General features: G+C 35.6%; 12 protein-coding genes and 2 long non-coding RNA genes across 16 annotated transcripts in view; 6 read left to right on the top strand and 8 right to left on the bottom strand.

The window, feature by feature from the left end:
• Positions 1–86,883, top strand: part of dlp (glypican dally-like) — a 91,792-nt gene extending 4,909 nt beyond the window's left edge. Inside the window, exons 2-11 of the mRNA XM_089714891.1 lie at positions 52,793–52,945; positions 73,524–73,647; positions 74,304–74,414; positions 78,302–78,458; positions 80,856–81,018; positions 81,404–81,976; positions 82,671–82,824; positions 83,361–83,533; positions 84,115–84,258; positions 84,556–86,883. Of these exons, the coding sequence (XP_089571017.1) occupies positions 52,793–52,945; positions 73,524–73,647; positions 74,304–74,414; positions 78,302–78,458; positions 80,856–81,018; positions 81,404–81,976; positions 82,671–82,824; positions 83,361–83,533; positions 84,115–84,258; positions 84,556–84,902 (2,099 nt within the window). The 3' untranslated portion in view covers positions 84,903–86,883. The remainder of the gene's footprint in view (positions 1–52,792; positions 52,946–73,523; positions 73,648–74,303; positions 74,415–78,301; positions 78,459–80,855; positions 81,019–81,403; positions 81,977–82,670; positions 82,825–83,360; positions 83,534–84,114; positions 84,259–84,555) is intronic.
• A 22,270-nt stretch (positions 86,884–109,153) lies between these two features.
• On the top strand, positions 109,154–111,361 carry LOC149490048 (uncharacterized). Its single transcript, XR_016318377.1, has 2 exons — positions 109,154–110,292; positions 110,755–111,361. It is a non-coding gene; the product is annotated as an uncharacterized LOC149490048 (long non-coding RNA).
• A 1,157-nt stretch (positions 111,362–112,518) lies between these two features.
• Positions 112,519–119,855, bottom strand: LOC149490047 (kelch domain-containing protein 4). Of its 2 annotated transcripts, none has more exons than XM_089714908.1 (10): positions 119,612–119,855; positions 119,160–119,333; positions 117,839–117,960; positions 117,048–117,156; positions 116,562–116,789; positions 115,699–115,896; positions 114,257–114,411; positions 114,131–114,141; positions 113,552–113,758; positions 112,519–112,747 (listed from the first exon to the last, which is right to left on the bottom strand). In XM_089714908.1, exons 1-10 carry the CDS (start codon positions 119,720–119,722, stop codon positions 112,617–112,619), a joined length of 1,446 nt encoding a protein of 481 aa, XP_089571034.1. In that variant the 5' UTR covers positions 119,723–119,855; the 3' UTR covers positions 112,519–112,616. The 2 variants fall into 2 exon arrangements, with proteins under 2 accessions (XP_089571034.1, XP_089571033.1); XM_089714907.1 differs by lacking the exon at positions 114,131–114,141 and adding an exon at positions 114,162–114,222 and having other exon boundaries at positions 114,295–114,411.
• A 300-nt stretch (positions 119,856–120,155) lies between these two features.
• TfIIFalpha (transcription factor IIFalpha) lies at positions 120,156–134,707 on the top strand. The gene is made up of 13 exons (XM_089714904.1): positions 120,156–120,424; positions 120,561–120,736; positions 122,970–123,104; positions 123,758–123,859; positions 124,119–124,187; positions 125,156–125,274; positions 125,536–125,655; positions 126,292–126,400; positions 126,972–127,037; positions 128,076–128,218; positions 128,470–128,571; positions 133,594–133,732; positions 134,474–134,707. Exons 1-13 carry the CDS (start codon positions 120,404–120,406, stop codon positions 134,679–134,681), a joined length of 1,509 nt encoding a protein of 502 aa, XP_089571030.1. The 5' UTR covers positions 120,156–120,403; the 3' UTR covers positions 134,682–134,707.
• Positions 134,708–139,934: 5,227 nt separating this feature from the next.
• Positions 139,935–151,000, bottom strand: LOC149490045 (solute carrier family 22 member 3-like). The gene is made up of 12 exons (XM_089714894.1): positions 150,803–151,000; positions 149,541–149,773; positions 146,572–146,749; positions 146,068–146,197; positions 145,590–145,718; positions 144,074–144,266; positions 143,552–143,657; positions 143,070–143,302; positions 142,708–142,787; positions 142,043–142,218; positions 140,800–140,954; positions 139,935–140,202 (listed from the first exon to the last, which is right to left on the bottom strand). The coding sequence occupies exons 1-12, from the start codon at positions 150,827–150,829 to the stop codon at positions 140,142–140,144; spliced, it is 1,701 nt and encodes a 566-aa protein (XP_089571020.1). The 5' UTR covers positions 150,830–151,000; the 3' UTR covers positions 139,935–140,141.
• Positions 151,001–154,570: 3,570 nt separating this feature from the next.
• On the bottom strand, positions 154,571–184,542 carry LOC149490044 (solute carrier family 22 member 3-like). The gene is made up of 12 exons (XM_089714901.1): positions 184,353–184,542; positions 166,610–166,842; positions 161,984–162,161; positions 160,321–160,450; positions 159,854–159,982; positions 159,483–159,675; positions 158,979–159,084; positions 158,510–158,742; positions 158,181–158,260; positions 157,547–157,722; positions 156,295–156,449; positions 154,571–155,643 (listed from the first exon to the last, which is right to left on the bottom strand). The coding sequence occupies exons 1-12, from the start codon at positions 184,353–184,355 to the stop codon at positions 155,583–155,585; spliced, it is 1,677 nt and encodes a 558-aa protein (XP_089571027.1). The 5' UTR covers positions 184,356–184,542; the 3' UTR covers positions 154,571–155,582.
• Positions 184,543–186,495: 1,953 nt separating this feature from the next.
• On the bottom strand, positions 186,496–196,881 carry LOC149490043 (carcinine transporter-like). Its single transcript, XM_089714999.1, has 12 exons — positions 196,756–196,881; positions 195,970–196,190; positions 193,101–193,284; positions 192,380–192,509; positions 191,661–191,789; positions 191,169–191,361; positions 190,752–190,857; positions 189,525–189,757; positions 189,160–189,239; positions 188,664–188,839; positions 187,027–187,181; positions 186,496–186,574 (listed from the first exon to the last, which is right to left on the bottom strand). The coding sequence occupies exons 2-12, from the start codon at positions 196,188–196,190 to the stop codon at positions 186,535–186,537; spliced, it is 1,647 nt and encodes a 548-aa protein (XP_089571125.1). The 5' UTR covers positions 196,756–196,881; the 3' UTR covers positions 186,496–186,534.
• A 1,678-nt stretch (positions 196,882–198,559) lies between these two features.
• On the top strand, positions 198,560–226,901 carry gzl (godzilla E3 ubiquitin protein ligase). The gene is made up of 12 exons (XM_089714920.1): positions 198,560–198,703; positions 202,430–202,621; positions 207,091–207,257; positions 209,230–209,321; positions 213,115–213,217; positions 217,399–217,507; positions 218,206–218,380; positions 219,404–219,555; positions 221,000–221,098; positions 223,292–223,338; positions 223,887–224,212; positions 225,374–226,901. Exons 2-12 carry the CDS (start codon positions 202,505–202,507, stop codon positions 225,427–225,429), a joined length of 1,443 nt encoding a protein of 480 aa, XP_089571046.1. The 5' UTR covers positions 198,560–198,703; positions 202,430–202,504; the 3' UTR covers positions 225,430–226,901.
• Positions 226,902–228,371: 1,470 nt separating this feature from the next.
• On the bottom strand, positions 228,372–233,271 carry RpLP0 (ribosomal protein LP0). The gene is made up of 7 exons (XM_089714860.1): positions 233,142–233,271; positions 232,870–232,960; positions 232,343–232,579; positions 231,310–231,466; positions 230,265–230,389; positions 229,287–229,523; positions 228,372–228,803 (listed from the first exon to the last, which is right to left on the bottom strand). The coding sequence occupies exons 2-7, from the start codon at positions 232,921–232,923 to the stop codon at positions 228,663–228,665; spliced, it is 951 nt and encodes a 316-aa protein (XP_089570986.1). The 5' UTR covers positions 232,924–232,960; positions 233,142–233,271; the 3' UTR covers positions 228,372–228,662.
• A 4,317-nt stretch (positions 233,272–237,588) lies between these two features.
• Positions 237,589–249,717, top strand: LOC149490040 (PAX3- and PAX7-binding protein 1). Its single transcript, XM_089714919.1, has 16 exons — positions 237,589–237,886; positions 238,347–238,474; positions 238,827–239,081; positions 239,905–240,046; positions 240,751–240,852; positions 241,518–241,653; positions 241,863–242,052; positions 242,265–242,388; positions 242,634–242,822; positions 243,444–243,619; positions 244,575–244,639; positions 245,046–245,212; positions 245,695–245,875; positions 246,408–246,541; positions 247,644–247,818; positions 248,305–249,717. The coding sequence occupies exons 1-16, from the start codon at positions 237,727–237,729 to the stop codon at positions 248,357–248,359; spliced, it is 2,379 nt and encodes a 792-aa protein (XP_089571045.1). The 5' UTR covers positions 237,589–237,726; the 3' UTR covers positions 248,360–249,717.
• A 725-nt stretch (positions 249,718–250,442) lies between these two features.
• Positions 250,443–253,375, bottom strand: LOC149490039 (protein arginine N-methyltransferase 9-like). Its single transcript, XM_089714859.1, has one exon. It carries the CDS (start codon positions 253,221–253,223, stop codon positions 251,025–251,027), a length of 2,199 nt encoding a protein of 732 aa, XP_089570985.1. The 5' UTR covers positions 253,224–253,375; the 3' UTR covers positions 250,443–251,024.
• Positions 253,376–253,749: 374 nt separating this feature from the next.
• LOC149490038 (uncharacterized) lies at positions 253,750–263,632 on the top strand. Of its 2 annotated transcripts, none has more exons than XM_089714858.1 (6): positions 253,750–253,847; positions 253,978–254,141; positions 256,796–256,928; positions 257,020–258,124; positions 258,288–259,116; positions 259,204–263,632. In XM_089714858.1, the coding sequence occupies exons 2-6, from the start codon at positions 254,022–254,024 to the stop codon at positions 261,886–261,888; spliced, it is 4,872 nt and encodes a 1,623-aa protein (XP_089570984.1). In that variant the 5' UTR covers positions 253,750–253,847; positions 253,978–254,021; the 3' UTR covers positions 261,889–263,632. The 2 variants fall into 2 exon arrangements, with proteins under 2 accessions (XP_089570984.1, XP_089570983.1); XM_089714857.1 differs by having other exon boundaries at positions 253,975–254,141.
• A 5,638-nt stretch (positions 263,633–269,270) lies between these two features.
• On the bottom strand, positions 269,271–270,746 carry LOC149490037 (uncharacterized). Its single transcript, XR_016318376.1, has 3 exons — positions 270,454–270,746; positions 269,863–270,107; positions 269,271–269,374 (listed from the first exon to the last, which is right to left on the bottom strand). It is a non-coding gene; the product is annotated as an uncharacterized LOC149490037 (long non-coding RNA).
• A 957-nt stretch (positions 270,747–271,703) lies between these two features.
• On the bottom strand, positions 271,704–287,675 carry LOC149490036 (actin nucleation-promoting factor WAS-like). The gene is made up of 12 exons (XM_089714855.1): positions 287,332–287,675; positions 284,277–284,504; positions 282,617–282,716; positions 280,546–280,704; positions 279,829–279,945; positions 279,127–279,297; positions 278,518–278,601; positions 277,435–277,533; positions 276,694–276,920; positions 275,629–275,718; positions 274,764–274,945; positions 271,704–274,252 (listed from the first exon to the last, which is right to left on the bottom strand). The coding sequence occupies exons 1-11, from the start codon at positions 287,416–287,418 to the stop codon at positions 274,793–274,795; spliced, it is 1,515 nt and encodes a 504-aa protein (XP_089570981.1). The 5' UTR covers positions 287,419–287,675; the 3' UTR covers positions 271,704–274,252; positions 274,764–274,792.
• Positions 287,676–288,358: the final 683 nt, after the last annotated feature.

The following is a 288,358-nucleotide window of genomic DNA, read 5'->3' as shown; positions in this document are numbered from 1 at the left end:
TCTCACCTCCGCCGGCCGCGCCCGCTTTAAATAAAAGACACGGAAAATAAAATAGTTTGTTGCTTTCATCACAAACACACAACCACGGTGTTTTCACATATTGTTCAGATTTAAACACACGCGTATATGTTTTCGTTTTTGTCGTACTTACATTTTTGCGTAAGATCAAGTTCAGGCCGTGGCGGTCCCTTATTAGCTTTACATTCAAGCCGAATTTGTAACGTTTTAACACACTTATTAATGAACGCCATTATAATTATTGTTCATTTTAACACTCACAAGTAATACTGATAACTACAGGCTATTTCAACACGTATTTTATAATTTTAATTAGAAATTTGCATGAATCGCGCGCGTGCATTGAAGTTGACTCGAGTGTTTTGTTTATATTATAGAAGTGGTAACTGGCAACCTCGCGCGCAATCGCTGTCCTGCCTGGCGGTAAAAACGAACCGGCAACGTTTGCGGGTGCGGCGCTCCGAATTTTGCTACTTTTCCATAGAAAATCTTTTGTTTCACGCGCAGGGCTCTGGCAAAACCCTCTCTTTCACTCCTATTGGATTTCGTATTAGGAAATGTACTAAATCTTTTTTCATTGGAGCGCAATCGTGAGCGCACCGCTTCGCGCGTTACATAATACAGTAGGTATTTACAGGTCTATGGGATGATGGAATGATGGATATATTCATTGGTATTAACAGTAGTTTTAAAGATTACGATTGATTTTAAATAGTAGATAATAATTAATGTTAATAATTAAATTAAGGAGTATGATTTTATTATAATTATTTATGGGAGTTCACTGCACCAGCGCTCCTTAGGGCGAGCCGCCTCTGATTATAATATCCGACTTCGTACAGAAAATATTATCCCTAATACAAGGATGTCGTTATCATTGGGTATCCTGTTTGGATACTTTCTAAGCTAACCTATCTATCATTGCTGTCATAGGAGTCACTTTAGATAACGAATGTCCACCTTGGGAAAGTGGAGTTTGCTTGTGTGGCGTTCACGTAATGAAACTCGAACTTTTATTCACACTGGAAGATTTATTCACGGTTTATTCTTTAATTTGGGTGGGAATTTTGTTTATGGTAATATAAGGAGTAGGGCATGCACCCGGGTTTACCCGGTTCCGAAAAACCCGGGTAAACCCGGGTTTTTTGATGATCTTGAGAACCGGGTCTGAATAGTATGAAACCCGGTTCTCCCGGTTCCGACCAAAATATTAAAATATGAAGTATTATTTATATTTTGCAGCATTATTTTAACAAATTTTTTCCATCTGGCAACGTCAGACTCACGTGCATCGCGAATTTTCGTGTCACGCCTCAAGCGTGGCTCTGATTGGTTGTCTAACCTTAGATGCTATAAGTTTCCTACGGGTGTATTACCAAAAAAAAATTAGGCTTCGAAAATGACAAAAATTAGGCTACTGAAATATTTTTATTAGATTTGTCGTGAATTTGAAAAGCTGTTGATTTTACTGTTTCATATAATCCAGTCATGTTTTTGTTTTTGGTATCAAGCTAAAATTTATATCGAATACTCAAGTCTTCGGTCCCTTGATGCTGTGAAAAAGTCAAACTCACAAGCCAACGCATCAAAAGATACAGCCGTAAATGCTGAAAATTTTTGCGAAATTCGACATTCGCATTGGACTCAAAACCTACAGGGTACTTCTTATGAACACAGAGCCTTTAAATTTCGTAAAAGTAACGTTTTCTAACACAGATAAAGGAAAAATTGCTAGAAACATAAATTTTAAAGTTACAACATTATAAAAAATAGGTTTGTTCGGAGCCCTCGGAGTGCGAGTCCGACTCGCACTTGGCCGGTTTTTTTGCTTTACAGTTTGCAGGTTTAAGTTTATATGTGATACTAGCTTCCGCCCGCGACTCCGTCCGCGCGGATGTCCGTCTTCGCGTGGATGGTTTATTTCTCCATATTGAGTAACTCTGACTGATTTTATAAAAAAAAGAATCCACTGCGGGTAACGCAACGTGTGTTCGCAGTTCTACAGAACAACGTGTATGGATAAAACTGAAAAATTAAGATTTATTTTTCTTCCACGTATTTTTCCAGGATAAAAAGTATCCTATTTTATGCTCAGGATAATAAAGTATAATTATACCAAGTTTCATCGAAATCGAACCGTTAGTTTTCCCGTGATGTCAGCATATATACAGACAGACAGACAAAAATTTTTTTAATCACATATTTGGGTTTGGTTCGATCCAGTAACACCACCTGCTATTTATTTTTTCAATATTTTTAATGTACAGAATTGACCCTTCTACAGATTTATTATATATTATGTAAAGATTATGATAACAAGGTACTTTTATAAAACTGATAAATAAAGAGAAGTATTGTTTCTTTATTAATTTAATAAAATAAGACACAAGCCGCGTAAAATAAAAGGCCCGTCAGGTACTTTTACAGTTACTTTTGTTTAATTTCGTATTTTTTTCCGAGGTATTATAAAAGAACCGGGTAACCCGGTTCTACCCGGTTCTGAGCTCGATTTGGAACCGGGTTTCAGAAACTTGGAACCGGACTCGGTTCTGCATGCCCTAATAAGGAGGTGTGAAGTTCGTCTGCTTTGCGAAGTGAGCTTTAATAGTAATCTTTTCCATCTATAAGATGGCTCATGTTTTTGAAAAAGCGACATTAAGGTTCTTGTGACTAAATCATAAACATACATATCCACTAATTTTAGTATTTTTTTCTTCAAAACTTGTCTTTCTTCTGTATAATTACATAGTCAAATTTGGTATCGTATTCCTAATAATTAACTCCTATCTTCATCAAATTAACTTGTCCCAGTCGTTAATTGGTTAGCGTATCGGAGTATGATCAAAAATGAGAAATCCATAGTTTGTACAACATTCCTGTTTACACCAACTCTCGCCGTACCTTAATAAATGGTATGACATACAAATTGTCTAGTGGGTGGACTGGTTGACAGGCCGACAAAGGCTGGGTAAACATGCAGGAGGTCGACAACCCGCCTGCTCAGCCATATTGATTAGATTCCGGGTTATTAGTTATTTATCATTCAGTGTCCAGTAGGAAGTATGTACTTAGTGCATCAGAGAATTTTTTATCTATGGTTTAACAAATCAGTGTGGCGGGTAATTAACGAAAAAAAAAAACGATTGACAGATCCTATTCGGCCTGCGAAAGAAACGCTAATAAAAATCGAAATTAATTAAATTCTAATAAAACGTAGTTATGTATAAATACCGAGCAAATTATAAAATGAAACGGAAAAAAGTAATTTATAAAGGTAGTGTGTACATGAATGGGCGCTCCTATCTACTGCACATGAATTGCCTACCTTTATTTGATCACCCGAACCCTTTCAATCATATTAAGTGAACGAGGCTCCATCAGTCACAGGCTCTGACAGAACCTTTGTGTCGCTTCGCATCCCATAACCTTATTCAGTAATTAGATCCTCGAATTATTCGTTAAGCAGGATGCCGTATTGTTAACTGAAATTTTTATTACTAGCAATGCCGTTGGGAATTTTCTAAATGCTTGAATGGGTGGAAATTGAAAAGGACGCGTGATAAGGGTCTTGTTTCCAAGTGTAACAAATTAATTGGCAACAAAATAAATTTATAGGCGCTTGCGTGAAACAGGTAAATATAAAAATGTACATAACAAACATTCAATTGCAATTTTTAATAGAAAGCTTTAAAACGGAGGCGTATTATACACAGCATCCTTAAAGTCAGGGTTATAATTGTAAGATTTATTTATGCGTCGTTAAAATTGGTTTACCACGTCGAGGCTAGCTCTGACGCAAATAGATACAGCAAATTGTTATGTCAACCCACGTTTCGTGTGCGTTTGAGCATCCTGCTTGCGAATTCTGAACTATGGATTAGAATAACAATTTATATGGGAGACAATGAGCTAGATCCGGGGTGAAAATTGTATACCCCATAATGATATGTTTTCAGTTAGTTACTATATTACCTTTTTGGTTGTTGTATTGTATTCACTTGAAATGGGAAAGCAGAACTTTATTAACAGATTAGATGGTATGCAAAAATGAAACTATGAGCATATAAAAATTTAAAGGAAAAATGTAGCATTCAGACTTTTCTGCATCATAAGCTTAAACAATTTTTCACCTCAAGTGAATTCCGCTTAAACTCCACGTAGTAACTTTTAATTTGCAAGACCTCTAAACGATGACCGCATCAGCGAGCATTCCACAACGATGCAGGTGGCGACTCGTCCAGACGTGAGACGAAGACCGGTCCGGACCGCAAAAACGCTCAAGATCTTTTGTCAACCGCATATGTTTATGCAAACACCCCGCCATTACGGCTAATTAAAAAGAAATTAAGATTAACGAGGGAATTATGACGTTTTGACATTTGACAGTTTGAAGCGCCGCGGCCGCCCGCCATATTGGTTTTAGTCTTTCTGTAGTCTATAGTTGGGAGATTTCTAGTGACATTTTATTAAATAACACGATTTATTGTCTTAATTACGATAAACTGCCTAAAGAAATAACTAACGTCAATAATACGGATCATTATGTAACATCTGATGATATCTATTAATTTATAAACAATTTGTACCAATTTTAAATGCAGAAAGAATTCGCTTACATATCTAATCACATTAGTTTAACACGGTTTACTGAACGTGACAAGTTAATATTTAAGAATGTAATCCACAAGTGAATGACCTTCTATTTGCAAATGGCCGACTTATTATTATCGGACAATATTATTTATTTGTTACGTGTTATTGGCAAAAAAAATGCCCATTTTTTATTTATTTTAATAGTCTTGTTTTGTTAAAATAACATACATTAATTTATGGCTAACTATCACTGGATAAATCGTTAAATTTAAAAAGACTATAAATATTAATCATTTAATAATAGGTTACTTTAGGAACATGTTATGTAAATAGAACTTATTGACCATTTTTATTGTTATTTTAGATAATATTGCCTTTACAATGTTATGTGGCATTAAAGCGACTCTTCATTTTATAGTCAAAATTAATTGTTCGTTCAAGTTTGAACTGCCATTATGTTTTATTAGTGTTTATCGAATAATAGCTATTTATATAACCAATTGATATCAAGATATATAAAAATAAACGCGTCTAATTAACCCAAGGGTTACCACGATATTTTAGAATTAAGATAGTAGCCAATTGAAATAAGTACCTACCTAGAATTCCTAAATTCCTATTTCTTCTTAGAATGTATATTTATTTTTATTTATACATATTCAGTTCTATCATTATACATACAAGAATGAGGTAATATTGTAGTTTTTGTTAATTATGTATTTTAAAATCCTGTGCAACACGTTTTGTTAGTCGTGCATCGCAAATTCCAAAATAAACTCGACACCGGCATGTATCGAATGTCAGTCAGCAAGTATGAATTCATATAATTAGCCGTGATTATGATAGTTAAATACAACGGAGTAAGGTATAAATTTATAAAATGTGGAATCGAAAACAATGTGATTCGAGCTCAGACAGGTCCGAGGTCGAGGGCGAGTTATGACGTGGCGAAATCGAAACGTGTTCGTGCATTCCATCGATTCTTTCAATAAGAATGCGCCCGCGAGGCAGTGATCATTATAATCTCGGCGTCGATTCGTCATCGTCTGATTTAGTTAATGGAATAGGCAATAAGCGTGTGAATCGGTATCATCACACGGATTTTTGGGATTTACACGTTTATGGCCTGCGCCGCGGCTGACGGATTTTACGCGTTTATTTTTATATCTTATTAAGATTTTAATCGTTGTTTTCGTTGAGGTATGTTCTTATCAATGCTTATCCGTCTATCTTTCGCATATATTTAAAATTGTCTTTGGTACCAACAATATTAATTTAATAACACTTCAAAACAATACTTAGAATTTAAAAAAGAAGCCATCCAGCCAGGATTTCAGCCTAATTTCACATGATATTTAGAGCACAGACTATATCGGTCGGGGTTGCCCGTTACGGTAGATAATAAAAAGTAAAAATTTGGTGAGGTCCTAAGCCAGGACGCGGCGCGGGTCGCATGGGAGCGGAATGCGGTCTGGCAGCTGCGGGGGGAGGGAGGGGCTGTAAAGCGGACTATAAGTAATTATGTGAACGGCCGATCACCCTTTGACCATAGCGCCACTGAACCAATGTGTTGCGAATTGCCGAAACACGATGTTTATTGTTTTTTGTAAACTAGCTTGTAATAGAGCGTAAGTGTGATGTATGAAGGTTTTTTTATTAAGAACGGGAGTTAAAATTTCTTGGTTCCAACTAAAAATACCTTTTTACGAAAATATGGGTAATTTATTTAATAACATACAGGACTGGAAACGTAATAAGCATGTAAATGGCAATCTCACAGTTCCTTCGTCAATTACGCATTCCAAAAATCAAATATGGTAAGCAGACGTCAGTTTCCAACTTTAAAAGCAAATCAATAAATATCTCATATTCCAAACAGCGTGATTTATAAAAGGAGCTGACGTGTTTACGATAAAAGACAACGTTGGTGGTACACTCGGACAGTAATAGAAATGTTAAACAATGTGCCTTTGTTTTTGTGAACGTTTCCGCTCAATGAGAAGTGAGCCTAATATAAGGCCCTATTCTCATTAGGCACTTCCTAGTGCAAAGTAACATGTGGTCAAAGAGAAGTTGAATGACGTAAAAAGTTGCATATGTATGCTTTTTCTATGTGCGCAGTGCGGAAATAGTCAATTGAAAATAAATTATCGATAACAGAATAACAATGACGTTTTGTCTGATAAAATCCTAATTAAAATGAGATGTTTCAAATCTGTAGGATAGTTACAAATATTTTCTAACATTCTTATCTATGGTTTCTTAAAAATTATTCTCTAATCTTATCGGCGATTGTTCTTGATGTATTATAAAACAACTATGAAATAAAACCTCTTTTGTTTTGCAGCATATTTTCCATCAGCATCAGCTTACAATATACTGTACAAGTAAATATCCATACTAATATTATAAATGCGAAAGTAACTCTGTCTGTCTGTCTGTTACTCAATCACGCCTAAACTAGTTACTGAACCAATTTTCATGAAATGTGGTATAGAGATAATATTTTGATACCCGAGAAAGGACATAGGCTACTTTTTATCCCGGGAAAAGGACGCAACCCCGGAAATCCCACGGGAACGAGAACTATGCGGGTTTTTCTTTGACTGCGCGGGCGAAGCCGCGGGCGGAAACCTAGTATAATATAACAATACCTCACCGATATAACACTCGGTAAGTTTGACATTTATTGTAATAGAATTGTTATTACAATTCCATTACAATAAGTAACTATCGTTCAAACAAAATATCAGCCCTTTATATAAAATCGATAGGAAACCAAAGTTCAGTGCATTCAACACAGTGTCAAGATCCGTCGATAATAACTATAAGGTTATAGACCCGTTTGAACTATTTCAAATGGTATATGAATGAAAGTGGACCCCCGGCCACGGTGGAGATCGGAATTTGAAAATTTCTACGATAAAAAACCTGCCCCGACCAACCATTGACTGTCTTTAGTTTACAAATGAAATTACTATTAGTTGTTTAACCAAGTGCTTCAGAATTAAATGGTCGTGTCCTTTATAAATTAGTTTTTTTACCGACTTCCACAAAAACGAAGGTTCAATGGTATTCAGTTTTTACAAATTACGAATACGTGGTTTGGTGTAATGTTCGATTTCTGAATTTAAATTCAGAAAGTGACATTTCAAAACTAGATTATTCTTTATTATGTATCTGTGGTATGTATCCACTCGATTATAAATAAGTTTGTGCCTATCGAATCAGAAATCAATTTTCACTAATTGCAACATTTATAGGTGTAATTAAGCCGGCCATAAACATCTTCATTGCGGATTATGAACATATCCTTTTCTTTATAAACTACGATTTAGCGGTTTAATCTTGCTACGTCATTATTTAAATTTAAACATAAATAATGTATGTTATGTGAAGAGCGAATTACCTTGCTTTTATTATCTCTTCAATCGTGCAAACTATAAAATATACGATGTTTTTGTTGATCTTGCATGAATATGCAGACGCGGGCGGTATAATCGGTAAGCGGTACATGTTATTTTATTAGTTACTAGGGGCAAGTTAACTTATAAATGTATAAGCAATTTGCTGTGCAATTAATATTATCAATACTGAATTTAATTATATTGCATTATATCCAGTAGTCAACAGTTCTAGTGATATAAATAGCCCGTTATGAAAAGGTCATTTGGTGCTCTTATAATTTTAAATGTTTTATTCATTTAAAAATATTATATTTATAAGGACGACCTTACATAGACGTTACATAGCTTGATAGGAATACAATAGTCTATGCGAAATATGAATGAGCGATTTAGAATTCGTAATAAACTATGTATATTTAATCTGTAGACGAGTCAGTACCTACTACCAAATTTCTTTACACAAGTGTTCAAAAGACTGTTAAAGGACTGCGCGCCGTGTTAAAATAACAGAATAGCTAATTCGTTTTACATCACAAAGAACAGTGGAATGTTCATCTTGTATGTATTTATTAAATACCTATTACATATGATTCCTTGTCACGTAAGAGCTATTTATCGTGTATGCAACGCATTATGTATAGAGTATAGACTATAGGTACTCTATAGATGACTGAACACTGTGACTGAACTCTATGGTTTTTCCATTTTTCTTTTTTATCTGTTTGTACTAGGATAGGCGCACCAAAAGCTTTACATCGGTAAGTGGTATTTGATTATGATATTATTATTATGTAGCTAGTACAGAATACCGTTTAGTCGGAACATTGGTTGTGGGTTACGCCTGATTGACTTTAAAGTTGTTCTACTCAGCTCCTATATGACGCACTTACCGACTTACATCTTAACCAGAAAGTTCGGTTGTTATTTTGGATTTATAAGAATGAATTGGCAAGTTAGAACTTTATTTTATTGCTAAATTCATAGTCATGGTCATATTATATCTACAGAAGTATCAGTCCATTTGGACTTTTGGGAATTTGCCCATAATAGTTAAGATTTCAATTCACATTTCTAGTTTCCATACCTTTATTTACAGCTAAACAAAATAAATCCCAATAATAATAAACAAAGATAGTTTCAATTAGAGGATTGTGACGTTTATTTCACTTCTCTCGAGATCCACTAAATTCTTGTCCGGACTTGCACTAAAATATAGTTATGTCGATAAATGCCTACCTGCCCAATGTAGATGTTATCTCTTTCCATCAAAGGCGCCGGCCGCCTTCCCGGAGATATATTCACGAACTAAATCTCAACTTTATTGCATGCAATTAAAGTTTAGAATAGATGAATTACTTGGATGGTGTAACACAACACTTCTGTCAGTTATTAAGTTTTTATAACAAGTATATATTAGTCATAATGCAACAATGAGACAATATTACTTAAAGAATGTTATGTTTGGATTGTTTACGTGGCTAAATGTTATTCGATTCGTATGTACTATGTACCTATAGATGACACAGTTTTTGTGACTCATGTTACATTGAAGCTACATTCATAGACGTATTATTATTCTACCTACTGCTTTGTTATTTATATTAAAGCCATTGCGGTTTTATAGCTTACCTGTATCTGGAAAATCTAAACTGTAGTCTGTAAACTAAATACTAAGCTTCAAAGAGCTTTATATCCATACCAATATTATAAATGCGAAAGTAACTCTGTCTGTCTGTCTGTTACTCAATCACGCCTACACTACTGAACCAATTTGCATGAAATTTGGTATGGAGATATTTTGATACCCGAGAAAGGACATAGGCTACTTTTTATCCCGGGAAAATGACGCAATCCCGGAAATCCCACGGGAACGGGAACTATGCGGGTTTTTCTTTGACTGCGCGGGCGAAACCGCGGGCGGAAACCGCCTATTTACCTATTTTTTAAATCATAAAATATATGTAATATATCCCACTAGGATCTCGCTTGCAGAGACCCTACTTTTCCCTATCCTTGATTACGCCGACTCCTGCTATCCCGATTTAACCGAGTTACAGCTCGATTCTCTAGATCGCCTCCAAAATCTCTGTATTCGATTTGTATTTGGTCTCCGCAAATACGATCATGTTTCCAAATTCCGTAATAAACTCCAATGGCTCCCTATCCGCTTCCGTCGGTACGCTCACATGCTGCATTTATTGTACGGTGTTCTATTTGATCCTAAGACTCCCTCCTATCTTAAAGAAAATTTTAAATATCTGAACGAACATAGTATCACTCTCCGTTCCTCTAATCTTCTAACTTTAAGCATTCCTCCTCACCGGTCTAACTTCTTCCACTCCTCCTTTACTATCACTGCCATTAATCTCTGGAATTCGTTACCCGAAGAGATAAGACGTGCTGAATCGATTTTCATTTTCAAAAATAAAGTTAAAAAACATTATTTAACACTGTCTCAAGCTCGCTGTTAATTTTGCTACTTACGTGCTCATATGTATACGTATGTATGTACATTGTATTTATGTGTGTATTTATTATATGTATGTATATATTATTACTATGTATTTATTTTATTTATCCACGATATCAGTTTACATATATGTATTTATTAGTATATATAAATGTTTATTAATATATATGTACAAGCCACGAGGAAAAATATTTGTAGTACATAATATTATTATAATAAAATCTTTAATTTTAATTTATTATGCACCACTGTCCACCATACTCAGCATTTGTCCTAGTCAATTGGGTTGCCTGGCAGAGATCGCTGTCAGCGATAAGGCCGCCCTCTGTACATTGATATAAGGTTATTATGTGTTTAAAATTGTCCTATATGGTGTACAATAAAGTATTTTTCATTCATTCATTCATTTCATTCATTCATTCATTCATTCATTCAATGTAACAATAAATGTATTCGTAGCGGATATAGTTAACGACTATACTCGTTAGCACCCATTTAACACAAAAATAATGCTCATAAATATTATACTTCGTTTGACACACTTTGTCTTTGCGATAATATTTTAATGCGCATTTTCTTGTACATTTTTTAGGTTATTACTTATTACCATAATCTATGGGTTTTGAGAATATTTGCAGATAGTATAGACTATAGATATGTAGACAATGAAATTATAAATTCACGTTTTTTGTGTCTTTGCCCATTATCTATTTCTATGATCTATGATAGCCAAATTTTACGCTATTACCTACTATTAGTTATACACATAGATAAACTTATATTAGGTATCTTCTACGTCATTTCAAAAGCTTAATACGACAAAATTGTTTTAACCCACTGCAAGGTAAATTAAATCCCTTTTGGGACAATAACGGAAGGTAAAAATCGTTTGTTAAAACAACTCGTGCTGTCTACATTGTTGCTATTTTTTGCAAGTTAAAGTGTAAAATAATTGAATATCACAATAATCCTCATTCTAGCTGTAAGAAACTAGGGAAGCGCGTACCATCTTAGACTACCTACATCTTAGCTTTCCATCAGGCGAGATTGTGGTCAAGCGCTTCCCTATCTATACAATAAAAAAAGTAATACAAATTTTAAGTAATCAGAAACGTACACCCTAAGATTCGCTTAAAACCAAAGACAAGACAAAACTTATAAGTACGAATTCATATAATCTATGGTCACACCGTAATATAGTTTGTGGGAATCCTCTACAGTCTGTGTAATAAAGATCGGAAACGGGGAATGCGGGCGTCTCATCATTGTTAAAGTTTAAACGAAGGTGGAACGGGTTGGATATAAATAAGACGCAGCTGCATTTGGTTATCGATACGAATTGTTTAGTTGTCTGTTAATTAGGAATTGTATTTGTTGGAAATTATAGTCAATATAAAGGAGAGCGAAATATTGGTGATAGAATTTAGATTATAATATGGTACTTGACAGTTTGTCTTAATTGAGAAGGTACAGTGAAACCTGGTTAAGTGAGACATCAAGGGACCTGCAATGTCGTTTCACTTATAGAGGTATTCCACTTACCCAGTGTCTCAGATATACAGGTATAAATAAATATCTGTCTCATTTACAGAGGGTTCCATTAATAGAGGTGAGAATACAGGTTATTTCAGTTATACAGGTGCGATCATTAAATAAAATATATGGTAGGGTAAAATAAGAATGAGTAAACAAACAATGTTATCTCAGTTACAGAGGTTTATGCATATAAAATTTACTCGCTGTCTCAGTTATAGAGCTAACTATGATGATAAATCGAAAGAACAAATCCCAGATATAGAGGTTTACCTCGTCCCACTAACAGAGGTAATTCAGTGCCAAAGTGTTGGGACCTCAGCATGAGTTCCAGCTATGGAGGTTTCTCACTTATCCAGGTCCCACTTAACCAAGTTTCACTGTATATTGTAATTTGTAGGCCTTTTACATCATCAAGAGATATTGGTAGATATATTTTATAAATGTACAAAACGTTTAATATTGTAAATAACAAAACCTAAAGGAACGAAAGAAAATTAATTATTTAAATTTAATAAGTATTAAAAAAATGTGAATTGATAATATTGTATTATTTATTTATTTAGACGTGCAAAATCTATCCTAGTCTTCATTTAATATTACTTAATCAACCTTTACACATTTTTTTTTTGTAAAAGCTCACACGTAATGTTAATATTTCTCCGTAAACACTAAACAATTAAACAGAAGATTTACCGCAAGCTGATAGATCAGTAGTGGCTAATGTAACAAGTGGGCGTTCAAAGAGATGCCAAAATAGACGGAACTGGGTCGGACATTATTCATAAATACGAGAATGTAGGCCACTATTTTTGTAAAGTAATAATCGCAAACGTAATAAAACGAAAAAAAGTGAATTAGGAAGTTTTTTTTCATCACTACAATACATAAAGATATGATATAATTGAGAGATGTTGATGAAAATTCGCAAAAGTGATGCTAAGAATTCTGTTTTTTTTTTAACCGAATTTTAGTCCATAGCTTAGTGCAAAGCTACAAAGCGTCCCAAAAGGTTACATGTTCGTTTAAAAGTTAAGTATTCTTGTAAAATACCTCAAAAACAAACTAAAAACTGATGAAATAATTGTATTGTCACCGATTCTGTATAAATATACAAACTTTGAATTAAATCTGTTTAAAGTGGCACAAAATCGAGTTTAAAGGAGTCGGTTACACACAAACATGTAGTCACATACAGGCGAATACAGGTGAAGCTAATAAAAGCATGTTAAAAAAACGTATTCTGGTAAAAAGTAGAGCCGCGTGTACATTACGCATATAGCGTGCGACAAGTCGCGACAAATAGCGGCAGAACTGTCAAGATTAGTTGTTCACTTCCGATGTGGGTCGGCCGGATGTCGCATCGATGTCTGAACGATCTGTAAGTGCTAGTTTGTTTCCTTTGGGAAGAAAGGTAATTGAAAATAGTGTTATGATTCTATTGTATTTCGAGTGATGTAATAGAAAAGGGTAATAATGATTTATTTTGTTATTACAATTTATAATATTATCTTGATTGTATGTCCCATAAAATGTGAATGTTATTTGAGTATTTTGAGGGAAAATTGTAATTCTTACACTACGATTATATCTACGAAGATATCTATCTTCGTACTCTTTTATTTTTATTTATTTTCCACGTGTTATTTAGGTTATCAAAGTAACTAATGTGAAAACTGTAAGTCGGAAACTTTATCAGATTTATTACGTATCAGTTTTTATTCGCTTCCTAAGCGTAACTGCTGATAATGATTGATAATGAATTTTCTATTTATACCATTTCCTTGTTGAATATAGTTGTTTTATTAATTATTGCTGGGTATTAACGTTTAGATAACGTATGGGATAATTATAGGAAAAAAAGTATGGCAAAAAAGGCTACCTATATTTTTTAATGAACTTTCTTGTTATCATAGTACAACTTTGAGGTCAATAATTTTGGATGTTGTTTGTATAACATCGTGCTTTTTACAAAATAAATAGTTTTTACTATACATGGATCCTGCCTGGGTCCAGCCCCGAATAAAATTAAATTCCTAGTCAGAAACCCACCCATATCGTAAACACAAAAACACCAATAATATGGATAACCTAACCGAAAAGTGATACAGGTGCAAAATGCATCTGCCCCATTCTTCACAGGGCGGGGTTGACTTTTCAATTGACATTACATACATTATTTTAATATTCATCATCATATATTATTAAGGATATAAAATATCTTTGTTCATATAACTTGGCTCGTTACTATAAATATAAAGAATTGACAAAAATCGACCACGTTTCATCGATTTTATGGATAAATTATTTTCATCAAAGACCTTTTACCACAATTTTTAGGGTTCCGTAGCCAAAATGGCAAAAACGGAACCCTTATAGTTTCGTCATGTCCGTCTGTCCGTCTGTCCGTCTGTCCGTCTGTCACAGCCGATTTACTCGGAAACTATAAGTACTACAGTGATGAAATTTGATGGGAATATGTGTTGTATGAACCGCTACAAAAATATGACACTAAATAGTAAAAAAAAGAATTGGGGGTGGGGCCCCCCATACATGTAACTGAGGGATGAAATTTTTTTTTTCGATGTACATACCCGTGTGGGGTATCAATGGAAAGGTCTTTTAAAATGATATAAAGTTTTCTAAAAAACATTTTTCTTAAAGTGAACGGTTTTTGAGATATCAGCTCTCAAAGTCGTAAAAAGTATGTCCCCCCCCCTCTATTTTTATAACTACGGGGTATAAAATTCTAAAAAAAATAGAGGTGATGCATGCTAATTAACTCTTTCAACGATTTTTGGTTTGATCAAAGTATCTCTTATAGTTTTTGAGATAGGTTGATTTAACTGTAATTTATTATATTTGCTGCTACGGAACCCTTTGTGCGCGAGCCCGACTCGCACTTGGCCGGTTTTTCTTGCATAGTTCAGAGTTAGAGCAATCCGGTAGTTAGAAACTTTGTATAGTTGTCAACAGTGAATACAATGTAACCCTCATAAAGAATATGCATGCTGTCATTGCGTGAGGTAATGTTAACATTTATAGACGAGCGATTTCTTCCCTAATTAGTGGGAAAAAAGTTGCGGATGTGCGCTCACTGCAACATTCTAAAGACGTAGGGCGCGCGGTCATTGTGACATTATTGGTTTATTATGTTAAAACATGCTATACATTTTTTTTAATTCGATGATATTCATGTTAACTTTTTGTTCGTAGATATCATTAAGTATGACTGAATTCTTGTTACCTCTCGTTGATGTATTTTTTTAAGGCTGTGTGTTCACTATGTCTGTATAAAGCGACACAATTTAAAAGTACGTAACCTTTAAAATATTTCGACTCGTAGTAACAATCAGAAAATTAAAAGCGCAGCATTTAAACGTTTTAATCATTATACCGTTTAAAAAACAAGACCGGGTGTAAAGGACGACGTTGATAAAACGGCTATTTATTTTAAACTTGAAACTTATCTAAAAAAGCTAATCTCTAAGGTGTGTATATTCTGTCCTTGTCTAATGCTTTCACGCAGGTACAAAGCGTTCTGTGGGGTGATTCACTCCCCAACATGAGTCATTATTTGACACTTCTCGTACCCATCTGCTCGTTGTATTTAGGCTTTAATCTAACCGGCGTACGGTCAGCATACTAGTTAGATTACTTGATTTATTGGCGACTTAAGACATCTGATTTACGTACCGGCCCAGTGGCGCCGCCGCCCGGCCGCCGCTAGAATACTTATGCGCGTCTAAAATTAACTATTTTACTTTTCAATTTGCAACACCAGTCTCGTTTGCAGCGACGTAATTAAATATAATTTATCGTAATTTTATGCTTGATGCTTGCTGATTATTTAAATTGAATGAAAAAGCTTTGGTCGATTTGTTTGATTGGTATGGGGTATTAAGTGTGTAATTGTGTATAGGTAACATGTGGTGGTAGTTTTATATTTGGACATGACATAAGTCAAGGTTGCACTATCGACGCTATAAATATTTTTATGTTTTGGAGTTTCAGTGATCTCTGCCAAATTATAAAAACGTCCTGGGAGAAAAAAATTGTAAAGATGACATACGGTTGCAGACAGAGCTTTTTTTAGGTAGTGTGTAGTGTGTACGTAACTTAACTTTTTCATTTAGGTACTTATGTATTTCATTAGCAGGCAGGTATTGAGTGAAATGTATTTAAATATTCTTAATTTAGCAGCAGGCGAAACCTGTTCACACACAACACTTGAAAGTATAAGATCCTGTATATTTAAACTTGAAAGAATAACTTCGCAGTCGGTAAAACATTTAAATGTATTTTGCGTGTGCCATTTAGCTACACGGCTGTCGACAGTTATTATTTAATTATTTGCGAAGTAAGTAATCATGCAAACTGCTGACATAAACTATGGAATGCTGTGCAATTGTGCACACAAAGATAATTGCTGTTATTAATATGACAACTTCACAGCAGTTTTTATATGTTTTACCTGTTGAAGACAGTTTGTTGTAATTAGAGTGGTTATAAAAGTTATCAATAATACATGATACAATATTATAAAGAGACAAGGTTAGTATGTATGTATGGTTTTCATGCATAAACTACTGGACCGATTTTGATGAAATTTGGCACAGACAATCTTTAGACCCAGAGAAAGAACATAGGCTACCTTTTATTGCGAAATATGTACCATAGCGAAGCCGGGGCGGACCGCTAGTAATACATATTTGCACACATGGTTAAATATAGGAATAAAATAAGATAGAATATATTAAGCACTAGTGTATCAAAATATCCTTTCTCGGGTATCAAAATATCTCCATACCAAATTTCATGCAAATTGGTTCTGTAGTTTAGGCGTGATTGAGTAACAGACAGACAGACAGAGTTACTTTCGCATTTATAATATTAGTATGGATTGATGATCTTTGTATAGTTACCTGAAGGAAATAGTAACGAAGCCTTACTACATTGAAAAAGCGTGGTAAAAGTTTAAATTTATTTGTCATACAATACCAACCATTCTAATCGTATATTACTGTTAAATATTAGACGTAATAAAATGAATAATTTATTGCAAATTGTACAGAGTAAACCACCTCACAGTTAAAAGCGAAATATTACCAAAGGAATACATAGCTGGGTTCGTGGAAAACGTCTACATATTATATATGTACATATGAAAATGTAAAACGTTTGCTATGTTGAGTAGAAATTATGTTTGTGGTTTGCAATAATCTAGAGTTTTAATAGAGTTTGAACGTGTGCGACTAACGGGTTGCGGTTGAATGCTGAACGTTGATTGGTTGGAAAGGCTTTTTGCTATTGGTGTAAAATGCTGCGTCCTGATTGGCTGAGCTTTGATGGCAGATTGTATAAATTTATAATATTTTATAGTATCGTGTAGAGGTGTTTGAAGCTATAGGTAAAGAGAATCGTAAATAAATGTTTCAATTTAATGATAGAGCTTTCATTTCCGTTTAATCGTCTGTATTTATGAATCGAAGTAAGTAAAAAATTTCTCGCTAAAATAGTACATAGAACTTAAATTAGCAAAAGCTCTTTTAATCTAATTATAAAAAATTAGACAGCCCTTGAACAGTGAAGACTGACTTTTCTAATACTTTACCAAATTACAATTAGTTAATAAAGATTTTCAAATAGACAATAAGACGAATTAAAAAATATATATATATATATCTCCCAGAAACCTACTTCGCCTTAATCTTATCAAAATGAACACCTACCAACATGGCTGCCATGTCTTCCTGTGGCATTAGAATCGTGAATGACTCCGTAATTATATTTAAGCAACTGTCCTTTGTTAATACAGTTGCTTTCCCAAATTCCAATTTGGAGTCCATGAATTGGTTTTAATTATCGCCTGTTTGAATTAAGGAATTCATTGGAACAAATTTATTCTTTGATCAGTAGGGTCGGGTAGGTCGGCGGGAGCGGTTGTGTGCATTGGCATAGAAATGGGTGTTATTAGTATTTTTTTTATGTATATAGCTGTGCCCGGTTTTACCCGCATTGCTCTGCTGCTATTGGTTTTAGCGTGATTATATAATTATAGCCTTATATTTCGATACATGCACTATCTAACGAATAAAGAGGAACAAAGAGTTCTGGTTAGGTTTCATTTCCCTGAAAGTTTAAGTAACTTGTTTGCATGCGTTCATTAAGCATAATATCATCCTTTTAATAAATAAATACATAGATCTACAAGCTTAGGAATGTGAACAATTCCTATCAGCGGCACATATGAATACTAACAAATATTGTACTAGACACGAAATTTTCATAGTAAATACCGTGAAACGGAGTTTTCAAAGGCAGTGCTTAATAACCCGCCTTGTGAGTACATGCGCCGCTGTTTGCCAGACAATAGGAGATAAGATATAATGGTCCTTTATGGTGCAACCGTAACTTGGTGGCAATACCGACTGCGCAATGGGAGGTTAGGTTTTTGGAATGTGATAGTGATAGTACGGCTTGTAAGATGACTGGAAGAAACAAATGTGTACATAGGTACTATATGTAAGGTACACATCGTAAAAATCTAAAAAAAACTACAGTACCTACCCATATCGTTCTTTGTGTCGTGTTTTTGACAGAAAGAGTAAGGATTCTCAGATAATCATACAAAATATGTTTTTTTTTTTTGTAAATTAACGGTATATTATATAATAAATTGTTAAGTAGGTATCTGTTTCTACTAGAATTTAGAAATGTTTAAATTGACCTAAGTACCTAGTTAGGGTAAAAAATGCAAAAACAATTCTCTTTTTTTTTACTTTCTCTATTGATAGTTTCAGATTCAGCGCTTTCATACAATCAAAATATATTTTTTTTACGTTAAACATTTGTCACGCATCATCAAACAGATAATTAATGTTAGAATTGTTTGTTTTTGCTCGTTCGTTTATGCTTAACAACAAAAAGAACAATGGACAAAAGAAAATGGCGACAATATTTTTTGTAATCGATGTAAATACTTGTCACAGTGATTGAATAATTTATGTACGCAAGCAAGGAAAAACAAGATTTAGGTAAACTAGAAAAAATATTTAAATTGATTTTATATACCTAGTTTAAATTTTATACAACTTAATAAGAATCTTACTTTCAAACTGGGTGACTATTATATGTATTATATAATACATTGTAAGTTGCAACAATTCGGTGGATAAAGTAATTTTAAACAAACATCAAATACACTTATACTCGCACTAGCTGTGCCTCGCGGTCTTACCCGCATTGCTCCGCTCCTAGCGTGATGATATATAGCCTGTAGTTTTCCTCGATAAATGGGCTAACACCGAAATAATTTTTCAAGTCGGGCCAGTAGTTCCTAAGATTAGGGCGTTCAAACAAAAAAACAAACCCTTCAGCTTTATAATATTAGTTTAGATTTAAAATGTACAATATAATAAGATAAAATTAACGTCGTATAGTTCAGGTGTCTATTCTGTTAGCAGCTGTACATTTAGCACAGATGTAGATCCGCCATTCACGCACGGAATGCAACTTCTCCAACCCGGGATTATAATTTGCGACGCAAATGGAGGAATTGTCTCGTCGTGAATGGCCTTTTGTCTTCGTTATTACAATTATTCGTGCATATTGTTATTGCGATTAAAATGTCTATCTTGTGCTCTTTATTACCGTATTGTAGGGTAGGGTAGTAATACACTGTAAAAAAAATATATGGTATTTAACCCATTGACCACCGAGCGCCCCGATCGGGCCACGACACAATAGATTTTCTATTGTGTCTGTGATTCCGGGGACTGATGGAAATTTTATGATGACTGACTTATTCAGCTGCTCGTTTGTATTTAATTTAAGGTAGATATAAGGGTAGGTATATGATATTGTTGGTAAAATATTATTTTTAATTTTCTCATAGCAGCAAATATTATATACCTATAGGAGGATATTACACGTGTATTTGGTTTAAATCCCAAATAAAAAGTATCGTATCCTAATTCCTATATCATTTTACATGCATAAGAAATCCACTATTCTGAAAGGATATTTGCCCAAATCTCTTCGGATTTTCAGAGTTAACCACACGTAAGTACAGACATGAGAAGACCTCTGTCTGTACTCTGTATCTAAACTAACTATACTAGTATTATATAGTTATTATAGACTAAATATTTGTGTTTTCATATGTATGTTAGTAATATGTTCTCACAAACACTTGCAAGTTGCAGTAGCACTGATTTCAAGAATTCTTTCACCAGTAGAAAGCTGGGACGATCGGCTACTAGGTATATTATGTAACAAAATTAAATGTGTTGTGATGAAATCAAAGTGCCAGTAATAACTTTATAGCCTTTTTAGAGCCATGCATCACTAAAAAGTTGACAGATATCCAACAGTATTGCCAAAAAAAAATCGGCATAGATAATAAATCAGTGTTGCCATACAAAAAACTGTCCATAGACGTAAAGCATTAGTACTATAAAGTCAGATTAAAGTACAGAGGTACATACGTTGGGAGTGCGAAGGGTGCTTCTGTCCCCAGCTTCATCAGGATGCTGAGTACTTTGTGTAGACTGCTTTTAGGGTTGATGAGTTTGTAGTTCTTTGTGATTGGTATTCAATTGGAATGTAACGTTTTTTTATTGTGGTAAAATATTGGGTCGGTAGTTTTTGGTATGATTTGAAGTTAGGTTATCATTCTATTTCTTAATCAATGTTTAATCGTAAAATGAACCGTAAAAATTTTGATGTTGCTCTTACTTCAACTAACAATGTATTTTTGCATGAACAAAGTTATTAGTTATTACTGTGAATGTTAGATAATATAATACAATATACTTCCTTATATCATTTAATATTTTCTAACTTTAAAGAAAATAGATAAAATAGTAGTGAAGATACAGAAAATAAAAAAAAAGACGTGTGGCACTCGGGGACTGCCGCGGTAAAGCTATTGCATAGCATGCCTTCAAGCCACACCTCCTAGGGCATGCAGAACCGGATCCGGTTCCAAGTTTCTGAAACCCGGTTCCAAATCGAGCTCAGAACCGGGTAGAACCGGGTTACCCGGTTCTTTTATAATTCTTCGGAAAAAATACGAAATTAAACAAAAGTAACTGTAAAAGTACCTGATAGGCCTTTTATTTTACGCGGCTTGTGTCTTACTTATTTTATTAAATTAATAAAGAAACAAAATTTCAATACTTCTCTTTATTTATCAGTCTTATAAAAGTACCTTGGCCTTAGCCTTATCCCGTATCTTACGGGGTCGGCTGCCTAGAAAGGAGAATATTTTCTCTGTCATTTTTGATAAAAAAAAAATATTTTCGTTTTTGACAGTCAGGTAAGCCAACATAACGGCAGGGGAACTCTTTCGTGAAACCAAGCGTGAAACGCACTCTCGCTAATTATTGACATAAGCTCATGATATTTTGGTAATGGTTCGGTCACACTACCAACGACGATGACGACCACGACCAAAATTCAAATCTTGCCAAAATTTATTCAAAATAAAATATTTAAATCTCCCGTCATTACAGTACTCGGAAAAAATTAATTCGAGGTCAATTAATAAAATAATAGTTTTTTTGCGATTTTCGCCGAGACGGTAAGTTTATCATACAATCACCTGGAACCAAAATTGTACATCATAAAATTATCTATAAAAAAGGTTAAATACATTTTTTCCTAGGAGCTACCGTTTCTACGAAAAACCTTTTTTTTATCCATTGATCTCGAAAAAATTTTTTTAATTGTATTTTGCACAATTTATTTAATTTCGACCGGATGAAAATTTTGTTCGTTCGTCGTCGTTGGTAATGTGACCGAATCCTACGCTTATGTCAATACTCAATTTGTATCGATAGCGTATTCTATTCCTTAGCGTTTTGACGGTTGTCTCGGCGCTCTTGTTATCATAATATCACATAAAAACATGAAAAGTACCCAGCTGTAGGTTATGAGTCCCATGCGAATGTCGAAATTTGCGAAAATTTTCAGCATTTACGGCTGTATCTTTTGATGCGTTGGAGTTCGACTTTTTCACATAAAAGGGACCGAAGACTTGAGTATTCGATATAAATTTCAGCTTGATACCAAAAACAAAAACATGATTGGATCATTATATGAATCAGTAAAATTAACAGCTTTTCAAATTCACGAGAAATCTAATAAAAATATTTCTGTAGCCTAATTTTTGTCATTTTCGAAGCCTAATTTTTTTTGGTAATACAACCATAGGAAACTTATAGCATCTAAGGTTAGACAACCAATCGGAGCCACGCTTGAGGCGTGGCACAAAAATTATTCGCGATGCACGTGAGTCTGACGTTGCCAGATACAATAAATTTGGTAAAATAATGCAGCAAAATATAAATAATACTTTAAATTCTAATATTTTGGTCGGAACCGGGAGAACCGGGTTTCATACTATTCAGACCCGGTTCTCAAGATCATCAAAAAACCCGGGTTTACCCGGGTTTTTCGGAACCGGGTAAACCCGGGTGCATGCCCTAACACCTCCGTGTCAGTCGGAGTGGGGAGCGTGAGGTTTTTTCGTTACGGAATTTCTGGATTCGGTCCCCGCGCTCAAGGCCCGCGATAGAAGCTATGCAATAGCTTAAAAAATAATATAATATTTCCCTACTAATTTATAGTGGCAAGTGACAACCCTGTATTCAAATCGACTTGCAAAGGGTAAGATTCAATAATACTTATGCATTTTCAATATGTCTGACAGCCCTATCTCTTTTTAGTGCTTACAATTAGTATTCTTTTAAAATTCTAATATGAAGGTGCTTTATTAATTATATTTTACACATATATGTAGTTTAAGTAGGCACTGATTTAATTTACGAAGAAGATAAAGCATAGGTACCTATAATAAAACTAAAATAACCTATTTAGAGGGTCTCCTTAGAGCTAAAAAAAAAAAGAAAAAAGCGTAAATGTTTGGGTACCTACAAAAATTAAACAAACATTTCTTTTTGTTTTAGACTTTCCTCCTTGTTAAAAAAATAGAGTTTCAAACAATTTTGGACACATATCCATATAATATACTTTTATATGACGTATTGAGTTTCCCCTCCAGAACAGAATCATTACACGCATTCAGGTAAACGTCCTTCCGTCACCTTTGAGCTTGAAGCTATTGTGTTGGCGAGACGTAACATTTACAATAAAAACTTGCTGCAATAGTGTTGAATAAAGTTAAATAAAGTAGTGTGTGGTAGCAACATTACAATAATATGTAATTGGAGAGGTTGTGTGGCTAGCGCATTATTCTAAAGATGCTATTCTGCACGCATGGACTTTTATTCAAATTTTTATTTTTGGAAATTACACTGTCCTTATTGAAATCTGTTGAATTTATAGAGAACTAGAGGTCCACCCCGGCTTCGCCCGTGGTACATATTTCGCAATAAATCAATTCTCAATTCGCCTATGTCCTTTCTCGGGTATCAAAATATCTCCATACCAAATTTCATGCAAATTGGTTCAGTAGTTTAGGCGTGATTGAGTAACAGACAGACAGACAGACAGTGTTACTTTCGCATTTATAGATAATATTAGTATGGATAACAAATACACTTCTAAATGATAATGAATAGATATCAATTTTAAAGTTCATAAGATTTTATCATCCATCAACATACTAAGACTAACTATCTACTAAGACTTTAGGTCTCACATTCGTAAACCTAAATTAAGTCAAACTAGTATCTAATCTGCGAGCTAGTCCTTCCACACTACCAAGAAGCTTATATCTAATACACTGGAGATTTCAGTATGAACATTAACTTGTAACAAGAAAATATGACGTTGATTGACACCTGTATGTTTTTTTATCCCTTTCACACCTAGGTAGTTAGTTAGGTGTGAAAGGGATAAAAAAACATACAGGCGTCATTCAACGTCATATTTTCTTGTTACAAGAATCCATCAGTCCCCGGAATCACAGACACAATAGATAATCTATTGTGTCGCGCCCCGATCGGGGCGCTCGGTGGTCAATGGGTTAATGTTCATACTGAAATCTCCAGTGTATTAGATATAAGCTTCTTGTACACTACGAAACATTGTTAATTGGTTCTACCGCTCATAAAATAATACGCATTTACGTGAACCCTTCAGGCTTCAGCCCTAAACCAGAATCGTTCAAGAAGCTCACCCTTTGTCGGACATCTATTTGTGGTAGGCAAGAAGGATATTGACCGCGAATGTTTACCTGACAACTAAAGATAGATGTGTTCGAATTTTATAGCTGGCAATACTGGTCGATAATTGAATCTATCCGGAGTTCAGAATAAAGTCAATTGAAATGAAGATTGAATAAATTTGGAAACAATTAAAATAAATAATGTGTATAAATAATTTTTAACTAAAGTATAATTATTAATTAATATTCATATAAAAATTGTAAACGAAGACAATTTTATGAAAAATTTGATGACTTATCTAATGTAATATGAATATTGTTTTGAAAGAATTAGATAAATTGATCGTTACAACTTGCATTAAAAATAAGATGCATACACATCATACTCTTTTAAAAATGTATTTTTACTCAATAAATATGACGCAGACACCAGTCCTCTTGGTTTATGTTTACGTGCAAATTTTGTTAATATAGTTATGTTTTTTTTTTGAGGAAAATAAATGATTTATTTATTTAAATGATTTATTATATAGGAAGAAAACGCTGCAAAACACGATCTCTATTAGCTATGACGCATATTCCTTTTCCAATATCTATTTGGCAAAACCCCTCGCTATTCTAAGAATAAGTTTATTTTTCACACTATCGCAACGTTATCACAAAAGTCAGTGGTACTTTTGTAGTAAACAAGAAATATAAAACACGACAAACACTTTTATTTTCATTATAACATAGGTAAAACAAGTTTAAACTTAAAAAAATAATAATATAATAACACACATCACCTTGTTTGTCAACCGCCATTTTCCGTTTCGTTAAAAATACCTATATTTGTAAGAATGATTCAAAGATAAATAAAACCGGCCAAGTGCGAGTCGGGCTCGCGCACAAAGGGTTCCGTAGCAGCAAATATAATAAATTACAGTTAAATCAACCTATCTCAAAAACTATAAGAGATACTTTGATCAAACCAAAAATCGTTGAAAGAGTTAATTAGCATGCATCACCTCTATTTTTTTTAGAATTTTATACCCCGTAGTTATAAAAATAGAGGGGGGGGGACATACTTTTTACGACTTTGAGAGCTGATATCTCAAAAACCGTTCACTTTAAGAAAAATGTTTTTTAGAAAACTTTATATCATTTTAAAAGACCTTTCCATTGATACCCCACACGGGTATGTACATCGAAAAAAAAAATTTCATCCCTCAGTTACATGTATGGGGGGCCCCACCCCCAATTCTTTTTTTTACTATTTAGTGTCATATTTTTGTAGCGGTTCATACAACACATATTCCCATCAAATTTCATCACTGTAGTACTTATAGTTTCCGAGTAAATCGGCTGTGACAGACGGACAGACGGACAGACGGACAGACGGACAGACGGACATGACGAAACTATAAGGGTTCCGTTTTTGCCATTTTGGCTACGGAACCCTAAAAAGAGTGTATGTGCCGAGCACATGTGTCAGAAGTGAAATTTCTTTGGCAAGATTGAAAGATACCAAAATCGTCGCCGTTCTCCATCATATGACGGCATTAAGAAGTTTCACTTCTAAACGTGAGCAATATTATTCATATTTGTATACAAATATGTGTAATAATCTTATCTTATATATAAAATTCTCGTGTCACAATGTTAGTCTGCATACTCCTCCGATACGGGTGGACCGATTCTCATGAAATTTTCTGTGCATATCGGGTAAGTCTGAGAATCGGCCAACATCTATTTTTCATATGTACCACGGGCGAAGCCGGGGCGGACCGCTAGTATTATATAAAATTCTCGTGTCACAATGTTAGTCTGCATACTCCTCCGAAACGGGTGGACCGATTCTCATGAAATTTTCTGTGCATATCGGGTAAGTCTGAGAATCGGCCAACATCTATTTTTCATATGTACCACGGGCGAAGCCGGGGCGGACCGCTAGTAATAATATAAATCCTTCTAAAATCGCTATTTATATTGCACACATGGCAACATCTTCAGAAACTACTCTAACAATAGAATAAATAACAATTAATTCGACATTACCGTAGAATCAAGATGTTCACAAAAGCTCTGTGGTTTAAAATAACATTTCTATACGTGGATGCTCAAATTACGAAGCAATGGACTAATAAACACTGTTTCTATTCAATTCATAAATAAATAAATTCTGGGACAAGGGTCCCTTCCTGTTTGAACAAATATTTGTTACTTTCGCACCGCCCGCCGACCGGTCCCACGCATTGTTAAAACGTTACTTTAAAAATGTATAGATTTAGAAATGTTGATCCAGTGTTCGAATGTGTAACTATCATTATAAAGGCTGTAAAACTATAATAAATGATCAAATACTCAACAAGCAATTATTCTGAAGATTTTTTAGCGTAAGTGTGCAATGGGTAATCAAAAAGGAAACTTCGTTGAAGCATCAACAGCAAAAGACTGAACGCATCCTTAGCGTATTGAAGTGTGATCACAGATAATTTTTTCACTATTCCATAGTTCAACAAGAGTTCAACATTCTTCTATAAAGCTCTTTGAAATTGCAATGTGCACACATGTTTACAAAACGTAATTCTCTTTTTAAAATTTTGTCATGTATTTTTTTTTATTTGATCTTGACTTTTTTTTAAACTCAACATGGATTAAGCACGTCCTTCACAGATAAATAATTGTGCTATTTAATCTGCGAGCATTGTAAACGATACAAAGCTGAGATTTTACGCTTCAATTGATTAGGAGTTTATAAAGGCATCATAATCTGTTTGAAGGCAAGATCTTTATACTGATATGCACTGAAATTCTATTATCACCAGAAAATTTACTTGATAATGATGATGGATTTTATCTATCAACAATCCATATGCAAGTAAAAAAATTACGTATTGCAATAATATTTTAATTTACGTACTTGTTACAATTTTATGAATACAAATACAATTCATTTGCATCTACCATTGTAAAGTATTTTTTATTAAAATGTTGTTTTTTTATTTTTTCAGGTACTAATGAGAGTTTGATTCACATACATATCATAAAAATGCTGACTTCAGTGAGTATGATGATTAAATGGGTGATATCACTACATAGTATAAAACAAAATCGCTTTCTCTGTCCCTTTATCTTTAAAACTACGCAACGGATTTTGATGCGATTTTTTTAGTTACCTACTAATAAATAATTAATACTACTTATATACTATGTAACTTCTCTCCAGCCGAGAAGTATACATTCTTATTTTTATAAATATAATCGACGACGAATAAGGTTACATACACCAACCATAGAGACCATATGCAGAAAAGCAGAATTAATAACATTAAATATTAAATACTCTACTTTGAACAATATATAAAATACGTAGGTATTGTTCATAATTCAGTCTTTTGTCAACAGAAATCAATACCATTGATATCGGCCTTTCAATGTTGCAGTCAAAATATTTCCCATTTCGTTATGAATGATCGTACAAATGATATTTCTGTGTGTTTGTTTACATGAAATAATGAAACGCGTGTGTTTACTATACGATGGTATTATAGGGTTGTGCATACGCAGTTTCAACTTATTTTATAGTGTTGTAATAGTTCGATGTGTTTGAAGAAACAGTTAAGATTTATTTAGCACTAGCTTTCCGCCCGCTGCTTCGCCCGCGTTTTCAAATAAAAACCCGCATAGTTCCCGTTCAATTATTCTGAAGATTTTTTAGCGTAAGTGCTCAAAAAGGAAACTTCGTTGAAGCATCAACAGCAAGAGACTGAACGCATCCTTAGCGTATTGAAGTACGATCACAGATAATTTTTTCACTATTCCATAATTCAACATTCTTCTATAAAGCTATTCTACGTGTTAATCCAAGTTATCCTCTATATGTTTGCTAAATTTCATTGTAATCGGTTCAGTAGTACTTGCGTGAAAGGGTAACAAACATATAACATACACATTCACAAACATACATCCTCACAAACTCTTGCATTTATAATATTAGTAGGAAGGAGGTAGGATTTTTTATTGACTATTTAAAACAGAGGATATTTTAATTATAAACAACATATTATAGTTATAATACGTCTATTCTCATACGATTTTTAAGCTACCGTTCGCGTTGTAGTCGTATCAATGACGCAAATGATAACAGATATAAATATTAACATCATTTTTAAAATAATCTTATCTTGAGATATTTTTATAAATGATTACATAGACATGATTAACACATGTAGGTGTGTCCTATATTTTCAACCAAATTGAAGAAAAGGTAGAGATTATCAATTCGACTGTATATTTTTTGGCTTTTCTACCTCGGAAGTTCCGACTGGGTCGGTGATCATTTTGATTATACATTTTATATTGAAAAACTAGTTTCTTCCGTGTTGTCCCAAATTTGTGATAGTTCTGACCATTTAAATGCGGGTAAATTTTTCGTAATTATTTTATAGCAATTAAGATTTTCAAGTGGCAACCCTTCGCTCGCCCTTGTAATGTAAACACCAATGCTGATGGAGACGAAGCAGCTTTCTCTAATGGAACATTACTTATTATCGAAAGGGATATTTATTTATAATCCGCCAATAATAGACGAGTTAACTGGTTAATGGATTTTTAATACGTCGTTATACTACGCGTTAATTTTTAAGATGAAAATATGAATGCAATGAATAATGTTGATACTTGATAGTTATGTTTGTGAGGATGCTAGGAAAATAAAAGATATCTGCATACAAAATTGTTTTTAAGTCATTTAGTTTGTCATAATAATATTATGTTCACAATTAATTACGTATAGAATAATAATAATTAGTTCGAACAACAAATTTTTCTAATAATATGTAAAACTCACTCGCCCCGGCTCTTGTCAATTTGATCATAAATAAAAACAAAAATAAGAAGCACTGAAAGAAAATTGTATAAGTTTCAGTCACTTTATTCGTTATTAAATTGTATTACAACTAACAAATATTCAAGTCGCAATCAACTTTCCATCATATCGGTGATCGATCCCAGTGACTAAAGGTTATTCTATAGATGCCTGTGACACACTTACCTTTGTATAAACCTCTTGAAACACTCCACCTATATAGCTTCAAAGCTTTGAGCGTTTAACCTAGAATTAAAATATAGCTGCATTTTAATAAAATTGAGTTTCGTGCACTAAAATGATATCCGAATTTAGATTAAAAAATTCTGGCTATGAAAAGAGGTTTAAATGTATTATCGGCATGACATTGGTTTTTAATTTTTATGGATATTCATCCTACTAATATTATAAATGCGAACGTTTGTGAGGATGTGTGTGTGTGTGTGTGTTTGTTACTCTTTCACGCAAATACTACTGAACCGATTACAATGAAATTTAGCACACATATAGAGGGTAACTTGGATTAACACGTAGGATAGGTTTCATCCCGGAAATCCCACGGGAACGGGAACTATGCGGGTTTTTCTTTAAAAACGCGGGCGAATATAAAAGACAATAAACTATGAAGCATGCTTAAATGTTTAACATATCAAGTAATTAGTCTAAGATGTTCAAATATCGTTTAGGGCACTATCATCATCTTTTGTCATAATTAATTTGACATCGAAGGGTTCAGTGGGGTAATCTAAACTTCAATATAACTTCGGAAACAATTTCAATAGTCCTGGACATTTATAAAGGGGGCATGATTAAAAGTTTCACAATTATAAGTGACAAGAATTGCTTCGGAAGATAGCTTGCGTCACCTAGATTCCGAAAGTTCAATTTTGTGAATATTTTAACAAGATTCCTTATTGACTTTCAGTAAAAGGATTAGTTTTTGCACGTGCATAACTCTATGGTCTATATTTTTTATATTAATTCTTTGTTCATCTATCATGTCTATGATTGTTCTAAACTTTTGAAATTGGAATTTCGAACAAGATATCTCAAACACGATTATATTCATTGTCTATGATTATTCTAGAAACTTTTAAATTTCGAATTTCGAACACATCTCAAACTCGTTTTTTTTTAATTTCCGTCATTTCTGCGTTTTGTTTGATGCCAAGTCAAAGAAAAACTGTAAACTATGTGTATTATTATATTATGTTCTAGTAAATCAAAGGCACGTGGCGTAGCGCCCATATTTAGAAAGCTAATGATCTGTTGAAGTGACTTCCGCCTGTTAAACATCAATTAACTTATTGAACTGTACGGGTTAGCGGCCGATTGGATTTACCTACTAGATGTGTTAGATCCGAAATAACCTAATGTGTGAGTAAATTTCATGCTAATTTTGTACAGTTGAGCAGAGTGTATTCTGAACTTCAATAAAATTGATTATACCTAGTCTGTGATTATAGTATTTGGATCATATGCAAGTTGTCTATTCACTTATTTATTGTGACATATGGTACCTCTAATTTACTTTCTGATATAAAAGTAAAGATTAAAATTAAATAAATTATTCATAAAAGATAAATATTCTGTTGAAAAGATAATTTAATAAAAAAAATCGGCACAAAATTTAAGTTAAAAGGCTTTATTTTTCACAAACACATTTTCATGGGCAAATAACCTTTTCAATGCGTTTAACTGCAACTACGACTACGTTACACCTTTTACTATGTAGCCTGTACTTGTTACAAACACAGCCAAATTGCGGCCTGAAAATACGAAAAAAGTTCAAAAAACAACTTCCCTTGTTCACCATCCTCTTGTTTTGTACAATACAGTGAGCGAAAATTACAAAGCCTCGAAGTGCATTTAACTTTAACAATGGTCGATAAAAATTTCCAGTAAATGTGGTGTTACTGAGCTTCTAGGAAAGATACCTACGTCTATAGCTTAGAGGCTAGGTTATTTGACTAGCTATAGCTGACCGATAAAAATGTTATGTTGACTTTAATTATTTCAACTCATCAATTATGCAACAATCGGTTTAAGATAAACAGCGTAGCAACATTCTAACAATATCCAATACATTGTTATTAACATATTGCGCGTGATAAATACTTTAATTATTATTTGTAACTGCCAACCCTAACTAAGGTGTCAAACTACATGGGAACAGTACAAGGAAACGCATTAAAAGCCCACAGTGAACAGTGGCGCCTTTGAACGGTGCAACGAATCGAGCATTGCGAATGTAATGCAGTCCATTAACTGCCGCTATCACGGGTTCAGAGGCTAGCCGTAAATCAACCGTCAATGTACTGATAACAAGCAATTGCTCCCGTTCTGTGACAACATTGAATTGGGACAAACAAGTGAATCGGCTATTTTCATTCATCTTCGTTTGGTGGATTGCTTTTTTGTGCTTGTTAACTTTGTTGCAAAAAACGTACTTAATACGTAAATCCATACTAATATTATAAATGCGAAAGTAACTCTGTCTGTCTGTCTGTTACTCAATCACGCCTAAACTACTGAACCAATTTGCATGAAATTTGGTATGGAGATATTTTGATACCCGAGAAAGGACATAGGCTACCTTTTATTGCGAAATATGTACCACGGGCGAAGCCGGGGCGGACCTCTAGTTTATAATATTGTTTGAAATGCAAATTAAATGAATTATTAATGAACTTCGTTAAAACGCTTTCAACTGAATAACATTTTGAATCTTGGTATCTCGAGACCGCGATCTTTATTTATGTTCGCAAACACTATTAAAAATTAGGTCTAAAATCCACAAAAGACTAATTTCGAAATACAATCCATTGAAAGCACGTTTCAAATAAATATGAAATACTGCTTCAATTGTACCCTTCATATTATGTTACGTGTCGAAGAATGAAAGCCCATTCGAAACAAAGATATTTGGGAAGGCATTCCAGAATTGATATTAAAATATGTAATGATTTACATTACACTATTGAATACAGAGGCGTCGCTACTGAATAACAATGCACTCTTCAAAACATTCTACATCGGAGAATTTTGTATACGTGACAGTTTTTTTAATCTGTCCCGCCGTTTTCTGGCGGGAGTTTTTATAGTCTGTGGCCTCTCGGCGCGTTCACACCGCGACATGGAGATATTTTTCGTGATGGTTACCCTGATTGTTCGGATAAGTGTCGCGTGGAGATTTTTTATCTCGGTTTAACTATCTGTGAAATGGTGGTAACGTGTTAGGCCCTTTGAGAAGCTGAGTGTCGACCCGTTTCCGCCAAGACGTGTCAATGCACTTGTGAATGTATTAATGTTGTTAGGTACATGTGCGGTTAATATAATATGTATAATGTTTCCTAATGACTAGTTGTCAAATCTGTATTCGCCTGCAAATCTACATACATTCAATTTAGTAGATATACATAGGAAAAACAGATAAACCAAGGCAATTTTTAAAGCTTCACTTAAGCGCCATTTGTATATCCTATACTATACAACAACAGCATTAGTTACATTGCAAGAAGTTATTCTATTCATCACTATTTACTTCTTAGTTCTTACGTATTTCTATCTACTTATCTAACTTATACATTCAACGAATAAAGTTAATTTGAATATCTACATCACGTGTATAATCTATAACCAATAACCTTTCCGAACTGCATACATCTAAACTATAGTCTATACTCCCCACATATATTATAATGCAGCATACACTGTCGATTCGCGTCAGTCGAGTGGCGTGCGCATATCGTTCCTTATCAATCAGCCACTTCACGGCGTTAAACGCTTCCCAGTATGCACGTATTGACTATTGAGGGCTGTTGGCAGTTGTTTAGAATTTAAATGCATTCGATTGTTTTTTTTTATTCTTTTCAGCCAGGTTTTGTGAAACATGTGTTGGGTCTGTGGTCAATCGTGTCAATTTTTTAACTGAAACAATACTAACAGTGCCTTATTTAGGTATACGCAATTAGAAGATAACGATAGATAGAGCGTAGGATAAAGAAAAATTTAGTTGAAACACTGTGTTTAGGCCATAAAAATTGTATTAACTTTATACTTATATATTTATTAATTTCAATCAAATCTACGAAAAACTAACACTTATGACTTAACTCTTCAGGACCCTTAGTAGGTGAAAACGGCAAAATGGACTGTTATCTATGAGCTATAATTGAAAATATTGAAGGTTTTCGAACTGAAATTTCTAATATGATGTAGAACGTATATGTGTGACGAACGTATGAACGTATGACTGTTTCCAAAAAACGATTGGAAACAAAACGCGGGCCCCCTCACCCCTCACCTCAGGCGCGAATAGCTACGAAATCTGAATTTTCGCTGACCGCCTAACCCCTCTTAACAAAACTGTCATGCAACCCTTATGTATCTGTTATATCATTTTTCTCATACCCAGTTGTACGTGTTCCAATTAAACATGAAATCAATACCTAACTGTACACTAAAGCGCAAGCAGCGATCGATCTCAGTGTTCGCATTTTTTCTCTCAATATGGGCAATTTTGGTGGAATGCGCGGCCGCTCCGAACGTCTAATTATAAAGGAATGCCACCATCCTTTATTTATCCGCAATCTGGTTTTAAAAAAGGATTTGCACATGAAAAAAGCCCTTTGTAACGTTAACTTAATGGGGAGTGCAGTTTTTGGCGGGCTTGTACTTTTTTAAGACACGCGGTTTTTAAACGTTCGTGTGTTTATAAGATCTTCTGTTATACGAATACATAGACTGGGGTAGAAGCCTTTGAAAATAATGAAAAGATAAAAAAAAATCGCAGTCGGATGAAACCCATTAGAAAAGGAGGGGAATATGATAAAAATGTAAGGAAAAATAAATTACGGTCAATCCGAGTTCGGGAAGCGGGAGGGGGGAGCTTTTAAGAGAAAAAAATGGTTTCTCTCGATTTCCGACAAAACTACAAGTCCTATAAAAAAAAGTTCAATGGCAAAGTTGTAGGTAATTAAAAGTTCTACAACTTTGGATTCACAATTTTTTCACATAACCTAAAAATTTAGGTGAAAAATTCAAAAAACCAAGTTTTTGGTCTTTTATTTCTAACTACTTCAAAATTTTTTTTTTTTCTACAAAATTTGGTGGAAACTTACTTTATTATGTCCCAAATACACTGTAATTTATTTGATTGAAAATATTTATTTTTTCGCCTTATTTTGAATTAATACCAAAAAAACAACCTAATTTTCAATCGAAAAGTCACCCGTCAAAATATTAGCTTTTTTCAAAAACTTGGGGTGCCTTTTATTCATTGAAATCTCTACTTTCATATGGTATAAAAAAAAATAAACACCACCATAGTAAATGTTCTCAGGAAATGCATACAAACAGTGTGATAATGAGCTTTTACTAAATCAGGCACACTTCTTGAACTCTATATCTTCTCTTGTATCGGCTTTTCGGTAATATTTCAAAAGAAAAATAATTATCTGTTTTAAGTTTAATATTTTACAGCATATTCAAAAGCAAAATGATGTCGATAAAAACATTTCAGGTAGTTCGAGAAGTGTGCCTGATTTAGTAAAAGCTAATTTTCCGACTGTTTGTATGCATTTCCTGAGAACATTTACTATGGTGGTGTTTATTTTTTTTACACCATATGAAAGTAGAGATAACGATGAATAAAAGGCACCCCAAGTTTTTGAAAAAAGCTGATATTTTGACGGGTGACTTTTCGATTGAAAATTAGGTTGTTTTTTTGGTATTAATTCAAAATAAGGCGAAAAAATAAATATTTTCAATCAAATAAATTACAGTGTATTTGGGACATAATAAAGTAAGTTTCCACCAAATTTCGTAGAAAAAAAATAAATTTTGAAGTAGATAGAAATAAAAGACCAAAAACTTGGTTTTTTGAATTTTTCACCTAAATTTTTAGGTTATGTGAAAAAATTGTGAATCCAAAGTTGTAGAACTTTTAATTACCTACAACTTTGCCATTGAACTTTTTTTTATAGGACTTGTAGTTTTGTCGGAAATCGAGAGAAACCATTTTTTTCTCTTAAAAGCTCCCCCCTCCCGCTTCCCGAACTCGGATTGACCGTAATTTATTTTTCCTTACATTTTTATCATATTCCCCTCCTTTTCTAATGGGTTTCATCCGACTGCGATTTTTTTTTGTTTCAAAAATTATCTACTCTAGTCTAACATACCTACATTGCACTAAGAAATTATCGAACTAATCTATCCTTAATATAATAAAGCAGACGAGTTCGTTTGTTTGTTTGATCGCGCTAATCTCAGGAACCGATCTCAGGAACCGACCAGGTTCGATTTGAATCTCTTCGATTGATTTCGATTGAAGATCTTTCGGTGTTAGATAGCCCATTTATTGAGGAAGGCTAGGCTATAATCTATCGTTACGCTAAGACCAACAGGAGCGGAACCATGCGGGTGAAACCGCGAAGCGCAGCTAGTATAGCATGAAATGATGAATTAATTTCCAATTTTATGGAGCTAATATTAGAAATGGCAACACAGCAGTAAAGTCGCACCGCAGATTTTATATTTACACCGTACCATAGACACATCCGATCATAAAATGCGTCCGTCTTTACTTTCCCGTAGGTAACAGATAAGCTATATTAAATTTATTTCGTTAAGAAAGTTAATTTAATGAAGACCTACGAAATAATATTGAAAGCAGAAAAGTGTTTTTAATCTCGATTTAATCCTACTTTTTGAGTAGTTAGGAAAACTTACATGCTTGCTCTTTCTAATAACAGGAATTTCGATATCACGACACGAGAATCGAATGTCAAAAACGTGAAGAATTTAAATAATTTTTGGTTCGTTGTATAGATATTTTGTTACCTTTTGGATTTAGACGCAATAACCTGCTTTGGTTAATTATCGTAAATTATGAATTTGTCAGTCAGTTCAATTCACGGCGTAAACTGTCTGGAAATAAGAAGTCATACTACGCCCCGGATGGAACCGAGGGGGCGAGCTGGTATTATATCGTAAATTTATAAAGATATGCAGACAAAATAATTTATAATTGTATTGCATGTTAACATAAATTGCGTGAGTAATAATATTTAAACTTGTGACTTTTCCTACAAGTGTTTATGTGTATTGTGTAGTTAAACAATTTTATAACCGTCAGATGCAATATATTGTGTATTTTATCATTTATGTGTCGTATGCTTCAATAAACATTTGAACAAGTACCTACTGTATTGCGTCATGATATCTATAAATATAATACCTAAAACAAAGTTAAATAAAATATAAGTTGCTTATAAAGCAACTTTTTGAAAATAATGATCTTCTTATCATAATTAGGTATGTATCTTAAAAAATATCTCTCCATGTATCATGTAAAGAAAAAATAATAACGAATGACATGAAAAAAGTGACAGTTATAAAAATAACATCAAATTCAATTTCTTATTTCTTACAATATTGTGATATTCATACTCGGAAATTCCATTAAGGCATTCTTGTACCCGACAGTTGACACTAGTGATTATATCCTCTTTGGTTGACACGTTGTTTCTTTTTTTTCATAAAACGTCGTTTACCGATATAAATAATTTATTACACTGGCAATAATTTGTCCAAGTGTCATTTCGAATTACTACTGCGTAACCGAGCGTGTCAAATGTAACATAATCTATAAAAACCAATTACCGGCAAATCCGTTGTTGAATGAAATGCAAATGAAGTTTTTATACACTTTCTATTTTTCCTCAATAAATTGGTGATACTTGATGTTATAATATAATATGCCCGATTGCTTGTATCACGTGAAATAACAGTGTTTTTCATAATAACTAATTTTTTTTTCTGTCTCTACCTAACTAAATATTCATTCTATTTTATTTTAAATATAATATGTAAGTAATGATTGAGAAACATTTATCTAATAAAAACCCTATTTTTTATATTACGTACTTTATGTTTAATCTGGCAACATCTGTAACAGATAAAATAACAAAATGGTGCTCTAAACAAAATCGATTTACGCGGCGGTCGACCCATAACCAAAACATTTTGATAACTTCATTATGTCCAACCGTAATACATATTATAAAATATTTTTGTCTTCGGGGTGGTCCATAATTACACGTCATTACATTCCCTCTCTCTTTCACACAATAGAATTTAGTAATAGACCTCCCAAAGATAGAGTGAGACATACATATTTTGGGAAAGTCACGAGACTTTATTAGTTTTTAAAGATTAGTAAGCTTCATTATAAAATTGATAAGTAGGTATTTTAACAGCACTATGATTAGGTAGGTTAAATATCAATTCGTTTTAAAATCTTAATTAGGTATCTAATCTATTATTGCCTATGGATGCTAAAATTCAGAAAAATCTATAGTTTTTCCTAGTTTTTCTTTTAAAAATAGGCCTTAGATACGTAGGTAATAACACTAATAACATTGGTATGTATTTATATTAATATTTATTTTTCTATCTATGATGTTGATGTTATATTAAATGTCTATAGTATCATATAATATACTAGCTTACCGCCCGCGGCTTCGCCCGCTTTGTCTTAAACATAATAAATTATATACTAAAACAATAATATTAACAATATTACTCTTGAATCACTCTATCTATTAAAAAAAACCGCATCAAAATCCGTTGCGTAGTTTTAAAGATTTAAACATACAAAGGGACATAGGGACAGAGAAAGCGACTTTGTTTTATACTATGTAGTGATACTATATTGATACGATTTTGTTAATAAGCAAATACAAATATACATCTTTAAAAGTAATAGGAAAATATTTGATTGATAACGTGATTAATCATAACCGAAGTTATCCAGAAACCAGAGAAAGTCTATAAATATAAGTTTCGCCATGTGGTATCCTACAATAGACTGTAAAGTATAAACGCGTTTTGTTAATAATAAATATTTTATTCTTCTGCCGCCTCTAAACTTGCCAGATATTTATTACTTTTAGCACCTGAGGCATATCTATATGTCGGAGCAAGGTGTAGAATGTGAATCTATTTTCAAGCTGTGGGCGTTGCGTTGGGTAATCGAGCAAAGAAACACCTCAAACTCAATCATTTCTTTATTTACCACCGATTCGGAAAGCAGTATCTACTATCTACAGAGAAGAACCGGCAAGAAACTCCATAGTTGCTCTTTTTAATCATGTCAGTTTTAATACAATCACTTTAAATACAATCACTTAATAACCGTTACGTTACACATTTAAATTAAACACTAGCAAAGAAAAGGTTAACAGTTCCTAGTAGTGGAAGGTCCGAACTCTTCGATGTTCGAATGTGAAGTGCCGTCCCGAGGGCGAGCCTTCACCGGCTCGACCCGGTACAAGCATGAAGTAAGCCGCCAACTTCACTGTGCTGCCACCTCCCGGAACTCGTGCTTCGAGTCGTTTAACATCCGCGCTATTGACCGTCTCCGACACGGCCATCCTGCGCTGAACACGTCCTCGTGTTTGTGGGTGCTGTAACAAAGAAAACATCTCGCACAGTACATGCTCTTCGGCCAATCCTGACAAATTTTTACAATTAAACTCTGATATTTAATTTTTAGGCTTTTAAACCACAAAACTGAAAAAAACTAAATCCTTAATCAAGACCTTTGAAATTCATATCGCATACCATCGTCCCGTTAAGCTTTGCAAAGTTATAACAGTCGATCAAAAGATAGCAGTTTTCGACATTCGCAGGGGACACAAGGAATCAATACCTTCAGGATATTTCTTGTGAACACAGAATCATGAAATTTGTACAAGAAACGTCCTATAGCAAAGAATCTCATAATACAAAATTTAAGTTCATATGAAAACAAGTTTTTTTCTTAATTTGAATATCCTAAAATAATTTCCAACTTCAACCCTTTGAAATTAACCATTTTGATTAAAATAATGAAACATTGAATTCTGATCATTTCAATTAAATTACTACTAAAAGAAAGTAACGCATAAGCGACCAAACACCACTTTCACTGCTATTGTCATCAGCAGATCATTATTAAAGTATCACAAAAAAACTAGAGCATGAATCTTATCCGAGGCCTGTGGCTTTTCACTAAGCCCATCATCACACACGCATTCCACCGAATGCCAACTCTGGCTTTTCACTAAGCCCAACAACACACACGCATTCCTCCGAATGCAAACTCTGGCTTTTCACTAAGCCCCACAACAAACCTCATGTTTGTTCCACACGCATTCCTCCGAATGCCGAGTCCCACGGACTCCCATATTCCAATGGTCTCTACAAGACCCAACCTCCGCCAGCGTCACCCGCGCACCGCGCATCCACGGTTTACTATAAGCAGCCATAACCCCTTATAGCAGACACCGACTTCAACGGACTACGGCTACGAAATGACTACTGGCACACTCTGACCAATCGAACTAAGATTCACCGCTATCACTCAACTCAAATTCAAGTTTCAAACATTAATCAACTTCAAGTGGTACTTGGCCCTCAGGCATCCTCAATATTTTAACAAGGTGAAGTTACCCGAACATAGTATAAACAAAATCTGTCTTTTCAAAGTGATTATTGGTGTTTACAGGATTCAATAGCTCAACAGTTAAAAAAAAGGTGAAACCTGAACCGACTATTACTCATCCAACAGAATCAATATTCTTAATCGTTTTTCGTTTTAATTAACTCAAGTTATCTCCTATACAGCCATACTGACAATCATGTGTCCCCGTACGCCATTTCTCACACTACATTACTACGGTAATTCATCTCGGGATACCAAAATAACTACAATCCTGCCTCGGCCCACACTGACCTTACAGGGTTACCATACTGCCCCGGTCCTCCTGACCGGTCAGAACACACATCTACTATCCTGGACCTCATGCCAGATAGAACACCACCATCCTTCGATGAACTACATTACCATCACAATATTATTTCACGCAACACACTTACTTCACAACGTACGAGACAACAACCATCAGTATGCTACAACTATACTCTACTGAATTATACCTCCCAAGTCTATCATAGTGATAGCCTGTGCAGCTTGCTCAAATTTTAACAGCAGTTTTATTTTGTTGTTATGATCGTTGACAAACAAATGTGACAACAGCACAAAAATAACATCTTAAAAAGTTTAAAACGAATAATTCGTAACTGAACCGCAGAAAACACTCAAAAAGTGGTGAAAGCTTATTCTCAACTGAATATTTACCAACTTGAATTTAAAGTAATCATGTGATAACATATCTGCCTACAAAAAAATCGCGAGAAACCCTTAAAATTTTTATTTATCGGCAAATTTGAAAACTCAACTTAAAACAATTATTAAGTGTAGGCTTAAACTCATCTGTGAATCTAATATCGAACGGCAAAAGGGCTGAGCTAAATTTTAGTTTCAACGTAATAAGAATGAACTGCTCAACAACTACTGTACAACTACCTAATTGATGTATTCAGTTGATGTCAAACTGCAGCTAGTCACAAAAACTATTATCAAGAAATTATTAAATGCACACAATGTTAAAATCGATTAGGTACTATCGATGTAAATCGATTAGGTACCATCGATGTAAATCGATTAGGTACCATCGATGTAAATCGATTAGGTACTATCGATGTAAATCGATTAGGTACTATCGAATACTCCACGTTTAGGACTTATTTGAAGCTAAAAAAAAGAAAAATATGTGCGTGTACTACGCACGAAATGAAACTTCTTTATGACCTTATTTTTCAAAAAAAATAATTTACTATATGCAACTTTACAGAAATATGTCGAATCACGCGTGATAGGGATAAGAAAAAAAATGGTGCGTAACGGAAAAATGTCACGCTAAATTTTTTTTCAACCCCGATAAAGAAGTTTCACTTCAAAAACCTTCAGAAAACCTGGATGGGTTTTTCTTTTCTCTATGCAATTAAACAGACATTATCTGACGATAGTATGTAAACTGTAAAGGCGCTATTAACCTTAAGATTATTTTCAACAGTCTTAATATCTTAACATTGAACGGACCCAAACGTCGATGAGATAGTTAAAATAATTTTAAAGCAATCAAGTTACGTACTCAAACTAAATCTAGACCCGTATTCCAATCATAACATTTATCTTAGGCCAGCTGTTTATTTGAACACGCTAATTATCTGCGACATTGTATTATGAACTGCCTAAATAAGGACCTAATAAATTCTCCAAGTAAAAATTCAGAACTAAATGCCTCGATTTACCTTTTATTCGATCAAAGTAAATCTGTAACATTTCATAAAACTTCATATCGTAAAACTGTATACTGTGAATTGTTCACAACATTATTTTAAGAAATTACCACAAATATCAGCTGAAATAAAACCTACGAAAAGTTTATAAACCTCTAATGCACTAGTTAAGGCATTACTTTTCGTTTTTAATCGAATAGCAATAAGGCTGTCTTTGTGTAGCAATTAATTGCTATTTGTCAAGGGTTAGCCTAAATAAAAAGTAACGCAGGTAGTTTAAGAAATTAATGCGGGTAGTCAAGAAACTAACGCGGGTAGTTAAGAAACTAATTTAAAAGTAATTCGCATACTGTTTTTGTTCTGATACACGGACAAGTGAATGTTTATTGTTTACGTTCGATTGAAGAATCTGGATGCAGTGTACAAATTAATGTGCTTTCTTTCTTTAGTGTTAGCTCACAAAATAACAAACATTAAAGCAGTTCGTTACTTAATTTATCTTGATGGCAGTGCTTACGCCACAAAGTATTTTTAAAATTACGTGAATTACCTACTAAAGTAAACCCGTCCCTGAATAAGTGAAATAGGTACTGTTCCTGAATAAGTGAAATAGGTACTGTTAATTTATCACTGCGTAACTAAGATGGGCTGAATGTAGTGGAATAAGTTTTAACTAACTACAAAACCGTAACGCAATATCGCATGACCTAATAATAACAGATTTAACTATACACTGGTCTTGTAGGCTACAACTTTTAAAACAAAATCTAATCGTTACATTCGGTACAACCTGTAAATCAGCACTGTTTTTGTGCAGCATTTTGCCGAGGCTGTGACCATTTTCCTCAATTAATTTTAAAATAAATTTTGTAACTAATGTTTTTGGCAATAAATTTCTTTTTCTTTCGAATAAGTTACTACATTTTGAAATCCTATTTTCTTTATCTGACTGTACACTCAAAGTGAAATGTTATCTACTGACCGGTTTTGTATGAGATTGAAGGATAGTTGCACGACACGTCGACACGTCGCTCTGGTTCCGGTGATCTCAGGCTCGACGTGTTGATAGTAGTGATGGTAGCGCGACGCCCGGCGTGGTATTGCGGCGCCTGGCGTGGATGCGCAACGCCTGGCGTGGTGTCGCGGAGCCCAGCTTGGTGCCGCGGCGCACAGTATGGATGCAGCACCACATGGCGCCACGCATGACGCTCGACGCTCGACGCATGATGCTCGACGCATGATGCTCGACGATCGACGCATGATGCTCGAAGCCGGACGCTCGACGCAATGGCACGGTGCACGACATGATGACATGGCGCTGCTCTCGATGATACGGCTTCCGACGCGGTGATGCGAGCGGCAGTGTCATCCGTGCAGCGCGAGGCGAAGTTGCCACCCTGCCCGCACATAACGAGCTCTCCCTTTGTCACTGGCTGCTCAGTGACACGTATGCTCGTAGATCTGTAGGATGCTTCTTCCCGTTGAAACTGGATCGAAGTGCCACGTGGTTGCGGCGCTTTGACTTTTAATCAGGTTATCGTATATCGTATCGAGGTTATCGCCACGTGTTTTCTCATTTGCTCGATTTGATCCCAATTCTGATGTCGGAGCAAGGTGTAGAATGTGAATCTATTTTCAAGCTGTGGGCGTTGCGTTGGGTAATCGAGCAAAGAAACACCTCAAACTCAATCATTTCTTTATTTACCACCGATTCGGAAAGCAGTATCTACAGAGAAGAACCGGCAAGAAACTCCATAGTTGCTCTTTTTAATCATGTCAGTTTTAATACAATCACTTTAAATACAATCACTTAATAACCGTTACGTTACACATTTAAATTAAACACTAGCAAAGAAAAGGTTAACAGTTCCTAGTAGTGGAAGGTCCGAACTCTTCGATGTTCGAATGTGAAGTGCCGTCCCGAGGGCGAGCCTTCACCGGCTCGACCCGGTACAAGCATGAAGTAAGCCGCCAACTTCACTGTGCTGCCACCTCCCGGAACTCGTGCTTCGAGTCGTTTAACATCCGCGCTATTGACCGTCTCCGACATATATTACTATTATAATGGCGTCTATAAAAATGATTTAGTTTTATATCTGGAGATATTTTTTTCTTGATTTATCTGTCAATTTTTTTTCAGCATTTTATGGCGACATTAGTTCTGTATAGTGAATTTCGTAGCGGTATTTCGCTTATTATATTTTTTTTAAACATCTGCCTGGACACTGGACAGGTGTCCAATTTATTATCGACTTCTATAACCTAAGCTTTCTTTATAAATTAAAATATAATCTTAAAACTTTAATCGTTGTTGCTCTAAATCTATGCGGTTAAACAAAATCATCTGCAATAAATCCATTCATTGCACGACTTTTTAATTCTCAATAATTAGTAACTATTAGGAAAACTGCTCGGGTGGTCGTCCTCAAATAAATAATGGGTTTTCACATAATGATCATAATTTTTACAAATTGATAGCTTCACTAGGCGGATGATTACCTACTTATAAAATGCCGTTAAGTTAAGGTAATATTGATACCTACATATCTACCTATATCAAAATTATTGTACCTATGTATTAAACAATATTATTGCATTTATTGTTTAAATATTAGGTTATTGATTGTTCAATAAAATGTCAACTTATTTGTTCTGAGTTTCAGCTGGGTTCTATACCCACAAACTACAAATCACTGTTGTATGTATTAAGTAATAGTAGGTGTATCTAACTATCACAATTTAGCACGTGGTATTATTATGTCATCATCATCATCATCATCAGGCCATTTTAGTTTCCACTCTAAAGAAAAAGAAACCTTTGTAGTAATCTTTGCTAATACATATGTCTCTATGAAATTATTTACTCTGGGATGCTCTAAAAACATATCTGCAAGCTTACTATGTTTTTCGAAAAACCTCGACCTCTAATTATTATTTTTACATTAAAACATGTATACATGTAAAAGAGGAAATAATTTATTCCCGAGCAATTATTTTAATTACTATTTACATATTTTGCCAATTATAATATCTTTAAGCTTGTGCTTGTGTCAATTTAATTACTTAGTAGGTATACCTTATCCAGGGGCGTAGCTACCGCCGTATCTGCCGTATCAATTATACGGGGCCCCCGCGCCATGGGGGCCCCCAACATGCGTAAGCAAAAATTACTAAAAACTTCCCAAATTTTTTTTCCGAAATGACAAAAGTCAAAAAAAGCAATTTTCTGGCCTCCTGTGTGTATATTTAATTTGAATTGTTTGTAAAAATTTTGGAATAAGTGACAGATAGATAATTATTATGATGAATAAATATTTCTTTTAAGTTTTAATTTTATGCAAACATTTTTTTTTTCTTTTGTGAGAAATCTTTACCCTTCCTAAGGGCCCCCAAACAAATTTTTATACGGGGCCCCGCCAAGGCACGCTACGCTTCTGATCTTATCCTATAAAATGCGCTACGCTAATTATTTTATCAACTATGTTGTTTATATGCAAATTGCATTAAAGCTAGATATGTAGGAGGATAAATAGGTTGCTAGGTAGCATTCCTAGTATGTTGACAAGTCGTCTATTTTATTTTAATTGAGCAGTTGTTTACCACGTTATTATCGACGCCACTACGGCATAACTAATACCTAGTTATCTTTCCGATATAACCTAAATTAAAGAAAATTACTGTATTTTGTATGTTAATTTTCAACGTGAATACACTCCAATCTATACTTCTATACTTATATTATAAAGCTGCAGAGTTTGTTGATTTGAACGCGCTAATCTCAGGAAATACTTATAGTCTTATTTGAAAAATTATTTCGGTGTTAGATAGTCCATTTATCGAGGAAGGCTATAGGCTTATCATCACGCTAAGACCAACAGGAGCGGAGCACTGCGGGTAAAACCACAGAACATATATAAAGAGAGGTCTCTTTATAATTATGTTCTGTGGGTAAAACCGCGGGGCACAGGTAGACGCTTGTCTTTCATAAACTGATGACTTACAATTAAATTACAAAGCGAAACAAAACAAAATCTTTCAATTTGTCAACGCAAAATGTTCATTATTTAGCACCTTAGAAGCGGCACTTCAATCTGGGGTGAAAGGAAATTATCAAAGGGAAATATGAAATAAAATTACCCCACTTGTAACGAGGGAGTCTTCGAGGCGGAATCACTTCTCGACGCTTTTAAATAAATCGTTTTGGATTATAAAATGGGTTTGCGTTTGTTTAAGATTTCTTGGTGTTATGTTGTGTCGATCTGTTTTGTGTTTTGAAGTGAAATTTCTTTAGGCTCGTTTAGAGTTAAATTTCATGGTCGCGTCATGGCAAAACCTTCACGTTATGGAGTAGGCGACGATTTTGGTATCTTTGAATCTTGCCAAGGAAGTTTTACTTCTGACACGTGTGCTCGCCACACACGCTCTTATTATTTTGAATAATGTTTATATCTCTGATTTGTTTCTACTGGTACTAGACATAGCGCAAAATTCATTAAATTAATATGAGTGGGTGAAGAAGACTTCTAACTAGAAGATGCACTTCAAATACCTAATTGCTTTAGTAAGAACATGTAGGAGTGACTACTATAATTGGAAGAATGACTAAAGTTTAGATCTAAACGACGATTTTATACTGCAATGGTTTCTTTAAATAGTTCACGATAAGACGCTTCCGTATGTCGTTACAATTTACAATAATATATGGGTTCAATACGAATGGCATGACATTGATTTGATAATACATACTGACTAGATATCTAAATTACTTAAGAAATATATATAAATAATTTGGAAAATCCAAAAGTGCACGCCTCATAATTTTTTTTTAATAAATATTTATTAATTATTATTTTTGTTTATTTAATAACAATTAAACCACATCGAATCAGACCCTGAAAAATGAAAGGGTTCTATTCCTGAGCATACTCAAGCGTAAGAGAAAAAAATAATTTGGAAAATCCAAAAGTGCACGCCTCATAATTTTTTTTTAATAAATATTTATTAATTATTATTTTTGTTTATTTAATAACAATTAAACCACATCGAATCAGACCCTGAAAAATGAAAGGGTTCTATTCCTGAGCATACTCAAGCGTAAGAGAAAAAAAAAGACTCGATTAGTAAAGTATTTCGGTCGCTATCGTGTTAACAAGAAAAATAGTCCATTGAATGAGTCCCTCCAAGGGGGGTCTAGAGTGCGTGAGTTAGTAACGTAAGATGTTTCTTCGGAAACATGTCAAGAGTCCCTAGGTAATAAACATACTAAAACCCCGGGCCACTAGGAGGAGCCCCGGAGTGGGGGGAGGGGGGAAATGGGTCCGTTTTTTCATTTTTCGCTTAAATCTCAAAAACGGTACATGTTAGAGAAAAACTTTCAAGGAAAAGTTGAAAGGCCATAAAATTATCTACAAGTTGTACCTGAATCATTTTTTCTTATATCCTACCGTTTCTGAGTTATACGCAGTAAAACATGATTTTGGCTCAAACAATTTCCACATCAATCGATCAAAAAATATTTCTTTCTTCCAAAAAACTCCAATGTGCAACTTGTGACCAGTACTGATAGATTGCTCTTAATTAGTTCTATAATTGGTAAAATAAACACATTACTCCATGGAAGCCTTTAGGAGGAATCGATTGTCTAAATATTATATTAGGGCAGTTTGAGTTACTGAACTTGATCTTTTTATTTTTTTCTTCCAAAAAATTCAAAAGTGCAACTTGTGACCGGTACATATAGATTGCTCATAATTAGGTCTATCATTGCTAAAAATACCAGATTCCACCACGGAGGCGTTTACGGGGAATTGAATTTTATCAGGGTAGTTACGATACATGAACTTTTTATTTTTTTTTCTTCCAAAAAGCTCAAAAGTGCAACTTGTGACCGGTACAAATAGATTGCTCATAATTAGGTCTATCATTGATAAAAATACCAGATTCCATCATGGAGGCGTTTACGGGGAATTGAATTTTATTAGGGTAGTTAGTTAAAAAGTTCATGTATCGTAACTACCATAATAAAATTCAATACCTCCTAAACGCCTCCATGGTGGAATCTGGTTTTTTTATCAATGATAGACCTAATTATGATCAATCTATCGGTACCGGTCACAAGTTGCACTTTTGAGTTTTTTTGGAAGAAAAAAAATAAAAAGTTCAAGTATCGTATCTACCCTAATAAAATTCAATTCCCCGTAAACGCCTCCGTGGTGGAATCTAGTATTTTTATCAATGATAGACCTTATTATGAGCAATCTATCTGTACCAGTCACAAGTTGCACTTTTGAGTTTTTTGGAAGAAAAAAATAAAAAGATCAAGTTCAGTAACTCAAACTACCTTAATATAATATTTTGACAATCGATTCCTCCTAAAGGCTTCCATGGAGGAATGTGTTTATTTCACCAATTATAGACCTAATTAAGAGCAATCTATCAGTACCAGTCACAAGTTGCACTTTTGAGTTTTTTGGAAGAAAAAAATAAAAAGATAAAGTTCAGTAACTCAAACTACCCTAATATAGTATTTTGACAATCGATTCCTCCTAAAGGCTTCCATGGAGGAATGTGTTTATTTTACCAATTATAGACCTAATTAAGAGCAATCTATCAGTATCGGTCACAAGTTGCACTTTTGAGTTTTTTTGGAGAAAAAAAATAAAAAGTTCAAGTATCGTAACTACCCTAATAAAATTCAATTCCCCGTAAACGCCTCCGTGGTGGAATCTGGTATTTTTATCAATGATAGACCCAATTATGAGCAATCTATCTGTACCGGTCACAAGTTGCACTTTTGAGTTTTTTGGAAGAAAAAAATAAAAAGATCAAGTTCAGTAACTCAAACTACCATAATATAATATTTTGACAATCGATTCCTCCTAAAGGCTTCCATGGAGGAATGTGTTTATTTTACCAATTATAGACCTAATTAAGAGCAATCTATCAGTACCGGTCACAAGTTGCACATTTTAGTTTTTTGGAAGAAAGAAATATTTTTTGATCGATTGATGTGGAAATTGTTTGAGCCAAAATCATGTTTTACTGCGTATAACTCAGAAACGGTAGGATATAGGAAAAAATGATTCTGGTACAACTTGTAGATAATTTTATGGCCTTTCAACTTTTCCTTGAAAGTTTTTCTCTAACAGGTACCGTTTTTGAGATTTAAGCGAAAAATGAAAAAATGGACCCATTTCCCCCCTCCCCCCACTCCGGGGCTCCTCCTAGTGGCCCGGGGTTTTAGTATGTTTATTACCTAGGGACTCTTGACATGTTTCCGAAGAAACATCTTACGTTACTAACTCACGCACTCTAGAACTTTTTATTCAATGGACTAAAAGGATCCGCACATACAGACACACGGACGTCCAAGACAGAACTTTTTTAAACTGTTTTTTAACTAGTTTAAATAACAAAAATGACATCAAAAATATCATGAACGTTAAAAATAGTGTTTTTTCTTAATATGTGTGTGTATGTATTATCTTACAAGTGCAATGTATGATACATAAAGACATTTTAAGTTTGAAAAATCAGATGTTTTGCGCGAAGTGACAGTAGTACCCACCTCAACGCTTCGCTTATGAGGCGTGCAAAAGACTCGATTAGTAAAGTATTTCGGTCGCTATCGTGTTAACAAGAAAAAGGATCCGCACATACAGACACACGGACGTCCAAGACAGAACTTTTTTAAACTGTTTTTTAACTAGTTTAAATAACAAAAATGACATCAAAAATATCATGAACGTTAAAAATAGTGTTTTTTCTTAATATGTGTGTGTATGTATTATCTTACAAGTGCAATGTATGATACATAAAGACATTTTAAGTTTGAAAAATCAGATGTTTTACGCAAAGTGACAGTAGTACCCACCTCAACGCTTCGCTTATGAGGCGTGCAATAATAGGAGTCGAGAGGAGAGTTGAGTCCTTGGTAAACTTATAGAACTGTAAAGAATTGAATAAAGACTAAAGTATTTACCACATGTAGAGTGTTATAGATGGCAAATCATCTTTTGAAAAGTTTACGTCTGGTTTTAAGATACATCCAAAGTATTGCAAAGTTTAAATATGATTAAAGGATAAGAAGAGTATTTTTGGTCTGACATGCATTCATCATTCTGTCAATTCAGTTTAACATCTGTGAAACAATGGTCACTTGTATAAAGTGCTTCTTCGAGTGTAAAATCTGAGTGATAGTAGTAGATATATTATATCCTTTTCGCATGTGGCTACGCCCGCTCTGTCTGGAATTTCATACAGAATTACTCTATCATTTATTTATAACACTTAATTGCACAAACTAAATTATGACAAAAATAACATTAATACTAAAGAAATGCATAGTTTGTATAAGAGGCGGCCTTATTCATTGTGTAGTTTTAAAGATTTAAGCATAGGTACATAGGGATATAGGGACGGAGCAAGCGACTTTGTTTTATACTATGTAGTGATGATAGAATAGATTTGTATGCAATTGCATTTTAAATTACGATACGTACCGTCGAGTTAAAACACCCACGTCTGTCTTGTCTTAATGGTTTTATTTACATTAAAGTTATTTTGTTTGCTCCATGCAGAGATTAAAGGTGCAGTAAATCATACGTGCAAGTTTTTGTTTGTTTGTTTCATCTAGAAAGGAGTGCTTTTATTTTTAATTCTTGGATCTTGGAGCAGATTAAGAAATAAATGTGAATACGGCATTGGTTTAATTATGCTAATGGTGTGATTGCTCTTATGTTTAAGTTTTAACTGAATTAAAGTTACTTCCTATTTTATTCAGCCATTTTCTTACAGCCTAGTATAAAAAAAGAATCTGCGTATTCAGATTAAATGTCAAATAAATAATTTACAACTTCCTGGATTTTGCTTCTACTTCAATTAATAATACGCATCGAATCGATTTAAATCAAATAGGAATAATTACACTGCGATCACAGATAAATAATTTCACTGACATTTCTGTTTTTTACCTGTATTCAACTGTCAAATGGATTTATTTTCTTACTTGCCCTAAATGCGAGGAATTTAACATTTCACTTAGCATTATGCCGAACAATTATAATTTTACCGCGATAAAGGTGGCCACTAATATGGAATTGTTGGCATATTATTTTGTGGCGCGTTTTTAACAAGACAGCAGTGGCAGTCGTCACGTCGCTCGTCGCAAACATTAAAATATCAAAAGGTTGTGGTGTCGCGGGCTATCCGACCCTTGCTGAGGGTTGTTTGGTGTGGTACAAGGTATAAACGATGATTTAATTGAATTGTTTAATGAGAAGTTATCTTATGTGCTGATAGCGCAATCTAGAGCGATAACGTCATTCACCAGATTTGATTGAACTATTATTTTCTGCATCGATAATCGATTGTCTCATATTTGCAGAGATCTGTTTCTGGTTCTTAATATTATGTTTTCATACTTCGTTAGTTAATGTCCATAGGAAGGTCTTTCTAATTTCTAAGGTATTGATAAAATATATGTGTTCTTTTTCATAAAAATTCACAGACACTGGTCAATCACAGAAGGTGTAATCTATGTAACAATAAAGTTATTTTTTATTATTCCTTATAAAATCGCTAGTCGCGTTTACTTCAAACCGTATTTAATTTATATTGACCCCACAATCCCGCTATGCAAATTATAATGAACTTTACATCCCCGTCATAAGGATTATATTGCAATGTTTAGTATAAATCTGCGTTATCCTAGTTGGTAGGTTGGAGGCACGTCTAGTTTCACGCGGTGACGCGTCAATGGATGCATTAATTGAGATGCGATTGTTCATAAATATAGATAAGTTATGTTTATATGTAAAAATGTTTATACTGGAAACACTTGGTAATTTAGGACCTGTTTTGTACGTTGCAGTATCTAATAAAATTGAAATACTTACATTTATAAATAATTTTATTTCGTGTTTTTTAATCTGTGGAACTTCATATTGTTATCTTTCAAACTGTCGTATTTTTGTGTGCTCAAGAAAATCAAAAAATACTTTCGGCTATGCATTATTGATGACTAAAACTAAGAATAATACGTATTCAGAAAGAAAGCTTGAAACTTATAAGCGCTTATCGGCGCTTGTCATGTTCATATATTTTCCTGTCAGTGCTGGTAACCCGCGCAGGAAAATATATGAACATGACAAGCGCCGATAAGCGCTTATAAGTTTCAAGCTTTCTTTCTGAATACGCCCTTAATTTTAGTAGGCATAGAGCTACTAAAATATAATAATGTAATCTAGCACTACTTTAATAATTAACAATAATTGTACTCTATTGTTTCAAACGTGGCTAGTAGGTAATACCACAGAGCTTTTGTGTATTCAATTCAATATTGTTTTATTGGAAATCCATACCATGATGTCACTATTTGATGTCATAACCACACGGAGACTGGAGTAATTTAGTTTGTATCGATCCGAGCTGCCTATTGTTGATCAGTAAATAAATTTTGACTCGTAGTGATGTGCTTTTATCGATAAAGTATCGATATTTATTTCGATGTTGATTCAGATTAGGATAGATATTTTGATTATAGACGTACTTTTTTTGGTCTTTGCAAAAGTGCCTAGGTACCGAATTGATTTCTCAGTGAGTATTTTGTTAAAAAAATAATAAAAAATGTTTTGAGAGGTCGAAAAGTAACCTTAGCTCTTATTAATAAAATGTAAATAAATTTAAATTATATTCATGAGTTACTTTCTCTAAGGAATAGCATTTCAAATTGTGAATTTTATATTTAGAACAACACTACATCTTGCTAGGGTCGCGACCCTATCGAAGTGTACCTTCTATAATCTATGGGGCGAAATAAGTTTAAACATCCGCTGAATGGAGAGTTTATTGCATTACTGAACGACTAGGGTGAGCATAGACAACCGTGACGGAATACTAAGTTCGAATTTTGAATTTTATTTATTGTCTTCCCGCGTTTTCAATGATAATACAGATAATTAAGGAAATTCGTAAAGTATAATGCAGATAAAGAATCCAAGATATAACTTTGTTGTATAAAATTGATAATATATTTTATATAGTGACCGATCTCTTGTAAGATAATCAAAATAAAGATATTTACAGTACCGTCGCTATGCATTTTACGATTGTTGTTGTTAATTTTATGATTTTTATCGAGGTTATACAAGCTTCGAAGTCAAACACGCAAGCAAGGTTACGGAAATAGTGATATGGAATCTTTAATTAACATCTAGATGTTTTATAATACCATAAACAGCGATTGAATGTAAGTTTAGTTATGTACAAGGTAAATTAATGATTAGTTAAAAGCTGTTTGTAGACATCTATTCGTAGATTGATTTTTAAACTTTTAAAAATATTGTTGTATGGCATTTTAATCAGAGAATTTTAGATTTTAGATATTTAAATAAAAACTCCATAACTATTTGTCAACGCACCTAATACACATAATTTATTTTATCGTCTAAAACAAAATTTTAATGTTTGAAATACGTTAAGGTTTATCAAAACAACCAATAACTACAATCAATCATGACACAAAAACTTTTTTTTTATTTTCCCGCTCTTCGAGCCTTTGCCAATAACTTTTTTTTAATTTTTTTTTCTTTCCACAGACGCGGGAGAGCTCTGCGCCAACAAGGGTTGCTGCGGGCCGGCCGCGCGGCCGCGCCTCACGCAGCAAGCGAGAACGCAGTTGGAGGGACAATTGCGCAGTGAGCTGACGAAGCTGGCAGATGTACTGGGGAACAAGGCGAAGAAGTTTGATGGTATGTTCTAGAACTTAATGTTGATCCAACCACAGTTTAAGAGTTTCGAGCATATTTCGAAAATGTAAAATACTCGAACTTCGTCTAAAACGTTTGAAAATTAACAAGCTATTTCTTGCCGTATATACATATAAAGAAAGAAGAAAGAAAGAAACCATTTATTCCAACACACACATGACACAACACACACATAAAATAGCATTGTAAATTATAAATAATAGGTACTATAAAACATAATACATATACCTATATGTGTGGTTGCGTGCGCTAAAAAAGGAAGCCACTCAGGATACCTGAGGCATAATACCTCAGCACTGATTTTCAGTGACCCCCTTACGACATCCAGATTGTATAGCACATAATATAAGTGCCAAAATGCCACAAAAAGTTAATATTGAAACCTGATCGGCGCAAGCTCATTACAAAGCTTTTGTCTTCTATCTTATCGAGTATCGACTCTTGAAAATCTTGTCCAGGCAAATTGCAATAATATCCATATACAGTATATACATACCTATTTGTATATCGCTGAATATTACGCAAGCTCATTTACAGTGGGCAGATCGTGGGCAGCAACCTTGACTGCCCGTAAAAGCAATCTAATGGTGACCCCGCATGTAGTTCGTAAATCTTATAAGCACTTAACTTATGGTTAAAAATGCAGCGATTTCGCCCACGCTAGATTTTGGATACAATTCGAACGAAGATGGCATTTAAATTATGGGCATTTATTTCTAAACTAATATGCAAATGCACCAAAATATGCTATTGTAGTTAAAGCCTCTTTAGTTATTAGGAAAAATTGTTATGTTTATTGTTGTTATGTTACATAAACAACTACATGCTTATTATCCGCTATTCTGTAAGTCCCTGTTATTTAGCAAAATTATAAAATTACATAAATTACAATTAAAATTCCATATTTTACATCATAACTTTTACAGTCGAAAAATTGTAATAAAAATGAAATTTTAGCCATAATTTCTCGAAATATAAAACCGAGTTTTAATAAAACTTCTCTCACAACGTCGACGCAATCATAGTTACCAAAAGAAATGAAACTAGTGCGAATTAAAACGGCTTTACTTCGAGTTGGAATTAAAAAATTTTAGGTTAAAATTAAGAGTCAAATGCAGAGGCATTGCAGTTATATCAAGTGCCGCTTTATATAAATTGCTCTATTTTATATTTTAACGGTTAAATATTTGTGGTATGGAGAATAAAATATTCGTAATTAAAGTAAGGGATTTGAGATTTTAGACTGTTCTGTGAAGAACTTACGTTCAAAGGTCGGGCGAGATAAAAAAGAATCGTACGTTACCTACCTACGTACGATTTCTTTTTTCTCTCCTATGAAATATTTATAAACATAATCTTAGGTCACATTTGAATTTATACATAAACATCCTTGTAACAGACGAATCCGTGTAGATATTTTTTTTATTATAAACAAAAACAGCATTTTAAAATAGTACCTGTATTGTCTATGCAATTTTAATTAAATACCGGCTCATTTGTTCAAAGCTATAGAAAAGCTTGTAGAATTATAATGAACTATAAAATTGTTTGCATTCATTTTCTATTCTTTGTTTGTATAAAACCTTTAAATTTTCCTTATAAAATAATTGCGATATTTATCTTCCATCTTAAGCCTGTTTATAATACGCCATATTTGAATCCATGACCTATCCTAACCTCACAATGCTTTGTTCTTTACAGACGTATATCACAGATAATAAATGCTTGTTTGAGATAAATTATTTTATTTTATTTTTATGGCAAATGTAAGTTCCTATCAATTTAAAAGGTTTTTAAATGAAGTTATGAACGTGATTACTATTATTAATTTTGATTTTATTTATTCAATTAGAAAGTTTTAATTTTTTTTGTGCATTTGCTACTCATATCTAATATTAAAAATTGTAAATATGACGTGTTAAACAAAATATTATGAGAATAAAAATTTAAAATAATTTGGAAAATCCAAAAGTGCACGCCTCATAATTTTTTTTAATAAATATTTATTAATTATTATTTTTGTTTATTTAATAACAATTAAACCACATCGAATCAGACCCTGAAAAATGAAAGGGTTCTATTCCTGAGCATACTCAAGCGTAAGAGAAAAAAAAAGACTCGATTAGTAAAGTATTTCGGTCGCTATCGTGTTAACAAGAAAAAGGATCCGCACATACAGACACACGGACGTCCAAGACAGAACTTTTTTAAACTGTTTTTTAACTAGTTTAAATAACAAAAATGACATCAAAAATATCATGAACGTTAACAATAGTGTTTTTTCTTAATATGTGTGTGTATGTATTATCTTACAAGTGCAATGTATGATACATAAAGATATTTTAAGTTTGAAAAATCAGATGTTTTGCGCGAAGTGACAGTAGTACCCACCTCAACGCTTCGCTTATGAGGCGTGCAATATACGAAAAATCAAATTAAATTTTTAATAATTGTTAAAAATTTAATTTGATTTTAAATTTTTATATTTGATTTTAAATTTCCGCCCCGGCTTCGCCCGTGGTACATATTTAGTATCCTATGTCCTTCTCCTGGCTCTAAACTACCTCCCTGCCAATTTTCAGCTAAATCGGTTCAGCCGTTCTTGAGTTATAAGTGGAGTAACTAACACGACTTTCTTTTATAGATATAGATATATAGATATCTTAATAAATATAAGATATATTTCAATCCATTCACTTTGTTATGTTGATCCATCATGTAATGTACTTGAAATAATCACTTACAGAACAAGTTTTATTCGGTTCGGTGGTTTATAATGTATTGTTATTCGCGTATTAAATCAATGTTATTTATATTCCTAGACATAATATTGAATATACCTATATACTGTATTGCATTGAAAAATAATTATTCATAATGCATGAAGGTATACACACACACTAATAGTAAGAGAACTTATATTTGTAGATGCTTTACAAAAACTGCTTAAAATATTTTGAAAATCATTTCACCGATGAGCTATTACATTCCTGAGCGACATTTTATTTTTTCTCACATAAATCCAGACGAAGCCGCAGCTAGAGACTAGTACCTATTTGTCATCCATTACATACTTAATGACGTACCTACCTCTATTTATATATTTATCTCAGGTAATCCCAACAGAACTTTGAAAGGAATGAAGATCTAGTCTAATCTAGGGTTCTAGGTATTACAGGATTCATTTCGGTTGACAAATAAAGACGAAAATCCCGGGATTTCGTCAATTTGAACTTAGATTTTCCGTATATATATTAGTGTTTTATATACAGGAAATAGGATGTAACTTTTAATTAAGATAGTTGAAGGGTTTAGTAATTATCTACCTACATTAAGAATAGTGCAGTGCAACAAGTGCAGTCGTTTGGTTGGCTATTAAAATAATTATTAATATCTATATATATAAAACTCAAAGGTGACTGATATAGTGATCTATCAACGCACAGCCCAAACCACTGGACGTATCGGGCTGAAATTTGGCATGCAGGTAGATGTTAGGACGTAGGCATCCGCTAAGAAAGGATTTCCCGAAATTCTTGCGGGAACGGGGAAAAACGGGGATGCACGTACAAAGTCGTGGGCGGAAGCTAGTTATTAATAAAGTTTGATTGCCATAACAAGAAATTATTACTACATATAAAATATATTAACTACATAATACTCTTGTTTATAAACAAGTTATTTGTAAACATAAAAGGCTTCTTAATTCGTAGCGTATTTATTAATTTTCGTTTATTATGAGTACCATTACATTACCGACTAAACACACAAAATTCCTCACTTACATGTGACTTACCGTGGGAGTCTCTAATGCACAGAAAGTGTCAATATTGATCCGATAGCCACTGTTTTCTTACATAAATTGGAGAGTTTTTTTTTTAATTTTGATAATCTGTGACCTAATGAAAAGTTTTAGATCGTGTACCTATACTTTTCCTGTATGAAAATAAGAAATATATTTTTGGAGACTTTTTTATTAGTCCATAGAAGATGGGAGAGACAAAATAGTTGCGGAGACAAAAGTTGCTCTTGCGTGCTAGCTCAAATTATAGAAGATCGTGTATTTTTATAATTATTGTGACACCTGGAATAGCGAAGTCATTATTTTAAAAAGCGAAAAAGCTATAATGATAATTAACGTTGAAAAAATTTTTACGTAATCAGGTCTTCATCGTGAAACGCCTAAATTTCTTGTTCAGTTTTTTCATGACCTATTTATTTCAAAACTATATAATCTCACAATGAAGAAACTACACCAAGCACATAGGAATTATCTCACACTTATTACCACGGATTAAGATAAACGCTGATAGTACATGGAAAGCCGCCATTATAGTTTCCCAAGACTTACACGTGCGATTTGCATCGTAACTACGTGAAAAGAACTATTAACAAGTGTTCTAAAGAAAGGAGCGTCGGACAAATCGAGAAAATGTAGGGAATTAGTAATTAGGAGTTGGAAAAATAGAGAAAAATGTAGGCTGAATTAGTACTTGTACTATTTATTCTGTGGTTGTAGTTATTGGTACTTTTGCTTCAGCTATAACTTTCAATTAATAGATAGTTTAATCATCTGTGAAATTATTTTAGAATTGGGTTTTTACTTTGGATGCAATATACAATTATTACATAATTAACAGATTAGCCTGTTAGCAATGCTGACATATAATGAGGCAATGGCAAATAACAAGATCTTTGAATTTGTACATATGTATGTACTTCATATAATTAGCAACTATTTGTGCAGTAAATTAATCAATGTTATAATCTTCGAAGTATAGTTCAATAAACTGTAACAATCTTCTATTTTAGAGGTTATAAATTTTGGCGGGAATTCTAAAATTTGTCACAGATACATAATATCTACATAATCTGTGTTACAGAAGGAAAATAAATGATTACAGATAGCAGCAAGCGATAATTAGTAACGCACATGGTAATGTGGCGTGAAATATAAATCATATTGTGTCAAGAACGACACTAACGGGGTTAATGGATGTGTTTTGTGTGTATGTTCGTGTGTGTGTATGGACAGTATGAGCTAGGGTTTTTGTCCGGTCTTTGTATTAAACATTAAAGTTATGTTTTATGTGTGTTATTTTGATGACGTAACTATCATTACGTCATCAGGTACTTTAATGTAATAATTATTTGTTGTTTTATTTACATAATGAAACTATCGAGAATCACTACGAAGAAAATTAAGGAACTAACCACCTATGCAATGATTATTATTTAAACATTATAATTGATTATTACACAAAAGTAAACAGAATTGTATAATATTAATCGGATCACACTGAAGACAATAGTATTATCAAAGTATTTGTCTTGGTTTCACAATAACAAAAAGGTAACAGGTTATAATAATTGGAAGGCTATACCAAAACGAGCTATGAAATACAAATAAACCATTAAAAAGTTCAAGATTTGATAACACAGGTCTGTTACAAAATACCAACACTGCTCGACATACATACCTCGACGTCTGTCGTTGCTAACGGTTACGCTATCTATGTAAGCAGCTGGTATTAATATTTTTTTGGTTCAACAGGCTGTTCAAGGAATAACTGTGAATATCATATCTTGTAGAACATTCTTTTATAAGTGCAGATTGCTATCTTGTACTTGGTGTCTTATGGTCAAGGAATTTGCTCAATTCACAGTAAAAAGTAAAAGTTCAGTCGAATTGTAGACGATGAATCACCTTAAAGACTTTAATGATGGTAAGTGCTTTTTGATGATAATGTATGTCATTTTTTGAGCATCAGAAATATAGAATGACATGATCTTTTCGTAGGTAGTTCTACCGGCTTTGTACCGAATTATAACCTTATTTCCTCTTCATAATTTTGACTTATACGATATTTCTTCGGATGTCTTTAGCAATTTATTGACTTTAGCTGAGAGTGAAGTATACATTACTGATGGTCAATTTCGATCAGAGCTACAATAACTCTATGATATCCTGAATCATAAAAGAAAATCTAAGAACTGCTTTGCTTTGTCATGTATACCTCATTTCAATAAACATGAATTCTCCGGCACTCATAACTCATTTCGCTCGTAAAGCCGGGAGTTCTGCCTAGTGTTAGTTTACCGAAGTCTAAATATATCCACCCACGTGTGCAGATGTAGATAGCGACCATCTGTTTGGATTTGATCTTTCACACGGATTGTAGTGGCTTAAGATATTATGTCGATATTGTGAGTGCGAAAGTTACACGTTAGAATATTGAGGTCATTGGTATATTTGCTGGTATAGGTTGATGGATAAATGAGCATAAGTGTAGTAAATGTAGGAATCCAACTGTTTTAAATATGTACTTAATTCTCATAGGTATTCGTTGATGGATAAGTGAGTAGAGTTAAGCTATAGGAGGTATTGAACTGTTTTAACCAATTCTTGTATTTCAATGTAACCAGATATAGCAAACGTAATGTTAACTATAATTTATTTGCTTTATGTAATTTTAATATGATACCAGTAGATAACAACCATTTAGGTTTTGCAATTTTCTGCATTGGAATGCAGTTTCATATTTGTGAAATACATAAATATGCCATTGATACGGAGACAAGTATTAGGGTGACAAATCAACATCGAGCTATGCTGCGCTGTACTGCGCTGTGCTGTGTTTGGTCAACTCGCTCGTCTAATATTTTAATGAGGATACAAACAACCCATGCTGTGCTGCGCTGTGTGAGGCTACGCTCTGTTTAAAAACGCAGCAGTCTCGAGCGAGGCGCGCTACACGCCGTGCTGAGCCGCGCTGTGCCGAACTGTGCTATGTTTTTATGGAGCTCTGCCATGTGCGCTGTGTCGAGCTATGCTAGGTTTGGAGCACGCTGCGTGCCCCTCCATCGCCACATTAAATTCATTAAAATTTTCCTTTTTTTTCACGTATGGTGTGAGGTAACAAGCTACCGTGACTGGACTCTTTTAACGACAAAATAACACATAAAATATCCATATCCGCTTCTTCTTCACTTTCATCTTCATCGGATTCAACTATGTCGTAATGTTTACGTTTTTTTGAAAATAGGGTCATAATTGACGAGATAAACGACTACACGAGCTGCTGATTACTTTATACTGAGCTAGATTGTTTAGGATGTACTGAAACAAAATAGTATTGATCATACTTAGTTTATTAATTATTTTATTGACTATCACATTATTTTATAGTCTATCACAAATCAGTCCTCGAATTTGAGATGTTTTTCTTAAGTACTAGGGAAAACTAAATTAAAAACAGAACTTCTTTTTCAAAACAAAATAAACTTCTAAATAATAATAATAAACATATCAAAGCACATAATATTTATCTATGTTTGGCTTAGTTTTGAGCTTTGTCTGTCCATCTTTTCCCAAGTAAAAATCACTGGAACTCATCATCGTCTTGCTCGGTTTCGTATGTCTCTTCTTGTACCTCCACGTTGTCTTCCACCTCACTGTCATTTTCGTCTTCATAGCAGAACCAGAACTTGATTCTTCCAGCAACAATCTGATTTGATCATCGTTCATTTTGACATACGCCTAAAAAATTGGCCAAAATATAATTTAGAGCAACATTCATACATATATTTTACTATACATACTTCATAAAGAATTCAAAGTCTGTAAAAATATATAAATGTACAAAATATATAATATTAATACTTACACAAAAAGTTGCACCTATACTCGCGTCGGTCTCATGGACCGATTGGCGCCAAATGCAAAAAAAAAATCGCACACACACGTGAACTTCTGCCGACCACGCGACGTGCACTAAAATGAAGTTAGCCCCAAATCCGGAAACGAGCAAGGAACTCGACTTCACAGGATTTACCTGCATAAAAATAATTACGAAAATGTGTTTCGTCGGTCTCACAGACCAACGCGCGAGTATAGGAAGGTTAAAAAACGTAGCTTAAGAAACACAGCACATCACAGCGCAGTACAGCGCAGCATCGTTTAATTGTTAAAAAAACGTAGCTTAAGAAACACAGCACAGCACAACGCAGTACAGCGCAGCATAGCTCGATGTTGATTTGTCACCCTTAAAGCTCTAATTGCTTTTTCATCGTATAAAATTCATCTGTCAATTAACATAACATCTAGTTAACATTTAATTAATCTAATCAAACCTTTCTCACGGGGTTGGCGATCGCTTTTTGCCACCAATCATCCGTGACTTTTGTTGCTGTGAAATTCACATACATAATACATGTGGCCGGCCTCTGCGATTAATTGTAAAGTCGAGACTGGGCGCCAAACCAAATACGGCTCGTCTGTCAAGAGGACCAGGGCTACTAAACTTATGGTCTGGGACCAAGTTTTCCAGCTAAGTACACGGATTTATTAGGAACAGTGCTTTTTATTGGCTGTGCATGTAGGGTGGTATGAACAAAGTTCGTAATATTCTAGTAATGGGAGTGAAAAATGGGCTAGACTTGTTGGAGAATGTCTTTAAATAACTCTAGTTGATCTGTTTGTAGAGACATCTTGCTCTGAATTGCGCGAGCGAAATTTTACAACTTTACAGATACAACTTTATTTATATTAACAGTCGAGTAGACTGGTGGAGGATCTTCTTTTTCACGATGGAGGAATTCCACCTTCCTGTCTCCACATGTTCAAGTAAAATGTCCTTAAAATATTCTGTTATTCCACCAACGAAAATATAGAGATACTTGACTTGGTAGACTGGTGATTGGTCGGGTAGAAAAGCCCTTATATAGATGTTGTGTACTATAAAACATTTCGATTGCGCTCTTCAGAAGTGTCGCTACAGTGCCCTTGTCTTTGTCTTACAATTTGTGACATAATATTAGAGCTTATTGAGCTCATTTTCTTTTATTGGTTACATATGAGATGTCACAAATCAGGTTGACATCCCCTGAAACAATATTAGCAAAGACAATTCACATGTAGAAAGTACAAGACAATTAAATTGAGTGGAAACATTTCGGTACCTCGAAATGGAAGCTTGGTACAGCCTAATTTGTAACAGCAATGCTATTTCATTACCATACGCGTTGTTTCTTTGACAATCGGTCATTATAATAATTAATCAGCTTACAGCTTCGTGAAGAAACACTCAAGAGCTGGTTTGGGTGTGTTTTACATGCACTTTATCGGAATTGATCAGCTCATTATTTTGCATACCTTCTTTTGCGGGTGAGATAAAAAATGAGTGAAATGCTGTCATGCCCGTAATTGTAAGTTTGTAAGTGGAATTTGTGTAGCATTTTTTATGTCTGTAATTGAATAACCCGAAGATAAATATATAGGTAAGAAGAATGTTTACCCCATTTATACCTAATGAGTTGTGTTTAGTTAAGAAAAAATGAGACATGACTCCTGGATATAGGAAAACTTATCATATGTTCGGAATGCAGAACAATTATACAAAACATTAACAGTTTTTTGATGAACAATCTTGAATGAAATAAAATGTTATGACACTGGAGTTAATGAGCGATCGAAGTATCGATAAAAGTTTTCAGGCTTCATATAATTTTATGACACCATCAAACAAAAACTCAATTAAATATAAGAAAACAAAGCGCAAAACCACTCCTTACAGAGCCCATGCTATTTTATTAACAAAGAGTCAACGACCAACGTACCGCAGGAGTCAACTCTCAAGGCGTGTCAAAAGATCTCACGGGCTCAAGAAGCGTGTCACAAAGAATTATCACCGTATGTACACTTGTAGAGATGTTTGTTCATAACTGCACTGTAATAATTCTTTTCCTTCTCTGTCGCATCGTTCAAAGACCTAATTGTGAGCGGCCGTACAAGGCAACTTGACTCGAAAGTTATTCAGACGGCGAGAAAACTGAACCATTAATTGACCGGACACAATCTCTGATAATGATCGATTATTGTACCGTTCCTATATTTCCTGGCTTGGCATTCTGGAATGTTCTAGAACTTTAATTGTTTGGTAAGATTGGCGTATTTAGGACGGACCGTAAATGTTAGTAAATATGCGATTTGTGTAACGTAGTACGAGAAGGTAGGTATATTATTGTACTTGAAATTTTGCAAAATAAATGTACCTATAGTTCTACTAGCGGTCCGCCCCGGCTTCGCCCGTGGTACATATTTACGCTTTCTCTACATAAAAACCATCCTCGTACTTCAAGGAACATAATAAAAAAAGAATTATCGAAATCGGTTCAGCCGTTCTCGAGTTATGCGCTTACCAACACATTTTGCGATTCATTTTTATATATAAAGAAGATTAATAGGTGGTTGTAAGTAGACGTCATTATTATTACTGTTTTTTATGATACGAATATTACGAACAATTATAAAGACCTATTAATATTGCCTTTAGTACAAATGTATAAATAAAGGTTGCATTGATTTCTAGTATTTTGTTGATTACGTAATTTAGAAAACTTAACATTTTCGTTCCTACTCCAGATATTGCTCAAACATTTTTCGTCTGGAATTCGAAAAATGTCTAGGTTATATATTATTATTAATAATTACTAATTACATATCCGTTTATTAATTGCAACCGTTATATCTACAAGTAATTAATAACGTATTTAGTTCCTCAAATGTTAGATAATAATATTATGTTTTAACCGTTTATTGTGACATAATAAATTCCAATAGTCGATGTGTTTATAAATATTAAATAATTTGGAAAATCCAAAAGTGCACGCCTCATAATTTTTTTTTAATAAATATTTATTAATTATTATTTTTGTTTATTTAATAACAATTAAACCACATCGAATCAGACCCTGAAAAATGAAAGGGTTCTATTCCTGAGCATACTCAAGCGTAAGAGAAAAAAAAAGACTCGATTAGTAAAGTATTTCGGTCGCTATCGTGTTAACAAGAAAAAGGATCCGCACATACAGACACACGGACGTCCAAGACATAACTTTTTTAAACTGTTTTTTAACTAGTTTAAATAACAAAAATGACATCAAAAATATCATGAACGTTAAAAATAGTGTTTTTTCTTAATATGTGTGTGTATGTATTATCTTACAAGTGCAATGTATGATACATAAAGACATTTTAAGTTTGAAAAATCAGATGTTTTGCGCGAAGTGACAGTAGTACCCACCTCAACGCTTCGCTTATGAGGCGTGCAATATTACGTAAGTGGATGAATCAAATCATTAAATTATTTATAGGTATATGTACTAGCTTTCAGCCCGCGGCTTCGCCCGCATAGTTCTCGTTCCTGTGGGATTTCCGGGATAAAATCTATCCTATGTGTTAATCCAAGGTACCCTCTATATGTGTGCTAAATTTCATTGTAATCATTTTAGTATTATGTATTTGCGTACACATGTACGTTTATAATATGAGTAATTACTAATTTTATCCTATTAAAATTACTCATATTATAAATGCTAGGATAGGATTTTGTATGAAATTTTTTATACGAATATGATAGGGGCAGTGAATGAATCATTTAGATTGAAATTATCATTTCCATGGAAATTAGGTAAATTGTTTGTTAGGTCTTTTTTCCCAGAACTTATTTATATACTCCCACGTTTCTCTAATTTTATACCAAAGTATATTAAGAATTGTTTCATAATAAATATAGGTACTTAAAATAGTTAGAAAAGATATCTAATCTCCAAATAATAATGACTTTTACTGTAATTAAATAAGGCAATAAACAAATAAAACTATGAATACAGAGTTAACTGACCCCGATCGGTATCTATGGAATATTTTAGGCTACCGTAAATAGTATATCAATTTTATCTATGATTATCGTAGTTTCTACATTTATCTATGGACAGATTAAATTCTGAATATGTTAACTTTTTATCTACTATCGGAAAGTATAGGAACTCTTTGGTGAGATCGTGATTCGTGATATCGAAATTTAAGATTTTTTTAATATGTAGGTATGTCGTAACGTCGAAATAATTTACGCGGTAAATATGTAGGTAGGTGTTAGTGTGACCTCCGTCTTACATAATAACATCTGATGCGTTTAAGATGAAAACCATTGATTTTAACTACGTACACATTACATATTTATTTACTGGTCAAAAGCTTGTAAAATTGAATATTTTCATGTCAAGCCTTTTCTTTTTCGAAAATAAAAGTTCCCTTTACTTAGAGGAAGTCCCGTAGCGCTTAGGAAAAGCTTAGTTTCAATGGTTTCAACAAATAAACATACAAAATTGTCTATTAAAGTAAGTATATTTCCAAATTCATGTTTAGAGCGCATCTGAATTACGCATTTTTAAATACGCAGTAAATACGTTAAAACATTTTGTTCCCTTAAATCAACAACCTACATAATTATCTATTCGAAGCAAAGCCAGGTGGCCTACTAGTGTATAACATGTAAATACGTACATTGTATCATTTTGTTCAACACACGCGACATGTTTTTTGCCGCTCATTTACCTTCCTCTCCTGTAAAAAGTATATGTAAAAACTCGTATATTGATTTGTCGGTTTAAAAAAAAAGACACGCCATGCGTGTAATGTATGAATGAATTCAAAAATCAATGAATTGTATTCAATTGTTTTGTTTCCTGTTCCTACAGTTTTCCTGTTGATCGAGTAGCTTGTGGTTTGAAAGCTTTGGCATAAACCGTAATTGATAAAGTCATGTATTGCGTATTTGCAAATAGATAACGTTCTATTCACACTAGACTATCTGTCCTAAGAAGGAGAAGCAAAATTGAAAATTGTATCTAATTAATTTAAACATTTGAATAAAAAATAAAATTAATTTTTATAATCCGATGATCCAGTTGTTACATAAAGGACTGCAGTATCATCGGACGATCTTGAAAACGTAACGGACAGATCTCATAAAGATAATTTATATTTATACAATAATATAAGTAGCAATCTAAATTTACATGAAATTTGGTATGGATATATTTTGATACCCGAGAAAGGACATAGGCTACTTTTTATTGCGAAATATGTACCACGGGCGAAGCCGGGGCGGACCGCTAGTTGATTAATAAAAAAGAGCGTGTGTGCCGAGCACACGTGTCAGAAGTGAAACTTCTTTGGAAAGATTCAAAAATACCAAAATTGTCGCCTTACTGTATGACGTGACGGTATTGTCATGACACGATCTTGAAATTTTACTCTCAACGCACCTAAAGAAGTTTTCCTTCAAAAACAGACCTAGCTACTGCAAAATACTGTGGCAAAATAACAACATTGATTTATCAACATATCTATATTCGAACTCATTTGCGAATGACACATGACACATCATAATGTTTGAATCTATCATTCACTCCATTCAGTATAGCAATGAATGAAAACAAATCTCATTCAATTCTACGAAATTTATTCACGACTCATAAGTTCGCAGAATATTATATTTCCAGAAAACCGGGATATGTTTTTTCATTAACTTTTCCTTGTTGCGGTTCATCCTCTTTCTAGGGAATATCGTTTATTTGTATAATTTAATGAAAAATGTATATTTAGGTGCTAATACACCTGTGTGATGATGCATCATTCTTGAGAATATGTGAAGATCATAATCTATACTAATATTATAAAGCTGAAGACTTTGTTTGTTTGAACGCTCTAATCTCAGGAACTACTGGTCCGATTTGAAAAGCTCTTTCGGTATTTATTAGATATTAGCCAATTTATCGAGAAAGGCTATAGGCTATAATATATTATCACGCTAAGACCAGCAGGAGCGGAGCAATGCGGGTAAAACCGCAGAGCACAGCTAATATACAACTAGCCTAATTCAAATTTTGCACATGAGCAGTGTTGAGTCTTTATAAAGGATAGCCTCATTTCTTCTTGCCATAAATTACGTATGTAATTTGTATGGGTTTAGTCTGTTTTCGAAAAATGTTTATTTATTCTCAATGAAAGGAGTTCTCCCATTTTTTACTAAAATAGTAAAATATAGCATTTGAATGCCATAAAACAAAAAAATATCAATTTCAACAAAAGTTTTTTGTAATAAAACGTATGTTTTCTAAGACAATCTTTGAATTGTATATCCATTCTTTGGTGTATGGAAAAGTCTAGAAGCCCATAAAACTGAGAACATGGCGTCAATCTGGATTTAGGTCGAGTGCGTAAATGGGCTAAACCTTTTTGCTTTGATTCGCATCTTACTGCAGTTTTATCTTTGCATGTGTTTCACAAATAGACATGTATAATTGTATAGCTATAGTCATTTGTTTTCTTGTTTTGTTTATTTGCGAATATTACAAGTTTTAGGGTGTTTTTAATTACTTTTGCACTGCGTCTCCTTGTCCACCAGGTTGTCTGGAAGAGATCGCTGTCTGAGCGATAAGACCGCCTGTTGTGCTCTTTTATCAACTAATGTATTGTGTCTTTATTTGTACTTTTCCCTGTGGTGCACTATAAAGTATTTTTGTTTGTTTTGTTTGCTCTTCCACCAATAATGAGCGATGATATGGAGCGAGGAATTTATTTAGTATCGCTTCAAACTAAATGCAGCGATATGATTGGTTATTTACTAAAACATTCCTCGCCACACATGGAAAAAGCACCCTTAAAGTTCTCAACAGATGGTCTGTATCGAGCGACAATAAATGGATACAAAAATTGCCTAATAAAGTAAAATATTCAATGTAGATAAATTGCATAGAAATCATACTTAAAGCTATACAGTATACTAATATTATAAAGCTGAAGAGTTTGTTTGAACGCGCCAATCTCACGAATTACTGGTCCGATTTGAAAAATTATTTGTGTTAGATATCCCATTTATCGAGGAAGGCTATATATCATCATGCTAAGACCAACAGGAGCGGAGCCACGCGGAAGAAACCGCGGGGCGCAGCTAGTAAAATATATACAGTATTTCAAACTATGCAATAGTGTTATTGACCCTTTAAACGATTACCTCTATTAAGTTGGATAATGAATTACAATGACTTCTGGAGAAACCACGCCTAGGAAGTTAGAACGGTTTCAAAGCAGATACATTGTAATATGTTAATGTTGTTACATTTCAATCACACTGCACCGCCTACCTCCCTGCCCACCTGGTTTCTTAATATTAATATCGGTGATTGACCATACATTTCTCTTTTATTATGTTCAGTATAGTCTTTACTTATTCGTATATTAAAAGAGTTTTTCTTAATATTTTTGTTAAAAAAAGGACCTCACTTAGGTAGGTCGATTTTCGAAAATTCTTTTTTAACCAGCCATCGGCTGAACTTTTATTGGCTATATTTTTTGTATTTACTTCGTGGCAAACCAGGCGAAGACAGGACAAGCAGGGCTAGTCAATTATTATTATGCGCTTTATTTACTCTACTTCTACGTACCTATTCTGTTTTAGATTTTTTTATTTGTTGTCATGTTAATGGAGAATTTTCAACTGTGAGATTTTATAAGATGAATTATGTATGGAATAGATTATAGAAAGAAGAGTCGCTTTCATACTAATTGAGAAAACAAAAGCCTAGTGTAAGACGTGTGAAATCTATGAATAGGCAAAGGAGAATGGCGAACTCCCATAGGACTTTGGGCCTGATCGTTATACTGATGATTTATGTGGGGTTAAATAGATAAAAATATACAGATTCTATAAATATAACAATTAAAGATCTGTTCTGTGGGATAGCAGAGATATTGAGCATGTAACGTCACTAAAATTGAGGTTAGGTTTGCTCGAGTTCAATGAATAGCTTTGTTTCTTTCTAAGTAGAGGTAAGTTTATATCCTATAATATACATTATTTAGATAAAGAGTGTAACAGAAGAACAGTTAGGTAATAGAGATATTGGATCTAACTTTTATTCTTTTAGAGTACCTACCAAGACATCGTAGGTACTTATATATAAAATAAAACACGTTTTTTCATAAATCGTTTATTCATCATTATCATCATAAACAATTAACACATCATCCAGAAACTGTGCTGGCAGCATTAAATCTGGTTGATACCTTGCCCAGCTAAGGTACCATATTATGCACATAACGTGACAGCAGCAACCTACAGTTCTTCTTCCTACTAAACAATTACAATAATAAACTGTTATTGCTTCCCTTCCTATGAGAGCCCTCACCCAGCAAGAATGACATAGGTATGTTGCTCTATTTCCAATCTGTAAAGAAATACTTTGTTAAAACACCTTTCATTTTTACTTTGAGATTTAAAAAGAAGATTATTGGCAACTTTTTACTTAAAATATTATCAAAACACTCAATAACTTAAATGACGAGGTAATATCCACTCTAATATCACTGCTCTAATTCTTTGATCGCGTTGAGAATCAGTTCTTAGTAAATGAAACCGTGTGCGCAATACAGAACGTCCACAATAAATGCATACACGTTGATGACCCAGAGTTACAGTGTCATCTTCATGATTTTCAATCTTCAAAGAATCATTTGCAAGTTTCCAGCATGCATCACATATGTGATCAGAGTGAGTGATCTACAAATAAAGAATTAATATTACAATTGGACAAAAGAATGTGAATATACATATATATTAATATATAATATAAATCTCGTGTCACAATGTTTGTCCTCATCGGACTTCTAAACCACTTAACCGATTATAATAAAATTCGCACACCATGTGGAGTTCGATCCAACTTGAGAGATAGTTTAAACTTTAAACATGTAGGTACCACGGGCGAAGCCGGGGTGGACCACTAGTATATATATAAAACAATGTGTGTTTACGTTTTTGTTTGATTTCAATAGCTAGTACTAAATACATTAGATAATACTAATCCACTAACCGTTAGAGGAGCAGCCCACCGTTGTATAATTGATATTATTGCGTTATCTTGTAACAAATGCATACGTATAGCATTGTTACGATTAGCATTAATACCACAGTTGATGCAGTTCATATTAATTGTAAATGAAAAATCGGATGCAAAGTCGGTGTCCAGGTAGGGTAGCAGTAGTGAGTCGTAAAGGCAGGTAATCAAAGTCCGGTGTGCAAGCGTTGGTTGGTAGTAATAACAGAGATCGTCAGTGTCCGTAATACGTAGCGAAAGTCGATAAAGATGAAGAAAATAAGTTAACCACGAAACGAAAAACCTCAATCAAATGTCAAAAGTCAAACGACAAACATGACATTGTAATTAAAATTGAAGCAGCCAGCTACATTTCAGAAATATTATTACAAAGTGCGGCCGCCATGAGTAAATGTATAGAATTACCTAAATAAATAGCGTGCTAAAAAGTTAAAAATAAAATATGTAACGCAGTTAACTTATATTTCTGATTTATAAAGCATTTGAATTTTATATAAAACTAAAAATGAAAATAAATATTCATTCGTTTTAATCGATAATATGTATATCGACTATTTTACTCCTGACAGCACTGACAATCTCTGCTTGATAAGACCGGTAGTCATAGAAATCTAAATAACAATGCCGTTAGTGAACACATTATCTTTTTTTTCAAACATTTGTTTTCCCATAGAATCAGAAGTCAATATTTTACCAAGAATTATTAAAAATAACATAATGAATTTTAAATATAGTATGATTTCTGTAAGGCCCTAATTTTGTTAGGCCCAGTTTCGCCATTCTCCTTTGGTTTGAACAAACGTAACTTATACGAGAGAAATCTTCGCTTTTTAGGACAGGATTATTTGAAACTTATTGTAATAATGGACTTCTAAAACTAAATTAATTCCTAGTTGAGCGAGTTGTAATGGTAGGTACTTTAACCACAAAAAATCGGAAATTGGTAAGTTGTTAAATTCATAATGGTATAAAATTTTACAAATAAACCTAGATTTATCCAAAAGAAACAAAAATAGGTTAAAAATTGGGCCTCATACATAACCACTGTTAAATTGAGCATTACCTTTCTAAATAACATAATTTTAACAATATAAGTATTTTTTTTACGCAGCATTCTCCCATCTCATTCAAGAATGTAAACAATAACATTGAACCAACTTTGCATAATGAAGTATAAAGTATTACCAGTAAGTTAGTACGGAACTAGATTCAATCAACACGCACACGCACACGCACACGCACTATTTGAATACATACATAAACATGTTACGTACATAACAAATGATATTCATTACATATTTAAATGTAAACATGGAAATAATTAACATTTATGTTTCCGAATCACACGAATTTCATGCGACAAAGCTTTTTTTGCGTATTAATTTGACAAATCTACCTATATGAAATGTATTTGCTCAATAACTAGTCTTAATAATGTAAGATATCGATATATTACTAGCAAACCGGGCGAACTCCGTTTCGCCACCAGCCTTTTCTTTGCTATAAACCTCACGGAGCCCGAGACCTTTCCAATTAATGCAAAACCGTGGAAATCGGTTGGTGCGTTCTGGAGTTATAGCGTCAGGAAGGAAAACCCGACTTATTTTTATAAAGTAGATTATTTATTATGTACTACCTCAAACGGACAACAATAGATACCTAGATAGAAAAATTTGAAGATCATGGATTCATATTATGTAGATTTAGTATAAAAAAAAATATCCTCCATCTCTTAAATTTAATACTGTTTATTATGTGCAGATGAATTAGCGAGCCACGTCGATTACACATTGCCACATTGGTATAAGTACACATTGGTACATACACATTGGTATATTGGCACGATTGGTACAACTCATTAAATCTAGAAATAAAAAAAAAAACAAGCACACAAAAAATATTTTTAAATACAGTTAATACAGAGATTAGTATAATTTATAATCATTAAATTAGTACCTATATGTCTCCTTTACTCACATGACAGTTGACAGTATAACCGTCTCTTTCGCACATAAAATATAAATACGTCGGTGAATAACAGAAGAAAATTGATTACACATCGATGACGGAGTGTTCGCGACGAAATTATCGCAAGTCGCAGTCCAATTATATCTGCGGTCATTGCACTTAAAGACGAAGATGTTGTTTTCATATATTTCTACTGTATATATTTATTTTGTATGTGGGTTAATCCCAGGTCCCTTAATATTGTTTAGCACAGTATTAAAGAGTTAGTTTATGTCATGCTTGTTAGTTACGGTAAATAGTTTTAACTGTTTTGGCTCATCATTAAAATGATGGGGTATATTCTGATACTACCCACGACATGAGGCCACCCTGTATACCTAGTACATAGCAATTACGCATCTTCAATCTAATAAAAAACAAAACAAAGGTACTCTATGTTGAATGAATATCTAAAAATACTTATAAAAAGACACGTTTCGTAATTCGTATCAGATTATACCATAGATTACAAATATCACACAGAAAAATACCATCACGACCATTGTTTGAATAGTGTACGTAACAAAACCAGGTTATGACACTAAAACTATAAGAAAAAGCACGTTGCTATCATTTTTATGAACAAATTACAATCTGAACTGCTTCTGGCGTTCTTTATATAGTCCCATAAACAAACTATGTATTTTTAGTCGTGATGTTCATATTTTTTGTTTGATATAAATCACGTGGTTTGGTCTGGACTCTGGTCCATTCGTCATTTATAGGTATAAATGGTAATAAAGCTTTATTAAATTCATAGTTTTAGAAATCCTTGATTAATTAAAAAGTTTCATGGAATTATGATATACTAGCGGTCCGCCCCGGCTTCGCCCGTGGTACATATTTCGCAATAAAAGGTAACCTATGTTCTTTCTCAGGGTCTAAAGATTATCTGTGCCTTTCATCAAAATCGGTCCAGTAGTTTAGGCGTGAAAACCATACATACATACATACAAACCTTTCCTCTTTATAATATTAGTATAGATAGTATAGATGAATGAGCACACAACTTTCGATTTTTCAGGTGAAATGAAAATGTCTAGATTTTACCTAGATCATAATATTCTAATACATATCTTCTTCTTATATATAAAATTCTCGTGTCACAATGTTAGTCTGCATACTCCTCCGAAACGGGTGGACCGATTCTCATGAAATTTTCTGTGCATATCGGGTAAGTCTGAGAATCGGCCAACATCTATTTTTCATACGTACCACGGGCGAAGCCGGGGCGGACCGCTAGTTATTCTATAAAATTGTCAAAGGACAGTTAATTTAATGAAATTACATAAAGTTTATAACACGGTATTCATGCCACTGTATTGAAATTCTATCTCCAAGCAATATTATACGAAACAGCAGTAACTAGGTTTACGGCACATGCGGTTAAGCCTGCAAATAGTATACAAGCAGGTGCTATATTTAGAATATTTATATTATTTGAAGCATTGCTAAGCATGCGAAATTACTCGTCTATCTTGCAAATAGTTTATTTGATTCTTGCCGCCTTTCAACTCTGTTTTGAATTGGTATGGGAATATTGTTCCGAAAATTCTAGAACGTTCTAGAACTTTGAACGACCTGTTTGACAGTTGTATTTTGCCAGAGTATTATAATAGGTTGGCATAAGGTTTTGCGAAAGGATGAAAATTCAAATAGGCCATTGATCTTTTTTTTTCAATTAATATAGAACTATAGCTGTTAAATAAAGTAATTTTTGTTGATTTGCAAATACATAAGTCTTTGCAAGTATGAAGTCTGATTTACCTTTATATGGCTTCTTGTTTAAATTGACATTTCTTTGTTCCAGAATTCTTCCGGAAACTTCTACAGTTGTCCCGCGAAGAGTTCCACGCTATGTTCAAACGGACGTACGGGATGATCTACGAACAACATTCGTACGTCTTCGTGCAGCTATTCGAGCAATTGGAGAGGTAAGATCCTTACTAGCTTCTCTACTGGGGTAACTTATACAGCAATGTTTTAATGCAGTCTTAATTCCAGTGTGAGAAAGTGATGGTGCTACACAAGCCATATAGCGCTGTCCTTTTCCTATACTAGAATTAAAACGACTTTAATACGTCACGGTAACCTTCCAGTTCTAGGTTATGAGACTAATGTTTTTGGGAGTCAAGATAACCTTTGCTGGGGTTTTTGCCCATAAGTGTGGTCATGCTTAATTTTATAGAGATCAATCTATCTTTTGCAGTGTTTTAGAGTGTGCTATTTTGATGGTCTTAATGTGATAAAATTTCATTTTAATTTATGGAATGACGTTCTTGCGATATTATCAATGCAGTTGTTATAAAATGAATAAAAGATACCGATAAATAAATGAGATTCATTGTGACGTTTTTATTGCTTCAATGAATGGTAAAAGTAAATTCCCGCACTACTGGCTTCTTTGCATAGACATTTTTGTACCTATTTACTGCCGGGAACCGAACTTGGTATGGCATGAGCTTCTTATAAACAGGTAGTTTTCTAATAAAAAAGATCAATTCTGAACCTATATTCCCAACTATAAAGAATATATACCGTTACTATTGAAACTTCTGCTTAAAATCAATAATATTGTACTTTTATCCAGGTACTACACACGCGGCGACACAGATTTTGACTCGATGATGGATAGTTTCTTCGGAATACTCTACCAGAAAATGTTCACGGTTCTCAACTCGCAGTACAGTTTTGATGACAAGTAAGTATCTTTCACCTTATTTATTTATGAATATTTGTAGAAAACTAGGTTTCCGCCCGCGGCTTCGCCGGCGCAGTCAAAGAAAAACCCGCATAGTTCTCGTTCCCGCGGGATTTCCGGGATTGCGGCATTTTCCCGGGATAAAAAGTAGCTTATGTCCTTTCTCGGGTATCAAAATATGTTCATACTAAATTTCATGAAAATTGGTTCAGTACTTTAGGCGTGATTGAGTAACAGACAGACAGACAGAGTTACTTTCGCATTTATAATATTAAGTATGGATTGTAAAAAGAGATGGTACTAGGGTGGGTGGTAGGTGTATAAGGAAGCAAAGTTCCTATATAAATCTTACATTATTATTGTGTTATTATGGACTGTGAAAACTTAAAACGATTTCTCCTAATAATTACGAATTAAACTATTAAATTATATAAATGATCTATGCGCGCTGGTATGCTGCATATGCCACCGTCCGATTTGCAACCTAAGTACACACCATTTGAAACTAAGCCTTTGGTTTTGTTTGATGTCGCCTCTAATACCTTTGTGCTTAGCTTTCCTATAATTAGTCATACAATAAACAACCCTATTTACTAAGTATTAAGATACATTGTGTCCTAAACTTGCCGTCGGTGTTTATAGCGCTATAAAAGCAATAGAGCTGACGCTTTTATGTGCACACGTAAACAAAATACGATGGACACGTGATGTCATGACAAATAGCTTGCGGAACAAAATGATATACAATTGAATTAGAACAATATAAATATTAAATACGTGTTGTTTTTATGGCGCTTTTAAAGTTACTATTATTTAAATTATATCTACGTATCATTGTCTAGAATGACCTTTTATAGATAATGTACAATTTTGTGAACAAACTCAAAACTATTATCTAAGAAAACTTCGGAATAATAATAGAAAAATTGTATTTCTATTTCACAAAAAAAAAAAAGTTTTCAACGAATGACAGTACAAACTATTTTTCATTATCTTGCTATTTAACCAACACACTAAATTCTTATTTATGTGTTACACTACATTTACTTTTAATTCAGCACTATTTCTGTCTCTCGCTTGTTGACTAGTGGAAAAATAAATAGATTTCTGGTTCGTTATAAGTATTGCATGGTCAAGTGTGTTAAAAGCACAGAATGAAGCAAATAATCTTAAGTATTCTGGACACGATGTCGCATGCTTGCGCCAATATGCTAATAAGCCAGTAGGACGATAAAGTTGCATGTGAAGCCCAAATTTTTTAGTAACTACGACCCATTTGTGGGTTAGTAATCTGTAATATTCTAAACATTAGCCGCATTTTTATTTGAAACTCCATTATGGAAATAACACTGAAGATAATGGTATTATTTTGGTAATTTTATCGTTACCTTTATAGGAAACTAGCTTTCCGCCCGCGGCTTTGCCCGCGTTTTCAAAGAAAAACACGTTCCCGTAGGATTTCCGGGATAAAACCTATCCTATGTCCTTTCTCGGGTATCAAAATATCTCTATACCAAATTTCATGCAAATTGGTTCAGTAGTTAAGGCGTGATTGAGTAACAGACAGACAGACAGAGTTACTTTCGCATTTATAATATTAGTATGGATAGAATTTCACTTGTGGCTTAGTTCACATTATAAATGTATTAAATAATATTTTTTCTAGACATTTCCATCTATAATCTATCAAGTATGGCAAATAATCTTACGTAAAAGTCCCTATTTTTGTTAGACTTGTTCTCTGATCATAATATTCATAAAATTATAGAAAAATTTTTTTTTTGCAAAACCCAAACACAACGTATCAAGTCATTTTTATGCAATGATACCTATATATGAGATAATCTTTACAACCGATGTTATATTTTGACTAATAATCGTCTAATCCATGAGTAATCATAATATTAATTCACCAATGACCGTATTCAACTGGAATGCGTGTAATGATATCTGACACATGATATTTACGTACAAAATATATGGGTCAAGCAGGTCGTTTATTATAATAATCGATCGTTTATCTGTGGAAGATAAATAAAAATATTTTAAATTCGTCGTCTAATTTTTGCTTAGGTCTATGTTTTTTTTGCAATTATTGAATTTGATGTGCAATAGTTACATTTTTTTTATTGAGGACATCAAGCGTGATATTTTTCATTTTTTACATAATGTATTTAAAAGTGTATTATACAATTTTATTGTGATAACTCTCACAGACCACAGCACAGAAGAAAGTATATTTTAGGTAGATAATAAATCGGGTGATTCGCATGAAATACACAATATATTTAGGCGTAACTTCGGCAATTTGCCCGCCGAAAGATAATTATAGGTTAACGCTGTTGTTGGCACAATGCGGCCATTAATCTTACCGATACAATTTACTGGGAATTCGGTGCACTCTTTGATCGTTAATTCAATAAGATACAGTTATTTCGACGTTCGATAAAGTTAAGTGAACTTGACTTACAATGTTGTTAGCGACACTGGTAATGTGATTTTTCGCGATCTTGGATTTTTTGTCAATCGTTTCTAATATTATGCTTCTATTTTGATTTTATTAATTACTTTGAACATCTTCTAGGCAGTGTTTTGATAAAATTATGATAAGTTATAAGTTGTCAGGACGCAGACGGTGTCGCGAACAACAGTTTAAGAGCATCGCGATCGTTAAGAGACAGTTAATAAGGTTTTAAATAGCTAGCACAGCTCAGCTCTATGCTTTTTATGACTAAGATGTTTTTATAATATGTATTCACAAATAAATAAAACATTTATATTATACTAGCGGTCCGCCCCGGCTTCGCCCGTGGTACATATTTCGCACTAAAAAGTAGCCTATGTCCTTTCTCGGGTATCAAAATATCTCCATACCAAATTTCATGCAAATTGGTTCAGTAGTTTAGGCGTGATTGAGTAACAGACAGACAGACAGAGTTACTTTCGCATTTATAATATTAGTATGGATTCACAAATAAATAAAACATTTATATTATATGCCAACAACTCATCCATCATTACAAGTAGTTGTGTTTATTATGTGTTTGATGAATCGACTTCATATGCTTATTAATCAATATCAAATCATTAATCAGATCAATTTTGAACCTTTTATCTATATACCTTAGAGCTGAAATTGGCATAACAAGAGCAGGTATATCGGTAAATTCATTTCATAGTTTTCCGATACGTCTAGCAAAGCGGTTTTGTGGTTTTCTAACAAATTGTAGCAAGTACGCCACTGCCGTAATTAACTGCCGCCCACACTTGCGGCCAGACAATACAAAAAAGTTTATTTTCTTAATGTTTGTATAGTAAAAACGGATTCTTGGTATACAGTACTATGTACAAAGGAAGATTTTGTGCTCACAAGAGTCTGTTCAAATCATTCATTAATATTTGCGTAAATTCAGAAACATTCGAAAAAAGCGGAAATTATGTCAAGGCAAAGCTCTAATTATTTAGAACGTTATTATAAAAACATGAACTAAACTGTTCCTAGTATTTCCTTGTGTATTTTTTGACGAGAGTATTATTAACTTTTTTTCCCTCTGAACGTAGAGCATGATTGGTTTGTAAGTCTTACTATCAAACTTAAAACGAAGACCAATCATTATTCTTTAGGCTTTTATCTAGATATGGGGTCACGGAAGAATTCTACCTATACCCGTGGCCCCGTCGTTGATGCAGCTTGACGGAACACAGTGGGGTTTTGGTCGGTAGGAATCCGACATAACCCACGGCCCTTTCCCCGGAGGCCGTGGGTATCTATGCAAGATTTCCCCACTTAAAAAAAAGGCTTTTATCTAGATCAAACTACAATTCTGAACCTATACCTAATTATAGTACCCCTAACAAACTACTTATAAACTTTCTCCATTTTACAGATACTTAAAATGCGTAAGCGAGCACATGAGAGACATCCAGCCATTCGAAGACGTGCCTTCCAAACTGTCCGTGCAACTGCGTCGTGCCTTCGTAGCTACACGCACCTTCCATAAAGCATTACGAGCTGGAGCAGATGTTGTCAGGAATATGATACAGGTATGTATTAGCAAAAGTACAGTGGTGGTTCAGTGGTCGGGCTTCAAATCGATAAGTCGGGGGTTCGATACCAGGCGAGTGTGCAGAAATTAAATAGATATTTCAAATTATCTGCCCATGTTTATAAAATCACCAATGCTTTAACGCTGAAGTAAAACATCGTGAGGTAAACGACATGTCGAAGAATCTTAAAGGTTGAAGGCATGTTACATCAGCCAACCCACTTGGCCAGCGTGGTGGATTATGGCCTGATCCCTTGCGAGAGGCCCGTGTCCCAGCAGTGAGAACAAAATGGGCTGATGATGATCAGGATGATGTTGTAGCCTACAATCTGGTCTAAATAATAAGTATTCAGCTTTCGTTATTACATAATCGAATATAAACAACGAATTAACGTAATTCAAGTATCAAACAAGTCATGTAAATACAGTATGATCTCTTTGATTTGTTATTTCATCATGATATTAATCTTTGCTTGGTAAATTACATTTCTTTGTATATGAAAGGAAACAACCCACACCCTCGGCGCTGTAGACATATCCTACAAGGGTAAACATTATTACTTTTATTGACCCTTGCTACTAAGCTAACAAAATGAGTTTTTAGATTGAACGTTTAAGAAGATGTTTGTAGGATTTTTATCTCCAGCATAATTATAAAGTTGAAAGTGTTTGAATGGCCATTCATCTACTCCTTATGATACCTATAATATTTTTTATACTCTACCTAAAAACAGATATGAATAGGTTTCGATCTTCTAAGCCCTAATATTGCGTAACCTCGCGCGGTAGGTCGTTCTCTATTTGATTTTGGCAATCAAAGACAATCCTCCTAGTATTTATGGTACCATCGACATCCATATTTAGCAAACAAGGAGTCTCAGACCTCTTTGCACAGTCACATCACAGATTAAATATAATTATATATTCTGTGGTCACGTCATTACGGTCTTTGGGCGTATTCAGAAAGAAAGCTTGAAACTTATAAGCGCTTATAAGCGCTTATCGGCGCTTATAAGCGCTGGTAACCCGCGCAGGAAAATATATGAACATGCGCTTATAAGCGCTGATCGGCGCCGACAAGTTCCAACAAGTTTCAACAAACTTGTCGGCGCCGATCAGCGCTTATAAGCGCATGTTCATATATTTTCCTGCGCGGGTTACCAGCGCTTATAAGCGCCGATAAGCGCTTATAAGCGCTTATAAGTTTCAAGCTTTCTTTCTGAATACGCCCTTTGGCGCCAGATGAAACATCATACATTGCAATACGTTTTATTTGAATGTTACGATGTCTGTTCTCCATTAAAATTAGGTTGGATTAGTTTATTGCTTCCTTAATTATATTAGCGTTATGGTCCTTACTGCAGTAGATTGTTGCTTAGAGAAAATTAATAGATTGCAATTTGCTCACAAAAAAGGGGAAATATTGTTTCTTTTCTTAGACTTCGGATTTTCTAAAAGTTTGAAGGTTTCTGGATCATTGGTGAGAATTTAAGTCATCTCTTTAGACTTGGTAGGTACATATTATCAATAAGAAAATACTAAATAAAGCATAAAATATAATATAAATGCTAATTCTATGTAGTTGAAGACCAAACAGACCAAAGTTGAAGGGTCGATTCAATTAATTTTAATTATAAAATGCTTTAAGCATCTTCGAACTCGTTAATTTCAGCGGGCTCTCAAAACGAACCAAATAATCCGTGAACGACAAATGGAGTAACCCAATTAAATCGCGTCGCACATGCCGGCAGTTCGCAGTAAAGATTCAGTTATTATTATAAGTTAATTGTTTCGGTTCAAGAAGCTGATGTCATCGAGTTGCTAACACCACTCGCTAACTGAATGTTTGTTTGTTTAGTGTTAAGGTCAAGGAGAGATGATTTCACCATTCGGTACAGTTCTTGAAACTGCGCAATTTTTCAGTGGAAAGTGAAGAAATAAATAAGTATGGCTATTTTCGATAGATGATATTTGGTTCTTGCGTCGTTAGAATTTTGTAAATATCTAGTAGTATAGAGATTATTGGCTCAAAACTAACTAATCATAAAAACGATTCCTTAACGTGGCTTTATTAATGTCGAGTCTGTTATAAGCTGCGCTCTATCATTCCCACGTATAAAACATATTCTTCTCGCCAGCCTACATATGTCAGGCAATTACCTGACATCCGTATTGCCACTCTGGAGCATATATAATTCATAGTAACTAGAACTTATCTATAACTTTAGAAACATCTTAAGCCGCGACCTTATTCAATGTTCTTGGTGCACCACTGTTTATCTTTTCAAATTCAAAATTCTTTCTTTTTGGAACATTTTTTTTTATTTAAGAATTATTTTTATACTGTTTATCACCTATTCTACATATCTTTCTTCATACAACCACCCCCTTCCAGGTGGGAGTGAGCCAAGAGTGCGTGACTGCGTGGGCTCGATTACGGTACTGCGGCACGTGCGCGGGCGACCCGACGCTCGCCTGCAGCCGCTACTGCCACAACGTGATCCGCGGCTGTTTGCCGGCTCATGCTGATCTTAGTGAACAGTGGGACGCTTATGTTGGTGAGTTTTGAAGCTTGCAGTGCAATTTGGTTAGAAAGCTTTGTTGGGAGGTCTGATGTGGGGTTATAAGGCTTTAATTGACAGTTTGATTATTCGGGTGGATCTGTTAAAGGAGCAGGATTAACGATGATCCTGCCTCTTCCACTTTTAATGCAGGATAGGGTTGCCATGTGGCCTATAATTTTGTTGCTATTTCTAATACAAATTTCCCAATAAAAAAGTACATTTTTCTTGTATTCAATTCAATATATCTCATAACGAAAATGTGAAAAATATCTCAAATATTTCTTAACCCATTGACCACCGTAAGCCCCGATCGGGGCGCGACACAATAGATTTTCTATTGTGTCTGTGATTCCGAGGACTGATGGATTAATTTTTTCAGATGCCGTGGAAAAGGTTGCCGACCGTTTGCTCGGGCCGTTCAACATAGCAATGGTAGTCGGACCGATTGACATAAAGATATCCGAAGCCATCATGAGCTTCCAGGAGCGCAACCAGGAGATATCACAGAAAATATTTTCTGGTTGTGGCAAACCTATCCTGGGTGGAGGTGGTAGTTCTGGTCCCTTCTTCGCACCAGACAGGACGCGAAGATTCGCACGTTCTCTACCAGAAATGGACTGGAACAAGGCGAATGACGTAGACGATTTCGTAATAGAAACGTCGCTAGAGACAGTGGTCAATAACGACCCGTCACTGAACAGCCTCCGGACGCCAGAGGATATTAAAAGAGTGACGGAGGAGATGGAGGAACAGGCGAAGTCGAGGTCCCGGTTCCTACAGTACATGAGGGGGGATATAACCTTGCAGCAGTATGAGGAACATGAGAGGGAGAGAGAGAAGAGAGACGCAGACCCGGAGCCGGCGGGAGAGATAGACTACAGATCGTACGAGTTTGATGGCAAGCGCGGTTCGAAGAAGAAGAAGCCGGCTACTAAAGTTGAAGAGAGTCATGGTAAGTCATGTTTGGAATATTTTTTTTTTCAATAATTTCCCATCCTTTTGATTAATTTTGGCATCCCTTCTGTTATCTCACTTCATACAAATGCAATGGACATTCTCAATCCGTTTTCACAAGATCGCTTAGCTCCGCCATTTTGTATTTCAAATTTTTTATTTACTTATCGTGTCTTTTTTCTTACGATTACAATTTTTTGTTGTGAAAATATTTTTTACTAGCTTTCCGCCCGCTTATTTACCAGGTACTTACAGTGTATATTATGTAAAAATTTAACGTCTTCATAAATATGCTTTTTCAACACTTACGATAAAAAAAAAATATTTGGGAAAACTTTTTTACTTACCTAACTTTTAAAGCATCATTATCATTCCTTGTTATTTATATAAATTTTCTTGTGACTTGCGAATATTTATTTAATTTATATTGTACTAGGTTTCTGCCCGCGGCTTCGCCCGCGCAGTCAAAGAAAAACCCGCATAGTTCCCGTTCCCGTGGGATTTCCTCGATTGTGTCATTTTCCCGAGATAAAAAGTAGCCTATGTCCTTTCTCGGGTTTCAAAATATCTCTATACCAAATTTCATGCAAATTGGTTCAGTAGTTAAGGCGTGATTGAGTAACAGACAGATAGACAGAGTTACTTTCGCATTTATAATATTAATAATATAAGGATAAATCATCATTCCCCAGGCGCAGAAGGCGGCCCCGCACTAGAGCGTCTAGTCCGAGAGACCCGCGCGCGCGTCCGCAGCTCGCGGCGCTACTGGGCGCACCTCCCCGCGCTGCTGTGCGCCTCCGCCAGTATCACCTCCGCGCCCTGCTTCAACGGGACGCATGTTGCCGCGTGAGTTGCTTTTTTTTTCAATATGGCGGCTGTAGCTGTCAGCTGTCACTTTGTTAGCTGTCACCTGTCAAGTTGACAATGTGTTTTTTTTAAGTTATTGACTGCCAGTTGATGTGTTTTGCACCAGTTGGGATTACATATTATAGATAGCAGCACCTTATGCTTAAACAGAATGTACGGTGCAACCGTAAAAAGCGCATCATCATCATTTTTGTATGCACAGTATTTTCATTTTCATATAGCATTAGTTCACGTTAAAACGTCGCGAGCCGCGTACGTGTGTAACTCTTAACATAACAGCATAGCAATTATAAAGCATATTATATTTAGTAGCCTAGTTTTAATTCTTATCAGCAGCAGCATCCCCAGATACGAACCGTACACAGAACGTATGTTATAGCGTGAGTAGTTGTCACTTCGACATTTTTTAAGGAAATCAATTGCACCGAAAAATGTATTTATTGAATACCCCCAACTTTAGAAACCATTGTCACGAATAAACCCCATATACATCTAAAAAACTATGTATTCTACAGATACACAGCAATAGCAGCAGGCGACGGGAGCACAGCACTAGCGTCTAACCCGGAAGTGCGCGGAACTCCACCGCCCTCTAGCGTCGCTAGAACACAACTGGATTCACTGAAAACGCTCACGGCAAGGTTGAAGGATGCGTATAATGGTGTGGAGGTGCAGTGGAAGGATTCGGGTGAGTTTTTATTTGTTCTATTTTGAAGTTAAACTGACGGTAAAATTTACAAGTTGCGTCATGGCAATACCGTTACGTCATGGAGTAAGGCGACCTTTGAATCTTGCCAAAGAAGTTTCACTTCTGACTGCTGGTCGGCTCGCACGCCCGAAATAACTAGACTCGCAATCACGCTGTCTAGTTATTTCGGGCGTGCGAGCCGACCAGCAGTCAGAAGTAAACCTGTGTCAAAAGCAATACTCAGCCTATGCGTTAGAGAGAGGCAGAATTTTTAATGAGTGTTGAAATGGACTTCGAAAATTCCTGCCCAAAATAGAGTGTTAATTTCAATGAATATTTTATACACCGCCGCTCGGGTATTTTTCGCGAACTTTTAATAGGTGATTCTGGTTAATCCAACAAAATTAAAAAAGAAAGTTTGAATCGTTTATACATAAATAATCTAAGTAATTAGGAATATACTACGCCTCATATTTTTGGTAAATAAAGAGTTAGTTATTCAGCTCTTGAAACCTACAAAATCATTGTTTTAAATTAAAAAACCCTGCATAAATAATAAAATCTTAATATTCTATCCCCAGCTGAAGACCTACAAGCGGCTGAAACAAATCTAGACTTATTCGAGAGCGCTGGCTCAGGGTCTGGCTCCGGAGACCACATCGATGATAACGATGATCTGCCTGATGATGACGAGGATCGGGATGCTGGCAATGATTATCCTGAAGGTAGGGTTTATTTTGAAATTAATATTGGTTGGTACATATATGGTTTGAGTGGAATATTGTCGAAATGTGGGGCCTTAGGAAAGGTCAGATTGTAGATTCTAATTAAACTGTACATTTGAATGATGAACTGTAATATTTTGGCAGTGCTCTAATATTAAAAAAAAAACATTTTTTTCCAATGTTAAAATAAGTAACGCGTAAATAGCAACATCAATCATTTCATTCAAATAAAGGAGTGAATGGATTTGAACTTAGAATAATCATATTATATAGACTTAACTATTTTCTACTTTCCAGGTTCCGGCGACCACCAAACGGACACAGAGACAACAGACATCGACACGCACAGCCAGACACCGATATCAGAAGTGCCCAACATCATTGACTCACCGGCCATCAACAACGGCCAACCGCGGCTTCGCACCGATCTCACTGGCCCTGATGACGTCACAGGCACCGGTATTGGCACCGATATCGATATCGACACCAATACCGATACCGATACCGGCAACGACCGAACACCGGTGCGCGAACAACCGGTCGGTTCAGCAGCTGACAGACCGTCGCTACAAAACGCTCTCTTCTCATACGCTTTGCCCGTGGTGTGCGCGTGGTTCGGTACAATCGTTACCGACTTGTTTTAAACTCCACTAGGCGATGACATTTAACGGGCAACGCATAATAAATATCACTGGCTTTTATTATGTACTGAACTTTTCAACAGCATCTTGATTTCTAGTTCAGTGTTATAATCTCAATCAGTGTTGCACATAAATATAAATGAACCCAAAAAATGTCGTCGCCAATGCAGCCTAGTCAGTGCGAGCGACGGTTTTGAAGCGGTCATGTTACACGCACGATCCTGTGATAAATTGAGGACGGAATATTGTGGCAAGTTTTGACCTGTCAGTGTCAAAACGAAAAAGGACAGATAATAAAAGTGACGTAATACAGATTATAAATTGGTGGTTCGTATCTCACGGTCGGATATCAAGTGATCGACAATAACGGAAATAACTATCCCAATGAATTTAGGTCGTAATCGAAAAATGTTTAGAGAAACATCAGCCAAATTGTGTATTTATTTAATGATCTTGTAAATATTAACGTGTAAATTATGATCGATTTAGATAGCGAATGTTTTTATTTTCACGTACTTTGTTTGTATGTAATGGTCTTTTGAGCCGAGTTGCTTCGCGTTCGGAAAGATTTAGGAAACGATATTTAAAAGTAAAATAAAAAATTGTCTATGATGAAGGATATAGGAATAGAGTAAATGTACATAATTATGGCGCGAAGCATCGGCGTTATGAAATGTTTAAAATGTAAATAAAATTTAGTCGTTAAACTAAGCATAAGTTGAGACTGATTCGCTTTGCTTTATTATGTTTCATTTAATGCAATGGCAAGCTTATTTTATAATATTTTAATATGAAATTTATATTTTCTTACTTTTTGTGACCGCATTTTCTTATTCCTAGTATGTTTAAACGACTCGTGTCATAATTTGTTTAATTTTTAATTTTATATACAATTATTTAAATGCAGTTTTACATTATAATTTCAATGTAAATATTTTTTTTTATGTCCAATGCATTATATTTTTATTTCTTCTTATTCAATTTAGTCTTGGTAGCTGTTAATTATTATATTTTAGGAATTTTATATTTAAAATCATTTAGTCATTTTTACGCACAAATTTGATAACATGTACTTCAATATAAATGCTAAATAACTGCCTACTTAATTTTTATTGTAGACTTTTTGTCACCATATCGCAAATTTATAATACGTGCAAGTTGCGGGACCAAAACTAAACCCTTAATAATTGTATCGTGCCATCTACTTTTAACTAAATAGTAAATTTCTTCGCAATGTATCTTGCACAGATTAAATATTTTTATCACCATGACATCTCATATAAGAATATAGATTTATATACTGGCAAGTTTAACTCATGAACTTTGTTTCTTGTAACATTAAATTAAAGCAAAAAATGTTTAAAATTTTATTTTATTTGTGTATTTATTTAACTACCTGTTTTAATGTATTTTTTTCAACTGGTAATTACGATTTACGTGACATTTGTATATAAACATTTAAAAATGTAATTTTTGTCTGTTCTATGTTAGAGATAGCTTTTTTACAGTTCGCTAATATATTATAACAGGGTAACATGTTATATAGATTTACTGCGAGTTGATTTATGATTCAAACAGTTTAATCTGTTCATTATTTAACCAGAAAATGTTTAACATTTACCGATATACGTACAACTCAATAGCTGTTTTACATTTATATAAGTTTCATCATTTTTATGTAACTAAGAATGCTCATTGTAAGAAAACTTAATACCAGTGATACCAACTTAAATTACTCAGTCATGACTCTACTACTTTATTTTACTATAATATACGTAATTTGGATAATTATTAATACAACCCTTGTATTATGAATCAATTTAACAGTCACACTTCGTTGAGAACGATGTATTGTCAAGAAATGTTGCCTGTTTAAAAAATATCTCGATTATTAAGTGTGACATAAAATACGAATAGGTATCGAAATTTTTATAAAAATATATTACTGCATAAGTAATGTGTAAATAAAATGGTAACATGTGTATGGTGTTGTTTTTTTTTAACATTCCCCTTCATATTTTGTTGTAACTTGTCAAACTCACGTTTTTATTATATGTACTGAATTACTCAATTGCGCAATTCGATATTCTCCGTGGCATAAAATATTAATAGTTATCCCATTTTGACGTGACAACGTCTTAAATTAGGTTGCGACTGGGAGTCACTTATGAAAAAGTGTAACGCTCGGTAACGTTACGATGAGTCACCGAACGAGAGAGAGGCCCGCCGAATGCCTTGCGTCTCTCTCCCACTCAACTATGATCGAGAAAAAGACGTTGTCACGTAAAATCTTCGCCCGTAAAACCGACTTTACAGGCAACCATTTTTTAATTTTTAATATAACGCCATTTATTGGTATTTAAATTTAGGAGGCATTGCATTGTACAATGAACATGTTATAAATGAACTTTCCCATGGGATTCGATGTTCTGCAGTAAAAGTAGCTCTTATCTATTTCTAGCCTCCAAGCTGCCACTAGACATAAAATCATAAAATAGCTCTGTTGCGACGCAAAACAAAGACAAATACACGCAATTTCGCCTTTTTAATATTAGTTTTAAAAAAGTACAAACTCCTACTCAAATATGTATTGACGTTTCAAAAGTGCTTCTCGAAGAAGTCTAATCGCATAAATAAATCTTTGAGTTTGAGTTTGAGTTTACATTCAATGTAATGACAATATAAGAAATAAAAAAATACATGAACATTTAATAGGTATAGTTACAAACTATATGCTGAATTTGATATTTTTTATTTTATGGCATTCAAATGCATGCTACATGCTTGCTACATGCTACTTGCATCTTGGAACTATCTTTAAAGTGCCTGTTATAACAGCCGTATAAGAAATTGATATGTTTACAAAGAATGCCAATGATGTATCCGAATCCGAAGCCAGATAATGTAGTAAATAAAATAACTGCCTTCTGTCTGCGTTCTCACGCGTCTCTCGCCGAACATACGCCCACGCATAAACCATGCCACGGGCGGGCGGTGGCACTGCAGTTTTATAGATACTATAGATATTAATTGTACCACAACTGAACGGCATTTGTTATCGTCTTAATTCAGAAAGCACAGAAAATGAATTAGGTAACGTAACGGCACCAGTCTTGTACAGATTAAGGAAAAAATTGAGGTTTTTTGCAAATTTCTCGTAGGTTTTTTAACTTTATTGGATATTGTTTAGTTATACCTTTAGTTCAATGTTAGTTTAACGTAACCAAAGTTAGAAAAAAGATTACAATGCATAAATAATGAAGTTATTTATAAATTAAAAAACCACTTTTTTGCACCAGTGTTGGACAGTGAATAATCTAATGATGGACACCCAGTTTTGGACAACATCCAGTTATGAACACCCATTTATGGACTGTACCTAATGTCGTTTCTCCAGTTATTTACACTTGGAGAAGACTTATAGTTATCAATAGAATCTTGAAAGTGATGATTGGAATACAATAAATCGGGGATGTATTTATAAAAAATAGTACTTATTAATTATTTTGCATACTTATAATATTTAAAACAGTCTTAATTTCCATTTTCTAGATAAAAATTGGACAAATGCATCGTTAAATACGAGTTATATGTCCGTTAAGAAACACCAATATGGTTTTTTTTCTCAATAAGTCAGGGATGAAAAATATAACTAAAAAAAGTACTGCCATTCCATCCATTTTGGGACTTCTTCGTCTTCGTCATATCACTCTAGGGGGGTAGATGGTACCCGCTTCACGATGTTCCGCCATATCTCTCTGTTTCCTGGCATCCGCTACACTCGTGAAGTGAATCGCCAATCTGAATCCGCCAGCAGCCTTAATCTGATCGGTCCATCGATATGGATGGACTGATGGCACGAGGCAAAAAGCTTTTTTTAAACTGTTGTCAAGATGGTGTGGATGAAATTAAAGCGTGTGTGCTATATGGTGGTGGAATTTAGCAGCAGACAACGATCCAAACAGTTCATCAGAGAACTCTCTATGATAGATGCGTAACAATACGCATAAGTATGCGACTTCTCTACGCAGTGATAGAGAATGAAGCCGAGAACGAGTCGCACAGCACATAATGACCCATTGTTCTAAAATATATTCTTCATGTTTAGATAGATATTATGTTGTTGGACCCATTAGCACAGAATACATAATAGTAGCTAAACGCTACAGAACGGACACTCTCCGCCTCCCGCCAAAATTAAACTTACCTCACCCCCGCGCGATCAGACATAAAATGGGCCATATTTTTCTGCAAGGACGATACGCAACGAAGATTGACAACATTAATCAAATTGACTTAAAGTAATTTTATTATTTTGGATTTGTGATTATCGTTTTTCGTAGAAAATTGTTAGATATTGTGCTGTAATTTACGGATGTATTTCATCAGAAAAACGCGAAATTTTTTTTTACGCTAGTCACAAATGTGCCAACCATAAAGCGTTAACACACACATTTGCAGTCTCTACGGTGTGACTGTCAAAACGATCATTTTGTATGGAGTGTCCGGGGTGTGCCATTAGTGTAATTTTAACAAAAAATATCAATGTCCAAACCAAAGCAAATCCAGTCATGGACAATTGTTGTACAATATTGGAACCCTTTGTTTGAAATGGTCGTGATAGGTATATTATTAATCAGAAAGAAAAGACAATACAGAAAAGCGCATGTAATTAATACCTTTAAAAAAAGTTTATTTTCGACATATGTCCATAAATGGATATATCCATAGAATTAAATCCAGTTATGGACACTGATGAATTTTATTTAAACAACATAACCTATCATGATACTAAATCGTGTAATATTTCGTACACCTAACTACTATAAATAAAAGTAATATCAAATTTTGCAGACATTTATACAAAAATTCTTATAACCAAAATTGTGTCCTCACTTCCTTAAGGATTTTCTTAGTAAAAACGGATTTTTTCGAAACGAGTCGCAGCAACTAAACATAACGTTCTGCCATCTTCAAACATTTTGGCCGAATAAGATGAAATGTCGTATTTTGATAGCTTATGAACCAAACTTTTATTTTAAGTATTGCCAAATTATATAACGTTAATTTTGGTCTTAATATTTAAATTTAATATTTATTTTGTCCATTACTGGATGCTTGTCCACCACTGGTGCCGTTACCTTACACTGTTCCCCACAAGCGTTCTGATTTATTCAGTATCTAAATTTTTCAGATAGATCTGACAAATATCCTACGTACGTTCTGAATCCCAGAAAAAATTCCTGGAAATTAATTTAAAAATTATTTGGAAAAATTAGAAAAAAATAATAACGTTATTATTAATCATTGAGATAATATTACTATACGTACAGAGGAGACACCACGAACAAAATCTGTGCGCCATTTTTTTGCTCTAACTAAGTTTTAAAAATTATTATCTAGTTAGGTTCTTACCGATGAAAGTTATTCCTTTGCACATTTCCGTATTATTTGTGCAATATCGTAACACACACGAAGGCATATTTGATGCGTTTTACTTTAAAACCATTAAAAAAAACCGCTCAACATACGTCATGTGGCGTATGTTGAGCGGAACATAAGTGATGTAGGCGGTGTCGTCTCCATATATGTATATCTCAATGTTATTAATACGCATCGAAACGACAGGTTATATATTTTTTCTAAGTGCCATATCACACTAGCGGATTGCGAGCGGTTTCAAAGCGGAGCGGGTGCGCAACGAATACGTTGCGGGCGCGCAACGAACACGCCGCGGTTGCGCAGCGAATTCGTTGCGGACGCGTCATTTTGTATACTCTCGCACTGCCAAAGCCAGCCCTTCCGCCTTGCCTAACTTCCATTCAATATTTCCATCGTTTCTGTAGCACTCAATTTTTTAACCGTACTGTGGAAATGCACTTACTTAACAGTTAACTAAAGATGTAATAACAACTGGAGTTGTTAAAAAAAGGTGCTATAAAATTGAATTACTAGGACTTTTAGAATGTACCATACATTCCAAAAGTATGTAACGACTGACCAGTATAATCTCTCCCATAGCAACGTATGTTATAAAGAGATTTTGTGAACCTAATTATGAGCAAAGTGATAGTGAGTTGCTGGTTGCTTGATAAAATTTTCTATTCACTGCTATTTATCTAATAATAAGATAGCCCTGTTTTAGTTAAGGAGCTTTAACATTTATTTCACTAATGAACTTTCTTAATGAGCAATTAAGTTATCTGATTGCATTTCGACCAAGATTTAATAGATAAAACAATACCCTAAACATTAACATGTTATGAAACTCGTAAAAAATAATGATCTCATAATTATTATACTATCACAAGTTATAAGTAACAACCAGCACGGATTCCATTTTGTTAATGAGTGTACATGACTGCGACGTAAACGTTGCGCATCTGCCACGCGTCCGCAACGAATTCGCTGCGCAACCGCAACGTATTCGTTGCGCACCCGCTCCGCTTTGAAACCGCTCGCAATCCGCTAGTGTGATATGTCACTAAGGCTTTTGGAGTATCATCGACAAATTAAATGAAATTTGCTAGAGTCGATGTGGCCGGAATTCATGCTAAGAACGAATTTAATAGTGAACGAGTCTATCGTGTTTCAAATTAAAAAAATACTCAAATTCCACAATAATGTAACACGCAATTATGGTTATTTGGATAAAATTGTATAACAAAGCAAGGCAACTTAGTTCTCCTTTAAATTAATATTTTGTGCGCTAAAAGTACGTACGTAGTAGTAGTATAAGCACTGCTTTTCAATAGGATTAAAAAATAATAAGATTCTAATTGATCCAAGAATATAAAGTAATATTTGCGTTTATTAAACCTTGCCTGTAATCGGAAGGTATTAGGTACCTATCTAAATTATTGCATATTGGGTAAAAAAAAACGAGTAAAAGATATAGAAAAATTAAATTTATTCATTAATATATAAAATACAATACAATCAAATAAATGTATTTTCCCCTTTATTTAAAATATTTTTACATCAGCGCGTGTAAACTATGTATATTCAGAATATTTCCTATCTTCTGTGTCGCTCGCAGTATACAGCCGATCGCCATGATTGAATTCCGGTCTGAAATAAAAACGAAAGAGTTTATAATCATAAAACAACCATTGCAGGACCAAAACGTGTCACAGTCACTGTAGAAGCTTTTACACGTGTCAGACTCACTGTAGCAGCTGTTTCACGTGTCAGACTCACTGTAGCAGCTGTTACACGTGTCAGACTCGCTGTAGCAGCTGTTACACGTGTCAGACTCGCTGTAGCAGCTGTTACACGTGTCAGACTCGCTGTAGCAGCTGTTACACGTATCAGACTCGCTGTAGCAGCTGATACACGTGTCAGACGCGCTGTTGTATCTGTAACATGTAAATTGGTTACTGTAGCAGCTGTAACACGTGTCAGACTCGCTGTAGCAGCTGTTTCACGTGTCAGACTCACTGTAGCAGCTGTTACACGTGCCACACTCGCTGTAGCAGCTGTTACACGTGTCAGACTCGCTGTAGCAGCTGTTGCACGTGTCAGACTAACTGCAGCAGGTGTAACACGTGCCACACTCGCTGTAGCAGCTGTTACACGTGTCAGACTCGCTGTAGCAGCTGTTACACGTGTCAGACTCAATGTAGCAGCTGTTACATGTATCAGACTCGCTGTAGCAGCTGTTACACGTGTCCGACGCGCTGTTGTATCTGTAACTTGTAAATTGGTTACTGTAGCAGCTGTAACACGTGTCAGCCTCGCTGTAGCAGCTGTTTCACGTGTCAGACTCACTGTAGCAGCTGTTACACGTGCCACACTCGCTGTAGCAGCTGTTACACGTGTCGGACTCGCTGTAGCAGCTGTTGCACGTGTCAGACTCGCTGTTGTATCTGTAACACGTAAAGTGGTTACTGTAGCAGCTGTAACACGTGTCAGACTCGCTGTAGCAGCTGTTTCACGTGTCAGACTAACTGCAGCAGGTGTAACACGTGCCACACTCGCTGTAGCAGCTGTAACAAGTGTCAGGCTCGCTGTAGCAGCTGTAACACGTGTCAGACTCGCTGAAGCAGCTGTTTAACGTGTCAGACTCACTGTAGCAGCTGCTACGCGTGTCACACTCGCTGAAGCAGCTATTGCACGTGCCACACTCGCTGTAGCAGCTGTTTCACGTGTCAGACTCACTGTAGCAGCTGTTACACGTGCCACGCTCGCTGTAGCAGCTGTTACACGTGTCAGACTCGCTGTAGCAGCTGTTACACGTGCCACACTCGCTGTTGCAGCTGTTACAAGTGTCAGACTCGCTGTAGCAGCTGTAACACGTGTCAGACTCGCTGTAGCAGCTGTTGCACGTGCCACACTCGCTGTAGCAGCTGTTACACGTGCCACGCTCGCTGTAACAGCTGTTACACGAGTCAGACTCGCTGTTGCAGCTGTAGCACGTGTCAGACTCGCTGTAGCAGCTGTTGCACGTGTCAGACTCGCTGAAGCAGCTGTTGCACGTGTCAGACTCGCTGTTGTATCTGTAACACGTAAATTGGTTACTGTAGCAGCTGTAACACGTGTCAGACTCGCTGTAGCAGCTATTTCACGTGTCAGACTCACTGTAGCAGCTGTTACACGTGCCACACTCGCTGTAGCAGCTGTTACACGTGTCAGACTCGCTGTAGCAGCTGTTGCACGTGCCACACTCGCTGTAGCAGCTGTTACACGTGTCAGACTCGCTGTAGCAGCTGTTGCACGTGTCAGACTCGCTGTTGTATCTGTAACACGTAAATTGGTTACTGTAGCAGCTGTAACACGTGTCAGACTCGCTGTAGCAGCTGTTTCACGTGTCAGACTCACTGTAGCAGCTGTTACACGTGCCACACGTGCCACACTCGCTGTAGCAGCTCTTACACGTGCCACACTCGCTGTAGCAGCTGTTACACGTGTCAGACTCACTGTAGCAGCTGTTTCACGTGTCAGACTCGCTGTAGCAGCTGTCGCACGTGTCAGACTCGCTGTAGCAGCTGTAACACGTGTCAGACTCGCTGTTGTATCTGTAACACGTAAATTGGTTACTGTAGCAGCTGTTACACGTGTCAGACTCACTGTAGCAGCTGTTACACGTGCCACACTCGCTGTAGCAGCTGTTACACGTGTCAGACTCGCTGCAGCAGCTGTTGCACGTGTCAGACTCGCTGTTGTATCTGTAACACGTAAATTGGTTACTGTAGCAGCTGTAACACGTGTCAGACTCGCTGTAGCAGCTGTTACACGTGTAAGACTCGCTGTTGTTTCTGTAAAACAACCATTGCAGGACCAACACATGTCACAGTCACTGTAGAAGCTTTTACACGTGTCAGACTCGCTGTAGCAGCATTGACACGTGTCAGATTCGCTGTTGTATCTGTAACATGTAAATTTCTTACTGTAGCAGCTGTTTCATGTGCGACAGTCTCTGTAGCAGCTGTTACACGTGTCAGACTCGTTGTAGTATTTGTAACATGAAAAGCGCTTACTGTAACAGCTATTACACGTGTCAGACTGGCTGTAGCAGTTGTTACATGTGTCAGACTCGCTGAAGCAGCTGTAACACGTGTCAGACTCGCTGAAGCAGCTGTAACACGTGTCAGACTCGCTGTAGCAGCTGTTGCACGTATCAGACTCGCTGTAGCAGCTGTTGCACGTGTCAGACTCGCTGTTGTATCTGTAACACGTAAATTGCTTACTGAAGCAGCTGTTACACGTGTCAGACTCACTGTAGCAGCTGTTACACGTGCCACACTCGCTGTAGCAGCTGTTACACGTGTCAGACTCGCTGCAGCAGCTGTTGCACGTGTCAGACTCGCTGTTGTATCTGTAACACGTAAATTGGTTACTGCAGCAGCTGTAACACGTGTCAGACTCGCTGTAGCAGCTGTAACACGTGTTAGACTCGCTGTTGTATCTGTAAAACAAACATTGCAGGACCAACACGTGTCACAGTCACTGTAGAAGCTTTTACGCGTGTCAGACTCGCTGTAGCAGCATTTACACGTGTCAGATTCGCTGTTGTATCTGTAACATGTAAATTTCTTACTGTAACAGCTGTTTCACGTGCCACAGTCGCTGTAGAAGCTGTTACATGTGTCAGACTCGTTGTAGTATTTGTAACATGAAAAGCGCTTACTGTAACAGCTATAACACGTGTCAGACTGGCTGTAGCATTTGTAACACGTGTCAGACTCGCTGAAGCAGCTGTAACACGTGTCAAACTCACTGTAGCAGCTGTAACACGTGTCAGACTCGCTGCAGCAGCTGTTGCACGTGTCAGACTCGCTGAAGCAGCTGTTGCACGTGTCAGACGCGCTGTTGTATCTGTCACACGTAAATTGGTTTCTGTAGCAGCTGTAACACGTGCCACACTCGCTGTAGCAGCTGTTTCACGTGTCAGACTCACTGTAGCAGCTGTTACACGTGCCACACTCGCTGTAGCAGCTGTTACATGTGTCAGACTCGTTGTAGTATTTGTAACATGAAAAGCCCTTACTGTAACAGCTATTACACGTGTCAGACTGGCTGTAGCAGTTGTTACACGTGTCAGACTCGCTGTAGCAGCTGTTGCACGTGTCAGACTCGCTGTAGCAGCTGTTACACGTGTCAGACTCGCTTTTGTATATGTTACACGTAAATTGCTTACTGTAGCAGCTGTTACACGTGCCACACTCGCTGTAGCAGCTGTTAAACGTGCCACACTCGCTGTAGCAGCTGTTTCACGTGTCAGACTCACTGTAGCAGCTGTTACACGTGCCACACTCGCTGTAGCAGCTGTTACACGTGCCACACTCGCTGTAGCAGCTGTTACACGTGTCAGACTCACTGTAGCAGCTGTTGCACGTGTCAGACTCGCTGTAGCAGCTGTTACACGTGTCAGACTCGCTGTTGTATCTGTAACACGTAAATTGCTTACTGTAGCAGCTGTTACACGTGCCACACTCGCTGTAGCAGCTGTTACACGTGCCACACTCGCTGTAGCAGCTGTTACACGTGTCAGACTCGCTGTAGCAGCTGTTTCACATGTCAGACGCGCTGTTGTAATTGAAACATGTAAATTGCTTACTGTAGCAGCTGTTTCACGTGCCACACTCGCTGTAGCAGCTGTTACACGTGCCACACTCGCTGTAGCAGCTGTAACACGTGTCAGACTCACTGTAGCAGCTGTTGCACGTGTCAGACTCGCTGTAGCAGCTGTAACACGTGTCAGACTCGCTGTTGTATCTGTAACACGTAAATTGCTTACTGTAGCAGCTGTTACACGTGTCAGACTCACTGTAGCAGCAGTTACACGTGCAATACTCGCTGTAGCAGCTGTTACACGTGCCACACTCGCTGTAGCAGCTGTTACACGTGCCAAACTCGCTGTAGCAGCTGTTACACGTGTCAGACTCACTGTAGCAGCTTTTGCACGTGTCAGACTCGTTGTAGTATTTGTAACATGAAAAGCCCTTACTGTAACAGCTATTACACGTGTCAGACTGGCTGTAGCAGTTGTTACACGTGTCAGACTCGCTGTAGCAGCTGTTGCACGTGTCAGACTCGCTGTAGCAGCTGTTACACGTGTCAGACTCGCTGTTGTATCTGTAACACGTAAATTGGTTACTGCAGCAGCTGTAACACGTGTCAGACTCGCTGTAGCAGCTGTTTCACGTGTCAGACTCGCTGTAGCAGCTGTTACACGTGTCAGACTCGCTGTAGCAGCTGTTACATGTGTCAGACTCGTTGTAGTATTTGTAACATGAAAAGCCCTTACTGTAACAGCTATTACACGTGTCAGACTGGCTGTAGCAGTTGTTACACGTGTCAGACTCGCTGTAGCAGCTGTTGCACGTGTCAGACTCGCTGTAGCAGCTGTTACACGTGTCAGACTCGCTTTTGTATATGTTACACGTAAATTGCTTACTGTAGCAGCTGTTACACGTGCCACACTCGCTGTAGCAGCTGTTAAACGTGCCACACTCGCTGTAGCAGCTGTTTCACGTGTCAGACTCACTGTAGCAGCTGTTACACGTGCCACACTCGCTGAAGCAGCTGATACACGTGCCACACTCGCTGTAGCAGCTGTTACACGTGTCAGACTCACTGTAGCAGCTGTTGCACGTGTCAGACTCGCTGTAGCAGCTGTTACACGTGTCAGACTCGCTGTTGTATCTGTAACGAGTAAATTGCTTACTGTAGCAGCTGTTACACGTGCCACACTCGCTGTAGCAGCTGTTACACGTGCCACACTCGCTGTAGCAGCTGTTACACGTGTCAGACTCGCTGTAGCAGCTGTTTCACATGTCAGACGCGCTGTTGTAATTGCAACATGTAAATTGCTTACTGTAGCAGCTGTTTCATGTGCCACACTCGCTGTAGCAGCTGTTACACGTGCCACACTCGCTGAAGCAGCTGTTACACGTGTCAGACTCACTGTAGCAGCTGTTGCACGTGTCAGACTCGCTGTAGCAGCTGTTACACGTGTCAGACTCGCTGTTGTATCTGTAACTTGTAAATTGCTTACTGTAGCAGCTGTTACACGTGTCAGACTCACTGTAGCAGCTGTTACACGTGCAATACTCGCTGTAGCAGCTGTTACACGTGCCACACTCGCTGTAGCAGCTGTCACACGTGCCAAACTCGCTGTAGCAGCTGTTACACGTGTCAGACTCACTGTAGCAGCTTTTGCACGTGTCAGACTCGTTGTAGTATTTGTAACATGAAAAGCCCTTACTTAACAGCTATTACACGTGTCAGACTGGCTGTAGCAGTTGTTACACGTGTCAGACTCGCTGTAGCAGCTGTTGCACGTGTCAGACCCGCTGTAGCAGCTGTTACACGTGTCAGACTCGCTGTTGTATCTGTAACACGTAAATTGGTTACTGCAGCAGCTTTAACACGTGTCAGACTCGCTGTAGCAGCTGTTTCACGTGTCAGACTCACTGTAGCAGCTGATACACGTGCCACACTCGCTGTAGCAGCTGTTACATGTGTCAGACTCGTTGTAGTATTTGTAACATGAAAAGCCCTTACTGTAACAGCTATTACACGTGTCAGACTGGCTGTAGCAGTTGTTACACGTGTCAGACTCGCTGTAGCAGCTGTTGCACGTGTCAGACTCGCTGTAGCAGCTGTTACACGTGTCAGACTCGCTTTTGTATATGTTACACGTAAATTGCTTACTGTAGCAGCTGTTACACGTGCCACACTCGCTGTAGCAGCTGTTAAACGTGCCACACTCGCTGTAGCAGCTGTTTCACGTGTCAGACTCACTGTAGCAGCTGTTACACGTGCCACACTCGCTGTAGCAGCTGTTACACGTGTCAGACTCGCTGTAGCAGCTGTAACACGTAAATTGGTAACTGCAGCAGCTGTAACACGTGTCAGACTCGCTGTAGCAGCTGTTACACGTGTCAGACTCGCTGTTGTATCTGTAACACGTAAATTGCTTACTGTAGCAGCTGTTACACGTGCCACACTCGCTGTAGCAGCTGTTACACGTGCCACACTCGCTGTAGCAGCTGTAACACGTGTCAGACTCGCTGTAGCAGCTGTTTCACATGTCAGACGCGCTGTTGTAATTGAAACATGTAAATTGCTTACTGTAGCAGCTGTTTCACGTGCCACACTCGCTGTAGCAGCTGTTACACGTGCCACACTCGCTGTAGCAGCTTTTACACGTGTCAGACTCACTGTAGCAGCTTTTGCACGTGTTAGACTCGTTGTAGTATTTGTAACATGAAAAGCCCTTACTGTAACAGCTATTACACGTGTCAGACTGGCTGTAGCAGTTGTTACACGTGTCAGACTCGCTGTAGCAGCTGTAACACGTGTCAGACTCGCTGTTGTATCTGTAACACGTAAATTGGTAACTGTAGCAGCTGTTACACGTGTCAGACTCGCTGCAGCAGCTGTAACACGTGTCAGACTCACTGTAGCAGCTGTTACACGTGCCACACTCGCTGTAGCAGCTGTTACACGTGCCACAATCGCTGTAGCAGCTGTTTCACGTGCCACACTCGCTGTAGCAGCTGTAACACGTGCCACACTCGCTGTAGCAGCTGTTACACGTGTCAGACTCACTGTAGCAGCTTTTGCACGTGTCAGACTCGCTGTAGCAGCTGTTACACGTGTCAGACTAGCTGTTGTATCTGTAACACGTAAATTGGTAACTGTAGCAGCTGTTATACGTGTCAGACTCGCTGCAGCAGCTGTAACACGTGTCAGACTCACTGTAGCAGCTGTTACACGTGCCACACTCGCTGTAGCAGCTGTTTCACGTGCCACACTCGCTGTAGCAGCTGTTACACGTGCCACACTCGCTGTAGCAGCTGTTACACGTGTCAGACTCACTGTAGCAGCTGTTGCACGTGTCAGACTCGCTGTAGCAGCTGTTACACGTGTCAGACTCGCTGTTGTATTTGTAACACGTAAATTGCTTACTGAAGCAGCTGTTACACGTGTCAGACTCACTGTAGCAGCTGTTACACGTGCAATACTCGCTGTAGCACCTGTTACACGTGCCACACTCGCTGTAGCAGCTGTTACACGTGCCAAACTCGCTTTAGCATTTGATACACGTGTCAGACTCACTGTAGCAGCTTTTGCACGTGTCAGACTCGTTGTAGTATTTGTAACATGAAAAGCTCTTACTGTAACAGCTATTACACGTGTCAGACTGGCTGTAGCAGTTGTTACACGTGTCAGACTCGCTGTAGCAGCTGTTGCACGTGTCAGACTCGCTGTAGCAGCTGTTATACGTGTCAGACTCGCTGTTGTATCTGTAACACGTAAATTGGTTACTGCAGTAGCTGTAACACGTGTCAGACTCGCTGTAGCAGCTGTTTCACGTGTCAGACTCGCTGTAGCAGCTGTTACACGTGTCAGACTCGCTGTTGTATCTGTTACACGTAAATTGGTTACTGCAGCAGCTGTAACACGTGTCAGACTCGCTGCAGCAGCTGTAACACGTATCAGACTCACTGTAGCAGCTGTAACACGTGCCACAATCGCTGTAGCAGCTGTTACACGTGCCACACTCGCTGTAGCAGCTGTTACACGTGTCAGACTCACTGTAGCAACTTTTGCACGTGTCAGACTCGCTGTAGCAGCTGTTACACGTGTCAGACTCGCTGTTGTATCTGTAACACGTAAATTGCTTACTGTAGCAGCTGTTACACGTGTCAGACTCACTGTAGCAGCTGTTACACGTGCAATACTCGCTGTAGCAGCTGTTACACGTGCCACACTCGCTGTAGCAGCTGTTACACGTGCCAAACTCGCTGTAGCAGCTGTTACACGTGTCAGACTCACTGTAGCAGCTTTTGCACGTGTCAGACTCGTTGTAGTATTTGTAACATGAAAAGCCCTTACTTAACAGCTATTACACGTGTCAGACTGGCTGTAGCAGCTGTTACACGTGCCACACTCGCTGTAGCAGCTGTTACACGTGCCACACTCGCTGTAGCAGCTGTTACACGTGTCAGACTCACTGTAGCAGCTTTTGCACGTGTCAGACTCGTTGTAGTATTTGTAACATGAAAAGCCCTTACTGTAACAGCTATTACACGTGTCAGACTGGTTGTAGCAGTTGTTACACGTGTCAGACTCGCTGTAGCAGCTGTTGCACGTGTCAGACTCGCTGTAGCAGCTGTTACAAGTGTCAGACTCGCTGTTGTATCTGAAACACGTAAATTGGTTACTGTAGCAGCTGTAACACGTGTCAGACTCGCTGTAGCAGCTGTTTCACGTGTCAGACTCACTGTAGCAGCTGTTACACGTGCCACACTCGCTGTAGCAGCTGTTACACGTTCCACACTCGCTGTAGCAGCTGTTACACGTGTCAGACTCACTGTAGCAGCTGTTGCACGTGTCAGACTCGCTGTAGCAGCTGTTGCACGTGTCAGACTCGCTGTTGTATCTGTAACACGTAAATTGGTAACTGTAGCAGCTGTTACACGTGTCAGACTCGCTGCAGCAGCTGTAACACGTGTCAGACTCACTGTAGCAGCTGTTGCACGTGCCACACTCGCTGTAGCAGCTGTTTCACGTGCCACACTTGCTGTAGCAGCTGTTACACGTGCCACACTCGCTGTAGCAGCTGTTACACGTGTCAGACTCACTGTAGCAAATTTGCACGTGTCAGACTCGCTGTAGCAGCTGTTACACGTGTCAGACTCGCTGTTGTATCTGTAACACGTAAATTGCTTACTGTAGCAGCTGTTACACGTGTCAGACTCACTGTAGCAGCTGTTACACGTGTCAGACTCACTGTAGCAGCTGTTACACGTGCCACACTCGCTGTAGCAGCTGTTACACGTGCTACACTCGCTGTAGCAGCTGTTACACGTGCCACACTCGCTGTAGCAGCTGTTACACGTGTCAGACTCACTGTAGCAGCTTTTGCACGTGTTAGACTCGTTGTAGTATTTGTAACATGAAAAGCCCTTACTGTAACAGCTATTACACGTGTCAGACTGGCTGTAGCAGTTGTTACACGTGTCAGACTCGCTGTAGCAGCTGTTACACGTGTCAGACTCGCTGTTGTATCTGTAACACGTAAATTGGTAACTGCAGCAGCTGTAACACGTGTCAGACTCACTGTAGCAGCTGTTACACGTGCCACACTCGCTGTAGCAGCTGTTACACGTGCCACAATCGCTGTAGCAGCTGTTACACGTGTCAGACTCACTGTAGCAGCTTTTGCACGTGTCAGACTCGCTGTAGCAGCTGTTACACGTGTCAGACTCGCTGTTGTATCTGTAACACGTAAATTGGTAACTGTAGCAGCTGTTACACGTGTCACACTCGCTGCAGCAACTGTAACACGTGTCAGACTCACTGTAGCAGCTGTTACACGTGCCACACTCGCTGTAGCAGCTGTTTCACGTGCCACACTCACTGTAGCAGCTGTTTCACGTGTCAGAGGCGCTGTTGTATTTGTAACATGTAAATTGCTTACTGTAGCAGCTGTTTCACGTGCTTCACTCGCTGTAGCAGCTGTAACACGTGTCAGACTCACTGTAGCAGCTGTTACACGTGTCAGACTCACTGTAGCAGCTGTTACACGTGCCACACTCGCTGTAGCAGCTGTTACACGTGCTACACTCGCTGTAGCAGCTGTAACACGTGCCACACTCGCTGTAGCAGCTGTTACACGTGTCAGACTCACTGTAGCAGCTTTTGCACGTGTTAGACTCGTTGTAGTATTTGTAACATGAAAAGCCCTTACTGTAACAGCTATTACACGTGTCAGACTGGCTGTAGCAGTTGTTACACGTGTCAGACTCGCTGTAGCAGCTGTTACACGTGTCAGACTCGCTGTTGTATCTGTAACACGTAAATTGGTAACTGCAGCAGCTGTAACACGTGTCAGACTCACTGTAGCAGCTGTTACACGTGCCACACTCGCTGTAGCAGCTGTTACACGTGCCACAATCGCTGTAGCAGCTGTTACACGTGTCAGACTCACTGTAGCAGCTTTTGCACGTGTCAGACTCGCTGTAGCAGCTGTTACACGTGTCAGACTCGCTGTTGTATCTGTAACACGTAAATTGGTAACTGTAGCAGCTGTTACACGTGTCACACTCGCTGCAGCAGCTGTAACACGTGTCAGACTCACTGTAGCAGCTGTTACACGTGCCACACTCGCTGTAGCAGCTGTTTCACGTGCCACACTCACTGTAGCAGCTGTTTCACGTGTCAGAGGCGCTGTTGTATTTGTAACATGTAAATTGCTTACTGTAGCAGCTGTTTCACGTGCTTCACTCGCTGTAGCAGCTGTAACACGTGTCAGACTCACTGTAGCAGCTGTTACACGTGCCACACTCGCTGTAGCAGCTGTTGCACGTGTCGGACTCGCTGTAGCAGCTGTTACACGTGTCAGACTCGCTGTTGTATCTGTAACACGTAAATTGGTTACTGTAGCAGCTGTAACACGTGTCAGACTCGTTGTAGCAGCTGTTACACGTGCCACACTCGCTGTAGCAGCTGTTACACGTGTCAGACTCACTGTAGCAGCTTTTGCACGTGTCAGACTCGCTGTAGCAGCTGTTACACGTGTCAGACTCGCTGTAGCAGCTGTAACACGTAAATTGGTAACTGCAGCAGCTGTAACACGTGTCAGACTCACTGTAGCAGCTGTTACACGTGCCACACTCGCTGTAGCAGCTGTTACACGTGCGTGCCACATTCGCTGCAGCAGCTGTTGCACGTGTCAGACTAGCTGTTGTATCTGTGTAAATTGGTTTCTGTAGCAGCTGTAACCCGTGTCAGACTCGCTGTAGCAGCTGTTACACGTGCCACACTCGCTGTAGCAGCTGTAACACGTGTCAGACTCGCTGTAGCAGCTGTTGCACGTGCCACACTCGCTGAAGCAGTTGTTACACGTGCCACACTCGCTGTAGCAGCTGTTACACGTGTCAGACTCGCTGTAGCAGCTGTAACACGTGTCAGACTCGCTGTAGCAGCTGTAACACGTGTCAGACTCGCTGTAGCAGCTGTTGCACGTGTCAGACTCGCTGAAGCAGTTGTTACACGTGCCACACTCGCTGAAGCAGTTGTTACACGTGCCACACTGGCTGTAGCAGCTGTAACACGTGTCAGACTCGCTGTAGCAGCTGTTGCACGTGTCAGACTCGCTGTTGTATCTGTAACACGTAAATTGGTTACTGTAGCAGCTGTAACACGTGCCACACTCGCTGTAGCAGCTGTTACACGTGTCAGACTCGCTGTAGCAGCTCTTTCACATGTCAGACGCGCTGTTGTAATTGAAACATTTAAATTGCTTTCTGTAGCAGCTGTTTTACGTGCTTCACTCGCTGTAGCAGCTGTAACACGTTTCAGACTCGCTGTAGCAGCTGTTACACGTGCCACACTTGCTGTAGCAGCTGTTGCACGTGTCAGACTCACTGTTGTATCTGTAACACGTAAATTGGTTACTGCAGCAGCTGTAACACGTGGCAGACTCACTGTAGCAGCTGTAATACGTGCCACACTCGCTGTAGCAGCTGTTACACGTGTCAGACTCGCTGTAGCAGCTGTTACACGTGTCAGACTCGCTGTAGCAGCTGTTACACGTGTCAGACTCGCTGTTGTATCTGTAACACGTAAATTGCTTACTGTAGCAGCTGTTACACGTGTCAGACTCACTGTAGCAGCTGTAATACGTGCCACACTCGCTGTAGCAGCTGTTACACGTGTCAGACTCACTGTAGCAGCTGTAATACGTGCCACACTCGCTGTAGCAGCTGTTACACGTGTCAGACTCACTGTAGCAGCTGTTACACGTGCTACACTCGCTGTAGCAGCTGTTGCACGTGTCAGACTCGCTGTAGCAGCTGTTTCATGTGTCAGACTCACTGTAGCAGCTGTAATACGTGCCACACTCGCTGTAGCAGCTGTTACACGTGCCACACTCACTGTAGCAGCTGTTGCACGTGCCACACTCGCTGTAGCAGCTGTTGCACGTGTCAGACTCGCTGTAGCAGCTGTTACACGTGTCAGACTCGCTGTTGTATCTGTAACACGTAAATTGGTTACTGTAGCAGCTGTAACACGGGTCAGACTCGCTGTAGCAGCTGTTACACGTGCCACACTCGCTGTAGCAGCTGTTACACGTGCGTGCCACATTCGCTGCAGCAGCTGTTGCACGTGTCAGACTCGCTGTTGTATCTGTAACACGAAATTGGTTTCTGTAGCAGCTGTAACACGTGTCAGACTCGCTGTAGCAGCTGTTACACGTGCCACACTCGCTGTAGCAGCTGTTACACGTGTCAGACTCGCTGTAGCAGCTGTTGCACGTGCCACACTCGCTGAAGCAGTTGTTACACGTGCCACACTCGCTGTAGCAGCTGTTACACGTGTCAGACTCGCTGTAGCAGCTGTAACACGTGTCAGACTCGCTGTAGCAGCTGTAACACGTGTCAGTCTCGCTGTAGCAGCTGTTGCACGTGTCAGACTCGCTGTTGTATCTGTAACACGTAAATTGGTTACTGTAGCAGCTGTAACACGTGTCAGACTCGCTGTAGCAGCTGTTTCACGTGTCAGACTCACTGTAGCAGCTGTAACACGTGCCACACTCGCTGTAGCAGCTGTTACACGTGTCAGACTCGCTGTAGCAGCTGTTTCACATGTAAGACGCGCTGTTGTAATTGAAACATTTAAATTGCTTACTGTAGCAGCTGTTTTACGTGCTTCACTCGCTGTAGCAGCTGTAACACGTGTCAGACTCGCTGTAGCAGCTGTTACACGTGTCAGACTCGCTGTAGCAGCTGTTGCACGTGTCAGACTCACTGTTGTATCTGTAACACGTAAATTGGTTACTGCAGCAGCTGTAACACGTGTCAGAATCGCTGTAGCAGCTGTTTCACGTGTCAGACTCACTGTAGCAGCTGTAATACGTGCCACACTCGCTGTAGCAGCTGTTACACGTGTCAGACTCGCTGTAGCAGCTGTTTCACGTGTCAGACGCGCTGTTGTAATTGTAACATGTAAATTGCTTACTGTAGCAGCTGTTTCACGTGCTTCACTCGCTGTAGCAGCTGTTACACGTGTCAGACTCGCTGTAGCAGATGTAACACGTGTCAGACTCGCTGTAGCAGCTGTTACACGTGTCAGACTCGCTGTAGCAGCTGTTGCACGTGTCAGACTCGCTGTTGTATCTGTAACACGTAAATTGGTTACTGCAGCAGCTGTAACACGTGTCAGACTCGCTGTAGCAGCCTTTTCACGTGTCAGACTCACTGTAGCAGCTGTTACAGGTGCCACACTCGCTGTAGCAGCTGTTGCACGTGTCAGACTCGCTGTAGCAGCTGTTACACGTGTCAGACTCGCAGTTGTATCTGTAACACGTAAATTGCTTGTGTCAGACGCGCTGTTGTAACTGTTATTTTTATTTTTATTTTCTTTATTGGAAAACATACAGAGACAAAGACAGAGACATTTATTTATTTATTTAACACTTTATTGTGCAAAAAACAAAATATACATAAAGGTTACAAAAATAAGATTAGAAAGCACAATGGGCGGTTTTATCACTATGCAGTGATCTCTGCCAGGCAACCACGGGGAGAAAGGCAAAGAAGCGCAAAAAGTTGTCGGACAAAATAAAAACATATTTTTAGAATAGGGTAGAAATAATAAGAGAATACAGTAAAATATATACACATTTTATACAGTACATGATATAAATACGTAAAAATGAACAAAAATAAAAAAAAATATATAAATAATAATATTACTAATATTACCTAAATAAATATATGAAATACAAATATATCATAAGATACACATACATACATTCACATATGCATACTACATAGTAGTGACAATAAATATTAAATATATATAATATACTAGAGGTCTGCCCCGGCTTCGCCCGTGGTACATATTTCGCAATAAAAGGTAGCCTATGTCCTTTCTCGGGTATCAAAATATCTCCATACCAAATTTCATGCAAATTTTTTCAGTAGTTTAGGCGTGATTGAGTAACAGACAGACAGACAGACAGAGTTACTTTCGCATTTATAATATTAGTATGGATATATATATAAATAAATATAAATGTCTAAATAGAAGTATACTACATAAACTAATCCGAATTATAGGCAGTTAAGAGGAAATGATTACGGACATGATGTTTAAAAGAGGATAAGGAAGGAGCAAGTCTGATTTTTAAAGGTAGGGAGTTCCATAACTTGACGGCAGAGACAGCAAAAGAACCCGCATAAAAATTGGTGCGATGAGAGGGAATACACAAAATAAGTTTGTCAGCTGATCGAAGAGAGTAGTTTTCGCAGTGTTGAAAAATGAAGTTATTCTTAAGGTAGGAAGGAGTGGAAGGATCGAAAAGGATACGGTATAGTAATTGAAGACAGTGGAGATGATGTCGGAGGCGAATAGGGAGCCACTTGAGGCGTCTGCGATAGAAAGAGACATGGTCGAATTTGCGAAGGCCGAATACAAATCGAATTAAAAGATTTTGCAGACGCTCAAGTTTCTCCATATAGGTAAATTGTTGAGCGAGGCCTGGGTGTAGATTTGTAAGTCGTCAGCGTACATATGGTAGAGAGAAGTGAGGCGCGAGGTTTAGGAATTTATAAAGATAGAAAAGAGGAGAGGTGACAACACGCCACCCTACGGCACACCGGCGGAGACAGCAGCCCAAGAAGAGTGGGTGTCACCCATCAGCACACGCTGCCGCCGGCCACGCAGGTAATTACGAAACCAGTCAATCACCGAAGTTGGAATGTTAATCAAACGCAGCAGACTCAGCAGTATGTCAAAGTCGACTATATTAAAAGCATTGCTAAAGTCTAGAAGAGTAAGAACTGTGAGCTGCTTATTATCCATCCCTGCACGAATGTCGTCTGTTACCTTCACTAGAGCAGTAGCTGTGCTGTGGCCAGAGCGGAACCCGGACTGGAAAGGACTCAGGATATTGTTGGAGTTAATGAAAGTGGTTAATTGTTGATGGATAAGGCGTTCAAGGACTTTGGAAAGGAAGGGTAAAATAGAAATAGGACGATAATCGGATAACAATTTAGGACTAGATTTTTTAGGTAGAGGAATAATGTGGGCATCTTTCCAACAGTTAGGAAAGGTCCCGGACGAAAGAGAGAAGTTAAGGATATGGGTAATGGTGGGATTAATTATATCGAGGATAGGGATGATCATTCTACGACTCACAAGGTCACAGCCGGCAGCGTTAGAGGCGATGGACAATATGCTTTTCTTAACATCACAATCGGTGAGTTGACTAAAACTGAACGGGGGAAATTCTGGAGTTGGAAGAGAAGCAAGGTTATCTAGAGTGATTTGTTTTAAAGTATTGTTGATATAAACTGAAGATGAAAAATGCTGATTTAAATTATCTATATTGACATTGGAAGAGGACAAAGAATGGGAATTTTTACCAACTCCTAGACTTTTTAGGAAGTTCCAAATTTTGACAGAGTCGCCGTTCTCGACAGATGAATGGAAATGGCGTCGTTGTGCGTCTCTACACAATATGTTGCAACGATTACGAATTGTTTTGTATTTCTCCCGGGCATCGTCTGTTTTTGCAGATTTAATTTTGGCCTTAGCTCTATTTTTCTTATTTAAAAGTGATTTAAGGTCAGGAGAAAGCCAAGGAGCTGGAGTATGTTTTCTCTTCACAGGTCGAGTGGGTGCGTGTTTATCGTATAGGCCAATTACAAGATTATTAAATAAGGAAACCTTGCCATCGATGGATTCGGCATCAACGACACTCTGCCAATCACACAGCTTAGCATCAGCAGAAAGCTGACTTAGGTCTATCCCAACAAAATTACGTAGCATAATAGTAGAGGGTTTGAATTTAGGAGGACGAAGGTTATAGGAGATATATAAAACAAAAAAATCTTATTAACTAAAGATAAACTAAAGATAGAAGAATATATAATATTATTATTTTTGCCAACACTCAGCAGTAAGAGAGACAAGAAAAAATAATCGATAATTAATATTTATCATGCGTACACAACTTAACTGTCCCCATACAATACAAAATAACACTAGCCCACGTCCATCAGTTTTTTTTTTCTATTAGGGTAAAAAACATTCGCATTGTCTTAATAAATTATATTTTATAAAAATAGTTATTGTTTTTATTTATTTTATTCAATTTATATTTAAGCCTCATATATGAGCATGAGCGTGGGATAAAAGATTTTTTTTTCCAAGAGCATCCTTTCACTCTCCTTTACGCAAAAGCCTAACTTGGTACAAAAAAATCGCTGTTGATATTTTATTTCAAGTTGCTGTAATAAATGCTAGGTGCATTTACAATGATTTGGCATCAGGATGTCCTAAATTGTCTGTTTTGCAAGTACAAGAACATTTAGTTCGACATTTTCTAGGGTCAGCAGCGAGAACTACAGAAAATAACGTGCCTCAAAGACTTTCGCTTTCTCTGACTCCCAGATCTCCAGTTTCTAGTTCATCTCCTGGCCATAGTCTTCAAGAAATTCCGCGTAATACTACAAACAATAAGTTAGTTCCAAAGAGATGTACCGGTTGCTATGAAAAATTAAAAATTCAAGGGCAGTTGGCTCGAAAAGCTAAACAAGTGCACACAGAGTGCAAAACATGTAAAAAAGCATTTTGTTTATATTGCTACAACGAAAAACATAATATTATGTGTTGATTGGTTCTCCTAATAATACTTACGAACATATTTTTCATAATAAAACGTTTTCCTTTTCACTGTATTTTTTGTTTTATTTCGAACTAATAGGATACACACACCTACCTATTGTCTGGCTAACGAAAGATGAGACTGGAAAAAGGCGGCAAATTCAAAAAATCAACATATGGCAACTTAGGTTATAGTTGGAAAAATAGTTTTAATACTTTTATTTATTATTTTCTCTTACGAGCAAAAAAAAAACAACAAACTCTTCATCTTTATAATATTGTTTTATGTAATATACTTAGTACAGTTAATTAGTGATACAGATAGACAAAAAAGAACACCGAATGAAAGCAAGAAAAAACACAATAAAAATACAATTAAATTTTGTTTAATCAATCAAAAAATTCAACCGCGAGTGAATAGTAAGAATCACTATCATTATCTCTGACTCTTATTATGAAGCCTTCCATTTCTGCAGTTATTCCATCTCGTTTTTTATACTATCTTCCAACACGAATAACATGGTCCGGTCATAGAAGAAATCTCGTCAAGATACTGATTTTGTGTCTTTAAACATTTTGAACGAAACAGATCATTCAATTTTTTTTATTATTGCTTGAATAGTTTATAACTGGACTATTGGTATCATCCATGTTACTTGCAAAATAATAAATATTAAACAATGCAATCAAAATGAATAGTATCAAAATATCAAAGTCACACTTAACAATGCATTGAGATATTTCACGTAAACACTCTTGTTTTTCCTTGAAAACTACATCTCTTTCAACTTGTTTCTTTTCAAATTTACTAATCATAGTAAAAAGAACCTTTTTTAAGTCGCATTTCAATGTTTTCGTCTCGTTTTCAATTAGAAATCACTAAAATCGCGGAAATAATTTTCACTTTGACACATCAACAACTCAGGTTTTAATAACAATTATAGTACGACATAAAAGAGATGAAATTAATTATTTTGGAACTAATTCGTTTTTCATTACCTGGCAACCCTGAATTGCCAATGTAGCTGTCAAGTTGAATAAAAATTTGTTGTTTTTTTCGTGAAGTGGAGAATTATTGAGATAAAATTGTTATTTAGAACAAGAAATTTAAATAAAAAAGGAGACATCATGAAAAAGGTTAAACGTAGCGGTGTCCGTGATGTCGTGTATAAAGTTTTTATTCGGTGTTTGTCCGAATTTCAAGCTGGAAAGTTATTGACTGATTTGGAAAACGTTTACAAACGTACAGCAGAATATACCGGTGAGATTCCATTTATTTTTGTTCAGTACTACGTAAAATAGAATATTCCATTAGTGACGAGTGTTAAATGTATGTATGTATGGCGATTATTACGTTTTCGCAATTTAATTTGAGGTTATTTGTATGTAAACAAAAACTTGTTTTTATAGTGCGACCAGCACAATTTGAGTCAAGAAGTTATATCCAATCCAACCAGCCTCAAATAAAGTACCTAGTTTAGATTTTACTACATAGTGTAGTGATAATTGTTTTCATACAGCTATCTATTAATCAATCAAACCATAAGAAAAAAAATCATATTTTAGATTTAGCTTACTAACTACTTACTAGTGTAGCGCAGGGACGCTGGCCTCCTACATTAAAAAAAATTTAATAAAATAAAGGAAGTTTTAGTTTTAAGCTACTATAAAAATATGTTAAATGTACTATTTGATTTTATTCATCTTAATTCGTTTGTTATAGGGGTTTCTGAAAGCACAGTACGCAGGATAGTAGAGGAAGGGAGTAGAAATGAAGGCAAATTTTCAACGCCAGCCAAACATAGGAGAGGTACTTCGAAACAGAGTGATGATCAGTCCTTTGAAGGAGTAGAATATTTAGATTTTGATGAATTATATTAATGTACAAAATTTATCTACAAAAAAAATAAAAATATGTAGTTTTCAAATCGCCTTGTTTTTTTTCTACCCGACGGACCCAGAAAGAGGATAATGTGTTTGAGCTGCATGTATGCTTGTTTGTTTGTATGTTTGATTCTATGTGCGCCTCTGCAGTCTAAACACTTGACCGATTTTTATAAAATAACTAATTCCAAATACATTTAAGTAAAATTTGACCTAGGTAGGTCAATTAAAATACTAATGTATTTTTGTCTTAAATTTACACTATTGCTACAATGAAACAATTATAACGGTTTAAATCGCGGTATTTATTTTAGATTATATTATATAGATTTTTAGATTTTTATTCTATAGTATCAAGATCGCTTGCGTCGCAGTATCAGTGTTGCTATATGAGCGACGGTGGCGCCCTCATTTATTTTCATCTCTTTTGTGTCGCACTGTACGTAATTATAAGTGTTGCCATATAAATTTTCGAAATAAAAAGCCAGTCTCATCTTTCGTTAGCCAAACAATACCTTAGTACCTACCACAGATAATGTATAAAACTTTTGCAAAAATTTATTTCAATTTCTTGAAGGTTAGGGTTTTCGCCACACGTTCACGTAATTTTATTTAGAACTAGCAGTCCGCCTCGGCTTCGCCCGTGGTACATATTTACGTTTTCTCTACGTCAGAACCATCCTCGTACTTCAAGGAATTTAATAAAAAAAGAATTAACGAAATCGGTTCAGCCGTTCTCAAGTTATGCGCTTACCAACACATTTTGGGATTCATTTTTATATTATAGATATCACTCCACGTTCATAACAAAAATATACCCCAAAGATTCTTGAAAAAAAGAGTCACCTGTGACTCACGAACTTATGCCAAAAGTTCACCATGAGTCATATGTGACTCATAGGACAGTTAAGTTGTTAAGACGGAGGTAAACACGTATTTGCAAAATCTTTACACATTAACATTCTTGTATGTTCAATAGCAATTTTTTTACATTCATTTTGTAAGACGAAGAGGAATAAGAAAAGATATCAAAATCATTCATATAGGTATTATAAAAACTAGACATTCTGATCACCTGATTTTCGCTGTGTGGCGGCGGTGCTCCCAGCGCCTTTACTTGCCGCCAAGTATTGCTCACTGGGCTGTAGAACAACATGGCCGCCAAGATACATCCCTGCCTGAAATCATTGTTTTTCTTTTGGAGAAATTATGTTCTTCATCGGAATGAATAATGTGGTTTTTTTTTTAATTTTCTTTCTATTTCTGCGATTATTTTTGGTATATTTTAATTTTTAATATTAAATACTATGATTTTATAAATCTTTTAAGTAGTGTGTGTTCGTTTTATTTAAAAAGATATACAGAAATACGAGCATCGACAAGCATGAAGAAGGGAAGGGGAAGGGGATCCTCAACTTACAACCTGCACCTGACTGAGGTTTTTGAAAAAGTAAATTCTCGACACATAACTGCGATATACTCGCAATATTCTAAAACAAAATATTTAAATTGCAAGCTATTCTAAGCGAATGCTAGTAATCTCGCGAGTTAGACTACTTACCTAACTTTTTTGGCTTAGATGATGAAAAAAAAAACACGCAAATCTTTTAGTAAAATTTAATATATTTTTTACAAATACACTTAAAAGTATTGTTTTTGTCTTATAATTAAGATGTTTTACATCACCACATATATCTATCCTTATTCATCGTCAGAATCATCGCTATCTTCTGTCTCGCTCTCCGAGTCCGATTCCTCCGAATCTGAACCAAGCCAGTCGGGTAACTTCGGCTGTGCGATGATTGTCTTCCATTCATTTAATTTGTGCAGATCTGAAATAATAATGGAAAGATTTTTATTACTAAATGACAAAACGTAAAACTAGTATTTCCGGCCGCGGCCGCGTTTTCAAAGAAAAACCCGCATAGTTCCCGTTCCTTTGGGATTTCCGGGATAAAGAAGTAGCTTATGTCTTATTCTGGGTTTTCAGCTACCTACATAACAAATTTCATTGTTATCGGTTCAGTAGTATTTGCGTGAAAGAGTAAAAAACATACATCCATCCACCCTCAAAAACTTTCGCATTTATAATAATATTAGAAAGATTGATAATGGAAGTATTGAATGTTATATGTTTTACGACGCCATTTTTCAATATGTAAAGTTTCCAGTATAAAAAGTTCGAAAAGAGTACAAGAATCGCCGACATGCGCCCGCTCACTGCGCGCGCCGAGTCACAAGTACGGGCTTGTTGCGTGCGTTGCCACGGCAACACGCACCCGCTTGTTGCGTGCGTTGCCATGGCGTCACGCGCCCGCTTGTTGCGTGCGTTGCCACGGCAACACGCACCCGCTTGTTGCGTGCGTTGCCATGGCGACACGCGCCCGCTTGTTGCGTGCGTTGCCACAGCAACACGCACCCGCTTGTTGCGTGCGTTGCCATGGCGACACGCGCCCGCTTGTTGCGTGCGTTGCCACAGAAACACGCACCCGCTTGTTGCGTGTGTTGCCACGGCAACACGCGCCCGCCTGCTGCGTGCGTTGCCACGGCAACACGCGCCCGCCTGCTGCGTGCGTTGCCACGGCAACACGCGCCCGCCTGCTGCGTGCGTTGCCATGGCAACACTCCACACTCACCCAGGCTGTACATGTCGGCCAGGTAGAACTGCTTGTCGTCCCGCTCGAGCAGGCCGCCGTACACGTACAGCACGGAGCGCTGCACGGCCAGCATCGCCGACATGCGCCCGCTCACTGAGCGTTTAGTGTCACAAGTACGGGCCGGTGTGGGCGTGGCCGTGGGCTTGGCCCCGCCCAGCTTCATGGTGAACACTTCGTCTGTTACCACTGCGGAGGTAAATATTATAGAACATTGTAAAAAAACCAAATGACAGCGAAAAGTGATATTCCGATAACCTAACCTTACCTAATAAAATGATTTTATTCTTATAAGGATTGAAAAATACTAAATTCTAAAATAGTCGTAAATCTAAAAAATATTAAAAAATAGTATCAAGCCAAGTAAAATTTCAAAATAGTCAGTAGTAAAAAAAAATACACTACTAATAGGGGAAAGAATTGATTCATATTCAATTGAGTATATCATCATTTGTTTGCAACATTTTTAAAAATGTCAACCCAAGTGAATTTTTAAATATTAAACTAAACCCAGCCTATTCACTAGCGCGTCAGTACATAATGTGTGCTCGTGCCAACCACACGTGACGTCACTATATAGAGCAGAACTAACCAGTAACACTCTCCTTATCACTTTCGTCCACTTGCATGTCAGCTTGCGTGCTAGCTTGCGTGCTAGCTTGCGTGCTAGCTTGCGTGCTAGCTTGCGTGCTAGCTTGCGTGCTAGCTTGCGTGCTAGCTTGCGTATTGGCTTGTGTTTCAGTGCGCAATGTGAGCTCGTGCCAGCGACACGTATCGAGGTCGAGTACTTGCCACTCGTCGCTCATTTCACCACGAAGGTCTTCTTCTGTTTCTTCCACATCCTGAAGTTTATAGGAAACTTGATTGACCAATTAGTCAATATTATTCTATGTACAAAAATCGACAATGAGCTACAACTATGTTATGGTAGAAATGAACTATGTTTTTCTGGTAGTTTTTACAAATATCTCCTCGTGCCAATATTCAACATTAACTTTATCGCTTTGAAGTTTGAAATAACATATTATATACAAGTAACGAATATAAGGGAAATGAGAACTTCTAAAATTCAGTAACAAAATTGACATTGACATGCAGCAAGTTAAAGAATAGAAGATTAAAATTAGTCACAAAAAATGTCACCACATCTTTTTTGTCTTCAGTAATTATTAAGACGAGTCTCCCTAACATAATTTCTGGCACTGAGAGACCGGTTACGGTACTAGACGCTAACACAGCCGTAATAAAGCTGAATATCGCGTGCGCTCTTTGATCGCGTTCGAGCTCGAAAGGTAAGTCTCAATTCTTATTTCGTTTATAACTAAAGTAATAATTGATCTAGTAATAAATATCTTAGGATTCGATAGTAAACTCTATTTTCTTACTGTTAACATTTATTTTTGACATAAAGTCCAAGTAAATCTTTAAAAAAATGTAATAATCCTTAAAAAAGGCATAATTTTTTAATAAAAAATAAATCGAGCGAAAAAAAATCTTTTCTCTTATCATTTGTAAAATTCTTATACTAGTCTTTGTTCACATACGTATATTCTCTAAAACTGTAAAGAAAATTAAAATCGATTCATAATTTTTTTTAATTTAATTTTAAAGTAGTGAAACTGGATTTTCTTAAAAAAACTGTATATTGTTATATCTAAAAAATGAGCCATTTCCGGATATAACAATATACAGTCTAATTGTTGCAAATAACCTCCCCTACCACCTCTTAAAAGGATCCGGTCTAATTACCAGTAACCCTGTATTATTTTTACTACCTATTGGTGTGCCTTTTAATTGGCGTAGCTTAGTATTTATTCATCTCAAAAATTGTATCACTAGCTGTAAGGTACCTTATTATAAATAAGTAAATAAATAAATAAATAAATAAAATGTTACAATTACGGTTATGTTACAAAATGTTAAATTATATGTTACAAAAAAAAATTACGTAACTGTCTTGTACATCGAAAGAAAAAGACCCAATAAATCATATACTAAAGTTCCATTTTGATTGTATGTGTGACTGTTTCAGAATATTAATGCAAATTCACATAAAATTTAGGGAGCCTCCCCTTAATTAGAAAAAACAATGCCTTCTGGTATCTGTAAAAACAACACTTGCCACTCACCCTCACCCCACCAAACACATAACCCCTATTGCTATGCACATTGACGGTAGCAGCGAGTCCCGCGCGCGCGCAGTTCCCGCCGGTCAGTGACCTCCACGTCCACGTGCCCTTGTGTGCGAGCTTGTACATGTCTGTGTGCGTGTGTGTGCGTTCCGTGCGACCTTCGCGTACGCGGGAGAAACCGCCGTAGATTATTAGCTGTGGAAATATAAGGCGTTAATTTTTAAATGTTGATTTTTAAAGTGAAACTTTTATTACATCGTCTCAAACTTTTTGGTCTGTGTAGCGCATGACGCGTGTATCGCGGCTGCCGAGTAGGTATACCTACTCGGCAGCCGACCGACACGCGACATGCGCTACACAAAGCAGTGTTCGGAACCGTTCGAACAGTTTCACTTTTACCGTGGTTTCATAAAACCACACAACATTTTATGTTTAATGCAGTGGTATTGCACAAAAATAATAACTTATCCTGTAAATGCACACCTTAAAAAAATATTTATAGATAATATGCAGTAAAATAAAACATCATTCACTATAGTCATACATTTATGTAATAAAAATCACCACTAAATAGATAAATGCAATTTAAAAGTAACAAAAGAATGAAATATCATAACTTGTTATAACACCAATACCCTTATTTAAATTAAAACTTGCTGTAATTACTCAACACGCTCATAACCACAATTAACAATACCAACTAGAATACTTGGTGTATTTCATAGAATGCTAGAATGTTATTGCATTTAAAATTTTGAACTATGTAATAGTTTCTATTTCATTATTGCCATGTTCTAGCTAAGGTACGATGAGATCGACATCTTTCTAAAAAACCGTAATCAGATAATAAAAATACTTACCGAATCACTCCCAGCCGGTAACATAACACAGGCAGACCTAGCACACGGCCCCCTACCACTGGGCACCAATTTCTCCCACTGCCTTGTATCCAAACAGAAAGTGTACAGATCGTCGAAGTATCGACATTCGCGACCGTCATCTGAATAACCGCCAAAGATGAACAGCTTCCGCCCGAGTTGGACCATTCGGTGCCCGGAGCGGGGGGACGGACCGTTTGGCGCTACAACCTATTAAATTATTTAAAATAAAATATTTTTATATGAAAAAATGAAAACACAACACATTAAATGTAATCTATTTAATTTATTATTTTAAGAATAGCTAGAATGAAAATTTTTTTGGTAATTTTTATTTGCAGTAATATCTAATATGACAGAAAGTAAGGGTTACTAGAAAAATCGTTTCCATAAAAAAATTAGGATCCTTTGCCATGAACAAAATCAAATTGTAACAATAGACAAATTTCAATAACTGAAAGGACATACCTTCTCCCATTTCTTGTCAGCAAGTGAAAAACACCATAAATCTTTATAGTGATAGAACTGTGTTTCTGTTGGACTTGTAAACTCTCCACCAAACACCCAGAGTTCACCTCTACAAGAAATTAATAAACATACAATTTATTAACTGAAATTTATTGCATGAATTAGGTTCGAATTTACAATTTAGCTAAAGGCTATTGCAGCGTTAGTGACACGTGTAACAGCTGCTACAGCGACTGAGACACGTGTAACAGCTGCTACAGCGACTGTGACACGTGTAACAGCTACTACAGCGACTGCGACACGTGTAACAGCTGCTACAGCGACTGTGACACGTGTAACAGCTACTACAGCGACTGAGACACGTGTAACAGCTGCTACAGCGACTGTGACATGTGTAACAGCTGCTACAGCGACTGAGACACGTGTAACAGCTGCTACAGCGACTGTGACACGTGTAACAGCTACTACAGCGACTGCGACACGTGTAACAGCTGCTACAGCGACTGTGACACGTGTAACAGCTACTACAGCGACTGAGACACGTGTAACAGCTGCTACAGCGACTGTGACATGTGTAACAGCTGCTACAGCGACTGTGACACGTGTAACAGCTGCTACAGCGAGTGTTCTACATGTAACAGCTGCTACAGCAACTGTGACACGTGTAACAGCTGCCACAGCGACTGTGACACGTGTAACAGCTGCTACAGCAACTGAGACATGTGTAACAACTACTACAGGGAGTAAGGTGGACTTCACTTTATTTTATATAATTATTTTATTAAATTTACCTATTAGCGGGTGTAGCAATCGCTTGATGTGCGCTGCGTGGCGGCGGCCCTCCCGGCGCCTTCACTTGCCGCCAAGTATTGTTAACTGGGTTGTAGAACAACAGGTCGTTGTACACCTCTGTCTGAAATTATAGTTTTATTTTTTTGTGTCATAAAAATTCTACATTTATTTTTATATATGTTGAGTTGAGAGTTTTATAATTGAGTTTTCATAATATTTCGTCATGTTTCAAATTGAATAAGCATCTAGAAATCACAATCAAAAATTATTATTTGATGCAGAACTCTGCCTGCAAATGTATAAGACACTTTTCTAATGAGCAAAACAATTAAAGTCAATATTGCCATGAAATAAAATGTTAATTTCAATAGATATTACAATGCCACTGGGACATTTTTTGATGTCTTTTCAAATATGTGATTATGATTATAGTTTTTTTATAAATATAATAAATTTGATGCTTCCAGTTTTTTTTTTTCCACTTACCCAAATTATATTCCACTTATATCATATTTTACAGTTGACATATTATTAATAAATTATAAGGGTAATTTGTAAGCTAAAGTCCGGTCGCGGAGCAGAAAGAATTTCGTACAATGACCTCTTTACCTACTGACAGTCGTCACAAACATTTTTGAATGAAGTGCAGCTTACATGAAATATTTGGAGGAGAAAATGTTTTTTACTAATTTATTAAATAAATGTCCTTTATTCATTTACAATACTTATTAGTTAGTTACATTTTAACTTTTTCAATAACCATGATATATTATATAAAAAAAAGTGTGCGTGTACACACATAAGAAATGAAACTTCTTAAATGAAATTTCTTTTCAAAAAATAATTTACTATGTACAATATTACAGAAATACGTTAGTCTAACACGCGATTTCGACTTAGGCGGATTTTGATTGGACATAAAGAGTTTGAGGCTTATTCTTATAAATTTTGAATTCACAAAATCATAATTGAACACCTGACACCAATCAAGCAAACACAAACCTTACGCTCTTAGGTTAAAGGTTTACAATCCCTAAGGACGGCGGTCATTGCACCTGTGCGAGCAAGACACATTATTTTTACAAGGGAGTGACAGTGACAGGTAATAACAGGTTAATGTACGAAATTCTTCCTGCTCCGCGACCGGACTTTAGTTATGGGTAAACCTTCTTGCACAATTGTGAAAATTCTTTCATCTCTAGAACTACAGCTACATTATTCTTGAATGATTTTTCCTATTCTTATCCTATTTCTACTCATGCCGATGGATTTAGTGAAGGATTTCTCTCACAATGAGTTTAAGTAATAATTTTAATTTACCTGCTGGCCATTATGATATTCACCACCAAATAAGATAAGTTCATTATTTATAGGATGGGGAGTGAGAGATGCGTAAGCTCTGGCTGATGGTGGGCCAGAGAGGGCTTTCTCTGTTGCTGCTGTTCTTTTAGCTTCCTCCCTTTCGATTTCTGCAATCACTTTTGCAATGTCTTCCTGGAAGACAAATAAAGAATATAATAGCGAAAGGGCATTATTCAAATCTTTTCAAAATATTATCTACGTAGCGATATTAATTATTATTGTGTACGATGTTTTGCCGGGTTACTGAAAGTAAATACATGCGGCATATTATGAATTTAATTATTATAAATAATTAAAATTATTTAAAGTGAGTTTTAACGAAAATTAGGAGCTCATATTCGTGAATTCTACTTAATTAATAGTAATATTATTATAGCATAATCTTAGACCATGTTGGTTTGTTTACTAACCTCTCCCATATTCGCAAGTTCTTTTTTTAGTTTATTCGCTAATTTTTTTTCTGTTTTAGCGGCAGTTTTAACAGCTCCACTAACTTTGTTCTTATTCTTTTTCTTACCCATCTTAGGTTAATTTGTATAAATACAATTAAAACCTTTTAAAATTATAATGATTCAAAATTAAACACAATATTGTGATTTTTGAGTTTTGACCAATGACAATGAGTTACCCTGAACCGCGCGCTGTCCATGTGCGGTTGACTTCAGCATAAAAAGGTACTCTGTGACTTCAGCTATACATTATTCCTCTATGGGTTGACTTTGACATTACGTTTTGCTATAGATTATAACTCAATAAGCGAAAAGAGAGTACAAAACATAATAAACCGAAAGGCGGTAATAAAAATTTATCAATGTGGATTAATGTAATGTATAATTAAATGGACATGAAATTAATAAAATCAAATTAAATATATCTTAATGACGTATGTCAAGTTATCAAAATTTTAATGACATTGACACATTATTTAACCAATTCGGCATTCGCAATTCTGTCATCTTGTGCATAGGATCTTGTGAATCATTTGTGATTTTGTGAATTCTGTGATTCTCTCCAAAAAAGAAAGTTTTCGTGTCATTTACTCATTTCGCACACGTATTATCTTGGCCCTTGAATTATTTATAACAGTTCCATTACAATCGATAAAGAAAAATGCTGTAGAATATGACTTAAAAAAACAAATTTATAAAATTGATTTAATTTTGTTCTTCCAATATTTCTTTCTGTGGACCTAAGTATTTAAAATGACTACTCCTGGAGCCTCGGTATGTATTATGAGTCTTTTTATTTTTACCTTAAAAGTCAATACACTTATAATTAAGGATTTCTTGATCTCTATAATAATTAATGATCACTTTTATCTTGTAAAACTCTGTAGTCTATAAAATACACTTTTTTCAGTCGTCTGCATCAGTGCAAGAGTTTAAAATCAGAGTTCCAAAAAATGTAAAGAAAAAGTATCATGTGATGCGGTTCAATGCTACTCTGAATGTGGATTTTGCAAAATGGACTCATGTAAAGATGGAGAGAGAGAACAATATAAAAGAATACAAAGGAATGGATGAGGACATGCCCAAGTATGTACTTACAATAATTGTATATGTCCTAATAACGTAACGGCACCGGTTTCCGACTAGCCTCCTCTATCCGACCATTTTGATTTTTATTTGATAAAACGTTTAAAATACGCGCGACATTCGTGAAACTGAAGGCTTTCGATCCAATCACTTATCGTACGTCATCTGTCCAAAATTGGGTTTCAAATTTTAACCGACATTTCGTCAATCCAAGAAAAGCTAGGCGAGGGTGTAGTTTGTATTGGATTGAATGCGAAAAAAACATAAAACGGTGAAAATAAACATTTGGATTTTTACGCTAAATACTCTGGTAAGTTTGTGGTTAATTTACTTTAAACGTTTTATTGGTGTTTTAAATTATTAATTTTAAAATATACATGCCAAGATAGCGTGTTTTTATAGGTTTTTTTGGACAAATAATTATGGACGGAATGAGGAGCTTGTCAAAATAACAACATTCCGAAATCCGACCGAATCGGTCGGTAAAAGGAATTTCGCACTTTTTAAAAGAAGGTAATTTTCTATTATGCATGTTGTTTTGTGGAGGTTTCGTATTAAGTTATTTATTCTAAACGCTATGCTTAAATACAACACCTGTATGCGACCAATACTATCTTTAATGGATTATTTGTAATATTCGTTTTAACTGACACTCTTTTTTGATTTTTTTGTTATTCATTTACAAAGACCGGTCTGGTTTAAAAACCCTATATTTTACGTTTATGACACATAATTGCATAACTACGAAATTGTGAGATCTTTATAAGTGTACATATGAAATAGAAATGAACTAAAAATGAATATCAATTTCGGTTTAGAGGCTTTATTACGCAAATGTAGGTTTGGTCGGAATCTAGGTGCGATATATTTCCCTGTTTCCGTCCAACTGGGTTGCTTTTGCTTGCGCTGTGCTTGAGTGAAATTGCATGCGTTTATTTCAGGTCATCATCATGAGTGATAAAAAAGAGGCTGAAGTATAATTCTCATTAGCTGAAATAATACTTTTGGTGAAATGGATTTTAGAATTGGGCAAAGTAGTCAATGGGACATTCTAAATTAGTGTGGATGACCAGTGAACTACTACAGTCTAACATAGAGTTAGTTTTTGTTATGATAATAAATGCTCAAATATTAATTAAAACTAGCGGTCCGCCCCGGCTTCGCCCGTGGTACATATTTAAAATATCTCTCCATAAGAACCATCCTCGTACTTCAAGTAATATAATAAAAAAAGAATTATCGAAATCGGTCCACGCGTGATGCAGTGAAAAGACGAAACGGGTTTTTACGAATTTCCATTGTATTTCTATTGTCATAAAGTTGATTTTAGTAGAAAATATTTGGCTGGTCGGAATCTAGCTACTCAGTGGTCGGAAACACGTGTATTTGTACTCAGTCGGTCGGAAAATGGTGCTTTCAGTTAATTTCCAGTCGTGCCAGTTAAAATCCAAATTTAAGTAATAAAAAGCCATTATGAAATACAATTATGTGCATATTTTAAAATATAAGTTCGTAATCTTTCATAATATCATTTTTTCTTATGACCTCTAGAGTATTTAATTTATCTTTTAAAGGATTCATTTAGCCGTATCAATCAGTGGTCGGAATTCGGTGCCATTACGTTAGTTACATTAAAAAATGCTATAAGTATTGAGTAGTTTATATTGGGGTAGCCCTGTTCTCTATGACGGATTATACTATCAAGGTTTTTCCCCTGATTCATATGTTTTTAAGGTTGATTTTTGAGAAAATAATATTATATTTGCCTTAAATCTACAACTGTTATCATTTCATATCAAATCTGATTTGGTATTGCAGTGTAAATAATAATTTACCACTTGTTGGTGGAAAGCAGTTTCTATAGAGAAGAGCATACAAAAAAATGTAGTTGCTCGTTTAAAATAATATCTACATAACAGCATTTTACATTTAAAATAATAATCATGTCCGATAACTCCTGGGGCCTTAGACAAAGTAACAATTAAAAAACGATAACGAAGTTAGAAAAGGCAAAAATGTATGGGATTGACATACGCCGCGTTAGATCACGTGGTCTATCTAATGTCAATCCCATACATTTTTCCTTTTCTAACTTCGTTATCGTTTTTTAATTGTTACTTTGTCTACGGGCCCTGTGGTGCTTAAACAACAACATTCCATGGAATTACCATATTCCGTAAATTCATGGATACTATAGGCTCTTTACCACTTGCTTATGATAATTTTATAATAGGTATGGTGCAGGATCAGAATATGGCAGAGGTTTAAGAGAAGAAGCAAGGAGGAAGAAATTTGGTATTATTTCTAGAAAATATAAACCTGAAGATCAACCTTGGATATTGAAAGTGGGAGGAAAAACTGGAAAGAAGTAAGTTTTGTCACTATAGTGTAACAGTTTGTGTTTGCTTGTTTGTAAAAGTGGGTAAATTACAAAGACTTATGGAAAACTAGCTGTGCTCCGCAGTTTTACCTACATTGATCTGCTCCTATTGGTCTTAGCGTGATCATACACAGCCTAATAGCCTTCCTAGATAAATGGACTATCTTAAAGTGAAATAATGTTTCAAATCAGACTCATGCTTTGACTTAATTATTTTGGTTAGTGTCAAACCCTATAATACATTAGACATATTTTCAACATAACATCATATTCCAGACAGACAGACTTAATGCTTAATAAGGCAGATTGCAGGTTTAAAGGAGATTAAAAAAAAAAATATTCCAGACATATTTTCGAATTGAATTGAATATAATACTAGCTTTCCGCCTGCGGCTTCGCCCGCGTTTTCAAAAAAAAACCCGCATAGTTCCCGTTCCCGTGGGGTTTCCGGGATAAAACCTAGCTTATGTCACTCAGAAATGATGTAGCTTTCCAACAGTGAAAGAATTTTTCAAATCTGCCAAGTAGTTTCGGAGCCTATTCAATTCATACAAACAAACAAACAAACAAAAAATCAAACCTTTCCTCTTTATAATATTTGTATAGATACATATATTCAAAAACATTTTTACACATTTTAGGTTCAAGGGTATACGTGAGGGAGGTGTCTCCGAAAATGCGGCATACTACGTGTTCACGCACGCAGCTGACGGGGCTATTGACGCTTATCCGCTGCAAGAATGGTAATAATAAATGCTTAAAATCTCAATAATCTAATCTTTTATATTAATTTGTATAACTGGTATTGTTAAGTGAATTGTTTTAGTTAGTTTTTGAATGTACAGGTAATTATTTCAATAACTTTAATATTTAAAATATCATCTAGTCAATAATAATAGCATTTCTTAATAGAAAAACATTCATATTTGGCTAAAGATTTTTGTAGAAAACCACAAATATATAAGAAAAAATGAAATGGTAAGAATTTGTTTTTTATTCCAGGTATAATTTCCAACCCATTCAAAGGTACAAAGCATTATCAGCTGAGGAAGCTGAACAGGAATTTGGCAGGTAAACTTTCTAGTTGTGTTTTAAGTAGTGATATAAAGTTCTCTTCCAAAAAAGTATTTTGCCCTTAATTTATTAAAGTCACGTCAGTTGATGTAAAATAGAAGAAAAATACATTGCGAATTTCTCTCTTCTTTAAGAACTTGACTTAAATGGTCCATTTATCACCCTACCTGAGGCCCTATTCAGCTGTGCTCCGCGGTTTCACCTGCATTGCTCCTGTTGGTCTTAGAGCGGACATACACGGGCGGCTCGAGCAGTTAACGGCTGAGCTGAGCTGAGCTAAGCGGTCGGTCGTTAACTACTCGATCTGTCGCTACAAACCGCGCAGTAGACGGCTTGAAGCGGTCGCGACGGCTCGAGCAGTCCGTGTACGGCAGTGAATGAATGTCCATAGTTCACCGCGCGATCGCGGCTTCAAGCCGTCAGTCTCAACTGCTTGAAGCGGTCCGTGTACGGCCGCCCTTAGCGTGATGATATATAGCCATCTAACACTGAAATAATTTTTCAAATCAGACCTGTAGTTCCTGAGATTAGCACGTTCAAACAAACAAACTCTACAGCTTTATAATCTTATATATAAAAATGAATCGCAAAATGTGTTGGTAAGCGCATAACTCGAGAACGGCTGAACCGATTTCGATAATTCTTTTTTTATTATATTCCTTGAAGTACGAGGATGGTTTTTATGTAGAGAAAACGTAAACATGTACCACGGGCGAAGCCGGGGCGGACCGCTAGTCTTATATATAAAAATGAATCGCAAAATGTGTTGGTAAGCGCATAACTCGAGAACGGCTGAACCGATTTCGATAATTCTTTTTTTATTATATTCCTTGAAGTACGAGGATGGTTCTTATGTAGAGAAAACGTAAACATGTACCACGGGCGAAGCCGGGGCGGACCGCTAGTATTAGTATAGATTAGGCCATATACTAAATATCTAATGGCCAGTTTTTACGGTATTTCAGACGTAACAAAGTAATAAACTACTTCTCGTTGATGTTCCGGAAGCGAATGCGCGGTGACGACGCCGCGGACGAGGAGGACCCGGATGAAAAGAAAACTAAGACTTCTAAAGCGAAAAAAGGTATTTATCTGGTGTGTAAAATAATATGTAAAAAGAAGAAATTGTTAAAAAAAAATTTTGTCACGTAAACTGTCAAATACGAGCAATTAGAATACGTTTGTAAAATGGTTGTTTTATATATTATTCGACGAATAAGTTTTAACCAAGGATTTAAAAATCAGCCCTAAATCAAATTAAGTTCTAACATTCATTTTTTTCCGTTTTTTATAAAATTGAACCTTATTTTCTAATACATAATTATTAATACATATTATCCTTTAGAATTGAAGATCTCAGACATGGACGAATGGATCGACTCGGACGACGACTCGTCGGGTTCGGAGGGTGAGAAAGAGAAGGAAGATAGCGATTCCGGCAGTAAGAAGAAGAAAGACAAAAAAGGTTAGTGCCTCAGGTTGTTAGTATATGTTTTTTTTATGTCTATCATAAAAATATATCGTGTAAGATTTCTTTAAAAAATTCGAACAAAATCTTTTGTACCTGAATTACAGACAGACAAAGACCATATTTGAGGAGACTAAAAGATTCGAACTAAATTATTTTTTTTAGTTCTACATCATTGAAATGCTTTTTATTAAATAAAAAAAAAAATATAGAATTTTTTTTTTGCATTTTTTTGTTATTTTTGAAGTGAAACTTCTTTATCGGGGTTGGAAAAAAATTTAGTGTAACGTTTTTTGCGTTACGCGTGACATTTTTCCGTTACGCGCCATCTTTTCCTTATCCCTACCACGCGTGATTCGACGTATTTCTGTAAAGTTGCATATACTTAGTAAATTATTTTTTGAAAAATAAGGTCATAAAGAAGTTTCACTTCTTACGTGTGTACACTAGTACACGCACACATTCTTTTTGTTAAAGTGAAACTTTTATTACTTACATCGTCTCAAACTTTTTGGTCTGTGTAGCGCATGTCGCGTGACGGTCGAACCGTCCGTACAAATACGATAATTTTGTGCCTAAGTTTCACTTTTACCGTGGTTTCATAAAACCACACAACATTTTTGTTTTATTTAGGTGCCGCACCTAAAAAGAAGAAGAAGGTAGAAGACGAAGCATTCGAAGAGAGTGACGATGGTGATGAGGAAGGTCGGGAGAGGGACTACATATCGGACTCCTCTGAGAGGTCGGTTTTTAGAAGTAGCAATTATATATAATACTAGCTTCCGCCCACGACTTTGTACGTGCATCCCCGTTTTTCCCCGTTCCGCAAGAATTTCGGGAAATCCTTTCTTAGCGGATGCCTACGTCCTAACATCTACCTGCATGCCAAATTTCAGCCCGATACGTCCAGTGGTTTGGGCTGTGCGTAGATCACTATATCAGCCACCTTTGAGTCTTATATTTATAGAATATAGATATATATTTTTTTGTATTTTTTAACCCTTTTTTTTCTGTAGGTACTTCTATGATTAGTGTAACTTATAAAGCATCTTACACATAATTTTTGTGAATGCGAAATCGTCTGATAATAAAGACTTGAGTTTTGGTGCACTTGTACTATAATCAGTTCTGTAAAGCTCATCAAGTTCTTCATTTATGATTAGATTTAATGAAAAATTATTTGATTTTTATAATACATATTTTCTGAAAAAAAAATGCAAATCTTTTTATAGTTAAGTTTTTACGCCGATTAAAATGTAGTTTTTTATAGATTTTTTGTAGACGTTCCTAAATAATGATTATTTTTTTCACAGTGAATCAGACCACGAGACCAAAGCCAACAAGGAACTCAAGGGTGTTGCTGAAGAGGATGCTTTGAGGTTTGTTGTAACTTTGATTTTTTAGCAATAATACTACATTTTATAAAAAAAAAATTACACAAATGTTGTATTCATTCAATTAAAATGTTAGAGTTGGTATTTATTCAATTTAAACACCAAGTGGCACGTAAAAAAAAAAGACGTGTGGCACTCGGGGACTGCCGCGGTAAAGCTATTGCATGCTATGCCTTCAAGCCACACCTCCGAGCCCGTCGGAGTGGGGAGCGTGAGGTTTTTTCGTTACGGAATTTCTGGATTCGGTCCCCGCGCTCAAGGCCCGCGATAGAAGCTATGCAAAAGCTTAAAAAGCTTTATTTTTTATAAAAAAAACTAGCGACCCGCCCCGGCTTCGCACGGGTGCAATGCTGATACTAAATATTATACACTACAGAAAAACTGTGAACGTTGTATATAAAAACATAGCGGCCCGGCCGGCCGGTACCTACCGCCGCAAATGCTACGTCCCGCAATTTTTAAATCTGTAATATCTTCGAAAATATTCACTTAAATCATACGGTGTAAAGGGCCATATAGATCTATATTAAATGAACAATGTATTCAAGGTATTTAATTGGTTAAGGATTAATGCTGTATTGGTGAAAATCGCTTCGAAAATTAGCTATTATTTGTCGTAAAAAGTAAATGACAAAAAAATGTTATTGTGGGTTATCCATAAGAGATAGACATATACCATCGCGGACTTTTCTGTAGACCTTTTCAATGTGTATAATACTTAGTACATTATTTTGATAAAACTCGTAGGGTTCAGCCTGCGTTTGCAATATAAGCGGAAAAAATGTAATTTTTTACGACATCCCATTAGAAACCTTAAAAATAACAGTACTTCTCCACTATTTAATGGATGTTATTATACATATAAACCTTCCTCTTGAATCACTCTATCTATTAAAAAAAACCGCATCAAAATCCGTTGCGTAGTTTCAAAGATTTAAGCGTACAAAGGGACATAGGGACATAGGGAAAGGGAAAGCGACTTTGTTTTATACTATGTAGTGATAATAAATATTTCGTTTCTAGAAAACTCCTAACCTCAGACGAGGATAGTGACTCTGAGCAGGAGCAGAAACAAGAGTCGGAACAAGAGGACGAGCACACCAAGGAGGGAGAGGAGAGGGCTAGTAAACTCACTAAGAAGAAGAAGAAGGCTGATGACAAGAAAGGTGAGTTTATAAACTAAACTAAATGTTAAATTGAAAATTGTGTGTTAAATTTATCTGTATTTTTAATTCTTTTTAAAACGTTTAAATTAGCTTCACCTTAGTATATAACCGACTCCTTTTGACTAGAATTTGACCCAATTTAACTGCTAGATTCAATTAAAACTTTGTACACTTATCAAGGTGACAATACAATTTTTTCATGATTTTAACAAATTCTAAAAACTTATTTTGTAATATTTAATTATTTACAGAGTCTGAAACAGAGTTCAGTTCAGATTCGGACACGGATCCCGAGAACAGCAGCAGCAAGAAGCCGAAGAAGAGCAAAAGTGGCGATAAGAGTTCTGCTAACGGTAAGATTTGATTGAGATTTGCCGTAGCAGATGTTACACGTGTCACAGTCGCTGTAGCAGCTGTTACACGTAGAACACTCGCTGTAGCAGCTGTTACACGTGTCACAGTTGTTGTAGCAGCTGTTACACGTAGAGCACTCGCTGTAGCAGCTGTTACACGTAGAGCACTCGCTGTAGCAGCTGTTACACGTGTCACAGTTGTTGTAGCAGCTGTTACACGTAGAGCACTCGCTGTAGCAGCTGTTACACGTGTCACAGTCGCTGTAGCAGCTGTTACACGTAGAACACTCGCTGTAGCAGCTGTTACACGTAGAACACTCGCTTTAGCAGCTGTTACACGTGTCACAGTCGCTGTAGCAGCTGTTACACGTAGAACACTCGCTGTAGCAGCTGTTACACGTGTCACAGTCGCTGTAGCAGCTGTTACACGTAGAACACTCGCTGTAGCAGCTGTTACACGTAGAACACTCGCTGTAGCAGCTGTTACACGTGTCACAGTCGCTGTATCAGCTGTTACACGTAGAACACTCGCTGTAGCAGCTGTTACACGTAGAACACTCGCTGTAGCAGCTGTTACACGTGTCACAGTCGCTGTAGCAGCTGTTACACGTAGAACACTCGCTGTAGCAGCTGTTACACGTGTCACAGTCGCTGTAGCAGCTGTTACAAGTAGAACACTCGCTGTAGCAGCTGTTACACGTAGAACACTCGCTGTAGCAGCTGTTACACGTAGAACACTCGCTGTAGCAGCTGTTACACGTAGAACACTCGCTGTTGCAGCTGTTACACGTGTCACAGTCGCTGTAGCAGCTGTTACACGTAGAACACTCGCTGTAGCAGCTGTTACACGTAGAGCACTCGCTGTAGCAGCTGTTACACGTGTCACAGTCGCTGTAGCAGCTGTTACACGTAGAACACTCGCTGTAGCAGCTGTTACACGTGTCACAGTTGTTGTAGCAGCTGTTACACGTAGAACACTCGCTGTAGCAGCTTTTACACGTGTCACAGTTGTTGTAGCAGCTGTTACACGTAGAGCACTCGCTGTAGCAGCTGTTACACGTAGAGCACTCGCTGTAGCAGCTGTTACACGTGTCACAGTTGTTGTAGCAGCTGTTACACGTGTCACAGTCGCTGTAGCAGCTGTTACACGTAGAACACTCGCTGTAGCAGCTGTTACACGTAGAACACTCGCTGTAGCAGCTGTTACACGTAGAGCACTCGCTGTAGCAGCTGTTACACGTGCCACACTCGCTGTAGCAGCTGTTACAAGTGTTACAGTTGTTGTAGCAGCTGTTACACGTAGAGCACTCGCTGTAGCAGCTGTTACACGTGTCACAGTCGCTGTAGCAGCTGTTACACGTAGAACACTCGCTGTAGCAGCTGTTGCACGTGTCACAGTCGCTGTAGCAGCTGTTACACGTAGAACACTCGCTGTAGCAGCTGTTACACGTAGAACACTCGCTTTAGCAGCTGTTACACGTAGAACACTCGCTGTAGCAGCTGTTACACGTGTCACAGTCGCTGTAGCAGCTGTTACACGTAGAGCACTCGCTGTAGCAGCTGTTACACGTAGAGCACTCGCTGTAGCAGCTGTTACACGTAGAGCACTCGCTGTAGCAGCTGTTACACGTGCCACACTCGCTGTAGCAGCTGTTACACGTAGAGCACTCGCTGTAGCAGCTGTTACACGTGTCTCAGTCGCTGTAGCAGCTGTTACACGTAGAACACTCGCTGTAGCAGCTGTTACACGTAGAACACTCGCTGTAGCAGCTGTTACACGTGTCACAGTCGCTGTAGCAGCTGTTACACGTAGAACACTCGCTGTAGCAGCTGTTACACATAGAGCACTCGCTGTAGCAGTTGTTACACGTGTCACAGTCGCTGTAGCAGCTGTTACACGTAGAACACTCGCTGTAGCAGCTGTTACACATAGAGCACTCGTTGTAGCAGCTGTTACACGTGTCACAGTCGCTGTAGCAGCTGTTACACGTAGAACACTCGCTGTAGCAGCTGTTACACATAGAGCACTCGCTGTAGCAGCTGTTACACGTGTCACAGTCGCTGTAGCAGCTGTTACACGTAGAACACTCGCTGTAGCAGCTGTTACACGTAGAACACTCGCTGTAGCAGCTGTTACACGTGTCACAGTCGCTGTAGCAGCTGTTACACGTAGAACACTCGCTGTAGCAGCTGTTACACGTAGAGCACTCGCTGTAGCAGCTGTTACACGTGTCACAGTCGCTGTAGCAGCTGTTACACGTAGAGCACTCGCTGTAGCAGCTGTTACACGTGCCACACTCGCTGTAGCAGCTGTTACACGTGTTACAGTTGTTGTAGCAGCTGTTACACGTAGAGCACTCGCTGTAGCAGCTGTTACACGTGTCACAGTCGCTGTAGCAGCTGTAACACGTAGAACACTCGCTGTAGCAGCTGTTGCACGTGTCACAATCGCTGTAGCAGCTGTTACACGTAGAACACTCGCTGTAGCAGCTGTTACACGTGTCACAGTCGCTGTAGCAGCTGTTACACGTAGAGCACTCGCTGTAGCAGCTGTTACACGTAGAGCACTCGCTGTAGCAGCTGTTACACGTAGAGCACTCGCTGTAGCAGCTGTTACACGTGCCACACTCGCTGTAGCAGCTGTTACACGTAGAGCACTCGCTGTAGCAGCTGTTACACGTGTCTCAGTCGCTGTAGCAGCTGTTACACGTAGAACACTCGCTGTAGCAGCTGTTACACGTAGAACACTCGCTGTAGCAGCTGTTACACGTAGAACACTCGCTGTAGCAGCTGTTACACGTGTCACAGTCGCTGTAGCAGCTGTTACACGTAGAACACTCGCTGTAGCAGCTGTTACACATAGAGCACTCGCTGTAGCAGTTGTTACACGTGTCACAGTCGCTGTAGCAGCTGTTACACGTAGAACACTCGCTGTAGCAGCTGTTACACGTAGAACACTCGCTGTAGCAGCTGTTACACATAGAGCACTCGCTGTAGCAGCTGTTACACGTGTCACAGTCGCTGTAGCAGCTGTTACACGTAGAACACTCGCTGTAGCAGCTGTTACACGTAGAGCACTCGCTGTAGCAGCTGTTGCACGTGTCACAGTCGCTGTAGCAGCTGTTACACGTAGAACACTCGCTGTAGCAGCTGTTACACGTAGAGCACTCGCTGTAGCAGCTGTTACACGTAGAACACTCGCTGTAGCAGCTGTTACACGTGTCACAGTCGCTGTAGCAGCTGTTACACGTAGAGCACTCGCTGTAGCAGCTGTTACACGTAGAGCACTCGCTGTAGCAGCTGTTACACGTAGAGCACTCGCTGTAGCAGCTGTTACACGTGCCACACTCGCTGTAGCAGCTGTTACACGTAGAGCACTCGCTGTAGCAGCTGTTACACGTGTCTCAGTCGCTGTAGCAGCTGTTACACGTAGAACACTCGCTGTAGCAGCTGTTACACGTAGAACACTCGCTGTAGCAGCTGTTAAACGTGTCACAGTCGCTGTAGCAGCTGTTACACGTAGAACACTCGCTGTAGCAGCTGTTACACGTAGAGCACTCGCTGTAGCAGCTGTTACACGTGTCACAGTCGCTGTAGCAGCTGTTACACGTAGAACACTCGCTGTAGCAGCTGTTACACGTAGAACACTCGCTGTAGCAGCTGTTACACGTATCAGACTTTTATTTCTTATATTTCCATTTTTTTAAAATATAAAAACTACCACTGGTCCTCTATACATCATCGTCAAGTAGGTCACCTGTTTCTTTAAAAATCTGAACTAAAAAGCAAGTTTTTGTACATTCCAGCAAGCAATCCCGCGGCCTTATTAGCTAAAAATCAGCAGATAACGACCACCGCGCAACAGCAGCGCGACAGGTTCGCGACTGGTCGCAAAACGTCAAAAAAATTCGTATTATGTAAGCTGTTGCGTCGCTGTCGCACAGCATCTGCTTTCTTCGACCGATGCACTTGATTTTGTATGGAAAGCAGCGCCACTCACAATCAAGTGGCAACTGTTGGTACTACGTATGTTTATAAACAAGCACAGACACTCGTAGTTCTCCCTCTAACATTTATTAATTAATAAACATGTTCGTGCCATTGTTTATAAAACCGTAAATTAAGATATTGTTAATGTATGCGACGACAAAATTTAATACCTCCTTATTGGTACAATGCTACAATTATGTTCGAAAACTTGTCGAAAATTTTAACCTAAAACATTTTGCACACTTACCGCAATATATTTTAATTATATTTATAAATATTTGATGATCTTAGTTAACAATCAATAAAAAACACTATATTTGTGAGTAATTTCGCGTTTTTATACACTTTATTGATGATAACACAAGCAGCAACAAGTCAACAACAAGCATTAGACCTGTCGCATATTTAACATATGAATTGCTAAGTTGTTGCTGTCGTGTTGCTGTCACAAGTCATAGATAATACCGTTTGCAAAGCAACCTTTGACTTTACATTAGCGACAACTGCATTTTTAGTTTTCCAGTTGCTCGACAGAGGCAGCACTGTTGACGGCAGATTATCTGCTTGTTGTCTGCTTTTACGTAATAAGAAATAGACGATTGACAACAACTATTGCGCAATTTTTGGTTGTTGCTGATCGTCTGCAAGATCCGTAATAAGGCAGCCGATAATCGTACACCTGTTTCTTTAAAAATCTGAAATAAATAAATAAATCATTTATTTACACCATTATACGTTACAAAAACTAAATGACCCTGGAGGCTCCTAATATAGTTGTAAACTGTTTTTCAGGAACCTGTGTTCACACTAATTTATATTACACTGTTACAATGGCGTATACACGAATTCATTCAGCTTATTAGACATAATTAATTATGATATTATTTGTTACATTTCTAATTATACATTATTATTGATTATTGTATTACCTATTTAATAATTATGCATGCATTAAAATAAAATAAAAAAATATATATATTAATAATCCACTCGGTTAAATATTAATTTGATTGTATTTCTTGTACATTGCAGCTAGTGCGCCGGGCAGCGCTAGTACATCCCGCGCCGGCACGCCGACCCCGAGCGCCGCGCAGGCCGCGGTGGCGGCGGCCAACGCGCACGCGCACAGCCACCAACCCGCCAAGCGGGCCAAGCTCGACCCGGCGTATACGTGAGTGTTGGGGGATGATTATTTATTTTATTTATTTACTAGGTTTCCACCCGCGGCTTCGCCCGCGCAGTCAAAGAAAAACCCGCTTAGTTCCCGTTCCCGTGGGATTTCCGGGATTGCGTCATTTTCCCGGGATAAAAAGTAGCCTATGTCCTTTCTCGGGTATCAAAATATATCCATAGGTACCAAATTTCATGAAAATTGGTTCAGTAGTTTTGGTGTGATTGAGTAACAGACAGACAGACAGAGTTACTTTCGCATTTGTAATATTAGTATGGATTTATTTTTCATTTCAGTACAAAGCAAACAGATACATAATAACTTAGTACTCTGCCAAACTGTAAAACAGTTTGATGGCAGATGTAGCTCCGTTTTACATCATCTTATAATTAATCTAAGTACATCTTTCTTATGCAATTAACACTACACTTTAAACAAATTTGATGGGCCAGTGTGGAGGGGGGAAGAAGGTGAATGTGGTGTGCATCAGTGTTGGGCCATGATGGGCCAATGTGGTCGAGGTTGTGTAAAAGGGAATAATGGGAGTGTATATGCTTGTGCGTAAATGTTGACCAATATGGACCAATCATTTTGATGAGTGTAAAATCTAAACCGTGACCTTGTCTATCCTTCTAAGCATGCCTGATATCGACAGATGAACTTTTCTAATATTTCAAAATGTAATTTAAATCTATTTTTGCACAATTATAAATGCAATATTCATTATAATTCTCTTTTCAGTGAATGCGGCGTGACAGAGGAAGCCGTGAGGCGGTATCTAGCGCGCAAGCCAATGACGACAACAGAACTTTTAACTAAATTTAAGTCTAAACGTACTGGGGTCAGCAGCGAACGACTCGTAGAGACAATGACGCAAATACTAAAGCGAATTAACCCGGTCAAACAGAATATTAACGGGAAAATGTACCTTAGTATTAAGAATACTTGATTTTTTAATAAAGTTTATTTGTCAGATTTGTGTGTTTTATTTTTTAGAGAAACAGAAAATAAAATTAGTTAAATTTTTTTTGGGTCACTGACGTACAGTCTGGTTTCAGTTTTATTATAACTTCCATTTAAACGTTTAAGTGATAAAATCGTGGAGTCAATTAGATTAATCACGCTTCTAAATTATCCGTTCCAAAAGTCTGCCTACGTTTCTATTAGGCAGAGATTCGAATTAGCGTATACAATTTTCTATTTTTTACTTTGAACTGTTCAAAAATCAAGTGGCAATTGAAATGAATGTTTAATATAACGCTACTCGGACATTTTTTGAGGTGATGGTGCAATTTTTCTTCGTAGTTCGTAGTACAAAATATTTGGAAATAATAGCAATAATGGAATTCTACGTACATATATTTTTAACTATTACTATATTTATGGGATAGGTCACAGAATCAAAATGAAACACCAATTTAACAATTCTTATGTTTTATTCCGCAAAATAATGTTATTGACATTTAATATCACAGACAAAATCATAATATTTGGAAATAATAACAATAATGAAATTCTAAGTACATATATTTTTAACTACATATTACCTACTATATATTTTATGGAATAGGTCAGACATTTTGAGCATACCAGATGATACCATATGCATGTGCTTAAAATTGTATATCTTTTATTATAACATTAGTAATATACAAGGCAAGGAAATAGTATTTAATTATAAACCTATTAATTTTCATTGAGAGTACTTTTATTCATTCATATCAATAATCACTTTTTGAAATGAAACTTCTTTAGGCTCGTTGCGAGTAAAATTTCAAGGTCGCGCAATACCTTCACGTCATGGAGGAAGGCGACGACTTTGGTATCTTTGAATTTTGCCAAAGAAGTTTCACTTCTGACACGTGTGCTTGGCACGCGCGCTCTTTTTATAAATAAGTAATTATGTACTAAGAAGCGTAAAGCGCGTCACACATGGTGAAGATACTATAATATTTTATCTTAAGATACTGTTATATTTTATATTACAGTATCTTAACGCATCCGGTATCAGCGTTCGGACCATGACGCGAAATTTTGTGGGTCATTTGTAACAGGATGGCGGTTCTACAGGAGTCTTAGTACGCAATGACAAAAAGAAAAATGATGGTCCAAACGCTGATACCGGATGCGTTAAGATACTGTAATATAAAATATAACAGTATCTTAAGATAAAATATTATAGTAAGGTAACGGCACCAGTCGTGGACAAGCATCCAGTAATGGACAAAATAAATATTAAATTTAAATATTAAGACCAAAATTAACGTTATATAATTTGGCAATACTTAAAATAAAAGTTTGGTTCATAAGCTATCAAAATACGACATTTCATCTTATTCGGCCAAAATATTTGAAGATGGCAGAACGTTATGTTTAGATGCTGCGACTCGTTTCGAAAAAATCCGTTTTTACTAAGAAAATCCTTAAGGAAGTGAGGACACAATTTTGGTTAAGTATAAGAATTTTTGTATAAATGTCAGCAAAATTTGATATTACTTTTATTTATAGTAGTTAAAAGTACGAAATATTACACGATTTAGTATCATGATAGATTATGTTGTTTAATCAAAATTCATCAGTGTCCATAACTGGATTTAATTTTATAGATACCTATATCCATTTATGGACATATGTCGAAAATAAACTTTTTTTAAAGGTATTAATTACATGCGCTTTTCTGTATTGTCTTTTCTTTCTGATTAATAATATACCTATCACGACCATTTCAAAGAAATGGTTCCAATATTGTACAACAATTGTCCATGACTGGATTTGCTTTGGTTCCTATAATGGACATTGATATTTTTTGTTAAAATTACACTAATGGGTCCAACAACATAATATCTATCTAAAAATGAAGAATATATTTTAGAACAATGGGTCATTATGTGCTGTGCGACTCGTTCTCGGCTTCATTCTCTATCACTGCGTAGAGACGTCGCATACTTATGCGTATTGTAACGCATCTATCCTGGAGAATTCTCTGATGAACTGTTTGGATCGTTATCTGCTGCTAAATTCCACCACCATATAGCACACCCGCTTAAATTTCATCCACACCATCTTGACAACAGTTTAAAAAAAGCTTTTTGCCTCGTGCTACAATTTGGAATCCATATCGATGGACCGATCAGATTAAGGCTGCTGGCGGATTCAGATTGGCGATTCACTTCACGAGTGTAGCGGAATGCCAGGAAACAGATAGATATGGCGGAACATCGTGACGCGGGTAACATCTACCCCCCTAGAGTGATATGACGAAGAAGAAGAAGTCCCAAAATGGATGGAATGGCAGTACTTTTATTAGTTATATTTTTCATCCCTGGCTTATTGAGAAAAAAAACCATATTGGTGTTTCTTAACGGACATAACTCGTATTTAACGATTCATTTGTCCAATTTTTGCCTAGAAAATGGATATTAAGACTGTTTTAAATATTATAGGTATGCAAAATAATTAATAAGTAGATACTATTTTTTATGAATACATCCCCGATGTATTGTATTCCAATCATCATTTTCAAGATTCTATTGATAACTATAAGTCTTCTCCAAGTGTAAATAACTGGAGAAACGACATTAGGTACAGTCCATAAATGGGTGTTCATAACTGGATGTTGTCCAAAACTGGGTGTCCATCATTAGATTTTTCACTGTCCAACACTGGTGCAAAAAAGTGGTTTTTTAATTTATTATTATTTTATTTAAACAATTAGATGACAGGGATCCATTAATGTTAGTACGTGATTTAAAAGCTAATGTTAGTAGGTACAATATTAAAGTACTATCATCAGTTGACGGGGCACCCTATGCGTAAACCTGTCGCTTTGAATGGACAAGTTTACGCACAAAGTGTCCCATGAAAGATGACATATATCTCTCCGAAATTACCATCAAGAGACTGTTGCGACTGCGCCGCACTCTATCAAATGTAGACGCTGTTTTTTTGCGTATTATCGCCCAGAAATCGTCAGTATGCGCATTAGCGAACATTCCAGACGCACTGCAGTAGCGAGGCAGTCCCAACAGCATTCTAAACGCATTATTGTACATGACACGTAAGGCATTAAGCGATCTATCAGTATAGTCAAACCATAGACTACCCGTGTAGAAATTCTGGCAGTAGGCTTTAAAAAGCGTGATTTTCACTGGATTACTACAACGGGCAAATCTACGGGCCAACATATTACTTCGGATCGCCAATGCCCTACGCTCACGTTCGATATCTACATTATCTTTGAGGTCATCAGTAAGCATGTGTCCGAGGTACTTGAACTCTTTAACTCTTTCAACTGTTATCGCGTTAAGAGATATCTCAGACGTACATTTCCTATGCTTACCAACGTCCCCAAAAACAATGCATTTACATTTAGCCACATTATAACGCAAACCGTGAGCAGCTACATATGTCTCACAGACTTTGAGCATCTCAGTAATGGCGCTTGCAGTCGGAGCCAGCAATACCATATCATCTGCATAACTTATGTTGTTACAACTTATACCTCCGATCCGGCAACCAACCCGCATATTGCTGAGTTCGACAACAAGGCCATTTACGTAAAGATTGAACAATTTAGGCGACGACAGCCCCCCTTGTCTTACACCACATTCTAACACATACGATTCGGAAAAAGCGTTAGACCATTTTACAATATTACGTTGGTTGGCATACCAATACTTAAAGACATTCAGAATGCTAACTGGTAAACCCCTACCCTCCAGCTTATTCCATAAAACATCGTACGACACAAGGTCAAACGCCCTGGAAAGGTCTAGAAAACAAGCGTACACTGGTGTTTTACGCTTGGTATAGTATTGTACAGTGTGCTTCAAGCTTAAGATTGCACTTTCAGTGGAAAGTCCAGGTCGAAAACCAAACTGTGCATCGTGTAAGTCCAAAAAATTGTTTAATCTCGCATCAAGCACACTGTCCAAAACCTTAGCCAAAATCGTAGCGAGAGATATGGGACGATAGTTTCCTATGTCGGAGATGTCACCTGTTTTATTTTTTAAAATAGGTACAACGATTGTTTTCATGAGATCTGCTGGCAGATAGGAGTGCCTTATACATAGTGTGTAAAACATCGAGAGTAGCTTAGGCAGATGACAACCCGCGTATTTTAAATGCTCGATACTGAGTCCGTCATGACCTGGAGACTTACCTTTGCTCATATTCTTAATAATTGACTTAATTTCATTTGAAGATATAATATGAAACAGAGGTTCATCTCCACGCCCTCCAGACCCCGCATCCACTACTGTATTAGGTGGTCCAAGAGGTGATTTCACTGTAAAATGATCCTTGAACATCATAGCGATTTCTCTTGGATCATTCTTCCCACCCACACTCACAGGTAGACCCGGCTTAGCATCTAGTTTTCGAGTAGATTTCCAAAATTGTATAAAATTTTTAGAAGCTTGGTGTTCGGCTAATATATCCATCCTAATTTGGTCTTGATTATCTTGGCACCACTTCAAACGACTTTTAAATTTTTTTCGAGTAGTGCACATTTGATCATAGATAATTTATAAATAACTTCATTATTTATGCATTGTAATCTTTTTTCTAACATTGGTTACGTTAAACTAACATTGAACTAAAGGTATAACTAAACAATATCCAATAAAGTTAAAAAACCTACGAGAAATTTTCAAAAAACTTAAAATTTTTCCTTAATCTGTACAAGACTGGTGCCGTTACGTTATCTTCACCGTGTGTGACGCGCTTTAGGCATGCAACATTGCAGTCTAATATGAGCCTTATATTTTTTTTTATTGAGTGTAAAAAAGAAATACTAAAATAAATGTAAGTATAATAAATAATAATAATATATTTAGTACAAACATAAACTTAGGTACAATATTTACAATTACTCTGAAACTATATAACAATAAAAATACTTCTTTCAAAATTCAAGTATTCGTGTAGGGTAAGATCACGATATCGAAGAAAGCGATTCACGGATTGAGCGAGCTATATAAGAGAATGTCAAATGTTTTGACCATTTGTACACTAATAATAATTAGTACTTAATTAAATTTTGTATTAAACACAATGTAAAATAAAATATACTCCGTATTAGTTATAACATTACTTACAAGAAATAGAATATTTAGAAGAATATTTTTCTATCAATATTTTTCTATCTATATAATCTAAAGATTCACAAAAAAAAATATTCTTTTAAAAATTTTTTGTTTGTGTAAAGGAATTGGAACATAGCCTAACAAGCCTAATAAGTACAAAAAATATAAATACATTATATTGTTGGTAAACGTTCTAACAGATTTTTTTAAACGTTAAAAACTCCATAAATCGCTCCCGCTTTCGCTAATCGCTTGTGTCTGTCAAATTACCCTTTTGGGAAGTTGAATTTTATTTCAATAAATATGCTAAATTAAGTAATAATCTAAGTAACAGCTTTGTCTTTCTCGCCTTCATCTGCTGAGATTTCGTCGTCGACTGCGGACCTGAAAATATAGTTGTGATAATTAAATATATTTATTTATTTACTTATTACCTATAAGGAATGATAGGAATCAATTAGAATACCTACCTATACAAATTTTGGTAAATATTATTTTAGCTAAAATAGAAAAGTAAACATTACGTTCAAGTCAATAAGGTATTTTATCAGTACATATTACCATTTGTAAAATGGTAACTAATGAATAAAATAAATTTAACCAAACTGCGATTACTGTGAAACACGTGATACATCTACGATCAGTCATCAGTTAAATTAAAATCCAGTTGTATTCAGATACGATGCAGTGGAGTTTAATACATATTACATACCAGCTGCCAGCTGCCGTCCTGGCAGTTTATTGTAGATACTGTAGTGTCAATATATTGCAGTGCCTCGGTAGTCTAGGGTAGTCACACTTTAAGTTAATAGTCTCTGTACAGCAGCATAGTCATACAGTACCTACTGAAGTGCAATGTCACCGTACTGCAGTGCCACTGTACTGCAGTGTCACCGTACTGCAGTGCCACTGTACTGCAGTGTCACCGTACTGCAGTGTCACCGTACTGCAGTGCCACTGTTCAGTAGTACTGTAACATACCCGCAGTAGGTGTAGGCGCGCACGGTGCGCTCCGCGTCGGCGACGGTCTGCGGCATGCGGCGGCGGCAGGTCTCGGGCAGCGCGCCGCACACGCCGCCCGCCGCCAGCGCCGCGCCGCCCAGCAGCACCAGCGGCAGCGACCGCCACACGCGCTCCTGTGCACAATACACATACATGATAACGGGTTAAGATATCTAAGAAATATAGCCTGTCGCCTGTCAGTTGTAAACCCATAGTAGTAGGCACTGGGCTGTTGTCTGTCAGTTGACATAAACTACAGTAGCAGACGATATAATAATATAGGTATAAGCCCCGCAAGTTGATATTGCGATTGGCGGCCATCTTGGTGACGTAGTCGACGTCGACCCGTCAGTACCGTTTGCAAATTCAGCCCGCGCTAATTATCCTGTTTTATTGTTGAGTTATATTGTTGTCGGTTTTTTTTAATACATAGAGTGATTTAATAGGAAGGTTTTAGTGTATAACTAGTGGTCCGCCCCGGCTTCGCCCGTGGTACATATTTCGCAATAAAAAGTAGCCTATCCTTTCTTGGGTATCAAAATATCTCCATACCAAATTTCATGCAAATTGGTTCAGTAGTTTAGGCGTAATTGAGTAACAGACAGACAGACAGAGTTACTTTCGCATTTATAATATTAGTATGGATTATTAGGTTTGAGACGAAGCGGGCGAAGCCGTGGGCGGTAAGCTAGTAATTTATAATTACATAACATTAATTAAAAAATATTTTCATATTTACACATCAACAACATAATTATTAGTTTCGTACTTAAGGGTGTAGTTAATCATTGTTTTTTTTATAAGCAGCATACAAAACTAGTTTTTTATGGTTCCGAAATTTCTTAGAATAAACATATTTACTTTTTATTAAAAAATTTTTTGCTATCTTTACTTTGTTTCGACGGATGACGTCACACGGCTGTTATTGTGACAAGGTTCCATCGCAATATCAACTTGCGGGGCTTATATACGTCATGCTATACGTCCGTTGGCACATCCTAAAATAATAAAAAAAATATATATATAAGAGTACCTAATCATTTTGAAACTGTGGGCCGTAAATTAGGTTCAAATTTTTATCACACAATTATCCCTAACTAACCAAAAAAATCACCAAATAATAATATTCCTGTTTCACTATACGACAAATCCTGAAACCAAACAATTCATAGTTAGTTGTATTATACGCACCCAGCATAGTATTATATTATCGCATACGCACCGAGAACACAACAAACGGCGACAGCACGGTCGCCACAAAACCACTGACGTGTATCAGCGAGCAGCCAGACGCCCGCCCGCCGGTCGGCAGCAGCTCAGCCGACCACTGCGTCACCGTGTTGCACGCCATGTTGATCGTGAACCGAGAGAATATGGCTAGCGTCACTTGCGGGATGCCTGTGGTGGATGTAATGTTTAAGTAATGGATAGATTGAATAAAACTCTGTTTGCTTTAAAAAAATAAGCAGAAAACTGATTAGATACGCTTATACGCGTTGTTTCTTCTATAAAAAATTGAATCATGCCCATCTACATTATAAATATCAAAGTAAAATCTACATAGAGTACCTACATCATTCATATAAACTAGAATCGAAAAGGGACCTAAAATTTAACCCTGTGGAACACCAATAAGCGACACAATGCAAGATCTTTCATCGTTAACAAAAACGATGGTTTTTATTATATTTTGAAGTTGCGAAGAATGAAAATCTCACTAATAAGCTCTTTAAAAAGTTTTTTTATTTCAAATCAATTAAAAGTACGTAATAAAGTTAAAGTAGAATGGTCTACACAGTCAAATGCTTCGGAAAAGTCGTGAAATATTTTAGCAATATTTTCTATTATTTTATAGTTCAGTGATAGAAGACCATGCAAATAACGTACCTCTTGGTACAAAAGCAGCAATAATAGCCAATGTTCCAGAAATAGCTAATGGTACTGCTGCGAGATTTCTACGACCCCACCTGAGAAGGGATAAGTTACCCTTAAAATGCTGAATGATTGATATTATACAAAAATTTCTCTGCTCTTTGCTCTCAATCAAATTTCAAGAAGAATGCATTAAAATAATTTTATCTTAATTTCAAAACAAACTGAAGGAAAATATGAAATCTTTCAAATATTATTTAATTATCAATTGCACAGACGCTACCAGAAGGTAGATAATTATACAACTTTTACTATACAAGTTTCACAGCCGACCTTACATAATATAAGACCAAAACTCAAGACAAATATTTACCCACCTATCAAGAACCAGCGCCAACAAAGTCACCGATGGTATTTCAGTAGCAGATGTCAACGTAAAGGTAATAAAGAAGTCCAATCCCAAGCCCTCAGACATTCTGACCAGACCATCAAAGACCAGCGCACACGACATATACACGAAGATTATGAGGAACAACATGCGCCGGAGTAGAGAACTCTTTAGCACGTCCTTTATGGACTCATTGGTTTGCCGCGTTTGGCTTGCTGATACCTGGGAATAGAAAATATAGAAAAGTAAATTTTATTTGTCGTTTGACTAAGTACATAAATGATGATATGATGTGGTTATGTTAAGTGTGTAAACACCCATTATCACATTAAAAGAACTTTTATTCTTTGAATGTGATAATGGGTGTTTCTGCAAATAAGTAAATAGCAAAAAAAGAAACCAAGAATTTCAAGGTAACGGTAAAAATGACACGGCAGGTAAAATTTTAGTTAAGTTTTCACGGATACTTACAATGAATTCATCTAAAGCATCTTCAGGAATTTTGGTTCCGTTGACTTTTTCGAAACGTCTCAATACTGTAACAGCTTGGTCAACCCGACCTCGAGATGCTAACCATCTGTAAATTTTATAAAATAAAGATAAGCTGAGTAAGGATAATAAAATATTATCTGATATAAGGATAGGAGTTTCACTTAAATGGTGACAGACTGATGTGTGAATACCGTATTAGGAAATGGATTTATTAGCACCTGGGGCCTTATTAGAACCTACAAGCTACAATGAACTGATTAAGAAGATATGTATTGTAACACAACTGTATTTAATTTAAATATGTATTCAGAAATATTGTTTCCTTCGTTTTGTTTGGCCCGGATAAGTGTGCGTCCACCTTGAATAAACTGATGGGTCGTACTGGAAATCTTTGGAAGAGTCTTATGCCCTGCTGGCGTCCTAAGGTTGAAACGGCGGAACACTAAAGGCAGGCTGGTGCCCCACAGCAGCAGGCGCCAGTCGGCCGTGTGTCCCCCTCACCTCGCGCTCTCCGGCACCACGAACGGCACGAGCAGCGCCACGCTCATGGGCAGGCTGGTGCTCCACAGCAGCAGGCGCCAGTCGGCCACCCACACGGCCAGCCAGGGCAGCGCCAGGCAGCCGCCGCCGAAGTACAGCGCGATCGACATGTTGCCCACCCATGTGCGGTGCCGCGGACCCACGTACTCCAACGCTAGAGGACATTAGACATTCAACGTTTATCAAATCGAACTTTAAAGGTTTTAACTTCGATAGATTATAATATCCTATCGAAAAATAATGCGTTAAATTATAAGCTGACGGATCACAATTTATTGAGAAACGAAAGACATTGGGATTTGAGTCAAAATCAGAAAACATTCTTAACACGTTCACTGCGCCATCATTATCAAAGATCTTTCAGCTGGTGCTTTGGAGACCTAAAAGATCTCGAAACTTACCCACCCTTTGGTGCGTTTGAGACCTAATCAGTCTCCTAAAGATACAGTTTTGAAAATAATTTATATCTTCCAGAAAACAATGACATATACTTTGAAGTTTTTGTGGATGAAAGATAGTCTATTGTTTTATATTTTGCTAGGTTCGCACGCAGTTATGACATTTGAATAAACTACAAATACCAAAAAAAAAAATTAGATATCGATTGTATCTCGTACCGCAACCGAAGATAGTTCAATATGTGTAGTAAGTAGTGATGGGAATGTCAGTTGTCGATTGAAATAGTTTTATTAATTATGCAAAGTGTTTTTCATTAAAACATGGTAAGCAAATTAATTGCTTGCATTGCACGCATATGGTAACAATTCGTTTTCCGAACATTTTCCAAAATTTTTATTATACTGGACGATGCAGCAGTTATAATCCGGCTTTGATTTTTTGTTCCTCTCCGTAGAAACTACTTTCCGAATCGATGGTAAATGTTAAAAATATGTAATGGCGTTTCAAAAGTGCTTGTAGAAGAAGTCTAATTAAATAAATAAATGTTTGAGTTTGAGTTTGTTAGAAATCTCACCAAAATAAATAGATTTTTTACCCTTTTTCTTTTAAAAGAACTCATTGTTTATAAAAAATAATCAACACCTAGATACGCGAGTATTATTTCCAAAACGAGCAAGCTCCCACATCGATGCTAGGACAACACTAAACCGAATCAAGCAGCGCCCGCGCCGCCTACCCTCCCTCTCTTGCGTCTACGAGGCCTACGTTTCCACGAGTACCAACATATCTCTGAACGCAAGGAATGAATATAATTACAGTACTGTGCGTTAGGGACCTAATCCATCTCTAATTTATTTTTTAATGTTATTGAACTCAGCTTTAAGTAGCAGCAGGAAGCAAATATGTATATTTGTCCTACTCATACTTAAAGAACTTAACAAGTAAGATCCTCCCGCAAGGAGTGAAAAAACACGATTATATTCAACGCACAAAACAAAAGTCCTGCAAGGGATCTGATAGATCTCGTAATGCAGCGAACGTGTTAAGCAATTAAATAAGTGATTACAAAAATAATTACCTAAAATGTACATAGTCATGAAGCAGGAATCATACGACATGCCGACGAGAAATCGATAGAACGCATAGTCCCAAACTCCAGTAGAGTAGATAGTTGCTATACCACCGACGAGTGCTATTAAATTTGCCCCTGGAATGTGATATTTTCAAATAACAATAATTGTAGAAAAAATCCTGTTCTTCATATTTTTCTGGATCAGATGAGGTGTCCAGAAAAAAAACTGAGATTCATAAAATAGCCAAAATATGATGTTTTTGATAAAAGACTAGCAAAACCATACCTATACAGCAAAAAAAGTACATTTTAGTGTTTAATGAAACCCTCTATAATAATCGTATAAGTACACAGCCTTGCTAATATACAAGATGAGATTGAGACCAGCCAAGATTATAAAAAATCTGCAATACGAATTGGAACATCAATGGGATTGTTCCAAAAATTTCCATCACCAGACATTCACCTACATACAAACTCTTACCAACCAAGGACGGCACTCTGCCGTAGTAATCCGCTATCCAGCCGAACAACATGCCACCAACCATGGAGCCGCCGAAGAAGATCGCCTGCGTGAGGGGTACGTATCCAGCGTTTTCGCACACCCAACCGCGCTAAAAGTATCGAAAATAAAGAAAATTAAGGATGGTTTCATCATCATCATCATAATCATCTCCATCATCAGCCCATATGTGTCCCCACGGCAGGGACACGGGCCTCCTATGAGGGTTCCAACTATAAGACCACGCTTGCGACCCTTGCGTGCGGGTTGGCAGATACCACATGTCGTCAAACTGTTAGTTCTTCGAAAGAATCTAAAGCTCCTTAAAATTGTATGCCCCAAAAATTGCTTAGTGTAGGTGGTTACCCAAGAATAAAGTTGGCCGTTCTATTTATTTCAGGTACTCCAATATTTTTTGTATATATATCCTATACAAGAAACTATACGTTATTTTTTTATACGTATAAGATATTGAGAGATACTTACTTCACTAACAACAGTATGGTAAGGAATGTCTCCCAGCTGGAACTCCCACCCATTTCGGCATGGCACCATACTTGCGTTCACCGGTATGGCCATGTCAATGAGCACTTGAGTCCAATTAGCATCATACATCAGGCATTTCTCCCATGTTTCGCCGATCCGTGGGGATGTGAGGTTCCGTCTGTAATAGATAAAGTTTATAAAATTATCTAAATGCCAGGACAAGGAAAGAGGCAGGCCCATCTGATTTTATGTGGTCTCGGTTTACATCGCTCATAAAAACTAGCAGCATTGGCGGCGTTACAGTACTTTTCCAGTCTCTTGACCTAATATAGTAATTTTTCGGGAACATCAAACTCAAACTCAAACTCAAACATTCATTTATTCAATTAGACTACTCTACTTTCGAATCGTCATTACATAAGTATTTTTAACATTTACCACCGATTCGGAAAGCAGTATCTATGGAGAAGAATCGGCAAGAAACTCCATAGTTGCTCTTTTAAATCATGTCAATATTACATAATATGTAACTTATGTCTAACTACATAATAATATATCATAATATGCCAAAGAACTGTCCTGTGGTTTTTACGCGATAACCCTCCATGGGTCTTTATCGTCTATATATTCCTGAATACTGTAGGTAGTACGCTCTCTGAACTAGTACATTTTTTATATAAGTTTTAAATTTAGAACTACTAAAATAACTTTGGACTTTTTATATGACCCATAGGCATGGATAATTTAGTAGGTATTTCGTAGTTTTCCGGAAATATATCGCATATACATTACCCATCTACATTATATTATTTATATGGAAGCAGAATAATTATTGTTCAGCAGAAATAAGGAAAAAAAAGTTTATCATACGAAAGAATCGCCGGTTTTTTTAAGTATAAAAATTTTGTGAAAATTCTATCCAATTGGCCTAAGATAATATAGAGAAAAACCAATTTTTAATAAAATAATAAATATTGCCTCTAATAGAAATAAATCCATATTAAATTGATAACGAATCATCAATGTGCGTCCACTCGTTTATCTTTTATAAATTATGTTACCCAATCATTCAATGACAACAGTTATCAGATTATTCAAAAGTGGGTAATTCGCGATACAATTTCAAACAATCATAAACCCTTGGATATCAATAATGGCGTCTTCTAATCAAAGCTAACAATGAATAAATGCGTACACTGTTCACACTGCGGTCTGCGCCCCGGGGTTTTACCCGCATTGCTCCGCTCCTGTTGGCCAAGGGTAATGATATGTAGCCTATAACCTTCCTTGGTAAATGGGCTAATCTAACAGACTAACACCGAAATAATTTTTCAAATCGGACCAGTAGTACAAACAAACAAACTCTTCAGCTTTATAATATTATTAGTATTGATTAATAGTCACTCTCTACAAGATAGGTACAATATTCTGCTACCAATAATGATTCCTATTGTTATTTTAAACCTATTGTAACAATGGAAGGAAATTAAATAAGAAATATTCGTAAAATTAAAAAAACAACGGTACCTAAAGAGAAAGTGAAAATAAATTGAGCTATTATTACTATGTATAGAGGAGACACCACGAACAATTAAATCTGTGCTGCAAGCGCGGCGGCATGACTCATAAGCCGCCCCGCGCCGCGGCGGGAGGCGGCTTTTGAGTCATAGATTAAGCGATGTCATTGACTCACCGCTATAGAGGCGAAACTTTTTTTTATTGTTGAAATTTATACGTATTTAAGTTTAAGAGTTAAATTTTTTGAAAAGATCATAATTCAAATTTTTGTGAAATAAAACAGGCTTTTTTTAATTCCAAATGATCCAGGTTAATTAAATTTTGGATAAGAATTAGGAAGTATCATCATTTCAAATATTGATTTTTTTCCTGTATTTACTTATTTGCACATTATATAATCTTAAGTCTTTTTATTACCGAAAAGATCCAGCTTGAAAATATTTTGAAGCATCATCATTTCAAATATTTATTTTTACTTATGTATTTAAATTTATACTAACTTAATTCAAGAGTCAATATTTAATCTTATATATAAAATTCTCGTGTCACAATGTTAGTTTGCATACTCCTCCGAAACGGGTGGACCGATTCTCATGAAATTTTCTGTGCATATCGGGTAAGTCTGAGAATCGGCCAACATCTATTTTTCATATGTACCACGGGCGAAGCCGGGGCGGACCACTAGTAATTATATATAATATATGTACTACGTTAAAATAAATGAATTCAGTCTAGTACCTTATTATATAAGCTATAGGTATATTATTGTAGCATATTTCACTTGCAAGAGCATTCATTCGTGATCTTTAAGACAGTGCGCGCACGAGCAACTTTGTCTCCGCAACTATTTTGTCTCCGCAACTATTTTGTCTCTCCCACCTATGGGCTAGTATGAAAGTGCGCGCACGTAGCGACGCAACTCCCCATACAAATTGATGGGAGAGACAAAATAGTTGCGGAGACAAAGTTGCTCGTGCGCGCTCGCTCTTAGTGACAACGAAAACTCGTATGTTCAGTGTTATTCAGTATTAGAACATTGCATATAATTTTTTCGAACGCACTAATAACATCGAAAGAATGCTCTACGACTGTTTATACTAAAGAATATGTCACAGTGGGGTTCAAATGAGCATTCCCTCGTTTGATGTAAAAGCCGTTAGTTAAACTAAATTACTGCAATTAGAGCTAGCGCGCATGAGCAACTTTGTCTCCGCAACTATTTTGTCTCTCCACCCATGGGCTAGTATGAAAGTGCGCGCACGTAGCGACGCAACTCCCCATACAAATTGATGGGAGAGACAAAACAGTTGCGGAGACAAAGTTGCTCGTGCGCGCTAGCTCTTAATTAAAGGAGAAGCTTACACTTTCGTTACCATAGCAACCGTACCGTAAATTATCTATCTAACCGGAAGCTCTATCGGTAGCCCAGGTACTGAAACATTTTACCATACCTCAATTCAACATCCAAGTGCTGTAACTCAGGCACCTTGCACCAGTGGTTCTGTGGTGTAGCAGCAATGAACATCTGCACGAAGTAAACGAACGCGAAGAATATTCCGAACGGCGCCATCATGACAAACAGAAGTTTCTGGTACAGGCCCATCTCGCCCATGTGCAAGATGACGGCGTCCAACGCGTCGCTGTCATCGTTTGGCGCCTTTTTATTGAGTTCTTCTTTGACATCCTGGAAAAGGGATTTAAATAGTATAAAACTTTATTTTTAAGTTGATTTTTTATAATTTGAGGATCAAAAGCATCATCACGGTGAGGCGATACACATTCTAATGGAAGGAAGATCGCCCATATTTGAATGTTTTTTATATTTACAAATTGTATTGGTTGCGTAAAAAGAATTTAACCCATTGTAGAAAGCATGAATCTCGGTTATATCAAATGTGAGGCACCTTATGTAGAAGCGCCTTTGTAACCGCCTTAGAACGTGATGTCATATCACGCGTTTTCTGTGGGGTGCTATTTGACACTACGTCTGTCGACGTGACCGTGTTCGAACCATCAGCTGCCTGAGAATCCTCTTAATCCGAGTCGCATTGGGACGAACTCCTTCGCATCCGATTTCCAGTTTGAGAAAATCGAGGCCAGGTGTCAAAAATAAGACGAGTCTGACTCCAGTGATAGTATCACTGGAGTCGTTCATAATTTCTGTTGGATGCGTATTCTCCATCCCCGTCGGAAAAAGGATCATGATTTTCAGACTCTGATACTTCTTCTTCGGGCACCGGTGACTGTTTTCTTCGTCTAGAAGACATATTTTGCGATCGTGTTTCGAGGCGTTGACTCGAGCGACGCGAGGCTCCCGCGCTGTGACACAGTTCCGCCTGAAGTAGGGAGATGCGTACGCGCACCCGGCCCAGGACATTGTGTCACAACACGAGACAAGTTAGCATGTGTGCGTGTATTTTACTTGTGTGCTCATAAAACTTCACGATGTGACACTAGATAGTTCTAAGTTCTTGTAATACGACACTAATACGTCAGCCTACTATGTATTCTATGGTTGACGCCCGTTGCTCGACGGGCTGTTATATTTCGAAGCTCAAAATCAGCCGTCGACAGACATTGTGTAATAATATATAGGAATTTGCGGCCCGCCTCTCGACGTACTGTCCCGGAACGTGTTAACAATTATACGCCGTACGGTTACAGTGAACTGTGAAATAGTGATGTAGAAAATCAATTAGAAATATTTTCTAACCTCGGTTTTTAGATCGTTGAGAATCATGTTAGAACACAGCACGTACAAAAGTTATTCCACACTGGCTTCTACTGCACGTGGACGTTTTTAATATTAGCTGATAAAATTGTTATCAATGGCACACGGAAAAATGGACAGTATCGCATACTAACGTATTTGGATAAAATATCAATTTATGATGCGATATTATTCACATCTATATCACACATTAATATATAAAACAAAGTCGTATGCTGCGTCTATCCGATCCTTAGTATGCTTAGATCTTTAAAACTGCGCAACGGATTATGATGTGGTTTTGACGTGACAACGTCTTATAATTCGATAGAGCCGGCTGCACGCACGAAAAAAATGACTCATGCGGCGTTACCTCGCTCTGAGGCGTTGCATGTAGCTTGAAGTGCAAGCGAGAGCACGGAACGAGCGACAAAGAAGCACAATCGGACGTTGTCACGTTCAACTTTCGTCAGTAAACCGACTTTACAGACAACCAATTTCTTTAAAAGATAGAGTAGTTCAAGAGGAAATTTATAGAAATAATTTGTTAAGTTTTAACAAACGCGGGAATACTTCAAAAACTTACTAAACGTGCTTACGGTCGGCATTCTCTATAGGTGCCTGAATTCCTTGATCATCAATTATTATTGCTTTCTGCGAAGTTTTTGTTAGTAATTATTATTATCATTTGCGAATTTCTACATACGATGTCAAAAGTTAAGTTTATATTTTATAACTATTATAACGTGACGAAGCTTTTGTGACAACATGACTCGGGAGTTCCAAAGTGATGTATTTTTTAGGGAAAGTATGAAGAAGAAGGATAGAAGAACTTGTATCCTACACAACGAACTACAAAACGTTCTCTTCATTGTCTATTCATCTTCTTATACCTCTATATAAAAATGAATCGCAAAATGTGTTGGTAAGCGCATAACTCGAGAACGGCCGAACCGATTTCAATAATTCTTTTTTTATTATATTCCTTGAAGTACGAGGATGGTTTTTATGTAGAGAAAACGTAAATATGTACCACGGGCGAAGCCGGGGCGGACCGCTAGTTTATTATATTTCTATTCATCTTTGTAAAATAAATAACACAATATAAATTTTGGCGATGATGAAATAGATCTACTTTTTTATTTATGCAACTCATTCGCTTGGTTCCGAAATGAAAAGTAGGCTAATTCCTTCTTCCAGACGAAAATAAAGTTTGAAAAAAAAAATAGTTAGTAGTAAAAAAGAGATGAGCAAAGCAGACAAGTTCTCTATGTTGCATGATTATCTTTGTGCCAAATTTCGCCCCAATTCAATTAATACCTAATTTTTGTGTGAAAGAGTAATAAAAATCCCTACATTTTATTAACCATATTTTGTGGTTACTATGGAAAGACATTTATTGGATCTTTTCGTGACCTTCCTTTATAAATATACTAGCTTCCGCCCGCGACTTCGCCCGCGTTTTCAAAGAAAAACCCGTTTCCGTAGGATTTCCGGGATAAAACCTATCCTATGTCCTTTCTCGGGTATCAAAATATCTCTATACCAAATTTCATGCAAATTGGTTCAGTAGTTTAGGCGTGATTGAGTAACAGACAGACAGACAGAGTTACTTTCGCATTTATAATATTAGTATGGATGGTATTCGTAAATTACAAAATATAAGACCCAAGAGATAAATAATTCTGCCATGATAAGTAGGCTCATATTTAATCATGTTTTTGCATACATTTCATTTGATAAAAATGTGTTTATAGTTTATACTGTAGCATAGTAGATATTTTAAAATTTCGTTTCATTGATTCTGATATTTGATAAACAGATGAGACGGATAAATAAAGATATAAATAAGATTACAAAGTATGATATTACCATCGACCAATATACTATATTGGTCGATGATAATATTACCCTATCTTGACAGAGTAACCTATTTCAATAGCTCTATCTTTGGTATATTTTTTTCAAATAGGTACCTGATTAAATTGAAGTGTGTAGGTAAGTACCTATGTACCAATTTATATAAAAAAAATAAACTAATTTGCCAGTTTGTTACACATTTCATTCATTTTTTCACATTTTCTAAAGTAGGTAATTATACCTTTAATATCGATTATACAGGGTGTCCCACTGTTGGTATACTAAGCTCAAAGGAGGTTATAGTTTTGCATACGCTGAGTTCGTAAAAAATACTTATAAAATTCCAGACGCATTTTTTTTCAAATAGATGAATTCTTAAAACTCTATGTTGTACACCCATAACAAGCAACCCGCCCAACTTTGCCACTAGCACATGAGCTATCGTTTAAGATTATGTTTTCATAGACAAAATGCTCACATTAGAGAAGCGGTATATGCCGGCTGCGCGAAGCTAGAGAAGAAGACATGGATTTTCAGGAAAAATTTAGCAAAAAATTTTTGACGTAATTTTGTTGTTTTAGTATTTTTTACGTGATCAGTGTATGCAAAACTACAAGTTCCTTCGCGCTTAGTATACCAATAGTGGGACACCCTGTATATTATCTATATTATAGAACTAACGCTTCTTATTACACTACATTAAATTTAAATCTAGTCACTTGCATAATTAACTAATTGATGACTAAGTTTTTCTCCAAGATAATATTTCAGTGTGTGCAACTCTGGGTGGCCTATACTTATTAACAACAGGCTTTTTGAAGACGACCTAATTTCATACTAAAATTTTATTTCTGTTTTGACTACATACTATGTAGTGTTCCACATAGAAAATATATACACTATCTGTACGAATAGATCCATACTAATATTATAAATGCGAAAGTAACTCTGTCTGTCTGTCTGTTACTCAATCGAATTTGCATGAAATTTGATATGAAGATACATATTTTGATACCCGAGAAAGAAGGACACAGGTTACTTTTTGCCCCGGGACGTAGGATAGTTTTATCCCGGAAATCCCACGGGAACGGGAACTATGCGGGATTTTCTTTGACTGCGCGGGCAAAGCCGCGGGCGGAAAGCTAGTTGTCTATATATTATATTAATATTTGGTGATATAATGATAAGCTTATTATATATATTAATTTCAAGAACTTCAATCTATCACAACAGGAAAATATTGGTGTAATTTTAATCCTATTAAATTACCTGATAATTATCTAAATATTATACCAATAATAATTATCATTGAGACGGGTGTAAATAATCAAGATCTTTGCCATTACTTGATAACTCTTCATTGTGAATGGACGTTTCTATGTGCTTCTAATAAATGGAAGGTACAGATACTCGTGTGGATAGTGGATACCTACTCGTTTAAATTAGAAATTTTCATATGCTGATAGATTATAACCTGCCCGCGAACCATGATATCTTTAAGCAGTATTAGTTCCAGTGTGGAAAAACAACATTGCTATATAATACGTCCTCTAGAGCCAACTCTAGCGCCATCGATTTCGCACACTGGAAATAATACCTACTGCTATAAACAATTTTAGAATTTTTACTTTGAACATTACTGCTCAAAATTGTATTAATTTGAATGAAAGCACAACGCTGTTCGGACATTTTTTCTTTTATTTCTTTTATTATGAGTATATTGTAGTTATAATTTATCTTCGCAGTTCGTAGTACGAAGGTAAATAGGTCAAAATAGCCAAATATTAATTGGAAATAATAGCATTTATTCTATTCTTTGTAATAACATTATTAAAATTCTAAGTACATATATTTTTAACTATTAGGTACTATATTTATGGGATAGGTCACAGAATCAAATGAAACACCAAATTAACAATTCTTATGTTTTATTCCGCAAAATAATGTTATTGACATTTAATATCACAGACAAAATCATAAGATGCTTATACATTTTGAGCATACCAGATGCATGTGCTTAAAATTGTATATATCTTAAATATAACATTAGTAATATACAAGGCAAGGAAATAGTATTTAATTATACCTAAACCTATTAACTTTCATTGAGAGTACTTTTATTCATTCATATCAATACTTATTCACTTTTTGAAATTAAACTTCTTTAGGCTCGTTGCGAGTAAAATTTCAAGGTTGCGTCATGGCAATACCTTCACGTCATGGAGTAAGGCGACGACTTTGGTATCTTTGAATTTTGCCAAAGAAGTTTCACTTCTGACACGTGTGCTCGGCACACGCACTCTTTTTATGAATAAGTAGTTACTAAGAAGCGTAAGGCATGCAATATTACAGTCTAATATTTTTTTATTGAAAGTCTAAAAATCAAATAAGTACCAAAATAAATGTAAAAATAATATATTTAGTACAACCATAAAATTAGGTACAATATTTACAATAACTCTGAAACTATGTAACAATAAAAATACTTCTTTCAAGTATTCGTGCGCCTTGTGGAAGTTACGGGTAAGATCACGATATCAAAGAAAGCGATTCGCGGATTGAGCGAGCCATTTGTACATTAATAATAATTAGTACTTACTCAAATTTTGTATTAAATACATGTAAAATAGAATCTCAATTTAATACTCCGTATTTAATATAACATTACTTATAGATAGATTCACAATGAAAATATTCTTTTAAAAATCTTTGCTGTTTGTGTAAAGGATTTGGATCATAGCCTAACAATGCCATAATAAGTACCATTATAAAATATAAATGCATATTGTTGGTAAACTACGTCCTAAAAACAGACGTTCAAAAACTCCATAAGACGCTCCCGCTTTCGCTCATCGCTTGTGTCTGTCAAACATTACCCTTTTGGGAAATTGAGTTTTATTTCAATAAATGCTAAGTAAATAAACTAAGTTACAGCCTTGTCTTTCTCGCCTTCGTCTGCTGAGATTTCGTCGTCGACTGCCGACCTGAAAATATAGGTGTGATTATTAAATATTTACTTATTACGAGTAAGGAATCAATTAGAATATACCAATTTTGGTAAATATTACTGTAGCTAAAATAGAAAAGTAAATATTATGTTCAAGTCGATTATTTTTTTAGCACACATTTCCATTTATAAAAAAGTCACTAATTAATAAAATAAATTTAAACAAACTGCGATTAGTGTGAAACACGTGATACATTTACGATCAGTTAAAATATTAATATCCAGCTATAGTATGGTATCGAGTTATACGATACAGTGGAGTTTAATACATACCTGGCAGTTTATTGTACTGTAGTGTCAATATATTGCAGTGCCGCAGTAGTCTAGGGTAGTCACACTTTGTCTAAGTATAGTCTTTGTACAGCAGCATAGTTTATTGTCGCTGTACTGTATTGTAGTCATACTGTACTTATTAAAGTGCAATGTCACCGTACTGCAGTGCCCCTGTACTGCAGTGTCACCGTACTGCAGTGCCACTGTACTGCAGTGTCACCGTACTGCAGTGCCACTGTACTGCAGTGTGACCGTACTGCAGTGCCACTGTACTGCAGTGTCACCGTACTGCAGTGCCACTGTACTGCAGTGTCACCGTACTGCAGTGCCACTGTTCTGTAGTACTGTAACATACCCGCAGCAGGTGTAGGCGCGCACGGTGCGCTCCGCGTCGGCGACGGTCTGCGGCATGCGGCGGCGGCAGGTCTCGGGCAGCGCGCCGCACACGCCGCCCGCCGCCAGCGCCGCGCCGCCCAGCAGCACCAGCGGCAGCGACCGCCACACGCGCTCCTGTGCACATACATACAAACAAAATAAAAAAACGACGTGTGGCACTCGGGGACTGCCGCGGTAAAGCTATTGCATGCTATGCCTTCAAGCCACACCTCCGCCCGTCGGAGAGGGGAGCGTGAGGTTTTTTCGTTACGGAATTTCTCGATTCGGTCCCCGCGCTCAAGGTCCGCGATAGAAGCTAACCTGTGTAACACTTGACATGTTTGATAGTAAAGGGATTTTATATCTCGTCGTTTTGTCAATTTATACAGTTGAACCTCGATAACTTAAACCTCGGTAACATAAAAACCTCTGTAACTTCAAAAAATAATGTGTTCCCTTCCCATCAGAGCCCAAAACCTCTTTAACTTAAAATACGCAACCTCTATAACTTAAATAAATAATCTCTGTATTGGCCCTCAGTAACTTCAAGAAATGTTTCCACAACCTCTATAACATAAAATTATTTGTCAATGAGTCATTTTGAAAGAGTGTCAAAACAAAAGGTTTCGGTATTTATTGCTTGCACGTGTTTACTATGTATTGTTAACGTAAACAATACATTACCTATTGTTTGCTTTATCGAAATTCTTCAAAGCTTTGCGGCGGTTAGCTTTATGACAACAACTTACTTGCATCTTAAGTTTTTGATTGTTGTCCTGGAAACATCACTTTACTTACTGTGTGATAAAACTAGCTTAAAATGAGTCCAAAAAAAAACTAACAACCCTCACCTATGCTGATAAATTAAAAGCTATAGAAGCAGTGAAAAATGGATAGACCCTTGATAACTTAAAACCTCTATAACTTAAAATATTTTGTGTTTCCCTTGGACTTTAACTTATCGAGGTTCTACTGTATATCCTAAAACGAGTTAATAGAAGTAACAAGTTGAAACTTATGCCTGCAAATTGACTACTACCTACTTTTTAAAACTAAACGCAAAATACAAAAAAATCTTAGTAACAAACTTGCTTTCCATCAGTTGCAATGCCAAATGTTTAGAAGTTACAATTTTAAAACTTAAGCCTACAAATTTGAATCAGATTTCTCATCACATAGTTTAGTAAACTACCCACAAAATTCTAAAAACAAATATCTTCAGTTATACTCACCGAGAACACAACAAACGGCGACAGCACGGTCGCCACATAGCCACTGACGTGTATGAGCGAACAGCCAGACGCTCGCCCGCCGGTCGGCAGCAGCTCAGCCGACCACTGGATCGCCGCGTTATACGCCATGTTTATTGTGAACCGAGAGAATATCGCTAGCGTCACTTGGGGGATGCCTGTTAATGGGATTCAAGTAATGGACACATTCAAAATGTTTTTTGGCTTTCAATAGTAAATTATACTAATAATTAACGTACGTAGGTACGCGTTGTTCACTTTGTTAAAATTTAAATCATGTATCTTTAAAACAACACCATTTTAAACATATTGGAAAATAAGGGGCTAAACCAATGATATAAAATAGAAACCAAAAGGGCCCTTACATAGATCCCTGTGGAACACCAATAACCGATACACCGCAAGATCTTTCACCATTAACAACAGCGACGGTTTGTATTCTATTCTGAAGTTACGAAGCAATGAGATTCTCACTAATAAGCTCTTTATGAAGAAATTTAGTTCATATTAACTAAATTACATAATAATGTGGAATGGTCTACACAGTCAAATGCTTCGGAAAAGTCATAAAATATTTTCTATAGTTCAGAGATAGAATACCATAAAAATGACTCACCTTTGGGTACAAAAGCAGCAATAATAGCCAAAGTTCCAGAAATAGCCAATGGTCCAGCTGCGAGATTTCTACGACCCCATCTGAGAAGGGTAAAGTAAAGTAAAGGGTAAAAGCTGAATGATGATACGAAAATTTATTTTCAATCAAGTTTAAAATACTTTTATCCTAATTTTAAAACAAACTGAAGGAAAACAAGAAATCATTCAAATGTTATTTAATTATCAATTGATAACAGACGCTACCAGAAGTTGGATAATTATACAACTTTTACTATACAAGTTTTACAGCCAACTTTACATATAAGACAAAAACTAATGACCAATATTTACCTATCAAGTACCAGCGCCAACAAAGCCACCGACGGTATTTCAGTAGCAGATGTCAACGTAAAGGTAATAAAGAAGTCCAGTCCCAAGCCCTCAGACATTCTGACCAGACCATCGAAGATCAACGCACACGCCATGTACACGAAGATCATGAGGAACAACATGCGGCGGAGCAAAGGGCTCTTTAGCACGTCCTTTATGGACTCGTTGGATTGACGGGTTTGGCTTGCTGATACCTGGGAATAGAAAATAAAGAAAAGTAATTTTTATTTGTCGTTTGACTACATAAATGATGATATGATATGGTTGTTTAGTGGTAAAAGATCTTTTAATATGTTATAAAATTGGAGACATGGGTATAATGGGTGTTTGTGGAATAAGTAAATATCAAAAAAGAAACCAAGAATTTCAAAGGGAACGGTAAAAATTACAGGACAGGTAAAATTTTCGTTAAGTTTTCACGGATACTTACAATGAATTCATCTAAAGCATCTTCAGGAATTTTGGTTCCGTTGACTTTTTCGAAACGTCTCAATACTGTAACAGCTTGGTTTACCCGACCACGAGATGCTAACCATCTGTAAATTTTATAAAATAAATATTAGCATAGTAGTACAAATGTTAACTGATTTTAACGATGGTGTTAACACACACTATTTAACGGCACTTAAATAGTGTGTGTTAACACCACATTTGGAAAAGGAATTATTAGCATCTGTTTCCAATAAGGATATATTATGGGTATAATGAACTGACTAAGTAGATATTGTACAATTGTATTTAATATTGAAATATTCAGAAATATTGTTTTCTTCGTCTTTCGACGCGTTCGGATAATTGTGCATCCACCTTGAGTAAAGTGGTGGGTCGTACTGGAAACCTTTGGAGAAGTCTTTTGCCCAACAGTTATCGTCCTAAGATTGAAACGGCGGAACACTAAAGACAGGCTCGTGCCCCACAGCAGTGCTCCACTCACCTCGCGCTCTCCGGCACCACGAGCGGCACGAGCAGCGCCACGCCCATGGGCAAACTGGTGCCCCACAATAGCAGGCGCCAGTCGGCCGCCCACACGGCCAGCCAGGGCAGCGCCAGGCAGCCGCCGCCGAAGTACAGCGCGATCGACATGTTGCTCACCCACGTGCGGTGCCGCGGACCCACGTACTCCAACGCTAGAGGTGACATTAGACATTCAACGTTTATCAATTTTTATATTCAAGATTTATAACCTATAGAAAAATAATGCGTTAAATTATAAGCTGACGGATCACAATTTAATGAAAAACGAATGACATTGGGGCTCGAGTCAAAATCAGAAAACATTCAGTAAGTGATTACAAAAATAATTACCTAAAATGTACATAGCCATGAAACAGGAATCATACGACATGCCGACGAGGAATCGACAGAACGCATAGTCCCAAACTCCAGTAGTGTAGATAGTTGCTATACCACCGACGAGTGCTATTAAATTTGCCCCTGGAATGTGATATTTTCAAATATCAATAATTGTAGAAAAAAATCCTGTTCTTCATATTTTTCTGGATCGGATGAGGTGTCCAGAAAAAAAATTGAGATTCATAAAATAGCCAAAATATGATGTTTTTGATAAAAGACTAGCAAAACCTAATACAGCAAAAAAGTACATTTTAGTGTTTAATGAAACCCTCTATAATAATCGTATAAGTACACAGCCTTGCTAAGATGAGACTGAGACCAGTCAAGATTAAAAAAAAATCTGCAATACGAATTGGCACATCAATGGGATTGTTCCAAAAATTTCATCACCAGACATTCACCTACATACAAACTCTTACCAACCAAAGACGGCACTCTGCCGTAGTAGTCCGCTATCCAGCCGAACAACATGCCACCAACCATGGAGCCGACGAAGAAGATCGCCTGCGTGAGGGGTACGTAGCCAGCGTTCTCGCACACCCAACCACGCTAAAAGTATCGAAAATAAAGAAAATTAGGGATGATTTCATCATCATCATCATAATCATCTCCACCCTCAGCCCATATGTGTTCCCACGGCAGGGACACGGGCCTCCTATGAGGATTCAAACTATAAGACCACGCTTGCCAAGTGCGGGTTTCCAGATGCCACATGTCGTCAAACTTTTAGTTCTTCTAAAAAATCTAAAGCGCCTTAAAATTGGCTACGAAAAGGAACTACACAAAAATGGACAGGGTCAGAAGTTCAAAGGTAATATACCCAAAACAAGTCGAATTGAGAACTTCCTTATTTTATTTAGAATAATAATTGGTAATATGGATAAAATTGAGTGGGAAACGAATAAATTTTTGTACGTAGAGACTAAAAATGTGTTATTTTAATAAATTTAAGTAAATTATGATAATTTAAAAGAAAAAATATTGGATTTTGCAATTTCGCATTCATATTCGAAATCGAAGTCAGTGGTCATTATGCATCACATTGTTCTGCTAATAAGAAAATACATCTTCCAACAATACAAAACACAAAATCCACGGAGAAATACCCACCATATTTATAGGCAGGATTATTTTTCATTCGATTTGAGTTGTTACAATTGTGATTCACAGTCTTCCAAAAATAACTGTTACTAACACGGGAAAGCAAAACATTCGAGTAAGTTTACATTTGCTATAAATTTTATTACTGTTGTAATTTAAACAAGCTATCATTCACGCATGGGCAACGTCAGAAAATTAAAGGCATCGTAAACGAAATACACATTCTTTGCATGGTTGCGGAACCAAAATTGTTCGGGATTATATTAAATATTTTAATTATATTTTACAATACTTATTTCTCTGAAAATGTGACGCTAGAACTGCACTGCGCATTATTTTAATGATTGCATGACTTCGACTGTTATGGCTGGTATGCGTCCCCATAATCTGATTATGGCAATTATTTTTAGTAACGCGATCAGAATCCTTAACCAATAATAACTGACCATTACTTTCTTTTTTTACTTTCCAGTTTATTAATGTTACTGTTATTATTGTACTCACCATCTCAATACGCCGGTAACTATTTATGACTATCGTATGATGTAACCGTACCTTACCAAAATATTATTATTTAGGTAGAGATATCCGTAATAATCATAAAAGTTCACCTTTGTTTTTGTGTGAAGGAACTAAGGTTATGTGCGAACAAAAAACAAACGTTTCTTGAACAAACATGTATAAAATTAAAAAAATGGCGGGACTGGAAGACGTGTAGTTTTGTTAATAATTATTTCTCTAAGTATATCATAAGTAGTCCTATTTCACCAGGATAAACCCCCAAAATTCCTTTAGCTTTTGTCACTCAGGAATAACTTGGCAGATAACTTTTTATTTATGAATAACATTCCAGTTGTTTTTGAGTAACAAACTATTAGTTATTTTCAGAATAACGAAGTAACTATTTAGGAATTTATGCTATTACCACAGTATTATAAATTAAAATACCTACCACACTATTACTTATTTAGAGATACTCACTTCGCTAACAACAGTATGATAAGGAATGTCTCCTAGCTGGAACTCCCACCCATTTCGGCATGGCACCATACTTGCGTTCACCGGTATGGCCATGTCAATGAGCACTTGAGTCCAATTAGCATCATACATCAGGCATTTCTCCCATGTTTCGCCGATCCGTGGGGATGTGAGGTTCCGTCTGTAATAGATAAAGTTTTTAAAATTATCAAAATGGCAGAGCAAGGAAACGGGCAGGTGGGCCACCTGATTTTCAGTCATAAAAGGTCAACACAACTCATAAACACTAGAAACATTGGCGGTGTTAAATGTACTTCAAGTCTTTTGACAGCTTTTGACCCATTGTCTTAATTCTCCAGGGACACTGGTGCTTATCACCAGCGGCGTTCCCGAAGATCGCTATTCATAATTTACAAGGAAGGAGGAACTTTGCTATCTATAAGTTCGGAAGGGTATAAATATTAGTCGACATCATTGGAGTACCTATATCCACATTCTAGCTAAATTTAATATTTGCCGATCGTAAAAAAGGTACAAATAAAATGTTCTGCTCTCACGACCGACAAATCGATTTTTATGAATTGTAAGGCACCCGTTACACGCTCAATCTAGAATGTGATCCTTGATCATGATCATTGATCTCAATCCAGATTGACTGTGTAATGTATTTGATTGACGGATCGTAAAATCTGATCAGAAAATATCTAGATTTTTAGAAATCAACGATCTCGATCCTTTGATCGAGATCCAGATTGATCGTGTAATGTAACATGCTGTCAAATTACGTCAGTCTGCGTTCAGAGCGCGATGGTATGGGATGACAACACACAGGTGTAACCATTTTTAACAGATGATCAAAACATGCCTCCTTCATCCTGTAGTAATTTGCGTAATCCTCTTCCTCTTCCGTACTATAAATTTCATCTAACAAGTTCGAATGTGTATAGATGTTCCTTTTTAGTAGCCACGGTTTAACCCAGCGTTTCCTCTTCACGCGTTTTTTCAAATAACAGGCAATAATAATAATTATTGCCTAGCAAAAGTAATAAAAATTATTGCCTAGAACAAATCTTGTGCAGCTATATTTGTTCTTATTCAGATCTATTTAGTGGTTGTGAATGCGTGTGCATTTGACAATGTCGAACAGTGGACTGATATGATCTGGATTGACCATCTAATGTCGCGACGATCCACATAAAGATTCGTCAATCTGTCACCTGACTTGGATCGTGATCTGGATTGAGCGTGTAACGGGTGCCTTATATAGAAATGAATTAGATCGTGCACAAGGACGCTTTCTTGGCAAGGGTTACTTTCTTTTGCAGGAACGAAACTTGAAAGGCGTTGGATAGAAATATTATTTATGCGATAACACTAGAAGCTTTTGTTGCGTAATTGTAAGAGATTTGTTTTCAACATAAAATAACTTTGTTTTTATACCATTACATTACAAATCCATGCCCATCGGTCATATGTACATAATATAATTTAGGGGGCATTTCATAGTTTTTTGAAATTTACCGCATGTATATTAACTCACATTTACATTATAATTTACTAGCTTTCCGCCTGCGGCTTCGCCCGCATTTTCAAAGAAAAACCCGCATAGTTCCCGTTCCCGTGGGATTTCCGGGATAAAACCTAGCCTATGTTACTCGTGGATAATGTAGCTTTCGAATGGTGAAAGAATTTTTAAAATCGGTCCAGTAGTTTATGAGCCTATTCATTACAATCAAACAAACAAACAAACAAACAAACAAAGTTTTCCTCTTTATAATATTAGTGTAGATAAGTAATTCATATGGAAGCAAAATTGTTCAGCAGAAATAAGGAAAGAAAGAAAAAGTTCGAGCAAGCTAATAGCTATTGGAATTACATACTGAATTGAATCGTAAATAATTAAATATATTGTTTTCTTAAGGAAGGTGAAAAGGTTGTTTATATTCCCATTAGGCATTGAAATGTACTCGATGTTAATATTTTATAAGGAGTCGAGCCTTCGCCTTGTAACATTTATTTAATACCATTTACCTAGTATGGTAGAAGTTATATACAAATCCGCTAATCTTGACTGTGTTATTTTGACTCTAGGTCGACAGGTCTAGGTTAATAATAAAAAGCCTTGCAAAAAATATTGCAAGATAATGATTTGCACATAAAAAAAGACGTGTGGCACTCGGGGACTGCCGCGGTAAAGCTATTGCATGCTATGCCTTCAAGCCACACCTCAGCTCCGTGCCCGTCGGAGTGGGGAGCGTGATTTTCGTTACGGAATTTCTGGATTCGGTCCCCGCGCTCAAGGCCCGCGATAGAAGCTATGCAATAGCTTAATAAACAAATCTTTACTAATATTATAGAGCTGAAGAGTTTGTATGTTAGTTTGGTTGAACTAATCTCAGAAATTACGGGACCGATTATTTCTGTATTAGATACATAAGGTCATAAAGAAGTTTCACTTCTTACGTGTGTACTCTAGTACACGCATATATTTTTTTGAAGTGAAACTTCTATAACGGGGTTGGACAAAAATTTAGTGTAACATTTTTGCGTTACGCCGTACGCGTGATATTTTTGCGTTACGCCGTATGCGTGACATTTTTGCGTTACGCCATACTCGTGACATTTTTAAGGTCATAAAGAAGTTTCACTTCTTACGTGTGTACTCTAGTACATTTTTTATTAAAATAATCAATAATGCCTTTATTAGAAATAAATCCATATTAAATTGATAACGGATCATCAATGTGCGTCGACTTCGTCGTTCGTTTATCTTGTAATATGTTTCGCAATCATTCAATGACAACAGTTATCAGATTATTAATATCAAGTGGGTAATTCGCGATACAATTTCAAACAAACATAAACCCTTGGATATCAATAATGGCGTCTTCTAATCTAAGCAAACAATGAAGAAATGCGTACTGTATTTTTATACGTGATCGATTAATTACAAAAAATATACAAATATAATATCTAGGTAGGCACTAGACTGACTAGACTACTTATTAGTTAGTATTAGATATAATTATTAAATATTGACTGTTGAAATTATAGAATTAATTATGTAATTGTAGGGATAAGAAAAAGATGGCGCGTAACGGAAAAATGTCACGCGTAACGAAAAAATGTTACTCTAAATTTTTTTCCAACCCCGATAAAGAACTTTCACTTCAAAATTCTTGTCTGAGCTAAACTGTAGTACATGAACCGAAAACATGAAATGGTTATACGATTAGTACGATTGCGATCTTTATTACTTTATGGATGACAAGATTTATGTATTTTATTAAGAGTAAATTTTTTGAAAAGAGCAATTTCCTTTTAAGATAACGCACTTAATCCAAATTTTAGTGAAACAAAACTGGCTTTTTTTAATTTCAAATGATCCACCTTAATAAAATTTTGGATAAGAATTAGGAAGTATCATCATTTCAAATATTTTTTTTTCTGTATTTACTTATTTGCACATAGTTAGGTACTTATTATATAATCTTAAGTCTTTTTATTACCAAAAGATCCAGCATGATAAAATTTTGGGTTAAGAATTAAGGACTATCATCATTTCAAATATTTATTTTTACTTAAGTAAGTATATGTATTTAAATTTACACTAACTAATTTCAACAGTCAATATTTAATAATTTATATCTAATACTAACTAATAAGTAGTCTAGTCAGTCTAGTACCTACCTAGATATTATATTTGTATATTTTTGGTTATACTAATCCATTTATTATATAAGCAATAATATATTCTTGTAGCATATTTCACTTAGAAAATATGTATTATAAGTTAACGGTGCATTTACATCAAACGAACACAGAGCTAGAGCAAGAGCATTCATTCGTGATCTTTTAGTGACAACGAAAACTCGTATTCAGTGTTGTTCAGTATTAGAACATTGCATAGAATCTTTTCGAACGCACTAATTACAACGAAATAATGCTCTACAACTGTTTATAATAAAGAATTTGACATAGTGGCGTTTGATGTTAAAGCCGTTAGTTAAACACTGCAATTAATTAAAGGAAAAGCTACGTTACGTAATGATTACACTTTCGTTACCATAGCAACCGTACCAGTAGGGGGTAAATTTATACAAGGTCAAGAACAAAGGTTAATTTTATAGAATTATAATATTGCTATGCTTTGGCTGTTAGGTACCTACTTAGTTTTTGTGCATAATTTTGTGATAAACGTTATTATTGGGAGGATAACTAGAATGTACAGGCAACATAGTAGATATAGGTACATAATAATATATGAATCATTAGATAAATCTAGGTCTAGCTAAAAAGGAAAACCATGAATAGAATACGTTTAACATTTGTTAACAAGCTATCTTTTTTTTCATTATGTATAAAAAATAATTGTTAAAAACAATTAATTAGGTACCTAGATTAAAAAAAATATTGTAATTTCAGTGTTGGAAACAGTGTAATGTATAAATTAATGTACCTATCATGTTTTAAGCAAAATAACATGAAGACGATTTAATGAATTATAAGATAATAAAGCTTAATACTACATATTTAAAAATTCCCACCAAACAACGACCTACTTTTAATCCTAATCAAATAATTATCTAAGCTCTATAATAGGTAGCCTACTGAAACTTTTTACCATACCTCAATTCAACATCCAAGTGCTGTAACTCAGGCACCTTACACCAGTGGTTCTGTGGTGTAGCAGCAATGAACATCTGCACGAAATAAACGAACGCGAAGAATATTCCGAACGGCGCCATCATGACAAACAGAAGTTTCTGGTATAGGCCCATCTCGCCCATGTGCAAGATGACGGCGTCCAACGCGTCGCTGTCATCATTTGGCGCCTTTTTGTTGAGTTCTTCTTTGATATCCTGTAAAAAGGGATAAATAGTATAAAACTTTATTTTTAAGTTGATTTTTTTTAATTTGACGGTCGAAAGCGTCATCACGGTGCGGCGATGGACATTCTAATCGAAGAAAGATCGCCCATGTTCGAATGTTTTTTACACGCTTTATAATAGCTTCACCTGTATGTTTGTATGTTTGTAACCGACTTCTTTGGGCGCGATTTTGACCCACTTTAAACGGCCAGATTTCGTTCAAACTTTGTAGATTTATTGAGGACCGATGACAATACACTAATTTGATAAAATTTTCTATTTTTTAGTTCGGTTTTCTATAATTATATTTACAAATTATAATTACTATTATTTGCGTAAAAAGAATTTAACCCATTGTAGAAGGCATGAATCCCGGTAATAACAAATGTGAGGCACCTTATGTAGAGGCACCTTTGTAATTAAAACAAGAGAAGTATTAGCAAGCATATTTAATCGTTTTTGTACTGAGTTTTTTGTTGTCTAGATTAATATTCATGTTTTATTCAATTCAAGTCCTTCAAACGATTGCTGGTAGACGGCAAAGATGTATGACGTATAGACTACAGGCCCGTGTTGAAAAAATTATGGGTCATTTGACCTACCAGGTGACCTATCTAGAACGATATAAGAGCATAAAATAATAAGATTCAGCACTATGACGTCACTTATAAGCTGTCCACCTGAGTGCAGATGAGAATTCGAAGGTTCAGGTAGAGATTTTCTCCCCTTGTCTCCATGATTTTTGTACGGCGTTGCGGAATAATTGATTAAAAGTAGTATAGAAATAGTATGACACAGATGCCGTACAAAATCAAATGACCAAATTTACCCCAGCAACTGTCGAAAAATAAAAGTAAATTCCGACTTTGTGGACCACCATTTTTGTACGGCATCTGTGTCATACTATTTCTATACTGCTTTTAAGCCATTATTCCGCAACGCCGTACAAAAATCATGGAGACAAGGGGAGAAAATCTCTACCTGAACTTTCGAATTCTCATCTGCACTCAGGTGGACAGCTTACGAGTGTCGTCATAGTGCTGAATCTTATTATTTTATGCTCTTATATCATTCTAGATAGGTCAGGTGGTGGGTCAAATGACCCATAATTTTTTCAACATGGGCCTGTAGTCTAGTATCCAATGTTGTTAATTTATTGTTTTCTCCATACGTATGTGCAATAAATATAAAATCACTGTTTTTGTTATGACTTATGAGCAATCTGAGATACAAATCAATAATAATAATTGTTGTATATTGGTTTCATTCAACTGACTATCACTTATTCCTTCCATCCGATATTGTAGAACAACTAATGTATCAATATCATCAACAACCTATCGGTAGGTATATGAACGGTTTAGTTGCTTTCCCATTTAGGGCCGACTTTTCAATGCTTGGATAAAACTTATCCGTCCAATAAAGTATTAAACACGATAATATTAAAATGTCACGCAAACTGTCAAATACTGGCAATTAGAATACGTTTTTAAAATGGTAGTTTTATATACATTACTAGCTTTCCGCCCGCGGCTTCGCCCGCGTTTTCAAAGAAAAACCTGCTCCCGAAGGATTTCCGGGATAAAACTATGTCCTTTCTCGGGTATCAAAATATCTCTATACCAAATTTCATGCAAATTGGTTCAGTAGTTAAGGCGTGATTGAGTAACAGACAGACAGACAGAGTTACTTTCGCATTTATAATATTAGCATTTATTAGTCCATGATATTAGTATGGATTCGACGAATAAATTTTATCCAAGCATTGAAAAATCGGCCCTTAATGGTATATAGTTAATGATAAAAAAACTTCTTAAATTTTGACATAAAAATTTTGAAATAAAAAGCACATAATTAAGTCCATGGAACTACATAGTAAATACTTAGAGCATAAAGTTGTTATTGTATAAATGTTCACGTACCTAAGTGTTCAAGTAGGTATTGTCAATTAAAACTATGTTACGAATAGTGACTAAAACAAAATTGACAACATACATGAGCACAACAATGTAGCAAGCTAAATATAAAAACAAAATTACAGTATTTATCTTCCGTATATATGTATATGTAGGTATATGTGCATACGAAAGAGAAGCAATTACTTGCATGCAACCTTTGACCAAAGCCCATGAATTCAGTCATGAAATTGGTAAAAGATTGTATCTTTACCTAACCATGCCCTTGAGCCTCAAACGTTTAAAATAAATTACATTTAACCGTTTTTTAAATAATGAATACATTCAATACAATATTTAATTAAAAAACGAGTATAGATAAGAACAATGTTACAAATAAACAAGTGCTATAAAAATAAAAGTTATGTAAGAAGTAATAGAATTAATTAGCAATGCCAATAATTGTTGTAGTCATGTTAACAACTATACGGTAACAGTGAAATAGTGGTGTAGAAAAACAAAATTAGAAATATTTTCTAACCTCGGTTTTTAGATCGTTGAGAATCATGTTAGAACACAGCACGTACAAAAGTTATTCCACACTGGCTTCTACTGCACGTGGACGTTTTTAATATTAGCTGATAAAATTGTTATCAATGACACACGGAAAAATGGACAGTATCGCATACTAACGTATTTGGATAAAATATCAATTTATGATGCAATATCATTCACATCTATATCACACATTATGTAAAACAAATTCGCTTTCCGCGTCTATCCGTCCTTAGGGAGGCTTAGATCTTCAAAACTGCGCAGCCGATTTTGATGTGGTTTTTGAATAGATAGAGTGGTTCAAGAGGAAGGTTTTAGTATATCATATTATGTAATGTTTTAGACGACGCGGACGCGGGCGAAGCCGCAAACGGAATGCTTTCAAACTTACTAAACGTGCTTGCCGGCACTTGCTATAAGTACCTACTAGAAATCCTCGATCATCAATTATTGTTTTCTTCGAAGTATTTGCTAGTAATTATTATTATCATTTGCTAAATTCTAGAAACGATGTCAAAAGTTTATCGCAAGTTAAGTTTATAACATGTATAATGTGACGAAGCTTTTCTGGCAACGTGACTTATGTTGGAAGTTCCAAAGTGATGTAAATATTAGGGAAAGTATGAAGAAGAAGCCCCTCTAGACAAGTGGCTTTCTATTAGCGTAAAGTTCAATAGAATAGATTATGAATGTATGAGATTGACGTTTGATTACGACGACGACGACGATTGATTACGTCAATCTCATACATTCATAATCTATTCTTGTGAACTTTACGCTAATAGAAAGCCACTTGTCTAGGGGGGAAGGAAAGAAGAACTTGTAGGATAAACAGTTTTCGATTCATTTATAAAATTTCTATTCATCTTTGTACAATAAATAACACAATATTAATTTTGGTAAAAAGCCAAGTCCTTCGACTTCAAGACAAAGTTTCTTCCAGACAATATATTATTATTAAGGAAAGGGAACAATAGATGGTAAAAACAGGTAGAGCAATTCCAAGCAGACAAGTTCTCTATGTTGCAATAATCTTTGTGCCAAATTTCGCCCCAATCCAATTAGTTTTTGTGTGAAAGAGTAATAAAAATCCCTACATATTATTAGCCATTTTGTGGTAATAAGGAAAGACATTTATTGGATCTTTTCGTGACCTTCCTTTAAAAATATATGATACTAGCTTACCGCCCGCGGCTTCGCCCGCTTTGTCTAAAACCTAATAAATTATATACTAAAACCTTCCTCTTGAATCACTCGTTTTATTAAAAAAAACCGCATCAAAATCCGTTGCGTAGTTTTAAAGACATTTTAAGCATACAAAGTGACATAGGGAAATAGGGACAGAGAAAGCGACTTTGTACTATGCAATGTAGTGAGTAGTGATTCGTAAATTATCTACAAATATAAGATCCAAGAGAAAAATAATTCTGCCATGATTAGTAGGTATCATCACTACATAGTATAAAACAAAGTCGCTTTCCCTGTCCCTATGTCCCTATATCCCTATGTCCCTTTGTACGCTTAAATCTTTGAAACTACGCAACGGATTTTGATGCGGTTTTTTACATTTTTTCCGCTTATATTGCAAACGCAGGCTGAACCCTACGAGTTTTATCAAAATAATGTACTAAGTATTGTACACATTGAAAAGGTCTACAGAAAAGTCCGCGATGGTATATGTCTATCTCTTATGGATAACCCACAATAACTTTTTTTTGTCATTTACTTTTTACGACAAATAATGGATAATTTTCGAAGCGATTTAACCAATACAGCATTAATCCTTAACCAATTAAATACCTTGAATACATTGTTTATTTAATATAGATCTATATGGCCCTTTACACCGTATGATTTAAGTCAATATTTTCGAAGATATTACAGATTAAAAAATTGCGGGACGTAGCGTTTGCGGCGGTACCGGCCGGCCGCCATTGCACCCGTGCGAAGCCGGGGCGGGTCGCTAGTATTAATTAAAATAATACGAGTGTGTTTATACAGTAGCATAGTGGATTTTAGCAATTTATTGCACGCCTCATAAGCGAAGCGTTGAGGTGGGTACTACTGTCACTTCGCGCAAAACATCTGATTTTTCAAACTTAAAATGTCTTTATGTATCATACATTGCACTTGTAAGATAATACATACACACACATATTAAGAAAAAACACTATTTTTAACGTTCATGATATTTTTGATGTCATTTTTGTTATTTAAACTAGTTAAAAAACAGTTTAAAAAAGTTCTGTCTTGGACGTCCGTGTGTCTGTATGTGCGGATCCTTTTTCTTGTTAACACGATAGCGACCGAAATACTTTACTAATCGAGTCTTTTTTTTCTCTTACGCTTGAGTATGCTCAGGAATAGAGCCCTTTCATTTTTCAGGGTCTTATTCGATGTGGTTTAATTTTTATTAAATAAACAAAAATAATAATTAATAAATATTTATTAAAAAAAAATTATGAGGCGTGCACTTTTGGATTTTCCAAATTATTTTAAAATTTCGTTTGATTCTGATATTTGATAAACAGATGAGACGGGTAAATAAAGATAAATAAGTTTACAATTATCCTATTAGGTATATTAACTTAGCCATTATCATTATCATGATAGTGTTATGTACCTTTTTTTTCCAAATAGGTAGGTACCTGATTATTGAAACGTGTGCCAATTATTAAACAAAAATCTTGCAAAATCTTAATCTTAATCTTAATACTATTATAAAGGCGAAAGTTTGTATGGATGTATGGATGTATGGATGTATGGATGTTTGTTACTCTTTCACGTAAAAACTACTGAACCGATTACAATGAAATTTAGCACACATATAGAGGGTAACTTGGATTAACACATAGGATAGTTTTTATCCCGGAAATCCCACGGGAGCGGGAACTATGCGGGTTTTCCTTTGAAAACGCGGGTGAAGCCGCGGGCGGAAATCTAGTCATCAATAAAATCTTCGTTTTAAAGTTTGATAACATTTTTTTTTAACCCAGATTGGTACAGATTTGTCTCTTTAGTCTTTTCACATTTTTTCGCAGTTCCTATTATAAAGAAATCAAACTTATGTTATAGAAATAAGGCTTCTTATTACACTACAATATATGTATTTAGATCGAGTTACTTGCATAATTAACTAATTGATGACTAAGATTTTCTCCAAGATAATATTTCAGTGTGAGCAACACTGGGTGGCCTATAAATTAGGTACCTACTTATTTACAACAGTCTTTTTGAAGACGAGCTAATTTCATACTAAAATTTTATTTCGGTTTTGACTACGTACTATGTATGTAGTGTTCCACATAGAAAATATCTGTACGAATAGTCTATAAATATTAAATAATAATATTTGGCGATATATCATATAATGATAAGCTTATTATTTAGCTTAAATTAATTTCAAGAACTTCAACCGTTTGAACTTCATTTCACCAATGTTTTCCTGTTATGATAGCATAACAGGAAAATATTTGTGAAATTTTAATCCTATTAAATTACCTGATTATTATTATCTAAATATACTAATAGCAATTATCATTAAGACGGGTTAAGATAATCAAAATCTTTGCCAATAACTGATAACTCGTCACATTTTTATGTGCTTCTATTAGGCAACGGGAGAAACCTACTCGTGTAAATTAGAATTTTTTGTATGCTGATAGATTATAAGCTGCCCGCGAACCATGATGTCTTTAAGCAGTATTAGTTCCAGTATTGAAAAACAACATTGCTATAATATAGTCGTCTAGCCGCCTAGCGCCATCAATTTCTTACCTTGGAAATAATACTGCTATAAGACGTCATGGTAACTCTCTGGACTATTCAATCTGTATATTACAATATCAATTTTAATTCAATCGATTGCTATCTGCAACTGGGGATAGAAATAAAAAAATATATGTGTGACGTCAGAGCACCAGCAAGTTAAACCGTATGTCGGTTAACCGTATATAGCAGCAATATTGATACAATATATTATATGTATAACTAATATAAGTTTCAGATATTATTTCGGTATTGTGGGCTCTATTAGATATATAGATTGATAGATAACACTATTCTTTTCCTCTTCCAAGTGCTATCAATAGAATTTATTGTCATTATAACATTGCACTACAAGTATAAAAGATAATTAGTCGCAAACACGACATTCTCATACGTATGCCATCACTAAGCTCATAAGTCATAACATAAAATTGTATGCAGTAAAATTAACAATTGTTTAGCTGCAGTTAAATTGAAGTTTTATTTCCTCGACAATTACAGCACTTTATGACTGAATATTTCATTAAATGTCTTATTTTACTTCACTTGTAGAGATAAACTACGATAACATGGCGCGCCCCTCCAAAATTCAAAACGTTTGAAAGTATTTGTGAAAGTATTTACAATGCACCACCAAGATTCAGACTGCTGCCGGCCTGCTACTAAAGTACTAAAGACGAATACGTACAACTACATACAAACTCCTTCGTAAGGATGTCACTACACACATTGAAACAGTAATTTGGAGGGGCGCGCCATGTTATCGTAGTTTATCTCTACGTGAGTGGTAAAAAATTTGAAGGTAAATAAAAGGTTACACAAGGATCACTATTATCATTATGAATTATGGATTTTTTACAAATATAAGTCAAATTAAAACATAAAATATAAACTTCAAGCGCCTCATTAGAAAGTTCCTTCAAAAGCTCTTCATCACAGTTATCTACTTGTAGATTACTTACCGTGCGTACAGTTAGCAAATTAATTGACCGAGCACGTTATTAAGATGTATAATGATAATTTTATGCTTACTTTATTCATATACAACATAAACGTAAATACAAGAAGCAAAAATATGGAATAAAAAGTAATGATAAAATCTTTTACAAAAAACCGGTGACCGACCGTCCTGACAGAACGAACGCAACGAAAATAACCAAAAGATATACATATACATATTTTATAAACGTAATACAAATAAAAAGGAATACTAATTAAAAATGGTAAATAAAAATTCATAAAGTGACTTTCAATTTTTATAATACGTATATAAAAATGCAATTTATAAATATTTGAATAATTAAAGGAAAATAAAATAATCGGGATTTAGCGGAATTGGAAAGAGCTTCCTTTGCCTTAGAGTGAAGCCTTACAACTATTCTTCTATGTTATAAACAAAACCTAACTTTTAAGAAGAGTCAGAAATCTATCCATACTAATATTATAAAATATGCGAAAGTAACTCTGTCTGTCTGTTACTCAATCACGCCTGAATACTACTGAACCAATTTGCATGGGTATAGATATATTTTGATACCCGAGAAAGGACATAGGATAGGTTTTATCCCGGAAATCCTACGGGAACAGGTTTTTCTCTGAAAACGAGGGCGGAAAGCTAGTATTTCCATAAAACAATCATATTTAAATTAGTGTACACAGAATAATTAGAAGACCTAAAATCATTGTTATCAGTATCTATTTTGTCAATACACATTGAATGACATATTATGTACATAAAACTTATATTTTCTTCTCTCGGAGATTGTGCAAAAATTCCCCTCGTAAATTATGTACAACAAGACACAATCAGCCATCATGTTTATCTGACAGACAGACGGACTGAATAAATAATCTGTACTACACATGCAGGTCAGATGCTGACCTACATGCAAGGAAGCATTTTCTTAGGCTACAATAACGTATAAGTACATAAGAAAATTAAAAGGAAGGAAGCTTTTGTTTCTACAAGATCAATAATAATTCTCCTATTCAGAAAGTCTCCTATTAAAAAATACAAATTATTCGTTTCAGACTCCTTCTTGAATAATTTGGTTGAGGTTTATTATATTTTCGCAAACTTGTATGATAAAATATGCTATACTTACATAGGTATAAAATAATCAAATACTTACTATCTTTATAATATCGTGATCTAGAAAGAACATACTTGGATTGGTGATATATAATATACTAGCTGCTCCGCGCGGTTTCACCCCCGTGGCTCCACTCCTGTTTTAAGGATTTTTCAAATCGGACCAGTAGTTCGCGAGATTAGCGCGTTCAAACAAACAAACAAACTCTTCAGCTTTATAATATTAGTATAGATATTAGTATTAGCACAGACTAATAATAATATACTACGTATACAAGTATTAGTAATATTAGTTACACGAAATAAACATAAAAATCTATTTCATCTATCTAATCTCAGCAAATTTTGATTTTATAATAAGTACTTGCTTATTATATACCACAAAACCTCAAATATATATAAATAGCATATCATTGGTCTTCAATAATGATTTATGTACAAAAAATACGAATATTATAATAGGTTTTTTGTTAGGCTTACTGGTACGAGGCTTTTTTGTCAATCATAATATTGATGATCTCATTTTAGGGTTCAGCAGCTAAATTGGAAACAGAAATATTGTCATTTTGCTAGGATTGTATTACCATCATTATCCTATGTTATACATATATTCGAGGTTTCTTTCATAAAACTATTCAGTTTATTATCTGGCTGAAAATTTTATGATGTCGTATAACTTGCGTATAATATCATAATATAGTCTTATGTGCTGGGAAATATTATCTATACTAATATTATAAAGCTGAAGAGTTTGTTTGTTTGTTTGTTTGAACGCACTAATCTCGGGAACTACTGGTCCGATTTGAAAAATTCTTTCGGTGTTAGATAGCCCATTTATCGAGGAAGGTTATAGGCTATATTTCATCACGCTACGGGCAACAAGAGTGGAGCCACGGGGGTGAAACCGCGCGGAGCAGCTAGTGTACATATAGGTGGGCTGTTTTTCCACTGCTTCGCTAGATTCATTTGCAGTTTTCTCTAAATTCATATAACTAGTAATACTTATCCTCTAGGTCTAGTGTATGTCTTTTTTGCTATCGTTTACCTTAAATTACCCTTTACCGGTATAGTTTAATAATGGGCCTTATGCGTCCTGTCGCGATCGGTCTAAGAGATATTTTCTTCTTTATTCCAACCTAGGACATTTGCAGAACAACGCAACGAAAGTAATCTTTATATATAAAAATGAATCGCAAAATGTGTTGGTAAGCGCATAACTCGAGAACGGCTGAACCGATTTCGATAATTCTTTTTTTTTTATATTCCTTGAAGTACCAGGATGGTTATTATGTAGAGAAAACGTAAACATGTACCACGGGCGAAGCCGGGGCGGACCGCTAGTTCATAATGAAGTTATAAACTAGTCTAAATTCTAAACTATTTATTTATGAGCTTTAAATAATCTTGAAAGGTTATATTGTACAGAACCATTCAATAAACGTAATGTATTCATTATTAATTAGTAGTGCAATGAGTTGACAGATTTATCGGGAAATATTGCACGCCTCATAAGCGAAGCGTTGAGGTGGGTACTACTGTCACTTCGCGCAAAACATCTGATTTTTCAAACTTTAAATGTCTTTATGGATCATACATTGCACTTGTAAGATAATACATACACACACATATTAAGAAAAAACACTATTTTTAACGTTCATGATATTTTTGATGTCATTTTTGTTATTTAAACTAGTTAAAAAACAGTTTAAAAAAGTTCTGTCTTGGACGTCCGTGTGTCTGTATGTGCGGATCCTTTTTCTTGTTAACACGATAGCGACCGAAATACTTTACTAATCGAGTCTTTTTTTTTCTCTTACGCTTGAGTATGCTCAGGAATAGAACCCTTTCATTTTTCAGGGTCTGATTCGATGTGGTTTTTAATTGTTATTAAATAAACAAAAATTTTTATTTAATTTATTTAATAAATATTTATTAAAAAAAAATTATGAGGCGTGCACTTTTGGATTTTCCAAATTATTTAAGTTTATATTTTTTTACTATGAAACGGATATTTTTGAAGATATTAACGGATGGTTGAACACAATGAATTAGAATTAACATTTTGGTTAACTCACAAAAAGGGATCAAAGTCATCATTATAAGTTATAAGTTATAACCATGGACCAATATGCTACTTTTGATGTTTTCACAGAAAAAAAGACGTGTGGCACACGGGGACTGCCGCGGCCGCGGTAAAGCTATTGCAGTATTGCATAGCATGCCTTCAAGCCACACCTCCGAGCCCGTCGGAGTGGGGAGCGTGAGGTTTTTTCGTTACGGAATTTCTCGATTCGGTCCCCGCGATAGAAGCTATGCAATAGCTTAATAATTTTGTTGGATTACAAAAAATTCTTAAAATTTATTTAATTATGCATGAGACTGGTTACGTAATGTAAATTTGGCTTTGTACACAATACATTGTGTATTGTGTACACGTTGTAATGTGAATTATACACATAGCAGTGCCATTTCAGAGATAACGTTGATATATGTACTCAGGCGAGACTATTTATTTCTGAGGAAATTCTTCGGTCATGTAGTTAAATTTATTTTTTACTAGGTTTCCGCCCGCGGCTTCGCCCGCGCAGTCAAAGAAAAACCTGCATAGTTCCCGTTCCCGTGGGATTTCCGGGATTACGTCATTTTCCCGGGATGAAAAGTAGCCTATGTCCTTTCTCGGGTATCAAAATATCTCCATACCAAATATCATGCAAATTGGTTCAGTAGTTTAGGCGTGATTGAGTATCAGACAGACAGACAGAGTTACTTTCGCATCTATACATATAATAAATCTGTAGAAGGGTCAATTCTGTACATTCTGTACAAAATAAATAGCAGGGAGTGTTACTGGATCGATACCAAACCCAAATATGTGATTAAAAAAATTTTTGTCTGTCTGTCTGTCTGTCTGTCTGTATGTGAAGACATCACGTGAAAACTAACGGTTCGATTTCGATGAAACTTGGTATATAATTATACCTTATTATCCTGGGCGTAAAATAGGATACTTTTTATCCTGGAAAAATGCGTAGAAAAAAATTTTATCTTAATTTTTCAGTTTTATCCATAGACGTTGTTCTGTAGAACCGCGAACACACGTTGCGTATTATTATAGGCCTAGCCGTATTTGGGTCCAATAGATATTTATAAGATGTCATTGTCAGAGTAACTCAAAATGGAAGGATGAAATAAACTATCCACGCGAAGACCGACATCCGCGCGGGCGGAGTCGCGGGCGGAAGCTAGTTTATAATATTAGTATGGATTAATCATAAACCTGCTTATTATAATATGCTTATGTGCTATCGTTTTGTTTTTGTTTTAGTTGAAATTTTATATGTAACGCAGCGCTCCACTCCTATTTGTCTTAGCGTGATGATAATATAATATAGCCTATAGGTAGCTTTCCTCGATAAGTGGGCTATCTAACACCGAAATAATTATTCAAATCGGACCAGTAGTTACTGAGATTAGCGCGTTCTAACAAACAAAATGTGATTTATTCGTCATAAATGTGAGTGTTAAACTGTAGAAAGAAAATATTATTTATGATAGGTTTATTATGCAACCATATATGGAATAGATTATATTATTTCATTTTTGTTATTTACTTGCATAATACCTACAAGGTACCTGATAATAATAAGGTCGGTAACCTGTAAGTGACCACCCACAGAATTATGTCCAATTAGGCAATAATAATTAGCGATATCTTTGCATCATTAATTAATTATATTGTATAAATATAATTATTGCTATCATATAACTGCTGAATTTCAACAGTTGAAATAATAAACACAATAATTGTTATCAGGCTTTTGAACTCGACTCTTGGAACTCTTGGAAGATAAATTCCATATTTCTGAAAAAGTAATAAAATAACCAAATGCTTCTTGAGAGACAGAACTTACGTTACGAAAAAAAAATATAAAAAAATCATTTATGGTATTATACATAGGTATTGTATAGTATCATATTGTTAAACTACAAACGCAGTATTTTGGCAGCAAATAACAATACCTTAACTTTTTTTCTTCTTAAAACCATTGTCCACCATTGTTGTGCCATTGTCATCCAAAATTAACGATTTCAAAAGGTTAAATTGAAAATTCAAATGCATTCAAATTTTTTGTTTTCCATATTTAACAAACGTGTTATATGCAAAAGTGTTTAGTCAAGCATATTATGTGTATTTTATTTCAGTTTTATTGTATAAACTATTAATGAATATGGTCGGCATGTATCAAAACATTGGCTTAGTTTGGTAAATAACGTAGAATATGTCATCATTTCGCACCAGCCTGTGAAGTGTGAACAGAGATATAATCGTCTATCATTCTATTTGATTTTTACTTATCAGTTGATTGTTATTCTTGTGAAATGGATAACGCCAAGTAATGCTGACCAAAGAAATTGCTTTGGTACATCGTTGAATAATAATTTCTTTCTTTCTTTCTATAATAATTATTTTTCTAGATAACATTTATTTAAGTTAATATTATATTATAATATTTTTTTTATTTAAGTTAATATAAAATAAGCTATAGTTCGATACGCTAGATCTATGACCAGGAGCTAGGTACCTAGGTTACCTAGCCCTTATGCTGCAGATCGTAGATATTTTTATACAATACAACCAGCAAAGTAACGGTGCACTTGATGTTAGGTAATCAACGTCGCCCATAAGCAATTGCAACGTCAGGTATAAGGTAGCATTGCAATATTATCTATCTCTGTACCAAATTGCATCCAATCCGGTCATGTGTTTTTAGAGGAAACCCTACATTCTTACAAATTTTCGCTACATTCGTAGGAAGTTGCAATAAATAGGTACCTAGATGCACATAATCCAACGTATAATTTCCTTCTTCTCTGAGATCGGTTATAAGTTACATAAATAAAGTAACACATAGTTATTACTAACGAAAGAAACTTGCTTAGGGCACCACAGGGTCTTTAAACCCGTGCAGGTTCCAAGATATGTTTATCTTTCGCTTATCAACATTACTTATAAATAATAGGTACTGCATACGTAGTATATTATTATTAGTCTGTGGTACTGCTGTACTTATGCGAAAGTTTAAACAGACGGACGTTTCTTGCCGGTTATTCTCGATAGATACTGCTTTCCGAATCAGCAGTAAATGTTAAAAATATGTTATGACGATTCAAAAGTGCTTCTAGAAGAAGTCTTATTGAATAAAATAAATGTTTGAGTTTTTGCCGGTATAGCAGGCCGTGGGAGATCGAAAATTAGCCATATTTTGGTAACCAGATGAGCCCTTTATTTTAGGAAATAAATCTGATTCATAAACTCTCCTATGAAAGCTTGCCTATCAAATGAATCGAACACGGACATACACGGACCTTGTCTATTAAAGTCTCTATGGCTATTTTACCTTGCCTGATTAACAAAAAATAGTAGCGTTCATTCTCCAACGGCTTAGATAATTATCAAACGTTTCACTATAGCCTTTTAGTTATCCATAAAATAACGAAGTCTGTCTGAATCTAAAAAACATAAAAAATATACTCTACAAATTGAGAGCCGCGGGGCTTTTTTGGGATTCGTCATAAGGAACGCGTCTGGTCTCGGTTAAAAATAGTAAACTAGTTTGTCGGTTGATAAAAGTAACCATTTTTTTGTCAATTTTGAATTTTTTGTTTTTTTTTTTTTTTCATTGAAATTGCTTTATAAATTTTTATGTAACAATTTGTTTAACAGTGTTCATTACTAAAAACTATTCCGGCCCATAATATTCGTTTCGAATACTGATTGAATCATAAGAATTCAGTAATGTTAAATATTTACTGTTATATACAAACAGTGAATTTAAAGTATTTACGCGTTGATTTGAATAAATATCCAAATTCGTGTTCTGCATTATAATTGAATATGTGCGATAAGTTTTTATTTTTAGATTTTTTTTAATTTTACGTAATAATAAAAAATGTAATTGTAAGTACCTACATAAATTCTCCTTCTTCGAAACTGTTAAAACTATTTATAGGTACGACCCCGGCACGGTCGTGAAAGAAATATCAGAAAACTGTAATCAGCCAAAAGATAATAAAAAGTCCACTGAATCAATTTAAAATCCATTTTTAACTAATGGTATCAACTAGGTATTTTATTGGAGTTCTCTCATAATGAGAATCAAATTTCATGAAAAAAAAAAGAAACGATTTTGATTTCATTGTTTTTATGACCAGCAGCTGTAAACTTGCGTGAGTTAGAATATTGACTATAATATACTGCCGTCCTTTAACTAGAAAGCCGTTAAGCCCACGAAGTGAGTTTCGAGTAAATGGCAAAAAACACGGAAATCGTTATTTCTTAAAAATTATGACACTTAGAATAATTATTGTGAGATACATCGATCGAAATTTAATTATATTATATATAAATAATAGTTTTTACCCATAAACTGTTATAATTTATTTTTAAATTCAATTTTTCTCGTTTAGTTCAGCATATAATCTGAAAATTTTAACTATTTACTGGACAAGACGGCCGTTAACATACCATAGCGACTTTTTAGCTAAGTAATTTAGTATTTTTATTTTCATTTTGGGATTTTTTTTTTATTTAGTAATAAAATGCTTACCTAAAACGTCGTTAAGCTACTATAACTACTTTTAAGCTATGACTTTCGCTTTAATTTAAATTTCAAAAACTTTATAATAAACGGTTAAGGGCTTTTAGATGCTTTTGTACTATGATTCTATATAGTTGTACTAAATTTTAATCTTACTAATGTTAAAAATTTGCTGCTGTCTTAGGCTTTGCTCTCGGGAATTACATCCTCTAGGTCAACCAATGGAAAGGAAAAGGATCAAAAGCTAGATTTAGATAGTGTTTAAATCCTTAATACTTAAACCTAAAGTATTAAGGATTTAAACACTATCTAAATTAATGGTTCTTGCGTCTGTTTGTGAGTAACAAGTATTGTAACTCTTTTACTAAATGACTCTTTTAAGTTGTTGATAAAATTAACCTTTATTTCTCGTCATGTTCACGTTTATTTCATTACAGAGGCTCATTAAGGGGTTAAGATTATAGATAAATCTTCTCGCTTTTCTTTTTGGAACCGTATTTTCATTTAGAATTGCAATTATAACGTTATTTTATAAATACTCTTCTGCGAAGCCATCATACGAGTCACGGATATGTGAGTACATATATAACCACAAACAATGTAAACATAAATCGTTTCCTGAAAAAAAAGTTAAGATGTGCACGAGGTTTTTGAAAAAAAACACCCTGGTTTCAATAGGGCTTCAAGCTCGACTTACATGTGGGATGCTCTTAATAAATAATGTAGAACCGCTTATCAAATGATTAGAAGACTCTTTCATCCACATTTAGAAAATATAATATACCAGAATATGTGGAAAATAGCAGGAGGTAGAAAACTTTTTATTTGCTACCATGTAAAAAAATACAAATCTTAATAATCTAATATAAAGAAAATAAAAAATAGCAATAGTGGCAAAATGGTCTCCCCGTCAGCGGGTCAAAGGGAGTGTACTCATAACAATTTTTGTATCACCATCTCTAGTACATTGCTTGACAGTCGATTACTAATTCCACCCAAGGGGTAAATTACATTAAGTATTAATAAATTGTTTTAAAAATTAAATAGTATAGACTGCCTATGTCCTCTTTCTCGGTTACAGAGACAAATCAGAGTCTAGACAGAGAAATACGATTGAAAGTTCGCAATGTCGTAACCATTATCTACCAAATTTTCGTAACTTTGACTTGTTATATTTTCCGTAAAATAGCTGCTAGATTGTTTAAAACTTAGTAAACTTGATCAGAAATAATACGTCTTGTAAAAGAAAATCAAAAGTAATCGGTACGCCGCTTGGGGGCGACATTATTTCATCATCACTCTCATCCCCAAAACTGATGCATCACCAGAATCGGATAACTGCCTTTTAGCTAAAAAATGAGGGTTAGCTGCTTTGTAGTTAAGCAAAAAAGTGTTATTAGAATTTGTCCTAAATAAAATTACTTAACTAAAAAAGCGTTAAGGGCGAGTAACTGCAAATAAGGTAAGGATTTCCATTGGAATAGTTATATGAAAGCTTATCATAAAGCAGTTATAGTCCTTTTGCGTCCCGATAGTCAAGTATAATCTGATAACGTACTTTTAGTCAAGTAAAAAGCTAAAAAATAATTATTAAATCTGGCGGTTAAGGTACTTTAAAGGAAATTTAGCGAAGTAGTGTTGGTTAGACGCTTTCAAGTTATGGAATGGCTGAAAATTGTGTTATTTAACGGCTTACAATATTTTTATATCTCTATAACTATTAACGCTAGAGAAATGATTCTTAGACAGAAAGATAGAGAATTTTGAACTCTGTCACCCTACATTTAAAACTGAAAATTGACCATTTGTTGGTTAACGGCTTTTTAGTTAAAGGACGGCAGTATACTCTAACACGACTATGCATTTTATATTTTACAATTTATAAACACAAAAAGTAAAAACTTTACTATTATTATTGATAACATGCATAGATGTATCGATCTAAATTTTTAATTTGTTCTGGTAATAATTATTGTAATAAACGACAAAATTATAAGAGGTTTTATTTTTTTATAATAATTGAAGAATACATAACATAGACGGTACTTAATGTACAATTTTGCTAACTAACAATGGTTAAAACTTAAATCATTGAGATACTATGTACTACATAGTAACTCAATGGGTTAAATGAGCTTTAAAAATTGTTACATTTCTGTTTACAAGTATTGTCACATATTTGATACAGTTTGATACCTACATCTAGCGTTGCATGTTTAGGTATGATCTAGATTTTAATTTTTAACTGCTGCGTCGACACTAGTAAGATCTTAAATGTGCTAAAATTGTTAAACAATGCACAATGTACCTAGGTAATAATCATTAAAAATCCGTAGTTCCATTGTTACAATTAATATGTTCAATTCAGTACAAATCGTTAATCGCATTTTGTTTACTCAACTGTAGTATAATAGTAATATGAGTGATATTAAATAGTTAGTTAATTATTTTATGTAACAACTTGCAAAAATACAGTCAATGTCTTGACGATAATAATATGAGATATCGAAATACAAACAATTTTACGATAAAAGACGCGAAATCAAACAATGAATCTAATTTAACGTAATAATTGGAACTTTGCCAACTTACCATGGCTGATTGGTGACTAAATTTTCAAAACAGCGGGCGATAAAATTTTAAATTGTTCCTCATTTGTTTATAATCACTATGCGGCCACAGACAATAAATGAAAAAATAAAAAAAGTAAAAAGAAGGGTTTTCGAATTTAAAAAATGGAATTACATTTGGCGCGGCCATCCGAAGCCTTGGCGCGAGTGTACTAGCTGTGGTACTAGCTACTACGGACTACCACATGTTCGGTTCGTGTGAATGACTGCAGTGACCTTTTGCTCTAAATATAAACTAAACTTTGTGCGAAAGGCAATAAAGTATGAAATCATTTAAATGCATTCTCAAGTGGGCATTACTTACAAGAGAAGAATTTAATTTTTATAGTAGTTTGAAACGAGAGAAAGTATCCGTTTTTGAACTGGCAGGACTGCGCATTGCGGCAAATATTGAATGGACCAATGGCGTTTGACTTTAAAACTACCTGTTCAAAATATTATTGAATGAACTGGCTACTGCAAGTACCTATTACGAATTCTACAGAATATAGAATAGAGCTTTTTTTGTAGTAATTCTTAAAGCACCGTACGATCGGATGATACAATGATACAATCTTTTATTTACATGAGATAAAAGTCATAAACGAATCATATAAAAATTAATTACTTATTACGTATAATCCATTATCAGTCTCAAGATAGGATGAAGACAAGAGTGGGAGGTTTTCTTACGTTTATTTACTTACCTTGACACAATAAATTTATACACAGGGTAATAACAATATTGTATACACACATAACTAGGTAGTATGAAGTTATAATAAACCATTTTTTGTCATTTTTTTGTGGAGGTTTAAGGTCAAAAGTCAAAACATTTATACATATTTATTGAATTTCAAAACATTTCAATACATTGCAAACACGAATAATTAATGATGGATTTTGTACATATTTTGTACTATTTTATTTATATATGCAAAGTAAGACGTATAGCCATAATTTAAAGGTAAATACACAAAGTAAATATTATGTAGGTTGATCAGTCAATCTGACGATATAAAATATTTGAAAAACATTGAAGTTTCATCTAAAAATACCTAGTTACCTAAGTTAAAAAAATACATCAGTAATTAATACTGGCCATTGAGCTATTATTAAAGTATTATTACAAACAAGCCTTCTTGATTATTACTATGATACTGGCACGAGAGCAGTGATCAAAAGCCCGCCAAAACAACGAATTAAAAAGCTAAGCGACCAATCGTGGACTTCGGATTATGTTGTAGTTCTCACAGAGGTTTATATGGTTGGCGTATTGTAATTGACCTGAATTAGTTATCACTTATCAGGATGTTTACAATTAAAAGGGCGCCGCACAGCGTCGGTAATTGTTGATACTTGTAATGAAGCGTTTTAATTAAAACACTTTGAGCTACCGTATTATAAGCGTAAGTAACTAAGTAGGTACATTACTTACATACATTCGCTGTCGGATTGAGAATTATATTTTTTTTTCGTACAATAATATTTAGTTGCTTAGTAAGACATCTTAATAAAAAAAATAACACGAGTAATTAAATGAACAAAATATTTAATCTTGTTAAAAATACCTATTCTAAACTGTTGTATTTTTTTACAGTTATGAAGAAAACTTTCACTCACAACAATAATTCTTCAGTTGCCATGGAAAGTATAGTTGTATACGTAGTATATTATTATTAAATTTTATATTATTATATATTTATTTTAGTCTGTGGTATAGCTTATATTTTATAATTTAATAAAAAAAAACTGTAAATTGTAATGATAATAAGGTACGTTTCCAAATAATTAACACCATGGGTAATGAGCGTGTAACTCGTTAAAAATCGGTACTTGTTAAAATAAATAGAACCATATTAATTTATATTAGGTATCTGTAATTAAACAGATCTGCTTATTTTCACATTCGCGTTTGTATACGCCGTGTCAATAAATAATTAAATTTATTAGACCTACTTAGTTACTTACTAAATTTTCAGAAAATAGTCATATTCATTTTGTTATTTATTTCATTGCATAAATTAATATTTTCGTTATAAAATATTATCAAATTGGTTTTGTCACTTTTTCGGAAACAGAGGAAAATAATTCGGAATTGGAGCCCTTTTAATAAAAAACACAAGTTTATCAAAAACATTTTTTATTAAATAAATAACCTTATATCAGCTGGGATCGATTTGGCCGAGGGGTGCAGACTGCGTTCTGTGAAAGAAGAATGCAATTATGTTTTAGAAATAGGCAGGTACCTCATTTGTTTTAATTATTATTCACAATAAATGATTGTGATTAAATTACTCATCTTTTCCAAGTTTTTCAGTTATATTTGAGTTTGAGTTATCTATTAAGACTGATAATAAGAGTCTTGAAAAAGGAGTTGCAGACATTTTTCTCGTGTTCGCAAAAAAAAAATAATAAAAAATCCGTCCAGTGGCTTGTGCTGTAAAGCGTGCAAAAGAAATATTATAATATGTACACCTACATACATACACTCGAAAAACATAAACCTCTTTCAGCCGCACTCGGGTAAAAAATTGGGAAAATTTTCAGCTATAGGGAAATGGCGCTCAAGCCTCCATCTGCCTTTTATTTTTTAATCTAAGTTTTTAAATCTATATATCTATCTGAAGAGTCAAGGCTAAAGCGGTTGTACTTACTTCTTAACCGGCTGGACCTTCGCCATCACCTCCCACTCGTCCAAGGTCTGCGGCATCCTCTCCCCCTTGGTCTCAGGTAACACCAAGGCTAGAGACGCCCCACTGAGCCCCACCACCCCTACTATGATTAGCGATAGCCCTTCCCATGCGCGGTCCTGTAAGATTAATAAAAAAATTGGTTGTTTGTAAAGTAGGTTTACGATCGAGATGTTTACGTGATAACGTCTTATTGGTGGCAGCGCTCGAGATGAGACGGGAGATCGGTCCGTCTCTCTCTCGTTATACCTGCGATCGCGCTCGTGAGGTTTTGGTGTGACACAAGTTTCTGAACATGTCACCCGACTAAAACGATTTTAAAAACGTTATCACGTTAAAAAATAAATAAAAGATATAACAAGATTAATAATAGAATAATAAATAAAAGATTAATTAAAAAATATCAGTTCTTCTAGAAATTAAATTCGAGAGGAGGATTGGCCAGTATGGTCGATTTTTTTTTTTAATTTCTCAAATTAAATCCTTTTAAACCGAATTTAAACAAGGTTCACTTTATACATACTATATTTTGCTTCTTTATCGTGTTTGTATTTCTTTCAAATTGCAACTAAGCGATTTTATGATATGATTTTTGTGTACTTTCAAGCCACAGTTGAAATTTTTTTTCTAATTTTATTGCATCTTTGCCAATCTGACCGTGACCATGTACGTTGTTAATGTCCAAAACATGTACTTATTTACTTCAGGAAATACTTATACAAAAGAAGACACAAGTACCTATTTCATATAAAAAACATGTTAATGCTTTTATGTATTTCATTATTACAAACGCTAGATTGAATAGCGTTGTTACTTTATGAAAATGACACATAGTGAGGAAACAGACATGTCGAAGAATCAAAAGTCCGACGACACAACTTTTGGTCTTAGGGCGGCCGTTCACGGACCGCTTCAAGCAGTTGAGACAGACGGCTTGAAGCCGCGACCGCGGCCGCGCGTTGAACTATGGACATTCATTCACTGCCGTACACGGACTGCTCGAGCCGTCGCGTCGCGACCGCTGCAAGCCGTCGTCAACTGCGCGGTTTGTTTTGACCGAACGATCGAGCAGTCCGTGTACGTCGCTCAGCCATTAACCGCTCGAGCCACCCGTGTACGGCCGCCCTTAATTTCGTCTAGCCTCCTTTCACAACCCGCGATAAGCAACTCCGTTCCAAAAGACGCTAGTTGATCTTTTACTTTTTAAGAAACTTGTCTAAATTTTCATCCGATATCGCGTAATCTCTATATATTATAAAAAAAAGACGTGTGGCACTCGGAGACTGCCGCGGTAAAGCTATTGCATTCTATGCCTTCAAGCCACACCTCCGTGTCCGTCGGAGTGGGGAGCGTGAGGTTTTTCGTTATTTCTGGATTCGGTCCCCGCGCTCAAGGCCCGCGATAGAAGCTATGCAATAGCTTAAAAATTTAAAATGAATCCAAATTTCCCTTGGCCACGGCATCACGCGTGTACGGGTGGACTGATTTCGATATTTTTTATCATATTCCTTGAAGTACGAGGATGGTACTTATAGACAGAAAACGTAAACATGTACTACGGGTGAAGCCGGGGCGGACCGCTAGTTATAAATAATACTTACAGAATACACAATAAACGGCGTCACAATGACAGCAGCGAAAGCGCTAATGTGCACAAACGACGCGCCAGAAGCTCGCACTACGGTCGGCATTAGTTCTGGCGTCCATTGGATAATGGCCACGTACGACATGTTGTTGAAAAACCGCGCGACTACCGCTAGGGATACTGATATTATTCCTGGAATAAAGGAAAAAATGGTAGGAATTGGTAAACTCATTGTACTTACCAAAAATTGTTTTGGAACGGTTAAATTAAATATTGGGTAGTTAAGTAAGTATTAAAAATATGATTTAAAAAGAGAGAAAAGAGGGATGCTAAATAAGATTTCCTAAAAATAGTCCCAAAATATCGTTGATAGATACAGATTTTCAACTGAAAGGCTGAACTGAAACAATTCAAATTTTTTGTAACTGCTCATAGTACTCGTATATACTTAATCGCTCCCCTTTTTTAGCCAAAATTTGAGATGAAGTTTCATTAAAATGAATTAAATATACCTCTAGGTACAAACGCAGTTATGAGACATAGGGCGCCTGCAGCCATCATCGGCGCAAACACCAGCCAGCGTCGTCCTAACCTGAAAATGAAGATACCTAGTTACAAAATGAAAATGTAATGTAGCTTGACAAATGCGAAAGTGAACATGGAAAACATTATGGTTCGTTTATTAGTCGCATTGAACTTGGTAAATACAATTTGGAGACCTTTTATATAAATTAATTTAGAAGACGTCATTGGTAAAAAAAGATAAAACGAAGCAATTGAACTACGATTATAATAACTCATCTTCACCTTCGGTAAAATCTATAAACCCGCAATTGAAAACCATATAACTTTATGCTGTAGGTAGGCAAATACATACCTATCCAAAAGCAGCAGAAGAACCACAATCGACGGTAGTTCCGTAGCAGAAGTGACAGAGAAAGTAACAAAGAAGTCCAACCCAAGGTTCTCGGCCATGCGGATGATGCTGTCGAACATCACGGCGACCGACATGAACGTGAACACGAGGAACAGCACCATGCGGCGCAGGGAGGGGGTTCGGAAGATCAGGGTGATGCCGTGGTCTTCGTCCTTGGAGTTTTTGGCGGAAAGCTTGAAAAATGAATAGAAGAATTTAAAATAATGACAGTATAGAACTACCTTTAGGTACTAAGAGGAAAATTGTAAGATATACTCATCGAAAAAGTGCACAAAATGTGTATTTTTGGGTGACTTTATTAAAACATAAGTGGAAATTAACGTGAAGGTGAAAAACAACACTATGCGGCGGAGGGAAGAAGTTCTGAAGATCAGGGTGATGTCATGGTCTTCGTCCTTCGTGTGTTTGGCGGAAAGCTTGAAATAACAGAAGAAAATAACAGACATTCCTATCCCACCATTTTAAAAGCATTAAAGAGATATTCTAAGAGTGAAACTGTGAGATATGCGCATAGAAAATGTATGTTATTTGTGCACAAAATAAGTATTTCTGGGTGTATTTCATTTTTAAAACATTAGTGGCCATGATCGTAAAGATGAAGAACAGCACCATGCGGCACAGGGACGTGTGATGTTTAGTTTTTATACCATTATAATGCTTTATAAATGAGAGACTTGCCAAGTACGTATTTTTGGGAGGCATCAATGCCAATTCAATGGCCAGGAAGGGGGTTCTGAGACTTCTGAGGATCAGGGAGATGCCGGTCTAAGTCAATGGTGTTCTTAGCGGTTGGTACTTGTCCAAAAAACATGTCATTAATTTTAACATCATGTTTAGTTTACTTTCACTTTCGATGCTAGTAAATATTAGAAATATGGTAATTTCCCAGGAGAATGTAAGGAATGACGAAATATACAATTTATTACACATTTTCACAAAAAAAGGTTCTGTGCAATGAAATCATTGAATTAATTTTGTACTTTAATGTTAACATTTTCACTTATCGTTATTAAATTTATTCTCATTTGTAACGATCAACAGAAACAATCAAAATTAAAAGAATTTTATTTTCACTCTACGCACACTATACACTATACCTATCGAATGAAAAACTTTACTTTCATTTTCCAAACTGTTATTTACTATACAAAAACATATAAAACTCACAATAAATTGATCCATCACATTTTGAGGTATTTTATTTCCATTGATTTTCTCGAACCGCTTCAGAACCTCAACGGCTTTATCAATCCGACCCTTTGTCGCTAACCATCTAAAAAAATAAGTTTTTTTTTATTGGGCAAAGAATTAAATGCATCTCTTTCTTTCTTACTCTTATAAGTATCAGAGAGATAATTTCTTAGAATTAGATATAAAGACAATAATTATGATTTCTATGTATAATGTCATATTCCGTGCCTACGCAGCTGTATATTTCCACTTTTTTTGAAGTTAAATATTTTTTTAACATTGAATATTTAATTAATATTTAATTTATTTTTATAGAAAAAATGAGATATAAAAAAACATACAAAAATAAAATGGATAATACGGACATAATTAACTATTTATAAAAAAACAAACCTCACACTCTCTGGTACCACGAAGGGCGCCAAGAACCCCACAATCATTGGTATCGAAGTGACTATCATAAGTAACTTCCAATCAGAGACCCATAGAGCTATCCATGGGAGTAAAATACAACCCCCTCCGAAAAACAGGGCTATGGATATGTTAGATACTACAGTACGATATCTTGTTCCCACGTACTCTAATACTGAAAATATTATTTATTTTTTATGAAAATTTTCACTATAAGAACATAAAAATAATTTAAATTAGTTTAAAAACTAAAATACTTGCGAGTATAGTATTAGTAATCAACTAAGAGTAAAAGCCGCAATATGTATTTTTAATTGTTTTGACTCTTTTAGACTTGATTTTCCGCCACTCTAAATGGATAGATTTAATTCAAACATAACAAGGATCGGTGAGCACACAATAATTTCGTGAGATTACCTTATAAAGCGTGTTTTTTATACTATATTTCAGAATCAATAATAACTATTTACTTACCAAGAATAAAAATGAGTATGAAACAGCTGTCCACACACATTCCGGCGACGAAGCGACAAGCTGCAAAGTCCCAGAATCCAGACGTGAACATAGACGCAATATTTCCTATGGCACCAAACGCGTTGGCCACTGGAAACAACCATAAAGGTATGTATTTACAAAAGTACTTACCTACTCTTGCATTTGCAACAAATTGATAGACATATTTATCCGATATCCTCAGGTGTTTATGGCAAAATCTGGACAGAGAGGAGTTAAATTCCTGTCAATTATAAAAATGGGGTCCATTCTTCGCTAGACGGTATTTTAGAATTTACAGCAACCCTTTTTTTTTAAAAGACGTGTGGCACTCAGGGACTGCCGCGGTAAAGCTATTACATACTATGCCATTAAGCCACACCTCCGTGCCCGTCGGAGTGAGGAGCGTGAGGTTTTTTTCGTTACGGAATTTCTGGATTCGGTCCCCTCACTCAAGGCCCGCGATAGAAGCTATGTAATAGCTTAGTAACGAACCAATTGCATTTGCGATATTCATCACATTGACCAAACACATTAACCAAACTGCCACTTGCCAGCCAAAAAAAGACTGAGAGGGGAATGAAAAATAGATATTGTACGATACTCAGACCAATTTCATTAAAACCAGTCAAGCCTTTTCGAATGAGTTTAACTACAAACACCGCGACATGAGAATTTTTTATATTAGTTACCATACTCACATATTAGAACGGGCAGTCTCCCAAATCTATCCGCTAATGTACCACATAGTATACCACCGACGATCGATCCAAGGAAACTTATGGATTGCGTCCAAGGCACCAAGCTAGCTTTATCGCAAACCCACTCACGCTGAAAGGAAAACGTTCTAGCTATATAAACTACTAGCTTTCCGCCCGCGGCTTCGCCCGCGCAGTCAAAAAAAACCCGCATAGTTCCCGTTCCCGTGGGATTTCCGAGATTGCGTTATTTTTTCGGGATAAAAAGTAGCCTATGTCCTTTCTCGATTATCAAAATATCTCCATACCAAATTTCATAAGAATTGGTTCAGTAGTTTAGGCGTGATTGAGTAACAGACAGACAGACAGAGTTACTTTCGCATTTATAATATGTATTAGTATGGATTCAGCTCAAGAGCTTATAGTGCAAATGTGGGATAATTTCTAAAGCTAAAGTAAAAATCATATTATAATTATTGGTTTATAATAACTGTTTAGATATATTATTTGATCACAATAGGATTCAAATTTATTAACAAACATTACCAGCTTAGGAAATTACCCCATAGCCAAAAATCACTATACCAAAGATACGCAACTATAACAGAAACGTATTTTAGCTTTATCAATTTATTGAAATATCAAATTTTTTGCTACTTCTATATTATTTTCTATCCTCTCCTGAACATTTTACAAATTTATCGAAAAGCTCTTTAAAACCAACCTCGCTCACAACAGTAGAATAAGGAATATCTTCAAGAATAAACTCCCAACCATTCTGACAAGGAACAAGTGGTGTATTGGCATCAGGTGGTCGCAAAGTCTCCAGCACTTGAGTCCAATTAGCATCGAACATCATGCAATTATCAACATCGTAGTCTCCTGTGGACGGTACCGATAATTGTCGTCTGAAAGATCGGTAATTTGCATCAAAAAATTTTACTCCTACTTACTCTAGAGAGTAAAAACATGAAAACATCGAAAAACAACATTAAAAATTGTAAATAATATTAATAGTACGAGATCCGGCTGCAGGATCAGTGCGTTCATCTGTTTTTTGCTGAAAACCGAATTTTTATGTATATTTATAATTAGGAGAATATATATCGACTAGGTTGCCAGTCAAAATTTGGCCGCAAGCATGTTTAACACGTTCACTGCGGCATGTCCAGTATCGGGCCATCAGCGACTACACCACAGTGCGGCGCCCAAAATCGCAGTTTTCACCGTGGTGCGGCGAGGTTTTTTATATGTTAATCAATGACTAGAAAAGAGACAAATATATTTTTGTGATCACAGTTTGAAGTAGGACTCAATTTCGTTTAAAAATCGTATGGCTAAATATTGGACACACGCATAGAAAAGAAACCGTTTCTTTTGTGTGCGGCATGTCAAATATTTTGCCATGGACAAGCACCTCATGCCGCACTGTACTGCGAGCGCGCCGCGTGTCAGTCTCGCATAGTGATGCACCAGGACCCCACGCGTCGTTATCAAATTTTTAAATGACAATGATACCATAAAGGCTTTAGTTTTTTTACTTTCTTTTATTTCGTAGCATAAATGCAAAAAATATGTGATGACAGTTGTGAAAATAATATAAAACATTAAAACAAAAGTTACTTAACAATTTAAAACAAAAGTTACTGAACAATTTCCTGATAGTACTCTATCAAGTACCTTGTTTTATAAGTGTTTTTTTTGTATCGACGATCTCGTTATCTGTTAACAAACAGACTGAAATATACAAAATTGATTTATATCGATATCGATGTTTTGTTTTACAGTGTTTCCCATCGCTATTACTGTAAACATGCCGTATCAACGCAGTGCGGGATGGCAAATAATTTTTCACAAAATCAGGGGTTTACATTTTCCCTCATATCTTTTAAACTATTGGGTCAAACTAAAAGCTATTTATGCGGTATATACTAGACTATATATACTATTATCTAAAAAAAAAATTTTGAAATATCTTGAAATTTCATGAAATTATTAACCTTCAAAGTCAGAAGGTGCGATGTGATAAAAATGGCTCATGACGCACAGTGGTGAACTTGCCGATGTGAAGTATGGAAGACATGCCGCAACAACGGTAAGTTTTGCATTTTAGGTGCCGCAGTGAACGTGTTAATTAAAATTTTTCTAATCGATTTTTGGGAAAAAAATTCGTTCACTTGTTTTTTGAATAAAATGTAGTCTACATCACGTCAAATGATATAAAAATTCTAAAAAATCACGGTTGCCGCTTTTCACCTGGCCGCAACATCTTGGCAGCCTGGTGCAAACAGGTATGATTTCGATTTATTTTTAATTTAATAACGCACATTTATGAATCATATATCAAATTAAAGCTAATTTTTTTCTATTTATTATCATATATGGTTGCCTAATTAAATCCGGCCGCAAATAAGGGTTGCTGGCTTATAAAAATTATAAATATAAGATTAGTGTGTTCATCGGTTTTTTGCTGAAAACCGAATTTTTATGTAACTATATGTATTTATAATTAGGAGAATATATATCAACTAGGTTGCCAGTCAAAATTTGGCTGCAAGCATGTTTACACTCAACCTTAAATATTCAACATCTTTAACAGCCGGCAACCCTTATTTGCGGCCGGATGTAATTAGGCAACCATATATGATAATAAATAGAAAAAAATTAGCTTTAATTTGATATATGATTCATAAATGTGCGTTATGAACGTAAAAATGAATCGAAATCATACCTGTTTGCACCAGGCTGCCAAGATGTTGCGGCCAGGTGAAAAGCGGCAACCGTGATTTTTTAGAATTTTTATATCATTTGACGTGATGTAGACTACATTTTATTCAAAAAACAAGTGAACGAATTTTTTTCCCAAAAACCGATTAGAAAAATTTTAATTAAACATGCTTGCGGCCAAATTTTGACTGTCAACCTAGTCGATATATATTCTCCTAATTATAAATATACATAAAAATTCGGTTTTCAGCAAAAAACGATGAACGCACTAATCCTATATTTATAATTTTTAAAAGCCAGCAACCCTTATTTGCGGCGGGATTTAATTAGGCAACCATATATGATAATAAATAGAAAAAAATTAGCTTTAATTTGATATATGATTCATAAATGTGCGTTATGAACGCAAAAATGAATCGAAATCATACCTGTTTGCACCAGGCTGCCAAGATGTTACGGCCAGGTGAAAAGCGGCAACCGTGATTTTTTAGAATTTTTATATCATTTGACGTGATGTAGACTTCATTTTATTCAAAAAACAAGTGAACGAATTTTTTTCCCAAAAATCGATTAGAAAAATTTTAATTAAACATGCTTGCGGCCAAATTTTGACTGGCAACCTAGTCGATATATATTCTCCTAATTATAAATATACATAAAAATTCGGTTTTCAGCAAAAAACCGATGAACGCACTGATCCTGCAGTGGGATCTTAGACTATAATTTATTAATAAGAGTAATTGTTAAGAGATTAAAAGCATCCTTTTAAGAATTGATAATTCTTAACCTAACCTTACTGAAAACGCTCAAATTATTATATATGTAATTTGTTTTCAATCCATCTCTTTCATGTCATATTTAGGTACCTGAGATCAACATCCAACGATGCCAATTCAGGCACTCTACACCAGTGTTCCTGAGGTGTAGCTGTAATAAACATTTGCACAAAATACGAGAACGCCCACGCGAAACCAAACGGTAGCATCACTATACATAGCAAACGTTGGTACAGCCCTATTTCACCAACACTTGCGATAACTGCTTCCAATGCAGAACCTATATTATCTGATTCTTCTTTGGGACTCATCTGAAATTAGGGAAACTAGTTTCAATTTTAAGAAAAAGAGACTGAAAAACAGTAAATTCATGAGTATTTAACTAATGTTTAGTAATGCACAAAATAGTCTACACTCTACAGGGACTAAACGTAACGATTATTTTTTTACATTTAGCGGGAAAAATGATTTATATTTCCAAATACTTCCATGTTTCTGCTAAGTTCAAACTTCGAACTACCTAATTATTTACATGGATCTAATTGACCTATGCAGTATTCATAATACAAAGTCGTCTCCTTTCAAAAGAAAACTTTTTCAAGCTTTTGCATAATCTTTATAGGAACTATCCAACACAGAAGTATTTTTCAATGCAAATTGTTCCTAGGATTATCGCCTTCATCAAATAAACAACAAACTCAGTTTTGGTTAATATAAGAATAGAAAAAGACATACATAACTTCATAGTTTACCTAGCTCGATCTGCGTTCTATACCTTAATAACTGGGCTATCATATTTTTTCTGAACATTTTATATTAATACCAATTAATTCATACGTTTAATCACATTATTTTATTTATTCACTTCAAACTTACCCTTATAATTCAATATGTCCACACAATGATGAATGTAGAATACTGTTAATCATAAATTCAGTTGTTTTCATTTATACTTTACCGTACGAGTGCAAAACGATTGTAAATTGTATTAAAATAATTATACAACAAGTTTCCGAATTATTCGTTGATAAAATGTGTCCTATCAATCTTTTATCACACACGCGTTGATTATCTTTAATATATTTGATCACTATTTAAGGTAATTGTATAACATTGATACTAATCATTAGTGTTTAATCGGTCGCTAGGCTAGGGAATGATTATCGTTTTTATTGGAAAAAAAACTTATCATTCTAAACATGGGCCATACCCATTTCTCGTTTCTCATAATTATTATCTTGAGTTTTGTAACCACCTTTTTTTTCTTATCCTCAGCAACACCATTTTCTAAATATCGATTGTTTAATTATTATTTATCATAAACGGATTCAATCTGAAACAAGAATTGTTATTATAATAACAAAAACCCGACTGCATGTTTTTTTATTTATTTCCTAATCAACATATTATACATATATTCGTATTTTCTATGCCACCTTGATACAACGCTCAATTAATTTTACAGATTTTTTGGCACCAAACATTCTTGAATTTTTTTTTCATCGTCACAACTACTCACATAAAAACCGACTCGCTGTTTAGGCGTGCCATCTTCTAGACCTAAGTACAATTATTTTAAAACTAAATAACCTAAAATTCAATTCCTTAAATTACCAAAAGGTCACCGGCGCGGCGTGGCGGCCTGCATCCAGCGGCTCCCTTCGGACGTCACCTGTCCATCTTGTGGGAGGTCGTCCCACACTTCGTCGCCGAGTACGTGGCCTCCAGAACTTTTTTGCCCAGAACTTTTTCCAAACTTTTTTGTCCCAACGCAACGGCCATTGGTTCTACGGGCTAATGGTGCCCTGCCCATTGCCACTTCAACGTGCTAATCTGGCGACTGTGCATGTCGGTAACTCAGGTTTTATTCATTAATGGCTTAGATTATAGGTATTATGAAGTAATTTCACTAAAATATTCTCTTTATATTTTTATAATAATATGGATGAAATGCAATTGGATAACCTAGGTACTCCGCCCTTCAATGTTCATTTATGTTTAATATGTGTTAATAAGATTAGAAATAGTTCAAGTAATTGAACTACTAATACTGCAAATTCGCTAATAGTATTTAGAAATAATTATTTACGCAACACTATTTTCTAGAGCTAGAATGTACCAGAGTGTATTTACGGATACGTAGTATTTTATTGTAAATTACCACGCCTGTTAATTTAATTTAGCGATACAGATTGAATGTATATTTGCATTCCCTAATTTGTTATCCAAGTAAATTTTGACTCACTAAAAGTTACAGTAGAGGTCATTATAATCGAGTACATATTCCGTATTAGGTACAGGTGTTTAGGTAAGATTAAAGACCAAGTCTAAGTCTTTTTAAAAATATATTGTCTATTGGCTACACTATACATGAACTAACAGACCAATGTCCATGCCTTAGGTCCATACCTGTGGTCCAAACTGTCACAATATGGTACATCTTGTAAAGTAGTATCGTATATTCGATTTGAATAAGTACCACTCTAAGAGTGCTAAAATCCCCTCTTAGCCTTGCGGTGAATATGAAAATATCAAATGTCTTTAACCTAGTGTAGCACATTAAAACTACGTCTAATATTACCAAACTCCAGGCATCTTACAGTATTATTAGAAAAGTAAAAAAAAACATGTTCTGACGTTTAGAATGACATTGTAATTGTCAATCGATTTGACAGTTGACATCATTTTTTCCATCTACGAGTGAATCAGTCGTAATTAAAACGAACTAAAGTTAATCATTTTATCGATTAATCGTCTAAATAGTGTTAATTTTCGCAAAATTATAAGTTTAATGTACACAAAGACGGCTTTATTACTATTTACCGTAAGTACAAGTGATTCGTATCTAGATGTAAATAATGGACGAAGTTTTACGATAGGTGTATGTACCCATAATAATGTCGAACTAAATGAATTTTATTATTATTGTCAACACGTGATTCATTGCTGGGATGTGTGTCTCGACGCTAAATTGGATTAAACCAGCACTCCACGGCCCATATCGAAGATCGGGCTTCATTTAAAAACAACACGTTGAAATGTTCATTCGCGTTCAATGTTTTTGTTACGAAACTGCTTTGTTATCACTCGCAAACAATTCCGAGTTATAGAATATCCAATGACCTATCTGTGCCAATCTTTATCTGAGTGTGCTTAATATGTTTTGATAAGTGATTAAGATGAGAATGGTAACGCCAGTGTTGAAAAAATCTTTGCAATTTTGAAACACGTAATTTAACAGCAGTCAAGCATATATAATGCGTGTTTTGTGCTGCATTTCATAACTGTATTGATGCTAGTTGCATTATTAGATTGCACTTGTTATTTATAGGTATGTATTAAATTTCATTATTTGACCTTAGCTATAGAAAAGTTAATTATTGTGTGTGTATAGCACCTAAACCCTCATGTAATTAGCAAAACAATGGAACAATTAGATGTGATGATATATTAATCAACTTCATAATATAATACAAAAGTAATGCAGTTTAACCTAGATATTTAAAAATATAATGTTTTTATTTAAAATAATTTATTGCCTAATAATAATAGAAAGTACCATACTGACCCACCAAATTTAGTTTTAGTTCCACAAATGCACCCTTATGAAGTTATCAATGATGATTACTTGTTCTAAGACCTCCTAAATATACCAAAAAAATTATTATAAATCTGGCAAGTTATTTCAAATAGTTTTGATAGTCATTATTGTATAATTTTAAAAGCAATATAGGTACTTATTATTATTTAACCTACATATAATTACCTTACTTGAAATTTATATAACTACCAGCTAACATAAATGCACCAGTGCATTCTGTTACATAAGTTTTTATTTCACACAATATTGCATTACAAAATGTCACTATGTACGGCAATAAGGTCTAATCTGTAAGTATGCACCCCTAACCTTTGTGTCGGTCAGGGATAGACCGAGAGACCTAGAAAATGGGAAGCCCTATAGTAAATGGTTTTATGTAGGTTAGTGTGCGGTAATTGTTGCTTCCTGCTTGTATATATAATATAGATGTACATATTTGCAAGTTATAAGATGAATATAAATTACTTGTATTTTAATTACAACAACAGCTTTTTCACTGACTATACCAAAACCATTTGATATATTTAGGGCCGATTTATCAATGCTTGGATAAAACTTATACGTCCAATAAAGTATGACACGATAATATTAAAATGTCACGTAAACTGTCAAATACGGGCAATTAGAATACGTTTTTAAAAGGGTAGTTTTATAAATAATTCGACGAATAAGTTTTATCCAAGTATTGAAAAATCGGCCCTTAGTGATAAAGCTGTGTGACAGTTTATGGAAATATTATTTTATATTTCTTAATTATCTGTAAATTGAATTATAAAAGAAAACTTCTTAAATTTGCAATATCTAGAATATAATTCAATCTATCAATTCCATAAAAGTTATGAAACCAATTAAATATTGTGCTTATCTATAGAATATAGAAGAGATATTGGACAATTTAGGATGACAACAACATGTTTTTAATATCCACGATAATAAATTAACCATAACATTAAAAAAACATGTAACTTTAAGCAAATGTTTAGTAATCAGTAACATTTATGCAATACAAATAAAAATAATAAAATTTATACTAATATTATAAAACTGAAGGAAGCTCAGGAACGACTGGTCTGCTTTGAAAAATTCTTTCAGTGTTAGATAGCCCATTTATCTAGGAAGGCTAAAGGCTATATTTTATCATTACGCTATGACCAATAGGAATGGAGCACTGGGGGTAAAACATTTTTAGACCCTGAGAAAGAACATAGGCTACCTTTTAAGTACCACGGGCGAAGCCGGGGCGGACTGCTAGTAATTAATAAATCCACTATCAAAAAAATTACATAGCTCATAGTTGTAAGACAATATACAGATATATTTTTCATTAAATAAGAATAATTACTAAAACATTTTTGAAACATTCATTATGCTAAACAATACAAGACAATAGTGAATTAACACATGTTAATTTTTCATTACAAACCTAATAAATGTAAATAAATGATAACCTATTTTAATTAATTGTCTGCCAAAATTAAAGTTTTATATAAAGTATTGATGGTAGGTTGAATTGAGGCTATCAACCCAGTAAAAGGTGCCAATGGCCTAACAAACAATATTCAAAAACAAAAAAAATACTGTTCTACAAATTGTGACTGACATCTATTGTTTTTTTTTTTTTATAAATCCAGGAAGTGATTTATTCAATTTTCAACAAACAAATAGAATAAACAAGCTTTTTTCGTGAATCAAACTGATTTAAATAAAATTGTTTTCATTATTAATATTCAGTGATTCAACACGCAAAAGTAATGTATATTTAATGTTATATTGTGCTAATGTATAATAACCTTCCATGTATTTGACATGACTTAATTTTAAAAATTAACCTTACCCACTGAAACCTTGTAATCTGATATTTTTCGTGATTTTATTTTTTTTGAATAAAAGCTTATGGGCATAAATTGGCATTTTATCAATATTTTTTACAATATTTTCAAATGTGTTTAATGAATTAACCTATTAAAATATCCAATTTATATGTTATTGTAAACTATGCATTTGATCATGTGATGGTTTTCACAAAAGTATTGTGCATGAGCCCAAAAAGGTTTCTGGGTTTCCGAGACAGTGTCCTACAGGCAAAGCGGGGATACACAGCTAGTACCTATTATATAAACATTAAAATATTAAACAAATTGTATGAGAAGACACAATGTAAAAAGCAATGAACTCATACAGCTATCCTTTATTCAATAATAAAGATTAGATGGCAAGAACATTCCTCTCAAAACTGGTTTCAACAACTTTCTGAAGAAAAACATACAATTTCAATGTTATGCAATGAAGACCCAGGATTTCTTTTCCAATAATATGTTTATATTCATTATACAGTATAATTAACTCCACATTATTAAAGCAAGAGTTCATGACTTTTTTATTTAAACTAAGTTTATTCCGATACGTAGTACTGGCACCAAAAATATAAATCTATACTAATATTATAAAGCGGAAGAGTTTGTTTGTTTGTTTGAACGCGCTAATCTCGAGAACTACTGGTCCGATTTGAAAAATTCTTTCGGTGTTAGATAGCTCATTTATCGAGGAAGGCTATAGGCTATATATCATCAAGCTACGACCAACAGGAGAGGAGCCACGGGGGTGAAACCGCGCGGAGCGGCTAGTATAATATATAAAATAATAGCAATCCTTTAAATTGTGCATTGATCACTTTGACAGTATTTCTAAATAGACTCGCGCCTTATCAATAGCTAGTAGAATCGACACACCTTTTCTCAATATTTAGAAATCGGCCCAAGTACTGAAGCAAAATAACCCTTCTAAAACTAACTATTCTAAAATAATGTCATAAGCACTGGATACCATATTATTAGCCCAGTAAACCCTTAAACGTGAAACTTTGCAGAGATTTTTGAGTGAGTGCTTATGATCAACATAAAAGTTGTATTCCAACCAAACCACATTATAAACTTAAATGTATATTTCCAGTGTAAAGAACAATGAGAAAGCCTCAAAAGCCGAGAAGAATCTACGTGAAAGCGCGCCAAACTTAGTAAACCGTGGATGGAATGTGCTAGAACAATGCATCCATCCATCAACTCCTGCCTGCTCGGGCTGTTGGGCTTCCTGACGTACGTGAAGGGCAATGTCATTGTGTACACACAGGATTTACCACATACGGTGAGTAAACTATTTATCGATAAAAATGATACCCATTCTCGACTTAATTCTCTAGGCTGTAGTCATGTTTCTGATGGATGAAATCCGATGGAGCTAAACGAATCTTTATTTGTCTATTTGAGTCCAATAAATATGTATTATGGTCAGTTAAGAAAAAGTGAGAATTTGTGGTTGAATCAGCTGTTTCATTAATGGCCTAGGCTCGTTATTAAATTACAAATGCTATTGACAACGACTAATTTAGCCAGTTAACTAAGACATAGACAAGTTAAATTACATCCATTATAATAAATGTCTCTAATAAAATATAATCTTACATTTACTCTAAAAACTACAGCACATAAAAGCTCATTCTATCAAGCACAAACATCAAACACAGATAATCCCTTCTAAAGACATGGGTAATTTGCTACCCATTATGTTGACAATTAAGCATTATGTAAACCAATACTAAGTAGGGACTTCAAATCCACAATCCTATTAGTGAAACACCCATAAGCTTTAAGCTAGTTGTTTCTGTGGTTATCGACAACACGATAGTTAATGGTTATTTCGATATAAGTAACTAGCTTTCCGCCCGCGGCTTCGCCCGCGTTTTCAAAGAAAAACCCGTTCCCGTAGGATTTCCGGGATAAAACCTATTCTATGTCCTTTCTCGGGTATCAAAATATCTTTATACCAAATTTCATGCAAATTGGTTCAGTAGTTAAGGCGTGATTGAGTAACAGACAGACAGACAGAGTTACTTTCGCATTTATAATATTAGTATGGATTATAACACGGTAATCGATAATTAACCTGATAAATTAAAAAAATACACGCGTAATTGTTGTTTTCCATCACAAATTAAATCAATGATATTAAGTGTTTCTGAATATTTTGTATGGGATAGTGCTGTTTTAAAATTTAGAAAATCAGTATAATTCTTAATGATAAGAAATACTGCTTTAGTTTTAGATTCATGTACTACACTTACAATGTAACGCTGCAAGGTAATAAATACTTAATTAGTATGAACTTAACCTCATTTATTAGTCTGATAATTTTGCGTAATCTATTCATATAAAATTTCGCACTGTCTGGTCGTTTATACTACTTTGTTATAATCTGCTCAGTAAATGTATGTTTACTGAATCAATAAACCCCAATGTTCCCCTTTTATTTTTTCCGTATTTTAACATATGACATCATTTATCATGCATCATCAGATGACACGTTTCCTGATTTATTTTGTTTCATATAAAAGGTCTTGGTCGGTATCATACCTTCCCCTTTCTGTTACACTTAATAAAATTTAAAAATCTTTTTTTTATATATTCTATTTAAAAGATTTTAAATTTAACGTGTACATTACACATCAAATGGATTGTAAAATGTCTTCAACTCTATTCCTTCTCATCAATGCCAAAGTTCAAAATTCTTTTCCACTTTTTCCAAAATCTGGATATTTCAAAACGAGAGTGAAATTTCTCACAATCACGCATTTTTATATCAAGAATATATTCTATTGAATTTTAGGCGGACTTAATATATTTAATGAAATATTTAAAATGCCTTTTTGTTGAAAATATGTTCTGATTCCATAATATTATAATAGGACAGACAGAAGCGATATTTAATTTCTCTCTGATTGTTTCCATATCTTACTATATTATAGTTCTATAAATAATAGATGACCAATTGAATGGCAGTGGACTCTGGTAATCCAGTGTTTGTTCAGACAGTATCTTATCTATCATTAAGGGAATGTTTCCAATAGATAACTTAGAAGTAACTAGTTGTATTGTAACTACTTGCGGTGGTACATGAGTGTTTGGTGCGGTTTTTTCATAATAAAAAAATAATATTTTTTAGTGTAGATTTTTGTATAAAAAGTGATATTTTACATGCATGGTGGATTTGATTAGTTGGCGATCGGTTGTTTATGAATTATACAAACTTTTGAACAAAAATTCAATGGAAAATAACTGAGTAGCGCAGGCAATATTTCCGGGTTTTATTTCTAAGTCTCATATTGTTATATAATGTTAATGAAGTAAAAGGGCTATTTAAATATTTGGATACAAATTCCATTCATTTTGTTTACATACTTATTATTTAGTTTTTAATATTAGTCTCTAAGATTTTTATTCTAAAATCGAAAAATATTAGGTGCTTCTACGATCTTCGTTATAATGCTATATATCTTGTTTCAATTGCACGCCTCATAAGCGAAGCGTTGAGGTGGGTACTACTGTCACTTCGCGCAAAACATCTGATTTTTCAAACTTAAAATGTCTTTATGTATCATACATTGCACTTGTAAGATAATACATACACACACATATTAAGAAAAAACACTATTTTTAACGTTCATGATATTTTTGATGTCATTTTTGTTGTTTAAACTAGTTAAAAAACAGTTTAAAAAAGTTTTGTCTTGGACGTCCGTGTGTCTGTATGTGCGGATCCTTTTTCTTGTTAACACGATAGCGACCGAAATACTTTACTAATCGAGTCTTTTTTTTTTCTTACGCTTGAGTATGCTCAGGAATAGAACCCTTTCATTTTTCAGGGTCTGATTCGATGTGGTTTAATTGTTATTAAATAAACAAAAATAATAATTAATAAATATTTATTAAAAAAAAATATGAGGCGTGCACTTTTGGATTTTCCAAATTATTGTTTCTCTATGATGAAAGATTCACTTTGTGTTTAATCAAAAATTCACGTTTTCTCACCCTTTATATAAAGGAAGGCTAGAAATAAAAAAAAATCGTATAAATTTGATACTTAGCATCTTAAATTGAATATTTTAACTATACTGAATGCCTCCCCCCATAGATTCAATACCGTATCACTGAGATATTTGCAAATAAAGAAAATTCACAACATTCTTCATAGGATTATATTATATTGATACTAGCGGTCCGCCCCGGCTTCGCCCGTGGTACATATGAAAAATAGATGTTGGCCGATTCTCAGACTTACCCGATATGCACAGAAAATTTCATGAGAATCGGTCCACCCGTTTCGGAGGAGTATGCAGACTAACATTGTGACACGAGAATTTTATATATAAGATTTCACAATTGTAGGTCAATATATTCGATTGTTGAGATAATATCCTGCGATATCAGATTAGCTGGTCGAGGCTGAAGATTCTTTGCGGTGTGGCATTCGAGTGTTGTTTATAGATAAAAAGTTATTTTTAATCAAATACTATGGCCCTTGAAATAATATTATTTAATAATTAATAAATAATTAATGAGAATTAAATTCAATAATGAACAATTTCGTATAAAGCGTGTTTAATGTAAAACCCGTTTCTTTAATTTCTGCCACCTGATTATATACACATGATATTATTTAATTTTTCACAACATATCTTTACACGTTTGAATTATTTTATTAATGCATTAATAAATATAAAATAGGAATCATTTTAGACTTTAGTGCTCTTCTTCTTTTAGACTATATACGAAAGATTTGTTACAGTTTCGGTTGAAGCCAGTAAGATAGGTTTTCAAACAAATTCCTTGAATATTATTCGCATAAAATATTAAGATCACATAAAATTTAATCTCATGTACTAATCAATATCCTAATCAAGGTTTATAAATGAAGCCCAAGTAAACAAGAAGTAAATAAATCATATATGAATACCGAAAACGCGTCCGGGCCCGGTAAGTGTGGGATAGGCTGACAGGCCAAAACAGTTCTAGGGATTATAATGTGAAGTGCTAAAATTTTGTGGCAAAATGAAACCACGTCTGGCTATGAACGCGATCCAAGTACTGCAAATTGTGGGGCTGCAGCATTTTGTAAGTAATTTAGTTCATGGTAGAAGAATCGCTAGAATGTGTCCGAAAATATATTTAATTGAGTATAACGGAACGATAAATGATTTTTTGTAGTTTGATATTTGAACAACTACTTTTTCCTTTACATAAAATTAAAAAAAATAGTTCACAAATGTTAATATTTATGATCAGATGGTAGGTAATAGATGATCAAGCAAGTTTTTAGTATGTTATTCTTTTATTGACGTAGTAACCCCTGCACGGGTTCAAAATAACAATAAAAAACCGCATTGGACAGTTCCGTACTTGTGGTTAGGAAGCCTGCATAGGTGCAAAAAAAAACAGCGCAAAGGCAGGATGGTGATATTTGATACCTCCATCTATAGAGCTTATCTTCCTGTTTTGACCTCGATCTACTAGCGAACTGGTTATTTTCGGAGTAGGTACACTTATATTTTGTTCTCAATCAAAACATCTTTACTTACACATAAAAAAATGTTAGGCATACCACAAATCATTGCACTTGAATAAAAAAATGTAATAACAAAAAAAAAGCTATTCAATTTGTTCCTTAACGTATACCTCTGTCCACAGATAGCAGAAGAATACGCAGATATTTCTCTCGTTTCGGGACAAAATTTATTCCTTGTTAATATTTTTTAACATAAGATATATCTTTGCCCACAGATAGCGGAAGAATTCCGGGACATGCCGGCCAGTTTTGGCCCGGAAGTGCCCCCGGATGGGCTCCGCGGGTTCCTCGTGCCCGGTGAGCCGGCGGACGGCTGCGGCCCGTTGGGGAAGCCGCCCACTGTAGAGAACTTTACTGGGAAGTGGATTGTTATTGTGGCTAGGTAAGCAACTAATATAAAATATGTCTAATGTGTGGGTTTAATCAATTTGTTTCAGCTGGAAATGTGATGCCTTTGTTATATTCTATTAATATTAATATTCTATTTACTAAATTCACTCAGATTTAGTGAGGCTTTTACAAAGAGTAACAAACATCGATCCGAAAAACGTTTGTTTTTCATTTTTATCATACTAGTGAAGTACCTGTTATTAGAAAGCCTTTCTTAGATTTAAGAACACTAGAAATATAAAAAGATAAATATATTTAATTTCCTGTGTTAGATACACTTTTTGATAGATTACATCACAGATTACATAGTAAGGTCAAATTACTTGACACCAATAATAATATGATAATGATGTCACTTCAAAAGAAATTACATATATTGTACAGTATTGTATCAACACCTAGATCATTTCATAATATGATTCTATTTCTGGATTACATATATTTAACTACACTTAATTTTATTGCACGCCTCATAAGCGAAGCGTTGAGGTGGGTACTACTGTCACTTCGCGCAAAACATCTGATTTTTCAAACTTAAAATGTCTTTATGTATCATACATTGCACTTGTAAGATAATACATACACACACATATTAAGAAAAAACACTATTTTTAACGTTCATGATATTTTTGATGTCATTTTTGTTATTTAAACTAGTTAAAAAACAGTTTAAAAAAGTTCTGTCTTGGACGTCCGTGTGTCTGTATGTGCGGATCCTTTTTCTTGTTAACACGATAGCGACCGAAATACTTTACTAATCGAGTCTTTTTTTTTCTCTTACGCTTGAGTATGCTCAGGAATAGAACCCTTTCATTTTTCAGGGTCTGATTCGATGTGGTTTAATTGTTATTAAATAAACAAAAATAATAATTAATAAATAATTATTAAAAAAAAATTATGAGGCGTGCACTTTTGGATTTTCCAAATTATTTTATTAGTATAGTTAAACAGAATACAACCATGTTTGTAACGATTAAGTATCACAAAAAGCAGTGTGCACCGATGTGTAAATTCTTATGTCATCGCAAAGTGCGCGTGACCTTTATCCTAAGCAGTATTTTCATAAGTTATATTTTAAAAATTTAGTCACTCAAATTTTCTTTTCTGAATGTAGACAACAGAAAAGTTATCGCTTACTAGTTTAATCTAAACATGTTGTTTGGCCAGGAAAATCACCTAGAGGTATGAAATTTATTCGTACCTACTTATACGTGTTGGTATATTTTGTACTGTAAGTTTAAGATGTATGAAAGTGAATAAATAAATAAATATAAAATCTAAATTTATAAAAATATTTTCGGAGGAGTGCAAAGGTAATACTAGAAAGAGATCTTTTAACTATATTACACTTTTTCTCCGCTTCTATTGGTCATAACTTAAAACCTTCCTCGATACATAGACTATAACAGCAAAATATTTAAAAAGGTGAGGTCGTTCAACACTAGATCTATTTCTTCCCTCTTAAAATGTAATACGTATTACTATAGATATTTTAATTTACTTTTAGTTCATATTATAACTCAGGGTATAAACATTGATCCCCATAATTGGATTATCCCACCATATTCAATTCCAGGTGAAGAAGTGCAACGCGTAGACAGCCGAATTCAAATGCATTTATTTGTTCACTTTCTAATATTACCATAGATACTATAGCTACACAATATTGTCTATTTCTTTACCATTATAATAAGACCATAGATATACAATATCATACAACACTCCATTGATCCGATAATTGGATTGTCCCATCAGATTCAACTGCAGCTTCGAGGTGAAGGTTCGCAACGCGCAGGCGGACGAAATTCAAATGCATTTATTTATTCACTTTCTAATATTACTATAGACACTATATCTCCACAATATCCTCCATTTCTTCCCCTTTATAATATTACTTTAGATACACTATTCATATAATTGTCAAGGTATAAACATTGTTCCCCATAATTGGATTGTCCCATCAGATTCAACTGCAGCTTCGAGGTGAAGGTTCGCAACGCGCAGGCGGCCGGCTTCGATGCTGCGATCGTGCATAACGTCAACTCTAGCGATCTTGGTATGTTTTTGGATTAATAAACACGTTTTGTGATTATTATTAAATAAATAGTATGATTTATGTTAGCATTAAGGGCAAACATAAATGTCAAGAAGAACATCATGAGGACCTGTGCATGACAGAGAACATAAATATTTTATACGCGTTAAGAAAAATGGTAGAGTGGACTACACCTATTCTGAAGTATCATTGCTTGTTGATTGAAATTATTGTTCTATTCTGAAATTAAATACTAACGGATTTTAAACACGATTTATTAATTACTAGCTTACCGCCCGCGGCTTCGCCTGCTTTCTCTAAAACCCAAAAAATTATATACTAAAACCTTCCTCTTGAATCACTCTATCTATTAAAAAAACCGCATCCAAATCCGTTGCGTAGTTTTAAAGATTTAAGCATATAAAGGGACATAGGGACAGAGAAAGCGACTTTGTTTTATACTATGTATACTTATGTAGTGATAATCGTGCACTCATGGGCTCGTCCTGTAATATTTATACCACATTTTATACATACTTTAATAACAATAATTATAAATAATGTCCATTGAACTACATAATTGAGATGAAGCTCATTATCAGGCCATCCCCGCGTCGATACCAGTGTGTCACAGTGCTTCAAGTTAATAGCACTCATTACTGATTTTTTTTTATTGTTTTTATTGTTTTTTTTTTTATTGTTTTTATTGTTTTTTTTTTTTTTGTATGTGTGTTACTGGATTGTAAACATGGATAAATCTATTGATTTTGTGAGTAGTTAATTTGATACTAGTTCTTTGGCTGCGGCTTTACTTACGCTATCGTCTTATTAAGTGTCCATCTCTTAATTTAACTTGATATCAGATATGTTATAATGAAAACAAAATTTAAACTTGAACTTTTTACTAAGAGTCGTTTCCAGTGGTATACAAAATTTCATCTAATTTGTTCCAGTTGTTTCGGATTCTGCAACGAACATAATCACTTTATTTTTTTAAGTTCTCTGTTAGTTTAACTTATGTAGCCTACTGATATTACCATATTTCATAACCCTATATTAGGTACTTATAAAAAGTATTACACATTCAAAAGTGCAACAAGCGAATAATTGTATTGGAATTTTAAATTTTGTTCAATGTCGTAGGGTACGATAGGGCGGTATGCCCTTACCTAACATGTAGGTGATTGAGGCAGGTCATAGACTTCGTAAATTTATATTTGTATGTGTGCGTGTATGTAATTTGAGTAGGCACGGATTGTATTGAATACATGTGTCGAGGCAATGTGTATATTACGCAATAATACGAAATCGGTCCTTTAGTTTTGGAGATCAGCGCATTCAGACAAACTCTTCATTTTATTATTTAAAATGTTAGGATTTGAGCCATATTCAACCGCGCTGGCCAAGATGTCCCATGTCAAAGTTTTCATTGTACGACAGTTTCCTCATATTTTCCTACGCCGATTGAAAATGGTTACCTTATACTTACCTTACTTTTAAATGTACGCTGCATTTTGTATTTGAGTATTTTTTACACAAATAAAATCATCATTACCTTTATAGTAAAAAAATGTGTGCGTGTGTGTGTACACACGTAAGAAGTGAAACTTCTTTATGACCTTATTTTTCAAAAAATAATTTACTATACAGAAATACTTCGAATCACGCGTGGTAGGGATAAGAAAAAGATGGCGCGGAAAAATGTCACGCGTAACGAATAAATGTTACACTAAATTTTTTTCCAACCCTGATAAAGAAGTTTCACTTCAAAAAAAGTATCTCCATAAATAGTTGAGATGATAGTTTGTGCTTAATAATTAGTTGTTGTGAAAATAAACTTCGTTACGCGGTTTAATAAAAGAAAATATAACAGAGCTATTGTAAGCCTGAAGCCATGTCCTTAAATAAACTTTACTTGTTAAATAATCTTATCTGTATTGTACTACACGTTGTCTCTGACTGTTTACTTTGAAACTTAATAGTACTTGTGTTCATTAGAAATAGTGATAAAGTTAGTATGCCCGTTAATGTAACACTCAAAGGACTTATTATATTGTTTTATTTCAAACACTATTTATGTGAAAGTGAAGAATAAAAGAAACAAAATAGAAATATTGTTTCATGACAGCTGTGTACAAAAAAATATAGAAAAAGGCATGATATGCCCTTAGGACATTTGAATCTTCAAGTTATGATGTAGTTCAGACATCTTTAAAGAGCTAAATACACAAAAATGCCTACTGATATATTATGTAGTTGTTTTATTATAAAGACCCCCTGTAGTTATTAAAAATATAGTGACAATACAAAACCTCTTTCAAATGTTTAATTATTATACCAATAAAACAACAAACACAACATTATTATCTCGAGTATGAAACACAAAAAGTACCTAGAAATGTTTATGAGTCGCTAATTGAATGTACAGATTATTTTTTTTCGATTATCTTTTGTCTGTAGTACATACCATATCTCACGTATACGACGTTGTTTGAAAACTCAGTGTTAAAAGGTTTTTAAATTGTGAACGAATAACGGTATTTTATTCCAAAAATATCCACCAAATATAATGTCCAGTAAGTACATGTTTTATCCTTGCAATGCTCTTATCTATATTATGCAGCGATAAAAGTTTTAAAAATAAAAGAAAAGGTCTACGGTATCTGTAACAAAAAATCAATTCCTTTAGTCTTTGTTTTTTTGGTCCGACCGCTTATATTGAAAACTGGACCCATTTCCATGAAATTCTCTAACAGATACCTAAATTAATAACTTGGGTTGCCAGCATGTAGCACGAAGTTGCGGTCGTCAACAGCTAGTGTAGAATCCATACTAATATTATAAATGCGAAAGTAACTCTGTCTGTCTGTCTGTTACTCAATCACGCTTAAACTACTGAATCAATTTTCATGAAATTTGGTATGGAGATGTTTTGATACCCGAGAAAGGACATAGGCTACTTTTTATCCCGACGAAAATGACTCAATCCCGGAAATCCCACGGGAACGGGAACTATGCGGGTTTTTCTTTGGCTGCGCGGGCGAAGCCGCGGGCGGAAACCTAGTATAATCTAAATATAGAGCCATCTTAATATTTGAATAACACCTGTGTAACAACTTCTATGTTTTTTACACTTTATACAAAGTAAAAAAAAATATAAAATAAATTTCCATATTATGTAGCAAAACCACATTTGCGAGGAACATAAAATCACAAGACGTTCGCGCTAAAGACGTTTAGTTGCAAAGATAAAGTATAAATAAATGAGTTTTACAGTTATGCGGACATGAGTTTTATCGCACATTGCACTCTGAATACTGTTTATGTTATATTATTATTTATTTGTAAGGAAAAAGCACTAAAACAACGAAAGTGTAGTTGTAAAACAACTATGTTTATAGGGCATTGAATGGATAGGTGTATTGACTTTTAATTCATATGTATGTTATCTCCATTGTTGTTGTTTTAAAAATTGTTTATTTTTAAAGGAAGTTAGGTTAAGATATCGGAAATATGCTTGAACTCGCAATTTATGGTGATTTTGCCTGGAAAATTGTCGATTCTATGAAAAAAAGGGCGTGTGTGCCGAGCACATGTGTCAGAAGTGAAACTTCTTTGGCAAGATTTAAAGATACCCGAATCGTCGCCTAACTCTATGACGTGACGGTATTGCCATGACGAACGACGAAATTTTACTCTCAACGCGCCTAAAGAGGTTTCACTTCAAAACGTTTTTATATTTATGTACTCCAATTCATATTAAATTTTTATTTTTCGTAATAAATTCATATAATATGGATTACTTCTATTACAGAAACTATGTCAGCGAAGGACCCCGAGGGGATAATGATCCCGTCGGTGTTCGTCAGCGACCTCGCCGGGCTAATACTATCCGAAGAGTATATTTATATTAATCGGTAAGTTTGGCATTATTAATTTTTATTATATTAGACTCTAATATCTAATATTTTCTAATATATATATGGGCGGATGGCCATAATCATCAGAATCACCCATATCTTCAGTAAATTATAATGTTGGTGGAAACAAATGAATCATCAATGTTACAAACAAATGTTATGTAATCGTACAAATCTATGCACTAGTAATTAGGGAATCACTTGATCAATCGCTTTTAATTAGTTTCGTTACAACAATGCACAAGATTACTCGGAACAATAGCGATTCGTCGCAAACGTGGTGCTCTAGCCGTTCTTCGTTTGTAACCAAGCAACGTCTGCAGCCGACCATCGACGCGACGCTCCGCCAGATCGACAGTTGTCAAATCTCGTTCCGATGTAATTCTCATCAACCAGTAATACTTCTACCAGCCAGTAATACTCCTACACGGCCATTCTGACTATCGACCGTCCTCGGGCGCATCAAATTGCAGTCCTGTAACAATAACACAATCCATCGGACGGGTATCTGTCAATATCTACCCGCTCGCCCATCCTGACAAGCTAATACGTCGTCGTCGTCGTCTACGTCTACTACGTAATATTATGGTCATACAACAATAATTGTCTCAGAATTAAAAAGCGTGTGTCCTTTCGACCACTCATGGACCGGACGGCACCTTTTTCTACTCACACAACAAACAATGCACTCTTTATCGGCATGTCCTATCCTTAGGACCAATTTTTACACAGTATCATTTGGACCGGACGGGTGTGTCCTTTCGACCATGTGCATGGACCGGACGACACTGTCCTTTCGACCAAAGAACACTTATGGTTGAATCGGATAAATGTGTCACTTCGACCAGCCGCTATCAGCTGCATGGCCCGGACGACATTCCCTTCAACCACCTTCACACACCACATTACTCGATAACTGTTCTCACTCAACGTGCCAACATAGTTAAGTAGACTTCATGCAAACAACGCTTACAGATTACTCATAAGTTACGGATTGTCTTGCTCTGCATGAATTTCGACCAACTTTCGACAATTCATGGTCAATGATTTCACGATCTCAGATGTTATGTCACGCCCCGCTTTATTGGGACCGTTTTAGATAATCGTTAGCAAACTTTTCAAAGTGCGCATAAGATGCCCAAGATCACTGCTCACAGTATCTGGCAACTTACTAAGATAGCTCTATTTTATCAAAAAAAGGCAAGACGATCCGCTTTCAAACAAAAAGGGGACTGACTCACCGGATTACGGCCTCAAGATGCCACTCGACAGTCGTTGTTCGCAGACATTAACCTCTTATTTTGTAGTAGCTATACCTCCTTTTTAACCGACATCATCCTCTCTCATTACAATTTGTTGCTACGTGTCCAGCTTGACCGCATATGTAGCAGGTTACGGTCGCAATTTTATCAGGAGCACGTAATGCAGTTGACGGATTTTGCTGTTTAGTTATTCTAGAAAAATCTTCTCGAAGGCGCTTTTTACAGTCGGCTTGCCGGTGTCTGGGGATTCCACAAAAATGACATTTATCAGGAACTCTTGCGTCTACAAATCTTTTTGTTGTTGTTTTAAATCAGGCTCTTGGATTTCAATAAGCTCCGATCTTCGCTTTAGAGAAATGCTTCTTAAGATTCTAAATAGCTGAGGTTTGGTAGTGACAGTATATGCGTTTAGCTGATGGCGTATCAAACCATCCATCTGACATAAGACTGATATGACAAATCCAGTTATAACTTATAACATCTTCTGGCATTCGAGTTTTAGGTATAGTTTCGATCATATTTCATAAGCGCAGGCCAGCTTCTGCTGCAGTTTCTTTTGTTCCAATTTGAAAATGCAATATTTCATCAAAGTAGTCTTGAAATAATTTTGGTTTACAAAATCTGGCCATTAAACTTTGTTTTACAGTCTCCCATGTGAGCTCATTCAAATTTAACTTTGTCAAGCAAGAGGCAGCGCAGCCTTTCAGTGCATAGGTAATAGCCACAAGTAAATCTACGCTCTTTAAATTTTTAGTCAGTACTATAAACTCTGTAATCTGTAATCTTACACCAACCTTCTTCATCTACGTCTATATCTTACGGATTAAACTCAGCGAGTTTCACTGGACTAGACTGAGCGCTAGCAGTTACCATCGGCGATTGCGTCGTCGCTAACATCCGAGTAAGTAAGACTTCCATATTGCTTAGCAATTTCATGGCGCTATTTTCGTCAGATGGTTGATATTCCTCGGTCAGTAGCGCTTGGTAATCCCACTTCTGATATGGGCGGATGGCCATAATCATCAGAATCACCCATATCTTCAGTAAATTATAATGTTGGTGGAAACAAATGAATCATCAATGTTACAAACAAATGTTATGTAATCGTACAAATCTATGCACTAGTAATTAGGGAATCACTTGATCAATCGCTTTTAATTAGTTTCGTTACAACAATGCACAAGATTACTCGGAACAATAGCGATTCGTCGCAAACGTGGTGCTCTAGCCGTTCTTCGTTTGTAACCAAGCAACGTCTGCAGCCGACCATCGACGCGACGCTCCGCCAGATCGACAGTTGTCAAATCTCGTTCCGATGTAATTCTCATCAACCAGTAATACTTCTACCAGCCAGTAATACTCCTACATTACTCCTACATATATTATAAAGGCGAAAGTTTGTATGGATGTTTGTTACTCTTTCACGTAAAAACTACTGAATGGATTTGAATGAAACTTTACCACAATATAGCTTATACATCAGAATAACACATAGGATAGGTCGGAAATCCCACGGGAACGGGAACTATGCGGGTTTTCCTTTGAAAACGCGGGCGAAGCCGCGGGCGGAAATCTAGTTATAAAATATATTAGACTCTAATAATTAAAGTAATAATGCTCCTAAGGCCTATCATAAGATATGCAAGTATCCACATACATACTTGCATAAAATTAGGGGAAATTAGGACAGTATAATTTAAAAACTTTTACCGTGGATAAAACACTAGAAAAACATATAGCATTGCATATTAGTTATAGGTAATTTCTTTATGTACAAAGAAATAAATACAGGTTTGGAAAAGACTGAAGTCTGAATCTGATAAAGAACGTGTTCACCGAAATGCTAGTAAATACCTCGAAAGATGCAATTAAAATTAATTTAAAAATTTAATACATAATATACGAAATCGATATTTCAGTTCATAGTTTTCATATTCATAGTTCAAAGTTATAAAATTGATTTATGCGTATTGTGCAAACAGCTGATTTATACAAAGAGAATGATACAAACAAAGAAATGTTATTTGGAAAGAGTAAAAATTTTATTAGTATTCAAAACTAACATCTCATGCAATAGTAATAAGGTTCATATTCAGACAGTATTTCCCCATTGATACTATTTTACTATTAAGCATTTTCCAGCTGTTCGCAATTATTGATATGCAATTTAGATATTTCGGCCAACTTGGTTCCTTTTTATTTGTCACATAGCACGCATGACCTTTTTAAGCCAAGCAATTTCGATACTTCGATCCATTGCAATAAGGTTCACTTTCACTCGTCTATATGTCCAGCTCGATGCTATAAACATAGTAAATTTCTCGAGCTAAGCGATTTTGATACTTCGGTCTATCGCAATAAGGTTCACTTTAACTCGTCGACGTCGAGCTGCACACGATGCTTTTAACGCAAGCATGAACATTTCGATTATGCAATTTTGATACTTCGTTCCATCGCAATAAAGTTCACTTTGTCCCACGCGATTCTATTAATGCAGGCATGAACTTTTCCAGCAATTCTGATACTTCGTTCCATCTCAATAAGGTTCACTTGTCCCACGCGATGCTATTAACGCAAGCATAAACTTTTCGAGCAATTTTGACTCTTCAGTCTATCGGAATACGGTCCACTTTGTCCCACGCGATTCTATTAATGCAGGCATGAACTTTTCGAGCAATTTTGATACTTCGTTTCATCTCAATAAGGTTCACTTGTCCCACGCGATGCTATTAACGCAGGCATAAACTTTTCGAGCAATTTTGACTCTTCAGTCTATCGGAATACGGTCCACTTTGTCCCACGCGATTCTATTAATGCAGGCATGAACTTTTCGAGCAATTTTGATACTTCGTTCCATTACAATAAAGTTCACTTTGTCCCACGCGATGCTATTAACGCAGGCATGAACATTTCCAGCTACTATATAATGGTGAACGGCGACCTGCCGTTCAACATCAACACGCACCTGCTGCTGCCCTTCGCGATCGTGGTGGTGCTGTGTCTCATCGTCATACTTATATTTATGGTGAGTGACGAATATTATTATTAATATGTTTCTCATCTCCATAATACTCGGGTACCACCAGAAGGACAGTACCCGGATCCGTGGAAGGCTTTATGGCCCTTTCGAGAATTTTAATGTGTTGTGGGACACCAGCCGCAGCCTGCCCATGACTGCACTATAGAGATACAGCCCTGGGCAGTCCGCGGCTAATGTAGGACTATTGCAAGATAAGGAAACAAAATAAACTGGGCTATGGAATGGGATGTTAATGGACCGGAATTAAGGACTATGGAAGACAGCTATGGCACCTGCCTTTCTACTAAGATATAGCAAAAAATTGTTGGCAGGTGGTGACTCGCAATTATTAGTATATGTTTCTCTATTAACACGCTTTTATAAGCTTCACCTGTATGTCTGTATGTTTGGATGTAAACAACTTCTTTAGACACGATCTTGACCACTTAAAATGGGTAGATTTAGTTCAAATTTTGTACATTCATCAAGAATCGGTAACAATATTTATCTTAATAAAACATGCTTTTCAATTTTTTTTAAGTTATATTCATTTTATTTGTAGTGCAAGGCGGATGAGCGTTTCTCTTAATGATGTTAATAATTGAATTATTATTTTTTGAAGTCTGGTTGGTGTTATTTTGTAATTTGTGTGATATGATGTCACTATATTTATATATTTTTTATAAACAAATCTCCGATTCCAGATAGTGAAATGCATAAAAGACCGTCGTCGTGCCAGAAGGCATCGCTTACCCAATCGCTCTCTTAAAAAGATCCCCACATGCAAGTTCAGTAAGGGCGACCCGTACGACACGTGCGCAATCTGCCTTGATGACTACCAAGAGGGCGAGCGGCTACGAGTGTTGCCCTGTGCACATGGTAAGTAATCCTACTACTATTATAAAGGCGAAAGTTTGTAAGTATGGATGTATGGATGTTTGTTACTCTTTCACGTAAAAACTACTGAATGGATTTGAATGAAACTTTACCACAAAAAAAGCTTAATAAGCAGAATAACACATAGGATAGGTTTTATCCCGGAAATCCCACGGGAACGGGAACTATGCGGGTTTTCCTTTGAAAACGCGGGCGAAGCCGCGGGCGGAAATCTAGTTCAATAATATTAAAGTGTAGTGACACCTCGCTTTGAATCGCGTAAGTGAAATGTTTTCGCTACAGAGCATATATACAACTTTCCGACATCATTCATTGAGACCTTAACGGCCGGCCAGTCGAGTAGACTGGTCGAGGTTCCTCCCTTTTTTGACGGAGGACTAACTTTCTCAACACAAAGAAATCTATTATACTGCCCAATTGAGAAATTAAATCACTTGGAAATATATAGATGGCGCTATATACAAAAATGAATTTGTATATAGCGCCATCTATCGGAATTTTTCTAATCGGACCTACTGGTCCTGAGATTAGCGCGTTCAAACAAACAAACTCTTTGGCATTATTATATAGATTTCTAAATTTATCTTCTAACTAGCTTCCGCCCACGACTTTGTACGTGCATCCCCGTTTTTCCCCGTTCCCGCAAGAATTTCGGGAAATCCTTTCTTAGCGGATGCCTACGCTCTAACATCTACCTGCATGCTAAATTTCAGCCCGATACGTCTAGTGGTTTGGGCTGTGCGTTGATAGATCACTATATCAGTCACCTTTGAGTTTTTGAAGTGAAAACTTCTTTAGCGGCGTTGAGCACTTTTTCTGTAATGGGTATAAAATCTTAAACTCGCGTCAGGACACTTGACCTGATCGAAAAAGCGTAAGACGGATACCATTCCAAAATATCAAACATGCTCAACGTTAATAATCAAGTTTTCACTTCTGCCGGCACTCCCGGAGTGCAACCCGTCTTTTTTATATATATATATATGTATGTCTGTCTGTTTGCAGCGTACCACGCGAAGTGCATCGACCCGTGGCTGACGCAGAACCGGCGCGTGTGTCCCGTGTGCAAGCGGCGCGTGCTGACCGCGGGCGAGCGGCGGCAGTCCGACTGCGACTCCAGTGATACCGAGCCGCTCGTGCGACGGGACACCACTGAGGTGAGCACATACATACATACACACAGAACCGGCGCGTGTGTCCCGTGTGCAAGCGGCGCGTGCTGACCGCGGGCGAGCGGCGGCAGTCCGACTGCGACTCCAGTGATACCGAGCCGCTCGTGCGACGGGACACCACTGAGGTGAGCACATACATACATACACACAGAACCGGCGCGTGTGTCCCGTGTGCAAGCGGCGCGTGCTGACCGCGGGCGAGCGGCGGCAGTCCGACTGCGACTCCAGTGATACCGAGCCGCTCGTGCGACGGGACACCACTGAGGTGAGCACATACATACATACACACAGAACCGGCGCGTGTGTCCCGTGTGCAAGCGGCGCGTGCTGACCGCGGGCGAGCGGCGGCAGTCCGACTGCGACTCCAGTGATACCGAGCCGCTCGTGCGACGGGACACCACTGAGGTGAGCACATACATACATACACACAGAACCGGCGCGTGTGTCCCGTGTGCAAGCGGCGCGTGCTGACCGCGGGCGAGCGGCGGCAGTCCGACTGCGACTCCAGTGATACCGAGCCGCTCGTGCGACGGGACACCACTGAGGTGAGCACATACATACATACACACAGAACCGGCGCGTGTGTCCCGTGTGCAAGCGGCGCGTGCTGACCGCGGGCGAGCGGCGGCAGTCCGACTGCGACTCCAGTGATACCGAGCCGCTCGTGCGACGGGACACCACTGAGGTGAGCACATACATACATACACACACACACATACAATATACAGCACAAAACAAACACACAGCACATATGATCCCCGCAAATTGCGAATGCGCTGGGACCTTGTCTAATTAACACCCACGTGACGTCACCCGCACATCAGCCGGCCAGTGGTGCTAACGGTACTGCGTGTCCAATGTAACGAGATTACGTCATCAAAATGGCGGCCAGGCGCATTAGCAATTTGCGGGGATTATACAACATAACATACAATACGCAACACACATCAAACAACATAAAAGACACCGCACACTCACTATTACACACCTATAAACAACGTACATCATACAACACATCAAAAACAAGACACTTCATACAACAAATCTCAAACAACACGCCATATAGAACACAACACATACAAAACACTCAATACAAGACATCATCTATAATAAACATAATACGACACGCCAAACATTACACTCGTCATTCAGCAAATTCAACGTGTAACATCCCAAAACATAAGTAATCTATCATTTCGAACCACACGTCTTACAACTCATATCTATGCCATACAAGACACACAGTAATATACGCCCACATTCTTCCATGCCTTCACAGCCCGCGGTTATTGCTGCAACGATTAAAAAAAATATGATTAACTTTGTTCACTTTTTCTTTTATAACCGAAATTAAAAAGTCAAAAACAACCGAAATTAAAGAGAACAAACACTATATTTCTAAATATTATTAACATTAATGATTTTTCAGGGTGGCACGTTCGAAGAGCAGCGTGAGAACCCGTTCGTGCGTGCGGCGCGATACGTCGCCAACCTGCGACTGCGCAGGGAAGCTGCTAACAATGCTGAGGTGAATTTATAACTACCCTCATTTTTATATAAAAAAAATTGGTTGTTTGTAAAGTAGGTTTACGATCGAGCTGTTCCGGTTCTCCCAATAAATGAGATTTTAAATAATGTAATTTTTGTACATCATCTAATTTGGTGTTGTTGTGAATTAAAGAAACAAAAAGGTCCCTAAAACTGGGCCATTCAGTATATTGCCCCGAAAATTTGGGTATGGATATCTCAGGTAACTTAACACTGTGGCCTGAATTATTTTCAGAACCGACATTTGACACTCTTACTATTAACAACTTGTCCTTTAATAAGGACTTATAATCTAGGTACATCTCTTCACAGTTATCAAACACTTTATTTAAAACATAATCATTTTGCATCAATACATCCTTTTTAATTTCATAAACAATTTTTTGATGATTTGAGTGAAAAGACGACCATAATTGTTCTAAAAGTTCTAAACGCGCTTCAAGATATCCTATAGTAATTCTATCCCTTGGAGACTTTTTAAAGTTACAAAAATTTCTTTCAATTTTACTAAATATATCATCTTGAAGTTTTATATAATTTTCACCCATGATTGTAAGTAAAAACAATTAAGTAATCAATAAATTGAACAGAAAAAATACACAAAAATGCAAAAACAATACCTTAAATTTTACAAATTGTGTCAGCTAATCATCAAAATTAATTCTTTACAAAACAAAACTAACCTTTAAACTTCGTATAATAATATGATTATGCAAAATGACACTAATATTAAATGTTGTTTAAATCTACAACAATTATAATACCTTTTACTTTAACACGAAAAAAACCACTGTAAACATAAAGTAAGAAATGTAACCCAAATAAAGTTCTTAAATTTTTACAAGTAAAACAATCAACCTTTAACAACTATAAATATTACTGACTTTAAAATTTTACAAGTGTTAGATACACAACATAACCTTCACAACTTGACAAGGTTAAACACAATATTTTTCTAAGTTAATGATACAATCGTTAAAAATTAAAATTATTCTAAGTGTTTGAACACATTTATTCACTTGAAAATCGGGCATAGGTTCCCCATTGGATCACTTTTTAACGAATTATTCTAAGTCCTAATCACTTTGAATTTAACTAAGTTAATATTTCTATCTTGAAACATGCAATATCTTGAATCTTCTAAGTTAACTTCTCCTTGTAATTAAAGTTCAAAATTGTACTCACGATTAATGTTCGGTAATTGTCCCACACATACACACTTAACTTCTTTTATTACGATGACATCTGACAAGTGACGTTACTTGTCTTTTGACCTTGACTGTTGACGGCTGCTGTGACAGTGTCAAGGTTGACACTTGATGACACTGACAGGTGACACGGACTGTTGACAGCTGACGTCTGACGTTGACAGCTGACAGGTGACACGGACTGTTGACAGCTGACGTCTGACAGTTGACACTGACGTTTGACAGCTGACAGCTGACACTGGCAGGCTTGCCAGGTGCTCCCCTCTGCAATGGCTGCTCCTCTTCAGATAGGCGACCAAGGGGCTCCCCTCCGCAATCGTCTCTCGTACCTCTCAGGTGTCTCAGGGGGTGCTCCCCTCTGAGGTAAAAGTTCAGGCGCCAGCAGGTGTCAAAGGGGCACTCTCCCCTCGGTACTAGCAAGTACCTACTGCCTCAAGGCGCTGAACGGACTTATTCACAGTCAACCGCAAGGCACCAGTCCCGGTACTCTCGAAGGACCATGTATAAATCCCAAAAATGCCACAATAAAGGTTTAGAAATAAAACTCTAGAGGGCGTATCAAATATCAATCGTATATTGGCAACGACCACAATGTTATATTACGGTTTAACAAAACAATTCAATAGCGGCATCTAAATAACTAGTGACGCCATCTATTGGTGAACATCGTGACTTACTTAACTTAGGATTTAACAAGATGTTTACGTGATAACGTCTTATTGGTGGCAGCGCTCGAGATGAGACGGGAGATCGGTCCGTCTCTCTCTCGTTATACCTGCGATCGCGCTCGTGAGGTTTTGGTGTGACACAAGTTTCTGAACATATCACCCGACTAAAACGATTTTAAAAACGTTATCACGTTAAAATATGTCTAGTTATTTACATTACTGAATTAATTTTGTGCTGACTTCATCGTTCTTTTTAATTTGATTCGTGATGTTAATTGTCTTTTTTCGTTTGTTCAGGAGCCGCAGCCCGGTGAAGACAATGAACAAAGTAACACTAACCAAGTGTAAGTGTATAGAATTACGTTTTTACTAAATAATATGTCATGTGTAATATAAAGGTACTTAAATTCACTTAAAGTAGAGTCTAGCCAGCCAAAGCTGAAGTCTGAACCCAGTGTTTTTTGTAGCGACCACATTATGGAATGTCATCATGGCGTTTCTGCGTAGTTAGTTGTCAGTTTTGTTGAAAACGGTTCAAATCATTTGCTCTAATAACGTTTAAATCCTGCTGTGTGGTGTACCTAATGTACCTATATACTATGATCACCTTTATGAATATCAAAAGTATCAAAATGTTTTTTTCCTACTAAAGCCGATGTTACCAGGTCCATATTTTTTAAATTTGCCGCCCTTTACTGGGTTCAGCTTTGGCTGGCCAGACTCTATTCACTATTCTACTGATAAAGTTATTTTGAATTGATATAACAAATCAAAAAAAAATACAATTGAATTAAGAACCTACTCCATTTTTAAGTCGGTTAATTTTTCTTACAGTATTGCAGCTGCCTATCACTACATAATACACTATTAAAAAAAAAACTCTAAATTACAGTGTAGTAGACGTAGAGCGTGAAGTAGACGGTGACGAAACAGCAGCACTACTGCCTCGCTCAGAGCGGCGTCGCTCACGGCGTCGAGAGAGGCGCGAGCGAGCCGCTCACTCCGCTCACGCTCAGCCCGCTCAAGTCGCTCCACAGCTCGGGCACCAAGCTGGCTCGCTTGGCCGCCAAGCTGGCTCGCTAGGGCACCAAGCTGGCTCGCCAGGGCCCCAAACTGGCTCGCTCGGTCGCCAAGCTAGCCAGCTTTCAACGCAAGCTGACCCAGTAAGGACAGTACGGCCCGCTCAGCCGTCGATCAATGGTGGCGAAGGAGAGATCGGTGAGTATGGACACTCGCCGGTTGACGCGTATTTGGGAAGCTTTTGGCTGTAGTTCGAATATGGTTTTTGACGTGACAACGTCTTATAATTCGATAGAGCCGGCTGCACGCACGAAAAAACATGACTCATGCGGCGTTACCTCGCTCTGAGGCGTTCCGTGTAGGCTTGAAGTGCAAACGAGAGCGCGGAACGAGCGACAAAAAAGCACAATCGGACGTTGTCACGTTCAACTATCGTCAGTAAACCGACTTTACAGACAACCAATTTTTTTTTTTTTAAATTGGATTTGAATTTTATGATTGGATTCGGAGTTTTAAATTTTTTGTTTCGAATTCTGAATTTGAACTTTTTGATTTTTGATGCGGGAGCACGATAACTATCGTCAATGTATATCGTCTTCGAGAGCATGACGTTATTTTTAAATATTATAAAAAAAATAGTTCCTTTTACGCTTTTCAAATTCCCACACAAATGATCTCGATGACAATAGTTTTCGTGCTAATTTTTGAGTTGGGGGTTAAAAAGTCATGGTTGCGAAATTATGTAGTGTATAAGTATTTTTTGAGAAAAAGACTTTTTTATTAATCTAGTAAACTGTGGTTGCTCAAATGAATAACTTTATTTTTACTTCTGAACTCTTATTTTTTTATTAAGGATATTATATAAGGTGTTGTAGTCCATTTTATATTTGAGAAAAAGACTTAAACTTATAGCTACTTAAATTTATTATAATTCTTCTGATTTTATTTAGTACGTAAGGTTTCTTTTTTTTCTTCTTGATAAATAGAAAAACATTTTGTCTTGTATTCGATGGAAGATGTAACTAAAATTTATACATTTAGTTTTGTAAAAGTTTAAAAACTTAGATCTCTTTTATCGCTGTGACAAATAATTAAATAAGTTAATATATTTTTAATAAAGTAGTTTGTAGTTTTTATTTATTCGTTTTTACCCAAAAATGTTGAAATTTCCCTGTTTTCATCCTACAAATTTCTAGAACTCACAGCTCATTTTTCGTTACAACACACTAGTACTCAATTTTTACATTATTTCGAAAATACACTCTTTATAAACTGCATTGTAATATAAACCTTACTCCTACACAATAAGTATCATTTTTAATTGCTATAATATAATATAATGTGATATTATTTTTCAAGGTGTGGCAGCCCTGCCCGCTCAGCACAGCACAGACGGACATATTGTCAATTTATGAGCAACAATTATTTTATACAAAAAACACTATTTATTTCCCGACTTCATATTTTTCACGAGACAATACAGTCGCGGTAACCTAGTATAAAATAAGAGGTCAATTCTTGTTGTTATATCTATGATATCAATCAGGAATTTTATGTCGAATAAAAGTCTTAAATCATTGCCTTGTTTTTTTAAGAATGTCAGGAATTTGTTAGAAGAATAATATTAATCAAGTGAAAAATACTACAACGAGCGTTGTATATTGTGTTTTTTTCGGAAGTGACGTAGTAATTATTGTATTAGGTTAATTCCCGCCTTGGATTTTTACTTATCTGTTCAGAAGAAACAACGGAGAGTTTGGCGCTTATGACTTCGAGAATTATAAACGAGAATTATTAAATAATAAAAAATGTCTGATTTGATGTGAAATAGATGTGAACCTGTCTTACAGAATTTGGGTCAGAAAGCATACAATTATATCACATTTCTTATGTCTAGTTCTCAAAATTAAACTTCCCTTATTTATGTACTCTTACTGTTATCATATTTTTAAGTGTTTTTTTTAGTCAAAACTTACCTTGACAATCTTTTATTAAATATAGTTTAAATTCAATTGAATATTGTATGAATTTCTTAAAATTCTATAAGACAGGTAGTCATATATGTTAATAAATTTATTCTATTGTAAACCTGTATATTTATCGAATAAAAAGCAATAATCAAGTTTCTGGGAACACACTGAATTTAGACGATTTTTTCTAACAATGTAATAAAGTCGGATGTATCTATACAAAGATTTGTTTGTAATATATTGACTACATTGGACCGTACGAAGTAATTTCATGTGGACTTCAATTTTTTACATTAATTTGTAATTGTAATTAATTTAACGTGAAATTTGTTACAAGTCTTCTACGGTCCATGTTGAGTGCAGATATATTTGTAAATAAAAGTTATAGTTTTAAGGTTAGCACATATTTTATAGCCAGCCATATACTTAGTGGTAATAGAATATAACGGTCTGTCCGGTAGATGAAAACGTTAGCTATATCCAGATTCGCGTGTTTTTATATAGCATAGTTCTTACATAATATTATTTTGTGCGCGTGAAAACTGTCCATCTGGGTATCTTTAGGATTTACTTTGGAAAATACGACTATAACTTTGGAGCTCGATTATCAGCTGTAATAACTGTATCTAGTGTATGTTCTAAGGTAAAACTGGACTTATTTGAGAGTATTTTAAATTTATAATGTACTATCTTTAGTGTATATAACAACTATGGAAGTCGGTGCTACTATGTACCATTTTCTCAGTTATAATTTCATTGTTAAATTTTATTTTATATTTATTTCAACGCTTTCTAACTTAGGTTTGTCCTTCAAGCGCTTGTTTAGGAATGGTAACTATTGTGATAATATGTTCTGATGACCATGTTCAGTTAAGTTCTTAGGATATAACCAAAGAAATAAAATCGTTTGACACGGATACATCTTTTATTTTTGTAATACCCTATACAGTATGCACTATTTACATCCCTACCATCGTATCAAATCTATAAAAATTAACGAAGCAAGGAAATCTTTCTGAAAACCTTCGTTCACAGTAAACCTTCAGTAAACTCACAGAAAACAAGGAAAAGTTTGCAGTTTCATTGCAATGGGCTTGGTTCACATTTAAAATCGCAAACAAGTAATGAGTGTAGGCACACACAAATAATAATTATTCCAGTCTTAAAACTTTTCTTTATACAATTTATAAATAATATCTAGAGGCGTAAGTACATATACCTATAGATAATATACAACAAGACCAAAATATACTGAAACAATTTTACTACCTATAGAAAATTCCGTCATATTAATTCGCCTTTTGGACTTACTATATTAATAAGATTAATCCCTTTTGTGTACTATTAAGTACAACAATAAGTAAATCATTAGTGAATTTACATCAAACGAGCGAATGCTCATTATTCTATATCACACTATGTCGAATTATTTTAGTGTAAGATCATTCTTTCGTTGTTCTGGTGTGTCTGCTTAGTTCAAGTTTGTAGAATTAGAATGAAATAAAGTCGGCCAAGTACGAGTCGGACTCGCGCACCGAGAGCTCTGAACAAACCTACTTTTTAGTGTCTTTTAACAAGCTTGTAACTCTAAAATGTATGTTTAAGCATTTTTTCTTGTATCTGTGCTATAAGAATTTCAAGACTATGTATACGGGAGGTACAATGTAGGTTTTGATTCCCTTGCGAATGTCGAAATTTGGGATAATTTGCAGCATAAACGGCTGTATCTTTTGATTGAGTTTGCTGATAAATTGATTTTTTTCACAGCTTCAAGAGACCGCAGACTTGAGTATTCGATATAGATTTCAGCTCGATACCTCCACCCTTTTCTAAAAAAAATGGCGTTGACAGACAGAAATCTTAAAAATTATTAGATATTTTTTTGTGTAGGTAATAAAAATTTTCATTTTTTGCAACTGTTCCTCTATCTGTACTTAATATGTTGCTTCATACCGAATTTCAAGATTCAGAGTTCACGGGAAAGTACACTGTAGGTTTTGATTCCCTTGCGAATGTCGAAATTTGCGAAAATTTTCATTATTTACGGCTGTATTTTAACTAGCTGTGTCCCACGAATTTAGTAAGAGTACTTATATACCCTGGTAATTGCTCCACTCCTATTGAGTAGATATAGCCTAAACTACAGCATTTTTCGGTAAATGAATTTCAACAATATTTTTGAGATTCTTCAGCTTTATTATTATATACGTAGATAAATTATAATAAATTATTTGGTACATTCAAAATACATTGCTACATATAAATTGCTACTTGCTTAAACTAAATTAGTTTTCCTAATAAAGGGCTCACAATTTCACAGTTGCCACTGTTATAACTAGCCACATATCCAAGGTTTATCAAATGGGTACAAAATAAAACACAAAAAATCCATCAAAGTAGCTTTATTCAAACATAAGGCCGCCATACGGGCGTCCCACCCGGCGGCGCAAACGGACGAACAGCCACAGATGTTTCATAATGGAAACTGAATGACAATGAAAGGTGACAAAAGTGGTACAAAAGATTGAAAACATGTAGTCAAAGAGCTGATGACATAATATGCTCTTTTAGTCAGGTGTTTGATGACTTTAGTCAGGTGTTTGATAACTTTAGTCAGGTGTATGATGACTATAGCCAGATGTAGGATGACTATAGCCACGTGTATGATGACTATGTGTCTAGTCAAAGAGTCCGAAGCCCATGTCGTCATCGCTCTCCGAGTCTTCCTTCTCGGGCTTCTTCTCCTCTTCCTTCTTAGCGGCCGGAGCAGCCGCGGCGGGCGCTGCGACCGCTGCAACCGCTGCGAACTTGCTGGGGTCCTGGGAATAGATAAAATAAATTAAATTACTGTTTTGTGTATTTATTTACCTTTTTTTTATAGTGGGGAAATCTTCCAAAGATACCCACGGCCCCCGGGGAAGGAGCCGTGGGTTATGTCGGATTCTTACCGACTAAAAGTGTATTTATTTACCTGATCAAGGACTAATTAATTGGCAGATATATCATTTTTAAGTTTCCTATTTCGAAAATTTCTTCAATTCGTCTTAAAGTTCATCAATTTTTAATTAGCAGATAAAACATTTTGAGGTTGCCTATTTAATCAATTTCTTCAATTTATTTTTATAATTCTTCAAATTACATTGTTGTTTAACTTAAAATTGACTCTAAACAGAAAAAAATGTTCAATATTAATTCGAAAACTAATCATACCACTACAAAATTGATAATTTTCAATGTGAATAAAGATACTTTGATTTTAATTAGTTATAATTACTACCAAACTACTACCAAACCATACAAACCTTGATGAACTCCTTGATAGTGGTCGCTTCCTTGAACTCAACCTCTGTGACGGCAGCGATGGCCAGCAGGTTCTTGAAACCGTTGGCAATAGAGTGTGGTGCGGAGGCCACTGTGGGGTAGCCGATGGACAGAGACACAGCAGCTACATTGGCCACTCCCTCCATGAACTTAGCGCGGAGGTCTTCTGGCTTGATGTCCAGGATTGAGGGCGCAAAGATGGTGCCAGAGTCGTACACCTGGGGAAATATAGTAATTTAATAATGGCACATTATGATGTTACTATAATACTTATAAACAGTGTGAGGTAAATCTGTTAAAATTGCTGATTTGGGACAAACTCAAGACTAACGCAATTATTTCTATAACACATTATTTATTCTTATAAACATATTAGAACAACATCATTGCCAAGTATCATTACATTCTTACAAACTTGTGCTATTGTAAGGTTTGTAGAAAACAGAATTTCATCATTAGCAATCAAAATAATAAAATTTGACCTGACAGAAAAGGAAAATCTAAGCTTGTTCATATATTCATAATACATGGTTTAAAAGGCGCTTAACGTCGAGTTGCGGAGAAATGCCCGTTATTAATTATTATTATTATTTAAGAAATGGTTGCAGGATAAAATTGAATAAATTATTGTGATACTTATGTTGGAAAATATGTCTGTATATCCACTGGAAGTCAAAACCTGAATTACGGTCTGACCCTGATTACTACACATACACATACTTTTCCAAAGTCTAATTGTCAACCTGCACTTTGTGTGCAGCTTGTACTCAACGCTTTGGTTCATTTTATTCAATTCAAGAATTTTAGACCGAAATATACACAAAACTTTAGCACTAAGTTTAACAAATCTATAAATGTAAGTAAATTTTAAAAATTAATGTTCCAATGTTAATACCAACTACAAACTCATAATATCAATAAATTATATAATAAAATCAAGTATTTAAAAGAAAACGCACCTGCTTCACAACAAGACCGTATGAGAAGGGAGAGATGTTCAACATGTTGAGGAGGGTGGCCTCAGAGGCGCCAACCTTGTCGCCGGGCTTCAAGATGTGCACATCGTTGATGATTTCAATGGTACCTGAAATTGATTGCATTGTTAGAATAAAACTCAAATATAATATTTAATTGAATAACTAAATGTTTGAGTAAAATATTTACAGTTATAGACGGAAAATGCTCATAGAACAAAAATATTAATTGGTCATTGTAAAAGATCCACATCGCGAAATTTGTGTTATGGCTCTAATTTCGTTTTATGATAAACTAATGTTCAGAAGAGTGAAAAGTCATTGTAACCAAGGACATTACTATTTGAATTTGAAAATAACATACAAAACTTTTTTTTTGTACGTCATGGTCTCGAGTATGATATAAATACTTAAACAATAATTTGCACATGACACAAATTTTACTATGTGGTCTTTCTATCATTGGCATTTTTAATCATTTATCAGAAATGAATAATATGTGAAAGGTTGTTGCTCTATGAAAAGTGGACTGTATCTCCAAATTGCCAGTGCAATATTGATCCACTACAAATCACACTAGGATAGAATTGAAGAATCAATTTAGTCTGAAAGCGAAGCCAGAAAATCTATATTTGTATTCCCTGGTATTAGGACAGACATAAGTATTATATAATTTTTATAATAATAAATATAGCTTTGAAGTAGCCCATTATTTAATGTTTTATCTTTACTTCAAACTTCTTTAAAATAATATATAAATGTTACAAAAATAAAAGAAGCATGTTGATTTAAATTTTAATTAAATCAAACAATCAATTGAAAAAGAAAATGCATTATTGTTTTTTCAATTTACCCTTTTGGTATTGATGTTTTTCAAAATTTGTTGCATATTGAAATAGTTGTTTCTTTTTAATAACTCAGGCCCCGGAATCACAGACACAATAGAAAATCTATTGTGTCGTGGACCGATCGGGCCGTTCGGGGCTCAATGAATTAATAAATGAAATGTTCAAATAAACTAATCTCTTACCCTTGGAAATCTTGGTGGGGATGGACAGAGCCTGGAAGAAGGCAGTCTTCTCGGGACCGAGACCGGTGTTGTGGGCGGGGATGATGACCTCCAGGGGAGCGATGGCGCCGGGCCTCGCGGGGGCTCGCACCTTGTTCTCCAGTAGCTTGTCGCGGACCTGTACAGAGTATTAGGATTAGTTAATTGAGGAAATTGGATCTTTATAAAGTGTGTGTATTTCTGACAATTGAAAAAGACTATTACAATTGTTTGTTTATAATTTATATCTAAAAGTATTTTTTATGAATAGAACATAATATTTTGTGGTTGTTGTGTTATGTTAGGTATGCAAGACTATCATCGTTCTTTATGTATGGTATGCATATAACAACTACAAGATACACAATGCCTTTAAACTTTTCAATATGCTTATAAATTCTAAATGTAAGGATAATGCAGTAAAATAAAATGTATCTCCAAATTGCCAGTGCAATTAGTATCAAATAAACTATCACACTAGGATAGAGTTGAAGAAATTACTTTAGTCTGAAAGCGAAGCCAGAAAATCAATTAATTAATTCCTGGTATTAGGACAGACATACAAGTTGAATATTTATTCTTATTTCTATTGCATTGAAAGTTGCATGTGTATTTAGCTACTTCAAAGATAGTTCAACAGATGCTATTGAAGAACTGTTTATCACTAACAGATTTAATGCATCAAAATTACTTTTTTAATGATGACAGATAAGTTTCCAACAAGCCTTATTATATTTTTTACATTTATCATAGCATCAATGTATCAACTGAACATTGATATATTAAAAATTAAAAATTGGTTGTTTGTAAAGTAGGTTTACGATCGAGATGTTTACGTGATAACGTCTTATTGGTGGCAGCACTCGAGATGAGACGGGAGATTGGTCCGTCACTCTCTTGTTATACCTGCGATCGCGCTCGTGAGGTTTTGGTGTGACACAAGTTTCTGAACATGTCACCCGACCAAAACGATTTTAAAAACGTTATCACGTTAAAATTCATCAATCATACATACCTCTACAAGATCACCACGAGTGAAGACGAATCCGACATTGCCCTTGATGTGGGGCAGCAGCTGCTCGAGAGCTGGGTTGGTCTCCAGATGGTCCTTGATGGCCTTACGCATCATGGTGTTCTTGCCCATGAGGACAATGCTGTGGCCCCTGAGGGAGATACGGATCTGCTGCATTTGTGTTGAGCCCACATTGTCGGCGCCCACAATGAAACATTTGGGGTACTCATCCAGTAATTGCTGAAATGGATAAATAAGTTAGTTAGTTGCTGTGCTGTGTACGCCGCTACTGTTTATAGAACATTGATGTCGGCTATTGAACGTTTAGAAATAAGTGATGGTGAGGTGATGTTCGTATTTACTAGTTATCAAAACAACAAAATAATCTAAATATGTAAGAATTCTATAAAGTAATAGCATGTAACAAATAAGAAATTTAACTTAAAACTGTGAACAAAAATGACGTGTCCCCGTGTACAGGGGCACGCCGTTATTGATAAATAATAAACATCAAAATTTGTACTACTTACGATAATCTTGGTGAAGTAGTTGGTCTTCCAAGTAGCCTTGTCCTCCCTACCCATCGTGTCTGTGTGTAGGGACTTCGGAGAAATTTAAGGACTGCAAAAGATTTAAGCCGAAATGAAACATACGCCAAATTATACATGTTGGATTTAGAAATAAAAAAGGCAAAATAAAGTGCACAAATCACACAAAATGTAATACAGAAAAAGGCAGGACTATAATATTGAACAAATTATAAATGATTATTAAGATTTACTTTGATATTTTAAATACGTACCAAGACAAAACGCAAAACGCACAATTCCTGTGCGTGCGGGACAAATAAGAATGTCAAATCTGCAATTGACAGATTATTTTGCATTTAACTCTATAATTTATGGCTACCGACTACAGATAAATAATTCTTAGGTACTTAAATATAATATTCTACATACAAAAATGTTCAATCATTATGTTGAAAGTTCATCAACGATTTTTCTTAAAACACCAAGCTGGACAAATTGTATATAATTTGGATGATTTTAATAGTAATATTATCGTATTACTGTTTATTTTCTATCTTCCAGAAGTTATTTACTAATTTTACAAGATTGTAATAGCGTCAACAATATACTACGTAGAGCACACTACAGTCCTATCTAGTTTAATATGCTGCGCAGTGGTTGTTGCATCACTGTAGTATACTCTTAGATCATTAAGGCTGCAGTCTAGCAAAATTGCGTTTTCAACAAGTTATTTGACAATTTTTTCCCGGCTAATGAAATGATAAACTGAATTTTTTTTTTTGTTTATCAATTAGTGTTATATACGCAATGCGCGTGAATTTTTTCACATTTATAAAGTTACTTTATTTTACCTTAATCAGGCCTTCAAGATAAGTCTCTTTCTCCCAAAGACATTTCGAGCTAAGTTTGTGCACTCACTACGTTGCAACCGATTACAATTTACACAATCTGATCAGCACATTATTATCCTTATATAGTCGTTATTAAAAACTGCTGAATACAATTGCCGAAAAACTTATGATTTTCTTAATTAGAACGTTATAAATTCATTAAATTTCCCATTTTTTGCCTTACAAAATCTATTGATAAATACTGCTAAAAGTTATTTTTTCCATTAATTTATTCGAGTTGGTTGAAGACCAATGAGTATTAATCCTTTAAAAAAATTTTTTTTTGAATTTTGATAATTCTTTAAATATTAAAATATATTTAAAATAATTAGGAAAAATCCTAGCGAATTTCTTTAGTCGCGCTCCTTGGGCCGGAGCGTTCTGACGTGTGCTCTACGCTCGATTTTCCTTCATACCGAAGTGAAAGTTGCTCTACTTCATTAAATTTAATATTTTTGTTAATTGATTATTTTTATCTTAGTTTTGTGCAAATATTCGTATTTTTAAACATTTCATTTCGATATGGAAAATAAACGAAAAAAATACGCGTGTAACTACTAGAAAAAAAATTATCTTCGAACATAAAGTTAATGAAACCAAATAGATTGCAAAGGTGATTGGCAACAATTTCTTTATTTTACGGGGTGTCAGTAAAGGGATGTATATTTCTTTAAAACTAAAGTAAGCTCATAAATGTTCTTATAATATAATTTTTTTGAAGTTCCAAAAATGTTTATTTTTCGTTTGAGAAATACGAAATATAATATAAACTTGTATTGAGAACTTGAACTTCCCAAGTTCATCCGGGGAAATCCCCATACGGGGACAATGATTTGTTTACTCCAAAATTGATCCGAGGTGTTTTAATTTTTTTTTTCAGTCATTTTCAACGTAGCGGCATGTTGTTTGATTATTAATTTTGTAACTTAAATACAGGATGTTGGTTTTATATTCTGATCTTACAGACGCGCTGACAAATTTAGTCCGCCATTTCTAGTTTAGTCTACCAACTCTAAGTACCCATATTAAAACGAATGGATTATCATCACATCATCAAAACTCAGATGTAATGGAAGATCACAATAACATAGAAAATTCAGTGGGTGTTGAGAACTAAACAAACAGAAGTAACAGAGACGCGAAGAATAAAAAAAGAGGACGAAAACGATAATTCGTTGATACTTTCCCTTTTCGACGTATTGTTAGGGTACATCACCAATCTGCAAAAAACAAAACTGATGATTCCCAATTGCTGATTAAAAATGAAAAACAAATAATCGACTACAGTGGTGAAAATTTGCAGATCACAATGAAACATCCTTCAGTGGTAGCAGATTTACTCATTTAAAATGTATCGGTGAACAGCGTAAAGGAGAGGAGGACAGGAAAACATTATGAATGTGGATGGTGAATTGTATACAGGGTGTAATCGATAAGTATGTGCAGGCGATTATGACGTTATTATTGCAGGTATCAAAAAACTTAAAACTGATATCGAAATTACTTTACCTAATGAGCAAAATGACAATAATAACTTTTTAAAAGTATAACGAGAAATATCTAAAAAATTTACTTTATACACTCCCATATCAAAAAGGGAAAATGGGACTAGTAGAAGTTAAATGTCTAATTCCGGCAAAAGACATGAATGCGGAAGATGCGGTTAAAAAAAAATTTAATATTTGAAATACAATGCAAAAAATAACACTTTTGTCTATACAAATATTATAAAGAGGAAAGGTTTGATTTTTTGTTTGTTTGTTTGTTTGTATGAATTGAATAGGCTCCGAAACTACTTGGCAGATTTTGAAAAATTCTTTCACTGTTGGAAAGCTACATCATTTCTGAGTGACATAGGCTAGGTTTTATCCCGGAAATCCCACGGGAACGGGAACTATGCGGGTTTTTTTTTGAAAACGCGGGCGAAGCCGCAGGCGGAAAGCTAGTCATAGATAAGAATCATGACTATTTTTTCCAAATTCAGGGACAACTAAACGTTGCAGAAGCTTATTTGCTGTTTGGACTGGAGTGAATCATTCGTTAAAAATAGAATATATAAAAAAGTATGTAACGTTAAGGCAAAATAAAATGATGGACCATTATCAAGATTTTACATAAATTGCCTACTATCAGAATTGATTGATTCGAGACTTCAGCATTCGATGCCATCAAGGACCCATCCTATATCATTCAAGCGATTGAAAAAAAAGAGATAAATCCAGTGCAACCGAAAAAGCATCAGAATGCTAGCAAAAGATTTATTAGGTTTATAAATATAAATCTATATATTATACATACTATAATAAATCTGTAGAAGACGCGAAGACTGACATCCGCGCGGACGGAGTCGCGGGCGGAAGCTAGTCAGAAATAAATATCTTTTGTTTTCATTTGCGGATTTTTCCTTTTTATAATTTTTAACACAAACATTACATTTTTTCTATTATATACAAAATTTGTTTATCCCTTTTATTAGTTAAACTGAACAACTTTCACTAAGAAACTTAGGTCGAAAAAAATGTATAGAGTTATGCATTTTGTATGGAAAGCTTATTTTTTTTATATTTCGTCCAAATTTCTTTGTAAAAGTTGATCAGTTATATAAACATGAAGTTGAAGATATCAATAGAAAGTATTCGCAAATCTTGTGTACTGATAAAAAAAATCACCCGGTGTAATTTTCACGAAAATTGTTTCAAATTGTCATTTATGGTACTTATTACGAATATTAAATTATACGAATGATTTAATTTTTAAAAATTAAGTGGAGCAACTTTCCCTTAGTTCATTTGTATTATTTACATATAGGATGACAGGATGCATTTGTTTGCACTACTAGACCAAGCCCTTAAGTAATGGATGGAGTACGCTGGCAAATGTTCTAACTAAACTTTCTGCTGATTTTGGTGCGGGGAGGGCAACTCACACTATTGAAACACAATCACACATTCACAAAAATAATTTGTGTCACGAAAGTCGTAAAAATTTACGACCTTTTAAGCGACGAGTTTTTAAATTCAACTCTATCCCTAAGTGCATAAAGATTAAATTTGTATTTCATTCCAAGTTGTCTCGTGGGGAGTGTGGTTCAATATCGCGTTCTAAATTCAACTTTATAACTTAGATCATAAAGATTAAATTTGTATTTCTTTAAAAGATAGTCTCGTAAGGAATGCGGTTCATTATCGCGTTTTAAATTCAACTTTCTCTCTTAGTAGATAAAGATTAAATTTGTATATTTTCTTTCCATGATAGTCTCGTCTCTTTCTCTCTCGAAACATGACTCGATTATTTGTCTTGATCATATCGCTAAACGATACATCGACGATTATTAGAAATTGCATTTAATTAGAAATGTACGTTAAAAAATAAAAAAATATACACAAATTAAAGGTTATTCCATCTTTTTTAATATTCGACATGTTTGAATTGCTTCTGCAAGGCTTGACAGTGCAAAACGGCATTTTTAGCGGAGCACTCGCAGACGTCCTTTCGATGTTTTACGAATACGCAGAGTGTTTGTAATCGATTACGCAAGTAGTTTTTATGAAAGCATAAGATTTTTCGATTCGAATAATCTTATACCTCAGCAAAAGGGGAAACGCCTGCGAGTGTTATCCATTACTTAATGATCTAAGAGTATACTAAATACCATAAACTATAAACTACTCTTCTCCTTTTTCTCTTATGGCAACTTATGATCCTACTTATCTGTGCTACGCTCAGAGGAATAAATGTGAGAATAAATGAATAATAGGTTTATTGCTCTGAGGTGCTACGATAGAATCTCATGACATCTGACGTATGCCATATAAATTTGACATCTTTGTCTTTTGGTGGCTTGGTCTGCAATAAATACTGCTAAATAAAATTCAAATATGACTTACAATTGAAAAATTTGTTTCAATTTTGTCTTTTCTTTTAGATTTTCTATAAGTAAATTAATATTGTATTTACTCGACTTAAAATGTCGTTATTTCGCAAGCCTAAAAGAATTCAAAGACGCGTGTTTTGTGCTGACGACGATGAAGATGGTGAACCGGAGGCGCCGCCACCGCCAGTGATTAGTAACAAAAAAGAAAACAAACCTGTTAAAACTCCGTCATTGTTAAGTTTCGTCGACGAAGGTTTGAGATGGACTATGCTTCATTATAATTGTTTATAACCTCCTAATCCAATTATTGATTACTAGCTTTCCGCCCGCGGCTTCGCCCGCTTTGTCTAAAACATAATAAATTATATACTAAAACCTTCCTCTTGAATCACTCTATCTATTAAAAAAAACCGCATCAAAATCCGTTGCGTAGTTTTAAAGATTTAAGCATACATAGGGACAGAGAAAGTGACTTTGTTTTATACTAGGTAGTGAAGTATTACCGTTGTTATTAGCGTTGTTATTACCTCGTACTTATTTGGACTTTATTTTTTGTATGTTATGCACAATGCATAATTGTCTTTTTCAATTCTCAACTATCAGTATGTACTAACATAGTGATAAAAATGTATTCACCTAATTAAAAAATAACATTGAAAAAATGCACATTTTTTATGTATCAAGGCCTTGATTATACTTCTTATCAATTTCAGAGGAAGATGGTGAAGTTTTTAAGGTAAAGAAGTCGTCACAAAGTAAGAGGTTATCGAAACGCAGGGAAAAGGAGAAACGTGTACAGCCTGAGGGTGATAATCACAAAATTGACAATAATGTGACTGAGGTAATGATTTTAATTTATTAACTGGCAACAAAAAAAAACGAAAAACATATCAATAATGACTTGAAATAGAATTGTATAAAAAGCTGCATTTGAATGTTGATTTGTTTGAGAAATACGCTTCTACAACTATAATTTAAATTAGTATATATAAACTGCATACACTTTGATAGTTCTCACAATGTTACTAGCCACTCTCTAAGTTTGCATTTAATATGTCTATTACCCAAATATTTCATTTATTTCTGTGCCTCTGTACAAATATTATAGTATAATCCAATGCAGCTATCAACTAACCAAATGTATAGTTAATATATAATACAACCTATAAGTTATCACACCTTATTTAAAATAGGAACCCACACCAGATGTAAAGGAAGTCCCAAAGAGAAAAAAGAAGGTGACCCTCGAAGGGTTGATACTCTCTGGTCGGGAAGCGCTAGCGGCTGACGGAGCGGGGGACATATCAGAAGAGAGTGCAAACGAAGATGAGGATAGTAGGGGATTCCATCAGTTTCGAGCGGAGTCCGTGCGCGCGGCGCTCGCGGTTGCCCCGGGACACATACCGGACGCGGCGCTCATCCACGCTGCAAGAAAAACGCGACAGCAGGTATGAGAGGTGAGGGACTAGGAGATGGCCACCGATTGGGATTCACAACACCATAATAAATTTGTCTTGCAGATGACAGCTGTGGTCGCTAGTCTGGGTGGCTGCTGTTGAGTTTTAAGTTGGATTGCAAATTAGTTTTTACTTGTTTGTTGGATTGTTATAATGATTGTTGTAAAACTCTCTGTGTTTCATACATCTTAATACTATTATAAAGGCGAAAGTTTGTATGGATGTATGGATGTTTGTTACTCTTTCACGTAAAAACTACTGAACCGATTACAATGAAATTTAGCACACATATAGAGGGTAACTTGGATTAACACATAGGATAGGTTTTATCCCGGAAATCCCACGGGAACGGTAACTATGCGGGTTTTCCTTTGAAAACGCGGGCGAAGCCGCGGGCGGAAATCTATTATACAAAATATATGGCTTATACTTTATAGCCTTTGCAATAGAATACTTAATCCAAATTGAATATTTCGGAATTATAGATGAGTTTTTATAGGTTAAGTAATGTAAGTGTAATGGTGTTTGGGTTGAATGAAAATGGCATGGTTATAAATAATTGGTGTAATTTTGAAGATATGTACATTGTCGTGTTTAATTTTACATTAATGCAATACATACAGTCATCAAATTAAAAGTAACTTATAGAATAGCAATTATTGAATTATAAATAAATTAAAATAAGAAATTAAATACCATATAACTCAAGTTTCAAACACTTCCTTAATAACATGATAATATCATACATCTTAACCATGTCGCATCAACCTAAACACAGTGCGTCAAAATCTCCAACAAACTATCCCATTTCTAGGCTCGAGAGCTCGGTGACTATATTCCAATAAAGTCGGAAGGACGCGGGCCTCGGCTGATACATGAAGACGATGATGATGATGACGAGGAAGACGGCAGGATTCAGGTCAGGGGGCTGGAGCTTCCGAGCGATAAGCCTAAACGTAAGTTATATTGAATTTGTCTTGTAATAAATATAACTAGCTTACCGCCCACGGCTTCGCCCGCTTTGTCTAAAACCTAATAAATTATATTATACTAAAACCTTCCTCTTGAATCACTCTATCTATTAAAAAAACCGCATCAAAATCCGTTGCGTAGTTTTAAAGATTTAAGCATACAATTGACATACGGACAGAGAAAGCGACTTTGTTTTATACTATGTAGTGATGATGTGAATTTTGAATGTGAAAGTTTGATTAAAATTGGTTAAGAGTGTATTCGATTCGCGACTAAAAAACAAAGTAATTTTGCAAAATCATAATGAATTTAACATTTCATGGTAGTGGAAAGATTAAGTCTTGATCAGCACTAAAACTTAATATAATTTATTATTTTTATTCACAGTCTTTCATAGAGAGTGCAATCTCGGCATAGTGTTTTATGGAAATTGACATCAGTGGTATATTTTAGGAACAATTACAACAAACATTTTATTTATTTATTAATACATTTTTGCTCTTTGAATTTTTGAACCTAAGAATACATTTAAACAATTGGCCTTATCGTTATGTAGCGATTTCTTCCGGACAAGACGACGTACAGAGAGAAATTAAATTAGAGGAAAGGAGAAGTTTTTATTTAAGTTTCTATACATAGTACTAAAATCTCTGAACTTGTCATTTTATTATGAGTACTAATTTTCCAGGTGGCACAGCAGCCATTCCCGATGATGAGATGAACAGCGAGGGTGAAGAGTGGGAGGAGCAGCAGATGCAGAAGGCTGTTCCATCTATTGCGGATATAACTGGTGAGGTGACATATATTCCTTGCTTATTGTCAGGTTTTTCTTTTTATTTAGTAGGTGTATACTTATTTTTAGAACACATAGACTAATATCTTAAAAACTTTGTACTATGATTATCACTTAACTTATTTGTTGAAATATTGATTTGTGGCTATTCATTAATGTTACATGAAATTTTATATAAACAAAACGGTTATATCTGGAAAATGTATTTTTTTTGTGTAAAGTAAAATGAAACCTTTCAGTAGACCTATAAATAATTTTTGACAAAAGTGAAAAATAACAATTAAAATTAGACAATGACAAGCAATAATTATGAATAATGCATTTAAACACAATTAATACAAGTACGTTATAACACTACGCCAGTCAAATTAAAATAAACTATATCTTGCCCCTTTAATATTCCAATCAATCAATTATCTTCCATACATTCCACAGAAACATTACCCCACATTTTTGACGTGACAACGTCTTATAATTCGATAGCAGCTGCATGCACGAAAATACATGACTCATGCGGCGTTACCTCGCGCTCTGAGGCGTTCTGTAAGGCTTGAAGTGCAAGCGAGAGCGCGGAACGAGCGACAAAGAAGCACAATCGGCCGTTGTCACGTACAACTATCGTCAGTAAACCAACTTTACAGACAACCAATTTTTTTCTTTAGGCGAAGGCTCCACAGAGCTGAACCCGTTCGCGGTGGCGCCTCCGCCCCCGCGGCTGGAGGCAACGCATTTGCGCCCGCTCACGGATGGGCCTCCGCCCGCCACTGCGCAAGAACTGGTGGATGCTTTGAATAAGAGGTACGTATAAATTTATAAAGAGAAATAAGAGGTACATGTTGCAAATTATATTCGTATGGCATTATTAACAAAATGTAGGATTTTAATAAATAAACAATGTGTTTAAAAGTCTAGGATTGTGAAAAAAAATTACTAATTTTCAAAAGACCACAAGCAAATTATATTCATCACCTCAATCATCAAAAACAATTTAATTCTATCCATTTCAGACTAAACGAGCTCCGAACAGAGCGGCAGGCGACACTAAAAAAGCGTGATGAATGTAACGAGAAACTTCTAGAAGCGGCCAGAACAGAAGAGTTGAGGACGGCTAAATGCAAAGAACTAGACGCAGCGTATAAAAGAGCGCAGGCTGTTAGAGGGTATATCACCGATTTGATCGAGTGTTTGGATGAAAAGGTTTGTAACCCCTGTTTATATTATCTGTAAGGAATGTTGCGAGAAGCCACTGTAAATAATTTTGAAATGACTGACATTTATTGCCTGATTTTCGTGGTTTATTTTAATGAAACTGTTGTTTGTATCCTTGCAATAGGTTAGACAGATATAAAATCATATTAACATCAAATAACATAGTCACTCCAATAAGCATAATATTCAATTTTTTCCAGATGCCACAACTAGAAGCGCTAGAAACTCGAGCGTTGCTACTGCACAAGCGCCGCTGCGAATTCCTCGTCGAGAGACGAAGAGCGGATGTTAGAGATCAGGCGCAAGATGTTTTGGCGTTGGCAGGTATAGTATAATTATTGTGTGTAGATTTTTAAACTAAAAACTAATAAAAAATTTTAACTGATTTTTTTTTTGAAATATCAAAAAAATTTTTTTTTATGTATTGTTCATTTTGTTAGGCTATTTTATATGTAATATGGTGTCACGTCGACCAATCGGTGTAGAGTATTCATGACAAAATTTTGCAAAAAAATACGTGATGTTGCAAATTGTTGCGTAACTAACTGAATGCGTGTCTGTGTGCACAGCGCGTCCGGGCGCCGCGAAGCCGGCGGACAGCGAGGAGAAGCGGCGGCGCTGCGCCGAGCGCGAGGGGCGGCGGCGCGCGCGGCGGCTGCGGCGCGAGGCGGCCGGCACCGCGCACCTGCACCGCGACGGGGACTCCAGCGACGACGACCTGCCGCCCGCCGACCAAACGACCCGCCGCCACGAGATTGGTGAGCACTAGCGGCGCGAGGCGGCCGGCACCGCGCACCTGCACCGCGACGGGGACTCCAGCGACGACGACCTGCCGCCCGCCGACCAAACGACCCGCCGCCACGAGATTGGTGAGCACTAGCGGCGCGAGGCGGCCGGCACCGCGCACCTGCACCGCGACGGGGACTCCAGCGACGACGACCTGCCGCCCGCCGACCAAACGACCCGCCGCCACGAGATTGGTGAGCACTAGCGGCGCGAGGCGGCCGGCACCGCGCACCTGCACCGCGACGGGGACTCCAGCGACGACGACCTGCCGCCCGCCGACCAAACGACCCGCCGCCACGAGATCGGTGTGTCGCGTATCTACTGCAACGCACTTTCTTCTGGCTTATCAGCTGTTGAGCTCCTCGCATACAATGCTTATTCCATACCACTATGTCATCGCTTGAAATTGACACGTATCGTACGGAGAGATCAATTCCGCACACAAATATAACAATAATTTGTGTGAGATTTTTAAAGTTCCCGAATAAAATTTAAACACTTTTACATATTATTTTTTTTATTATACCCGTTTTTTAATTACACGATTTCTTATTTATCAAAAAAAATTATATTCTTACCATTTTCCACAACAGAAACGATCCGCGAGTTATCCGCGTCCCTGTTCGCGGACGCGCTGCCCGCGTGGCGCAGCGTGCGCGGCGTGTGCCGCGAGCTGGCCCGCTGGCGCCGCAAGCACCCCGCGCTCTATGGAGACGCATACATCGCGGACTGCCTGCCGAGGTTACTGGCGCCCTATGTGCGGCATCAGGTAAGGAGATGAGAAATTTTTCAAAAAATAATTTACTATATGCAACTTTACAGAAATACGTCGTCGAATCACGCGTGGTAAAAAAAAAGATTTCGCGTAACGGAAAAATGTCACGCGTAACGAAAAAATGTTACAGTAATTTTTTTTCCAACCCTGAAAGTGAAGTTTCACTTCAAAAACGATGAAAATTACTCAAGACAAACATTGTTACGTCATAAAAAACGCGCTGATCAAAAAAATACTCCACACAAACGTGACGTCACACAAAACTCGCGGTTACGTTAGCGTGTGCCGCTCGCTGGCCCGCTGGTGTCAGAGCCTTTTTGAAGTGAAACTTCTTTATCGGGGTTGGAAAAAAGTTTAGTGTTACATTTTTGAAGTGAAACTTCTTTATCGGGGTTGGACAAAAATTTAGTGTAACATTTTTGCGTTACGCCGTACGCGTGACATTTTTGCGTTACGCCGTACGCGTGACATTTTTGCGTTACGCCATACTCGTGACATTTTTAAGGTCATAAAGAAGTTTCACTTCTTACGTGTGTGCTCTAGTACACGCATACATTTTTATTTCGTTACGCGTGACATTGTTTCGTTACGCGCCATCTTTTTCTTATCCCTACCACGCGTGATTCGACGTATTTCTGTAAAGTTGCTTAGAGTAAATTATTTTTTGAAAAATAAGGTCATAAAGAAGTTTCACTTCTTACGTGTGTACACTAGTACACGCACACATTTTTTGAAGTGAAACTTCTTTATCGGGGTTGGACAAAAATTTAGTGTAACATTTTTGCGTTACCCCGTACGCGTGATATTTTTGCGTTACGCCGTACGCGTGACATTTTTGCGTTACGCCATACTTGTGACATTTTTAAGGTCATAAAGAAGTTTCACTTCTAACGTGTGTACACTAGTACACACACACATTTTTTTTTATTTCGTACTATATTTTTTACAGCTGATACTCTGGAACCCTTTGGCCGATGAAGACAATGAAGACTATGAAAGGATGGACTGGTACAAGTGAGCATTATATTATTTAATTTCAATCGTAATTTAATTACTAGATTTTTAATAACCGGCCACTAACTCGTATAAATCAAGATTTCCATCTTAGTTAAAATATACCTTTGTACGACACGTTATTTTGCATATTTTTTTCTAACCAATAACTGATAAATTCGATGCTTTATTAATCACTAGCTGCTCCGCGCGGTTTCACCCCCGTGGCTCCACCCCTGTTGGTCGTAGCGTAATGATATATAGCCTATAACCTTCCTCGATAAATGGGCTATCTAACACCGAAAGTATACATTAGTTCATGAATATTTTTAAAGGATATTCTCTCGTATCCATTATTATTTTCCACAACAACCTTTTAAACGTTGACAAAGTAACTCCTAAACACATTTCCTATTACCAATAACAGATGCCTCATGATGTACGGCGTCCGGTCGGAGAAGAATGAAGAGGACTCAGAATCCTCCTCGGAGGAAGAGAGTGAGATAGTTGTGAGTGAGGATACAGTAAGGGAAGATGTGGACCTGATGCTGGTGCCAACTATCGTGGATAAGGTCGTGCTGCCTAAGGTCACAGGTAAGGGATCGGGTTTTGGAGCGTGGTTTTTATGTTGGGAGGTGTAGAATGGTTGAAAGTACGGGTGAGGAGAGAAAAAAGGTGGATTTTTTTCGTCCTTTTTTATATGGTAATGTTTAAACTTTAAAGCTCATATTCTTGAAATTACTGTTAATTGATGTGATGTGATAGATTTTTATTCAGAATCATTTTATTGTATACTATGTCTAATTTATGCCGGGGATGATAATTTTTTGCGTAATTAAAAATTTGTTTTTACAAAACGTACGTACGTATTTGCAAAACTTAGTTCCTTTCTGCATGGTACACCACATGTGCGACACCATGTAAATTGTAATCGACAATCCTGTACCTTAAAGTTTTTACGCGTCAAAGATTAACTTTTAATCATTGTGCCAAAAAAAATGACAATTTTAGCAAATTTGAGTGACCAGTTTTGGTCGAACACAAAATTAAATTAGGTAAATTTAAATTATCCATAGAACTAGTAGAAGTAGCGTGGGACCCGATGTCTGTCCGCGCGTGTATCCGTCTCCGCAACATACTACTGCGCGCCGCGGAGTTACCCGTACGGACTTCGCTGAAGAAGCTCTCGGAGGCTGTGTCTTCGAGACTGGCTAGTGCGTTGAGCAATGACGTGTTCCTGCCCACTTTGCCGCCGCAGTAAGTGTTGATTTTAGTGCTAATGATGTGTAATATTAGTTTGTAGTGTTGTTGAATTTTGGTAAATGCGGGGTTGTAAAATGTGTTTAAACAAATTTGAAGTCCGGCCACTTTACATGATTGAAAAAACATTTTTTTTTAAACAAATTTGAAGTCCGGTCAATATACACAATTGAAAAAACTTTTTTTTTATATCCGATTTAATCGAAACTGTAGATATCGAACCGATTTAGGGCCGATTTTTCAATGCTTGGTTAAAACTTATTCGTCGAATAACGTATTAAACTACCATTTCAAAAATGTATTCTACTTGATCGTATTTGACAGTTTACGTGACATTTTAATATTATCGTGTAATACTTTAGTGGACGGATAAGTTTTATCCAAGCATTGATAAATCGGCCCTTAACCGAATTTAGAAATCTATAACTTTGGTCCGGGGCATTTTTTAAAAAAAGTTCGACGACATGTCCGTGCCCAGCAGTGGGGACGTACATGGGCTGATGATGATAGAACTGTGAATGGTTGTCAGCGTGCTGGAGGGCGGCGGCAACCAGTTCTGGCGGCGCTGCGTGGGCGCGGGCGTGCGGCTGCTGCGCGCCGCGCTGTGCCTGTGCGCGCCGCCGCACCCGCTCGCGGGGGACCGCACCGCACTCGCGCTCATCGGTGCAGTATCTCATTTATTTATTTAACTAGCTTACCGCCCGCGGCTTCGCCCGCTTTGTCTAAAACCTAATAAATTATATACTAAAACCTTCCTCTTGAATCACTTTATCTATTAAAAAAAAGACGGGTTGCACTCCGGGAGTGCCGGCAGAAGTGAAAACGCGCGTAGTAGAGAAGGGATAGCTGTCTACTCTCCATCCGTCTTACGCTTTTTCGATCAAGTCACGTGTCCTGACGCGAATTTAAGATTTTATACCCATTACAGAAAAAGTGCTCAACGCCGCTAAAGAAGTTTTCACTTCAAAAAACCGCATCAAAATCCGTTGCGTAGTTTTAAAGACTTAAGCATACAAAGGGACATAGGGACAGAGAAAGCGATTTTGTTTTATACTATGTAGTGATTTATTGCACACACAAAAAAATAGAGACACATAAAGTACAGCTAATAGGAAAATAATGTGTGCAAACGGTGGCCTTATCGCTAGGTAGCGATCTCTTCTACGTGGGTACTGTAACCGATCTGTATGCCGTCCAACAAAACATCTGGAAGGGCTGCCCAATCAATCCTTGACACATATGATGCACTCCCAATGATGATTGTCTGTGTTTTAGATGGATTTAATAATAGTCCAAAACTCCTGCTCCAGTTTACAATGGTAGACAAATCATTGTTGACCTTGCTGATTGCATTGGGCAAGTCTTCCAGAGTCGCTTGGGTGTAGATTTGGACATCGTCAGCATACATGTGGTAGAGAGAAGTTAAAGATTGAGTTAAGGTATTAATAAAAATTGCAAAAAGGAGAGGTGACATTGTATTTTGACTAACCGGTTGGCTTGGTTGGTACCTAGTGGCCTTGCCTTCCAAGCCAGAGGTCGTGGGTTCGATTCCCACCCAGGGTAAATATTTGTGTGATGAACATAGATGTTTGCTCTGTGTCTGGGTGTTGATTATCTATATAAGTATTTATTACAAAATTATATATGTTTATCAGCCATCTGGTTTCTATAACACAAGAGTAAACTTAGTATGGGATCAGATTGTGCCGTGTGTGAAAATTGTCCTGAAATATTTATTATTTATTTATAATACTATACCCAATAGAAACTCTCTGTTGCGGCGCGGGCGCAGGCGGTGGGCCACAACTGAGCAGTGTAGCGGCTGCGCTTGCGCATACACTACCGCGTTCTGGGGAACTGCGTGTGCGAGCGTTGAAACGACTCGCACAGTTGGCCAGATTGGCACTGTCGAGGCTACAGGCGGATAATCCGCTGCATTTGTGAGTATTGATCATTACTAGACATCACCAGTTCGATTAAAAACACGAAAATACATACACAAATATTAATAGGCAAAATCTCGGCTGCAGGAACAATTTATAACAACAAGAGTCATGCATAAAATCGAATATATCAATCAGATACATTCATGCTATCAACCAACATGATCACTACAAACATTAGTTCATCACCACTCATAAATTCATTATTCATTTTATTCATAGAATTATGAAACCTCATACCCATGCCTCCGACCGCCACCTTGGTACAGTGGTTGACGCATGAGCGTAGCACCGAGGGGTCCTGGGTTCGATTCCCGGTGGAGACGAAGAAAAAAAATGTCTCGGTCGGACACAGAAGGCTGATCACCTACTTGTCCCTAAAGAAAACCGATCAGTGAAACAGATGTATAATGCATCTGCCCCTTACACCACAGCCCTTAGGAAAAGATTTAAAACTAATTCTTCTCTTATCACTTTTTTTAGGAAAGCATTGGAACAAGCAAGAGCCGTGTTAGCGGAAGCAAAGGCGGTAGAATGACACCAACGGTCGCGGAAATAATTCATGAGTATATCAATATACTCTCTCCATACCTGATTAATGTGAAATATTCATAAAAACAAGGATTAAATACACATTATTGTGGTGTACTGAATCAATAATGCCCTGTATTTGCAATAATAATAATTTAATGTAAAACTATCATAGCTGGGTTGCATCTTTAGTCATCATCATCATCTTTTATCTTTATAAAGAAATAGATGCGACCACACATTATTGCCAAAAAACCATAAAAGTTGAAAGAATATCCTACTTTATTAGGGCAATTTATCGATTCTTAAAAATATAGTTGTTATTTTTGCATACTATTTAATGGAATGCAATGATATTATAAGTAGAAAGGTGTTCCGAGCGGTAATGTGGCTAAGCCAGTATTGACTTCATTTGTCTCTTTTTACTCACGATAATTGAGTCATGCCATCTCACTTTGACGGTTTGTGCGTTAGTGTGCCGTTTTTGAAGATCGAATGTACACCTTTTTACAAATTATAACATCATCTGTTGATCTAAAGTTTCAGACTTTAATTGGACTGTTTAAAATAATAATAAATTCCAAACATACCTAGTTCTACTTGGATTATCTGGGATTGCCAAATATGAATTGACAACTGTACGAATGCTAGTGGGAATTAATATTTCAAGTGTTAAATTTGTTTTTGATTAACTTTAGTTTCTTTGAGAAATTGAAAAAATAAATAAGCAAGTCAGTATGTTTTTTTCCGTCACGATTTCTTTTGCGTTTGTAGTTTCAAAGTGATGAAATTGTTGAGAAAACAATTGTCAATGTATTCTTTAAATTCTATAATTTATTTTTGTATTGTGTCTTATCTTACATTAAAAAATAATAATTATTATAGTTGAGCCAATTTAATAGGCAACATTTGACGTCTATCAATTTTATCTTCATAGGGTGGTAACCTGCTTAAAAACATCGATTAAAGCGAATTAATCGATACGGACTTGAAACAATTGTCAATCGAACTTGAAACACATGTCAATAATTTATGATGATTTTTATTCCCAAGTAACCAATGCATTCGATTCTAGATGTCAGATTTCGATTTTTAGAGTAACGTCTCTGGTATTTATAAAGAAAAAAGGTTTATTGACACAAAATTGTAGCGACGTCAGTTCTTTAAATAAGAAAATGTTTATTATGTTTAGAATGGTTTATCAGTAAAATCAAATCTTAAAATTAGTTGCATCGGTCATTATTATTATAAATATGTAATCGTAATTGAAAAAAGTTAAGCAAATGTGCAGTTCTAACAAAACGAAATATCATGTTATTCTATGTCGTCGTTACTAGGTTACGTTGGTGAATTTTGTTGAACTGTCAAATGTTGCCTATTAAAATGGCTCTACTATAAACACCAATTTATGAGAACCTATTTACAATTGTCAAATGTTTCAAACAATGTGATACATTTCGATTTGTATATGTTGTAATGTATGGTTTTGCGAATGATGTGAGAAATAAATGATGGGTTTTTAAATGTGGTTTTATTATTTTACCATGCATGAAGTAAAAATAAATAGTGAAACAGATTATGCATAATGTATCTGCCCCATACCCCACTAGGGGACACGGGACTTCACTTTTATGTATGAAGTCTTTTAACGTTTATAACAATAGATTATTTTATTAGAATTTGCGCAGCGCCTTATTGATAATATTTATTATATTAACTAAATTTTATATATGCGAAATTGTGTTTGTTTGTAAGTCTTTCACGTCGCAATGGAGCTTTTTATATGATTTTTGCTCGAATTTGATGTTTAGGTTTATGGCAGTCAAATGCGTTAACTATAAATATAAATTTTAAAAGAATTAAATAGAAAAAATTGGATCACGAGGCGGAATTCGAACCCGCGTCTTTCTTTATCTCATTTCTGAGAGAATTCTCTCAATAGTAGGCGCGGGGTTTCCCTTAGAATCCTTAGATAAATATATAGTACTGAAAGTTTTTTCTATTCTTTGAAAATTTTAATTGATTTTTGCTTTTTTGTTCCAGTAACAGTCATGATTAATATAATGAAACAATATAGTTTGTTTGAATAAAATTCTTTATTACATGTAACACTTATTGTAAACATCGCCAAAAAGTTCCTAGACATGGTATACAGAATTTGAACTAGAAGTCTTCAGATATATCTTCTAAACACAACTAATTACAATTATTATCATATATTAATTTAGTTAACTTTATTAGACATCAATGAGCATATATTTTTAGGTGTAAATGTGCTACAATTAGAAAGAACAATTTTAAATTATTATCTATTATGTGATAATATTATATTAATGTTCATCTCATATTATTATTCATGAATAATGTAATTTAAAATTGTGTGTTAATAAATATTGAAGATTATTGATAGGATCGAACCTATAAAAATCTTAGACAAACAAGACATTCAGAGGAAAAACATCCATAGTTCTACCATATACAATACAACATATATAGACAATATCTGGCTACGCCGTTTCTAAACTTTTATGGCACAACAATCATTTAAAGATATAGCTTACAATGTAAATTTCTTTAACATTTAGACGTGACTAGTATTTTCTCTCTTATATCTCTTTTACCCCATTGATTCCAGTTTAGTATTTCATTCACCTTAGGCCGTTTATCATGGTTTATGTTGCTTCAACATCAAGCATTAATTTGAATGATCCATCTGTATCGACACAATGCAATATGTTAGCAATATCACCTTTCTTCATTAATATATGGGGATCTGCCAAGAATGCAGTACCATCTATAAAACTTCCAGGCCTCTTAGTACTGATTTCTCCCATGTTCTCCATCAATTCTACATTATACCAGCAGAAAACACCATTAGCATCTTCAGTTCTTATTATACCCACATTAATCACATCTGATGCCATATTCATACATTCTCCTAAATCTACCGGGTCACATAATGCAATGTGGTTTAGAAGAGAAAAATCAAGGCAGAAGCATTGGGACGCTTGATATTTATTAATATGTTCAGCTATCTTGTAGTTACTGACGTTCCTATCATCAAGCCTGTTAGTAACATCAAACCAGTCACATTTAACGATCTGTGCCATTAGTGTTATTCTTGACGGTAAGAACAGACCTCCAGGATGTAGGTGGTTCTGTCTCAAGTAATGGCTAATATGCTTATATTGTAAGTCTATATCTCCAGCAAGTTCTAGAATATTGCAGAAGATGGCATGGTATTTATCTTCATTAAAACAGTCTGTATTCCATGTTGGCCCACATAAAAATGTTATCTTGCTTTCATCAATGTCATTAGCTTTAAAAACTTCATCAAAGAATTGCTTATCCGCCTCAGACTTCACACAGCAAACCAGGGATTTGGCACCTCTCTTTAACATTTGTAATCCAAATATGGGAAATGGACTTAAATCAGCAATGCTCATATCAGACATTTCTGTTAACTGACCCAGATACACGCAGGCCAGTCCCAAGCAACTCATAATTTTCTTTATGTATTCAGTATCATTTAAGAAGCGAATGATTTCTGTTGAAATTCTAGTGATTTTAACATTGCAGTCCGGTACAAGTGCTATTCTACCGGATTGTAAGGTAAATTTATACACTAATCTTTGATCATCAATCACCTTCTTTGGAATGTGATCAAAAAATATTGCATGATCCCATGCAGTAGCTCTATTGTCAGATCTGGGGTCAGTTGTGAGTTTGTATTTGTCTGATAAAATTAAATTGAACCACCCAATAATAGTGCTCAGCTCTCCACTCTGATTTACAGCTAACTGCGTGATATAAGGCTCTGTATTCTGAAGGTGATCCTCTATACTGTTAAAATCATTGAAATCTACAGACATTAAACATTTTGGTTCAGTTATATATTTTAGCGTTTTAAATAAGGTGATGTCTTCACAATCATATGTTTCATCATATTGATAAGTATGGACAGTTAATGATGGTATATTCAAGAGATCCTTTGCAACTTGACATAGCTGGTATTTGTCAACCAGATATTGACATTCAACACCCATAACATAGAATTGAACAGATGCAGGTAGAACTTTTGCATCTTCGTGAAGCAAATTTTGCCATGCATGATCTAGAGCTTTTAAAATATGTTCTCCAAAGAGACCGGCATCAAACAACTCTGTGACGAGAACATTATGCATTCCACCAATATCAAAATGATTCAATGAAGTTGAAGTTTTGTTTACAACACTAAATTCAATGTTCACTGCATTATCATTTAAAACTGCATTGGATAGATTGGCCATAACTTCAGAACTGTCACAAGCTGTTATAGACTTGGGGTTGCATTCGCTAGCATACAGAGAAAGAAGGCCTGTACCAGACCCTAAGTCTAGAACAGTATCAGTCCCCTCGGAAATCAGATCATGTATTGCAGCGCGATAAGATTCGTTGCGTATTTTATCATTTAACATTTTAAAGTGCCATCGTTCAACCATCAGATTTTTTACGGAGTTCAGGTTCTTTTCTGCATTTACAAAGCCGGCATCAATTTTAAGAGCTCTTTGAAAGTGAAACCACGCTTCGGAGTAGAAACCAAACTTGAAGAGATATTTACCGACATCATTCAACAGGTACATGTTACCAGGAAATAAAAATATGGCTCGCGAAAAATTACAAAATATGTCGTCAGTTTTATCTCCCGCAGCTAACATCTCATTCAACTTGTTGATTACACTACGAAATTCGCGCTCGTAAAGATTCTTTAAGTCTGGATTTTTTTCAAAAGCCGTTATATACATATCAAAGGCTTTTGCATAACATTCGTTTGAAGAAAGTTGTCGTCCATAATCAATGTATTCACGTGCATTTGAAGTTGGGGTGCCCATTTCTACAATATAAGCGATAAATAGCACTTACTAAAATTTTAACGGTTATATTAATACGTATTTATAAAATTTTCTTTCTTCTAATTACAGAAACAGTGGAAACAATATTTGGCGGATGAACACAAATAAAAAGTAAAAACAAATAAATTGGAAATGTCAATATTTTTGTCACGTTTATTTTTTAAGTCTCTTTTTGGTCATTGATACATGTCTTTTAGTTCAATATTAATAATTAATAATTTAAGCAATTATTAAGGTGTGTGTGTGGGTATAATTACTGTAAATATTATTATATTATTGAACATAATGTTTGTTTTTAAAGAAAACTTGCAAAACTAGAATTTTTTTAAACTATATAGCAATCTCATGAACAAAATATTTTAGATGTATAATTGATCAATTATTTCAGTACATATAAATAAATAAACTGTTAAAAACTATGTCTGTGTTTGCTCTTTTTAAGAAATGAAACTGTTAAAATTATATGTACATATAAATACTTCTTAGTATTTTATTTTATAACAGGTAACTTTCATCGACCTATGTTCGATTCTATGAAGTAAAATTCTTAATTGTGATTTGTGATTCGTGAAATCGTGAACGTGAATTGGAGTTTACCGGCTTGTAAGTTGTTTTCTATTTTTCGATCATGTTATCATAGTTTCTCATTAAACTTTATTAATTTATTATAATTTAAGTGCGTTTAATCATGAAGCAATGTTATTTGATAATAGTTAAAGATCTTTATCAGCAGATGTGATGTTGGATTGAAATGAAGCTGATTGTGAACAAATCAATATGGCACTCAAGCTTGGAAAATGCAGGCTTTGCCTCAAGCTTGGCGATTTCTATTCCATCTTCACGGTGGACAACAATTTGCAACTCGCCGAGATGGTTATGGAATGTGCGCGGGTTAAAGTAAGTTGCTTGTTATCAACTTTCAGAAATACGAAACCGGGACAACCATCTTGTTTCTTTCAATACCTTATTTGCGAGATCATATTTCACAGATTGGCGACTTCTTTCTTCATCAATTACATCAATAATTGCATTTTTATTATAAGCTCTATCTTCTTTATTAAATATATTTAATTGTTTGTCTGATTTGTTAAATTTATCAAAATTTCTTGTTTCTGCTTCTATCTTATTGGTATCAACAATTTAATTCATGGCCTCGAAATTCATACCAAAAGCAATCATAATGATTTGTTTTGATATTCATAAATTAAGGCCAGTAATATTTTTTCTATAAATTTTTGAGAAAATTTATTTCTAAAATTAAAGATTGGTTCAAAGTTGATCCCATTCCAATCTTTTACTGTCTAACTCTAAATTGTTAATAAAGTTATAACATCTAAGATAACAGTAGTTAGGAGTGTTTGTTGTTATTACAATTTTACAGGAATACTTGAATGATACAAATGAAGAAAAAAAATACAATCTGAAACAGATTTATCAGACAAATTGAACTTAGAGATAGTGAAAATTTCCAAAAACATTTGCAATGAATAGTCACTGAATCACATATTATTGAGGATTGATATTTATTATTATAAAGGAAATTTATTAAATCAAACAGTTCTTCATTCATATTAATTATTATATTGAAAAATTGTATATAAAACAAGAAAAGATGAATGTACTCTCAAAATAGAAAAATTATTAACAATAGGTTTGTAACATCATCATCTTACATTAAGGAATATAGTTGACTATCAACAGAAACTTACATGATACCTGATTTTAAAGAGAATCCTGCTTTAAACAAATACCTTAAAGGCATTATTGAATTGAATGAATAAATACACAAGTGACTTTCAGTTTCAATATAATCAGTCTCAGAACAAAGTTTTAAATAATTTGTGTTTGGTCAGATTTGAATTTTGGTTCCGTATAACTTTCATGATTTAGTTTATTTATAACCTTAGATTTTAAGTGAACTGTTTGATTCATAAATCTGTTAATATATTATTTACAATTGTATTCTTCTAATCTTTGAAATCCTTATCTGAAATCTATGAATGATCATTAAGAAAGTTATGACCGTCTTTAAATTGTTTATCATTTTTTAATATTAAACTAAATAAGAGAAACATATAATCTTTTCTTTGATTTTTATTAAATTTATTTAACCCAGCTTTTATTTTTTGATTGTACTGTGAACTTGCATTTATTACTAACGCAATGTTTCCAGCTTCAACTCATACACTATTATTGTTTAAAACTATTCTTATTCAGATCTTTACTTCATCCCTTTAAACATTTTCATTCACTTTTGTATCCTGATTTGCTCTAGTCCCTTTTTCACTTTCTTCTTTTACTCATCTTTCCTTTCAGTCTATTATTTTTGATATTTTAGTTAAGTTAGATCTCCATGCCTTGATTTCTATAATTTTCTTGTTCATTTTTTTTTCATTTGAATTTTAAGTTGGCCTCTTTATATTTATGCTTTTTGTCTTTGTTGGTTTTCTTCTATTCTTATAATTTTCTTATGACCAGTATTATTAAATTAATTAATTTTTTATTCCTTGGAATCCTTTTAAATTAGTAATTAATGTAGATAATGCAAATAAGTACCAATGTTAGCAATGTGAGGGTTTTTTTGTGAAATATTTAAAGGAAAAGTGGCTATTTGGAAATTCAAATTCAATTCTATATTTTAATTTATATGGGAAATTCAAATTGACAGATGAAGTAAAATGATGATTTTTGATTAGTTCACAAATAAACCCATCCTCATATTTTATTATCCCCTTGCCCTTATACCAATTACTGGGTCAGTAACTGTAACTGATGAATTGATTAAATTTTTTTTGTTGTTTATCTACTAATTGTTTATTTACATCTATTTCATTCTTTTAAAACGACATTCTAAAATACGACGGCACTCACGGCAGGTTCTGAATTCGTAGCGCGTATTTCGTTTGTCTTATTATCAACGCTCATCTACTATTAACTATCTGAATTATAATTTTCACGCCTTCCGTTGCATTCTGATTTCCAGTCTTCTTATATTTAAGACTTGTGTACCTTGTTCTGGTTAATCCAATTGCTGATCTGATGTCTATGTTTCCACAGTTATTGTGTTTATCTTGTTGTTTGTCTATTTTTGTGCAGGTTTCCTTGAATACTAATGTATTATTTTAATTTGAACGTTAGATAACGATATATAGAACGTGTTCCTACTTGAACAGTAATATTTTTTTATTACGCTGATTCGATAAATTATACATTCGAGATTCGGTCAGAAGGAAATAAATATTTAACGAGATTGCAAATAAGACTAGTTATATTGAGGAGGTAGCAATGAATTATGATGATAGACTTCCCGATGGTTGTTGATGGTTGGTTAAAATCAACAATTTTTTGGTCGCGCTGATCTAGTTTAAAAATGAAATCATAATAAGGTGCATTAAGAGTTAAGACCAAGGGTTAACCGCTAAATCGTTTAATTCCATTATAAATATGTAAAAATGATTGATTGGATTTCAATTCTTCACAGTCGTCGGATGGTCTATCACGAAAATTGCGTAGGTTTTTTTTATCTTTAAAATGATTGATGACTTTTTTAGATACAAGAAGGCGACGGTCTCCCCGATAAAATATGCAGCGAATGTATTCAGAAGTTAAGCAGTGCGCATATTTTTAAACAACAATGTGAAAGGTCAGATCAAGAGTTGCGACGTAATTATGTTCCACCACCAGGTCAGTAGTTTGTTTTGTAGTTGCGGTATTATATACTGTGTTTCTGAAATTTTAAAATTATTAACATTATTCAATAATTATATCATTTTAGGTTTTAGTTCAACTCCACCACCTATTGCTCGACAAAGCAGTGATTCCGCCTTCTCAACGGACGCTTCTAAACCATCTTCGTCCTTAGAAAGTAAAGTAACACCCGCTAGTAGAGTGCGCAAGAGAAGCGGAGAGAGCATCGGTAATACATCTAACAGTAGTTTTTCCCACGATTATCAACCTGGCACTTCCAAACGAGTTGAAGAACTGCGAAAGTCTCAGAAAAGACGAAAAGTTTGTGATGACGTCAGAGACGACTCAGATTTTGAAGATAACAGCGCATCATTCTATTCTGCCGGGACAGACTCTGATGAACCGCTAGATTTCAAATGCGATATCTGTTCGAAATCCTTTAAAAGTTATATTAGCATGTCTGCACACAAAAAAAGCCATAGCAAAAGAAAGACTGTGGTACCTAAGCAGCCTGTAGCTCCGCCTCCACTTAGCACTCCACCTCTGGACAGCACTCCGACTCCGCAAAACGACGCTCACGATGTCGAAGATGTTTCTAAATGTGAAAAATGTGGCAAGACATTTAAATTGAATATAATGCTTAAGAGACATGTGGACGTGTGTGGAAAAATTGAACTCGATAAGGAGCTTATGATTTCCTTAGAACCTATTGATGCTGTGCCGATAAAAAACAAAATAGATTGTACAATGTGTTCGACGAAGTTTAAAAATATCGAGAATTTAGAAAAACATATGAGAGTTTGTCACGCTGCAGTTCTTAAAAAAGAAACACCTGCAACGCAAATCGAAAATGGGAAAATCTCCGTACCTTGTTTTTATTGTCGCAAACCATTGAACGATTATTATTCCTACACAGCACACTTTCGTGTGTGTCCTAAAAGAGACGATTCGCTTTCATTTGTGTGCCCAATTTGTAACAAGTCGTTGGTGAAAAAAGCTAGTTATTTCTTGCATTTAAAAGCACATTTCTTTCCCGTAACTACTGTAAAAAAGAATGAACCCACTTCACCCAATAATTTTTCATGTCGCTTTTGTTCCACAAAGTACCCTAGCCAAGAAGCTCTTATCGCGCACTTAGCTACACACATGAGCAATACAGAAGCTGTTGAAGATGTAGGCGATGAAGAATCACGGTAATTTTTTTGGAATTGTATATCAATGGCCATATTCTGGGCTCCGGATAAAGTCAACTTAATAAATCTGCATGATTTTATTAATTGTTATTGAAGGTCTCTTTATTCCCTACATTTTATCCGAATTTAAAATTCCTATGTTTTATAATCTTTAAAATTTCAGGGCTAGTACTTTGGATGATTCAGCTTCTGCACATTCGGAATACAACTCATCAATAACGAGCGGACCATACAAATGTGAAATATGTGGAAAAGAATTTAAATACAAAAAAGCCTTATCTTCTCATGCGGCTAGACATGCTGAAGATGTCAATGTAAAAACTGAACCACCAGATAGAGACACTTCTGAGTTATTGAGTCAGTCAATGAATTATGATCAATTAAACCAGTCCGATTCCGAATCGAGCCACGGAGAAGAAGACAACACGTGTGATATTTGCGAACGTCAATTTTCTTATAAACGTCTACTCATCCAACACAAGAGAACCAAACACAACATGACCTCTGGAACGAAGAGAGCGAAGATAAATCTCAAAGACTGCGCCGTTCGCTGTCTCATTTGTGACTTGGAAATGAAAGTGAGCGCGATATATGAGCACAATCAGAAACACATATCGGCGAACATAAAGCCGAGAAATATGTACACTTGTATGGAATGCGAGCAACAGTTCAAGAGTTGTAGCGGACTGGCGAGTCATATTAAACTGGTGCACAGATTGCATATGAAGCAGCAAGCGCCGAAGATCACGGCGCCAACGCCGGACTTGGCGGATTTTTGTGAAGTCGTTGTGACAAAGGCGGAGCCCCTGGATTATGTCCAGAGTCACAGCGACTTTGGGGAGGCTTCCGCCGGGACTGCGCCGGGCGTGTTCTCATGTCCCACGTGCAATAAAGTGATGCCCACGCTCATTTCACTGAAGCGGCACATGAATTGGCACACTAATGTCGGCAACAATATCGAGAAGAAACACGAATGTTTCGTTTGCAAAGAGGTAAGCATTTTCTTTACATTATCGTTTTTCATTATATTTGCAATATGCAATGTCAATAAATTTATGCCTTTTAACTTTTGTTCACAGACCTTCAGATTCAATTGTCACTACAAACTACACATGCGAGAACACTACCATGACACTAATTTAGATCCCATACATCTGACTTGCCCGATTTGCAACAGAAAGAGCAAACACTTGCGCGCTGCGCAAGCGCATATGAACTATCACAAACAAACCCGCTTCCAGAATAAAGATTATGAGTGCGCTATTTGTAAAAGAGTTTTCCAATACAGAAAAGTTTATCTCTCGCATATGGCCATACATTTTAAGCGCGGGGAATCTGCAAATAATACGATAATAGGTTCTCAACTACCAAACACGGCCGACAAAACAGTTTTTGATGGCTCTCATACGTGTGCAATGTGCGGTAAAGTGTGTGATTCGGAAGCATCGCTCAAATGTCACATGAGTTGGCACAAATCGAAGACGTTACTGTTCGGTGCGCGGCATGAGTGTGAAATTTGCACTTTACAGTTTACCAACAAGAGACGCCTCGAACTTCATTTTCGAACCCATTTCGAAGATGATAACGGTCCGTTTAAGTGTCATATTTGCGGTAAAGGCTTTATCGCAGAAGAATACTACCGGAGACACGTCAAAGGTCATAACTTTGACCATCAGTCTCATAAGAAGAGGATTGAGAAACTCAGAAAGGACAAAGTAAAGTGTCCAATTTGTACAAGATACTACCCAGACTTGGTGAAGCTTATTCGTCATCTAAGAAGAACTCACCCCGAAAGTAAAATGATTAAAGACGACCCGGATGCTCCCCCGCCTATGTACTATCCGTGCAAATTGTGTGCTAAGGTCTTCTTAGATGCGCGACGTCTGCAACACCACGAAGAGGCTCATCTTCGGAAACCAGAGTTCTTCAAGTGCAAATTTTGTGGGAAGAAAACAATTTCGCTGAAAAGTCATCGCATTCACATCAAAGGACATTTGACGCAGAAATACATTGACGAACCTCTGAAATGCCCTCACTGCGATGACACATTCACAAGAGGCTATGACTTGCATTATCACTTGAGAGACGCACACGATATAGACGAGACATGGATTGCCGATCGAAAGAATGCGGGCCTCGATGGACCTTTGAAAGACCTGCAATGTTCTATATGTTTCAAAATACTCGCATCCAAAGGTAATTTCGAACGGCACATTGACTACCATAATTCGCTACGGTGCAATTATTGTTTCGATTACTTCAGTACGCTGAGATTCTTGGAAGGCCATCTTGCGTTCAGCTGTGAGAAAAAGAAATTGATTGGTGATACTGAAATATATCCTAGAAAAGTGAAGTGCCATATATGTTACAAGGCATTCCATGTTCAAGTGAAGTTAGACTGCCACATGCGAACTCAGCACGGCATTAAGTCGTTCAAAGAAGCTTCAGAGAGCAAAAAGGAAATTGTATGTGATTATTGTTTTAGAGTATTTGAAAATTCGGATGCCCTCAGTACTCACAAGCTTTATCATAGGACTATAGGGTACTATGGATGTCTTTACTGCAGCAGAAAGTTCAACACCATGACAACATATAGAAAGCATAAGAATCATCACTTATCCCAACATAATGTGGAGAATCCGACAAAGTGTGAACATTGTGATGAAACATTTGTGCAGTTCCGCGAATTTATTTATCACATGCGAGATGTTCACGGTGACAATAAAGAGTGGGTCGTACTACCGAAAGATTCTATTGAAGAGAAATGTAATATTTGCAACAAAATCTTTTACAATCTACACAGACATCTCGCATATCACGAGGAGAATAGGTGCAAGAAGTGCGGTGAATACTTCTTTTCGCGGGTCGACTATGACAACCACATTTGTCACATCGATAGTGACGATGAAGTTATGGAGAACGCGGAGAACGATATTCGGCCAAAGTATGAAGAGTGTCAGTTTTGCTTCAAACCTCTCACGCTCAAAACTAAAAAGGTACACGATATACTACACAAAGGATCCGGTTCTATATCGTGCAGATTTTGTCCTCTCAAATTTAAAACAATTGACGCGTTCAATATACACGCGTTTTCTCACCGAAGTAGAAAATATAAAAAACATCCGATTCGTTGTCGCATTTGTCGAGAGGCGTTCGTTAAATATGGGCCTTTCATCCGTCACATGAAGAACGTGCACAAGTCGACCAAAAAGATGCATTACCGGACCACGATCAAACCGGAAAAATGCGTGGTGTGCTCGGGGTTGTTCCCGAATTTGCACAATCATTATCGGGCACATTTGCAAAATCAATGCCAACAATGCCGGAAGTATTTTACATCTTCGAAACTGTTTTCGCAACACGCGTGCGACAAAGAAGACAGTGATCCATCGAAAGTGTTTACGAGTGACGCGAACCTGCCGCAGCTGATCAACTCGTATGTGCCCGTAGATGAGAAAGACGACGAAAAGTTTTACGGTTATGAAAGCGAAAATGCTGAGGAGGAAAACGGGGAATTGCCTCAGAATAACGTCAATAGTCATATGGACGATCCTCAGAATGAAGATAGTCAGAATTCCGCGGATACAGCCGAGAGCACGATACATGAGATGGCTCACGCGCCAATAATATCTGACGTGCTGTCTCTGTACCAAAAGAAAGAAGCAGACAGCAATGAGAACAAAGATGTAGTTGAACTCACCGATGATGATTCGGTGGGTTTTGAAAATAATATACTTACGGTAATTACTATTGACGACGATTAGTGTTTATCGAGGTTTTATTGTTATAGTCTAGTTTAAAGTGATTAATTGTAAGATTTAAGGTTATTGAAGGCAGTTATTAGGATGTAAGAGTACTTATTGACATGTTTCAGAGTACAATTATTATATACAATTATATCTAATTTTGCATTTAGTTTAGTACCTATAAATTACAGTATGCCTTTGTAAATAACACTAATATATATTATAGCAATTAACTAGTTGTTCCATAAATAAAAAATGTCTTATTCGTTTAGATACTGGTAGTTACAAACATTCATTAAATATCAAATTAATACTTAAGATGATTCTCATGTATTGTGCAGAGTTGTATTGCAAATAAATATAACTGTTTAATTTGTGACTATGTATTAAATTAGGAATCACGCTATTTTTCTTTTGGTTAAAAATAATTTTCCATTATATTAATTTAGGCCAGTAATGTGTTTATATATATGACTGAAATTTCATATACCTGATCAATAACAGCTAAAACAGTCAGTTAATCTATTTGCATAAAGTAAACAGGTCAAACCTGTAAATCTATCTAATTTAATTGTTTTTCTTACGCTAGTTTATTTTGGTGCTTTTTCTCACTCTTTAGGATTCGTTCTCATATCATAGAGGGGGTGTCCTCCATTAGCCTTTAGATTAGATTACTTACCTATAAATCATTTGTAAATAATAAAATCTCACCAGCTATAAGGCTGCCATTTTGTACATATTTGCCATATTGTATTAGCTGTAAGTATTAGTAGATAAGTCACTAGTTATTTGGATTTAAGTGTTACTTTTGTAGAATATTTTTATTTATAATCCATTCAGCACATGGACAATTTTATACTGCGTTCCTTAGATTAACTCGATCATTAACATGACTTTGTAATTGCTAGATAATGTTAAGATTTTTATAAAAATTAAGTAATATAAAATTTGTCGGTAGTCGTAAATTCAGGTATAGTACGATTTAAACTTAATGGCGGCTCGGAACATTGTACGAACCGATGCGCAGAAAACAATTTTAGGTATTAGCAGGACGTTAAGGGACCTGTGCGCACGTGCACTCGCACCTGTACCTAACTTCCGAACCGCCATTAAGTTTGAATCGAACTGTGTTTCAAATGTTTTGTATAGAGACCTTACATAAAATTATGTATGTGTCGTTTCAAATTTTTTTATTTTAAGGGAAGTGTGGATCATGTTAAATATCATATTTGCCAAAGGATATCATCTATGTAGAATATAGATAGCTGTGGGCTTGTATGTTAAATTAGATTTTAGTTTCTAAAGTTTACAGTTTGGGTTAGCAATGCAATGACATGTTAGAAAAAAAAGAAACAGCCATTTGATTAACAAAAAAATAAGATAGCTGCTGTTATTTAAATTTAATAAATTGAGGAATATGAGTATTTTAACTCAATTTTAGTTGGATATAAGAATTAAGAAGTGTGATATTTAAGTTTGCAGTGCATATATGACTAAAAATTCTCTTCCATCAATGGAAAATTAATAACATTTTGTAAATATGATTACCTATATCATGTATTGATTTATAATTAAAATTTGAATTGGTATTGAGTGTGCCCAGTGATAATTATTGGCAGATATATTTTTGTTACCAGTATGAAAATGGTCAGATTAAAAATGGTAGGTACTAGAACTTTCTGAAGTCGGTGAATCTTTGTATGTGTGAGTAAATTAGATTATGTGGTAGATTACTATTTTTTTCTCAGTATAATATTGTGATAACATATAGGTATATTAAGAAGAGCTGGAACGTCAACACATTTACACATTGCACATGTTAGGCCGGGAGATACTTACACAAAATTTCGGGTCATTTGTAACAGGATGGCGGTCTAGAGGGGTCTTAGTACGCAATGACAAATAGAAAAATGATGGTCAGAACGCTGGTACCGGCGGACTAGTCGCGTGGGCGTTAGTCACACTCGTCGGATAAATAGCGAAAGTCCAACGATTTGTAACACAAAAATTTTAGAATTTACCGATAGCCCTTAAAAAAGATGTAGGCGGTAGTGTCATGCCATACTTTGACGATGTGACTTACAGTCCGCCATACCGACGTGAATGCGTTGATTTAAAAAAAACAATTCAACCATTTGTACCGGGCTAACTTTTGCACAGGTAACCATCGTCGTGCAGCCATTTACTAAAATCGCCATGCCATACTTTTCGGACGATTCCAAATGGTCGCCATACCGCGGAAAATCTGCAAATTTTTGCATTTTTTTTTCTCGCCATACGATTTGTACCACCCTACATTTTTTTTTCAACAACTCCTGAATGATTATAAATAGAAGTGTGATAATGCCATACCTGTGGGAGGTGACGAATGTGTATAAGATTTTTTTCTTATTGTAAGATTTTATTCGTAGTTTGAACGATTTGTAGCAGTATGGCACTAATTTTTCCCTCTATTAAAAGTATGGCAAATATAATAATGGTCACGTTGCATCATATACTTTCCAAAAATGCCGTACTGGTACAAATCGCCAATTCTTTTCATTTTTTTTTACGTCTTGGCTTAAGTCTTACAATCATCCGCCCCATGTTTGCATTCTGCGATATTTTTTTCTAGGTAGAATTGTATACAAACAAATAGAATATAATGATCCCATACTGTAAAAAATTATTTTACGTATTGTACAGTCGTATTTTTGAAACGTGACGAATAAATTATTTTTTCAAGTATGGCAGCACTTTTTCCCCCTACTAGAAGTATGGCAAATATAATAATGGTCACATTTTATCAAATACTCTCCAAAAATCCAAATGCAATACTGGTACAAATTGTTTGGCGAAAAAAAATTTTTTTTTTGCAGATTTTCGGCGGTATGGTGGCCATTTGGAATCGTCCGAAAAGTATGGCATGGCGATTTTCGTAAATGTCTGCACGATGATGATTACCTGTGCAAAAGTTAGCCTGGTACAAATGGTTGAATTGTTTTTTTTTAAATCAACGCATCGCGTCGGTATGGGGGGCTGTAAGTTACACCGGAAAAGTATGGCATGACACTACCGCCTACATCTTTTTTATGGGCTATCGGTAAATTCTAAAATTTTTGTGTTACAAATCGTTTGACTTTCGCTATTTATCCGACGAGTTCGACTAACGCCCACGCGACTAGTCCGCCGGTACCAGCGTTCTGACCATCATTTTTCTTTTAGTCATTGCGTAATAAGACCTCTGTAGAACCGCCATTCTGTTACAAATGACCCGAAATTTTGTGTCAGTATCTCCCGGCCTATGTATGTGTCATATTTTGCAATTGTTTATAAATACAGGGTGATGTAATTGGTGTAGTACGAATATCTAAAAATCTATGAAGAATTTTGTGATACAGTAAATGGAAGAATTATAGACTATTTTACAGTATTTAATAAAATCATTTGATTTTTTGTTCATTTTCATTAGAAATGTCAATTTTTCTCACCAAGGTGGAAATTTGGATGATAAGGATCTTGTTAGAAAAATATAAATTTTGACTAAAATCGGCATTTTTTTTTTTCAAAAATCAAATTACTAATTAATAATCAGAGTTATCACATTATTAAAAAAATAAGCCAAACTATACACCATTTTTACCTACTTGATGCAATCCTCAAAGATCATGGACATAGTGTATTGCGCCTTCCACCATCCAGAACTCAACCCAATAGAGTTACTATGGGGCATAATTAAAGGGAAAGTAGCATCACAAAATGTGAACTTTAACTTGAAAACTGTGGAAGAATTATTTAGAAAGGAAGCAATTAATGCTATTAGTCTGGATATGTTTAGTGACGTTTGGAGAAAGACGCGAGAACATGAGGAAAAATATATTCAATTAGAACCAAAAGTAGATAATTACACTGACTCATTTCTAATAACATTAACCTCAAAATTTAGGTGAAATATTTAAAAAACCAAGTGGTTTTTTATTTCTTTTTCAAAAATATTCTTCTCCTTTTCTAATGGGTTTCATCCTACTACTATTTTTTTTAGGTTTTTATCATTTTGGAAGGGATTGGCCCTGGTGTATGTTGGGAGTGAGCGCACGTGTTATTTGTATTGTTTTTATGACCTGAAATTTAATTATTATTTGATAATTGAATAATTATTAATACTTTTATCCAATTGATTATTATTAGAATAAATAATTAACTTCATCAATTGATTTACTTTTAAATTATAATTTTACAGGTAAATTATGAGAGCTTTCATAATTATATTTGCATATATTTATCTACAACGCACCCATTTTACAATTCAAGTCTAAAATGAAACTAGAGTCGCATTTATTTTTGAACATACTGTAAGTGAAATTGCATAAGTGTGAGTACTGTGAACATGCCAGCTTTCCTTAATTGACCGATACCTGTCTCATAAAATAAATCATATGAATAGATAAACGTTATTTTATTTACCCCCTGAGATCTCGATAGGAAAAAGCGAATTGTTCGTCCAGCCATAGGCCCGATTCAGTGCGACGCGGACTAGGTTTTGCGTCCGTCGCGGATGATTTTGTCGTTCAGTGCGATGCGGATCGGGATCGACTGTAACCCTCTCGGTTTGCACATTTGACGCAGCCGCCATGACAACGACAGTACTTTACATCCGCTCCGCGTGACTGTTGTCCGCCGAGCACTGAACAAATACATTAGAACCAGGCACCGCCCGCGGACATCCGCGGCGCGGAGCGATTTCGACCGCGCGCGGATAGCTCTCCGCGACGCGGACAGTTCCGCGTCGCTCTGAACACGCTGTAAGGTTTCATACATTTTACCGTCCGTCGCGGACGTCCGCGTAGGTCATCCGCGTCGCACTGAACAGGCCCATACTTATATAACTTAGCTGTTCTCCGCGGTTTCACCCGCATTGCTCCACTCCTGTTGGTCAGCGTGATGATATTTAACCTATAACTACTCTAGCCTTCCTCGATAAATGAACTAATACAGAAAGAATTTTTCAAATCGGACCAGTAGTTCCTGAGATTAGCGCGTTCAAACAAACAAATCTTCAGCTTTATAATATTAGTAGTATAGGACGAAAAAATGTAGTCCCATCTGCATCGTCCAAGACCAAATGTCAATAGGTGGATGCCCGTACAGCGAGCAGCCTAGCGAAGCAGCGCGTGTTCCGAATTACGTATTTTATGTTTAAAACGCCAAAATAATTTTAGTGCATAATATTTTTATTTTATGGCGGAATTATTGCCAAAAATATAAAAATAAAACATCTTAAACTTATAAATCGAAAACAGTATTGTTTAGTTTAATATAATGAAAAATAAAATAAAATAACACAAAAATATAATACCTACGCAATTTGTGTACATGAAATGGATCGATGAAAAATCATAGAGTTGGAAAATCATTTAATCGGCGCCCATCTTGTGATCGTTTGTCAATCGAGTCAATCGTCTGTACGAGTGCGTCAGCCTTGTATATAAGTTGCATTTTTATAATGATACTTTACGTGGTATTCTGTTATTGTTACTAATAATTGTTATTGTTGACTTTTGTTGCTGTTGTTTGCTAAGTTTCCTTAGTTAATTGTTGGCGAAATGCCGAAAAAACTAATTTTGGTACTTTATTCAAATCGATTTAATTTCCATATAAAATATTATCGATTATCGAAAACAATTGATATGATTTCAGTAAAGACATCTCTACACGTGTCAAAAATCCATGTGTCACCATCGAGATATATTACTAGAGGGGTTATTCCAAACAAAAACATTGCGCGCGGCCGATGTGGTGGGGTACGTGTGGAACGAGCGAGGCGTGGCTTCAAGTTCAAAGATTAAGCAATGCGTGCAGATGCGACACATTGTGCAATCTGTTTACTCGGTACTATCTGGTGGTACTGATACTATGGAATTAATAAAACGAGGATTTTATATTAAACTATGTATTTTAATTTCCTTTAAATAATATCAATTTATTAAGCTTTTGTCGTTTTGTGTAGTAATCAATAGTTTTATCAGTTTTTGCTTCATGATGTAATTTAAATGGATACGATGATTCAATGTTGATGGCGTTTACGTATAAGAAACTCACATTTTGAAAAATCTCACGCGAGATTCGAGGATGGGGGAGGGGTTGAATAAATTCTCACGACATCTCACCAGGGGGGGAGGGAGGTGCAGAAAATTTAAAAAAAACACCTCACGTAATTTATGGACGCCCCCTTACTCGATCACAATTTTTGTAACTTTACTATAAACGGAACTACATTTAAAAATATACTTTATTTATTGAGTTATAAGGTTGCTTCCATTCTGTTTATTTACATTCTCAAAAACATCAATCGCTGCAGAGGTGGCTTGCGACAAAGGCGGCTTGTGTCAAAGGCCTCGGCGATATCATTTAAGAACATAATATTATGTACTTTAGGCAAACTTGTTATAAGATCTATTTTACTTTCTTATTAGTCCATTTGACAAGGATATTGGGTAAGATACCTATTGGAATAATTTTATTATTATGTATGTACTTATTAAATCCGCGAATAAAAAAAATTTTTAGTCGTGAATATAGAAATTGGGTCGCATTTTTTTAATCCGCGAATAGTGAAAACACGAATAAAGGAAGCGCGATTAAGGAACTTTTACTGTATTAGTTTCTGTGAATGTTGTGTTTATTTGTAATTGTTGTGCATAATAATTTATAAATCCTATTGGAACAACTATTGATTAGGCTTTTTTTAATAAATAAAAATAGGTAAATAAATAAATATTACTTAATATAACCTACCGTTTTACTTTGCGTAGTCGGGTAAAAGTATAAATATTTAGGTACTACACCACGGTAATCTTTCCTAGTAGATATTGTATATACATAGTTAAAAAAATCCAGTTACATTTTTTTAACAGACTCATCGATAGTGTCACGTCTGTGCTGTTAGTCTATGAAAAATGGCGCGAAACGCAGAACGCGTGGTGATTTTTCGCAAAATGATAACAATATTAGTAAAATGCATGACTTACTCATAATAAGGAAACTTACTGGTGAAAAGTCACTCCTCGGGCTTTGTTTGTATTATGGGAACTGTTAAAACAATATCTAAGCAAACACGAAGGCATTTTGAACAGAGCAATAACACGTGTTGACGCGGCAAGCGGGGGGCACAGTCCGACACAGACTAAAGAGACTTGTGATTCTTACCTCTAGCTCGTGTTAAAGAGAGTGTAGTAGCGATCGCCTCTCTAGTACGTAGTACATTCTATCTCGATGTGTGTCACAGAAATCATCTTAGGTGGAAAGGACTATAACCTATTATAACTTATCCAAATGATATCGATGCTACTGACTACTAACAGTACACACGTAGACAAAGTCTAGACTATATATAATATATAGTCTAGACTATATAATATCCCTAGGGATATCCTCGTAACGCCCAGGCTATTTTTACCAAACATTGGCTTGCAGCCCAAGTACCTTTTAAAAGGTTCACATGGTGCGGACCCGGAGGTGATGAAATCTAAAAAAAGTGCCTTATTATTTCCGTATGAGCGTGGGATTTTTTCTGCATGTAAATGTATGTCAGTGGAAGGTTTTGAGACACTAAATAACCCCAAATTCGTTATTCTTTATTTAGGCATATGGGCTTTAATGTATTACAAAACCCGATTTCGCAAAATTCGTATTTTTTAAATTATTGATTAGCGGTAGACAATATAGGGTTTATTTTATATTACAAAAAACAATGAACATAAATATTTGGATTAATACATGTCTTCCAAAATTTTAATGACCAAAAAGATATCTCACACTAACAATCTGAGAAAAAAATATCAATTTTTGAACAATATGATCATTATTTTCTGTACTTATTATTTTTAAAGGCTAGTTTATCACGTTTTTTAGGATTTCTATCAGAAGAAATCCACTTCCAACAGATGACAGAAGCAAAAATTAGCAAGTTTCTAAATTGGACCCAAAAACACTATATAATAGCAACCCATATACCTTTTAAAATCAGAATGATAGTAGGTAAATTGATATATTTCTATAGAAATTTTAAATAATTTCGCAAATAAGAGTTGGTTTTTAATAAAAAAATATTATTTTCAGATTATTCAGAACTGGAAGAGCTTTCTTGGTTTTGGTTTATATGTTGTAATCCTCATCTCCAAATAGTTCATACTCTTCTATATCTGACTGATTTAATACTTCTAAAGCTTCTTCGATTTGCTCATCTCTCATTGGGTTACCTGAAAAGGATAGGTACTTACTACTTACTAAAATATTCTGTAACAGACTAGGTAAATAATTTACTTTATATTATGAAGGAGAAAACGGTCTAAATCATAAGTTTCAAAGGCAAATCAAATTGATTAGTGGTTTATTCCCTTATACCTTTTAAAATCCAATAATATGTTAATACTCTTATACCTTCTAAAAGGTATCCAGATTTTACGAGGTTATTTTACACGCATATTCTTTATTTTCGCGTAAATCTAAATGTAATTATAATATTTACTTATTTGTCAACAAGCAGAGTAAGATACTCACAGTTAAAAACCTAAGATTGCATCAATAATCATGGATTGAACTTACCACGTCCTCTAGTCAGTCAAGATGGCCAGACTTTTCGCCGGAAATTACATATATTTTATTTTTCTATTGGCACTATTGCTTAACCATAGACAAAAACATACTTTCCAGTAGCCGGATAAAAAACAGTAATTAGATTTGGCGCGTAATTTAAAATGTTACGGCGTTTTCAAATCAGATACTGTCAGATACCTTTAAAAAGGTACCGTGGGCGTTTATGTCATAAAGTTGGATAACAGCTTGGGCCGGTACCACTATCGAGCTGCATGCCTTTTAATAGGTATCTGGGCGTTACGAGGATATTTGGCATTGCATAAAATATCTCAAAATCTATGGAAAATTTTGTGATCTTGTAAATGGAAGAATTATAGCTCATTTTAATAATAATAAATACATTTCATGATGTTTTTTTTAAATTTTCATCAAAATGTTAATTTTTCTATTCTTTCCTAAGGATCTTCATTTCTTGTCAGAAATCTATAAATTTTGACTAAAATTAGCCATTTTTTGTTCGACAAATTTAATTAGAAGTGTTCGTTAATTTGTTGAGCCGTAGTTAAATTTTGCCGAAAATCTTTTAGAGGTAGTATTTGTTGTAACATATCCTGAGCATGTCTGACATACCAAATTAAAGACGAGCGAGTGTGCAAGCCAATTTAAAACTTCTGTGTAAAACTTGAATATCGTGGTATAGTTCTTCCATTTGCAATATCACAAAATTCGTCATAGATTTTGAGATATTTTTTTTGCAATACCAAATATCCCTAGACTTTTTTGATGTGTGTAGTTATCTACTTTTCTGAAAACATAAAGGAATGCCAGTTTAAAATAGAGTAATTTCATATCAGGTTAAAGATAAATTAATTACTTATCTAATTAAAATAAGGGCTCAATCCTGCTAAAAAAAGCAGTAAACTGCCACATAGGCGGCAATGAATGTCGATCATTTGGCCAACATCGACTGTGAAGAGGAAGAGGCGAACATGGGTGCAAACTTAGATGTTCATTTGTTTTGTTTGATGGGCCCTCTTTATAATGGGCAGCGTTGGGCAAGCAGAGGCAATTACGATAGTGTAAAGAGCCTAAGTGCCTATGATAGATATGATATGATAGATAGATGTTTATTCATAATCGGCATAATGGCGGCAAACATCGACGGCCATTCGTTGGGCCAACGTTGCTCATTGTGAAGAGGGCCCATGAAATTCAGAGCAGCTGGTTAAAATTCGGATAAGGTCAGATAAATGAAACAATTTTAATAGTTATTAATAATTTATTATGTCAACGAAGTGTTACAGGTGTAATTCAATTAGTCACCGTCGGACTTATACTCCGACACAATACAAAACTAATTATATAAAAATATTTTTTATTTTCATCTACCATTAAATTGATACATGCGTTTCCGAGTCAATTTCGTACACATTGTGTGTACTCATAAACTTTATTGTTGTAATTTCAAATCGAGACCAATCCACCAGTATGTAGGTGAAATAATAATCAATGTAACGTAATATATACGCAAGTAACAATTATTTTTAAAATATTTAACCATTTCCTGCAAACCATAAAACTCAAACAATAATTACTTAAGATGATTAAACGTATTTGTGATTACAAAGTATAAACTATTAATAATACAAATTTAAATAATATTTTACATATTTAGACATGCTTGCTATCGTCGAACAGCTTATAATTTAATTAATTACAAAAAACACTTATAACCTCGCCTATTATTACAAAAAATATTTTCAATAATTACTAAATAACAAATATGACGAATGCAGACTTGGTATCCATCACAAGAAGCCCTTAAATACACGACACTATTGCATATAATTAAAGGTATAAGTGGTATAAATAAAACAGAAAAGTTAAAAATAATCGACGCGAACAAAACTTTCGATTATTAAAATACCACGGCTTTGGAACTTTCAGCGTTATGTATTTTCATAATATTCAATCTGGGTGGTGATCATGATGTTTTAAAGTATTATTTCCAGTGTGGGAATGTAGTGCAGTTAGGGCGCTTTCAATTTATGCGCTCGTCCGTTTTGCATGAAAATTGAAAAAAGAGGATCGTCTGTGTGCTGCAGCTGTACACCTAACGCACCGCTTCGGCACCGCAGCCGTCCGACATGAAACGCATCAAATGAAAGCGTCCTTAGACGATCTATTTAGTCATTTTCCAAACTACAGTCCTCTGCCATTTTTCAAAATAATACTGCTTTGAATTTAAAAGCGTCCTTAGACGACCTATTTAGTCATTTTTCAAACTACAGTCCTCTGCCATTTATCAAAATAATACTGCTTTGAATTTAAAAGCGCCCTTAGACGACCTATTTAGTCATTTTTCAAACTACAGTCCTCTGCCATTTTTCAAAATAATACTGCTTTGAATTAAGATATCTTGGTAAACCTCCCTGAAAACATTACTGTGATAAATAACCTAATATAAATAAGGTTATACTTGTTAATTATAAATGCTGGCGAAAGCATGTTCTCTGACCACTTATGACTTGAATTATATAAAATCGAATATTATCACCAATGTTTTTCTTCAGTCGATCCGCCTAATGAAAAACTATGTACACAATTTACAGAAGTAAAGTAACAGTTCGTTAAAACTACAATTATAAAATTATTACATTAAAATATACTTTATATGCCTTTTATACATTGGCTCAAAGTTAAGAATGAGTGAGGAAAGGACATTTTGGGCAGGAAAGAACACATTTAATGTGCTTTTATTACAGTTAGACTGTTAAACGGTTTACAATACTGTAGTAATAATTTTTGTGGCTTACATTTTTCTATTAGCAAGTTACAAAGGATATACTAAGGGCCGATTTTTCAATGCTTGGATAAAACTTATCCGTCCAATAAAGTATTACACGATAATATCAAAATGTCACGTAAACTGTCAGATACGGGCAATTAGACTACGTTTTTAATTGGTAGTTTTATACATTATTCGACGAGTAAGTTTTAACCAAGGATTGAAAAATCAGTCCTAAGTAGGAAATACATTCTAAACAACGATAAAAAGGTTAAGAAAATGAAATTAGAGCTAGTATTGAAATTTTAAAGCTATTGCAAAGCTTCTATCGCGGGCCTTGAGCGCGGGGACCGAATCCAGAAATTCCGTAACGAAAAAAAACCTCACGCTCCCCACTCCGACGGGCGGTGGTGTGGCTTGAAGGCATAGCATGCAATAGCTTTACCGCGGCAGTCCCCGAGTGCCACACGTCTTTTTTTTTAATCGTCTTTATTGAGCAATGAAATTGAAAAATTTTAAAATGTGTTATGAAATAAAGAACATTATTATATTAAAAAAATCTATACTAATACAAGACAGAGGAAAGATTTTGGTTGATGTTTGTACCAAACAAGCTACATCCGATAGTGAATCTTACACCAGTAGAAAGTTTATTTGAACATTTAAAATAATTTCAAGTTATTATCGTTTTTATTAAGAAATAGTTGTGTTTACAATTATAAATTGTAAATAATAATGTTATTCATTATTATTCCCATCATATTCTAATACGAATACAGGTATTAATGTTTAATCATGCAAAGTAATGAAAACAGACAAGAGAAAGATTTTGTACTAAAATATAAAACAGTATTTCAATAAATTTGAATCTGAGTACAGAAATATGAAAGTTAACAAACATTATTATAGTATCTAAAACTAATTTGAAACATAACATTAGTTCTTGGTTGTTTTTGTGTTGAAATGCTTGATTTCCCGTTTCCATACAATACTCGTTGGACATCGCAGTAAAGACGTAATCTAAAAACGAAACAATTGACTATTTTAAGAAGTAAAAAATAAAAGTATTAAATTTAATATGTACGACACAATTTTATTGGGTCTTGCAATCAAATCTTGATCAAATATGCGAGTTAGGCTCGTTTAAAATAATATTGAAATATATTTACAAAAGGTAAATACAGATTAGTAAGCAGCTCAGTGTTCAAAAACTTTAACAAAATTCCACTAAAAGAAATAAATATGTTATATAACAACACCATTTAGTGTTGTCATTTAGAATCTTATGTTTCAACAAAATAGTTATTGCTCCAACCATCAGGCGAACCACCAGTTCGGTTTCCCGCTTAATTCTCCTAGAGGCGTTCCAAATTCAAACCACTCCAGCCATCATCATGAATCAAAAACTTCCCGGGCCAGGTCAAAAAAAAAACATAAACATATTCACCTAAACGCTGTTCCAAATTCAAACCACCCCAGCCATCATCATAACCAGCCAGTTCCCTAGCCAGCTCTAACAAAAAAAAATCACCTAAACAGCGTTCCAAATTCAAACCGCGGCTAATCGTCCCACTCGCCGTCACTCGTGGTCTGGCTGTCCTCCGAGTCGGACGAGTGTATCGCGCGAGCTCGTTCTTGTAACGCTTTAGCGAGTGCACCGGCTAGTCCGCATGTTGGGGCGGAAGGTTCTACTGGTCCTGTTACGCGGTTCACCTGAATAAAAACACAATTTTTTTTTGGACAATTTTCACACACGGCACGATCTGATCCCATACTAAGCTTCCGCTTGTGTTATGGAAACTAGATGGCTGATAAACATTCATATATAATTTTAAATAAATACTTATATACAAACAAACAATCAAACAATATAGATAATTAACACCCAGACACAGAGCAAACATCTATGTTCATCACACAAATATTTGCCCCGGGTGGGAATCGAACCCACGACCAGTGGCTTGGAAGGCAGGGTCACTACCAACCAAGCCAACCGGTCAGTCATTAGTAAATACACACACAAAATCACATACAGATAACAAACAGACAAAGTTATATACTGTAAAATACATAGACAAACTTTTTTTTTTTCAGAAACAAAGTCATTTACGAGCAAAACTATAAATTTAAACATAGTGATACACACACATATTTCAAAATCGTGACACACATGCACAGAGCGTGGATTGTGTTATTGTTGTGAAACGTATACACATATGCGAATGTGTGTATATGTACAAAAAGATCTACCTAAAATGTTTATCTCAATTATCTTTCAATTAATGATCCTAAAATTGCTTCAAATAAGCTTTATTCAAACTTTGGAATATCGAAAGTAATAGGTATCGAAAATTTTACTCATATTTTCAGTTCCTAAATAATGAAGAAATACTTACAGCACGCAAATTGATGCCCTGTCGAATTTCACTCAGCAAGTTACTCCTGCTGTCGTCGTTGAGCGAAGTCTTGGATCCCACTTCAACATGCTGTAACGTAAAAGTAGTTTGAAGAATTTGATATAATTTAATTTCAGGAAAGGAAGTGCTATAACAATTAGCATTCTTTGCAGTACTTTTAATATTTAATATAACAAAATTAACACGATAAAAAAATTTAATAAAAAAATAGTTAACAAACAATGTCTTCACTCCTTTTTATCGTATAAAATATAAAATAAACTCACCATTACCATTCTGTTGCCTACAATTTACTGGTAACAAGTGTCTATAGTTCGCACCAGGAAGCTTATATCTAATACACTGGAGATTTCAGTATGAACATTAACTTGTAACAAGAAAATATGACCCTGAATGACGCCTGTATGTTTTTTTATCCCTTTCACACCAACTTGCCAAGTTAGGTGTGAAAGGGATAAAAAACATACAGGCGTATTTTCTTGTTACAAGTTAATGGTCACAGTGCAATCTCCAGTGTATTAGATATAAGCTTCTTGGTTCGCACGCATATAAACGCGCGTGTCTGTCACAGGTACCTCTACAAACCTAGTGACAGACTACACACTCACCCGCAGAGTCTTGCTTCCATTCCTGATGCTCTCCATAAGCGCTGCCCTACTATCTTGTGATTGTTGGCATATCTGGTGCGAGGGGATTATATAACTAGTCATGGAACACTATACACCTACCCGCAGCATCTTGCTCCCCTGTAGTCCGCACGCATCTCTATACACGTGCGCCTTTCTGACTTGCTACTATAATATAGGACTCACCCGCAGTGTCTTGTTCCCTTTGCGTATACTCTCCTTGAGCGCTGCCCAACTATCTTGTGATTCTGTAGGCATATCTGGTGGCGGGGGCGGTGCGGGGGGCGCGGGGTCGTACCTGTATACCTAGTCATAGATAACACTCTTACCCGCAGCATCATTGCTTCCTTATAGTCCGTACGCACCTTAACACGTGCGCGTCCGTTGGCTTTTGCTACTACAAAGTTATGGGACTCACCCGCAGTGTCTTGCTTCCATTTCTAATGCTTTCCATGAGCGCTGCCCTTGAATCTGGTGTTTCAGCGGGCATGTCGGGCGGTGGGGGCGGTGCGGGGGGCGCGTGGGGCGCGGGGGCTTGGGGCGCGGGGGCGTGGGGCGCGGGCGGCGCGGGGGGCGGCGGCGGGGGCGGGGGCGCCGCGCTGGGGGGCGGGGGCGGGGGCACTGACGGCGGCGCGGCCGACGGCGCTGTGCGTGAGCATGTTACATTGTCGAGTGTATTGTTTTGGAGAGCGTATAGTTTGACGTTTAATATATACGGTTACCACTATTGGGATACAGCCGCATACAACACTTTTTGAAAATTTAGTTGCGGTTTCATTTTTGATATCTAGAAATCGTATTGTACTATATCTTGGGGTATTCCGTATAATTGAGTCCATTCAGAGATATGAGAATTGAGAATACGCTTTAAATGTGCACACGCAATTATATTATGTCATTATGTTACGCTTTTCTTGCCATCGCATCTTTACAATAAGATATAATGGAAATAATAATTATAAAAATAATATAAACTGTAATTGATAAAACTTTCATAATATTATTATATTCACATTTTATTAAAAGTTGGTAAACTGCGCAAACTGTAGGTAATCCCAACATTTAATACTGATAACTTTTTGAGTACTATAACTTGACTGAAAAATAATTTAGTATTGACATTTCAAAAGTAACTTTCTATATAGTTTAATATACTCACGTTGCATCGGCCTCGGCGGCGGGTTGCGCGCGAGGCCGGCGGGCGGCGGCGGCGGGGGGGGCACGGCGCGCGCTGGCGGCGGCGGCGGGGCGCGGGACGCTGTGCGAAAGTGTGCTTTATTTATATAGGCGTAAGAGCGAGAATGGCTTGCGGTATTTTGTAAAAATTTGTCATTTTCGTGATCTTGGTGCATACGATTGTGTGCTTTATTAGTATGGGCGTAGGAGCGTTTATGGCTTGAAGGATTTTGTGGAAATTTGTCATTTGCGTGATCTTTGTGCACACGATTGTGTGCTTTATTAGTATGGGCGTAGGGGCGTTTATGGCTTGTAGGATTTGTTACGAATGTTCATGTTTGTAACATTGGTGCACAGGATTGAGTCATGTTTGTAATATTGGTGCACACGATTGTGTGCTTTATTAACATGGAGAAAGGAGCGTGTATGGTTTGTGGCATTTGTTACGAACTTAAACGTTCGCAATCTTACAACCAATTGTGTGCTTTATTACTATGCGCTTAAGAGCGTATATGGCTTGCGGGATCTTGTGAACATTTGCAAGATCGTAAACTTGGTACACACGATAGTGTATTTTATTGCGGAATTTGTTACGAATTTCATGTTTATAATCTTGGTGCACACGATTGTTTACTTTGTTATTATGTGAAGGAGCATGTATACCGTGCGGGATTTGTTACGATTTTTTATAAATAAGATAATTCGTACAAACAAGGAAACAAAAATTTGTAACAAACGCCGTACGGCGTACAAGCTCGTTAAATAATATATTAAAACGATCTCCATGACCCAAAATCATTAACATCTGCAATAATCAGTAAAAGTTTTCTTCACTCATAAAAAAATTTGGTTGTCTGTAAAGTCGGTTTACTGAACGTTGAACGTGACAACGTCCGATTGTGCTTCTTTGTCGCTCGTTCCGCGCTCTCGCTTGCACTTTAAGCCTTACATGGAACGCCTCAGAGCGAGGTAACGCCGCATGAGTCATGTTTTTTCGTGCTTGCAGCCGGCTCTATCGAATTATAAGACGTTGTCACGTCAAAAAATGAACATATTTAGTACTCACGTGGTGCAGGCGCGTGAGCGTGCGGGGCGCGGGAGGGTACGGGCGGCGCGGCGGGCGGCGGGGGAGGGGGGGAGCTTAGCACCTCTGTAGAGAGACACATTTTTTATTGTTTATTTGTTTATGAAGGAAAATAGTGAAAAAAAGTCACCTAAAGAAAACACCTAAAAAATATAGCATTCAAATTCTATCGTATTAAAAATACAAATGTTGATATTATTGCAACTTTATTTAAAAAATGGAAGAAGCATTTAAATAACCTAACAAACCAATGGTTTCAATCTTCCAACCAATACCCGCGGCCCCATCATTAAAGCGGCTCGACGGAACACAGTGGGGTTTTAGTCGGTAAGAATCCGACATAACCCACGGCTCCTTCCCCGGGGGCCGTGGGTATCTTTGGAAGATTTCCCCACTTAAAAAAAAGTCCAGGATCATTGATACCTATCCCCGACATCTATAAATAAGGAATATTTTTCAATATTTTTATTTTTTTATTTTGTGGTAAACACAAATTTAATTGTTGTAAAATGCATTCTTACAGAACAGAGACCAAAATTCCTTTTGTTTACTTAAATAATGTTCAATACAGCATTTTTCGTATATTCCTACCTTTAGGAGCATCATGTAGCTCCTCCTTTACTGCATCTAACCCTCCGTTTCTATTAATAAAGTCGTATATGAACTGTCTCGTGGCATGGTCTTGTAGTTGCGAGTCGCTGATACCGGCTTTGAAGAAGAAAGATTTCATTTCTGCTTCTGGTAGATTGTCTACGTCGAAACCTGCGAAATACATTTATGCTTAATATTATAGAGAAGAAAGATACGATTTGTTTATAGGGATTAATTATATAGTAAATGCCGAGTTCGAAAATTGTCATAATATAGCTTATACATAGATGGCATAGATGTCGCTGTCATTTGGTTGAATCTGGTATTTGATTGAAAGACTAGTGTCTTCTTTGAACGACGCGGACGATTCATTGAATGACTTCAAATATATTTTGGAAAAAATTATATCATTACCCAGACAAACAAGAGAAACTTTTTTCAGAATTTTCAGATGTTTAGTTTTAACTGCACCCGTATGTAAGTATCACTACATAGTATAAAACAAAGTCGCTTTCTCTGTCCCTATGTCCCTTTGTATGCTGAAATCTTTGAAACTACGCAACGGATTTTGATGCGGTTTTTTTTTAATAGATAGAGTGTTTCAAGAGGAAGGTTTTAGTATACAATTTATTAGGTTTAAGACAAAGCGGGCGAAGCCGCGAGCGGTAAGCTAGTCTATCATAAATCTATAAACTTATTTACCTTTATCAGCATCCCACCCTACATGCGATATATGCTTGAAGTCTTGCGGCGCGCCGATGTCTGCCTTTGTCAGTTTTCGCGCTTTCTGTTTCTTGCCTTTCAATGTGTATCCACTGCCTGTAAACGGATAATTATTTATAGTGATTACTAAGAAATCTCTGTTTTAATGATCATTCATCATAGTATAAAAGAACACCCTTTTTTTTCAGTTTCTATATGAGCGGGGAAACAAGCTTATGATTCGCCTGATGGAATGCGAATACAACTGTTTATGAGCATTAAAAGTACACAAAAATATTATTTTTGGCTTGTTTGGTTGCTATTTGGTAATCTATCATTAGTGTGAAGAATATTCATTATTACATTTAGTTCTTATATATCTTCATTCTATTTCATTACCTATATAGTTTCGGTGTGGAGACGAAGCTGTTTGCACGCTATCTACGCTCTATCTAATATATATTATAAAGGCGAAAGTTTGTAAGGATATATGGATGTATGGATGTTTGTTACTCTTTCACGTAAAAACTACTGAACCGATTACAATGAAATTTAGCACACATATAGAGGGTAACTTGGATTAACACATAGGATAGTTTTTATCCCGGAAATCCCACGGGAACGGGAACTATGCGGGTTTTCCTTTGCAAACGCGGGCGAAGCCGCGGGCGGAAATCTAGTGGGAAATAATATCAATAAATAAGACTACAATCTCACCAGAAACAGCATTGCTCTTGACTTGCGCGGGCGCAAGTACGGGCGTTGCGACGGGCGGCGTGTGCGTGTGTGCTACGCCGTTCACGCGAGCGGATAAGTTCGGCGTGCTCGACGCTGAGCTGTTCGCACGAGACGCTAACATGGAACGCTGTCTACGTTCTATGGAAATAATAATAATAATTAATAATTTAGTATTTTATTTCCCATCATATTGCAAGTATAATAATTACTTATTTAACACTTATAAGCTATACATTATGATGTTTAAAAAAAAGAACGTGTGTGCCGAGCACACGTGTCAAACATTTTTTCAATTAGACTTCTTATAAAAGCACTTTGAATTGTCATAACATTATATAAAATGTTAATGTTAAAAAAGTTATGTTATGACATGTGTCCGAAGTGAAACTTCTTTGGCAAGATTCAAAGATAACAAAATCGTTGCCTTACTCCATGACGTGACGGTATTGCCATGACGCTATCTTGAAATTTTACCCTCAATGCGCCTAAAGAAGTTTCACTTCAAAAATGTTTATATGCATCATTATACCGTCGAAAATAATACGGTTATTTGTATAGCGTCTTTTAACACGTAACTAATAAGAGTAATAATAAATAGGTAACATTTCCTTTATTTAATTAATTAGTTTCAGAATGTCATGTGTAAGTGATTTTAATCCAATCTAGCCTAGATAGGTAAAGGTCACTCTTTTCTTCCTCATGTTGATTATAATATGTAACAGTTTTATAAAAGCGTGCCGTGTACAACTAATTATGATAATTGTTAATTAATTATTGTTAAAATAATATAATATTGCTAAAATAATATTAACGAAAATTACTCATGAACTTGAGTTTGACCTAGTTTTCATTTTCTCGAGACTAGATATTTTATATTTTGTTTTATTTTTAAAAAGTGTACCAACTGTGTTACTTTCATTATTTTAATTTAGAAAGATCAGATTGAAAATCAGTAATCGTTCATTCTAACCTCACTATGTCAAATTCTTTTAGTGTAAACAGGCGTAGAGCATTATTTCGTTGTTCTTAGTGCATTCGAAAAGATTCTATTCAATGTTCTAATACTGAACAACACTGAATACGGGTTTTCGTTTACACTAAAAGATCACGAAAGAATGCTCATGCTCTAGCTCTATGTTCATTTGATGTACGTAATATTACTATAACACAAAATCTTACAGTCACTGATGATGCACATACAAAAACATCCAATGTGTGTTTGTTTACTCACAACCGTATTGTTAGCGGCTTTGTTATATCATATCTATAAACAGACGATTTCGTGTCTTAATGATTTTAGCATACTAATGGTTTTATTATCACTCCATAGAATACGGCCTTGATATTTCATTATGAAATTTCTCTCTCACACGCAACGCTTAGATAATGTTATTTTAATGGCATTAATGACTAATTATAATTAAGTATTTAATGCAATTCGCATTCAGTGTGAGAGTTAGAAAATTACGTAAGCCATTGTGCGAAATCTTAATGATATTAAAGTGTTAAGCTTATTTATGTCGTTGGCTTTCTCTTTTTATTCGATATCTTATTATAATTTAAAGAGGATTTATAAAAATATATATAAAGAGAAAATTTCAAGTTCTTTAACGTTAGAAAGACTGGAACAACGTTGCGATAAGTTTAAAGATTTATAAGAGCATTATTATGTAAATCGCAATTATTTATTCTCCTTACATATTCCAACTAACACATAACACAAATGTGTTTAACATTCAAAACTTGGCATCTTCAATTCGTATTCTCTATGACGTCATCACCCTAGGTAACCTTAGTAGACATAGACAAACATTTACTATAGTCTTTAGCTCTAATGAGCCCTCTTCACAATGGGCAGCGTTGGGCGAATAGAGACAATCACGATAGACATTTAGCTCCGCCGTCCGCGTCGTTGTAGAGTAATGTAGACGTTCATTTTTAACCGTAATGGCGACAAACATCGACGATCATTTATAGGGCCAACGCTGCCCATTGTGAAGAGTGCCAATAACACAGACTCTACAGACAGTGAAAGTTAAAGACAACGAACCTTCCCGCCTCTGTTTCCGCAGTTCGATTTTCTCGATGAGTATATTCCTGAGCACTCTGGCTTCATCTTCGTTGGCGAAGTTGAACGCTGTCATGTATTCCTGGAAATTAGTTTTAAATAGATTAATTATTATGATATCAGTGATTTGTGAAGGGCTTCTTGATATAAGTTTTGCATAGTTAACAAGACTTCTTGATATTGAAAAATTGATAAGAAACGGGAGCAAAATGAAGTGTTCCTGGAAAATTATTTTGCGTAATTCACTTATCTGAGAGTAATTTCTATCAATTTTCTAATCTATACTAATAATATTATAAAGAGGAAAGGTTTGATTTTTTGTTTGTTTGTTTGTATGAATTGAATAGGCTCCGAAACTACTTGGCAGATTTGAAAAATTCTTTCACTGTTGGAAAGCTACATCATTTCTGAGTGACATAGGCTAGGTTTTATCCCGGAAATCCCACGGGAACGGGAACTATGCGGGTTTTTTTTTGAAAACGCGGGCGAAGCCGCAGGCGGAAAGCTAGTTTCTTATACAAAAACAAATTAATTTCTCATCCTAACTAACATAATATTTAATGTATAGTTCTAAAATAGTATTTTTGATAACTTGTAGCAAATATTTTTTTGTTATTAGACAATTTTTAAGCCCTGAATCCTGTTAACTTGACCCAAAAATAGAGCCACTTTTTACTAACAATTCAATGTAGGTACCTTATACTGTTATCTACAGTGTCTACTGTCTAATAAATATATACGACAGACGAAATTTTAGATGCATAGCAGAAATACATTTAAAGCGTGCAGACACGATTCACGAAACGAATCGGTAACGGAATATCATGCCATGAGTCAATCGTTTGATCCAAATATCGGCTTTTGTATCACATATTCAATTAAAACAATGATTTACAGCAATGCTACATTCCAAATTTCAGCGATATTTGGAGCTGTATTTTTGCGGAACAAGACTAAACGTAGGGAATTCTTCCAAAAATTAGATGCATCGCAAGCCAAAATGTGATTTTTTATACCTAGTTTATTATCCAACACTTGCTCGGAGGAAGCAGGGATGGTGTATAGCTTGGTAAGAGCTTTTCTTACAGCTAATGCTGGCTCCATTGGCTTGTTTTAAATATGTTTAATTAATTTGTATTTAATTTGTAAGGTTGTTTGTTGCAATGGGGCTGCCATGAACAACTGTTTAAAAGTCCAATTGTTTATAAAGCCGCATTTTAAATAAATGATTGAAAAAAAAGCCGTATTTTCAAATCAAATGTTTAAGATGAGGGCTGCGTAAATTATAGCTGATTGTGTACCAGAAACTAATTAATGACGTTCTGGGTAACGTCATTAGATCATCCTAGTTTTCCTGTTATCGTGAAGTTAATTATGACCTATTTATTACGTTGCAGCTTACAACCACATTTTAAAAGCTTCATAACGGGAAGCCGGAAATCAAACATGTCATAACTCAAACAAGGCCTGAGCATACTCATCCTCAAAATGCGGTTTACTTTTAATTCATTAACAATACGAATAAAAACAAATGGTAATTAAGATGAGAGTGAAATTAAGGATGGACAGGATTGAGAGACTTTTACCCAAAATGTAAATAAACTTAGGATTATAACAGTTTAAAGGTTTTTGTGTTACTGACCTCAGCTTCAAACGTATGTAAATACGGTCTTGGACTCTTATATTCTATCTGCATGTACACCTCATGTTCCCATATCATCGACTTCCTGTATAAGCAATAGATCCTGAAGAAGTACGATCGTTTGCTGTTGTCCTTTATCAGGCAGAGCACACCTGTGTCCTTTTTCTTCCATTCTGTGTGGCCTGGCCCTTCCGTGGTGAAGAGCTGTACTACTGCTGTCGCTAGACTCTGCAATAAACGATCGAATGAAAATCACTGAGCGGCAATGCTAATCAGCGATGTATGAACCAAGTATGTAGTGACCTAACTGATACTTTATAGTTTATAGAGCTCAATATGTTAAGAAGGAAAACATCTTCCGTGGCCATATTGCAAACCATTGTTTAGTGCAAAAAAGCCACAGAAAATAAACATTATTTTCAACAAAGATTTTGGGAACTATTCATATTATAATGTGAACTAAATGCATTTGTTATAAGATATCTTTCTTCATGACGAGTTTTATCGTCTATCTAACAAAACCCGTTACGGCAGTCGATAGTCGCCGAGAAAAATACGAAAGCGCGAAAACTTGAATCTAAAGAAAAGGATTAGTATGCGCGCATGTTTCTTGATCAAATCTATAGATAACATGACTGGTGTATCCAAATGAGACTAGACTTTCACAATGCACTTCCTTCCTCTGTTCGTTTTTATGGGACTACAGTTATTGTGTTAAAATATGGCTCGTCTATTATTGTATTGAATTCATTAAACCATACAATACTACTTGATAACTTAAAGATTATTTGTAACAATTTTAGTTACAATAGTTACCATTGAGAGGGTTTTAAATGATTGTTGGAAAATATTATTATTTACATTAATTAAATGAAATCTTTCAAGCAATGTATTGCAAATAATATCCATAAATTTGAACAGTACATCAATTAAAGTTAAAACTTGGTAACACATACAATAATATAAGAAATCAATGTTCCTAATTGTTCCTAACATTGATTTTTGAAGTGAAAACTTCTTTAGCGGCGTTGGGTATAAAATCTTAAACGCGTCAGGACACGTGGCCTGATCGAAAAAGCGTAAGACGGACTTTTTTTTAGCCCTTATATTCCATGCGTAAGACGGATACCATTCCAAAATATCAAACATGCTGAGGGTTAATAAACAAGTTTTCACTTCTGCCGGCACTCCCGAAGTGCAACCCGTCTTTATTTTTAAGTTTAATGATGCACGTAAAATCTTTCCTAACAGTTTGCGAATTTTGATCTATTATCTAAGCAGTTGTAAATTAATGTATAAAAGACTAGTCTTTGTTTACATAATGAGAAAGTGGAGACAATAAACTATTCACATGTATTATGTAATAGTAAAAACTAACACAGAGTGGTTTCTAAGCCACAAATGGTATTTAAAACATACAATTTCTATTAATATTTCAAGGTAGTCCATTGACCTATTTATTGATTTGCTGTTCTAGTTTTTATATGAAATATAATAATGTTTGAAGAGAAAATACATTATACAGCCTTCTTCATTTATCTAGCTAGTTAAATTAATATGACTCGGAAAGATCTTGAATATAAATTTTAGAATCCATACTAATATTATAAATGCGAAAGTAACTCTGTCTGTCTGTCTGTTACTCAATCACGCCTAAACTACTGAACCAATTTTCATGAATTCTGGTATGGAGATATATTGATACCCGAGAAAGAACATAGGCTACTTTTTATCCCGGGAAAATGGCGCAATCCCGGAAATCCCACGGGAACGGGAACTATGCGGGTTTTTTTTTACTGCGCGGGCGAAACCAAGTATAATAAAAAAAAATTCAATAATGAAATGTTCTATAAAGGATAAGAGAAGATAAGAGTTTCTTCTCTTCATGCTTTCTACTTAAATATATTAATGGTATCACATAATAATATGTACTGAAACCAAATATTTATAGAAATTAATTTGGTACATCTTAGAGCGGCCATACACGGGCAGCTCGAGCAGTTAATGGCTGGGCATTTATTTCTTATTTATAATGTAATGTAATGTTGTATATTAATAGTTTTTCTTGACCAAATGAACCTGGTACAAACAATAATTGTTCAAATATGCTACGCTTTAATTAGATGCAACTTTTTTGTATTCAGGACTATCAATAAATTTTATATATAAATCCATATACTGTGAATCATAATCAAGATCATGATTTATTTTCTTATGAACATACATACATCATTGATAACATATATTTTTGTCTTATCATTATAGGTAGGTATATTAAATTCCTCAGATAAATTTGAAACTGTTTTTATTACAGTTTTCCGGTTTCCATTTTCTATGACTAAGATATAGGCAAATCAAAAATATATTATTCATAATTTTATGGAGTAATTAATATTAAATACTAGTTGCTCCGGTAATTTCACCCCCGTGGCTCCTCTCTTGTTGATCATAGCATGATGATATAATATAGCCTATAGCCTTCCTCGATGAATGAGCTATCTAACACCGAAAGAATTTTTCAAATCGGACCAGTAGTTCCCGAGATTAGCATGTTCAAACAAACAAACTCTTCAGCTTTATAATATTAGTATAGATTTCATTACGATCTTTTTGGCAAACATAATATAAGTGATCATTATCAATCCATACAATATAAAGTTAATGAACACTGTGATTCATACATACTTGTTAAGCAGAATGGAAAGTGGGATGGCAATAATATTTATTATTTTAATACTTTTATACTGTATGTGGGTTTTTATTTTTCATTTGTGTGAATTAAAGATAAATTTACAAGAAAGAATAAATTTTACATCAATTAGTCTGAAAAATCATAAAGGCCTTGCATTCATAAATTAATTAAATTTTAAACACAAAATAAGTTTGAAACAAAACTTCAAATAATTAATTGATTCATAATTACTAATGTGAAAAGTGGTAAAATTACGTCGCATTATTTTTTCTTTATCGAAACCAACTGATAATCGCCAGATAGGGCGTGATATGTAATCTGTAGCTTGAATTCAAAGGACACATTTTTTTTCATACAACTCACCTGACATTTTGGACCTATGAGACTAAACACCTGTTCGTTCTCTTCCCGAGACAATAGGATGCTCGGCCTGTTCTCACCTCTCGGCATTCTGCTTGTTGTTTATATAAAACACTCATAAAATCACTTTAAATAGGCACAGCCATACATATTGTTCATCACAGATTCCCAACGTATTAACACTGGACAACTAATAATTTGGCACTCACTCACTATACCTAACGAAAGGCGCATTCTCAAGACACGGAAATATTCTTTAATTTTCTATTCGATGCAAATTACCTGCTAAAACGGATAAATATGATTTACTTTCTCAACATCCCGTCTGTGATACATCAATCATTACACTGATGTTGCAAGTTTATGAAACGTCAAATTAATTTGGCCCACGCCTAATGTCAAAATGAATCATCTCACCTATTTATTTTATTAATGTTAATAAGCATTATTATGTATTTTAAAAGGCTATTAAAATATTAAAGGTATTCATTATATTATATCGTCAATAATTTATCGTATATTCATATTTCAATCATCGCGTATTTATCCATTAGTTTCTCTTCCCAAAAAGCTTGTATCTAAGACGAGTTAAAACAAAAAAAAAAGCCCAATGGCGGGTTTATTCAAAATTTAAAATTATTTCAAACTGCAAGTGCAAACCGCAAATTTGAAATTATACACCTACTAGTTTTCCTCAAGAATCAAGTTTTTCGTTTGTGAAAATAATGAAAATCGGGACAGTAGTTTTTGAGTTTATCGCAAGAGATGGACATATTATGTGTTCGAGGACTTTGTTTTGAAATAATATTATGTACCTAGTGAATAGTTCAAGGATGTGGAAGGTGGAAGATATTATGACGATTCAGTGAGTCATTCTTTGCTTTTATTAATATGATTAATAGAATGTTTAATAATACATACCTATATTTATTCTGTAGTAAATTAAATAACGTAGTATACTTTTACTGTAAGTTGTAGTTATTGCAAAGTTAATTTTTATCGTCTTGATTTATAATTATTAAAAAATTTT

The sequence above is a fragment of the Colias philodice genome, chromosome 3 (genome assembly GCF_061535455.1).
Source record: "Colias philodice isolate Cphi_HAF_F1 chromosome 3, ilColPhil1 Martin Lab GWU primary, whole genome shotgun sequence".
Classification (NCBI taxonomy): domain Eukaryota; kingdom Metazoa; phylum Arthropoda; class Insecta; order Lepidoptera; family Pieridae; genus Colias; species Colias philodice.
The sequence above is the reverse complement of the archived record's forward strand: the minus strand, read 5'-3'. Positions and strand labels throughout refer to the sequence as shown.

Coding starts and splice junctions, on each gene's coding strand:
- LOC149490047 (XM_089714907.1), bottom strand. CDS start 119,722: ATGGGTAAGAAAAAGAATAAGAACAAAGTTAGTGGAGCTGTTAAAACT. Junction 115,897..116,561: donor TACCGGCTGGGAGTGATTCG/GTAAGTATTTTT, acceptor ATATTTCCACAG/CTAATAATCTACGGCGGTTT. Junction 114,412..115,698: donor ATGTGTTTGGTGGGGTGAGG/GTGAGTGGCAAG, acceptor TATAAACTTCAG/GATGTGGAAGAAACAGAAGA.
- TfIIFalpha (XM_089714904.1), top strand. CDS start 120,404: ATGACTACTCCTGGAGCCTCG. Junction 123,105..123,757: donor GGAGGAAAAACTGGAAAGAA/GTAAGTTTTGTC, acceptor TACACATTTTAG/GTTCAAGGGTATACGTGAGG. Junction 125,275..125,535: donor GACTTCTAAAGCGAAAAAAG/GTATTTATCTGG, acceptor ATTATCCTTTAG/AATTGAAGATCTCAGACATG.
- LOC149490045 (XM_089714894.1), bottom strand. CDS start 150,829: ATGATTCTCAACGATCTAAAAACCGAG. Junction 146,198..146,571: donor ACCATACTGTTGTTAGTGAA/GTAAGTATCTCT, acceptor CGATACTTTTAG/CGCGGTTGGGTGTGCGAAAA. Junction 145,719..146,067: donor CAGAGTGCCGTCCTTGGTTG/GTAAGAGTTTGT, acceptor ATCACATTCCAG/GGGCAAATTTAATAGCACTC.
- LOC149490044 (XM_089714901.1), bottom strand. Junction 159,983..160,320: donor CAGAGTGCCGTCTTTGGTTG/GTAAGAGTTTGT, acceptor ATCACATTCCAG/GGGCAAATTTAATAGCACTC. Junction 155,644..156,294: donor CGCGCCTACACCTGCTGCGG/GTATGTTACAGT, acceptor CTATATTTTCAG/GTCGGCAGTCGACGACGAAA.
- LOC149490043 (XM_089714999.1), bottom strand. CDS start 196,190: ATGAGTCCCAAAGAAGAATCAGATAATATAGGTTCTGCATTGGAAGCA. Junction 192,510..193,100: donor ATTCTACTGTTGTGAGCGAG/GTTGGTTTTAAA, acceptor TTTTCCTTTCAG/CGTGAGTGGGTTTGCGATAA. Junction 191,790..192,379: donor GAGACTGCCCGTTCTAATAT/GTGAGTATGGTA, acceptor GGTTGTTTCCAG/TGGCCAACGCGTTTGGTGCC.
- gzl (XM_089714920.1), top strand. CDS start 202,505: ATGGAATGTGCTAGAACAATGCATCCATCCATCAACTCCTGCCTGCTC. Junction 202,622..207,090: donor CACAGGATTTACCACATACG/GTGAGTAAACTA, acceptor CTTTGCCCACAG/ATAGCGGAAGAATTCCGGGA. Junction 213,218..217,398: donor GAGTATATTTATATTAATCG/GTAAGTTTGGCA, acceptor GAACATTTCCAG/CTACTATATAATGGTGAACG.
- RpLP0 (XM_089714860.1), bottom strand. CDS start 232,923: ATGGGTAGGGAGGACAAGGCTACTTGGAAGACCAACTACTTCACCAAG. Junction 232,580..232,869: donor ACTACTTCACCAAGATTATC/GTAAGTAGTACA, acceptor TATCCATTTCAG/CAATTACTGGATGAGTACCC. Junction 230,390..231,309: donor CCCCACCAAGATTTCCAAGG/GTAAGAGATTAG, acceptor AATCAATTTCAG/GTACCATTGAAATCATCAAC.
- LOC149490040 (XM_089714919.1), top strand. CDS start 237,727: ATGTCGTTATTTCGCAAGCCTAAAAGAATTCAAAGACGCGTGTTTTGT. Junction 238,475..238,826: donor TTGACAATAATGTGACTGAG/GTAATGATTTTA, acceptor TATTTAAAATAG/GAACCCACACCAGATGTAAA. Junction 245,213..245,694: donor CGTGCTGCCTAAGGTCACAG/GTAAGGGATCGG, acceptor AATTATCCATAG/AACTAGTAGAAGTAGCGTGG.
- LOC149490039 (XM_089714859.1), bottom strand. CDS start 253,223: ATGGGCACCCCAACTTCAAATGCACGTGAATACATTGATTATGGACGA.
- LOC149490038 (XM_089714858.1), top strand. CDS start 254,022: ATGGCACTCAAGCTTGGAAAATGCAGGCTTTGCCTCAAGCTTGGCGAT. Junction 254,142..256,795: donor TGGAATGTGCGCGGGTTAAA/GTAAGTTGCTTG, acceptor TGACTTTTTTAG/ATACAAGAAGGCGACGGTCT. Junction 259,117..259,203: donor AATGTTTCGTTTGCAAAGAG/GTAAGCATTTTC, acceptor TTTTGTTCACAG/ACCTTCAGATTCAATTGTCA.
- LOC149490036 (XM_089714855.1), bottom strand. CDS start 287,418: ATGCCGAGAGGTGAGAACAGGCCGAGCATCCTATTGTCTCGGGAAGAG. Junction 276,921..277,434: donor GCCGCCGAGGCCGATGCAAC/GTGAGTATATTA, acceptor GCTCACGCACAG/CGCCGTCGGCCGCGCCGCCG. Junction 274,946..275,628: donor AGGGCATCAATTTGCGTGCT/GTAAGTATTTCT, acceptor GTTTTTATTCAG/GTGAACCGCGTAACAGGACC.